The 288,358-nt window shown below is 40.8% G+C and overlaps 3 protein-coding genes, 1 long non-coding RNA gene and 2 other non-coding genes across 9 annotated transcripts in view; 2 read left to right on the forward strand and 4 right to left on the reverse strand.

The window, feature by feature from the left end:
• Positions 1-16,052: 16,052 nt before the first annotated feature.
• Positions 16,053-29,474, reverse strand: LOC122704369. The gene is made up of 3 exons (XR_006343846.1): positions 28,947-29,474; positions 16,809-16,882; positions 16,053-16,152 (listed from the first exon to the last, which is right to left on the reverse strand). It is a non-coding gene; the product is annotated as an uncharacterized LOC122704369 (long non-coding RNA).
• Positions 29,475-30,461: 987 nt separating this feature from the next.
• Positions 30,462-30,568, reverse strand: LOC122705931. The gene has a single exon (XR_006344202.1). It is a non-coding gene; the product is annotated as a U6 spliceosomal RNA (small nuclear RNA).
• Positions 30,569-59,814: 29,246 nt separating this feature from the next.
• NID2 (nidogen 2) lies at positions 59,815-140,357 on the forward strand. Its single transcript, XM_043918956.1, has 20 exons — positions 59,815-60,142; positions 60,781-61,089; positions 69,760-69,992; positions 75,136-75,821; positions 86,382-86,531; positions 86,959-87,204; positions 88,461-88,661; positions 89,970-90,200; positions 120,824-120,967; positions 121,660-121,788; positions 122,701-122,844; positions 129,800-129,919; positions 132,414-132,635; positions 133,255-133,424; positions 135,263-135,392; positions 135,762-135,933; positions 136,573-136,730; positions 138,365-138,488; positions 139,276-139,385; positions 139,663-140,357. The coding sequence occupies exons 1-20, from the start codon at positions 59,921-59,923 to the stop codon at positions 139,671-139,673; spliced, it is 3,912 nt and encodes a 1,303-aa protein (XP_043774891.1). The 5' UTR covers positions 59,815-59,920; the 3' UTR covers positions 139,674-140,357.
• Positions 140,358-140,472: 115 nt separating this feature from the next.
• On the reverse strand, positions 140,473-155,686 carry RTRAF (RNA transcription, translation and transport factor). The gene is made up of 8 exons (XM_043918958.1): positions 155,467-155,686; positions 153,592-153,716; positions 150,653-150,752; positions 145,946-146,035; positions 144,985-145,073; positions 142,828-142,896; positions 140,906-140,954; positions 140,473-140,793 (listed from the first exon to the last, which is right to left on the reverse strand). The coding sequence occupies exons 1-8, from the start codon at positions 155,525-155,527 to the stop codon at positions 140,639-140,641; spliced, it is 738 nt and encodes a 245-aa protein (XP_043774893.1). The 5' UTR covers positions 155,528-155,686; the 3' UTR covers positions 140,473-140,638.
• A 2,686-nt stretch (positions 155,687-158,372) lies between these two features.
• On the forward strand, positions 158,373-158,445 carry TRNAG-UCC. Its single transcript has one exon. It is a non-coding gene; the product is annotated as a tRNA-Gly (tRNA).
• Positions 158,446-186,254: 27,809 nt separating this feature from the next.
• GNG2 (G protein subunit gamma 2) overlaps positions 186,255-288,358 on the reverse strand; it is a 122,794-nt gene continuing 20,690 nt past the window's right edge. For 3 of the 4 annotated variants that reach the window (XM_043918972.1, XM_043918973.1, XM_043918974.1), the window contains 2 exons: positions 206,122-206,235; positions 186,255-188,667 (listed from right to left, as the gene is read on the reverse strand). In XM_043918972.1, coding sequence (XP_043774907.1) covers positions 188,539-188,667; positions 206,122-206,208 — 216 coding nt within the window. In that variant the 5' untranslated portion in view covers positions 206,209-206,235 and the 3' untranslated portion in view covers positions 186,255-188,538. Of the gene's footprint in view, positions 188,668-206,121; positions 206,236-209,340; positions 209,346-210,904; positions 210,919-288,358 lie in introns of those variants that run through there. The other variant, XM_043918975.1, reaches the window with a different exon arrangement.

A 288,358-nucleotide genomic window follows, 5' to 3' on the forward strand; every position in this document is an offset into this window, starting at 1 on the left:
TTCCAAATTTGCTGGCATATTGAGTGCAGCAAGCACTTTCACAGCATCATCTTTTAGGATTTGAAATAGCTCAGCTGGAATTCCATCACCTCCACTAATGTTGTTCGTAGTGATGCTTCCTAAGGCCGACTGGACATTTCAATCTAGGATGTCTGGCTCTAGTTGAGTGATCACACCGTCGTGGTTATCTGGGTCATGAAGATCTCTTTTGTATAGTTCTTCTGTGTATAATCCTGCCACCTCTTCTTAATATCTTCTGCTTCCGTTAGGTCCATACCATTTCTGTCCTTTATTGTGCCCATCTTTGCATGAAATGTTTTCTAATTTTCTTGAAGAGCTCTCTAGTCTTTCCCATTCTGTTGTTTTCCTCTATTTCTTTGCATTGATCACTGAGGAAGGCTTTCTTATCTCCCCTTGCTATTCTTTGGAACTCTGCATTCAGACGGATATGTCTTTCCTTTTGTCCTTTGCCTTTTGCTTCTCTTCTTTTCTCATCTATTTGTAAGGCCTCCTCAGACAACCATTTTGCCTTTTTGCATTTCTTTTTCTTGGGGATGGTTTTGATCACAGCTTCCTGTATGATGTCATGAACCTCCATCCTTAGTTCTTCAGGCACTCTATCAAATCTAATCCCTTGAATTTATTTGTCACTTCCACTGTATAATCTTAAGGGATTTGATTTAGGTCATATCTGAATGGTCTAGTGATTTTCCCTACTTTCTTCAATTTAAGTCTGAATTTGGCAATAAGGAGTTCATGATCTGAGTCACAGTCAGCTCCCGGTCTTGTTTTTGCTGACTGTATAGCGCTTCTCCATCTTTGGCTGCAAAGAATATAATCAATCTGATTTCAGTGTTGAGCATCTGGTGATGTCCATGTGTAGAGTCATCTCTTGTGTTGTTGGAAGAGGGTGTTTGCTATGACCAGTGCATTCTCTTGGCAAAACTTTGCCGTGCTTCATTTTGTACTCCGAGGCCAAATGTGCCTGTTACTCCAGGTATCTCTTGATTTCCTACTAAATATAATTTTATTTGTTTCATTTTTGGCTGTGCTGAGTCTTCATTGCTGTGTGTAGGCTTTCTCTAGTTGTGACGAGCAGGGACTTCTCTGTAGCTGTGGTGCTTGGGCTTCTCATTGCAGTGGCTTCTCTTGCTGAGGAGCACAGACTCTAGGGTGAGCAGGCTTCAGTAGTTGTGACACGTGGGCTCAGTAGTTGTGGCTCCCAGGCTCTAGAGCACAGGCTCAATAGTTATGGCATATGGGCTTAGTTGCTCCTCAGGATGTGAGATCTTCCCCAACTAGGGATCTATGTCTCCTGCATTGTCTCCTGCGACCCATATCTCCTGCATTGGCAGGTGGTTTCCTTACCACTGAGCCACTAGAGAAGCCCCCGGATTCTTAATGTAGTTTTTAAGCACAATTATTTCTAGCCACTCAAAGGAAATTTTAGCTTGTACTTGGTACAGCATTTTGAAATGAAAGCCTCAGTTTAGGCTAACCTAGCCAGGGCTTTCATGATGGCTCAGATGTTAAAGAATCTGCCTGCAACGTGGGAAACCTGGGTTCGATCCCTGGGCTGGGAAGATCCCCTGGAGGAGGGCATGGCAACCACTCCAGTATTCTTGCCTGGAGAATCCCCATGGACAGAGGAGCCTGGTTGGCTATAGTCCATGGGGTCACAAAGAGTCGGACACGACTAACTGACGAAGCACAGAACACACAGCCAGATATCTCAGAAGCCAACCCTCTGATGGCCACTGGGATTAGTGCTTATTTACCCATCATTGCTAGAGTGAGACAAGAAGAGGAATGAACATTTGGTTAAGAAGCAGGGACAATTTGTTTCTCTTAAAGCTGATTTCTGGTTAATATCTGAATGGGAAGGTATTTGAAGCTTGCATCCAAAAGAATATTGTTTGGTCTTTGAGAAATGGGCCACTCAAAGTCAGGAACACAGGCAGATAGCTCCATGTATTTGTCTGTTGGAGTTTGAAATTATATAATCCTCAAATAAATGAATTAAAGCCCCTGCATCTGGCAGGACTTCTCCTCTAGGCTGAGAAGCAGTTTGGGTCCCGGCAGCTGGAGAATTTACAGACACCAGAGTCCAGTCCAGTCCAGCTGAGCAGGGGAGAGGCTCCAGCAAAAGCCAGCCAGGTGCAGGCCAAGCTCAGGGCTACAACTGGGGAGAGGGGCTTCCATGTGGGTGAGGGTCAGCCCGAGGGCGGATTCGCCAAAGCCGAGATGATCTGGAGGGCTCTGGAATTCTCATTAGGCCTTGGCAGTGAGATGAAATTTGGACTTTGATCCTCTGGGCAAGGTCAGACCCCATTGAGAGGGATTCTAATCAGAGTTTACCCTCTTGTTTCATGGAGGAGGGGAAAAATTGCAACGTCCTGAACAAGGAAAAGAAACCTCTTTTAAAGCTGTTTTTTTCCAAAGGGGAAGTGTGTCATTTTAGACATTCAGGTACAGTGTAAACAGGATTTAATAGCTTAGCTGAGAAATTGTTGCTTTGTTTGCCTTCAAGAAGCTGTGTAAAAATATTCAGGAGTGCTTGACCATTTTCTAAAATTTAAATGTGTGTGGCTTACACTGGGGATGGGGGTGGGGATGTGGGGTGGGTGCTTGGCATGTAAGGATGGTCCAGGGCCCTAATGATACGTTGACCTGGTCATGTGGTTTTGTACAATTTGCAAGAGTAAAACCAGTGGCTCTTTCTATGCTCACTTCTATAACCACCCCTTTGTATCACATGGCAGCCAAGGATATTTTGGGATCTGGCTAAAAGGATGTTAAATTAAAGATATACATTGAGTTTGGGTTCAGTGAGATATATTTATATAGTTTGCAGGTATTCTGGGTACACTTATTTCTAGCTGTTTGAATATAAGAGTGGCTTTTAGGAATGATCTTAAAAGTTTTAAGTTTAGCTATAACTCATATATCATAAACTTGACCTTTTAAAAGCATATAGTTCAGTGACTTTAGTATGTTCTTAAGGTTGTGAAACTATCACAGCTCTCTAATTCTAGAACATTTTCATCCCTCCCCTAAAGAAACCACATCAGTAGTCCCTACCTATTCTCTCCCTTCCTCTCACCAGCCGACTCCTTAATCCCTTCCTAAGTATCTTCTCTTTCTGAATTTGCTTATTCTGGACACTTCATATAAATGGAATCATATAATATATGTGCTTGTTGTGTCTGGCTTTCCTCACTTAGCACAGTGTTTTCAAGGCTTATCTACATTTTAGCATGAATCAGTACATTATTCCTTTTTGTGCCTGAATAGTGCTCCATTTTGTTAATCCATTCATCAGTTGATAGACATTTTGGATTATTTCCAGGAATGCTCTTCCTAATCAGTGTGTTAATTCTTTCAGTGTGAAGGTCCAGGGCCAGTGGTGTTATCATACAGTGAGCATGGCTCAGGGTGCCTGAGCCAGAGTGTGAGGGTTGTAGAGGAAAAATAAGTTTGAGATAGAGTCAGAAACTTTCATGCTAGAGGAATGACTAAACCTATCTATTCTTTGGAAAAAGAACAAGACCCTACTTTATAAAACAGGGAACTATATTTAATATCTTGTAATAATGGAAAAGATATGAAAAATAATGTATAAATATGTGTGTCCATATGAACATGTAACAACCACTTTGCTATGCAGGAAAAATTAACACAACATTGTAAATCAACTATACTTCAATGAAATAGGAAAAAATTAAAAAATGAATCTATTCTCTTAACATGTGATATTACCAAGTTGTTGTCTGAGACTATCAAAATATTTGCAGGCAAAACATCTAGGACAATATTATAGAGGCATGTCAAGTAGTTTGTTAATTAAAATATCCTTTTTCTGGATTTGGGGATTTTTTGGTAATTATCAATTTTTTTTCAAAATGTGTGATTTGTGGTTTACTTTCTCACTTTAAATAAAAACTTTAAAATCTAATTTTATATTTGTAATTTCGTATTTCTTTTCTTAAAGAAAGCCCTACCACCCCCCTCCAAGTTATGCATATAAGCTGGCAACCCCTTCCAACAAGGATCCACTGTGCCCGAGGGCAGCCCTTTCAACCCACTTTCCTTGTCATGTACTTAGAGGTGGTCAGATGCCAGGGATTTCCTCCCAGGGAATTATACAGTAAGCTCATTTTGTGGTTTTTCCACCCTTTTATTGTCTACCCTTTTCCTTCTCACCTCGGGAGCCCTTCCAGGAGAAACTAGCTCACAGAGCACCTTCATTGAGCATGCAACACCTTCAAGAGTTGCTGTAATGGAATGTCGCTTAGCAGATGTTCCTGTCTCTGCTCCCCTTCCCTTTAGGGTGGAGTCTACTTCCCCATCAATGATGGGCTTGGCCATGTGACTTGCTCTGGTCAGTGGGATATGGACAAAGAAGTCCACGTGACAGTTCTAAGCACCAACTTTAGGAACTTTTCAGTTAGATCAAGCTCTAGAAGCCCGTGGTCCTTCAGTGTGAGCCCTGGAAGAAGATGTACAGGACGGACCTGCATCCTGAAACCTACATTCAGCCTGAAGAGGAGCAGCTGCCACGGACCTGCAGACTGTGAGTGAGAAATAAACATTTGTTATTCCAAGTTACTGAGATGGCCGTGTCTAAAAACATAGTAGTACTGCTGCAGCAGCTGACTCATAAATTGCACATTGCCAATCTGAACAGCATAACTAATACCATTTATCTCTCAGGAGGCAACTAAGCTTAGTCCCAGAGTGAGTCCCAAATTGAGTACAAGAGGACCTTTTAGTGTCTACCATGGTGTGAGCTCTCTACCTTTTTCAGAGAAGGGGCAATTTTAGATTCAGTGTTTCCCTGCTGAGATAAACAATGGTAAAGAAATCAAATCAATAAAATGAAAAAGATAAACTGTAAGAAGAGAGAAATAGAAGTAACATAAAATTGTTCAACAATGTGATCAGCTGAAAAAGATCACAAAGACTGTCTGAACAATGGTGGTTAAAGCAGCCACAGAGGATAGAGTGGGTTTCTTCACAGCAGGCACTTCTTACAGGCTGAGCATCCCTACCAGAGAGCCTCAGATACTCTGGTGAGATGAAGATGGAGCAGAAGACAGACTAGGGGTGAGCTGGAGGAACCCATTGTGCATTTCTCTTCCTGGCTCTGCATTTAGTGAAATAGCTATGGTGGGAGCATTTACACCAGAAAAATGAGCAAGTGCTATATTGATAAGGGGTCTTTTCCTCAGAGAACTAGTTGTTAAACGTTCAACAGTGCATCACTGTGACAAACCGTAATAATCTTTCAGAGGAAATACCAGAGAATATCAAGCAGTCCTGGCAGAAGTTCAAAAGCATACGAACCCTTAACCACTTCATCTCACTACCCCCTGCCCACTGCAATGTCCCACGACTCCCTGAAAGCCCACTTTCTCAAACACTTTCTTGTTATGCCAAGCAGGAAGCTTCCCAGGGGCTCTAAGAACAGGCCAGAAAACAGGGTACATTCTCAAGGAGAAGCAAAAGAATGGATGAAAATATGATTCCTGACATAACAGGGCATGCCACCCGTGAGCACAAAGTGAAACTTGAACTATCCCTTTGATCTTATGAGGAACGTATAAAGCAAAGTAAAAGAGCCCTTAACAGCACTTGTATTTGTAGAAGAGCAAATCTCACTTCCCTTATGCTTTTTCTCCAACATCTGCAACTCTGTCTTGAGTAGAATTGCAGATGGTTTTTCATTCCCTTTTTTTAAATGTCTGGAGAAACAGCTCAACTTTCCAAGTAGAATTATTAAAAGAATTTGGGGTAGGATGTAAAACCTTTCACTTTTTCCTAGTCATCAACTCTTCCTACATTATCATAAGTTCTCATAAGCTTAGTGACTTCCCTCCTGTTCCCTCCCCTCCTGGGCTGCACTTTTGTAATTTTGTCAGTAGGCTCAAGGGACACGATTTCCTCCACTGATTGGGTTGTGGTGGGACGAGGTCAAGGGTGTGGGGAGAGAGAGAGAGAGAGAGAGAGACTAGGCAGCCATGTTGAGTTAACGTGACATCCTTTTTACATAGTCCACTTTGCATAGTTGTCATATTTCGTGCTGGTGTCTTTGTCTTGTATGTATGACTCCATCAGTGCTGTCTGTAACATCCTTATAAGAACAATTAAAAGTTTAATTTAATGGCTATAATATGTAGAGAAAAATGAAAAGAATCTCCACATCCCGAGAAAGCTTCAAAAAAGATAAATTCTGTACTTTAGTGAAAAATAATGCATTAATGTTTTCCTTATAAAAGCATCCATGCATATTAAAGAATATTTTGCTTCTATGGAAGCAAAGCCCCAAAATCCACAGGATATGGACTTTTTGTTTTCTAGTGTTTTCAGGTCCATTTTGGTTGGATTGTCTCTAACATCTATTGATGTGTGTGTGCTTGTACTTATTCAGATATAGAGCAGAAGATGCAAACGGGCAGCTTTGGGGCCAAAAAAAATCATCTGGCCTGTTTTATCTGGCCTGTGAAATATATTTATAATTTAAATTCATATTTAACATGCAAAAATGAAGAGATTTCACATGAAATCCATACTTAGAATTTTTCTTGAAAACTTTAAATGCATTCTCAAATATCAAGAGTGAAGAAGAGGTGGTCCCCCTCAGAAGGGGCAGGTGCTTGCTGACTTGAAAATTGTCCCAGTGCAGTTTCTTTTATTTGTTTCTGCTGTGTTTGACTCCTGTTGGTATTTAAATTTGATGCTCTTGATGTAGAAGTTTTTAAAACAATTGCACCCATTTTTTCCATGCAACTTTAGCTTGGAAAAAAGTTCAGCTTTTTTCTCTAAGCAGTAGCTCACTAGGCTTTCCATATGTTTTTTCTCTGATTGTACCAATGCATGTGAAATAGTACCTATGAAGTGCATAATAGTATAAAGAGCAAGATAACTATTATTTGTAATGTTTTCTTCCTATGTTTTCTATGTGAATATCCTGTTTATTAGTGGGAATCATATTACACATGCAGTTTCATATCCAGCTTTAAAATTTTTTTCTTGTATTATAAATACTTACACTACTCGTTGAGTATGTACTGCTTAGTTAACTTAGTCTCCCTCACTTCCCTGATAGCTCGGTTGGTAAAGAATCCACCTGCAATGCAGGAGACCCTGGCTTGATTCCTGGGTCGGGAAGATCCCTGGAGAAGGAATAGGCTATCCACTCCAGTATTCTTGGGCTTCCCTTGTGGCTCAGCTGGTAAAGAATCCACCTGCAATGCAGGAGACCTGGGTTTGATCCCTGGGTTGGGAAGATCCCCTGGAGAAGGGAGAGGCTACCAACTCCAGTATTCTGGCCTGGAGAATTCCATGAACTGTATAGTCCATGGGGTCACAAAGAGTTGGACACGACTGAGTGACTTTCACTTCACTTCACCCCCACATGTTTACCTATTTAGGTTTTTCTTTTTCTGTCATAATTAAATTATAATAAATATCTTTGAGCTTGAAAGCTTTTTTCTCTACTGAGGATTCTTCCACTAGGATACATGCCTAGAAATGGGCTAAGAGAAAAGGCGTGTGACCAAACTAGAAGCCAGGTATCATGAATTTGGACTGTGGAGCTGGATTAAAATTACCTAAGGTGGAAAGCAGAGGCTGACGTGGCTGCTCAGACTCCCAAGCCAAGGGCAACAACAGGAGTGGACGTTGCTCACTGCCTGGAGCTGTTTACTAGTAACGTGGAGTCAAACAGCTTTTCATATATTTCTTTCTGTGAACACTTCATGAAGCCAACGTTTGGAGGGAAACGGGATATATGAAAATCTGAAACCTAATTTGAATAAATGAATATACCTAAGCGGAGCAAACTGTAATCAAACTTGACAGGAGCAAGTTGTTTTTCTCGGTTGAATTTGAAACTTATTTCATTAAACATATTTTTCTTAGTTTCTGCCTCTGGGCTTCAGGATTTGATTCTAGTGATTTTATTGCCTGGGAAACTGAGAGGGTTTGTGTATCTGTAACTTTCATATAACTTTCATGAAGTTGTAGTTAGTTGTCCCTAGTTCACAGTGGTGGTGTTTAGTCGCTTAGTCGTGTCCGACTCTTTGCAACCTCATGGACTGTATGTAGCCCACCAGGCTCCTCTGTCCATGGGATTTCTCAGGCAAGAATACTGGAGTGGGTTGCTGTTTCCTTCTCCAGGGGATCTTCCTGACCCAGGGATCGAACCCGCATCTCCTGCATTGCAGACGGATTCTTTACCACTGAGCCATACTGTGCTTGGTAATGTAAAAATGTCAGTAGTCACTTGCCTGGAAACTATCAAAGAAGTTTCCTCTCAGGGATTTGTTCACGTTCCTTTCCAGGCATATTCAAATAGAGAAGACTAAACCTGTTAATATTCTCATTTCAGTGGTTTTATGCAGCTTCATAGAGGCATTTATTGCCATTAGTAAAGAAGAAAACTAGGTACTTCTTTATAAAGTAGGTACGTTAGTGTTCAAATTAATAAAAAGAGTGATGGAAATGAGTTCAGGATAAAGAAACTCAATCTCAGGGAACATAAAAAATGCCAGGTGGGACTTTAATTTGTAATCACATTACTTTGTAAATATTGTTCACAGTATGTTAATATAAGTATTGATTTTCACATCAGGGATTGCAAACCTTGCCAAATCCTAGCCTGCTTTTGTTCAGATTATAAGCTAGGAAGATTTATTTGTGTATTTAATATAAGCTTCTTTCACCAAAATGTTAAAGGTAGTGAGTGCATATTACTTCTTCCTGTGTCTTTCATCTAAATCATAGCAAGCACTTAACAAATGCTTCTTTAGTAAGTGATGACTGTCTATCTATGTAATATCTATCAGTGTATATATATAGCTATGTATCTATCAATATATAAAAAGCAGAGACATTACTTTGCCAACAAAGGTCTGTCTAGTCAAAGCTATTGTTTTTCCAGTAGTCATGCATGGATGTGATAGTTGGACTATAAAGAAAGCTGAGCACCTGAAGAATTAATGTTTCTGAACTGTGGTGTTGGAGAAGACTCTTGACAGTCCCTTGGACTGCAAGGAGATCCAACCAGTCCATCCTAAAGGAAATCAGTCCTGAATATTCATTGGAAGGACAGATGCTGAAGCTGAAACTCCAGTACTTCGGCAACCTGATGTGAAGAACTGACTCACTAGAAAAGATCCGATGCTGGAAAAGATTGAAGGCGGGAGGAGAAGGGGACAACAGAGGATGAGATGGTTGGATGGCATCACTGACTCGATGGACATGAGTTTGAGTAAACTCTGGGAGCTGGTAATGGACAGGGAAGCCTGGCGTGCTGCAGTCCATGGGGTTGCAAAGAGTCAGACACAACTGAGTGGCTGAACTGAACTGAACTGATCAATGTATAAATGATACTGTTTAGAATAGGCTCAATTACCATGGGCATCTAAAATTTATAAATTATTTTTATTTACTCATGTTTTAATGGCTTTCCATAAGAATATATCATCTAGACTGTATACCTATATGTAAAATTAATAGAATATATGAGGATAAGAGTAGGCTTTTTATCTTTTCCCAGTTTTATTGAAATATGACTGGCATATAACATTATATTCATTTTAGATGTATAACATGATGATGTGATATGTGTATATATCACAAAATGATCACCACAGTAAGTTTAGTTAACATCCATCACTTCATGTAGTTATGAATTTTGTGTTCTTATAATGAGAACTTTTAAAATCTAGTCTCTTAGCACATTTCAAGTATGATACAGTATTGTTAACTTTAGTCACCATGCAGTACTTTATTATTTATTATTATTTTTTATTATTTTTAAATATTTATGTATTTGACTGTGCTGGGTCTTAGTTGCAGCATGCAGGATCTTTTTTTAAAAATTAATTAATTTATTTTAATTGGAGGCTAATTACTTTACAATATTGTAGTGGGTTTTGCCATACATTGACATGAATCAGCCATGTGTGTCCCCCATCCTGAACCCCCTGCCCACCTCCCTCCCCATCCCATCCCTCAGGGTTATCCCGGTGCATCGGCTTTGAGTGCTATGTTTCATGCATTGAACTTGGACTGGTGATCTATTTCACATATGGTAATATACATGTTTCAATGCTATTCTCTCAAATCATCCCACGCTTGCCTTCTCCCACAGAGTCAAAAAGTTTGTTCTTTATATCTGGGTCTCTTTTGCTGTCTCACATATAGGGTCATTGTTACCATCTTTCTAAATTCCATATATATGCATTAATATACTGTATTGGTGTTTTTCTTTCTGACTTACTTCACTCTGTATAATAGGCTCCAGTTTCATCCACCTCATTAGAACTGATTCAAATGCCTTCTTTTTAATAGCTGAGTAATATTCCATTGTGTATGTGTACCACAGCTGTCTTATCAATTCGTCTGCAGATGGACATCTAGATTGTTTCCATGTCCTAGATATTGTAAGCAGTGCCGTGATGAACATTGGGGTACAGTGTCTCTTTCAATTCTGGTTTCCTCAGTGTGTATGCCCAGCAGTGGGATTGCTGGGTCATATGGCAGTTCTATTTCCAGTTTTTTAAGGAGTCCTCCACACTGTTCTCCATATTGACTGTACTAGTTTGCTTTCCCACCAACAGTGTAAGAGGATTCCCTTTTCTCTGCACCCTCTCCAGCATTTATTGTTTGTAGACTTTTTGACAGCAGCCATTCTGACCGGAGTGAGATGGTACCTCATTGTGGTTTTGATTTGCATTCTCTGATAATGAGTGATGTTGAACATCTTTTCATGTGCTTGTAGCATACAGGTGTAGCCATCTGTATGTCTTCTTTGGAGAAAAGTCTGTTTAGTTCTTTGGCCCATTTTTTGATTGAGTCGTTTATTTTTCTGGAATTGAGCTGTAGGAGCTGCTTGTGTATTTTAGAGATTAATTCTTTGTTGGTTGCTTTGTTTGCTATTATTTTCTCCCATTCTGAAGGCTATCTTTTCACCTTGCTGATAATTTCCTTCGTTGTGCAAGAACTTTAAGTTTAATTAGTTCCCATTTGTTTATTTTTGCTTTTATTTCCATTAATCTGGGAGGTGGGTCATAGAGGATCCTGCTGTGATTTCTGTCAGAGAGTGTTTTGCCTATGTTTTCCTCTAGGAGTTTTATAGTTTCTGGTCTTACATTTAGATCTTTAATCCATTTTGAATTTATTTTTGTGTATGGTGTTAGAAAGTGTTCTAGTTTCATTCTTTTACAAGTGGTTGACCAGTTTTCCCAGCACCACTTGTTAAAACGATTGTGTTTTCTCCATTGTATATTCTTGCCTCCTTTGTCAAAGATAAGGTGTCCATAGGTGCGTGGATTTATCTCTGGGCTTTCTATTTTGTTCCATTGACCTATATTTCTGTCTTTGTGCCAGTACTATACTGTCTTGATGACTGTAGCTCTGTAGTATAGTCTGAAGTCAGGCAGGTTGATTCCTCCTGTTGCATTCTTCTTTCTCAAGATTGCTTTGGCTATTCAAGGTTTTTTGTATTTCCATACAAATTGTGAAATTATTTGTTCTAGTTCTCTGAAAAACACCATTGGTAGCTTGATAGGGATTGCATTGAATCTATAGATTGTTTTGAGTATTATACTCATTTTCACCCTATTGATTCTTCCAATCCATGAACATGGTATATTTCTCCATCTATTGTGTCATCTTTGTTTTCCTTCATCAGTGTTTTATAGTTTTCTAAATATAGGTCTTTTGTTTCTTTAGGTAGATTTACTCCTAAGTATTTTATTCTTTTTGTTGCAATGGTGAATGGAATTGTTTCCTTAATTTCTCTTTCTGTTTTCTCATTGTTAGTGTATAGGAATGCAAGGGATTTATGTGTGTTAATTTTATATCCTACAACTTTACAGATTGATTTCATTGATTAGCTCTAGTAATTTTCTGGTGGTGTCTTTAGGGTTTTCTATGTAGAGGATCATGTCATCTGCAAACAGAGAGAGTTTTACTTCTTCTTTTCCAATCTGGTTTCCTTTTATTTATTTTTCTTCTCTGATTGCTGTAGCTAAAACTTCCAAAACTATGTTGAATAGTAGTGGTGAGAGTGGGCACTGTTGTCTTGTTCCTGACTTCAGAGGAAATGATTTCAAGTTTTCACCTTTGAGGATAATGTTTGCTGTGGGTTTATCATCTATGGCTTTTATTATGTTAAGGTATGTTCCTTCTATAGCATGCAGGATCTTTAGTTGTGACATGTGAACTTCTTAGTCATGTAGTTACTAAGAAGTTACTAAGTAGTTACAGAGAACAGTGCCTAGTTCTCTGACCATGGGTCAAACCCAGGCCCCTGCAATGAGCAGATGGATTCTTAGCCATTGGACCACTAGGAAAGTCCCACCATGCCCTACTTTACATCTCAGAATCTATTCATATTATACCTGGAATTTTATGTATTGACTACCTTCATTGATTTTTTTCCACTGCCACCCCACCCCCAGCCTCTGGTAGCCACCAGTTTATCCTCTGTTTCTATGGATTTGGATCATAGAAAATATGAACAAGATCATATAGTATTTGTGTTTCTCTCTGTTGTTTCACTTAGCATAATGGTCTCAAGTTCCCTCCATGTCGTTGCAAATGGCAGAATTTCCTTGTTTTTATGACTGAATAATATTCTATTGCAGACATACCATATTTTCTTTAGCCATTCATCTGTCAGTGAACGCTCATGTTGTTTCCATGTCTTAGCTGTTATAAATAATATTGCAATGACCATGGGGGTGCAGATATCTCTTGGATATGTTATTTTCATTTCCTTCAGATACATACCCAGCAGTGGAATTGCTAGATCATACGGTAGTTCTATTTTTAATTTTTTTGAGGAAACTCAATACTGTTTTCCATAGTGACTGCACCAATTTACATTCCCATCAACATTCACTTTCCCTTTTCTCCAGTTCCTTTTCAATGCTTATTATTTCTCATGTTTTTGATGATAGCCATTCTAACAGGTGTGAAGTGATATCTCATTGTGATTTTGGTTTGCATTTCCCTGATGATTAGTCATGTCAAGGACCTTTTTATATACCTGTTGGCCATCTGTTATTCTTCTTTAGAAAAATGTCTATTCACTTATTTTGCCCATTTTTAATTGGATATTTTGCTATTTAATTGTGTGAGTTCTTTATATATTTTGGATATTAACCCCTTATCAGATACATAGCTAGTTCACAGTATGTTAATATAAGTATTGATCTCTATGTCAGGGCTAGCAACTTTGACAAATCCTAGTCTGCTTTTGTATAGTCTGTGAACTAAGAATAATTTTAAATGTTTAAATGGTCAGGAAAAAAATCAAAAGGAAAATAATACTTTGTGACTTGTGAAAATTATATGAAATTCAGACTTTTAGTATCTATACATCAAGCCATGTTGGGACACAACAACCATGCCTGTTTACTTATGTATTGTCAATGGCTACTTCTGTGCTATGAGGGCAGAGTTGAATAGTTGCGACAGAGACCATCTGGCCTACAAGACCTAAATTATTTACTCTCTCTCCCTTTACAGAAAAATTTTGCTGATTCCCACTCCAGTGGATTTAGAGACATAGCCTGACACATCTTAACCCCCTTACCGAGAGATTCTGTCATTAGTAGAAGATCTAAGAGAGATGACCCACGTGACTTGAAATCAAGTATTGAACCTATATTGGCTAAATTTGTAGGTACCTCTAAATCAGGCAGGATAAGGAGAAAGTTGTTCATTGAATGTTAGAAAAAGAGTTAAAATGAATATGATAAAGGATTAGTTTGAAATAGTCATTTAGGATCTAAAATGAAATACTAAAGGTACAAATTGAGAAAAACTGAGGGGAAGTATGGCATTAACATTCTGATGAACCGTGTCAAATCATAGTGTTAAAAAGTAACTCACATTCACAAGAGAAGCAAACATAGGCAAGCTTTAGTAACAATGACATTCCTGTCAGCTTGAAAACAATGCTTCCCCCAAGCTCAGGAGCTGTGCCTTTTGGTTCTTAGGATTTTCTCACCGTAGACTCCATAAAGGCTGTTGACTCATGAGCTGATATAAATGCTGGTGTCTGGATTTTGGAGCTCCAAACTCTAAAAAGACGTGGGACTGAGTGTTCTACAAAGATAACTGTGAGTGGGGAGAAATAGGTGGATGAAAAATGGCCCTCAAAGCTGGTATGTCTAAGCTGGGGAGTGAAGATGGAGCAGCTAGCACACAGACTGGATTTGAAAATAAGCCTCACCACTTATTAGCCAAGTACTTTAACCTATCTAAGCTTCTTTATCTAAGTTTCCTTATCTATGAAATAAAAATCTCTTTAGGTGATTCTTAAAGGAATTAAAAGAGATAATGTCAAAAGAAATTTGTAAAACACAAACAGATGTGGGACACTGTTGTTGATAGAAAGCTGAGCTGGGACAGTGATTATCCTCAAGTCCTGAAGAAGTATTCCATATGGTTGTTGAATCTGTACACCGAACAAGGAGTTGCAGCCAAAATGGCCAATGGGGGCTTGCCAGGTTGCTCTGGCTCAGACTGAATTCATAAAGGATATAAGAACACCTTTCTCACCCTAAGGCATCCTCTGCCTGCCAGGACAAGCACCCACCCAGAAGAGGTATTTTTCCCCATTCATTTTCATGAAGGCTCCATGTAGGTTTTGTGCATTTGTATATAACTATACAGCAGCACTGTATATTCAATGGTAGTCAAGAGGATAATGCTAGACAGTTGTTTTCCATCTCTTCAGTGGAGATGCAGTATTTGCTGAACTTGAAGTAAAGGAGAGCTCAGGCAAAGAGAAGCTCTGTTGATCTACGACAGCTCAAACTTTAGACCACTTGAGGTGACAATAGAATATCCATCTTTGAAAAATCTTTGAAGACAACATAGAAAATCTTCTAGATGTCTGCCATCTAAACATCTCTCTGACACTTTTTCTGGTTCTGATTCTCATATTATCCTGAGTTTAAAAGACTTTAAGCCTGCCCTGTGGCTTTTCCCTGGTTCACTCACCAGGAAAAATAAAAAATTGTTTCTTTTTCTTAGTTGGTTTTGTATTTGTCAAATACCAAACTGCATTGCATAGTAAGAATAAGTTAAACAAAAACAGACAGGAAATATTTGAAACTTTGGGGAGTCTATAAATGTCTCATGTCCTTTGCATAGAACTTCTTTACAAAATTTTTTCTGACATGTATTGCTTAATCCATTCAACTTTGTAACCTAGTCAGTAAGAATTGCTTCCCAAATGGTGATGCTTCCTCTGCATTAGCATGAGGTTAGCAGTGAGCGATATATTCTGTCGACATCAACAGGGATAATACTACCTGCTCTGAGCCAGGAGTTGAAATCAAAGCAAATAGGTAAGCTGTTGGCCTGAGCCAGCTGTACCTTCCAAAGATCCCAGCATGCTGATTTCCCTTCCATTTTTGGAAATGCTTCAGGAATTATAGCTGAATGTTTCTGTGTTGAAATAATGGCTTTACGCTCAGGACTACTTTATGCAGAGGACTCTGTTTCAATATAGTTTTGCAAAGCAGTGACCCTATCTGTATGAATATGCCCCAGAGAGAACCAGCTTTTTTTTTTCTTCCCAGTGATAGCAAATGGCCCACAAATGAATACTGCTTAAAATACATTCATTGACTGAAGGAGTGCTCAAACACTTCTAATATAGAATAGTTTACATTATAAAATACCTTTAAATGTTATGTAAGCTTTTATAACAACTCAGAGTCACAGACAAATATGATCCTCGTTTAACAGATGAGGAAATACACTTGGAAGGAAGTTAAATGTCAGAATCAGAATCATAAAAGTCAGTAGCTAAATCACATTCACCCCATTACTCTTGGTCAGGTTCTTTTTTATTTACATATGTATAATTTTATTTATTTATGTATTTATTGGCTGTGCTGGGTCTTCATTGCTGCAAGGGCTTTTCTCTAGTTGTGATGCGCAGGCTTCTCATTTGTGGTGGCCTCTCTTGCTGTGGAGCACGGGCTCTAGGGCCCCTGGCTTCAGTAGTTGCGGCACATGGGCTCAGTGGTTGTGGTGCGCAGGCTTAGCAGCATGTGGGATCTTCCTGGATCAGGGATCAAACCCATGTCTGGTCAGATTCTTTTTGGGCTACTCTTTCTGAATAACAAGCAGAAATAGAAGTTTATTTTTGGGTATTCTGAAAGGTAAATAAGGGGACACCACCACATGATCACACTGGATATTAAATTATATTAATTTAGTTAACCTCTTATGGCTACATTTTCTAATGTCACACAGTTTAAAAATTATTTTCAAGGTCTTCTGTGTGGAACACAGGTTAAGATAGGAAGTTCTTGACCTACTTTTAATTGTTCTTCATTTCTATAGATTTAAACCTCTAGAGGTTATTTTCATTCTATCATCAACCAATTAAACTCTATTCATACTGAATAGTTGCCCTTGAGAAATTTAGAGTTGAGTCAGGGAGGCCGATTATACATATTCTAATTGGAAACTGTAAGTGTAATCCCAATATCTAAAGCTGCTAAACACAAATGTGAGTCCATCAACACACATATGCAAGTCTTCATGGCTATTGACTACATGTCCAATTTCTACCAGTGTTTTTCTCCAAATAAATCTTGGGATTCCCACAGGTGCACACTTGGTTGTCTAAGACCCAGTCTTGGTTACTGAAGCAACAGTGGGTGACAAAGCCAAGATTCTGAACTCCTGGTTCTGGCAGTACCTCAGAGGTGTCTCTCTGATAGTGGAATACTGCTCGCCCTGAATGGCCACTGCCAGGGCCATACCTGTGATGACCACCAGGAGGAGAGTTCCGTTGTCCCTTCTAAGGGTTGAGAATATTTCTGTAATTGATCTCCATCTGTGCAGGGAAGAGAAACAAACACACAATTTTGTTCAAACTCCTAAAGAAGCAGTTTACCATGAGGGCTTTAGTCACTTTTTGATGCAATGTCATCAGTAAAGGGTTCAGTTCAGTTGCTCAGTCATGTCTGACTCTTTGCGACCCCATTGACTGCAGCATGCCAGGCCTCCCTGTCCATCACCAACTCCCAGAGTTTACTCAAATTCATGTCCATTGTCAGTGATGCCATCAAACTGTCTCATCCTCTGTCGTCTCCTTCTCCTCCCACCTTCAATCTTTCCTAGAATCAGGGTCTTTTCTAGTGAGTCAGTTCTTCGCATCAGATGGCTAAAGTATTGGAGTTTCAGCTTCAGCATCAGTCCTTCCAATGCACATTCAGGACTGATTTCCTTTAGGATGGACTGGTTGGATCTCCTTGCAGTCCGAGTCTTCTCCAACACCACTGTTCAAAAGCATCAATTCTTCAGCGCTCAGCTTTCTTTATAGTCCAACTCTGATATCCATACATGACTACTGGAAAAACCATAGCCTTAACGAGACAGACCTTTGTTGGCAAAGTAATGTCTCTGCTTTTTAATATGCTGTCTAGGTTGGTCATAACTTTTCTTCCAAGGAGTAAGCATCTTTTAATTTCATGGCTGCAATTACCATCTGCAGTGATTTTGGAGCCCCCCAAAATAGTCTGCCACTGTTTCTTCATCTATTTGCCATGAAGTGATGGGACCAGATGCCATGATCTTTGTTTTCTGAATGTTGAGCTTTAAGCCAACTTTTTTACTCTCCTCTTTCACTTTCATCAAGAGGCTCTTTAGTTTTTTTTTGCTTTCTGCCACAAGGGTGGTGTCATCTGCATATCTGGGGTTATTGGTATTTCTCCCAGCAGTCTTGATTCCAGCTTGTGTTCATTCAGCCCAGCGTTTCTAACGATGTACTCTGCATATAAGTTAAATAAGCAGGGTGACAATGTACAGTCTTGATGTATCCCTTTCCCTATTTGGAACCAGTCTATTGTTCCATGTCCAGTTCTAACTGTTGCTTCCTGACCTGCATACAGATTTCTCAAGAGGCAGATCAGGTGGTCTGGTATTGCCATCTCTTTCAGAATTTCCCACAATTTTTGGGTAAAGGGTAGAGAAAGACAAACATATGTGAAAGTAACAACAAGTATTTTTTTTTAATTAGAACTGATTTTGTATTCAATTTTTAGTCAGTCTAGATCTAGTCAGGAGAATAAGTCTCAAAGGATTGGTTTGATCAGTTTTAATTAACCAGGTGACTTTTATCTCTTTTATTGTCTAATTGTTTTGTCTTTTTTGATGTATTTACCCAAGCACAGTAAAATGGATGAAGTGTTATCCAACTCCATCTTGGATGCTCTAGGACAATTTTATTTTTTAGAACTCTTTAGGCAACAAATTTATATTAGCTTCTTAAGCAACCCAAGTTTGCATTTTTTAACTTGATAATGAGGCCATTGTCAGAGATAAATTATGGCTCTTTCATCATAGTTCAGAAATCCTTGTGAAAAGGTGAAACCCACTATAAGGACAATTTTTGGTAAGTTGTCATGTAAAACTTGATGAAATATGAACAAATGAAAGAATGGCTTTGAACACTTGGAAAGACTAGATTACCATGTCTAAAGAACAGATCACATTTTGGAATGGTAAGGACAAAAAGGCTGTCTCATTAATCAAGAAGAATAGACTCAAGAATGGCCATTGAGGTTCCTTTTAATGGGAATAGATATCAATAACAGTTTGACCTTAATTGGTCTAATTGTGGAGGACAAAATCCCAGGGAGAGTTTAAAAAATCATGCAATGATTCTGCAAGCTTTTTGGGAAAATAATTGGACCAGTTTACTTAATTAGTCTCATATTTCCTTGTTCTCTGATGTCCTTGGATCCCTTTGAGTTTCTGAGAAATATCAGTAACAGGAACTAATTGGTAGGGACTTAGAATCCCATTGAAGATTATAGATGTGTCAGAGCTAAAAATATATATATGTGTCAGTGAATTTTGAGGATGTATATCAAAATTAATATTTAGAAAGTTTGGTCGAGCTAGTGCTTAGTCACTCAGTTGTGTCTGACTCTTTGCAATCCCATGGACTGTATCCTGCCACATCCTCTGTCTGTGGGATTTCCCAGGCAAGAATACTAGAGTGAGTGGTCACTGCTATCTTTGAGAAAGGCAGATTTAGTTGAAACATTCATGGGAAATGAAGAAGTTAAGAAGAGAGCAGAAGAGATTAATGCAATAGAATATAAGTAAAGAAGAAAGAGAGAAAGAATACATTTCGAGTTCAAAGATAAGGCCCAGCCATGTATGTTCATCCAAACATATAAAAACATACTTGATGTCACCTTTTTCATGTATCAAGGGTTGGTAAGCAAGCTGATAGCTTGCAGAAACTGTCTGCTTCTGGAGGCCTTTTAGTGAGCCTTGAGTCAGATGTACAGCGGTCTAGATTGGAAGATTCATATGAAAAGCCTAAGTATGTTTACTAGCAAACTTGTATGTGATATGCGTCTTGGAACTTAAGATCAGTATTTGTGTTTAAGAACACCTGAAATGGCTCTGTTCTATGTAGTTTGAAGGCTGGCTTTCATTGTAGTCTGAGTATATTCGGCCTCCTAAATCTATAACATGTGGTGATGAATTGAGCCAAGTACCTTCTAGAATCGCACCTCACATCTGTTGGACCTGTGACTACATATCAACCCGATCATATCTGACAAGGCCAGAATGTTCCAAATGGAATCTGTTGGAGGGAGAGTCAAGTCAAGTCTCACAGGGCTTTATGTAACAGTTTTATACAGTGAAGATTGATGGGGATTTTGACAGCTCCCACTAAAATGGAAAACTGCAGTAGTCTTGATTATAAAACAATGTAACTCATTTTATGTTTCAGAAATGATGTGTCAGTGACATACTTCTTTAAATATTTTAACAGTAAAGTGATGTTTTAAAAAATCATTCAGTTTTCCCTGGATTATGATACTTATTCTCAGGGTAAAATTTCATCACCTGTTCAGTCTCTCAGGTAAATTTTTTTCCACCCATAATTTTGTAAAGTCTGAGCCAATTTGACCCTGACACTCCCACTGGGTTGTTTTTCTTCATCTTCTTTTTTATCGTTCCTTAAGAGTAAAGGCCTGGAGATATAGTTTGGAGAGACATGAAAGGATGTGAGAAAATTTTGATATAGTATATATTTTTTTCTAGTGGAGTAAAATTTGAGTAAGTCCATTTTATTCATAAGTCAGATTGAACAACTGTCTTTTAATGGCAGCAACACCAGTAAGGGTTGTTAGTTTTGTACAATAGTAGGCAGGTGTGTTTTCTTTTAGGATGGGCTTCAGTCTGAGTTACTAAAATTTTCTTTAGATGTTAGATTGTTTACAGTAAGTGGATATTAATTAATTTATTTTTTAATATTTTTATGGGAGTGTCCAAAGAAATCAGAAAAGCCCTTTCAAAAAAGTAATATGTCAAAATCATGAACAGTGTTACCTTTGACCTGTCTTAATTGTGACATAATCATGTGGCACTAGTGGTGAAGAACCTGCCTGACTAATGCAGGAGACTTAAGAGATATGGGTTCGATATCTGGATTGGGATGATCCCCTGGAGAAGGAAATGGCAACCCACTCCAGTATTTTTGCCTGGAGAATCCCATGGACACAGGAGCCTGGCAGGCTACAGTCCATAGGGTTGCAAAGAATCAGACACGACTGAAGTGACTTAGCATGCATGCACACATGCATGTCAGAGCTATCTGGGGGACAATAAGCTATTGGTAGCAGAGTATTTGGGCTTCCCAGGTGGTTCAGTGGTAAAGAATCTGCTTGTTAATGCAGGTGATGCAGGAGACGCAGGTTTGATCCCTGGGTCAGGAAGATCCCCTGGAGGAGGAAATGGTAACCCACTACAGTATTCTTGCCAGGAAAATTCCATGGACAGAGGAGCCTGGCAGGCTACAGTTCATGGAGTCACAGAGTCAGACACGACTGAGCACACACACACACACACACACACACACACACACACACACACACACACACACACACCAGAGTATTTAGAGTCTATTATTATTATTCATATAGCACTAAGTATACATTGATTATTCATCCCCAAATAATATCATCTTAGGATTGTCATCAGGGTCAAACATCAGCCAATGAGAACTGGGCATGCTCTAAAGCAGCTCTTAGATGTCATGAGCTTCCCTTACATAGGGAAGGGAGATAGGGTTATCTACTGCTGTGTAGGAAGCAGACAACACAAGAATTTTACAGGTGATAGTCAAATGGCCTCATGTGTTCATTATTGTTTGCTGCCTCTAGTAGATAAACAAGGTGGATAAGCCTTAGATGAGGGGTGGAGAAGAACATAAGCTACGGGCTTATGATAAGCTCTGAGTTTTGAATAAGTACCTTTAAAGTATAACCTTGTCCTGAATGCACAGTGTGGGAGAAGGGATTGGCATAGGTCAAAATGTTCAAAGTAGGGGATTAGTCTAGTTTTTTCTTAAGAAAGGAAAAGGCTCATTTGGCGTCTGGATTCAGAAAGTGGGCGTTGACAGAGCTAATTAAAATATGAAGAGCATGAAACAAGCCTTATTAATTTTGTATTGCTCCTTTCATAAGGTGAAGGGATATCTTTTTGGTTACCCTAAAGGAGATCAGTCCTGGGTGTTCATTGGAAGGACTGATGCTGAAGCTGAAACTACAATACTTTGGCCACCTCATACAAAGAGTTGACTCATTGGAAAAGACCCTGATGCTAGGAGGGATTGGGGGCAGGAGGAGAAGGGGATGACAGAGGATGAGATGGCTGGATGGCATCACCAACTCGATGGACATGAGTTTGAGTAAACTCCAGGAGTTGGTGATGGACAGGGAGGCCTGGTGTGCTGCGATTCATGGGGTTGCAAAGAGTCGGACATGACTGAGTGACTGGACTGAACTGAACTGAACTGAAGGACTATCTGGAAAAACTCAAAGGTGGTTTTGATGTAAAAGAATCTTAAAAGGTTTTTTAAAATAAAATTTGAATTTGGGTTTTAAGTTTAGGCAAGAGAAAAAAAAAAAGGATTGTATATGCTTCAGGTGGTGTGATAGGAATAATGGTAAATAAAGCATTTGTAGGATGGTCTGGAGTGGAGAAGGTCTGCAGTGGAAATGAGTTATGCATGTATCACAGTGGTCTAGTCATGAGGTGATGAGGGCCCAAATAAGAATCTGTCATTGAGACTGGAAAGGAACATGCAGCAGCACATGAAGTGAGAATGGGCAGAACTTGATTGCCTGTGAGGGAAGCACAGGAGCAGGCAAAGATCATGCCTAGCTTTTGATCCTGGGTCTCTGGGAGAGAGAAGGGAACCTGGGACAGAAATGGGTTTGTAGTATGGTGGCGTGCATGCATGCTTAGTTGCTCAGTCATGTCCAACTCCTTTCGACTCATGGACTGTAGTCCACCAGGCTCCTCTGTCCATGGAATTTTCCAGGCAAGAATACTGGAGTGGGTTGCCATTACCTCCTCCAGGGGGTCTTCCCCACCCAGGGATCAAATTTGCATCTCCTGTGTTGGCAGGTGGATTCTTTACCACTGAGTCACTAGGGAAGCCCTGGTAGTATGGTGGAGCTGAGGTTGAAAAATCAAGGGATTTTTAAAATTAATTTAATTTTATTCCTATATAAGATGATGGATGTCCACTAAATATATTGTGATAATCACTTCATGATGTATGTAAATCAACTCATTATTATGCTGTATTCTTTAAACTTATGCAGTGCTATCAATTATATCTCAATAAAATTGGAAGAAAAAACCTTAGAACTTCCTAAGTTGAAAAAAATTAATTTAAATAAATAAATAAAAATAGTATATTTTCAAATTAAAAAAAAACAGGAAGGGAAAAGGCAAGTGTAACCTTGTAAATTAGGAAGAGATAGAAGGAAAGATATGTGCCTTTTCATTCATACATTCATTCCGTCACTTCACGCTGCAATAGATCTGAAACCATCTGTAAAATTACATAGATTATAAATAGATGAGGGAATTGGTAGATGAGAGAATTAAACACAGGAACTATTAAACCCAGATGTGATATTGACACATAAGTTTACATACTGTAGATACTATACTGCATGTTACTAGGGCGATAGTGTAAATTTGGGTCTAGACTTCCAAATAATCTGTGCAGGGACAGAAGCACTGCCAATAGAGGATTTTAGTACCCATGAAAGTAAATCTCCTCTTTAGTAGGAGCACAGCTTTTCATGATATTGATCCGTGAATGTTTTCCTGCTGTCACAGAAAGAGGACACAGTGATGTAACAGATGAGGTAGTCTCCTGCCTGATGCCTACAGGGATTTGTAATGGAGAAAAGGCATTACTATATGAATGCTGCTCGCTTTTGCCTCTGCCCCGCTTTGTTTGTTCAGTTCCTTCTCCTCATCTATCATGTAAGGACAGTTCTGCCTTTGCAGACTTTACCCCCAGAATTCTGTGGATGATTAATTGAGAGGAAAGGGGAAGGATGGGAAGCCAAGGCATATGGGCAAACTAAGGTTAGGGGAGGGACCCTGTAAGGAGTTTTCAGAGGAGAGGTCAGGCTGCAGAATATTCCTACATGGTTGGATGGCATTCATTCAATGGACATGAGTTTGAGCAAGCTCCGGGAGATACTGAAGGACAGGGAAGCCTGGTGTTGCTGCAGCTTGGAGGAGCCATGAACAATGAAAGAGGCACAAGGAGAACAAAATGGTTTTGAGAAACATTACTGTTGACTGTGTGTCTCTTTCATAATGTTTGAGAAATGTTAATCAAGGATCATTTTACTTCGAAATCTTGGTTGTTGGAGTTTCTTCCATGGATGCTGGTGCCACTCTGAGATGGCAGGATGTGAGTCCTTGTTTCATTACGGAGATATGGGAGGGGGGCACTACTGGTGTGGGGGAGGGGGGCGGATGGTGGACCTGAAATGTTGCACTTCATCCCTGTGCTAGACTGACATCACTGTGCATCTGAGGTCTGTTTCTCTCTGACGGTTAGATCAAGAGCACAGGTGGCTGGCCTTGAAACATTGGAACAGTGGCCAAACTTAAAGATTTGGTCCACTAAGAGTTGCAAACTAAGGGATAATGTATTGGTGTGTGTTCATTAAATAGAGATTGCCTCACCAGAAACAAAACAAGAAGGCTCAAGAAAAGGCAACTTCTTGGTTTCCAAGTCAGTACAGCTGAATGCCTACTTTCTTAAGACAACTCCAAGAAGAAACATAATGCAGACCTATGCTCTGCATGGCTGGGATTGTCCCAGAGGCACCTTTGATTATAGGACATTTCTTTGTCAGGGCTACAGAATATTCCTAGATGGTTGGATGGCATCGCCGACTCAATGGCCATGAGTTTGAGCAAGTTCCGGGAGATAGTGAAGGACAGGGAAGCCGGGTGTTACTGCAGTCCATGGGGTCGCAAAGAGTTGGACACAACTGAGCAACTGAACAACAACAGAGCAACTGAACAACAACAGACATCCATGAAATTATCACCACAATCAAGACAGTGAACTTATCATTGAGATTTTTAAGAAATATTCTGTGAATTTTGTATTACCTTTGCTCTATTTAAGAAACACATGTTAAGAGTTTGCATAACTTTAGTTACTTTTTGGCTGCCAAACTGTGTGTCTCTGACTAGGACTCCACTAAGATTCTGGGCTTCCGTAGGATTATATTTAATACAGAATTTAGATGGCTGTTTCTTTAACATTCTTCAGTTGAAGAAATAACTTCAGAAAGTAATTTTATGGCTGATGGGTGACATGGGAGAGAGAAGGAGGCATAACAGTACAGCTGTCATTGCTGGACCGTCTGTTTGGGCCAAGAGCAAGGTTTCTCATCTCCAGGAGAATGAGGATTCTGTGCATGCTGGCAAGCTCCATTCTTGTAGCTGAGCTTTGGAAAAGTCCTGGACCACAGAGAGTTGAAAGTTGTAATATTTAGCAAGAACTTGGAGTATCAGTATTCTGGGTCACTAATTAAAACCAGATCCAAATGCTTTGGCAATCAGTAGAGCCCAGGGTAAAATTATGATTTTCTTATTGAAATTAGGGAGCCTAACCAGGACTGTTGTCTGGGCAGAACCATGGCAGAACCAAAATCATCCCCAGGAAATATGTTCATTTGTGTGCATGCTAAGTTACTTCAATTGTGTCTGACTCTTTGTGACCCTATGGACTGTAGCCTGACAGGCTCCTCTGTCCATGGGATTCTCCAGGCAAGAATACTGGAGTGGGTTGCTATGCCCTCCTCCAGGGGATCTTCCTGACCAAGGGATTGAACCCATGTCTCTTGAGTCTTCTGCATTGGCAGGCAAGTTCTTTACCACTAGTGCAACCTGGGAAGCCTGAAATATGTTTGGGGCTATTCTAATTTATTGAGTGACAAAGACTTCAGGGCTCTAAAGTTCTTGTGGTATGGAACAGATCATCTAATCATAAGATTAGAAAATTTTAAAAGAAGATAGTATTCATTTCCTGCCAAAGTCATAGAAAAATTTAAATAAAATTCTCTTATAACTTCTGATTCTAAGCAGTGTATCTTTCTGGTTTGCTCTCCAGTATAAATTATTTGTACATTGAATTCCCAGTGACCACATCAGGATACTTTCAGTTGCAAGTAACAGAGACCCTGACTCAACTGGCCTGAATAATAATGGAGTTATTTCTCATTTAATGAACCCACAGTTTGAGCAGCTCCAGAGTTGGTTAGTTTAGTGACTAAAAGACCTCATCAAGAATCTAGCATCTTTGTAGCTTTTCCACCATTCCTCATTAGAGTATCTGACTCATCTTTAGGCAGGTTCTCTTCCTATCACAAGATGGTTACAGATGCTCCAGGCATTCCATTCCTATTCAACAACATCCAGTAGCAATAAACTCATCCCTTATCTTTGTTTACTTTTTAAAGATCAAGTATAATGTGTTCCCAAAGCCCCTCAACTGTCTCCCCTTCGTATCTCACTGGTTCAAATGGTGAGTAATTCACCCAAAGGAATTACTGGCAAGCTGAATGGGATCCCTGGACACACATAGACCAATCAAGATCCAACACTAATTTGCCAGGGGAGAGATGGTTACTAAAACAAAATCAAGGATCTCCTGCATTGCAGACAAATTCTTTATCATCTGAGCCACCAGGGAACCCCTCTAAAACAAAATCAAGGTTCTGCTAAAAGGAAGAAGAGGAAGAGACCACATTTGTCATTCAGAAATATGGAGAGAATCTGATTAGAATTAAAAACATATGCCAGAGTTAACTATTTTTTATTAAGATTCTTTCTTAAGTCATTATTTCTGGCAAAAATTTATTAGTAAGACTAATAGTCTATAAAGACCCCTCTTGGTACATTGCTGTAAAACCATAACCTTATAGATGGCATTTAATAATTAAAATTCAAGTTAAAAAGATAGAACATCTCTTTTGTGCAGTGCTGCAAATGGTTATCTGATCGATTAGAAGATGAATCTTATCAACCCTGACCCTCAGGATCTATTGAGGTATGAGTTTTGGCTGGAGTATGATTACTTGGAGGCTCCATACTGAACTCGTTCAACCTAGCCCTTTCAGACTCATAACCTTAGAACCACGGGCTAAGAACAGTCAAAAGCAACTACAACCAACTGTCTTTATTCCTGTCTTTAAAAGGGAACAGAGAACAGGATCAAAGTCAATAGCAATTGTATCAAACACCTGCATCAGACCTCACCTGGTCTGGTTCAAACCCCCTGTGGAAACCGGTACTGACGTGTACTCAGATAAACTTCATGCAGGTGCCCCCTGCCAGGGCGCCCCTTTCTCTATATATTGTACCTCTGTTGTCTCCAGCCCCTTAGCTTCCCTTCTGATGCTGAGATGTGGGTCACACCCTATTTGGTACTCACACATGCAGTCCTGAAAGTGCAGAAAGCAGTAACACTCCATGGGGCAAACCTCTGACCAGTAGAAAAGGAAACTGATGGGTAAATTCTTCTTCTTTTATCCCTACCCCACACGCAGCTTTTATGATGGCTTTTTAAGGGACAGTCCCAACAGTATCAAGGCGTCAATTGAATTTAATGGCATAAAACTATGAAGTATCCTTCTGTTGGCTTACTTTCCTTCCTGCCTCACTCTTGCTGTATCTCATGCCTGCTACCTGAGCATGCATCCCTAATAAGGTAGTGACATTGAAAACCGCTTCAGGCCCTTCTTTCTGAAAAGCTCAGGCTAAGTCAGAAGAGCAGCTAAACCTAAAATCTACCTGCTCCTTGTGTAAAACATGGGGTTAAGGAGCCCAGGCTCATAATTAATAATGGAGAAAACAGACACAGAGTTTAGAGGAGACATTTAATAAATATATTGAACATGTTCAATAAATAAAAATTGTAGAGACTTCCCTAGTGGTCTAGTGGCTAGGACTCTTGAGTTCCCAGTGCAGGGATCCTGGGTTCTATCCCTGGTTGGGGAACTAGGTCTCACATGCTACAACTAAGATCCAGTGCAGCCAAATAAATAAACAAAAATATAATTAAATAAATAAATAAAAATTGTGTAGTTTGGGAAGATGGGAAAAATTCCTTATTTAAAATATGATAGGCTAAAGTCTGGGTTCTTCTAGGAAGGAGATGTAGATTTAGGAAGATGGGGTGTGTCATGTTGATCTTTTCAGCTCTTGTACCTCCTTTCAGAGAAGGCAATGGCAACCCACTCCAGTACTCTTGCCTGGAGAATCCCATGGACGGAGGAGCCTGGTGGGCTGCAGTCCATGGGGTCGTGAAGAGTTGGACATGACTTAGCAAATTCACTTTCACTTTTCACTTTCATGCATTGGAGAAGGAAATGGCAACCTACTCCAGTGTTCTTGCCTGGAGAATCCCAGGGACGGGGAAGCCTGGTGGGCTGCCCTCTATGGGGTTGCACAGAGTTGGACACTACTGAAGTGACTTAGCAGCAGCAGTAGCAGCAACACCTCCTTTATACTGACTATAGTGTATATGCTCAGTTGACACTTGTTGAATGAAATGAAAGAAAGTGACAGTGATTTTTTTTTAACTTTCACTTTTTCTTTAAAAAAAATTAATTTATTTTAATTGGAGGCTAATTACTTTAAATATTGTAGTGGTTTTTGCCATACCTTGACATGAATCAGCCATGGGTGTACATGTGTTCCCCGTCCTGAACGCCCCTCCCACCTCCCTCCCCATCCCATCCCTCAGGGTCATCCCAGTGTACCAGTCCTGAGCACCCTGTCTCATGCAACAGTGATATTTTTAAGAGGAGGTCTGGTTAGTGGGAAAGTTGAAGGCAAGAAGTCAAGAGAACAGGGTGTGACTCTAAAATCTGCCTGGCTGGCACTATGAGCAAATCCCATAATGTCTCTTAATCTCTAAAGCCTCTTAGTACTTTTCCTACCTAAAGGAAAGGTGTGGGGGGCTTCTCTGGTGGTTCAGTGGTAAAGAATCCACCTACAAATGAATGCAGGAGATGTGGGTTTGATCCCTGGGTCAGGGAGATCCCCTGGAGAAGGAAATGGCCTCCCACTCCGGTATTCTTGTCTGGGAAATCCCATGGACAGAGGAGCCTGGCGGGCTACAGTCCATGGGGTTGCAAAAGGAGTTGGACATGACTGAGTGACTAAACCACAATGACAGTGACAAAAGTTGCCTGAACCCGGCCAGGCCCGGCAGCCTGAGATTGTGAACGGAAAAGCCAAGGGCTGGAGAGACCCAGAGATGGCGGATGATGCTGGGAGGCCTACCAAGCCAGACCCGGGGGTCCACCCGTGCACAGGGAGAAACAAATCTAGAAGGAGTTCAGTTCAGTTCAGTTGCTCGTCATGTCCGACTCTTTGCGATCCCATGGATGCAAATTTTAAAATTTAAAATTAATTTTTTAAAAAAGAAAAAGTGAAATTAAAAAAAATTCACTGTCACTTTCTTTCATTTCATTCAACAAGTGTCAGGCTTCCCTGTCCATCACCAATCCCCAGAGCTTGCTTAAACTTACGTCCATTGAGTCAGTGATGCCATCCAACTACCTCATCCTCTGTCATTCCCTTCTCCTCCTGCCTTCAATCTTTCCCAGCATCAGAGTCTTTTCCAATGAGAAGGAGGTCGTTGCTCCTAAAAATATGGAAGGGGAGGGGTATTACCATGTGGGAATTTAATTCAAGGGTAGCCTGAAGAAGCAAAATTCCAAAAGTCAATTTAGAGGAGAATTGTTCAAGTTTAGGGTTTTGGAGATGAAAAGGTACAGACTAGGAAAACTGTGCTCAGAAGGAGGCAAAAGAAAAAAAAAACAAAAACAACTGAGCTCTAGACATAGTCAGTTAACAAGTTATGCAACTTGAAAAGGATTTCACCCCTTGGAGTCCTATCCATGGAACAAAGTGCAACTCTTGAGGTTCTATTTGTCTTTCATCTTGCATGGTAATTGGAAAAGGAAATGGCAACCCACTCCAGTACTCTTGCCTGGAAAATCCCATGGACGGAGGAGCCTGATAGGCTACAGTCCATGGGGTTGCAAAGAGTCAGACACGACTTCACTTTCACTTTCACTTTGCATGGTAAAGGGGCAGGGGTGATACAGCTTATGATACTGTTGTTGTGCCAGGGAAATTCTGTATAAGAATAAAGAGGCAGTTGTCCATAGAAAATCTTGATTTACCCTGCTAGAGAGGACATCAGTTGCCTTATGTGCTCCTGACAGCCCCTCCAGAAAAAGCAAGAGGCAGATGGTGGGGACGGAGAGAAAGTGAGAGACTTACCCAGAACACTGAATGGGCCTGCATGGGACTGTCGTCTCCACATCCTTCCTTCATGAGCTCACAGGGTGTGGCTTTGGTGTGGCTCCCAGGGCTCTACCAGTGTTCTAAAGTCCTGTCTGCTCTCCTTTTCCTGTCCCCCCAGCCACATGCCCTTGTAACAGAGTGAAAAATGAATCACCCATCACCCAACTGCTCAATTGGACTGTCTTGAGCCACTGAAACAGACCTCTGCCAAGGGCCTCAGTAGGGGGGTGACCAGCTACCCCCTTCATGATGAGGGACCTGGAGAAAAGGCTTGGAAGTGGACAGAGGCACCAGCCCTGTGGGTGTCTGAGCTCTTCCTGCAATATGGCAAGGGGTTCCTCAGGCCCAGGCCCTTCATCCACATACCTCTGAACCATAGGTTTTTATTTTTTTTTTTATTTTTTTATTTTTTTTAATTTTTTTATTAGTTGGAGGCTAATTACTTCACAGCATTTCAGTGGGTTTTGTCATACATTGATATGAATCAGCCATAGATTTACACTTATTCCCCATCCCGATCCCCCCTCCCACCTCCCTCTTCACCCGACTCCTCTGGGTCTTCCCAGTGCACCAGGCCCGAGCACTTGTCTCATGCATCCCACCTGGGCTGGTGATCTGTTTCACCATAGATAGTATACATGCTGTTCTTTTGAAACATCCCACCCTCACATTCTCCCACAGAGTTCAAAAGTCTGTTCTGTATTTCTGTGTCTCTTTTTCTGTTTTGCATAAAAAATATGGAACGCTTCACGAATTTGCGTGTCATCCTTGCGCAGAGGCCATGCTAATCTTCTCTGTATCGTTCCAATTTTAGTATATGTGCTGCCGAAGCGAGCACAACCATAGGTTTTTAAATTTCAAATATTCCTTTCTCCAGATTCTGTGTATTTGAATATTTTGAAGCCTGTTGCATCTATCCCAAGTTTTTAGCTTTTCTTTTTTTTTAAACAAAAAAGGATGAAAGCCTTAAGATAGTCTAAGGAGGAAGATTCTCTTGTTGGCATTGTATCAGATTCTTTTCTCTGGGGGAGGCCTGCTGTTGAGGCAGGGTGGAGTGGGTTCAAAAAGGTTGTGACATGTTCTGGCTTGGGGCCCAACATTGTTGAAAAATGCTCAGAGGAGACTCAGAGCACTTAAAGAGTTTTGGCTTTAAAACTGTCTTTGTTTAGATTTTCAAATTTGTTTAAATATTTTCTCAAACAGAGACAATAAAAGAACTTGAATAGAAATTTTTTCCGTGAAACAAATTCTTTCCTAACCTAGGCTGATAGACTTCTTACAACAATAGTAACAACCATTATCATCTATTTTTTGATGTTACTAAGGCTTTAGGTCCTGTTCTAAGTGTTTCACATGCTTTATCTCATTTAATTTTTTCAACGGTCTTCAAACTTAGTACTGTTATCCCCATCTCAAAAATGAGAAACCAGAGACTCAGGTGGCTTGAATCTACTATTTGTATACAAGAGTATATTAGTAAGTGTCAGAGTTTAGATTTGGCTACAAACCTAGATTTATTTGACTTCAAAGCCTGGTCTCTATCAGTGGTATGCTGGCAAATGTCCAACAGCCAGCTCTGTGGGAGGGGAGGGGAGGTCTGCTTTATAGTGTTTGCCAGTTTTCTGGAGTGTAAATACCCCCAACCATGGCTGATTTCAAGCTACCAACTTGACCTCACTGAAAACAGAGTTGGGAAGAAATAGGTAAAATCGACTCTCGCTGGTATCAGTTGCCAGTGGTATACCACAGCTTACCTTGTATATTATATTGTTATCGAACACATTTTGGAGCCCAGAGCACACTTGTGTCACCCGCAATTTAGTGCCTAGAACCCCAGTCTCTTTGCTCTTCATATATCCCTATATTTATTCTTGAAGCATGCCTTCTTTGGTCACTGAAACTGCGTACTTACCCTGGCCAGACACTTCCCTAAAGACTTTCCTCACCTAATTTTCCCTACAGCCGTTTTGAGGAGACTGCTGTTGTTTTTCTCTTATTTCATAAAATGAAGAAACAGATGCTCCGAGTGAGTGCTCAGGGAATTTGTTGAAGGTCACACAGCTCACACCTAAGGCTAGATGTGAATCTGTGAGTCTTGATGAACTTTTCAGTAGGAACAGGAAAATAAATAAGAGGTTGGAGAGTAGTGTTAGCCAAGCAAGCTTGGACATAGATGAAGTTTTATCTATATGATGCAAAAAAACAAAACAAAACAAAACAAAACAAAAAAAAAGAGCTATCATTCACTAGTATCAGGGTAATAGTAAAGATCAGAATGATTGGCTGTATTTTCATTTTTATAATTTTTATCATCTGGATAATCTGGGAAATTAATTTTATCATCTATATAATTTAGGAAAAGCAATCGTGGTACAATAAACTTATGGAAGACTCTGATGAAGTCTTGACTGAAGGCAAAAAGAGAAAAGGGCAGCAGAGGATGAGATGTTTAGATAGCATCACTGACTCAATGAATTTGACCAAACTCCAGGAGATAGTGAAGGACAGAGAAGGCTGGCATGCTGCAGTCCATGGGTCACAAAGAGTCAGACATGACTTAGCGACTGAATGACAATAAAAACATATGGAGGAATTGAAGGGTCTAGATTGAGTCCACCTTGAGCCACATCAGCTACATGATCTTGGATGTGTCCTTTGACCCTTCCTAGCTTTTGACTATCTGATTTCTAAAACAAACAAGCATCATTGGAGACAATGTAAATGAATGGCATTTATGATCCAACTGTTTACATAATATTAAGTTTGGGGGTTGAATATACAAAACTTGACAGAAGGAACTTCTTTTTATTCACAGCCTTTGAGCTTTCAGGAAGAAATGTTAAAAGTTGACAATTGGCTCAATATTATAATTTGGAGTTTAGTGATAAAAAGATGATACATAGTTTCTTTAATCTTTAAGGGCTTTAAAAATATGTCCAAGATAAGTGTATTTTTCATGGAATTAAAAAGTTGTGATGTTACAGATGAATATCCAAAATCAGTCTTCGCTAGGAGAACTAGGTCTAGTTGGGCGGGTTCCCAGGTGGCTCAGTGGTAAAGAGTTCACCTGCCAATGCAGGAGATGATTTGACCCCTGGGTCAGGAAGATCCCCTGAAGCAGGACATGACAACCCACTCCAGTATTCTTGCCTGGAGAATCCCGTGGACCGAGGAGCCTGGCAGGCTACAGTCCATGGGATTGCAAAGAGTAGGACTTGACTGAGCACGCACACACATTTTATTCTGTTTCTTACACTAGTTGGTTCTTGCTAATTTTAAGGTTAGGTTAGAAAACCACCTGAATACAAATGGACTACTGTTATTCCTGGTCCCTTCTTAGAACTGTCACCATATGGAAATGGTAAGGGTATCTAGCCAAAGCCTCGTGAGAGTTGTCTTATACATTGATACGTGCATATCACAAGCAGTCTTAGGTTAAGACTTGATGCTTAAGAAATTAAATCCTTTACATTCTCCTTTGACCAGAAGGAATGCTGAGAAAGAAAAGTATGGCTCTGTTTCCCCATGTATGCGATAAAGTCTGAGACTTGCAAAAGAGCTTAAGTAGTACAACTTGTGTAAGAAGAATGCTTTGGGTGCAGTTAGTATAAACAAAGGGTCCTTGGCACGAAAGAGAACTAAGCAGCTGCAAGAGATTTGCTTCGAAAACCAAAAGATTAAATGCTCTTAGAAGAGAGGGAGAGGAAATACCCACTAAGGTCTCTGATATTTCCATTTTCTTTCCTCCCTCTCAATAGCCTTCTAAGATTAAATATTTCTATCTATGGCTACAAAAGAAAACCCCCAAACCAAAAAACAAAAACAAAAAACAAAAAAACCTCTTCTACTTAAGAATGATCATATTGTCAGAATTTTCCTAAATTTAAACAAGCATGGGGGTTTAAGGTTAAGTCACAAGAAATAAATCATTTACATTCCTTTGCCTGTTATCTGTTCTCTGTGAAATCATTCATTAAAGGACACTGAGAGTAATTTAACTCCCATGAGAATATTATGAGTTAATAGGGATGATTGATGCAGAAAGGAATTGCCTGTGAGTGAAATAATTAAAAGTATGTATGAAAATCAGCTTGTTTAATATGGAAAACCTGGGGGAACAATAATACAATGTAATAAATTTCTTTGTAGTCTTGCTATTCCCTATGATAGAGCACTATCCATATGCCAAGTTTCTTTCTTTTTTTTTTTTTTTTAATTTTTTTTATTAGTTGGAGGGCCAAGTTTCTTAAGACACAAACATGAAGTTAACTGGAAACTTGTTTTATATTTCCACATAATTCAACTGGTTCAGTTCAGTTCAGTCACTCAGTAGTGTCTGACTCTGCAACACCATAAACTGCAGCACACCAGGCCTCCCTGTCCATCGCCAACTCCCAGAGTTTACCCAAACTCATGTCCATGGAGTCAGTGATGCCATCCAACCATCTCATCCTCTGTCGTCCCCTTCTCCTCCCACCCTCAATCTTTCCCTGCATCAGGGTCTTTTCAGATGAGTCAGCTCTTCGCTTCAGGTGGCCTAAGTGTTGGAGTTTCAGCTTCAACATCAGTCCTTCCAATGAACATTCAGGACTGATTTCCTTTAGGATGGACTGGTTGGATCTCCTTGCAGTCCAAGGGACTGTCAAGAGTCTTCTCCAGCACCACAGTTCAAAGCATCAGTTCTTCGGTGCTCAGCTTTCTTCACAGTCCAACTCTCACAACCATACATGACCACTGGAAAAACCATAGCCTTGACTAGACGGACCTTTATTGACAAAGTAATGTCTCTGCTTTTTAATATGCTGTCTAGGTTGGTCATAACTTTCCTTCCAAGGAGTAAGTGTCTTTTAATCAATCACCATCTGCAGTGATTTTGGAGCCCCCCAAAATAAAGTCAGCCACTGTTTCTACTGTTTCCCCATTTATTCACCATGAAGTGATGGGACCAGATGCAATGATCTTAGTTTTCTGAATGTTGAGCTTTAAGCCAACTTTTTCACCCTCTCTTTCACTTTCATCAAGAGGCTCTTTAGTTCTTCCTCACTTTCTGCCATAGGGGTGGTGTCATCTGCATATCTGAGGTTATTCTTCTCCCGGCAATCTTGATTCCAGCTTGTGCTTCATCCAGCCCAGTGTTTCTCATGATGTACTCTGCATATAAGTTAAACAAGCAGGGTGACAATATACAGCCTTGATGTACTCCTTTTCCTATTTGGAACCAGTCTGTTGTTCCATGTCCAGTTCTAACTATTGCTTCCTGACCTGCATACAGGTTTCTCAAGAGGCAGATCAGGTGGTCTGGTATTCCCATCTCTTTCAGAATTTTCCACAGTTTATTGTGATCCACACAGTCAAAGGCTTTGGCATAGACAATAAAGCAGAAATATATGTTTTTCTGGAACTCTCTTGGTTTTTCAATGATCCAGTGGATGTTGGCAATTTGATCTCTGGCTCCTCTGCCTTTTCTAAAACCAGCTTGAACATCTGGAAGTTCATGGTTCATGTATTGCTGAAGCCTGGCTTGGAGAATTTTGAGCATTACTTTGCTAGCGTGTGAGATGAGTGCAATTGCGTGGTAGTTTGAGCATTCTTTGGCATTGCCTTTCTTTGGGATTGGAATGAAAACTGACCTTTTCCAGTCCTGTAGCCACTGCTGAGTTTTCCAAATTTGCTGGCATATTTAGTGCAGCACTTTCACAGCATCATCTTTTAGGCATCTTTCTAAAATAGTTCTTACTGCTGCAACAAAGTTCTCAGTTCTGAACTGAGAAATGTGCAATCAGGAAGTTTGTACAACTTTAAAATTTTACTCAAATATCCTAGAAATACTCATTGCTATTATCTTTAAAGATATAGAATCATCAAAATGTGATCTTTTGTACTTAAAATCAGAAAAAATTCTATTTCATTAGAAAATAAATGTTTTGCTATAAGTTTTACTTTCATTTTAGGTTTAAAGGATTCATTAGCAAGAGAAACCACACAAATAAAAAATAAATTAAACACAAACAATTTCAATTTTTTATAGAAGATTATTTGACTTAATTTCAATATAAAGTCAGTAAAAGAAAAGAAATAGGAACAATAGAGAGAAGTTATAGCATATACATCACCAAATTGGGCTGACCTACATCCAGACTTGAACAGCACTGGGAAGTCCTGAGCGACAGTTGTCTGGAGCCCCAACTGGAAAAGGATCCAGGGTGGTGTGTCCACCCCAGAGGTGAGACTTCAGATTGCAGTTTGGGGGATTCCCGATTATAATCCCAGGCTGCAAACATGCCATCATCAGTTTGCACACAAAAATGCAGCTCTAACTTTCACAATGCTGTTTGTTTCACCTTGTGAGTTATATGACTTTTTAGATCCAAAGGGGCTGATCCCAGGTCCTCAGGGGCTTAAGAGAGTCCAAGACCCATTCCCTTTTTTCCTCTTTCTTTTTGGCCGTGCTGGGCCTTTGTTCCTTAACTGGGTTTTCTCTAGTTGTGAGCAGGGGCTCCTCTCTAGTTGTGGTGTGAGGGTTTCTCATTGCTGTGGCTTCTTTTGTTGTGGAGCACGGGCTCCAGGGTGCCAGGGCTTCGGTAGTTGTGGCACATGGGCTCAGGGATTGTGACTCCCAGGCTCTAGAGCGCAGGCTCAGTGGTTGGGCTGCACAGGCTTAGTTGCTGTGCAGCATGACGGGTCTTTCCAGATCAGGGATTGTATCCATGTCTCCTGCATTGGCAGGCAGATTCTTTACCACTGAGCCACCAGGGAAGCCCTCCCTTTCTTATCTGAAGTACCATCTAACTTGCTGTGCTTACAGGCAGGCACAGAACCAGACAGTGTCCAGGCAGGTCAGAAGCAGGACAGAGACCTGCTCCCCTGCTTCTGAAGCCTGAACAAGACTTCCTCCATTTCTCTTACAATATGACACAAGACAACTGAATAACACAATGTGAAAAACTATCCAAGATTATTATTACATGATTAAAAGCAAGTTTTCAAACAGTATGTATAAAATACCACCACTTTTGTACTGCTATAAATACTATATATGTTAGCTTATACATGGAAAAACATACACTAAGGTGTTAACAGTAGCTATGACTAGAAAGTAAAATTATTAAACTTTTGTATTCAATATAACATATTTCTCTAACATTTAAACTTTTATAACAAGCATGTATTACATTTGAAATCAGATAAAGACTGTTTTAAAAATCTGTATGTACAGAAGGTAAATAAACATATGAAAAGGTGCTCAACATCATTAAAATTAGAAAAATACAAATTAAAGCCACAGTGAGCTATACTGCATATCTATCACGATGCCTAAAGTAAAAAATAGTGGCAACATCAAATCCCCGAAAGGATGGGAAGAACCGTGTTATTTATACATTGCTGATGGGAATGCAAAATGGTACTGCCATCCTGGAAAACAGTTTGACATTTTGGTATAAAGTTAAACATATACTTAGCATATGACTCAGAAATTGCACTCATAGGACAAAAGACAGAAAAACTTATTTTCACACAAACACCTATACATGAATGTTTATAGCTGCTTTTTCATAATCAGCAACATCTGGAAAGAGCTCAATACCCTTTAGCTGGTGAGTGGATAAAGAAACCGCAGTGCACCCATAAAATGGACTGCTTGGCAGTAAAAAAAGAATAAGGTACAGGTACATGCACCAACATAAATGAATCTGAAATGTGTTATGCTAAGTGAAAGAAATCCAGTTCAAATAGCTCTATGGTTTCATTTTTATGACATTTGGAGAACAGATGAGTGGTGCTCAGAGCTGATGGGTGGGATGAGGAAAGTGGATGCACTGGGCAGTGTTTTAGGTGATGGAACTTTTTATCTCTTGATTGTGATGGTGATCATATAACACTAAACATTTGTTGAAACTCGTAGAACTGGACACCAAAAATGTGAAATTTACTGTATGTACATTTTAAAATAACTTTTAAAACAGAAAAATTGCTATTGGAAAAAAGATCTAATTGATGTTTTGTGAAAAATATGTATCTCTCTCCCGAAGTCTTCATTCATCCTATACATTTTCTGGGTAGAGTTAAGAAAGATTGCTTTTAAATTGACAAAGATGGTTGCCAAATGTAAATGAACTGTGATATTCTTGCTACCTGAGGAGAGATTGGGAGTTCAGAGCCATCGCTTGCAAACTCTGTATAAACGAAAAATGTTTGAAGTGTAGACCAATGCTCAGTTGTTCAGGAGTGGACGTCAGATTGTTGAAGATGTATGTCTGTCTTAAGCCCCTTCATGCCTGAGGGTTGCCTTTTCCCCCCACCAATTAGATGCAAAATGTTGTTTCATCCTATTTATCTTAAATGCTTATGCTCCTTCTTTCTTTCACTTTTGCGGCACCACAGGGTGTTCCTGATCTTAGTTCCCCAACCTGGGTTCAAACCCACGAACCCTGCGTTGGAAGAGCAGAGTCTTAACCACTGGATGACTAAGAAGGGAAGTCCTCCTTCTTTCTTTCATTAAAGCCATGAGTAAAGAAGGCCCTTGAGGACCACAGTAAGCAATGATCTCCCTTCTGTGACAGTTTCATGGACCCTAACTGTATGTATCTGCCTGGACTCCATACTGTACAATGGAACACTTTGGTGGGTGGTATGAGAATATTCTTTTCAGCAGTTAGCATGTGTTGTATTAGTCGGTCAGTCACGTCCAACTCTTTGTGGCCCCATGGACTGTAGCAGGCCAGGCTCCTCTGTCCATGGAATCCTCCAGGCATGAATACCGGGGTGGGTTGCCATTCTCTTCTCCTGGGGATCTTCCTGACACAGGGATTGAACCTGGGTCTCCTACACTGCAGGCAGATTCTTTACCGTCTGAGCCACCAGGGAAGCACTGGTATTTTCCAAATAAAAGCAATATTTTCAGTTACATTTTTAACTTAAGTTCCTGTGTATTATGCAAGAGCAATTATTTAGAAAAAAAAAAAGGAAAAGATTAAAAGAAGGAGGAGGAGAAGGAGAAAAGAGAAAACAACCCAAGAAAATCTGCCAGCCTGAGGTCGGAAGGCTAAATTTTTTTTGGTCGCGTTCATTTTCCAGCTCAGCCTAGAGATGAGGCCTGTCCTATTCACATGGCTTATTAATGAATCAAGCTTGACAAATTTGGGTTGTAAACAGAAAAGGCCAAAACAGATTGTTCAGTGTAAATAAGTCTTTTAAATGGCATCCTAAGTAATGGTTAGAATGCACCAGATGTTCTTGGTGAAGTCACCACTTCACAGAACAGCTTACCCAGGAGTCTCAACTGAGGAAAGCACCCTCCCTCAAATGCCTATCATTTTATTTCCCGTTTTGGGATAGAACACCTTTCCCCTCCCACCAGAAGATAACATTGGGAAGCTAGCTCGCTGCTTATGTGATTCTGTTATTCTGTTTACTGTATCTGCCAGATGCTTCAATTAAGGGCTAAAAGGGGTCTTTTAAACCCAAACTATCAAGGGAATGCTTCCACATGGAAGTTAAGTGAATAGGGGTCTATTATGGCCTTCCTATATACCTTGTCTTTGAAGAGGTTGTAGCCAGAGAGCTCAGCAAAGAGCTCACCAGCACTTTGAACTGATCTGAGACCGGGTGCTTCTCTCCATCATCTCTGTTGATTGCTGGCATGGCCTGGGGCAAAGGCCTGGAGCTCTGGCTCTGTGATTGCTAGCTTCGGGATTTATAACTTGATTCTCTTCCTGCTATGATTTGTGAAAGAGGGACCAAAACTTTCTGAGTCAGAGTTTTGTCATACTAAAGCAAGGGGATTTGAGCTCAGGATATCTCAGGCCCTTTTCAGTTCTGAAAGGCTACGAGTCTATGACATAAGAGGGGGAAACATTTGAAACTCAAAGAGATCAAATCAGTAATGGAGCTCAAGGATACATAATGCTCAGGATTTTTCCTAAATCACCAACTCACCTGTTCATCAGGACACTGCTCATTCAATATACAGAATAAAATAAAAATTAAACATGTGACAAGGGGAGACAGAGAACACTATTAAAGGACAACTTAAAAAGATGGAAATGTTTAAAATTCTAGGGCACGTGGTATGATGATGTTAAATACTCAGGTTTTTGTGATAGCCTACCCAAGTTTGAATTTTAACCTCAGTACCTGGTAGCTGTGTATCCTTAGCTAAATTGCTTTTCTGGGCCTCATCAGAATTAAAAAAAAAAAAAAAAAGATGTAAAAAGAGGTAATAATATTTTTTTCTCAAAGAATTGCTGGGAGGATTAAATGAAATAGTGCATATTAGCCTGGAACATGAAACATTTGAAGTAGGCTGCCAGTACTACACAGAGCCTATAGTGAATGATAACACTCCAGAACTACACAGCAGTGGGTGGTCGGGGGGAAGGGGAGAAGGGGAGGCTCTGGTGGAGTGACTAAGGTACCAGGCTTGGCATCCAGAGCCTAGGGTTTTAGTTCAAGATGACACAGAAGCCGTTGCATGTTTTTGTGCACACAAATTTCCATAGTGTCAATGCCGTTGGGTTTGTATTGCCATTTACTAGCTAGGTGACTTTTGGCCACGTCTCCTCACCTCTCCAAGCTTCGGTCTCTCTTTGAAGATACTGATCCTTGTCTCTCAGGGTGTTGAAGTGAGCTTCGTGAGATAATCATACACTGTAAGTCATACACTGTAAACCACAAGCTCCTCTGCTGACATGAGGATTGTTATGACCTAGTAAGACAATGAATGAAAACCTATGATGGAAGTATTTCTAAAATGATATATCCATTTCTCTGACATGTCTTTGCACTTTTTTTTGGATGATTCATCTTCAGGAACATGTATTACTGACACATAAAACATACCTGTCTGTGGCGCTTTACCATTTTAGCCTGCTTTACATAACCTTCTTTCATTCCCACAGCCTGAAAGGTGCTTAAGCTGTCTGTCCTCATGCTGACCCTGTGCTTAGTTCTAATCAGCATCTTCCTCCCCAGCTGCCGTGGTCTGGCCTCGCCTCCTGCTTCTCTTCACTCATTTTGTTGTTGTTCACTCACTAAATCATGTAGTTGTTATTGGAAGCAGATGTAAGAATAATATCAAACGCTCATCTTGAATGTTAGGTCAGGGGGAGCTTTTGAACAAGGAAAGTGCATATGCAGGTATTTTAGGAAGCTTACTTAGCAGCAGCTGGACTCTGATAGACTGGAACTTGTGGGCTAAGACTGGGTAGATTAGAGTGTTGTTTATTGACAAGAGGAGGTGATAAGTGCCCTGACTTGAGTAATGGCAGGAAGATTGAAAGAGGGCAAAAGACTGGAGACCAGGAGGCAGGAAGGAAATCTGCAGAACTTTACTCATTCAGTAAATATTTATTGAACATTTATTGTGTGTCGGGTATTGCATTAGGGGCAGAGAATACAATTAGTGAGCAAAAGAGACAAAATCTTAATCTCAATGAATTTGTGGTCTGTGGCGTTTGTCAAATAATTGGATGTGCATGAAAAGGGAAAGTGAGAAGTCACATAGAGGTGCCTGAGGTTTGCTGTTTAAGTGTCTGGGAACATGATAGCACAGTTGACAGGAGTGGGAGGCAGGAGAAGGACTAGGTTGGTGCGAATCGTGACACATTCAGTTTTCAGCCCAATGAACTTGGAGAATTGCTATCTAATTAAAATGCTTTCCTGAAAGGAAGTGAGCTCAGGATTGACTTTTGGGTTTTGTGACTGGAGCCATGAGATCTATGTGGAGTCATACAGTTGAGTCAATATTTGATTCAAGAGACACCCAGATTGGACTGGAAACACTTATTCCTGGTTCTGAATTTAGGAAACATTTTTCTTATAAACCTTGTATGAGAAAATTTGTTAAAATAGAGAGTGTCTTTAAATACAGTTTTATGAAAAGATAATGAAATACTTATCAGGTTGACTTTTCTCATAAAGACCTTCCATAAAAGTTGAAAGCATAAAATTAAATCTTAACTCAGTCAAAGTATTTTTTGGAAGAAGTAAAATAACATAACCCCAGTGCATTGTTTTCTGATGACATCACTTAATACAGGGATGGAATGTAGAGAATATATGTCCTTGGGCTGTGTTTCAGATATCAGACGCATCCGGGAAACTACTGCTGAGGGCAGATTTTGGTTAATTTTGGATCACATTCTCTGCCTGGGACCAGACACAGCAATATTCAGTGTGGCAAATCAAAAAAAGCTCTGTAAGTCACAGATACGCACTAACGGAGTAGGACTGCCTGGGTTTGAATTCTGGTTTCAACCCTTGCTGGCTGTGCTTAGTCAAGTTCCTTAAACCCTCTCACCTTAGTTTCTTTATCTGCACACTGGATATGTTCAGTGGATTCAGGAAACCATGCATTTCCAGTGCTAACTAGAACCTGGTGGTGGTGGTTTAGTCACCAAGTTGTGTCCAACTCTTGTGATCCCATGGTGGGTAGGCTTCCAGGCTCCTCTGTTCATGGGATTTCCCAGGAAAGAACACTGGAGTGAGTTGCCTTTTCCTTCTGCAGGGGTTCTTCCAGATTCAGGGACTGAACCCTCACCTCCAGTATTGTAGGCGGATTCTTTACCGACTGAACCACCAGGGAAGTCCCATAACTGGAACCTGGTACTTTATAAAGATTCAATTAAGGCTTGTTATGATTATTTTTGGCTTTATTAGCATTGTTCTGACTCATGCACTAATTTCTAGAGGAAGTAACAATGGCCAGCTGGTCACATGTGGCAGAAATGAGGTGACTCAATTTGGTAAGAAGTACAGGATGTCTAGGAAAGCAGTGCAGATGAAGCCAAGGACAACAGCCTGTGGAAACATGGCCACAGCCAGTGCCCAGTGGAGAGAGCACACACTGAGATCAGTCCCGGGCAGTCTCTCAGCTCATTAGAAGTTGACCAGCCCTTATTTATTCAGCATTGTGTTAGACAGCCGAGGGAGTCTTAGAGGAAGGCGAAAGCAGGACCTCTGAGGAACTTACAGTCTGGGCACAGAGAGAAGTCTTTGTGAAAGGAGCTGAATGCCAATGTCAGAGGAATCGAATGCTAACTTGGGTGGTTCAGCCTGTACTTGGGGTGGTACTCACAGGAGGGGAGAGAGCAAGACTGGCTTTTCTGCGCTAGTCTCTCTATAGGCGTCTTATGCTCTCAACCAGAATACCTTCAAACAGGTTCAGTGGTGGGACTCTTTGTCTACCCACATAAAAGCTACACCTTAAATTTTTATTTTCCCTGCAACAGTCTAGAATATAATTAATATGTAAAGAAGCAGGGAGTGGGTTATTCAGGAAACAAGTGCAAGAGTTAAGAAAGATTTCTTTACAACACTTTCCCCTTCAAATCAGCAGTGGTTTGCTAAACAGCCCAGAGGGTTGTAACAGGTACTGTCTAGACCTGGGAGATTTAGAATATGAAGAACTGATTCTGCCTTTGAGGGACGGTTCACACTCTAGCAGCCAGATAGCACTGTCAAGACCTGTCTCTCCTTCTGTGCCCCAGCTTGTGGTAAAAACAGTCTGAAATAGACATGTGAGTGCATAAGAGAAAAAAGAAGACAGAAGATTGCCATTACAGGAAAACTACCTCTAAGGCCCTTTCAACCAGATGAAAGGACAGACATAAAGAAGCCATTTCAGTAGTTTCTGTGAGGAGCTAAGACACTAGTGTGCCCCAGGTGTCATAGCCGCACAGAGGAGAGGTTCTCTGCCCGTGTGATGTGATGTCTGCACAGAACCCTGAAGGGAAGGAGGGACCATCAGGAGATGCAGGGTGCTTCGGGCCAGGGATAGCATGACCAGAAGAATGCTGGAGGCAAGAGACTCATGTTGATATGGAACTAGAAACAGTTGGGTGTTGCTGAAGGTCTGAGTGGGAGGGGGCAGGAGAGGACAGGCAGAGGCCAAGCCACGCGAGCTCTTCTGGCTTAAGACTCATCCTAAAGTTGAGGGAGATCCACCAGAGGATCTTAGACAGGAACATGTGATGGTCAGATTTGTGGTTCAGATATAAGTAGAGAAAAGATTTAGCAAGGTATCTGTTAGGATTAGATACTGCTGCATGAAACACTGGCTTAAGCCAGCAAGGTTTGTTTTCTCACATAAGAAGTGTAAAGATGGGCAGTTCCTCACTGGCTAAGACATTCGCATCCTTGCTGTCTTTTTGTTTTGCCAAGATTTTGTCCTCACATTGTCACATCCTGGTCAGGAAGATAGCCTTCTGAGCTCAAAATAACACATCTGTGTTTAAGGAGGCAGGAACAGGGAGAGATGCAACTCTTCCCTTTGATCATCAATGCAAAAGCCCTCCGGGAGACCACCAGACTTGGAGTGAACTACCAGTGATTAGGTCAGGACTATTCTAGCTGCTACCTCTAGCTGCGACAGAAGCTAGGAAAACAGTGATCTTCTTATGTAGCAGATTTGGGCCAAGGGAGGAGGTTGGGAATAAGTGGTGTGTAGCTGACCTATAATTTCTGCCACAAAAGGTAGTAGGTAGGAGGTAATGAGGACCCAAGACAAGGCAATGGTAAGAGAGAGGGATTGTTGCCAATTAACTGAAACTGAAAATTCAGAAATTCTGAGGAGTGGATCTCATTCTCTTAGTGTTTTGCTGAAAGTTTTCCTTTCATTTTAGATTTGAAGAATTCTTTAACAAAAGGAACCATTTGTTACTCACAAATAAACAATTTCAATTTTTTATGGAGGATTATTTGACTTAATTTCAACATACACTCATTAAAAGAAAAGAAATAGAAACAATAGAGAGAAGTAACAATATATATATCACCAAATTATGCCAACTTACGTCTAGACTTGAGCAGCATTGGAAAGTCCTGAATGACAGCTATCTGGAGTTCCAACTGGGAAAGAGTCCCAGGTGGTACATCCACCCCACGGGGGAGACTCCAAATTGCAGTTTTGGGGGCTACTGCTTATAATCCCAAGCCATAAACTGATATCATCATCAGTTTGCACACAAAAATGAAGCTCTGGTTTTAACTTTTACAATGATGTTTATTTCACCTTGTGAATCATTTGACTTTTTAGACCCCAAGGGGGTCTAAATTGATGGAGTTCTCCAATAGGTAGGGGTCCCAAGTGCAAGAAGTATGTCCATATAACAGTCTTTCGGTGGTGGTGGTTTAGTAGCTAAGTTGTGTCTGACTTGTGATCCCATGAGCAGAGGAGCCTGGCAGGCTACAGCCCATGGGATTCTCCAGGCAAGAATACTGGAGTGGGTTGCCATTTCCTTCTCCAGGGGATCTTCCCAACCCAGGAATCAAACCCAGGTCTCCTGCACTGTAGGAAGATTCTTTACCAACTGAGCTACAAGGGAAGCCCAAGACTTTTGGTAGCTTTGTCAAAATCTGTTAATAAGTGTGTATGGTTATCAAAGTCCAAATAATTTCCAGTGAAATGAAATAGCCAATACTCTAAAAACAATAGATAACACATGAAACTGGCATATTAAACTCATATTAGCTATACTGTAATGGTACAGAGTTCCTTGGTTCCAGGTGTCAGCACATTTAGTAATGCCTTCAGGGATAACTACCCAGTGATTGTCAGGAATCCATTCTTTAAATAATTTCTTTCATGCATACACATTAGTAGACATTAAAATTCCTTGGGCCTTATCCTTTTGAGCAAGGTAATAAAATAACTGCATAGAACAAATAGTCCAATCAAATATGTCAGTTAATGATTTAGTTTGGTGTAGATGAAATATTACTGAGTCATTGTTATTGTTGTTCAGTCGCTAAGTTGTGTCCAACTCTGTGATCCCATGGACTGCAGCATGCCAGGCCTCCCTGTCTCTCATTATCTCCTGGAGTTTGTCCAAGTTCATGTGCATTGAGTCGGTGATGCTATCCAACCATCTTTTCCTCTGCTGCCCTCTTCTCCTTTTGCCTTCTGAATCATTAAATAACTGTAAAATTTTTTTTATCATAAATCAAGCTATGTTCATGGGGCTCTAGCATCCATTTAGCATTGATAGTTAAGGATTGAGCTATGTATTTACCAGTGTTGTGTAATCTAACAGATAAATTTTGTCCATGGAAAGTCAGAGATAAGAAAGGACAGGCCTTGTTTGCAGGGCAGGTGAAATTATCCTGAGTTCAAGCCCAGCTTATATTTCTCCAGTTGAAGATTCCCCAATGACATTCTTCATATTTTCTTGTTTTCCAAACTTTTAATTTTGTATTGCATTATGGAGAAGACTCTTAACAGTCCCTTGGACGGCAAGGAGATCCAACCAGTCCATCCTAAAGGAGATCAGTCCTGGGTGTTCATTGGACGGACTGATGCTGAAGTTGAAACTCCAATACTTTGGCCACCTCATGCAAAGAGCTGACTCATTTGAAAAGACCCTGATGCTGGGAGAAGGGGACGACAGAGGATGAGATGGCTGGATGGCATCACCGACTCAATGGACATGAGTTTGAGTAATCTCCAGGAGTTGGTGATGGACAGGGAGGCCTGGCATGCTGCGATTCATGGGGTCGCAAAGAGTCAGACACGACTGAGCTACTGAATGGAACTGATAGCCAATTAACAAACAATATTGTGATAGTTTGAGGTGAACAGTGAAGGGACTCAGCCATCCATATACATGTATCCATTCTCCCCCAAACTCCCCTCACATCCAGGCTGCCACAATAACATTGAGCAGAGTTCCATGTGCTATATAGTAGGGCCTTGTTAGTTATCCATTTTAAATATAGCAGTGCTTACACTTCATATTTTCTCTTAATTGTTCCGTATCCTTGAAGTTTGTGGTGTGAATGACAATGCACCTTACAGTCAGGCTCCCAAGAATAGTCTCTTCACGAGAATAACAGTGGGTTAATGGCACATATTTCCATTTTTCCTGTCCAGGGATCATCACTGACACAGTGTTGCCCTTCCCCTGCACAGTGGTATCAGCAGGTTTGGGAGGACCATTAGGCTGCTTCACCCAGACTTTAACTCCAATTGCATGTGTATCATTTTTGGATCCAAACCCTGCATCACCTCTAACCTTTTGTAAGGTAGGAGGTTCTCCTTTTCTTTACTTTGCCAATTACACATGGAAGAACCCACAACTGGGCAGTGCAGTCCTGTGTATTAATAAGTAGATTATTCTTTCCTTTATTTTGTAAAATTACTCATATTTCTACTTGGTAGTCTGAGTCTATAAACCTCACCCCCCCCCCCCACCATGGACAGAAATACCTTTTAACACTAAACTGGAGTGTTCTTTGATTAATCCAGTATCCAGGAGGCATTTTATTCCCAATACCAGTTGAAATAGCACATATCAATCTTTTAGTAAGTGTATGTTTAGATATAGATAGAAATCCAGTCGAGAGGCCCCAGGAGCTCGGAAAGGAGCTGTGATGCTCCTGGGATAATTTCCTGATACACAGTTGTCTCAGGATGGAAGTCTATTTTGTGAATCTGTACGTTTGCCATAGTCATTTTCATCAAAGGAGTTTCTGATACTCCTATAGATCTGTTACTTAAAATATTGAGGGCAGTATTCAAGTTAGTCCTCCGATTTTTATAAGAGCCTCTCCAAGTTTAATTAATTGTTGTTTAAGCAAACCATTCATTCTTTCAGTCAAACCAGCAACTTGAGGACTATAAGAAATATGAAAAATCCATTGTGTACTATGTTCCTGGGCAAACTCTTGGATTAACTTACCCTTAAAATGTGACCCATTGTCACTGTGAATTTAGAGTAAAACTCCATAATATAAATTAATTATTCCAGTGTTTTAATATTATCAGTCTGATTGGCTTTCCCAAAGGGAGTGGCCACTAAATATACAGAATAGCTGTCCACAGCAGAATATATATATTGGCATCCTTTATCTCAAATTAACAGATCAATATAATCAAATTGCCATATTTGCCCAGGCAGCTTGTCATGTGCCAGTTGCCCTTTGACTAGTTGTGGCCAGCTTCTGTGTTTAATATGTTGACAGATCAGCTATGTTAAAATAACAAATATAATGAGAGCCATAGTTAAAAGAAACACCTTAATCCTGAGCCCACCTGTATGTTGCTTTTTCTCCCAGATGGCCATATTTTTGGTGTGCGTGTAGAGTCAAACCTTTTAAGTCTCTAGAGTCTGGATTGACTTCTAATGCTTGAATTATGGTTTGTTCATCTGTAATAGAGTTATACCATCGTTCTGTAGAATTTGGAATACTATTAGCATCTACATGAAAGACTGAAACATTAGTAGTTTGAGCAATTTCCAAAATATCTGACCATAATTCCTTTCCCCATAGCACTTTGGAGTGAATTTGCCAGTTATTCTTTACCCATAGGGGAAGCCAAGTGGCCATCCATTGGCTACTGACCATGACATTTAGTTAAATTCTCTTGCTTTAATACCTGATAAGTGAAAGTGTTAGTTGTTCAGTCGTGTCCAACTCTTTGCGCACCCATGGACTGTAGTCTACCAGGTTCTTCTGTCCTGGAATTCTCTGGGCAAGAATACTGGAGTGGATTGCCATTTCCTTCTCCAGGGGATCGTCCCAACCCAGGGATTGAACCTGGGGCTCCTGTGTTGCAGGCAGATCTTTACCATCTGAGCCACCGTGAGCGCTCTAATATCTGATAAATAGCATATAACTCTGCAGATTAGCTACTTTTACCTTCCTCAGTGGGGCTTCCCAAGTGCCTCAGTGGTAAAGAATCCATCTACCAAGCAGGAGGCACGGGTTCGATCCCTGGGTCAGCAAGATCCCTTGGAGAAGGGCACGGCCACCCACTCCAGTATTTCTGCCTGCAAAATCCCACAGACAGAGGAGCCTGGTGGGCTCCTTGGGGTTGCAAAAGAGTTGGACCCGACTTAGCAACTAAACAACAACAACAATTGCAGTTTTAGTGGCATAAAATGCCTGTTGTTGCTCATCAGGCCATTGAAATTCATACTTTTTTCTAGTTACTTTGTAAAGTAGACTTAATATCTGGCCCAAATGTGGAATATGCTGTCACCAGAAACCAAATAGCCTTCTAAATTTCTGAGCCTCCCTTTTTTGTCTGGGGACTTTTAAATTTCATTATCTTTTGTTTGTGTGCATGCTAAGTCCCTTCAGTCATGTCTGACTCTTTGTGACCCCATGAACTGTAGCCTGCCAGGTTCCTCTGAGTATGGGATTCTCCAGGCAAGAATAGTGGAGTGGGTTTGCCATTCCCTACTCCAGTGGATCTTCCTGACCTAGGGATTGAACCCGGATCTCTTACATCTTCTGCATTGGCAAGCAAGTTCTTTACCACTGGCACCACTTGCCTTAGGTAAAATCTCTCTATGTTCCTTGTTGTTGTTCAGGTGGTAAGTCATGTCTGACTCTTGTGACCCCATGGACTGCAGCACTCCAGGCTCCTCTGCCCTCCACTATCTCCCGGAATTTGCTCATATCCATTTAGTTGATGATGCTATCTAACCATCTCATCCTCTGCTGTCCCTTCTCCTTTGGCCTTCAGTCTTTCTCAGCATCAGGGTCTTTTCCAGTGAGTCTTTTCCAGCTCTTTGCATTACATGGCCAGAGTATGGCTTCAACATCTTTCCAATGAATATTCAGGGTTGATTTTCTTTAGAATTGACTGGTTTGATCTCCTTGCTGTCCAAGGGACTCTCAAGATTCTGTTCCAGCCCCACAGTTTGAAAGCATCAGTTCTTTGGAGCTCAGCCTTCTTTATGGTCCAACTGTCATATCCACACATGACTACTGGAAAAACCATAGCTTTGAATATGTGGCAAAATGATATCTCTGCTTTTATACACTGTCTAGGTTTTTCATAGCTTTTCTTCCAAGGAGCAAGCGTCTTATAATTTCGTGGCTGCAGTCACTGTCTGCAGTAATTTTGGGGCCTAATAAAATAAAATCTGTCCCTGTTTCCACTTTTTCCCCATCGATTTGCCATGAAGTGAAGGGATCAGATGCCATGATCTTAGTTTTTTGAATGTTGAATTTTAAGCCAGCCTTTTCACTCTCTGCTTTTACCCTCATCAAGAGGCTCTTTAACTCCTCTTCACTTTCTGCTGTTAGAGTGGTATCATCTGCATATCTGAGGTTATTGATGTTTCTCCCAGAAATCTTGATTCCAGCTTGTCATTCATCCAGCTTGGCATTTCACATGATGTAAGTTAAACAAGCAGGATAACTTGCATATAAGTTAAACAATCAGGGTGACAATATACAGCCTTGACATACTACTTTCCCAGTCTGTTGTTGCATGTCTGGCTCTAACTGATGCTTCTTGACCTGCATACAGATTTCTCAGGAGGCAAGTTAGGTGCTGTCTTTAAGAATATTCCACATTTTGTTGTGATCCACACAGTCAAAGGATTTAGTGTAGTCAGTGAAGCAGAAGTAGATATTTTTCTGGAATTCTCTTGCTTTTTCTATGATCCAACAGATGTTGGCAATTTGATCTCTGGTTCCTCTGCCTTTTCTAAATCCAGCTTGTATATCTGGAAGTTCTTGATTCACGTACTGTTGAAGCCCAGCTTGAAGGATTTTGAAGATTACCTTGCTAGCATGTGAAATGAGCACAATTGTGTGGTAGTTTGAACAGTCTTTGGCATTGCCTTTCTTTGGAATTGGAATGAAACCTGATCTTTTCCAGTCCTGTGGCTGTTGCTGAGTTTTCCAGATTTGCTGGCATATTGAGTTCAGCACTTTAACAGCAACATTTTTTAGGATTTGAAATAGCTCAGCTGGAATTCCATCACCTCCACTAACTTTGTAGTAATGCTTCTGAAGGCCCACTTGACTTCGAATTCCAGGATGTCTGCCTCTAGGTGAGGGACCACATCTCTTTATGTTCTTTAACCCATTGTATTCCCAAAACTTTTACAGTCTGGCTAGGTCCCTGAATTTTGGAGGGATTAATCTCCCATCCTTTGTGTCTTTAAAATACTAACACATTGGTTTAGAGTTGTAACACTGTTTCCTTGGTTGGTCCTTGTATCATAATATCATCAATATAATAAGATATTTTTACATCACCAAACATTTACATGTGATCTAAATGTTCAGCGCCAAGTCATTGACAAATAGCAGGACTGGGCACATAACCCTGTGCCAAGTGGGTGAACGTATATTGTCACCCCTGCCATGTAAAAGTAAATTGATTCCATGATTGTTCTTCTGTGAGTATAGTAAAGAAAGCACTGGCCTGATCAGTTACTGCATACCATTGTCCTGAATGGCTGTGTATTCATTCTATTAAAGTTATAGTATCAGAAACTGCAGCAGACAGTTTAAAGTCATACCTGCCACCTTGTTTGGTTCCTAATAATCTACAGCCTTTCTCCAAGAGTCATCTTCACCACCCCCCCCCCCCCCGCCCCCACTGGCCATACAAGGTCATTCCGTTCAGTAGATGTAGTAATTAATACTCCAGCCTCTAATAGGTCTTGTATAATCAGTCTGTCCCTCAGGAATTTGATATTGTTTTAGCTGAATTAATTTGGTAGCAGCCAGAAATTTTAGGGGGGCATGATTAACTTTCTCACAATTACAGGAGATGCCAGTTGTAAACTGTACTCCAAATTGATATCTTCCTGCTTCTAGATTTAAAGTCATGCCTGCCACGATGTCAAATCCAATTATATATTCTGGAATAGGAACAGTCATTACTGAATAAGTTCTTCGAGGTAATTGCTCTATTTTTAAATCAATTTTGGTTTGTACAGCTTTTGTCTGTTTACCTCCAAGGCCTGTCATTATTATTTTTTTGTCTTTTAAAATTCTTGAGATTCCCATAGATTAAAGAGGCTTCCACCTTGGTATCAAATAATGCCCTAAAAGTAATTGGTGAGTCATTTTTCAAAAAAATTATTACTTTAAAATGAGGCCGCCTATCTTTCCTAGCCAAAGAATTTATGGAGCTTGTCCCACAAGTCATTGTTTGTTTTTAATTTTCCCCATATCTGTCCAAGGATAAATGGGGTTGGGGAACAAATCTGATTACTTAGACTCATCTTTACCATTATTGTCATTAAATGGATTATTTCCTCTTGGTCCCCCTTTTCCTTCCTCTTGTTCCTTACCCTTAACAGTTTTCTGGGAAGCCTTTCTTATATCTAATCCATTCTTACAGTGCATTTCCCATAATTCTTTAGTAGTTACTCCCTCAATTTTCTCTCTAGGAACTCTCTCTTTAATGTGAGCCATAAATGTGTCTTTTCTAGATACTCTGTTATTGCTTTTTTTTTCTTTCTCCTCCTATTTTTCGAAATTCCATTCTCCTAAGTCACTCAGTTGCTGGACTTTATCAATTAATTAATGGGTGTGCCCATCTTATTTAAAATAGGGTTAAAATGGCATAATTGTAGCTTGGAGGGGCCATTTTAAAGATCTTCTTTCTCATTTGTACTGTTAAAGGCATTTGTGACATCTCATTCGTGTGCTCTGCAAAGATGGCACTTTTCATAGCCTTTTTCTTCAGTCTCTGAACACAGTCCTTTAATGCATACCAAGGGCGATCACTCCCAGGCCAGGTGGATTTTAAAGGATATTTCTTAACGCATCCTTCAACCACCACTTCTAGTAGAATTGAGTCTCCAGGACTTTGACTTTTATTAATAAAAACTTGTTGCACAAACGAATCATTGCTGATAGTGCCAGATTTATTTGTGTCATCCCCATCTATGAGGGTTCCAGCTGCCCCAGTGTCGTATACACACACTATCCGAGAAATAAGGGGCTCTTCAGCCCTCTAAGTAAATCAGCTTAGAATGTCGTTAATTTCATACTGGGTGTTATCCTCAAGGGTATCCTTCTTTATGACATTCCCTTGCGCATCAGTTTCCATTTTCCACACTATGCCAACTCAGCATAAAAATTAGGGGGTTTGATTCCTTCTTGGCTTGCATAGAGCTAGGTTGTGCTCTCGAGCTTGAATCATCCTCTGCCTCTGGATTTGAACTACCATCCCAGATATCCATACCCCAATCGTCAGGGTCTCAGTCTACCCCGATTTAGCTATCGCCGGATGAACTACCTTCTTGTTAACCTTACTGTGCTGTTTTTGATATTTAGCTTGTGCAACCTTTACAGCGGCTTTTTCCGCTATCGACTGGCAAGTGGAGACTTAGTCACCTAAAATATAATTTTGACATTGTAACATGGACAATCATCCTTGCAAATCACATAATTATTTCTCTAGTTCTGACTTCTCTTCAACCAATTTTAATTTGGCTTCATGTACCTGGCGATATGCAGAGAGGAGGATCCAGCCTCTCAGACCCAACATGGTGCATTTTTGTCCTTTCTCAATTGGCACGAGCTGCAAACATTCAATAATTTCAAAAGGTTCAGCCCACTTTAATTTGGGGTCCCAATTCTCACACAATCCAGTGGATGTGCCCCCTACAGCAACTAACAAGCAGTAAGGCAGATCTTCCCATCTAGGAATAAAAACCTCATTAATCTTAACGTCTTTTTTCTTAACAAGTTGTGTTTTGTTTTACAAATCCATCTCATAGCACCAATTTATGTTTTGCCAAGAGTATTACTTTAATTTCAGATTTGAAGGATTCATTAACAAAAGAAACCACTCATTACTCACAAATGAATAATTTCAATTTTTTATAGATTTTTTGACTTAATTTCAATATACAATGAACAAAAGAGAAGAAATAGAAACAATAGAGAGAAGTAGCAGTGTATACATCATCAAAGTGGGCCAACCTACATCCAGACTTAAACAGTACTAGGAAGTCCCTAAGTAACAGCAATCTGGAGTCCCAGTTGGGAACAGTCTCAGATGGTGCATCCACCCCAGGGAAGAGATTTCAAATTGCTGTTTGGGGGGGGTCCTACCATCATCAGTTTGCATGCAAAAATACAGCTCCGGTTTTTCTTTTTTTTGAAAAATATTTTATATATTTTTAGAACTTTTTCTTTTATATTGGGGTGTAGCTAATTAACAATGTTGTGATAGTTTCAGGTGAACAGAAAAGGAACTCAGCCATACAAATACATGTATCCATTCTCCCACAAACTCCCCTCCCATCCAGGCTGCCACATAACATTGAGCAGAGTTCCATGTGCCATACAGTAGGTCCTTGTTGGTTATCCATTTTAAATACAGCAGTGTGTATATTGTCCATCCCAAACTCCCTAATGAGTGCTTCCCCCATCATTCCCCCTGGCAACCATAAATTCATTCTTGAAGTCTGTGAGTCTATTTCTGTTTTATAAGTTCATTTGTATCATTTCTTTTTAGATTCTACATATAAAAGATGTCATACAATATTTCTCCTCTGACTCACTTGACTCAGTATGACAATCTTTAGGTCCATCCATATTGCTGCTAATGGCATTAATTCATTCTTTTTAATGGGTGAGTAATATTCCATTGTATATATGTACGACATCTTCTTTATCCTTTCCTCTGTTAATGGACATTTAGGTTGATTCCATGTCTTGGCTACTATAAACAGTGCTGCAAAGGTGCATGTATGCTTTTGGACTATATTTTTCTCTGGATATATGCCCAGGAGTGGGATTGCAGGGTCACATGGTAGCTCTATTTTTAGTTTTTTAAGGAACCTCCATATTGTTCTCCTAGTGGCTGTACCAATTTACATTCCCACACCCTCTCCAGCCTTTATTGTTTGTGGATTTTTGGGTAATAACCATTCTGGCTAGTGTGAGGTGATACCTCACTGTAGTTTTGATTTGCATTTCTCTAATTATTAGCAGTGTTGAACATCTTTTCATGTACCTCTTGGCCATCTATATGTCTTCTTTGGAGAAATGTCTGTTTAGGTCTTCTGCCCAGTTGTTAATTGGGTTGTTTGTTTTGATGCTTTTAAGTGTCATTTCTGGTATTTCCTTTAAATTTTACAATGCTGTGTGTTTTACTTTGTGAGTCATATGACTTCTTCAGTTTGCGGGGCTGGCCAGGCTCTTAGGGGCTTAAGAGATTCCAAGACCCACTCCTTTTCTTATCTGAGTGCTGCCTCACTTGCTGTGCTTACAGGCAGAAACAGAATCTGGGAAGTGTCTAGGATGGTCAGAAGCAGGTCAGAGGCCTGCTATCCTGCTTCTGAAGCCTGAACAGGACTTCCTCCATTTTAATTTCCCTAACACTTAAATGTGGATTTGTGGTGTCATCCCAAGGAAATTCAGCAGGGAGTTGAATATAAATGCAAAACTCAAGCAAAAATTTAGGGCTTGGTGTATTTGGAGGTCATTTGAAAGTAGAGCGTCCCACCTACATTGTAATAACCTTCAAATATAATCCAAGCGATAGGAATGTCTCAGAGGTGAATGGTTTTTCTTAGGCCTATGCATGATTTCAGTCCATCCTGAGTCTGTGGAGACATGCTAATTTGTACAGCTCTATTTTCACTACATGCTAGAACACCCAGCCTGGAATTTAATAGAGATTCAAGTTATGCAAAGAATCACTGTGTGCAACAAGAACCAGAACATTTTCTGCCAAGGCCATCTCCAGTATAAACATGTACACACACAAGTCCATTCTATATATAGAACTTGGCCTTGAATACCAAAATCTATTTGCCACACTGTGGAGCAAATGTGTTTTCATTCTCTTGATTAAAATAATAGAAAGTATCATCATTCTTACAGTCTTGGTATTTATAACAAAAATATAACCACTATATATATATTTGTGTGTGTGTGTAACTTTGGAGACTTGCCAAGGTCTATTGACAAGATATCTGGTACCATCCTTGGCTTGGGAGAAAAACTCCTACAGTTGAGAATCTTCTCTCTCAAGCAATTACTTGAAGATCCAATCCAAGAGGACTAAAAGTGTCTAGAGAAGTCCTCTATAACTTCTGGCCAGAAAGGGGCCTCAGTCTCTTTAGCTAGTCTGGCAGGTCATGGAAATTCTACTCTGGAGCTGAGTATACAAGAGAAATATTTCTTCAGTATTTACTTTGACCATTGAAATAGCCATGACAGATTTTTTTTTTCCTTTCCCTCCAGGCCCAAAGTGACATTTTAAAGAAGAAACCACTCTTTGGGTGCCATAGAGTCTTTTAAAAATAATATAAGAATAAGAGTTCAAAGGAATATCTGCTCATGCACAGCTGTCCAAAGCTTCATATTTCAAAAATAATTTGGCCACTTTAATGCAAACAGGAGTCAGGACTGCTTATTTCAGCCTCTTGCCTTGGAATCTACTTCTTTTGTATTCGGATAACACCAGATTCACACCTAGCGACAGTCTCTCAGTTCAAAGGCATTTTTTTGCCTGTTTTTCTAGTAAATGCATGTTACCTTGTAGCATTGGTCCTTTCCCACCCCCCCCCCCCCATATTCCTGCTTTGTTTTTGCAACTGATTATGAGATTTGTAAGGTGAAGAGTCACATCTTGCACTCCATTATTTCTTGCAGAGCTGGGTTTGTCATGGTAAACTCCCAGGAAATAGTTGTAGAGCGGATGAATGAATGAAAGAATGACAAAAACTGGAGAGCCATGGTAGGTAAGTCACTAGATAGCCAGATGAAGATAATTACAAAACTCAGGTCAGATTAACAAGAAAGGTGTTGTAGGGACAAGAATGTTTCATTTGAGCCACAGACATGGATCCTAGCCCTAGGATCCATGTCTGTGAAGTGAAGTGAAGTGAAGCCCTAGGATCCATGTCTGTGAAGTGAAGCTTGGCTTCACTTATTCAACAAATACTTCTTTAAACATCTGCCAACAGGCCAGGGAGGCACTGTAGCAGGCCCTGAATGAGACCAAGTCCCCGTTCGCCTAGTGTGGTAGTGGTGGGGAGTGGGACATGCAGAGATTAGGGATGACAGAAGATATGATAATGACAAACACTGGGCATATGGGGCAGAGAAGGGTCTTCTGTGTTAGGCTTGTTTCCAAGAAGGCTTCCTGAAGAGAAGGGTTTTGATTTAAGTCTTGAATAATGAGTAAGTTTTGGCTAGATGAGATGAATTGGGAAATGTATGTATGGATGTTCCTAACCATAATACAGGTTGCATTTGAGAACTAAAGTCTCAGCTGAAAGGATAACCATGGCCAGAGCTGAAGTTAGAGAGGTAGGCCTGAGCAGCCTTGCAGAGGGCCTCGTGGCAATGTGATTTAGTACTCAAGAGCAGAGGTTTAGAAATCAGACAAAACTGAGTTCAAATCACAGTTCTTGTACTTACTAGCTATGTAGCAGTAACTGTGTGTGTGTATTTTTAACCCAGAAATCAAGTCTTGATTTCTTTAGCATGGTGTCTAGCTCTGTGGCTTAACTATCGCTGCATAACAAATTTATCCCAAACCATAACAACTTTAAAATAACATGATTTTATTAAATTCTCATAGTATCTGTGGGTCCCGAATGTGAATCTTGTTTAGTGAGGATTCTCTGCTTCAGGGTCTCTTACAAGACTGCAGTCCAAGTGTCAGCCAGAATTAATGTGCTGTCTCAAGACATTGATGCCTTTGAACGGTGGTGCTGGAGAAGACTCCTGCGAGTCCTTTGGACAGTGAGGAGATCAAACCAGTCAATCCTAAAGAAATCAACCCTGAATACTCATAGGAAGGACTGATGCTGAAGCTGAAGCTCCAGTATTCTAGTCACCTGATGCGAACAGGTGGCTGTTCCACCTGTTCCAATGAACTTTTCCTCATTGGAAAAGTTCCTGATGCTGGAAAAGATTAAGGGCAGAAGGAGAAGAGGGTGGCAACGAATGAATCACTGGATGGCATCACCAATGCAGTGGACATGAACTTGGGCAAACTCCAGGAGATGGCGAGGGGCAGGGAGGCCTGGTGTGTGGCAGTCCATGGGGTCGCAGAGTCAGACACGACTGGGCAACTGAACAACAACTCAAGACATAACTGGGGAAGGATCTCCTTCCAGGCTCACTTACATGGTTGTTGGCAGAATTCAGTGCTTTGTTGGATGTTGGCCAGGGGTGGCCCCCAGTGCCTTGCCATGCTGGCCTTCCCAGCATAATTGCTTGCTTCATCAAAACCAGGGAGAGAGAGTCTGCCAGCAAGACAGATTTAGCCTAATATTTGAAATGATTTCTCAACTCTGTTGCCACATTCTTTGGTTTAGAAGTCACTAGGGGGTTCCTTGGTGGCTCAGTGGTAAAGAATCCACCTTCAATGTATGAGACATGGGTTCAATACCTGATTTGGGAAGATCCCACACACCACGAGCAACTAAGCCTGTGGGCCACAACAATTGAGCCTGTGCTCTGGAGTCTAGGAGTTGCAACTACTGAAGCCCATGTGCCCTAGAGTCCGTGTCCCACAATAAGAGAAGCCACCACAATGAGAAGCTCACCCACCACAACAAAGAGTAACCCCTGTTCACTGCAACTAGAGAAAAGCCCATGCAGCAATAAAGACCCAGTGCAACCAAAAAAAAGCAAAATAAATAAATAAAATTATATTAAAAAACAAAAAAGAAGTCACTAGGCCAGCCTACACTCCAGGGGAAGAGATTATATAAGGGAGTAAACACTAGGAAATGGGGGTCATTGAGGGCCATCTTAGGGTCTGCCTGACTCACTAACTTATGGCTTATTACCACTTCATAAATGTTAACTATTATTATTCTCAGTTGAGAGGTTTGCAAGAGCCTCAAAAATCAGTGAAGGATTTCACATCACAGAATAACTTTAGGTGACCTTGGGCAAGTCAAGTCACCTAATGTCTTTGAGCTATTTCCTCCTTAGTACAATGAAAATAATCTGTCTCCAAAAGAAAGGAGAACATAATATATGCAAACACAAATACATTTTCGTAACATCAAATATACTGTCTTCACAGTTTGAGGAAGCAAACTACTTTAGGCCAGTTTTCCGTTTTGTGTTGATTCTGTGAGTCTCACAGTCTGATCTTTTTAAAGTTTTCAGGGCTTGGCTCTGTGGGCTGGTAAGGATTTGTATAACGGGAGTAAGACCCACAGAAAGAAATCTGTTTTTTGAGCATTCCTAAAGGCATTTCCAAGGGTTTGCTTTTCCCTTCTTTTAAAATACCTTTGCTTCCAAAGACCCCAGGGAGATTCCAAGAGAGAAAACAGACTTTCTCGGAAATCTCAAGCTCTTGATAATAAAATTGGTAGTAAAATCTCTTCCAGCTACTGAAGCTTCGCTGAGGGTACATTTATGGTAGATGGGGTTCCCCCACACTCTCAGGGCATCTGGTTTGGCGGTTGTGAGGTTTCCAGTTCCGCGGAGAGCTCGGGTTACCACCTCTGCGGCGGCGGTCAAGAGCAGCATCGATGCCCGACCCAGGGTCTCTCCACCGTGGCGCCTAGCCCGTTTCTGCTTGGTGTCCAAACCGGATGACTTATTCCACGCCCCAAACAGAGCCGATCGCACACTGTCGCGTTTCATGCCCTTCTCGGGTGCGGTTTTCCCCGGGGAAGGTAAACAACGCTCTTGACTCGGACTGGCAGGCATTTCGGCCCGGTGGCCCAGTCCTTCCGGGCGGTCCCGTCCTCCTGGGAGGCAACCTTAGGGAGGGGGATGGAATTTAGGAGTCAGTCCCCAGGCTTCTCACAAAGCCGCGGTTCTCCGCAGCGAGTCTCTGGGTGAAGTGAAGCGGCCGCGGGGGAAGCTGTGGCTGCGACAATGCCTTTTGCTTCCCGGTTCGAGAGCCTGACGTCCAGGGCGATGGGCGCCCGGGACCCCAGGGCAGGGCGCAAATCGTAACCCCCACCACCCTCGCCCTGCCAGGCTGGCGGGGCACGTCGCGCCAGCCAGCAGCTGAACACGCCGCCTCGAGGTTCTCCTTGGCGCCGAGGTCATCTCCTGCAGCGCCGCCGCCTTCGAACCGTGCGGGCCATTTGGTCCACGGGGCGGAACTCGCCAGGATCTCCGGGTAGCCCCGTTAGGAGGGTGGAGATGAACTCCCCGCCCCGCGAGCTCTCGGGGAGCGGAGGCGGAGGAGAAGTAATTCCGATCACCCCTGGCGGGGGCTTTCACCTCTCCAGCCCCCGCCGCTCCGGTGACCGCTGCCTTGGAGAACTTAACGAGAACCAGATGTGGTGGCCGCTGTCGAACTTTCTCAGAGCAGGCGATTGGGTCCGGGCCCAAGGCCGCGGCCAATCAGCGCTTTGGGAGGGCCCAGAGTCCCGCCCCGCCCGGGCACCCGCGGGGATCCAGGTCTGAGGCCCGCTCGGCGCCGCTAGTGGGCTGGCTGGCTGGGCGGGACGAGGTCTGTCGCGGGGCAGCCCAGGGCCGAGCAAGCATGCGGGGGGACCCGGCGGCCGGGCGGCCGGCGCTGCCGCCGCCGTTGCTGCTAATGCTGCTGCTGCTGTCGCGGGCCGCGGCGCTGCACCCAAGCGAGCTCTTCCCCTATGGGCAGTCGCGAGGGGACCAGCTCCTGCAGGAAGGCGACGACGAAAGCTCAGCCGCAGTGAAGCTGACGCTTTCCTTGCGCTTCTACGATGCTCAATTCAGCGACCTCTACGTAAGTTTAGCTTCTTCATGGTGTGGGACTTGGCAGATTTCTAGCAGCTTCTGAACAGGGGTCATTGGTAGTGTGAATCTCACCGGACCCCTGCCTTCCGAGGGGAGGAAATAGTCCGCGTGGTCGGCTGTCCCCGAGCACCCTTGGGGTGGGACCTGGCTTTTTGCCTTTGCCAAGAGCACTGCATTCCCCTGCTACAAGGGGACAGTAAGAATTGTTCGCAGCTGCATAAGCATCCCAGGCAGAAAAGAAGGTGGGATTCCTAAGGCGGCCAATGGGGTCTAAAGTTAAGTTCAGCGAGGGGGCAGTGCAAGTTTGCAGAACTGGGTGTTCCTTCCTCAAACCCAGAGCTTTTCCCACAGGGTTGTGCTGGAAGTGAAAAGATATGTGAAGGAGAAGGAGGCTCCTGGACCTATTGCACTGCACGTGTGGGATAGGGTGGCGGGGTGGAGTCGGGGCGGGGGGCGACGCCGGCTGAAGTTGCACTGGTCGCTATGAACCAGGAGTCAGGCTTCCAGGATGGGGAAGTGGGGAGCTTCATGCCCCGAGGGCTCCCTTCCCTTCTTGCGGTGCCACAGGGTAGGCTTGCGCGTCCTTGGGCTTCCTACGGTCATCTTTTTGTCCCCCTCATTCCCCAGGTGGGCACCAACGGCATCATCTCCACCCAGGACTTCCCCAGGGAGACCCAGTATGTGGACGACGATTTCCCCACAGACTTCCCGGCCATCGCCCCCTTCCTGGCCGACATCGATACCAGTGGCGGCAGGGGCCGGGTCCTGTTCCGCCAGGACACCTCTCCGGCGGTGCTGGGCCTGGCCGCCAGCTACGTGCGCGCAGGCTTCCCGCTCTCTGGCGCGCACTTCACTCCCACCCACGCCTTTCTGGCCACCTGGGAGCAGGTGGGCGCCTACGAAGAAGCCAAGCGTGGGGCCCCGCCCTCGGGAGAGGTAAGCGACCAGGGATGCTTGGTCTCTGTGCTTACTGAAAGATGGGCTTGAATTCTGGGCTGGAACCCAGGCTTGAAGTTTCTCTTGAGTCTGCTCTCCCGAAGAACCTGATGTACGGTTTGGTGGCACCAGGGCTGAAAGTGGCTTGGTTTTCTCCAGGCTTTCTCTGAGGGTCTGAGAGGTGGTCACTCTTGTAAGGAGAACTGCTTAGGAGATGTGAGTGCCCCAGTGCGGATGCAGGAGGGAGTTTATGGTTTGATTGTTTATTTTTAGAATCACCTCATATATACAAGAATTGTTTCTAATTATATGTTCATTGAAGGAAAAACATCAGAAGATGGCAGGCAGTTTTGAAAAGAACAACCACTCATTTTCCTGCCACTTAAGATAACCACTGTTAAACGGTTTTGTGTGCACCTGCCAGAGCTTTTTCCTATCCATGTCTGTATGTGTCTCTGTCTATTAATGATGGATTCACACTCCACATACTGTTTTGTAACTTTTTTTAGTAAGTTTTGAATATATTTCACTGTCAATAAATATATTTCTACAACATCATCGTTAATGTTTGTATATTCCATCCAGTGGATTTCTCACTGTGCCCAGTGGTCAGCAATGTTATTTCCAATTTTTAATCATTGTAAGCTTGTGAAGCACTTTTTCTTTTTTAGGCTAAATCTTTACACCATGTCACCACTTGACTTTCCAGGAAGTGGGATTGGTGGGCCAGAGTGATGCATTTTATATAAAGTTTTTGATAATTTTTGCCAAACTGTCACTCAGGTACCAGTTCACATGCTCCCTACTTTACAGGAGACTGCCCTTGGTCCATTGTATAGTCTCTACCTGAGATATTGAGCACCTTCTTTGTGCAGGGTATTGGGCTAGGTGGGGGGGGTTGGAGAAAGATAAAGAAGGTAAGTATGTTGCATGCGTTCATTCACTGAAGTACTCCAAATGGATGATCAGATGGGTCAGAGTGGTATGGCAAAGGGTAGTTGCCTCATTCCTGGGGTAGGTAAGGGCTTCCTCCATGAAATTCAACCTGAATCTAAAATGTCATACTCCAAGGGCTGAAACTCTTTCACCTTATCTCTATTTTAACTCATCAATGTGATTTTTAGCTATATAGAGGCGGTACATATCCTCCTTCAGGTTCAGGGAGGTTAAGTAGCTTGCACACTCTCCCTGCATGATTCAAGATGGTGGCCATCCTTATTCTGTGTTCCCTGAGCGAGAGGAGTATCTACTAAAGACTCTAGTAAGCAAAGAGGATCTAGAGATTTAAAAAATCATTTGAATTGATTTTTGCCAATTTTTGGGAAACATCTAGTTTATTGAATAACTTTTTAATGCATAGATTTGACATTTCAGTTATTCAATTCAACAGAGTATATTTAATTCAAACACATATATCGAGCACCTTCTTTGTGCAGGGCATTGGGCTAGGTGGAGGGTTGGATAAAGATAAATAAGGTAAGTATGTTGATTCATTCATTTATTTTTGTCCATAAGTTTAAAAAACATATTTAAAGTTTAACATACCTATAATACAAAGTTTAGAAAATAAACACTGTTTATAATTATACTAATCAGAGGTCACCACTGCTATTTTGTTTTCTTCCAATCTTCTTTTCTAAACATATATATGTGATATATTAATATATGTATGTATAAGTACTTTATATTTAAACATAGTTGAGATTTATTTATCCAACAAACTTTTTTGCACATTTACTGTGAGGGTGTGTAGACACTGTGAAAGGACATATTCTTTACTTTCAAGGATCTCAGAGTTTAATAGAACATTGATTATGATTCAATATAAGTGAAGTGACATCTTAAAGAGACTAACTCCACCCCTCACTGGTTAGGGAATCTAATCTGGGAAAGTTGCAGTGAGCAATTGTCTTTGAATCTGAGTTGGGCAGAGTTTAACATTCCTTATAGAAGGGGTAGCATATGACATATCACCTACATACTATATTGTTAATGTGTTTTGGGGCATTACACGTGGTATCCTATTACTGAACAGGAAGGATGGTGGGGATGAGGCTGGGAAGGCCATGGGTTAGGGGCAGATCATGCTCTGCTAAGAGTTTGGACTTGGTTCTTTGGCACTGGGCAGCTCTTGAAGGATTTTAAATAGAAGTTTTTGTTTTTCAAAGAGTGCTCTTTTTGACTATGGAGAAGGTAAGGGTTCAAAGGAAAGACTGACTACTTAGACAATGATTATATGTGTTGTTTATTCAGGATATCTTGTTAATTCTTATAACAACACTTTATCATGCTGTCTTCTCACAACACTGCTGCAAGACAAGTACAGCAAGACTACTGTTTGCCATTACCTAGTAAGTTAAGGTGAGTGTGCAGAATTCTGTACATAGTAAGGCAAAGGCAGGTTTAGAATACAGACTTTTTTTTGTGTGTGGTGTGTGGGATCCTCCGTTGTGGCACGTGAACTCTCAATTTCAGTATGTGGGATCTAGTTCCCTGACCAGAATTGAACCCAGGTTCCCTGCTTTGGGAACATAAAGTTCCAGTCCCTGGACCACCAGGGAAGTCCCTATAATATAGACTTCTTGGTTCTTAGGTTTTTGTTGTTGTTGCTTCTACCCAGACTTTTCATGCAGGACCCATTCTATTGGCACAAGTGATGTAGGTAGACACAACAATAGTTATGCCTTCTCCAAAGACTTCCAGTTAATGAGTCTTGTTTTATTGTTTTGATGTGATCTTAGTGCCAGAAGAGTCCTTGGACTCATATCTCATTCAAAGGAAGAATGAACTCGGAATGAAATTTGCCAAGGATACTATTGATTCCTTATTACTTCCAAATTAGTATTCCAGTGGTCTGAAGTTAATTCAGCTGCATCTGTCTTACTTTTTCAACAGAGGAAAAAAAGGTAATCTTGAGCTGAGTGAGATGAATTGGAGAGATGAGCAGTTGCACAGAACCTGTGGGGTGATGAAGTCACTCTGAGAGCTTTAGGATTCCAATTTTATCAGAACTTATTTGAAACTGAAAATTGTAATGCAGACAAATATTTTTCTCAGTTTCATCTGTAGCATGGAAATAATGCTTCTGATGTGAAGATAATGACAAAAAATCTTTTGAAAGAAGTAGTTTATGAAAGGTTATCCAGTGACTTTGGAAGCAATGATCCAGCCTCAGTCTTAGTTTATTAACCTGTAAAATGAGGTAGCAATGCCTACCTTATAGGACTGTTGTGAAAATTCACTAAGGGGACATTTTAAAGTAGCCATCATAGTCCCTTAGACTTAGGAGGTGCATTTGCTCAGCAGATCTGTGTTCCCTTACATGGGGTTGATATAGGACCAGATTCTGGTTTTTTGATTTCTCTATCTTGAAAGGATACTGTGATGTGAGTCTTTTACTTAAGGACTCTTTAAATACAAGGTTTTCTGCATTGCAACTTCTGTCTGGGCCTCTTTATGGTGGGGGCGGAGCGTGGGAAGATTTGTAGAATCCATCTCTTACTTTTCTAATTAAAATTAATCTTCAGAAATGTTGCCAAATGCTGAGCTGGCTTCAGAATGTTTCATTTAGAAAAGAGATAAAGATTCTGTTTGGAGAGAGGATGTTTCTTTAATTACCCACATTGAAGGTTCCTTCTGAATACTTTAAAGAGCCCTGTGACATTAGTTGTTGTTTTAATAGTTCTTTGAAAATAGATTTTGGCAAACAGTAATCTACGTTGCTTGACAGACTGTGTGAGTTCTACATGGCCTTCTTGAACCTTGGCATATAACGTGTTGCAGAGTTACCAGAAACTTGAAGATGTCAGAGGAAAGGCATTTTTACCTTTTAAAACTGTTTCAGATGTTGTCTTTTCTCACCATGGACATTTGTGATGGATGTGAAAGGATGTGGTAACTGATACTGTAGGAATGTCAAGGTGTTACTGTATCTAAAAAGCTATGACCAAATAGTGTTTGTCAACACAATCTGAGACTCCTTGAATTGTCATAAGTACATCACAGATCAAAGTCCCAGTTTAGTTCAGTTGCTCAGTAGTGTCCGACTCTGCGACCCCATGGACTGCAGCATGCTAGGCTACCCTATCCATCACCAACTCCTGGAGCTTGCTCAAACTCCTGTCCATCGAGTCGGTGATGCCATCCAACTGTCTCATCCTCTGTCATCCCCTTCTCCTCCTGCCTTCAGTTTTCCCCAGTATCAGGGTCTTTTCCAATGAGTCAGTTTGACCTTCAAAGAATTTACTGACGGGAGACATAAAGAGGACTAATGTTTACTTTAACTGTGTCTTTTTCTCGAGGGTGGTGGTGTTTGAGGGATGGAGGGGCATAGAAAACTGGGCTTCATAGATATGTGTGGTACAAGGAATGTTTTGTCAACTTTTGTTTAAGTTGGGCTGAAATAATGGATATTGAGAATGGGGCAGCAGGACAGATTGTGCTGGCCGAAGATGTGTCCTGGAAGAAGGCCAAGAGAGCTAAGGCTGAAGATATGGATGAAGGCAGGTATGGGCAGTAAAATAAGATGAGCAGAAGGCTTCCCAGTGGAGGCCTCACCTCGGGAGTGAGATATGCCAATGTGTTTCAAAGAATGATGGTCATTGATGGAGGGGGTTGGATCCAGTGAGAAAATGAGAAGTAAAAGCAGGACATGGTTGTAGCTTTTTTGAATTTTGAAGCTGAGGTCCCAAAGAAGGGAGGCCTACAGTCTGTCTGAGAGAGTTTAGCTTGTGTCTGAGATCTAGCTATGCAGACATAAAGCACAGAGACATATATGGAAATTGGTTAAAGAAATGCTGAAGTTTTGCTAAAGACCAAGTGTGGGGAAAGTTACAATATTAGGGATGTGATAGTACTGGGCATTTATTTTGGTATTTTTGGCAGGATCTGTAGGATTAAGGGCAGAAAAAATGAATTAAGGAAAATCATGCAAGTGACAGTGATGTATAGGTAATGGTAGATAGAGAAATATACTAAGGATTGGAGATTAGCATTCACACCAAACAATGGAGATGAGAAGCTAATAATGCTAGGAGTGTAGAGAGCATGAGAACCTAAAGAAGATAGGAAGGGGAACTTTGTGATCCTACTTCTTAATTTTCATTATAATTTTTGTAAGTCACTTTAGGCAAACCCTTTGGGACATGGATGGTATTGTCGTGATATTTGGCCAGATGGCTGAAATTAATTAAGTAAGTTGCATAAACTAGGAACTTATTGAGGAGCATGCTTTGTATCCATCAGCCTGGCTTTGCCAAGCATCAAGTCAGCATTGATTGGCGATGTCCTGCACCTGGAGGAAAGAGCCTGAAGCTGTCTGATTTCTGCTGAGGGCTCTGGCTTTTTCTGATAGCAGGAAGGTGGATCCTGAAGCTCCGCAGCACGGGCCCTGCTCCTCTCCTCCCTGGGATCCTGAGGAAGTTGGAAACGGGTGACCCTTTTGTGAGGTTTGGCAGCCCATCTGAGGCTTTCCCTTCAAGGACAGAGCATGTGGGGTTCTTGCGAAGTCTTTTCTCCAGGAATGTGTAGACCTTTCCGGTTAGGAAACCAGTCAAGGAGTGTTCTAGGAGGAGGCGCCCTGCAGGACATCTTGAAGTGGGCTCTTTAGCGATTAGGTGTAGAATGTTGTGGAACTGAGAGAGAACTTTAAACGTGATCATTTGGTGTGCAGGTGGTTTTTAAACAGCCAGATTTTTATGGCTGGTACTCTGGGATCCTAAATTCTAATTAAAATTCTTCTATTTGCCTATTTCAGTGAAGACAAGTAGATTAAATAAATGCTTGCCATCTGTAATAAGTGCTTGTCTCAAGGAGGGCATATAAAGATGTTGAATAACTTTTCATTGAAATAAATTTGCTCACTGGCTGAAAGAATGAATAAAATTTGTTGACTAGCTAAATACCCAGACCCCACAGTAAAAAGCCAGACTCTCCCCTTCCCAGCTCTGTTTACTTTTTCCTTCCCTTTCCCATCCCCTTCAATTCCTTCACAATCTATAGGACCTCCTTATCTCACAGAGCTTCTCTAGATGTAGAACCAGGATTCCTCCTATCTGACATTTATTGTTGGCAATCAATGCCAGAAGCTTTGAAAGCTTTGCTTCTTAAAACAGAGTCTCTTTCCTTGAGTACCTTTCTTTCTCTAGCTGAACTTTATTTATTCTGAGTAAGGTAAAACTCTGAAGTTACTGAATTGCCATTAATCGATAATGTATACATTCTGTATGGACATGATACAGAATGGCCTTTGTTTACATTTGGTATAAGTTATGGCTTCCGAGCTTTGAGAAATTCTAGAAAACATCCCTTGCCTTTTGTTTTTGGAAAAGTCAAGCTTTCCGGCTGAAACAATCAACAACGACAACAATAACAAATATATGAGGCCCCCCTCCTTGTCTTTAAGTTTCTGAACTTAAAGGAAAGCAAAAAGCCAAGTCAAGCAAGGTGACCTTTTCTATGTTGGAGATCTAAAAGTAAAGTTGGATAATATTTTGGTTTTCTTCTGGAAAAACATTTTAACACCTAAACTTTATCTTGTAAGCAAACCATCCAAACTATACTTTGAAATTAAACATCAAAAAAGAATAATTAACATTAGAAAAGAGCTTGGCCACCATTTGGGGAAGGACCCAGGACAGGCCCATACCTATGGTCTGCTGTTTTATTTAGTAAAATGTGATATGTTTCTCTCCTAACTTTGTGTGTCTAGCAAAATGGAGAGACAGTGTTCCTTACCAGTAAATAATGTTTCTAGGAGTCACATTATTTAGGAAGTAGTGGTATTTATAAATACCTCTCCTGCTCCCTGCTAAGTTGTAAAAAGAATGGGATTTAGTGAGAGGGTTGTCCTCAGAGGCCTTCATATGACATTTTTAAAAAGATACTCAAGCACCATTAACTGATCATTTGTGTGTTGTGAGGGAGATAGCTGGATTTAGGTAAAGGCAAAAAAAAAAAAAAGTGTCCTGTTGAAAATACTAGAGTAAGTTGAACTTTAAGGAGTGATTCCATAAGGACCTGGGTGTTGCGTTTGTGGCTAGTTCAGGCTCCTGGCCTGTCCTTCTGGTCTGCTTTGGCTCCTGCAGTGTTTATTACCATTCACAGTCAGCCTCTGCGACGCCTGCCCGTTCCAGCCCTGAGGTCTGGGGCCCACGCCTTCCTCTCTGGCCTCTACTACCTTCTCCAGCAACTCTCCTGGAATCCCAGCCATGGCTGCTCCCTGTCCTAAACTCTGAGACTGTCCTGGGTGGAGGCTGCCATCCTTTGCCCCTTTGCTTCTTCCCACCACGCACACTGTCCAGTGCTTAGCTGGCACCTGGCTCTCTGAATTAATGTACAAATGAATTAGTGAATCAAGTTTACAAACGTTAACAGCTAACCGGGCTAAATGAGGAACTAGAAACACTCACTAAGATGTTGTGGAGGGTCAGAGAACAGCAATAAATGTACAGGGGATCTCAAAAACCTCTCAGAGGGCAGTATTAGAAGGTCAGGAGTGTTTCTAGGCACAGGAAAATGTGAGTAAATAAATGTTCAGAGGCATCAAAGTACATGGGACAGATGGGCAATATTAAATAATCTGGTGAAGATACAGCGGATGTGAGCCTAGAAAGAGAGTTTGCAGCTTATAAATCACCTGGCGTGGCAGGTCAAGGAATGGTTTGGACGGCCTGGTGGTGCAGGGCAGGGACCCTGGAGCTGGCCGTCCTGTCACCGCATACTAACAGCCTAACCCTAGGCAGATCTCTTAGCCCTTGTCTTGGTTTCCTCATCTGAGAAGTGAGGATAGGATAACTCATGCTGGTGTCAGAAGGTAGATGGAAGAGAATAGAGAGTGAGGCTATGAGAATAGTAATGAGGCCTTTTGATCAGCCAGTGCCTCACACCACCTCTGCCCATAAAGGCGATTCAATAAATAAGTGAATGAGTGAATGAATGAATGAATGATCCCATTAAGTGCCCAGAGCAGTAAACTAGGGCAATGACTCCGGGAATGTACACATTAATTTTGCTATTTACTCTCAGCTCTGAAAGAAGTTTGGATGATAGAAGCTTGAAACCTTAGAAAAGTTTTATTTTTTTAACCTGTGTTTAAAAAAAAAAATCTTTATTTTTGGTTGCGCTGGGTCTTTGTTGATTTGCACAGGCTTTCTCTAGTTGCATTGAGTGGGGGCTACGCTTTGTTGCAGTGTGTGGGCTTCTCATGGCAGTGGCTTTTTTTGCTTCAGAGCACAGGCTTTAGGTGCACGGGCTTCAGTAGTTGTGGCATGTGGGCTCTAGGGCACAGGCTCAGTAGTTGTGTTGCCCAGGCTTAGTTGCTCCACAGCATGTGGGATCTTCCTGGACCAGGCATCAAACCTGTGCTTCCTGCATTGGCAGGCAGATTCTTATACACTGTGCCACTAACGAAGTCCTAACCTGTGTTTTTTTTTTTTACCTATGCATATTTCAATTATTAATCTAAATTGATAAAAGATGATTATAATAATACAGCTTATGTAATTATGCTTATAACTTGGAGAGGAAATTTAAAAGAATATTATGTTAAAACAATTTAGAGAAATCCTGAGAAGGGGGACAACCCTTTGCATTTCATAATGCTTTGCTTGCAGTTTTGTTGTTGTTGTTGTCTGTTTGTTTTATTAAGAATATTTTCTATTTTTTTCACAGCTGAATACTTTCCAGGCAGTGTTGGCATCTGATGAATCTGACACCTACGCCCTCTTTCTTTATCCTGCCAATGGCCTTCAGTTCTTTGGAACACGCCCCAAAGAATCTTACAATGTCCAGCTCCAGCTTCCAGCCCGAGTGGGCTTCTGCCGAGGAGAGGTTGATGACCTGAATAGACAGGGACCATATTTCAGCTTGACTAGCACTGAACAGTCTGTGAAAAATCTCTACCAGTAAGTAGCATAGGGCTTAAGCCCTTTCCTGTGGGAATGTAAGGACCCTTAGGAGCTCCCCAAACTTCAGTGGCTCTAAGACCATTAAATAATATCTTGGTGGTTTCTAACTAAGCAAGGCATCAGTGTCAAAACCAGGAACTAGACTAAACCCTGGGAGGAGCAAGTTGACCAAAATATAAAAGGTTCGTTATTTTTCCTGCTGTATTGGCTAGAGATACCAGAAACCAAACTATGTGTGTGAGTATATGTGTGTGTGTTCGTGTGTGTGTGTGTGTGTGTGTGTGTGTGTGTGTGTTAGCATAGCCACTGACGCTTGCTGTGGAAAACATTGCTCTTGGAACCACATAAAAATATTCAGTAATATAACTGCCCAGGTTGAAGTTTTTCCAGGTTAATCGTTTCACAGCTGGAAATGTTGTGGGTTGGTCTTTTAAACAGATAGGTGTTAAAAGTTAAATTAAGGGTTGTGTAATTTGGAAAAAAAAAAAAAAAGAGAAAAACCAACAAACAGATTGCCAGGGTTTTGGAAGTCTTGGGATTTCTCAATGGCTTCATTATCTGAAATTGTCCTGATGGGTTTTTCATGAAATGCCTGGAACTGGGCACATTCCTTAGTCCCATCACGTGAGCCCACTCTGCTTGTCCACATCATGCCCAGTATCTGGGTTGGCACCAGTTGATATTTACTCATTTCTTGGCTTTAAAAAAATATCTCTGCTTTTATGCTTCCCTGAATACTGGTCTACAAGCTGGACAAAATGAGATTACTGGGTACTGGAATACCTTACACTTTTGCATGCCATCCGCTCTACTCAGAGACCAGAGAGCGGGCCCTACAACCAAACAGGGTTACTCAGAGCTGACATTTATTGAGAGCTTACTGTTTGCCAACATTATGCTAAACACTTTCCAGAAGTTCTCTTAATTAAAACTCAACAAGAGTCTCAGGGGATAAGTTCTGTTCTTTTGTCAATATGACAAATGAGCTTAGGAAAGTTAAATTGCCTATAACCTCAAAGTTATGAAGGGGCAAAGCCAAAACTCAAGCACGAGTCTGGAGCTCTGAACTGCTTTTTTTATGCTGAGTCCTGGCTTGCATTCCCATTCTCAGGACTCACACTGGGCACCTTCCGGGGGCCACTGAGGCTGCCTTTTATTTATTTATTTAAAAAAAATTTTTTTTTCCATTTATTTTAATTCATTGGAGGCTAATTACTTTACAATATTGTAGTGGTTTTTGCCATACATTGACATGAATCAGCCATGGATTTACATGTGTTCCCCATCCCGATCCCCCCTCCCCCCTCCCTCTCCATCCCATCCCTCTGGGTCTTCCCAGTGCACCAGCCCTGAGCACCCGTCTCATGCATCCAACCTGGGTTGGTGATCTGTTTCACCCTTGATAGTATACTTGTTTCAATGCTGTTCTCTCTGAACATCCCACCCTTGCCTTCTCCCACAGAGTCTAAAAGTCTGTTTTGTACATCTGTGTCTCTTTTTCTGTTTTGCATATAGGGTTATCGTTACCATCTTTTTAAATTCCATATATATGCATTAGTATACTGTATTGGTCTTTATCTTTCTGGCTTACTTCACTCTGTATAATGGGCTCCAGTTTCATCCATCTCATTAGAACTGTTTCAAATGAATTCTTTTTAATGGCTGAGTAATATTCTATTGTGTGTAGAGGCCAAAGTTATTGGCCTTTTCCTTTATGATTTCAGGTCTCGGTATTATTTTCAGGAAGGCCTTTCCTACCTCCAAATGATAGAAAGGTTCCCCAACTTAATCTTCTGTTTTATTTTTTTCTTTCCTTCCCTTCTTCCTTCCTTCCTTTTCTTTCTTTCCTCCCTCCCTCTCTCCTTTCTTTCTTTCCTTCCCATTATTACAAGATATTGAATATAGTTCCCTGTGCTATCCAATAGATTCTTATTGGTTATCTATTTTATGTATAGTGTGTATGTGTTAACCCCAAACACCTTATTTATCCCTCTCCCACTTTCTCTTTGTTAGCTGTAAGTTTGTGTTCTGTGCCTGTGTCTTTCTGTTTTGGAAGTAAGTTCATTTGTGTCTTTCTCTTCTTTTAGATTCCACATATCAGTAATATCATATGATATTTGTTTTTGTCTGGCTTACTGCATTTAGTGTGATAATCTCTAGGTCCATCCATGTTGCTGCAAATGGTATCACTTCATTCTTTTTTATGGCTGAGCAATATTCCGTTGTGTATATATATACACCACATCTTTATCCATTCATCTGTTGGTAGACATTTAGGTTGCTTCCATGTTTTGGTTATTGTAAATAGTGCTGTTATGAACATTGGAGTGCATGTATCTTTTCAAAGTGTGGTTTTCTCTGCATATATGCCCAGAAGTGGGATTGCCGGGTCATATGACAGTTGCATGTTTAGTGTTTTAAGGAACCTCCATACAGTTCTCCATAGTGACTGTACTGATTTACGTTCCCACCAGCAGTGTAGGAGGGTTTCTTTTTTCCCACACCCTTTCCAGCATTCATTATTTAAAATTTCAAAAATGTGCAGAAAAGTGGAGGTAATCTAGATTTACAAGCTGTTGACATTTTGCTATCTTAAAAACTTTTTTCTTTTTTATGTAACTAAAGTAAGTGACACACATCATGCCACTCACCCCTCAGTGCTTCAGTATGGATTTTTAAAAAATAAAATTATTCTCCTAGTCAATAGAATTGTTTTCTTCCTCAAACTTGTCTTATAAGTTTAGAGGTCATAAATTATATAATTCATAGTGTGTTTGTAATAATTCTCCTTCTGCACATTTAAATATGAATGCACACATTTGTATTTTTTGAGATTATTCTTTTCTGTCTCCTAGAAAACAGTAGTTACTAAGCACTTATTATATGCAGGGCCCCATGCTGAACATTTTATGTGATTTTCTAGCTTAATCCTCCTAATACCCCAGGGAGGAAGGCACTGTCCATCTCATTTTGTAGCCTTGTTTTCTTTCTAGGAAATAAATTAAGTTCTTTCTATCGCTAAGCTTTCCAAATGACCTTGGATTTTAGGATAAACTCAAACTGGCTACTTTCCTATCATGCACAATGACAAAAGCCAGGATAGCGATTCATATTTAATTAGAAGGCTATTTTATTTAGCTTTTATCTGCCATAATTTGTACTTTCCTACTCTTTGAAGCTTTTATAGTTTTCTGTTTCTAACTTCAAGAAGAAATTTCACAGCTGCAACACCTCCGATGTGATAATAAACTCAACATCCTCAGATCTTCTGAATACTCTCTTATCTTCTTTAGCATTCCTTGCTTGCTTGCCAGAAAGCACCAGAATTTAATTCTTAGAACTTACTAAGTTTACATAGCATATTGCACAAGGGATCAAGTTTTTCTTTCTACACTCGTTTCTCTAAACTAATTACAACTGCAGTGGGGGTAACAACATGTGAGGAGGTGGGGACTGATTGATTGATTCTCGGAATTGTGTTAATAAATATTATTGCTGTAGAAATCCACGTGAAGGTGAGGAATACCAGCCCAAATGAGCAAAATTCTCTTGTCCTCATATGAGTCAATGACTTTCCTGTTATATTATTAGTCATTAACTGACTTCTCATGGACTGACTGCGGAGAAAATCCCAGAACATGAGAGACTGAGAGCCTGGTGTTTGGTCCACATGCTGGAGAGTATAGAAATGGGTGTATTCAAGCCAGTCAGACCCTTTCTTTCTTCGAGTTTTTCTTTTTTTTTTTTTTAATTATTTGTAGGGTTATTCTCTTTAGAATGTATCATTGACTAAAATAATGGATCGCTGGGATATTTGGAAGACTGAATGGAGCCTATGTTCTTTTCTAGTGGAGGCGTACAAGTGAGCTCCCTGGTTCCAAATGTTTCTGGACACCTCTCACCTGTGACCCATGGCAGTTAATAAACCTGCTTTCTTATCCCCCTCTTAACCTTTGTTCTACATTTGCTCAACATTTTTGATACTTAGTTATTTCTATTTCTTTGAATTTTTTGACATTGATTTACCAGGGTTTGTGAATTAATTGAATAATCCATGTGACTAAACAGTGAAATGTTTCTAACGTTCTGTCGTGTAAGATAATTAGGATGTGGACTGACTATAGTGTACTGATTTTCTGACATGACGTGGATGTTCAGAGCATGGGCTTTGGTGCTATTGCTGAATTCAAGTGCAAACTCTGCCAATTATTATTGTGCAACCTTAAGAAGATTAGTTAACCTCTCTAAACCTGTTTTCTCCTCTGAAAAATCAGGCATATCACTGCCCCTGCCTTGCAAGTTGTGTTGAAGAATGTTAAGCACTTGGCATGTAATTAACTCTCAAATAAAAAGGACTCATTATTATTTAGGTGTTTGGCAGAAATGTTTAAGCATGTTTTCTTGAGTTTGTTAAAAGTGTGTGTGTATGCGTGTATGTGTTCAGTAGGTAAGTCATGTCCAACTCTGTGTCCCTCTGGACTGTAGCCCACCAGACTCCTCTCTCCATGGAATTCTCCAGACAAGAATACTGGATTGGGTTGCCATTTCCTTCTCCAGGGGATCTTCTCAACCTAGGGATTGAACCCGTGTCTTCTGCATTGGCAGGAGGCTTCTTTACCACTGAGTCACCAGGGAGTGTTAGTTGCTCAATCGTGTCTGACTCTGCCACCCCATGGATGGTGGCCTGCCAAGCTCCTCTGTCCATGGAATTCTCCAAGCAAGAATACTGGAGTGGGTAGCTATTCCCTTCTCCAGGGGAGCTTCTCAACCCAGGAATTGAACCAGGTCACCCATGTTGTGGGCAGATCCTTTACCATCTGAGCTACCAGGGAAGCCCTTGTTCCCTAGGTGTTTTCAAATAGCGATTTAGATAAAATATGTAGTACAGAATTCTGATTTGAGTGTCTGGTAGTAGGCATATGGCCTTTGAAACCCGTTGTTTAATAAGAGATTGTTTGCATAAAAATTCCAATATAATGCTTTTCAGTTATCATGCAAGTCTGGTTTTGTTTGGTTCGCTGCCAGTGAAAACCTAATCTGATCTGAATAGTCTTTCAGTTTTCAAATAAATTGCTCACCTTTGTAGGAAGGTGGTGGGTGGACACATATGCTACAATATCTTTTTTTCCTTTTTATTTAGACACAGCAACCTGGGCATTCCTGGAGTGTGGGCTTTTCACATAGGCAGCACTTCCTCGTTGGACAACGTCAGGCCAGCGACTGTTGGAGGAGACCTTTCCAAAGCCCGTCCTTCGGCTCCTCTGGGACAGTCCTTCAGCCATGCCGTGGCCCTGGAGGATGACTACACTCAGGACCCTTTGGATGATTATGATGAGAATGAGGAGGAAATCGAATACCCGCCTAGTGAGCCAGCGGAGGCATCAAATGGCTACAGCTCAGTCGATGTTTCTTTAAGAGGCAGGATCTCTGCTCCAGATTCTGACCTGGCCTCCCCTGTGCCACGTTCAGCATCTCAGGGTGGGCCTGAATCAGAATCTTCCCCCTTGGACCCTCACACCAAAGAGAGGAGACCTCAGGGGGAGACCGATGCCTCGGATTTAAAAGGGCAAGTCGAGTCTTCTGAACAGCCAGGGACCAGAGTCCCTGCTCCTCCAGAGACTGAAGGAGAGTCACCTGCTCCTCCTGGGGAAGCCCCGCCGCCCTCCCCAGAGGGAGGAGCCGGGCCAGCGGACCAGGATGCTCTTCCAGCCCATCCGGGAGGAGAGGCGGCTCTTCCCAACTACCCTGGGCCCGACCACACCCCGCACCTGGGTCACCGGAGGCAAGTGGTCGGGGTGGAGGACGACATCAGCTCCAACACTGAGGGTAAGTGGATTTGAACCCTGGGTGCTGAGAATTCACTGAAAAAAAAAATGCTGGTCTTGCAGAGACTCATGAATTTTCTTTCAAGCAAGTAGATGAAGAGTTTAGCAAAACGAAGCTGGGGACTTATTTTTAAAACCCGAGTATCTTTCCTTTGCCAAAGAAATCTTGGCAGGCAAATTCTGTTTGGAATCTGTTGACCATTAATAATATTTTTTTTAAAAAGGGGGGCTTCTTGAAGCACGTGGGGAAGAACTGGGGGTTGCTCGTGCCAGCTACGCTCTCAAGTGGAATGAAGTATTTTAGTCTGAAAGTTCAACAAAGGTAAAGGGTTTTGAGGCCTCACGCACATTAGGGTGATGGAGGGATTCGGGCTTTAGTTTCAAGTGGTGAGTTGTGCTGGCTGGGATGAACATTCCAGATTCTTCCTCCATAATGGGATGACCTCAGTGCTCCCCTCAGTTAGGGACATGGTGGTGGAGTGTGTGGGAGAGGGGACCCCTGGGGAGAAAACTGCGAACCACCTGTGTCTTGTCATTTCTGGTTCACGGCTGTGCAGCTGTGCTATTCAGCTCCCCGGAGCCTTGTCCTCATTTCATGACTCACTGACCAGAGTGAGGGGCCAGCAGAGAAATGCCCAGGGGAGGCCTCGGTTAATTAATACAGACACGGAGCCCATGTCGCCTTCTCTTGAAGGCGAGACTTGTCAGGTCAGCTCTTTCTTCCCAGTCAGAGATGTGAACACCTGAATGGGAAACTGGCCACAGATTTATCCCATTTGTTCCAGGGACTGCTCATCTGACCTCTGACAGGAGGAGGAGGTCAGAGGTGAAAGCATTCTTTAGAACCTTTGTATTTTTTCTTCACCTTTCCTGTTTCTCATACTTTTTAGAGTAAAACAGGTTGACCTAGCCTAAGGTCTTTCAGGTGGTTCTGCGGTGGCCCCTGACCTGCAAGAATTTGCTTGAAGAAGCGCTTCTTTTGGGAGGTGGAGGGATGAAACTATTTCGTGCCTGAGGTGACGCTGGGTAATGATGACAAGGAGAACATTGGTGTCAGACTGAGGGTCGAATCTTGGCTGTCATGCTGGCTTCATGTAACCCCCAAACCTCTAGTTTCTCCTAAATTTGTTGAGAGGATTGAAAGAGATAATGAAGTTCTTAGGTTAGTGTCTATACTAGTTAGATCTTAATAAGTGGTGGCTGCTTTTACTAATTATAGAGGATTTAAAGCAGCGGGAATGGGGGTGGGGTGGTAGAGAATGAAGAGTGGGCTTGTTAAGTACTTGTGCCTTAATTTGTGCCTAAGGACCGCATTTCTCTCAAGTCAGAGATGTGAATTTTATGGGGAGGCTTCAGAACCTTCACACCTTTCTAGTCTAGTCTCCTGAATTTTCAGCATAAGTGCCATATATCTAAAGAAAATATAAAGCCAAGTATCAAAGACTTGTTTTTTTCTTTTAAAAAAATATTTATTTTTAATTGGAGGATAATTGCTTACAATATTGTGTTGGTTTCTGTTGACCAAAGAGATTTTGAGGTAAAGATAAGCTCCAAAGTGGTCTTTTCATTTGTGGGTTGTGACTTCCTGCCCTGAGAAGAGCTTGGAGTATTAGAAAGCAGATCCCTGGAGTGATTTGTTAAAGGGTTAAGAAGAACAGGCTGCACGCCCTGTTTTGAGCTGTGAGGGGCTGAGAAAAACTGGCGTAACTGTAAGAGGCCAAGGGAACTGGCCGTAGAGAACAGAGACAGCAGCCATAACTCTCGTGGGGCATGAACTATGATATTTACCAGCTGCTGATAACGCCTACCCCTGACATCTCGGAAATGGCAACATGCGTTTGAAACATCTGGGTAATACAATGAGACATTTAGGGGAAAAAAAATCTAACTATAAGTTTTGAACCTTGAAGAAAGAAAAATCAGCCACCATATTAGCAGAGAGGGAAAGCTTTAAAACTTGAAAGCAGAAATGAAAAATAGTTGAACCTCTGATCTCATCTCGGGCTTTAGGAAGACTCAGTATCCTCAGGGAATTTGTTCCAGGACCCCCTCTCCCCGTGCAGATACCAAAATCTGTGTATGCTCAGGGCCTTCAGTCAGCCCTTCAGATCCCTGATTCTGCAACCTCAGCTCCCTCAACTGTGGGTTCCCCTAACTGTGGACCTTAAATACAGCACAGGACCCACAGCTCCTTGAATATGCAGGTGCAGAACTTGTGGATACCAGAGGGTTGACTGTATAGAATCGTGCAGTTATTAATTACTTGGTTTTTTTTTGGCAGTGAAATTTGTTTTTTCATACAAAACATTAGCATCCCACAGGTCTATCAGGCAAAAGTGGACTCCCTCTGGGAAAGTTAGTGGGTGGGGTGGCTCAGACTCACATTGAACACTGCCTGCTAAAATGCCAGCCTTGAGCCATGTTGCCAACTTTTTCTAATGATGGAGTGGAGGAGTGTGGATTTTGGTTTTCAATGGACTTGAGTTTGAGTTCCAGCTCCGTTATGTGGTTTGGGATAAGACATTTGCTCTGAGTCTCATTTTCTTCAGCTATGCAGCAGAGATAATGTGTGTGTGCTGTGTGTACTATGTTGCTTCAGTTGTGTCTAACTCTTTGCGACCCTGTGGACTGTAGCCCGCTTCTGTCCAAAGGATTCTCCAGGCAGGAATACTGGGGTGGGTTGCTGTGTCCTTCTCCAGGGGATCTTTCCAACTCAGGGATCGAACCTACGTCTCTTATATCTCCTGCATTGGCAGGCAGGTTCTTTACCACTAGTGCCACCTGGGACCTCATCGAAGAGTTGCAAGAATTAAAATTGGGCATGGAAGCACCAGGCCCAGTAGACTTTACTTTCGCCTTTAAGTTTCATAGTAGTTAACTTGCTAAACCAAGAAATTAAATAGATTTCCCTTCTCTTAAAAAGTTTTTTTTCCCTTAGGGACTATTTTTATAGACTTTTTGTTGAGAAATCTAAATTCTTTTTAGATCCTGTCCACACCAGGCAAGAATGTCCCAATTTCACTCTAGCCTCAAGCTTATTTTTTTCTTTGTTATCTTTTTGTAGACCAGAAAACCAGCAGTAAATTGGCTGCACAAACTTTCTCTGTTTCAGGGGTGTTGTTTCTCCAAGCAACTCTGGAAACTTGTTGTCAAACCAAAAATTACCAGAGCAGTGCCCTCCTCTGATCAGGGCACTAGTGGAAGTCTTCACTGATATGTATCAGGTGTCCACTTAGACTCTGAGCGGGAACTTTGCTTGAATGGCACTAGCACAGTTAATCCTCAGAATTGCCCTGTGCAGTAGATCCTTCCCACAGTGCAGAGAAGGAGACTGAATCCTGAAGTACTGAGTGATTTGTCTGTGTAAGAGGCAGACCAAGACCGCAGCAGAGCTGTGGAAGGTTAGAGCAAGCACGCTGTAGGGCAGATCCACCTCTGGTGCCATCAGGGACGTCTTCTTGGAGGAGGAGGACTTGAGCCAGGCCTTGAGGTCAAAGCCTCAGTTTTGGGAGAGAGAAAGTGGGGCATATTCTGGACAGAGGAGTGACAAGAGTGGAGGTTGTAAGGTGGAAATGGAGAGAGAGAGAGAGAGATATGCAGGGGGTAGGTGTAAGAGGCAGCTGCCAGCAAGGCTCTCGCTGCCTGGAGCCAGCCAGTGTTGTGGGCAGCAGGGACGAACTTGATTCACAGGGGCCACAGAGATTCTTGAGATTCGTAAACCTACCTGCCCAGGTGGTGCAGTGAGGAGCTTAATTTGACCTCAGTCTGCATGATGAATTGGAAAGGGGACACCTGGCTTTCAGCACCCTCAGGCATTCTCACTCTGTCCTGCGATCCTGTTGACTGCACTTAGATGGCAGTCATGCAGGGAAGGCCCCAGGATGTGAATAGGATTCCCCTGTGGCTTCTGGCCTTGGGAAAGGCCTTAGGGATGTGTCTCAAGTAGCTTCTACCCTGGGATGAACTCAAACAGGCTCTGCTGCCCAACCCAGCCTTCCAGACACAAAAGCCCCTCTCCAGGGGTGGGGGGCACCCCCAGGTTGCTGAGGGAATGTGAACAAGAGGGTCGCCCATACCGCTGAAGACACCTTAAGGGAGAGGCTTCTAGGGTCAGATGTAATCCTCTCCCCAACAAAAAACAGGGTCCTAATACCTGTTTGCCTAGCCAGCTTCACTATGTACCACACATATATACCAAAAACAAATGAACACTGGAGGGAAAAGCCTACCACTGTTTTTCATTATAAAGCTGGATGTGGTTTTTCTTAATTCGTCTGTCATGCTGTGAGGTGGGAAACTTAGAAAAAATCTGTCCTGCAGTGAAAAATGTAGGTCCTTTATCTTGAGGTAGCAGGAAGAGCTGTTAAAGTAAAGGTCAGCCCAGTTTCCAGACGCAGGGCCAGCTCAGGAAAGCCCTTGGTCCCCATTTGCACAGTGAATCTGGTCTGCACCCTGGAGCCTGCCAGTCTTCCACGTGGCTGGGCCAGGGCTGAAGACGAGTGCTTAAGGGTTTTTGGAGAAATGAAGACTGAAGGATGGATCAGAATAAGTGCAGAGGAGGAGTTTTCCATTTGTGTGAAAATCTCCCAGTTAGGGCAAGTCTCAAGTGCCCTGGCAGCGCCTCTCCTTCTTTTTCCTGATATAGCCCCGTGACTCCACCCCCATTTTTTCTTTCCCTTAAGGATAGGAAAAGAGTGAAAAAGCATTCAATGCAAAAAAAGAAATGACGTTTTTTAAATCCTCATAGGGAGATTCCTTTAGCAACTGTCTAACCTCACTTAACAAAACTGCTGCAAACTGAGCCTGCAAAATTCACACCTGGCTGCCCTCCACCCTCCTATGAGGTCCAAATTGCCAGCAGACTTGTCCCTCCCTTGTGACAGGAGCCGCCAGGCAGAATGTGGGTCCCCAGAGGGTCTGGAGTGGAGCCTGCCCAGAGGGTCTGGAGTGGGTAAAATTTGGGAGAGAGGAATCTGTGGGATAAAAACTAAATTTCTTGAAATGTGGCTCTAGTCTACTTGTGGCTCTTTCTCTCATGACCCTGGTTTAAAATGCTGATTCCACACCCATCCTCCACCTTCTGACCCAGAATCTGCCTGTTTAAGCCAGGTCCCCTAGTGATTCTGAAGCCCACTTCAATTGAGCCAGATCATATAATCTTTGTGGAACAGGAAGAAGTGTGTGAAAACACATTTACAACTGTGAGATAAAGAGGCATAGAAATGTCCACTGAGAAAGAAAAGGTACTCACTGCACATCTCATCCAGCTGGGATTCAGACACTGATTCCCCACCTCCATGGGGTTCAGCATCCTTGAATCTACCTGCAGTTCCCATAGAAGTTTGAGAAGTCACATTGGCCAGAAGCCTGGCTTTTCATGCCCGGTTAAAGACCTGGGTCCTGGGCGCTTGGTTTCCTCCATTAAGGATCTCCACGTGCCACGCTTGGGGACTTAGCCTAAGTGGGCCATCCAGCTCAGAGTCCTGCTTCTCAGCCAGGGCAGGAGTGAATGCTAAAGCATTCCCTGAAATCCCACCCACCCCAGGAGCTGCTAATTAATTGGTCAGATGAAATTCATTCACTACGTGAAAGAGCATTCTCCAACTCAGAAAGGGAAGGTTTGCAAATATGCTGACCATTGTCATCCATGGGCATAAGAGACCCCAGGAGTGGCTAAGGTGCAGACTCTTGGGATCCGCCCACTGAGTCTGAATTGGTAGGTCAAAGGTGTGCCCTAGGAATTTGCATTTTTAGTTGGGATCCCAGGTGGTTCTGAGGCAGTGGTTCCCCGGAATCCATAGGAAGGAAGGCAGCGTTCCCTCTGCTTGGCACCATGTGGAAGGTGTAAGTCCCAGTCAGAGCCAGAGTGGAGCTTCCCAGGTGCCTCAAAGGTGCTGCCGGAACTGACCTCCCACAGAAAACTGACCTTCCTCCTCCTCCAGGAAGCGGCAGCTCCAGCCTTCCAGTTCCCACTCCAGGAAATGAACATCCCTGTGGAGCCCTCTCTTTCTCCTCTCCTCCTCCCCACCCGCCTCCCCTCTCTCTACCTCGCCCCCCACTCCTCCTCCTCTTCTCTCCCTCTATCCAGTCCATCAGCCCACCCTGGCTGCTCTACCTCACAGCACTCCAGATCTGGTCTTTTCTCCATCCCCTCCATCATCACCTCCAGTGACCAAGCCACCGCCCCCTTCCCGCACAGCATCACCCTTCTGCTCCAAACCCTCCAGCAATTTCCTATATCCCTCAGACTAAAACCCAGATCCTCCCCTTGACCTCCCAGGCCTGACAGGAGAGAAGTGGCCAGGGCTACTTCTCCGGCCTTCTCCCCTCTCCCTGCCCCTGTTTCTCCCACACACTTGCCTTCCTGACAGGGCGTGCCTGCCCTCACTCATCCTCCCCTCCTCCAGGCCTCTGCCCAAAGTCACCTTCGCCCTCCTGTCCCTCCCTGACTTAAGTTTCTGCGTAGCAGTGGATATTATCCACCATGCCGAATAATTTACCTGTCTATTGACTGTTGTCTAGGGAGGGGGATATAAGCTTCAGGACAGGAGATTATTTTGTTTAATGAAGTTTATTTCTGGCCGCACTGGGTCTTTGTTGCTGCATGAGGTCTCTCTCTAGTTGCAGCAAGGGGGAACTACTCTTGGTTGCCGTGTGCAGGGTTCTCATTGCTAGTTTCTTCTCTTGCCGCAGAGCACAGGTTCTCTAGAGCACGAAGGCTTCAGTAGCTGTGGCGCACGGGCTTAGCTGGTCCGAGGCATGTGGACTGTTCCCCGACCAGGTATCGAACCCATCCCTGCAACGCGAGGGGATTCCCATCTACTGCACCACCAGGGAAGTCCAGGACAGGAATTTTTGTTTCTCTTGTTCCCTGGTGTATCTTCAGTTCCTACTCCAGGGCCAGGCGCATAGGAAGTTCTTGGTAAATACTTGTTTGAATTACTGAAAGAAAATTGTAGGGTTTGTCTTTCACCTAAGTTGACACTGTCAGTATTACATGTGCTCATCTGCACATGGAGGCAGGTACAGAAAAGGAACCGGATGTTCCTCTGACCAGGAGCATGCCCATGTTCCCCCTGCATGGCCTGCACGGCTGGAAAGCACAGCTTGTATTCCTGGCTTAGCAAGTCCCATCCTGAGCATGCAGCTCCCCTCCCCTCCACATACACAGTTTTAAAAGATCCCCAAACCAGCCTACCAGTAGCTAACCCATTATAATTATAGTTTCAGTCATGTAATAGACTTTCATGGGGACCTAACTTATTTTTTGTTAGAAACATGCAGATGGTGTGCCCATAAACTTTCAAGCTTTGGCACAGTTTGCATGTTGCTGGCTACACTGTCAAGCCTCTCTTTTTACCCAAAGAATAGCCGTGCCTCCACCTAGTAGTTTAGTTCAATTAGCCCAACTCTACACATCTGTAGGACTTCCCTAGTGGCTCAGATGGTGAAGAATCTGCCTGCAATCCAGGAGACATGGGTTCAGTCTCTGGGTAAGGAAGAGTCCCTGGAGAAGGAAGTGGCAACCCACTCCAGTATTCTTGCCTGGAGAATTTCATGGACAGGCTCAAAGAGTGGGGTCGCAAAGAGTCGGACACAACTGAGCAACTGAACTGAATACAAACCCATAATTAATTTGAGGGCAGAACAGTGTTTTTTTAAATTGGAATACAATTTACAACATTAGTTTCTGCTGTACAATGAAGTGAAACAGCATTGTATATATATATATATACATATTGTGTATATATATATATACACACACACACACACATATATCTCTTTCCTCTTTGGGCCTCCCTCCACCCCCATCCCACCCCTCTAGGTCATCACAGATCACTCAGCTGAGCTCCCTGTGCTTTATAGCAGGTTCCCGCTAGCTATGTTTTACACATAGTGGTGTATGTATGTCAATTCCAATCTCCCAATTCATCCCGCCTACCCTTCCCTCTGTGTCCACATACCTCTTCTCTTATCTGCATCTCTATTCCTGCCCTGGAAATAGGTTCATCTTACCAATTTTTTTTTTTAAACTTGAATTTCCTGAAGATGACTACCCTTTAGTCCTGCATCAGATCACCTTTTCACCTTTGCATCCAGAAGTACGCTAAGAAACGGTGTGATTTCTGGTGACGAGGGGTATGTGTGTGTTTGGGGTCATCCTGATTTTGGAGAGGAAGAAACAGACTCTTCATCTCTGTGGTTTCTGCGGAGCCATCTGAGCCAGGCTGCTGTTGAGTGTCAGACGTGGGACACTTTGCCGCCCAGTTCCCTTGTGCTCCGGGAGAGGAGGGTCCTGATGGCAGCTGAGGCCGTGAACACACTCACACATGTGCCAGTCCCTCCAGGGGCCGCTTCTTAACACTTACTTATGACTTTCTGAGCTGGAGAAATCCGAGATTTTGACAAGTTACATTCATTTATTTTTACTCAAACTGGGATTTCCTCCCCTTTCTTATTAGACCAATGGTAAATAAGGATGCACAGTTTTTTCCTCATAGCCACCTCTTAACAATCTTTTTTATTATCTGTTTTGTTTTTCTGCATTGAGTTTTGTGTCACTTTCCTATTTTAATTTTTTTTCCAAATGTTCAGAGTGATGCCTGGTTTTCTATTTTGAACGAACTGGAATTTCTCAGCCATGTCCTCAAGGCCCAGTACCAAATCTTGATTCACCAACTTTATTTTCTGTTCCCAGTCAGATATTCCACTTGAGTCAAGATCATCTGTCCTGCCAACCCTCAGCTCGCTGCTTTCTCAGGAACCTGTAAACAGCAGTCAAATACTGTCCAGAAGTGACTCCTGCTACTCATTTCTCTTACCTGTGCTTTTCTGTCAGTGAGACAGCCCTCTGGGGGATCTCTGCTGTCTTCTCCCGTTCCGTCTGATACATGAAGTATGACTCAAACTCTATTGGTCGAAGCCTATGTTGATTAACACTAGTTACCTGACCAGCTCCTTTGCCTGGCTCTCATGATAGACATCCTTGGGCCCCAGCGGCGGGTGGTCAGGCCCAGCTGTTAAGAACCTGGAGCAAGTGTCTGTGGGTTCAAATCCCACGTTGGCCACCTGTGTGACTTTAGGAGAGTCAGTTTAATCTGTGCCAGAACTTGTTTATCTGCATATAGGAATTTGAAAAAAGTCCCTGCTCTTGTGCAAACTGAAAAAATTAAAGTTCCTCGCATTTGAAGTACCTGGCGTTTATTAAGCACTGTTTCAGTGTTCACTTCGTTATATTCTCAGTTGCTGGTACAAGTCTTTATGCTGACTCCACTGTTAACTTCTATGGTGGTATATATACCTCCCCGCCCCCCGCCCCCCAATTTTGTCTTCTGTTCTCTTCTGGAATACTGGGTAAGTATGGATTTTTCCATTTCTTCCTCCCCTTCCCATTTCCTCCTTTTCAGACTTAGTCCTGGAACGCAGCTTCCACTCAGTTTTTCCAGAGCAGGTTGTGTGTGTTCCTCTCAGCGGTGACGGAGTCTCGCCCTAGAGTTCTCTGCCGTCCTTCCTCCTCAGTCCGCTCGGGGAGTCTCCACCCAACTCCTGCTTCTGGGGAGGCGGCGGCAGAGGTGCGCACAGCCGCTCTGCCTCCTGGTGGCCGTGCTAGGGACTGGCATCGTCCCCAAGCCGCCTCTTGTCTGTCAGCACCCCTGGCCACACCCCACCTCCTGGGCCGTTCGCTGTAGTGACAATGGAATCTGCTCCAGTTCCTTTCTTTCTTGGCAGCACAAATGGTCCTCTTTCTTTTTTTAATGGGCAGAGTAAGCGGAGATGGAAGGACAGCTACCGGAGCATTGAACCTACCTGGGGCCACATGGCTTCCTACAGAGGGGTGACTGTGACCAGGCTCTCCACGACTGCCCAGACATCCCGCCTGGGTCACACCCACCACAAGAAACCCTGCGAAGGCCCAGAACTTTTCACGCCTGGGTTCCCTGTTCCTTCCCCTCCATCTTGACCTGCCTCCCCATACACTTTGTTTAGGGGGTGTGCGTGTATGTGTGTTCTTTCTTTAACACCCTTCTTCTCTTTCAGAAAAAACATTTTTTAAAAAATTCTGGGTAGTAAGACAAGCTATAGGTTATTCTATTTCAAGTTCAGGGTTACCAAAAAGAAGAGAATGGTTAGACATAAGACCACATTTGTTAGTTTTTCTCTTTGGTCATCCTCTCAGAAAGTCATTGCTAGTAGTTTGAACCATATAAAATTGCTGACCTTTGGCCATTTTTGACCCAGAAAATGGCCATTTTGTACAGTTTAGCCTAAGACCTACTTCCTGGCTGGCTTTCCTGTCCCCACATAGAGGGTCTCGGCCTCATCCTTGCTCATCAGCTCTGCAGGGAGACCAGATGCGAGCAGTCAGCAGTGCTTCCTGCCAGAAGACCAAGCAAGTTCATTCCCCCTGCGTTGAATGTCATCCCTGTCTCATCAAAACTGCATTTGTTTATTACACTCTAAATGGATTTTATGGGGCAGATGCTGTGTCCATGATGAAGCTCGGCAGCCACTGCATCAGAATCACTTAGTCCTTTTCATGCAAGTTTGTTTTACTTTCCAGTCTTCACGTACAATGCTGCCAACAAGGAGACCTGTGAACACAACCACGAGCGCTGCTCCCGGCATGCCTTCTGCACTGACTATGCCACGGGTTTCTGCTGCCACTGCCAGTCCAGGTTTTATGGGAATGGGAAGCACTGTCTACCCGAAGGTGAGGGGTGATGGCTTGATTGGGGCAGGGGGCTGCTCTGGGTCTGTTCCTGCCACTTGCTGTTTCTAGCGGCCGCCATGAGATCTGCTTATGGACATTGTGTCACTACTGTTTGAATCAAAGTGCTAGCAACTTGCAGGTGCTCCATAAATGTCTGAGGGATGAACACGTTTGAGCTAATTTCCCAATTTGAGGATTAACCAGAAATCTTTCCTCCCATTTTGCTAGTGCGTTAGAGTCAAAGTGGATGGGAGAGAGGGAGGATGGGAGGAGAGAGATGGAAGGCAGGTCTGTCTGGTACCTAGATGGCCAGTGGGATGTTAAGGAGTTGGGAAAAGGGCTGAAGATGGAGACTGGGGAATTGGTGGGTGGCTTTATCTGTGTGCCTGGGTGATGGTCAAGGTTGACAGGGTTTGCTATCTCTCAGGGGCACCTCATCGAGTCAATGGGAAGGTGAGTGGGCACCTCCTCGTGGGCCACACACCCGTGCACTTCACCGACGTGGATCTGCATGCTTACGTGGTGGGCAACGACGGCAGAGCCTACACGGCCATCAGCCACATCCCGCAGCCCGCTGCCCAGGCCCTTCTCCCACTCACGCCGATTGGAGGCCTATTTGGCTGGCTCTTTGCTTTAGAAAAACCAGGCTGGGAGAACGGCTTCAGCCTCACAGGTGAGCAAGGCCACGGTCACCACTGCTTTGGTGGTGTGGAGGCTTGGGTTTCCACTCAGTGGAAGAGGATTCACTTGCTCCAGAGCCACACAGGTGGGCTTGTTCTGTCCGAGGTCATGGGGGATGGTTTGGCCTTGCAGGACTGTTTTTAAGACCCAGTGATTCCTTCTAAATGCTTTCCAGGTTGTTCTGAGAAGTAGGATGATTCCATTTGGATCATTCATGGTCTCTTACCCCATTTGTTGAAGCCTGTGTGTCACACTCCATGTAACTGAGTTGTCATGTGCATATCCGTCAAATAGGGATGCACGTGAAAATTCTAGGGCACCTGGAGGTGATTTCACTTCACGGGGAGGGGTGCCTTTCCTCCTTGTCCCTTGATGACTCGCACCTATAATGGTATAGACAGCGCTCCTTAGACTTTAACCCATATGCACATCATCTGGGGCCTCAGGAAAGGGGAGGTTCTGATTAAGTAGGGGGAGGGGAAAGGTGCAGGGAAGTGGGGCCGGGGTATCTGGGATCCTGTTTTCCTAGCGAGCTTCCAGGAGATGATAATTCTGGTCTGAGGCCCACCCTTTGATAGCAAGGGTATAGGGAATACATCACCTCAGTATACCTTGTTCCCTAGTGGATTTATCTTTATTGCACATAAAGTGTGAGAGAGAAGTTCTTTGCCCACCTCCAGCCATAGAGCTCAATAGCCATTTGTAGGGTCGGGTCTTGCTTTTAATCAAGTTTTGATAAAACCTTGAGTCAAAAGTAGACAAATAAAATACAGTATACCTAGTTACATTTGAATTTCAGATAAACAATGATTAATTTGAATAATTTCTGTAAGTATGCCCCAAATATTGTATGGGACATAACTTATGCTAAAAATATGTTTTTTATTCATCTGAAATTCAAATATAAATGGGTGTCCTGAGGAGTTTTGTTTGGTTTTACTAAGTCTGGCAACCTTAGAAAGAGAATGGTCAAGGATGTTCATAGGGGTTTATTTTTCACCGAAAACAAGTTCCTACAAAGAGAAGCAGTGTGAAATGGGATAGGATGGAACCACACTCTTGAACAGAAAGTTTGAGGAGCTCATGAAATCAACAGCTGATAGTACTTTACCCTAGTTATCAGATCTCCTTAGGTACTGTCTCCAACATTAGCAGAAATTGGGAAGTGGAACTACGCACTGGTGATTATTGCTGAAAGATGCAATGCTTCTTTTCATTCCCGTGCTGAATTTTTATTTTTCTCTCCAGGTGCTACCTTTATTCATGATGTGGAAGTTACTTTCTACCCAGGAGAGGAGAGGGTTCGAATCACTCAAACTGCTGAGGGGCTAGACCCAGAGAACTACCTGAGCATTAAGACCAACATTCAAGGCCAGGTGCCTTACATCCCGGCAAACTTCTCCGCCCACATGGCTCCCTATAAGGAACTCTACCACTACGCAGACTCAGGTGCATGCCGCCGGTTCTCACATCTGTTAAATGGGGATGGTACACATCTCACAAGATAGTTATGAAGATGATGTGAGTGATTGCATGTCCTTAGAACAGTGCGTGGCCCGTGAAATGAGTTCAGTATTGGTTTGACTATTCTTGTTATTTTGTTAGTGTGAGAAAAGTGCTAGCTGTTGTACATAAGGATATCAATATCCCTATGCAGTACTTGCAAGTAATAATACCATAATCAGTTACAACCTTGTCTGCGGAGTGGGAAGGGATGGTATAATTATGTATGGTTTTTAACTCTTGTCCTCTCTGGACCACGGAAAAATACTGATTATTGGAATTTATACTTGTTCCGTAACCTTGTTTGGAGCTGCAGTGTTGTAAAACTACTGTTAAATTTGGAGTCAGAAGATAGGAATTTTTGTCATAATGTGTCTAAAGAATGTGGGGAATAAGGTCACTTACATCAGGGAAACTGTTTGCTCATCTCTAGAATAATAACCCACTTTCTGTCTGTCTCACATGGGTGATGTGTTAAGTGTGATGTGTTCTGTAAAACACCACCTGCCTTCAAGATGCTGCCCTGATTTCAGCTCCTCTCCTCCAGCACAAGGGTTTTGATTGTGCCTTTGCTTCTTCCATGATGAAATCAGGCAAGAGGCACAGGGAAGAGAGTGGGCCGCAGAGGCCTGGCCTGGGCACAGGGTGACTGATGGCCAGAAAGCACTCAGGCCTCCCTACTCTGCACTCAGGTGGAGATAGAAGATGCCCTCCGCCACTTCCTTTCCCCAGAAGCCCGCAGACTTAAGTGCGAGGTGTTGGAAAGCTTCTTTTCGGTGCACTGATGGATGGATTGGCTGAAAACTTGGGAAGTCGAGTCAGGCCAACTTGAATTCCAGTTACCACTCTGTGTAGCAGCCTTGTGTCTTAGACTACTTCTTAACTACTTCTTAACCTCTGTGAGGCTCTCCATACAAGATGGCAGGGTCCACCTCACTGACTACTGTGAGGAGTAAATGAGGCAGTGCATATAGAGTGCTGGGCATGGCTGGCACATAACATAGTGTATGCTTTGTGAATATTGACGCATGGTTTATATCTCCTGCCCTTAGCGCTTTGGTTTTACTTTTACACCAGTTCTTGGGGTTGCCTCACAGGTTCCCATTTAAACTCAGGAACTTCTGAGGGGGACATACTCCAGCAACTACATAAAAGCTGTGCCAAGAAACTCAATCCACATAAAAAATAAACAAACAAACCTCTGTTTTTAATATTTGCAAGTTTTCTTGTTTGACTGAATGATGTCTGTTGCAGCTGTGACCTCCACAAGTACCAGAACCTACTCTCTCATGTCTGGTGCCATCAACCAAACACGGTCCTACCGCATCCACCAGAACATCACTTACCAGGTGTGCAGGCATGCCCCCAGACACTGGGCCGTCCCCATCACCCAGCAGCTGAATGTTGATCGGGTCTTTGCCTTGTACTCGGATGAAGAAAAAGTGCTCAGATTCGCCGTGACCAATCAAATCGGCCCTGTTGAAGGTATGGTTTCCCTTTTCTATTCTTACTGGGCAAAAATTACATTGAACCTTCTCTCTTCACTCCTTTTTAATGCCTCAGAATGATTTACATAGGTTACTAAGGGTAACTGAGTGCCAGGCTCTGTTAGGTGCTGGGTGTAAGGATGAATAAAGCAGGATCCTGTCCTTGAGGTGGAGACAGAAGTAGAAATGGAGCTTTTAGGTAGTGTTCCTGCCAAGATCAGGAATAGAACATTATCCATGAGGCTGGTTTGTTGCAACACCCAATTGTGTGTGCCCATCTGTGTTGGGGACACACCTGTGAACAAGGTGTGGCCAAGTAAGGAGGGAGAATGATGCTGACAAATATTTGTTATGATAGTGATAAGCACAGGATGCTGTGAGCCTAGTTGGGAATTTCAGGGAAGATGTCCCCAAGGAAGTGACATTTAAGCTAATTAAAGGGTGATAAGGATTTCACCAAATCAAGGTGGGACAAATAGCCAGTGCCTGAATTGGATGCAGATAAGTAGTCAGTGGGGGCTGGTCATTGCAATTATGGTCCCTGAGATAATGGTTGTTAGCATGATGATAAAGATGATGGCGTTTATTAGTACAGGAAGGATATAAACCAACGTTTTCAGAGAACGGACTTGATAGCTTATTTAGCTGACGTTACTATAGAATATAGTGTAATATGGTAACACGAAGAATTTTGAATTTTTAAGGGTCGGTTCGGTTCAATTTCTATGATTCTGGACATATGAGGGTTTAAACCTCTGTTACTTACTCTAGCAAAGTAACTTTTATCAGACTTTTTTTTTTTTTTTAAGAATCTTTTTGTCTTTATTTTTTAGATTTATTTTTGGCTGCACTGGGTCTCTGTTGCTGTGGGCGGGCTTTCTCTAGTTGTGGTGCCTGAGCTTCTCATTGCGGTGGCTTCTCTTGTTGAGGAGCATGGGCTCTAGAGAGTATGGGGTCAGTGGTTGCACTGCATGTGCTTAGTTGCCCTAGGCCATGGGGGATCTTAGTTCCTGGACCAGATGTTGAACCTGTGACCCCTGCATTGGCAGGCAGATTCTTAATCACTGGACTACCAGGGAAGTCCCTATCATACATTTCTTACGTTTGTGGAGGGTGATGCTTGATGTTATAATAGGTAGTGGGATGTGTCATGTGCATTGGGGCTAGTGTTAGTGGTGGGAAGTTTTTTCATAGTAGATATATTAGTTGATCATGTGGGAATCGAGGGTAGGATGCTTTAGTTCATAGCAAAGAAATTGTTGATAGTGTTTTATAATAAAGTTGGTTGTATATAGTTCTGGTATGTGGGGGTTGTGGAATATCCTAGAAAGACAATTATTGTGAGAGTATTTATTATAATAATGTTGGCATATTCTGCTAAGAAAAATATATCCAATGTGCCTGCTGCATATTCTACATTGAAACCCAATGCGAGTATAGACTCTCCTTTGGTTAGGTCAAAGGGGACTCAGGCTCGCTTAATTTCTGCTAGAGTGGAAATAAATAGATTGATTATAGCTAGGGGTTGTGAGAGGAAGATTATTCATAAATGTTCTTGTGATGAGGGTTGAGAGCGTTAAAGATCCATTTATTAAAAGGATTGATAGAGGAATAATTGCTAGTGTTACTTCATATGAAATTGTGTACTGCACATAAGGCTCTGATTAATGTATATTTTGAGTTGGAAGCCGATCTGGATCATAAGATGGAATATAGAGCTAGGCTTGGCATAGCTAGTATAAATATTATCTGTAGATTTATATTAATGAGGGGATAATGTATGGGTAGAGCAATTCGTATGATTAGGGCTAGGGTTAAAGTTAGGACTGGTATAGAAATGGAAGATGCAGCTGGTTCCTTAATGAATAGTGGTTCTTTAATAATTTGACTGTATCAGCAGTAGGCTGTAATAGGCTGTATGGTCTGACAAGATTTTTGGCTAAATTAATACGAGAAATGCCACGGCTAAAAGAATGGAGATGATGAATATTAAGATGTTAATTATAAACATTTGTTAGGGAAAGGATTTGAACCTCTGGTTATAAAGGGTTAAGTTTTACACAATTACAGGATTCTGTCACCTTAATAAACTCTGTTCTTGGGTAATATTTTGTATATGTTAAATTACATCATTAATTGGTTATATATGTGTGTGTATATATATATGTGGCAGTTTTTTTACATGGGCATTATTTCTCTTTGTCTTTTCACACTGGAAGAACTATATAATAGAAAACAACCTTGATTACTCTGGTCTGAACTCAGATCATGTAGGACTTTAATCATTGAACAAACACATTTTTAATAGCAGTTACACCATTGGGGTGTCCTGATCCAACATCGAGGTCATAGACCTTTTGTCAATATGAACTCTAGAATAGGATTGCACTGTTATTCCTAGGGTAACTTGTTCTGTTGATCAATTTTTGGATCAATAAGGGATAATATTTATACTCGTAAGTCTAGACTTTAATCATTTGGAGATATTTTTCTTCTCTGAGGACACCTCAACCAAAAATGTCAACCCATATTAAAAATTTGTTATCCCTTAGTGGTTTAGTTAGTTTTCTGGGGAGTTAGTTAATTAAAGCTCCAAAGGGTCTTGTTTTATTTTGCTCTTGCTGCCTGTTCATGTGGAGGTCAGAAAACTGACTGAAAGTAAGAAAACCCTCATGTGGCCACTCATACAAGTCCTTGTTTAGAGAACAAATGATTAGGGCACCTCTGTACAGTCACCATGACACCATATACGCCATGTACAGTCACCTCTGTACAGTCACCATGACACCATATACGCCATGTACAGTCACCTCTGTACAGTCACCATGACACCATATACGCCATGTACAGTCACCTCTGTACAGTCACCATGACACCATATACGCCATGTACAGTCACCTCTGTACAGTCACCATGACACCATATACGCCATGTACAGTCACCTCTGTACAGTCAGGACACCATATACGCCAGGTACAGTCACCTCTGTACAGTCACCATGACACCATATACGCCATGTACAGTCACCTCTGTACAGTCAGGACACCATGGCTGTTTAACAGTTGTCACTGGGCAGGCAGGGCCTCTAATACTAGTTGTGCTAGAGGTGATGTTTTTTTGGTTGCTGTGTTCCTTTTACTTTTAAAAAATCTTTCCTTGAGTGCCTGCCTGTGTTAGATTAATAGCACAATTACTGAATAATCTTGAGTTGTGTTTATTTGCTGTTAATTATCAGTATATTGGGCTTCCCAGGTGACATTAGTGGTAAAGAACCCACGTGCCAATGCAGGAGACACAGGAGACTACGGTTTGAGCTCTGCATCAGGAAGATCCCCTGGAGGAGGGCGTGGCAACCCACTCCAGTATTCTTGCCTGGAGAATCTCACAGACAGAGGAGCCTGGCAGGCTATAATCCATAGAGTTGCAAAGAGTTGGACATGACTGAAGTGACTTAGCATGCATGCATGTGTCAGTATATTATTAGCCGCTTATGTAAGTTTATGTAAGAAGAAATATTTCTAGTTACTCATATTAACATTGTTGCCTCTATTGGTCAATAGATTAGTTCAGCATAGAGCTAGGATTGATTTGCTTATTATTGGTGTTAAGATAAAGTTATTAAGGGCTTCCCTGGTATCTCATCTGTGCACACTATTCACAATAGCTAGGACATGGAAGCAACCTAGATGTCCATTGGTGGACAAATGGATAAAGAAGTTGTGGTACATATACACAATGGAATATTACTCATGTATAAAAAAGAACACATTTGAGCCAGTTCTAATGAGGTGGGTGAAACTGAAGCCTATTATACAGAGTGAAGGAAGTCAGAAAGAGAAACACCAATACAGTGTATTAATGCATGAAGTGAAAGTCGTGTTTGACCCTTTGCAACCCCATGGACTGTATAGTCCATGGAATTCTCCAGGCCAGAAAACTGGAGTGGGTAGCCTTTCCCTTCTCCAGGGGATCTTCCCAACCCAGGGATCAAACCCAGGTCTCCCGCATTGCAGGCGGATTCTTTACCCGCTTAGCCACAAGGGAAGCCCAAGAATACTGGAGTGGGTAGCCTATCCCTTCTCCAGTGGATCTTCCTGACCCAGGAATCAAACCAGGGTTTCCTGCATTGCAGGTGGATTCTTTACCAACTGAGCTATCAGGGAAGCCCACATTAATGCATGTATATGGAATTTAGAAAGACGGTAATGACAATCCTATATGCAAGGTAGCCAAAGAGACACAATTGTAAAGAACAGACTTTTGGACTATGTGGGAGAAGGCGAAGGTAGGATGATTTGAGAGAATAACATTGAAACATGTATATTACCATATGTAAAATAGATGACCAATGCAAGTTCGATGCATGAAGCAGGGCACTCAAAGCCGGTGCTCTGGAACAACCCAGAGGGATGGGGTGGGGCAGGAGATGAGGGGGCTTCAGGATGGGGAGACACATGTGCACCCATGGGTGATTCATGTCGATGTGTAGCAAAAACCACCACAATATTGTAAAGAAATTATCCTTCAATTAAAATTAATTTAAAAACAGAAGAATCTACCTGTAATGCAGGAGACCCCAGTTCAATTCCTGGGTCAGGAAGATCCCCTGGGGAAGGGATAGGCTACCCACACCAGTATTCTTGGGCTTCCATGGCTCAGCTGGTAAAGAATCTGCCTGCAATCAGGAGACCTGGGTTCCATCTTTGGGTTAGGAAGATCTCCTGCAGAAGGGAGGGAACCAGCTACCCGCTCCAGTATTCTGGCTTGGAGAATTCCATGGACAGAGGAGTCTGGCAGGCTACAGTCCATGAGGTCACAAAGAGTTGGACACGACTGAGTGACTAACTTTCACTTTCATCATCATATTAACACTGTTGCCCCTATTGGTCAATAGATTAGTCCTGTATAAAGCTAGGAGTTGGTTTACTTATTATTGGTATTAAGATAAAGTTACTGAGCTTGAATGCTTTCTTAATTGGTGGCTGCGTTTAAGCCAACTGTGGTGGTGTTTTTAACCTCTAGATAAGGTTGTATCGATGTCTAAAATCTAACCTTTTTATATTAGCATTTAAAAATACATTAAAATTTTTAATTTTTTGGTAATTTTAAAAGTTGAACTAAAATTCTTTTCCTGGAGAACCAGCTATCACTAGGCTCGTTAGACTTGTCACCTCTACTTATGTATCTTATTTTGCTACATAGATGAGTCTATTCATAAGTAGCTCTTCTGGTTTCAGGATATTTAACTTTTCTTTGTTAATGTTTGCTAGTTAAATGATTATGCAAAATGTACAAGGGGTAAGCTTTTCTTTTTGTTACTTTTAATGTTTCTTTCATTATTCCCTTACTGTACTTTCTCTGTAGTGCCAGAGGATATTTTGAGTTTCTGTCTCCTGTACTTTAAATTTTGAGTGAATGTTTTATTTAATTTGCTTATATTAGTAAAACTTGTGGGGGTTTGGCTTGACTTAGTTCAAAGTATTCATAAATTATGAAATCTTCTAAGTGTAAACTAGATGCTTTTATTTAAGCCATGTTTTGACTTATTTGAGCATACTTTCCAGTATACTTACTTTGTTCTTATTTGTCTCCTCTCATATACTTAGTATTTATTACAGTACTTGGGGAAGGTGATGGGTGGTGTATGTGTGCTCCATGACCTTATTCAACTAACCATTCTGTTTTCTTTAAAAAATGTTTATTTTTGTCTGTGCTGGGTCTTCGTTGCTGTGTGTGGGCTCTCTCTAGTTGCTGAACTTGGGCTTCTCATTGCAGTGTCTTCTCTTGTTGCAGAGCACAGGCCCTAGGCACATGGGCTTTAGTAGTTGCGGTACATGAGCTCACTAGTTGTGGCACGCAGTCCACACTTGGTTGTCCTGAGGTATATGGGAATCTTCCTGGACCAGGGATTGAGCCCGTGTCCCCTGCATTGGCAGGCAGATTCTTAACCACTGGACCAACAGGGAAACTCAAGCATTCTATTCTTAATTTACTACTAAATCCTCCTTTGGTTTTTAGTTTTCATAAAAACTTTCATGTAGTGAGAAATATACTCTTGAGATAGAAAATACAGCCCATTTCTTTCCACTCCATAGGTTATACCTTGACTTAACATTTTTATTTATGATAATTATGCTTTTATTCCTTTCTTAGGGTTTGCTAGAGACAGTGGTAGATAGACTGAATTAGCAAGGGTTGGTGGGATTTATTGATTATAGAACAGGCTCCTCTAGAGGGATGTGAGGCATAGCCAACTTCTTTGAGTTTTGAGCTGTTGCTAGTAGTACTCTGGTGAATAATTTTGTTATTATAATTGTTTGGATTTAGGGCCAAGCATAGTGGGATATCTAATCCCAGTTTGGGCCTCAGTTGTCATGTCGTCAGGAAATACTAGTCACTTTCATAATCTATTTTTATTTAGCTATGGCTTTTTACAGTTTAATTGAAATTTAGCTTTATATTACTCTTTAACATGTTTTACACTAAATTTCTATTAATTTCAGTTAATTGTATGATCTTGGTGGCTGGCATGGAATTTACCAACCCTAATTAATATAATTTAGTTGAACTTTTGTTTATGGCTTTATTATTGTTCCTACTGGCTTCCATGGGGGTGTGGTTAAGCGAGACGTTATGAGCCACTACTGTTAGCGTGCTTGATGCTGGCTTCTTAGTGATTTAGTGATCACTAAATCTTAGTGATTTAGAGGGCATTCTCATTGGGTGTGGATGATTGCGTATGTAGTTTTATGGAGATGTGGACGTAGAGAACAGACCTATGGACCGAGGGGGATGGAGAGGGTGGGACGAGTGGAGGGAGTAGCATGGAAACATTTGTATTACCATATACAAAATAGATAGCCAGTGGGAATTTGCTGTATCAGGCAGGGCACTCAAACCAGTGCTCTGTGGCAGCCTAGAGGGGTGGGAGGTGGGAGGGAGACTCAAGAGGGAGGGGACACATGTGTATGTCTGCGGCTGATTCCTGTTGATATATGGCAGAAACCAACACAACATTGTAAAGCAGTTATCTTTCAATTAAAAAAAAAACTAATAGAAAGGCTGGGAGCAAACCTATGTGTTTATGGAATTGATAAACTTATCGAGGCATTTTCAGTGCCTTGCTTTAGGTTTTAAGCTACATTGACAAGTTGTGTTTATATAGTGAAGTAACATGTATATAATGTTTTGTGTGATTTATGCTAAATTTAGTATTAAAATTTTTATTAAAATGGTTGATGGATCTTGGGAGATATCTGTCTATATAAATGGTAAATATCTAAGTAATTCTTTGGTATGATTAATGCTTATTTTCTAGGTCTATTTTATTTTGCACATTACATTGTTGGATAGATTAAATTCTATGTATTTATATGTTTCTGCCCTGTTTTGGGGGTTTGACAGGGCATTAAGGACATGTAGAGCATGAGATTTACTGGAGAGTGAGGGGGGGGGTTTGTTAAATAGGTCATTTACCTGTTTAGTCCGTACATGTATGTACATGTGTGTAGTGTCCTTGTTTTGTAACCATCGACTGAGTAACACCTTATGGTGATGTTGGTAAATAATATTCAATAATATTCAATTAACGTTCAGTTTATTTGACTGTGTTAAGGCCTCAGATGGCCATAACTGAGTCACAGCATCCCTTTATGATTTCTTTTTTTCATTTATTTTTAATTGGGGGAAAATTGCTTTACAGTATTATGTTGGTTTCTCCTGTAAAACAGTGCAAATCAGCCATAAGTTTATGTGTATCACCTCTCTCTTGAGCCTCACTCCCTGCCACCCGCCACCCCGACCCCCCCCTCCTCCATTCCACCCTTCTGGGTCATCACAGCACCAGGCTGGGCTCCCTGTGTTATACAGCAACTTATGGCATGCCTGTAAAAATTAAAAATATACCAAATGCATGAAACCACAGTTATGTGTGAGCATGGCTGATTAGTTGTTAGTCCATCAAGATGTCTTATTTAAGAGGAAAGGGCAGGTCATTTTAGGTCCTGAAGAACCAGATATCTGATGAAGTTTAGACATTAATAGAAACCACCCCAGGTTATCAGCCTGGAACAAGAGGGCTGATATGGTTTCATGTGACTTGCTGATTAAACTTGTGATCTATTGGATATGATGTATATGTTGACTAGAATTGATTTGACTTAATGTATTATGTACAACCAATAATATGTACCATGTAATAATAGTATAACATATATGCTTTTAAGCATGATACTGGGAAAGATTGAGGGCAGGAGGAGAAGGGGACGACAGAGGATGAGATGGTTGGATGGCATCACTGACTCAATGGACATGGGTTTGGGTGAACTCTGGGAGTTGGTGATGGACAGGGAGGCCTGGCGTGCTGCAGTTAATGGGGTCGCAAAGAGTCGGACATGACTGAGCTACTGAAATGAACTGAAATAATTTATGTATAGTGTATTATGTACTATCAGTAGGTTTGTGTGCATGCTTAAGGGGTAAATAACAAATAAATATAGATGTAGTATATTCTGTGTAATATGTATTTGTACTTATTAATGTGGCAATACACGTTATGCATGAAGTACATAGTAATTTCTGGTAAAAAGAGATTATTTTAACTGAGATGGTACTTAGCAAATGTAAATCTCGTAAATGTCCCATAACAAATCTTCAGCTGCTAAGTCACTTCAGTTGTGTTCGACTCTGTGCGACTCCAGAGACGGCAGCCCACCAGGCTCCCCAGTCCATGGGATTCTCCAGGCAAGAACACTGGGGTGGGTTGCCATTTCCTTCTCTATCTTCAGGGACTAGTTTAAATAGAATTTCAGCTTTGGGTGCTGATGGTGGAGCTGGAGCTTCTTCCTTGAGTCTTAGGGAGATGTATTGTTCTCCTTTTCTGGTTTACAAGACCAGTATTATAGATATACTACAAAGACTCTTCATTTTAGGAGGTTACTTTCAGTGATGCTACTTACTGGCATTATGTGTGTGCATGTATGCTAAGTCTCTTCAGTCGTGTCCAGCTCTGTGTGACTGTAGCCAGCCAGGCTCCTCTGTCCATGGAATTCTCCAGTCAAGGATACTGGAGTGGGTTGCTGTGCCCTCCTTCAGGGGATCTTCCTGACCCAGCGATTGAACCCAGGTCTCCTATATTGCCGGTGGATTCTTTACCACTAGCACCACCTGGGAAGCCCTACTGGCATTGTACTAGAATTAAAAAGAAATACATGAATGCTGATTGTTGGATAATAATGAAGGGGTGCTCTATAGGTTGTCCTCCAAATCATGTCAGTGTTACAGGTCTGCTACTAGCACTCAAAATACATATTGACTGAGAGGTCGAAACATTACACTTCATTGTTTGGATGTGTGAAACATTGGGATAAATGCTAGAATTAAAACTGAAAAGATTAGGGCCATTACTCCTAATTTATTAGGAATTGGCTGTAGAATTGCATAGGCAAATAGAAAATATCACTCTGGTTTGATATGAAGTGGTGTGTTGAGAGAGTTTGCTGGGGTGTAGTTGTGTAGGTCTCCTAGTAAGTTGGTGAAAATACTGCTGTTATTAGTATTAGAATTAGCAGTAAGGCACCTACGATGTCTTTGATTGCATGCATGTATGCATGCTCAGTCGCTTCAGTCATGTCCGGCTCTTTGCGACCTCGTGGAATGTAGCCTGCCAGTCTTCTCTGTCCATGGGGTTCTCCAGGCAAGAATTCTGGAATGGGTTTCCATTCCCTTCTCCAGGGGATCTTCCTGACCCAGGGACTGAACCTGGGTCTTCTACGTCTCCTGCATTGGCAGGCAGATTCTTTACCAACTGAGCCACAAGGGAAGCCCCTTTGATTGTATGGTAGGGATGAAATGAGATTTTGTCTATGTGAGATGAGATTCCTGTGGGGTTATTAGATCCTGTTTTGTAAAGGAATAGTAAGTGGACAGCTGCTAGTGCTGTGATGATAAATGGGAGAATAAAATGGAAGGTGAAAAATTATGTAAGATTTACTTTTATCTACTGAAAAGTCACCTCAGGTTCATTTGATGAGGCTTGTGCTAATATTTGGAATTGCTGAAAGGAGATTAGTAATAACTGTTGCCCTTCAGATATTTGTCCTCCAGTATGACATAGCCTATAAATGCTGTAGCTATGACTGTAAATAAGTTGATTTCAGTGTTTCATGTTTCTAAAAAAGTGTGGGATCAGTAATATAAGCCTTGTCCTACATGAATAAATAGGCAAATAAAAAATATGGAGGCTTCATTTGCATGTAGATATTGGATAACTCATCCATAGTTTACATCTTGACAGATGTGTTACTGATGAAAAAGTGATGATTGTGTTTGATGTATAATGTCTTGCTAAGAATAAACCTGTCAAGATTTGTAGAACTGAGCAAATGCCCAGTAGGGAACCAGGGTTTCATCATGATGAAATGTTTGATGGAGCTAGGAGATCAATAATTACATTGTTAATAATTTTTATTAATGGGTGTGATTTTTGGATGTTAATCATTAATGTTCTTTTTAAAATTAATTTTTGACTGTGCTGGGTCTTCATTGCTGCATGGGCTTTTCCCTAGTTGTGGGAAGCCGGGGGCTACTCTCAAGTTGGTGATGCACAGGCTTCTCACTGTGGAGCAAGGGCTCTAGAACATACGGGCTTCGGTAGTTGCGACACTTGGGCTCAGTAGTTGTGGCTCTGGGGCACTAGAGCACAGACTCGAGTTGTGATGCACAGGCTAAATTGTTCTGTGGCATGTGGGATCTTCCTAGACTGGGGATCAGATCGAACCTGTGTCTCCTGCACCGGGCAGACGGATTCTTCACCACTGAGCCACCACAGAAGTCCTAGTGTTCTTATAGCTGAATTAACAGTGATGATTTTTCATTTCATTGGCTATGGTTAGAGTCCATGTAAGAACAATGATAACATACATTGTGTTTTAAGTATTATTTTTGTAATTAGTTTTGCGGGGTTTTGTTCAAAACCTTCACCTAATTATGTGGACTTAGACTGATTGTAGGTGGTGGTATTGGTTGTGGGATTGTGTTGAATTATGGTGGTTCATTTCAGGGTTTAATAGTATTTTTATTTATTTAGGCAAAATAGTAGTAGTATTTGGTTATACGTCAGCTATGGCTACTGAGAAGTATTCTGAAGTTTGAGTCTCTAGTAAGACTGTTGCAGGTATATTTCTTTCAAGGTTGATGATAGAATTTTCAATAGTATTTTGTGTCTTAAACAATGAGGAAGGGGAGATTGTGTTTAAGTTTAATGGGCTAAATGATTGGGTTATTTATGATACAGGTGATTCTGAGTATTTTGATGAAGAGGCATAGGAATTGGGGTGTTGTGCAGCTCTGATACTTGATTGGTAGTTGTTACTGGTGTATCATTGCTTATTGGTGTTGTGGTTATTATAAAGGTTCAGTTCAGTTGCTCAGTCGTGTCTGACACTTTGTGACCCCATGGACTACAGCAAGCCAGGCTTGCCTGTCCATCACCAACTCCTGGAGCTTACTCAAATTCATGTCCATCGAGTCGGTGATGCCATCCATCCATCTCATCCTCTGTCATCCCCTTCTCCTGCCTTCAATCTTTCCCAGCATCAAGGTCTTTTCCAATGAGTTGGCTCTTTGCATCAAGTGACCGAAGTATTGGAGCTTTAGCATCAATCCTTCCATTGAATATTCAGGACCAATTTCCTTTAGGACTGACTGGTTGGATCTCCTTGCAGTCCAAGGGACTCTCAAGAGTCTTCTCCAACACCACAGTTCAAAAGCATCAATTCTTGCTAAACCATTCGTAGACGACCTGCTTCTGGGTCGGGGTTTCGTACGTAGCAGAGCAGCTCCCTCGCTGCGATCTATTGAAAGTCAGCCCTCGACACAAGGGTTTGTCGCTCCGGCCGGCCGGCGGGCCGGGGCGTTGTGGTGGTCCGTGCCACCACCCTCGCTCTTTTCCCTCCGCGGGCTCTGCCTCTCCCCCGGGGCGGTCGAGGGGCCGCCGTCCTCCACGGAGCTTGGGGGATGGGGGGGAGCGGGTCGAGGAGAGGGAGAAGAGGGGGGGGGGGTCGCCCCTGACGGCGCCTCCCGGCCTCGGGGTGCTGCGCCCTCCTCCGCTTCCCCGCCGCGGGCCCTGGCCCCGCGGGCTGGGACGGGGGACGGGGAGAGAGGCGTGGCGCGGACGAGAGTCTGGGGGCGCCGCAGGGCGGCCCCGTCGCCCCCTTTCCCAGGGGGGGGCGAGCGGGGCCGGGGGGGCTGGTGGCGCGCGCCTGTGGCGGCTGCCACCTCCGTGCGCGCACGTGTCCCTTCCCTCTGGCCCTGGGGGGCAGGGAGAGGGAAGATGACGGCACGTGGGTACTCGCGGGGCCCTTGCGCTCTTTCCTTCCCACAAAAAAAAAAAAAAATAAAAATAAAAAAAGCATCAATTCTTTGGCACTCAGTTTTCTTTATGGTCCAACTCTCACCTCCATATGTGACTACTGGAAAAACCATCGGTTACTCATGGTAATTAAATAGATTATGCTTAGGGTGAGTGTAATGAGGAATGAAAGAAAATATACTTCAATTAGATCTTTTTGGTCTGACACTAGAGAATTTTATTTGAATAAGGGAAGTAGTTTTTGTAGGATTCTTTCTAGTCAGACTAAATCTAGGAGGGATGATGCTGATTTCTGGCTTGTTGATAAATTTAAGTATGGTGGGAAGTGATGTATAATAATGAGAAAATATCCTAAGAGGCTGGAAAATTTGAAAAATTTGAGGGTATTTAAATTTCAAGTTTTGTGTAGTGAGATTGATTTCGAATGCCAGAGTAAAACCTAGGATGGTCACAGCAAGGGAAGTTAGTTTCGAGTAATAAAGTGTAGTTATTTGTAGGATTGTTGTTGGGGGAATATTGTTGGAAGTAATGAATCCAGTGAAAGTACTTCCCACCAGTAAACATTTAATAGAATTGATTGGGAGTGGGTTGTTTTCATTAATTAAAGTTAATGAATTGTCCTAATGGTGTAAAGAAAATAATGTGGGTGCTATAGACAGCTGTAAGCTGTAAGAGAGCTGTAAGCTTTCATGTGATGAGACTTGGGCTCGGGTGTTGGTATACGATGTATTAGCAGTGTTGATAATTTAGGTCTTTAGAGTAGAAGCCTGTGAGGAACTTTATTCCCAACAGTGAGAGACTTCTGATAGTGAGGGTTGTTGTGGTACAAGGTATTGCTTTAAATAAACCTCCTAACTTTCAAATGTCTTGTTCATCATTTGGGCTATGAATAATGGATCCAGACCATATAAACAGTATGGCCTTTAAAAAGGGGTGTGTGCAAATATGGAGATATGCTAGTTAAGATTGGTTAATATTGATTATTAATGATTATAAGGCCTAATTGGCTTGAAGTAGAGAAGGCAACAATTTTTTTAATGTCATTTTGGGTAAGAGCACATATTGCTGTAAATAATGTAGTGATATTTATCCAAATATAATGTTGTTTGGATAAACTTATTATTCTGTTAAAGGATAAAAGTGGCTGAGTAGGAAAATACCTGCTACAACTACTGTGCTTGAGTGGAGTAGGGCTAAAATGGGAGTAGGGACTTCTGTTGCTGAGGGAAGTCATGAATGGAGGCCATATAGGGCGGATTTTCCAGTTGCAGCCAACACAAGTCCTATTAGAGGTAGGTTTGAGTGATTTAGGTTAAGCATCAAGATTTGTTGTATGTCTCATGGGTTTAAGTGAAATAGAAATTATACTAATGATATAATCCAATGTCTCCAGTGTGATTATATAAAATTGTTTGAAGAGCAGCTATATTTGCATCTGCTCATCCATATCATCACCTGATAAGCAGGAAAGATATAATTCTGACTCCTTTTCACCCAATGAAAAGTTGTGAAAGATTGTTTTCAGTGACAAGAATTAGTATTGTGATAAGAAAAAGTAGTACTTAAATATCATATTGAAAATTCTATAACTGATCATGTGAGAAATAATTCTACTGGAACAAATATTATTGAGAAATAGTCTAATTTGAAGCTAAGTGATGATTTAAGGGTTCAGATTGAGATAATTATCTCTTGACATATATGAATAAATATTATTGTTGGAATTAAGCTGGTGATAGAAGCATAGTGGTTTTTACGTATGATGGATATATATTACTTTTGTAGATGTTGGTGTTTGTTATTATAATTGATACAGTTAGTATAAATATGTAGTGTGAAAGAGGTAAATAAGTTTAGTTTATTTGTAGTTGCACCAATTTTTTGGTTTCAAAGACCAATGGGATAACTACTATCCAGTTTGAAAAAGCCATGCTGTTATAAGGGGTAGCATGAATTAGCAGTTCTTGCATACTGTTTTGGTAAATAAGAAGATTTAGTCTCCTGTTACTAGATTCACAATCTAATGTTTTTTTAAAAAACTATATTTACAGTATAAGAACCCTAAAATGATTCAAGGGTTTAATGATAGGAGTAAGAGAGGTAAAATGTGAGAGGTTATGAGGCATTTTCTTGTGCAAATGATGGTTTAATATTACTGATATGGTATGTTTATTTGCCTCATTGTGTTACAGTTAATATGTGTAGGAAGATAAGGCGGTAATTATTGTACTGTGTTAATTCCTATTAAAATAATCATGATATTTGATCATGAGAAGGATGATACTACCACAAATAGTTCTCCAGTTAGAATGATAGTTGATGGTTAGAGCTAGGTTTGTTAAACTTGCTAATAGTCATCATGTATTAATGGGAGGAATGTTTGTAGACCTCATTGCTAGAATTACTGTTTGACTGTGAATTCTTTCATAATTTTAATTGTCTAGGCAGAATAATATGGATGATGTGAGGTTGTGGGCAGTTATTAGATTTGTGGCTCCAATATAACCTTTAAGGTGTTAAGTGAAAGAGGAGAGTGAAAAAGCTGGCTTAAAACTCAACAGTTGAAAAACAAAGATCATGGCATCCGGTCCCATCACTTCATGGCAAATAGAGGGGGAAACAATGGAAACAGTGAAAGACTATTTTTGGGGACTCCAAAATCACTGCAGATGGTGACTGCAGCCATGAAATTAAAAGACGCTTGCCCCTTGGAAGAAAAGCTATGACCAACCTAGACAGCATATTAAAAAGCAGAGACATTACTTTGCCAACAAAGGTCCATCTAGTCCAAGCTATGGGTTTTCCAGTAGTCATGTTTGGATGTGAGAGTTGGACTATAAAGAAACCTGAGCACCAAAGAACTGATGCTTTTGAACTGTGGTGTTGGAGAAGACTCTTGAGAGTCCCTTGGACTGCAAGGAGATCCAACCAATCAATCCTAAAGAAAGTCAGCCCTGAATATTCATTGGAAGGCTGATGCTGAAGCTGAAACTCCATTACTTTGGCCAGCTGATGGGAAAAACTGACTCACTGGAAAAGCTGCTGATGCTGGGAAAGATTGAAGGCAGGAGGAGGAGGGGATGACAGAGGATGAGCTGATTAGATGGCATTACTGACATGACATAAGTTTGAGTAAGCTCTGGGAGTTGGTGATGGACAGGGAAGCCTGGTATGCTGCAGTCCATGGGGTCACAAAGAGCTGGACATGACTGAGCAACTGAACTGAACAATAACAAGTGCTGTGTGACTGACAGAAGAATATGCAATCAGTGTCTTCAGGTCTGTTTGGTGTAAACAAATTGAACTAGTTATGGTTATTCCTCCTAAGGAGAGTATGAAAAAGGGGTATGTTATGAAATCTGTTAATGTGTTTAGAATTGTTGTGATTCACAATATACCACAGCCTCAGAATCTTACTGGTTCAGTAAGATGGATCCTGCAACAGGGGTTTCTACCTGTGCTTCAGGTAATCAAAAGTGAAGGCTGTAGAGGAGTATTTTTTACTGTAAAGGCTATCATACATGCTAGTCATGTGAAAATGTTGAATCAGGAGTTGGATGTTGCTTGTGTTCAATACTGAGGTATTAGAAAATTTAGGGAGCCTGTGACAGTTTTTGTTTGTTTGTTTGTTTTGGCCATGCAGTGCAGCATGCAGAATCCTGGGCAGGATCTTTAGTTCCCTTACGCCCCTTGCAGTGGAAGCTTGGAGGCTTAACCACTGGACTTTCCAGGGAAGTCCCAAACCTGAGATGATTTGGATATATACTAGTGCTACTAAGAGTAGAAGAACTCCTACGAGGGTATAAAATGAGAAGGTTCTACTTTAAGATGTTCTGTTTGATTACCCCATTGGGTAATGATAATAAGTGTTGAAATTAGTGATGCTTCAAATAAAATATAAAATGAGATTAATTCTGTGGCTGTGAATTTTATAATTAGCAATATTTCTAATATAATTAGTATGATAAATATTGTTTCAAGCTAATGATTCTTTGAGTAGGTGAAATTGGTTGGCTATTAATGTTGATCATGAGTCGAATTGTTAAAATTAATAATGATGCTGATTAAGGAGTTAGAGAAAAAAATTAGTGAGAAGTTAAGGCTACTGTCATCAAATTAAGACAAAAAAGCTTATAGACTAATTAATAAGCTATGGACAGTGGTATTAATTCAGATTATGTCCTTTGATAGTCATGTTTGTGGTATAGTATAATTGTAGAAATAATTTTTTTGTTTATGTGTTTGTCAGTTTTCTTTTTTGCTTTTTACTTTTATTTTTTAACACCAAAAACATTTTGTTTTGGGGTATAGCCAATTAATGATGTGATAACTTCAGGTGAACAGTGATGAGACTCAGCCATACATATACATGTATACATTCTGTCTCAAACCCCCCTCCCATCCAGGCTGCCACATAACATTGAGCAGAGTTTCATGTGCTGTACAATAGATTTTTGTTAGTTATCCATTTTAAATATAGCAGTGTGTACATGACCTTCCCAAAGTCCTTAACTATCCTTTCCCCCCAGCACCCATGAGTTGGTTTTCTAAGTCTGTGAGTCTCTTTCTGTTTTGTAAGTTCATTTGTATCATTTCTTTTTAGGTTCCACGTATAAGGAATGTCATACTTCTCCTTCTATGTCTGACTTACTTCACTCAGTATGACACTCTCTAGGTCCATTCATGTTATTGCAAATGGCCTTATTTCATTCTTTTTAATGTCTGAGTAATATTCCATTGTATATGATATACACCATATCTTCTTTATCCATTCCTTTTTCAATGGACATTTAGGTTGTTTCCATGTTTTGACCATTGTAAACAGTGCTGCAATGAACATTGGGGTGCATGTATCTTTTGGGGCCATGTTTTTCTCTTGATATATGTGCCAGGAGTGGGATTGCAGGGTCATATGGTAGCTCTATTTTAAGTTTTTTAAGGAATCTCCATACTTACTGTTCTCCATCGTGGCTGTAGCAATATACATTCTCACCAACAGTGCAGGAGGGTTCTCTTCTCTCCACACCCTCTTCAGCATTTGTTGTTTGTAGATTTTTTGATGATAGCCATTCTGACTGGTGTGAGATGATATCTCATTGTAGTTTTGATTTGCATTTCTCTAATAACTAGCAATTTTGAACATCTTTTCATGTGCCTATTGGCGATCTGTATGTTCTCTTTGGAGAAATATCTATTCAGGTCTTCTGCCCATTTTTTGAGTGGGTTGTTTGTTTTGATGCTATTAAGTGGCATAAGCTGTTTGTAAATTTTGGAGTCTAATCCCTTATCAGTCACATCATTTGTAAATATTTTCTCCCTATCTGTGGGTTATGTTTTTGTTTTGTTTATTGTTTCCTTTGCTGTGCAAAAGCTTGTGAGTTTAACTAGGTCCCATTTGTTTATTTTTGCTTTTATAGCCACTATTCTGGGAGATGAATTAAAAAAGATTTTGCTGTGATTTATGTCAGGGAGTGTTCTGCCTGTGTTTTCCTCTGAGAGTTTTATAGTGTCTGGTCTAACATTTAGGTCTTTAATCCATTTTGAGCTTATTTTTGTGCATGCAGTTAAGGAATGATCTAATTTCATTGTTTTACATGTGGCTGTCTAGTTTTCCCAGTGCCATTTGTTGAAGAGACTGTCTTTCCAACATTGTGTAGTCTTGCTTCCTTTGTCATAGATTAACTGACTGTAGGTGCATGGACTTATTTCTGGGTTTTCTATCCTGTTCCATTGATCTATATTTCTGTTTTCATGCCAGTGCCATACTGTTTTGATGACTGTAGCTTTGTAGTATAGTCTGAAGTCCAAGAGCCTGATTCCTCCAGTTCCATTTTTCTTTTTCAAGAGTGCTTTGGCTCTTTGGGGTCTTTTGTGTCTCCATACAGATTTTGAGATTTTTTTGTTCTAGTTCTATGAAAAATGCCATTGGTAATTTGATAGGGATTGTGTTGCATCTGTAGATTGCCTTGTGTAGTATAGTCATTTTGGGAATATTGATTCTTCCAACCCATGAACATGGTGTAGCTTTCCATCTGTTTATGTTTTATTTGATTTCTTTCATCAGCATCTTATAGTTTTTGGAGTACAGGTCTTTTATCTCCTTAAGTAGGTTTATTCCTAGGTATTTTATTTGTTTTGATGCAATGGTAAATGGAATTGCTTCTTGAATTTCTCTTTCTAATCTTTCATTGTTAGTGTATAGAAATGCAACTGATTTATGTGTATTAATTTTGTGACCTGCAACTTTACCAAATTTGTTGATGAACTCTAGTAATTTTATGGTAATGTCTTTAGGATCGTCTACATATAGTATCACATCATCTGCAGACAGTGACAATTAAACATCTTTTCCAATTTGGATTCCCTTTACTTCGTCTCTGCTGTAGCTAGGACTTCCAAAACTATGTTGAATAAAAATGGTGGGAGTGGACATCCTTGTCTTGTTCCTGATTTTAGAGGGAATGCTTTTAGTTTTTCGCCATTGAATATGGTGCTAATTGTAGGTTTGTCATATAAGGCCTTTATTATGTTGAAGTATGTACCCTCTATTCCCACTTTCTGGAGAGTTTTTTCTTTTTCTTTTTTTTTTTTTTTCTGGAGAGTTTTTTCATAAATTGGTGCTTAATTTTGTCAAAAGCCTTTCTGCATCTATTGAGATGATCATATGGTTTTTATTCTTCAATTTGTTGAATATGGTGTATCACATTGATTGATTTGTGGATGTTGAAAAATCCTTGCAACCCTGGGATGAATCCTACTTGATCATGGTGTATGATCTTTTCAATGTATTGTTGGATATGGATTGCTAGTATTTTGTTGAGTATTTTTGCATCTATGTTCATTAGTGCTATTGGCCTGTAATTTTCTTTTTCTTTTTTTTATGGTATCTTTGTCTGGTTTTGGTATCAGATGGTGGCCTCATGAAATGAATTGGTAGTGTTCCTTCCTCTGCAACTTTCTGGAATAGTTTCAGAAGGATAGGTGTTAACTCTTCTCTAAATGTTTGATAAAATTCACCTGTGAAGCCATCAGGTCCTGGACTTTTGTTTGTTGGGAGGTTTTTGGTCACAGTTTCAATTTCAGTGCTTGTGATTGGCTTATTCATATTTTCTGTTTCTTCCTGGTTCATTTACAGAGAGTGTACCTTTCTAGGAAATTGTGCATTTCTTCCAGTAATTCCAATAAAAATACCATTTTATTGGTATAAGTTGTTCATAGTAGTCTTAATGATTCTTCGTATTTCTGTGGAGTAAGTTGTAACATCTTTTCTATTTCTAATTTTACTGATTTGAGTCCTCTTCCTTTTTTTCCTTGATGAGTCTGGCTAATGGTTTACCAATCTTGTTTATCTTTTCAAAGAACCAGCTTTTAGTTTCATTGATCTTTGCAATTGTGTTCTTTGTCTCTATTTCATTTATTTCTGCTCTGATCTTTACGATTTCTTTCCTTCAACTAACTTTAGGTTTAGTTTGTTCTTCTTTCTCTAGTTGTATTAGGTGTAAGGTTAGGTTGTTTATTTGAGATTTTTCTTGTTTCTTGAGGTAAGACTGTATTGCTACAAACTTCCCTCGTAGAACTGCTCTTGCTGCATCCCATAAGTTTTTTATCTTTGTGCTTTCCTTTTCATTTGTCTCTAGTTACTTTTTTATTTTTTCTTTGATTTCTTCAGTTATCTAATGGTTGTTTAGTTGCATGTTGTTTAGCCGTTACATGTTTGTGTTTCCTAGAGTTTTTTTCCTTGTAGTTTATTTCTAATCTCATAGCATTGTGATTAAAAAAGATGCTTGATATTATTTCAATTTTCTTAAATTGACCAAGGCTCATTTTGTAGCCCAGCATGTGGTCATGTGTGGGCTATACATGACCATGTGCACTTGAGAAAAATGTGTAGTCTGCTGCTTTTGGATGGAATGCGCTATAAATGTCAATTATGTCCAATTCATCCAAAACGTCATTTAAGGCCTGCGTTTCCTTATTGATTTTCTGTCTGGATGATCTATTGATGAAAGTAGGGTATTAAAGCCCCCCACTGTTATTGTGCTACTGTTGATTTCTCCCTTTCTGTTTGTTAGTATTTGCCTTACATACTGAGGTGCTCCTATGTTGGGTGCATATATATTTATAATTGCTGTATCTTCTTCTTGGATTGAACTCTTGATCATTATGCAGTATCTTTCTTTGTCTCTTATAACAGTCTTTGTTTTAAAGTCTATTTTGTCTGATATGAGTATTGCTACTCCAGCTTTCTTATGATTTCGATTTGTGTGAACTATCTTATCCCATCCCCTTACTTTCAGTCTGTAAGTGTCCCTAGGTATGAAGTGGGTCTCTTGTAGACAACATACATATGAATCTTGTTTTTGTATCCACTCAGCCAGTCTATTGGTTGGTACATGTCTTTTGGTTGGTGCATTTAATCCATTTACATTTAAAATAATTGTCAATATGTATGATCCTATTACCATTTTGTTAATTGTTTTGGGTTTATTTTTTGTAGAAGTTTTCCTTGTGTTTCCTACCTAGAGAAGTTCCTTTAGCACTTGTTGTAAAGCAGGTTTAGTGGGGTTGAAAAATCTCAACTTTTGCTTGTGTGGAAAGCTTTTGATTTCTTCATAAAATCCGAATGAGAGTCTTGCTGGGTAGAACATTCTTGGTTGTAGGTTCTTCCCTTTCATCACTTGGAATATATTCTGCCATTCTCTTCTGGCTTGTAGAGTTTCTGTTGAGAAATCGGCTGATAACCTTATATGTTTTTCCTTGTATGTTATTTGTCTTTTTTCCCTTGTTGCATTAATAATTTAACTTTGTCCTTAATTTTTATCAGTTTGATTGCCATATGTTTCGGTGTGTTCCTCATTGGATTTATCCTGGTGACTCTCTGCTTCCTGGACATGATTGATTATTTCCTTTCCCAAGTTGGGGAAGTTTTCAGCTGTTATCTTTTCAAGTATTTTCTAGGGTCCTTTCTCTCTTCTTCTGGGACCCCTATAATGTGAATGTTGGTGCGTTTAATGTTGTCCCAGAGGTCTGGTAGGCTGCCTTCATTTTTTTCATTCTTTTTTCTATATTCTGTTTTTTGCAGCATTGATTTCCACCTTCTGTCTTCCAGGTCACTTATACATTCTTCTTTCTCTGTTATCCTGCTATTGATTCCTTCTAGTGTATTGTTCTTCTCTGTTTCTTAGTTCTTTTAGGTCCTTGGTAAACATTTCTTGCATCTTCTCAATCTTGGCCCTCCATTCTTTTCTGATATCCTGAATCATATTCACTATCATCATTCTGAATTCTTTTTCTGGAAGGTTGCCTATCTCCACTTAATTTAGTTGTTTTTCTGGGAATTTATCTGTTCCTTCATCTGGGACATAATCCTATTTCTTTTCATTTTGGGTAGCTTTCTTTGATTGTGGTATTAGTTCTGGAGGCTGATGGGATTGTAGTTCTTATTTCTTCTGTCAGCCTTCTGAAGATAAGAGGCTTGTGCAAGCTTCCTGATGGGAGGACTTGCTGGGGAAACTGGTTCTTGCTCTGGTGGGCAGAAGCATACTCAGTAAAACTTTAATCCAGTTGTCTGCTGATGGGTGGAGCTGTTCTCTCTCCCTGTTAGTTGTTTGGCCTGAGATGACCCAGTTCTGGAGTCTATAGGCTTCTGTAGTAGGGCTATTGGTGACCTCCAAGAGGGCTTATGTCGTGACGCAGCTCCTGGGACTGTTGCTGTCAGTGCCCCCATCCCCTCAGCAAGCTCCTGCCAACACACACCTCTGCAGGAGACCCTCAGACACTCACAGGTATGTCTGGCTCAGTCTCCCGTGGGGTCACTGTTCCTTTCCCCTGGGTCCTGTGCACACAAGATTTTGTTTGTGCCCTCCAAGAGTCTCTGTTTACCACAGTCCTATGGAAGCTCTGTAACCAAATCCCACTGACCTTTAAAGTCAGATTCCCTGGGGATTCCCAGTCCCTTGGCCAAATCCCCAGACCAGGAAGCTTGACATGGGGCGTAGAACCTTCACAACAGTGTGAGAACTTCTTTGGTATTATTGTTCTCCAGTTAGTGAGTCACCACCCGGCAATTTTGAACCAGTTTGTTGTTCCATGGCTAGTTCTAACTGTTGCTTCTTGACCTGCACATAGATTTCTCAGGAGGCAGGTAAGTTGGTCTGGTATTCCATTTCTTGAGGAATTTTCCACAATTTGTTGTAATCCACACAGTCAAAGGCTTTAGCATAGTCAATGAAGCAGAAGTAGATTTTTTCTGGAATTCCCTTGCTTTTTCTGTGATCCAACGGATGTTGGCATTTTGATCTCTGATTCCTCTGCCCTTCCTAAATACAGCTTGTAAATCTGGAAATTCTTGGCTTGCAAACTGTTGAAGCCTAGCTTGAAGGATTTTGAGCATTACCTTGCTAGAATGTGAAATGAATGCAATTGTGTGGTAGTTTGAACATTCTTTGGCTTTGTACTTCTTTGGATTGGAATGAAAACTGACCTTTTCCAGTCCTGTAGCCACTTCTGAATTTTCCAAATTTGCTGGCATATTGAGTGCAGCACTTTCACAGCATCATTTTTTGGGATTTGAAATAGCTCAGCTGTAATCCCATCACCTCCACTAGCTTTGTTCATAGTAATGCTTCCTAGGGCTTCCCTGATAGCTTAGTTGATAAAGAATCCACCTGCAATGCAGGAGACCCCTGGGTCAGGGTCAAATCCTGGGTCAGGAAGATCCGCTGGAGAAGGGATAGGCTACCCACTCCAGTATTCTTGGGCTTCTCTTGTGGCTAAGCTGGTAAAGAATCTGCCTGAAAGGCAGGAAACCTGGGTTTGATCCCTGGGTTGGGAAGATCCCCTGGAAAAGGGAAAGGCTACCCATTCCAGTATTCTGACCTGGAGAATTCCATGGACTGTATAGTCCATAGGGTTGCAAAGAATTGGACATGACTGAGCGACTTTCACTTTCACTTCACTTCTTTCAGTGCTTCCTAAGGCCTGCTTGACTTCACACTCTAGGATGTGTGGCTCTAGGTAAGTGACCACACCGTCGTGGTGATCCAAGTCATTAAGTCCTTTTTTGCAGAGTTCTTCTGTGTTTTCTTGCCACCTCTTCTTAATATCTTCTGCTTCTGTTAGGTCCATACTGTCCTTTATTGTGCCTGTCTTTGCATTGAATGTTCTCTTGGTATCTATAATTTTCTGGAAGAGTCTCTAGTCTTTCCCAACCTATTGTTTTCCTCTATTTTTTTGCATTGTTCACTTAAGAAGGCTTTCTTATTTCTCCTTGCTATTCTTTGGATATCTGCATTCAGATGAGTATATCTTTTCCCCTTTAACTTTTTTTAAGGCCTCCTCAGACAAACATTTTGCCTTTTTGCATTTCTTTTTCTAGAGGATGGTTTTGATCACTGCCTCCTGTACAGTGTTATAAAGCTCCGTCCATAGTTCTTCAGGCACTCTGTCAGATCTAATCCCTTGAATCTATTTGTCACTTCCACTGTATAATTATTAAGGGATTTGATTTAGGTCATACCTGAATGGTCTAGTGGTTTTCCCTACTTTCTTCAATTTAAGTCTGAATTTTGCGATAAAGAGTTCATGATCTGAGCCACAGTGAGCTCCTGGTCTTATTTTTGCTGACTGTATAGAGCTTCTCCAACTTTGGCTGCAAAGAATATAATAATCTGATTTTGGTATTGACCATCTGGTGATGTCCATATGTAGAGTTCTCTCTTGTGTTGTTGGAAGAGGGGGTTTGCTATGATAAGTGCGTTCCTTGGCAAAACTCTATTAGCCTTTGCCCTGTTCATTTTGTACTCCAAGACCAAACTTGCCTGTTACTCTAGGTATCTCTTTTTATTTATTTATTTATTTTGGTATATCTTAACTTCCTACTTTGTATTCCAGTTCCCTATGATGAAAGGATTTTTTTTTTTTTTTTTTTGGTGGTAGTTCTAGAAGGTCTTGTAGGTCTTCAGAGAACCATTCAACTTCAGCTTCTTCAGCATTAGTGGTTGGGACACAGACTTGGATTACTGCGATATTGAATGATTTGCCTTGGAAACAAACAGAGTTCATTCTGTCATTTTTAAGATTGCACCCAAGTACTGAATTTTGGACTCTTTTGTTGACTATGAAGGCTACTCCATTTCTTCTAAGGGATTCTTGCCCACAGTAGTAGATATAATGGTCATCTGAATTAAATTCACCCATTCCCATCCATTTTAGTTCACTGATTGCTAGAATGTCAATGTTCACACTTGCCATCTCCTGTTTGACAACTTCCAGTTTACCTTGATTCATGAACCTAACATTCCAGGTTCCTATGCAATATTGTTCTTTACAGCATCAGACTATACTTTCACCACCACACACATCCACACCTGGGCATCGTTTCTGCTTTGGCTCCTTCTTTTCATTCTTTTTGGAGCCATTTCTCTGCTCTTCTCCAGTAGCATATTGGATACTTACCAACCTAGGGGGTTCATCTTTCAGTGTTGTATCTCTTTGCCTTTTTGTACTGTTCATGGGATTCTCAAGGCAAGAATGCTGAAGTGGTTTGCCATTCTCTTCTCCAGTGGACCATGTTTTGTCAAAACTCTCCACCATGACTTATCCGTCTTAGGTGGCCCTACACGGCATGGCTCATAGTTTCATTGTTACACAAAGCTGTGATCCACATGATCATTTTGGTTAGTTTTCTGTGATTGTGCTTTTCATTCTGTCTGCCCTCTGATGGATGAGGATAAGAGGCTTATGGAAGCTTCCTGATGGGAGGGACTGGCTGAGGGGAAAAGTGGTCTTGCTCTGGCAAGGCCATGCTCAGTAAATCTTTAATCCAATTTTCTGCTGGGGTGGGTCTGTGTTCCCTCCCTGTAGTTTGGCCTGGGGCCAATCTATGGAAGGGGTAATGGCAGCCTCCTCCAAAAGGTCTTACACCAGCATGCCATGCCTCCCAGGACTGCTGCTGCCAGTGCCCCTGGCCCTGTGGCAGGCTACTGTTGACCCACACGTCCACCAGCGACTCCCAAACACTCGTAGGCGAGTCTGACTCAGTCTCTTGTGGAGTCAGTGTTCCTTTCTCCAGGGTCCTGGTGTGCGCAAGTTTTTGTTGGGCCCTCCAAGTGTCTCTGTTTCCCCAGTCCTATGGAGATTCGGTCATCAAATCCTGCTAACCTTCAAAGTCAGATTCCCTGGGGATTCTCAGTCCCTTTGCTGGATCCCCAGATTGGGAAGTCTGTTGTGGGGCCTAGAATTTTCACAACAGTGCGAGAACTTCTTTGGTATCATTGTTCTCCAGTTTGTGGATCGCCCACCCAGCAGCTCTATAGTACGGCTAATGGCGACCTCCTCCAAGAGGACTAATGCCACATGCTGCGCCTCCCAGGACTGCTGCTGTCAGAGCCCCTCTCCCCGCAGCAGGCTGCTGCTGACCCATGCCTCCGCAGGAGACCCTCAGACATTTAGAGGCAGGTCTGGCTCAGTCTCTTGTGGGGGGTCGCTGCTCCTTTCCCTGAGTCCTGGTGTGCACAAGGTTTTGTTTGTGCCCTCTAAGTTCCTCTGGTGGGTATAATGTTTGATTTTAAGTGCAGTTGGACCCCTTCTACTGTCTGGTTGGGGCTTCTCCTTTGCCCTTGGACATGGGGTATCTTTTTGGTGGGTTCCAACATTCTCCTGTTGATGATTGTTCATCAGCTAGCTGCAATTTTGGTGTTCCCTCAGGAGAAGATGAGCGCTTATCCTTCTACTCTGCCAACTTGTTCTAGGAACTTTAAGTGCATATTGCTAAGTGAAAGAAGCCAGTATGAAAAAAAAAAGCTTCATACTGTGTGATTCTAGACTTTCTATAAAAGGTAAAATAGTAGGGACAGTAAATAGATCGGTGGTTGCCAGAGGCTCAAGGGGAGGGAGGGAGGGAGGGATGAATAGGTGGAGCACAGGGGAAACCATCTGTGACACGGTACTGGAGGGTACATTTGTCAAAACCTGTAGCACTGTACAGCACAAAGAGTCTACCCCAATGTGAACTGTGGATTTTAGTTAATAATAATGTGTCAGTATTGATTTATCATTTATAACAAATGTATATACTATCCAGTCAGGCAGTCAGTTCAGTCGCTCAGTCGTGTCTGACTCTTTGCGACCCCATGAATCACAGCACGCCAGGCCTCCCTGTCCATCACCAACTCCCGGAGTTTACTCAAACTCATGTCCATCGAGTCGGTGATGCCATCCAGCCATCTCATCCTCTGTCGTCCGCTTCTCCTCCTGCCCCCAATCCCTCCCAGCATCAGGGTCTTTTCCAATGAGCCAACTCTTCGCATGAGGTGGCCAAAGTATTGGAGTTTCAGCTTCAGCATCAGTATATACTAATACATAATGGTAATAATAGAGGAAACAGTGTAAATTGGTTAGGGGGTGGTTATGTGACTTCCCTGGTGGCTCAGATGGTAAAGCGTGTGCCTATAATGCAGGAGCCCCCGGTTCAATCCCTGTGTCGGGAAGATCTCCTGGAGTAGGAAATGGCAACCCACTCCAATATTCTTGCCTGGAAAATCCCATGGACGGAGGAACCTGGTAGGCTATAGTCAGTCCGTGGGGTCGCAAAGAGTCGGACACGACTGAGCGACTTCACTTTCACTTTTTATGGAAACTCTATACTTTCTGCTAAATTTTTTGATGACCTAAAACTGTTTTAAAGAATAAAGTGTGTTTAAACTTTTAAAATTAAATGTTCTAGGCAAGCCAGAGGATGAGCCTGGAAGCCAGGGAACCCTGCTGTTGGGAAATGACTTTGTCAGATCAAGGGGACATTTTAATTCTGAAAGCCAGTAGGCAGTTTTGTTCTTGAAGACTAGAGGCACATGATGATAATGAATGTTTCCCTTCAGTTCTATTGATACTCAGCAGTACTGATACTGCTGAGTCCAGAATCTGCACCTCAGACAGGTGGGTTCATAACTAGCAAGTCTATATTTTACCACTGGAGCGGAGGCCTCCTTTACCACCTCCTCGGGCTCTCTGGGCAGGGGTCACTTCAGCAGTATGATAACAGATAAAGAGGACTGGGTTCTCCTGTGGGGTGTAGAGGTGACACAAAACAGGAATCCTGAGCTTGTTGGGTGTGTTTGGTTGGTTCAGTTTTGGGAAACTTGGTTGGGGGCACACGGATGAGTGTCCGAAGAAGGGATTATAATGTAGTGAACTAATAGCATGAAAATATCAGCTGACTTTATAGAAACATGTACCTCAGAAGGAAGGAAAAGATTAGTTTTTGCTGATTTCTTAAGGAGAGATTTCAACAGAAACACCTGGGGGGAACGACTTTCACCTTTGAATATCCGGTTCAGCCCTTTGCTAGGTGTAGGAGTCTGATCTGTAAGAGAAGTAACTTAGTGGGAGAACTTCCCAGGCCGGAGTCCCATTCAGACTCTGGAATCAGTTATGGAAAAGACAGATCTCTGGGTATATCTTTCCTCGAGACACACCTTAAGGGAGTAGCAAAAGGTCAGAAAGCCCACAAACTGGCGGGTACCAGGTTGCTAATTTGCTTTTAGAATGACATGATTTTTTCCCTGCTACCCAGGTCTAATTATAATAATAATTAGTAGCGGTAGTAGTGGTAGTGGTAAAGGACAGTTTTACTTGATGCCAAGCACCGTTCTAAGTACCTTTCATGAATTTAACTCATCAAATCCCCACAACAACCCTACCAGTCAAGGGATTGTTACTCCCTTTTACAGAGACAATGGTGTAGACATGAAGTAATTTGCCTGGTCACAGCTGGAAGAGTTGAGCTGGGGCTCAAATCCGACGCCAGCCCCAGAGCCCACTGTCACCCCTCACTCGTGGCTCTTCCCCGTGGGCCCCACAGACTCCAGGACTCCCTTGTAACATAGATCAAATTTTAAAAGAAGGAATGTAGATGTTTACCCTTTGTGTTTTTCAACCCTGGTCATCCATCCACCCCTATGTAAAACAGCAATACTGTTCATTCTATCCAAATAGGAGGAAAATGGGGAAGAAAGAAGAAAATTAAAAAGAAAAACACAGCCTCTTTTCTTTCCTCTCTCAGTGCCTGCAAGTATCTTAAAGAGCCTTTCCCTTTTTCCAGAGGGAGCGATCATCTGGTTGGAATGTGTGTGAAACAAAACAGCAGCCCCACCTGACGTGGGAGCTCCCAGTTGGGTGTCCAGGGTTCAGGAGGCAGTCTTCCCAGGGAGCCCCTTCTCCTTGACCACCAGCCAGCCCCCTGCCTTGCCCAAGTGTTTGAGCTTCCCGTGTGGCTTGGCTGGTGTTGGCGGGGTCGCAGGACAGGATCCAGGAATGCTTCCTGCCCTTGATCCCAGTTCAGGGCTCAGCTCTCCAGTTGAGGAGCCTTTGGGCAGAGGGCCATGCATTGAAGCTGAACGGACTGTTCCTTTAAGGAAAACCAGTCTTCTCTTGATTAAATGACTAAATTAGTTCCAGATCCTCTGTCAGAGAGTCAAACTGTTCAAGAGGGAGAGGGAGAAATAGAAAATGTCTTAAGAAGGTTACAGCTCTTCTTTACTTACTATAATAGGAGAAAAGCTAACTAGTCACAGAGAATGAATAGACTCACAGTTTTAAAAATGGATTTTTAATATAGTGTTTTTGGAAACCAAATTCTGAGCATAGGGCCTCAGGCTCAGAAATTGGCTGATACTTGGTTTAAAGCTGTGCTATCACTGTCTTGAAACTCTTAATAATTTTTGAACAAAGAGTTCCACAGTTCTGTTTTGCATTGGGCTCAGCAAATGATGTGGCTGCGCTGTCAGTGAAGGCTATTTTAAGTCAGTATGATGCAGGTATTCACACTTTCTCCTCAATTTCTGGTAGGCTAGTGTATCCTGTCCAAGTTTGCCAATCAACTTCTGGGCTGCATTTTTTTTTTCTTCTTCTCCTTGTAATGCCTCTCAGGCTGGTAAGCTCCTGACATTATGTATACTCACTAATCTCTGCTGGAATGCACCATGGTGAAGTTTTGATGCTGGAGAGCACTGAACAAGAAGGCTAAGCCATCAGTATTTATAAACTAAAATATTTCAAAGCTCACTTCTTCCTTTGGCTGGGTAGGTCAGGAATTTGGTACAAAACCTTCTCCTAAAATGGAGAGAGAATAATGGGAGGCAGGCAGGTCTTTGTCTCATGTGGGGCCTTCAGTGAAGACATGACCCTGTTGTTTTCAACTGCAGCACACACTGGGGACTGACTCAGGACCCTGGTCAGTAAGATCAAGTTAACCCTGCCCCCACAACCCAAATGCCAGACTGTCTGGCAAGAGAATCAGAGGGAAGGGATGAGGGACGTCCAAGCATGCCTGTGTGATTTGGGGAGCATGGCCTCTGCCTGACTTTTGGACCCATCCACCTCTTCTGGCTGTGTGACCTTGGTCAGGTTACTTGATCTCTCTGTGCTGCGGTAAAAAGAAGATGATAATACATTCCTCACAGTATGGTCATGAGTAATTAATAGAATAGAGTAGGCAATGGTTTAGTACAATGCCTGGCACATAAGTGCTTAATACGCATTACTGTTACTTACACTCAATCTAGTAGATTCAGGGAAGATTTCAGATGTTAACTGTCATCACTAGCTAGTGGTCAGATGGAGCCATGGCAAGGTTAATCCTAAAGAGTAAATACTGCACAAGTTATTCCCATTTATTTGGTCTTATAAATCCTAAGGGGAAAAAAAAAAGGCAAGACTTTCTCATTAATTGAATTTTGACCCATAGAATAGTGCATTTAGTGAGACTGCCCAATTTAGAGGCAGAAATTTTGGGTATAAGTTTTGCTGTCCCATTTCCTGACTTTCTGAGCTTGGGCAATTTTTCTAATGTCTCTTGCTTATTTTCCTTATTGGTGAAAATTACCAATGAAAGGAATGACAGCCTGCCTCACAGAATTATCCTGAGAATCACAGAAGATGATAGAATGAAAGTACTTTTAAATAAAAGGATGCTATGTGTTGGATATTTTTATTCCCTGGACACAAACCTGCTGTAAATAAGAAAAGGTTAGTTATCTGCAGAGTAGGCGAGAGGCAGCCGTTCTGGAATTGAGAACTGCAATGCAGATGATCCACCCTCACTTTAGATATTAATAATTTAGTAAGGTCTCCAGGCCGGCCTCAGCCTTACAAGTCCACCGCCAGTTCCACTTGCCGATCTTCTCCCTTCTGTGCCATTCTCTTGATGACAGCCAGATGGCGCTTTTCCTTTGTGTTTTCTCCCCACCCACCAGGAGGCTCCCAGCCCACCCCGGTGAGTCCTTGCTACGATGGGAGCCACACGTGTGCCACCACAGCTCGTTGCCATCCGGCGACAGGTGTGGCCTACACCTGCGAGTGTGCATCTGGGTACCAGGGAGATGGACGGAGTTGCGTGGGTAAGACCCTGGTGCTCTGTGTTCCTCCATTAAGGCCTCCGGCATTCTGTCCATAGAAGACAACTGTCTGCTTTGTCATCTCCATGGATCAATGAGTTTAGCAGCTATTCATCTGAAAATACCAACTATTTAAAAACCAGGCATATTCTGGTTAGGTTTACCAGAGTAGTTTGGAGTGGGTATTTAGGGCTATTGTAATTCGTGGATATTTTATACTCTTAAATCTTGTCATTTTGAGCCTGAATCAAGTATTTTTTACATTCACTAAAGAGTACATTTTTCTGGTTACCTTCAGATTCCGGACATCCATTTCATCCATTTCTTTCAGTTACTGTACCTTAAAAGCAGTCATGGAGATTTCTTTACACTTTAAAAGAAACATGGTTACTCAGTGTTTTTCTTCTCAATGTTCAGAATGGCTTAAATGTTTAAAGAATTCTCAGAAAATTTGTTCAGAACATAGCTCCCTGGAGCTCATACTTGAATGACTTGAAATAAACGTTTATTTTTATGACGGTCTGCAATGTACATCTACATCTGGTGCTGAGGCAGCCTGCACTCTGCCTCCTGTTTAGTCTACCGACCGCTAGTCCCACTGAAACCTCTCGGGGTGAGCGAATACCGAGTCTGCAGACCTTCTGCTTGTGGGGCCTTTGGTTTAAGCAGCCCCTTTTGTTCTTACTCCTCCTTAGATGTCGATGAATGTGCAACTGGCTTCCACCGCTGCGGCCCCAACTCTGTGTGCGTCAACCTGCTGGGGAGCTACAGATGTGAGTGCCGGAGTGGTTACGAGTTTGCAGACGACCGGCATACCTGCATCTGTGAGTGCCCACACGTGCTCCGGATGCATGACTGTTTCCACTGTGGCTCCACAGAAGCTCTGTTGCGTGGTTTTCTAGGAAACAGACAATTCACATGGAAAGAACCCAAAGCTATGGCTCAGTTCAGTCCTGTGTGTTGGGGTTTTGTTTTTGTTTGGGTTTTTGTTGTTGTTGTGTTGTGCTTTTTATCTATCTAAATAGAAATTTTTGTTGTAAGTCATGGAAGGATGTTCACCTCTGTCAGGACTGCTGTGTAGCTTGATGTTTGGCCCAGTCATGTAGTAAGACTATGAACTTTTCTAATACCAACAGCTCTAGATAGAGGTCAAGTGTTTCTCAAATCAAAATGACATGGATTTTGTAATTCAAAGAGGCTTGACCTATTTGACTGACCAAAAGCTCCATTGGTAATAAATATACCCTTGCTAGAGTTCCAGAAAACTACTTGACATAAGAGTGGATCCAAAAGAACTAGAATTCCAAAGTCATTCCATTGTTAGAGCTAGATGATATTAGAGAAAACCCACTTTTGAATCCAGTGAGATGAAAAGGTAGCAGCAATCATAGAGACTCGTGTGTGTGTGTGTGTGTATACATGTACACACAGGCATGCCAAGCAGCAGTGTTCTGCTTTAGTCAAGGACATTTGCTGAAGACTTATTTTCATGCTTAGTGTTACAGCCACAAACCAAGACTGGCACTTCTTAGATTGTAATTTGCGTACAACCATCCAGGGTTCTTGTTAAAATTCCTATTCCAGTTCACTGGCTCTGGGTTGGGTCTGGGGACTGAGTTCCTTATGAACCCCCAGGTGTCCTCATGCTGTTGGTGTGCAGATCACACTGCAAAGAGCAGGGCTCACCCCTTCGCAGGCCTGGGCTCTTGGACATCTTCGCCTTCTTCCCTCTTCAGTGATCACCCCACCTCCTGACCCCTGTGAGGATGGCCGTCACAACTGTGCTCCCGCCAGCCAGGCCCGGTGCATTCACCATGGAGATGGCTCCTTCAGCTGCGCCTGCCTGCCTGGTTATGCCGGAGACGGGCACCGGTGCACCGGTGAGTACCTGTGGGCGGCTCAGTGACCCTGAAAGTTGCTTTAGATGCACATCCCCACATCCCCAGGGCCTCTCAGAAATCTTTTCTTTCCTTTGACTCACACCTCCTGGAACTGCTGGAAGAGAAAAAAAAAATAAGGTGTCCTTTGAGTCAGAGGCCAAATGTGATTGCCTTGGCACCAGATTGTTGAGCGAGTGTGGTTGTTCTTGGAGGAGACATGCCTGGAGAAGTGGGGAGCTCCTGCCAGCTTGCAGTCTCCTGTTCCCTGGAGCTAGTGTAGCCCGGAGGGATGCGAGGGAAAATTGTATATTCCCCTGGGAGGAAGTCTCCATCCTTCAGTCTCTTTAGCTAATGGCTTAATTCAGCACTTCCAGTCTTGCCCAATTTTTAGTTGCTATTCCCCTGCTTGAAGTGGTATTTGAAGCAATCTCTAAACATACATACAATTCTTCCTGTGTAATTTATTCCTTCGTGTCTCTCTCTCTCTCTCTGAAAGGGGAGAGGGAGAGAGAGAAGAAAAATCCACAGATATAAAAGGATATTAATGCATACCTAAGTACTCAAATCTTTCCTTTCAGAAATATAACTCTGTTTAAGACTTTATGCCATATTTTATAAAATCACTAAACCAGAAAGCAGGACTAACTGTTCAAATTTAACTTCAAGATGTATGAGGTTGTTACTGAAAAACTAGGCATGACACTCCTGATTATAAATGTTCATGAAACTGGGGTTAGTAGTACCTAATACAGAGATCATTCAGTAAGCCTACATAATTCACTAAAGATCTTCAAAACATCTGTCAGTAATACACACAAATAATAGTTAAATGAGATACTTGGAAATGAGAGGATGGTGGGAAAGGAGTCAGTTTTAGGAACAGAAATCTAAAATGCAGGCTTTCCCCTCTTTTCAAATTGCTTTTTGCATCTGGCTCCAGAATACCTGGGCCCACTGAGCAAACTTGCTAAAAACAGCCGTATAGCTCTAGGGGCTCCTTTGTTGTTGTTGTTCAGTCCCTCTTGTGTACGACTCTTTGCGACCCCATGGACCGCAGAATGCCAGGCTTCTCTGTCCATCACTGTCTTCCGGAGATTGCTCAAACTCATGTCCACTGAGTTGGTGATGCCATCCAACCATCTTGTCCTCTGTCGTCCCCTTCTCCTCCTCCTCAGATCAAATAGCATGTTCTTAAATAGATCAGATCTTCTTAAACAGATCACATAGCCTGGCCCCGCCCTCCTCACCAGCTGTTGGCTTCTCCTCCTCCTCTTGGTTTCATCTGGATGGGCTGAATGGACCAGCAGCCTAAAGCCACATGTTCTTGACAGAACAGATGTGTCAGGGCAGCACAGCCCTCTGCTCCTTTCCAGATGTGGGGCTTTTCGAACCTGGCTTTTGAACATTTCCCCTTTTGATGTACAAAAGCTTAGCTGTATGGCTTTCTTGAAAACAGAGTTTATATTGAAATGACCCAAAACTGTGACTCAGTTCAGCCCTGAGGTTGTTTTTTCTCCCTAAAAACACCCCCAGGTTTAGACAGAGGTGAAGTGCTTTTCAAATTAGGATGGAGTAGAAGTGTAAGTCACAGATACTTGTCCCCCTTGACTGGCCAGAGAGCTCCATCTGCAACAGATACTCTATACAGATGGAGGCAACCTCTAGGTCTGGGTGGGGTGGGGGGAGGCATCAGGTGATGCGCACAAACCTCTCACGTTTCTGCTGAGCCCCACAGTAGGAATACTGCTTTTCCCTCCCTTGTGGAAACTCATCATTCAGTTTGACTTAACACACTACTGGCTCTCAGAAATGAGAACGCACAGAGGAAAAAATCTTGTCAGCAGAATTTCATATTTAAACATCTGGCTTCTCAGGTAAGCTGAGATGGTGTTTCGAAAGCATTTCATCCCTTAGGTCTTTGGTTTAAAACAAAGAAGTTGAAATTAATTGCCGCTTAGATGTGATGAGGATTAAAATCAGAATGTTAATATAGGTGAGCTGCTGCTTGTCCTAACGCCTTCGAGAATCATTCTCCCTTCTTTTAACTTCTGCTTGTCTTGGAGGACTTGGGTTACCTTCTGGGGTTGTAGTAGGACCTTGAAATTAGCTACTCTTCCATGCTGGGAGTTTTCTAGGATTGTCATTCTTTGCTACGGTTGCCCTCTTTCTGATTTCAGGGACATTTTCAACTGTCCCTGTTTTCTCTCTGCTTCTCTACTTTTGGGATTCTCTCTGGAACCCACAAACTTAAGCGTAGGCCAGGCCAATCTGTTGCTTCCCCAGTGTATTAGTAATCTATTGCAGCATAACCATTTACCCCAAACACATAGCAGCTTAAAACAGTACACAGTATTGTTATCTGTGTGGTCTAGCTCATTCGTTTGCTTTCGGATCCTCACAAGACTGCAGTCAGGGGGTCTCATCTGGGGTCCAGATGGGGAAAGAGGCTCACGTGGTTATCGGCAGGATTCCGTTCCCCAAGGACTTTCAGGTCCCTGCTGGCTGTTGCCTGGAGGTGACTTGCAGCTTCTTGCCACTCAGACCTCTCCCACAAGGTAACTTCCTTATCAAAGCCAGCAGCAGGAGGCCTGCTAGTAGGTTGGCAGTGACCACAACAGTGATGTCTCCTCCGTATTGCTTTAGTGTCTTGGTTGGAAGCCAGTTACTCAAAGGAAGGGGATTATAGAAGACCCTGAATACCAGGAGGAGGACGGGATCTTTGGGACCATCTATGAGAGGCTGCCTCCCATAGTCAGTTACCCTGTGGTTGCTGTCCACGTTTCGGGGCAGTAGAAAATAACAGTCATTTTCCTAAAGACCTCTGCTGTGCATAAATCAGGCTGGGCTAATCATGAAGGTGGCTTGCAGGATAAGTGTATAAACGTGTGTGTGTGCACGCAGTTTTAAAGGCATGTCACAGTATGCATGTGTCCCAGTGACAACTGAGATAGAGAAAAAAAGAAAAATAGCGATGAAGGCTCTGTTTTGTGAAAAGTGAGCACACTTAAAGTGCACACTTGTTTTCAATCCATCAAACTGGCGTTGAAAGAGTGTGTGGGTTTTTCTTTCTCCAGCCAGTTTGTTAAAAACCAGTTTCCCTGGGGAGGCTGCCCTTGGCTTTGGGTTCTCCATCTAGCCTGAGTCACAAGCAGGAATTATTTTTATGCAAGTAGAATGAAATCTTTTCCAGCTCCCCTGTCAGGATTGATTTCAATCCTGCATTGGTGTGAGCTGGATATTTCTCAGGCCTGTTTGTCCCTGCAGATCTTAGTGACTCTGCTGGATGGAAAAGCAGATTGCTGTGAGCTGAGACCTTTTCAGGGAGGATCACATGTGAGTTGAGGAACTGGGTTACAGATGGCCCATTACCCACAGAAGGGCCATGAGGAGGGCTTCTTACACTGTTCTCGCACACGGCTTTTGTGGGAGGAGCGCAGACTCTGGATAAGGTATAGTAAAGTTGGTGTGGCCACAAGCGATGTAGGGACCAAGGCTTGAAGGGAAGAAGCTGACTCTGCTAACAGGTCCCAGAGAGCAGGTCACTGCATGCCGTGCCGGACCCTATGGGCACAGCAAGAATCCGGGTTCTGACCGAGTAGGTGGGGAGTGACAACTCATGGGCCTTCAAGCCTTTGTTGGGGTCTGGAGCGGGATCAGGGAGAGTTGGCGCCAGGGAATTTCACTGGGTGGTTCGAAAGCAAACCAGGGGGGCGGGGGTGGGGAAGCTAGAGTCCACGGGCTGGTTTGTTTTGAAGGGATTTCAGCTGGGATTTGGGCGCGGACTCAGAATTAAGGCAGGGATAAGAATGTTGAAGCACCAAAGCATGAACTCAAAATAGAGAATTTTTTTTTTTTTTTTTCATCCCGCAGCGCCAGTTCTGCTTACCAAAAGTGGCCCACTAGGCACTCGCATTCCACGCCCGGCTCCACGCCAGCGAGCCGGGCTTCTTACCCATTTAAAGTTTGAGAATAGGTTGAGATCGTTTCGGCCCCAAGACCTCTAATCATTCGCTTTACCGGATAAAACTGCGTGGGTTCGTTGCGAGAGCGCCAGCTATCCTGAGGGAAACTTCGGAGGGAACCAGCTACTAGATGGTTCGATTAGTCTTTCGCCCCTATACCCAGGTCGGACGACCGATTTGCACGTCAGGACCGCTACGGACCTCCAACCAGAGTTTCCTCTGGCTTCGCCCTGCCCAGGCATAGTTCACCATCTTTCGGGTCCTAACACGTGCGCTCATGCTCCACCTCCCCGGCGCGGCGGGCGAGACGGGCCAGTGGTGCGCCCTCGGCGGACTGGAGAGGCCTCGGGATCAAAATAGAGAATTTTAAACACATTTTCCAAAGAGGTTTTTTAGCAGCTTGGTAGCAGGTAGAATGGAGAATTGCCCTGAGATTAAGCCATCTGGCATTGTCTGACTGGCCAGAGACTCTCCTGTGCCTTGAACCTTGCTGCCTTGACCTACCAGCACCTGAAGACCCTGACAGTGATGGTAAAGCAGGCCCCTGTCCCCAGGGGCATAAGAAGAAACTCCTCCCTTGCGAAGGAGTTCAGAGTGTCTTCATACTTTCTGCTGACACCTGATCCCCTGGGAAGCTAGGAAGATTTCTCCTTTACACAAAAGCTCTGGTTCCCCCTGCACTGCTCAGGTTGGCCCTCTGAGGAAGGCGGGTAGCCTGCTCTGCACTCAGGCCCTGGAGTGGCTGGTGGGGCTCCAGTTCTCTGACATAGTGCGAGAGCCTCCAAGGAGGAGATGGGGAGCTTGCTTCAGGGAATCTTAAGCTTCTCCAGCTTTAGGGGACAGGAGTTGTTCACCTGTGATGCTCTCGGTCTCTTCAGAGACTTTCTCCCTGTTCATTCTTAAGTTGTCTCCCCATGACTTTGCTTTTGGGAGGATGGCTGCCCTTTCAGGTCTGGTTGGAATTCCTAGGCCATGGGCTTTAAGAACATAACTCAGAACCTCTGGGGAATCCTCTTTCTCTTTATTCACAAAAGTAATCACAAGCAACTGATCTATGGGTTCTAGAAATAGGCCCTGTGTCTCAGGAATTCCTGCTTCCTGCCATTGCCTGGGGTTCCTGTTACCATGAGAAGTAATTTTAGCATATGCATTATGAATAGCTTTAATTTCCTGCATTTGGTTGGATGTTAATTTTTGCAGTTTGGTTTTATAGCATCATAGAAGGCACAAGGAACTGAATGGGCACCAACTTCAGCCAACTGGATGTTAGCGGTGTCCTTCCAAACAGACAGGGCCAAACTCAAAGATAATGAAACATGAGAGTATTCAGCCCTGACTGATCAGATTGGAGATAAGTTTCTGGTTGTTGTAATTAATTTGGTTTAGTTTTGGTTAACTGAGGAGCTAACCACTTTAACCTTGCAGATAAATTTATAACCACTTTCCTGCCTTTGTCAGTGAAAGGAAGGCAACCAGGCAGGCCAAATGCTCATCTAGGCAGAGTCTCTCTAGGTGGCATTAACCTTGGTTGTGTCAGGCATTCAAGGTTTTTCAGACTTCAGAGTGAAGTAATTTATGGGGGCTAAATGCTGGATCTGGAGGATAAGCAGTGTAAGTGATTACATTGCTAATTACGATGTCAGAGATTTTCCTTTCCCCTGAACAGAAGGTTCAGTACGTGTTGTGTCCAGTTCGTCTACTTACTGGTAGATGGGAAAAGCCCTTAGTGATGGGGAGGTGGCTCAGCGTAACGTGGTCACAGCAGGGGTGGCACTGATCACCCCGGGAGAGAATTCATCTGGGACCTGGGAGGCTGGGCGAGGAGCCGTGTTTGTCCCCAGTGGCGTCACATTCAGGGCTGTAGGTCTCCAGGTTCCAGGGTGCCACGCGTCTCTGTCACAAGCTGTACCGAATTGACGTAGTTCATTCTGTGACTCCTGTTCTCTTGGTTTAATGCTGATCATCCCGTCCCATGGTTTTTCCCTCCCCACACATTTTTAAAACATTTTTTGTATGTTAGCTCGGGTGTGACTGCTTTATTTTCCATTGAGCCTTGATCAGATCCACCCCTTTGATCCCCTCTTTGCTCAGGAAGACTTCCTGTCTCTGAAGATGGCTTACCTCAACTACTGGCCATTGGTTTCAGCAGTTAGATTGTCAGACATTTTTTTCCTGGCAGCAGGGTGGAGGGTAGGGGCGGTGTCTTGCTATTGTCAGCTTGCACTGATTTCAGTAAATAAAAGGAATGTAAGTCCGCCTTTGTTTGAAGTTTCAGGATGTTGCAGCTATGAGAAATATGAAAATTAATCCACATGGTACTGTGTAGAGAATGTTGGGACCTGAATTGTTTGTACTTAGGACCTGGACAAATTTAAATTTTCTTTTCTGTGTTGTCTTAAATCCTCTGATAATATTTTTCTTATACTTCTATATTTCTTCTAAAGGTGGAAAGTAAATTTCTGATTTAAAAAAATTTTCCTTTTTTAAATTTCTGAAAAATTTTGGACATTCTAGATAGTAGGAGTCTCTGATTATGTAAGACTGAATGTGTGTGTTAGTTGAGAAGCTAAGTTGGAGCTTCACTGGGTTCTTTTGCATCTATAAATCAGTACTATAGGGAGATAGTGCCAATAAGGAAAGGAAAAAATAAACTATTGTTACATATATTTATTGTAGTGTTACTGAAAGGAAATGGTTTATGGGCTAAAGGTTAGTTCAAAGGTAATAACTTCCTGGAATTCACTGTAGAGGAAAGATGCAGGATATATTTCTGTGTGAGAGACCACGTTTGACTTCTACACTGAACGTGTCCCTTGACTCTGTACCCTTAAGTTTGCCTTTAAGGTGCCAGTATGTTTCTGCCCCTGCCCGAGGGTCTTCTGAAGCGGACGCCTGGGTGTCGATCCACGCACACTGAGGCATGTGTAGCACAATCTGTGTGCAGTGAAATCATGCTCCTTCCTTCCCTCCCTCTCTGTCCCTGACTGCTGCAGATGTTGACGAATGCTCGGAAAACAGATGTCACCCCTCGGCCACCTGCTCCAACACCCCTGGCTCCTTCTCCTGCCGTTGCCAACCTGGATATTACGGGGATGGATTTCAGTGCACACCTGGTAAGGTCTGGGAGGCCTCCCCATGTAACTTTGTATCACTTAACTCTGACCTGCGGAGTGCAAGAAACAGTCTGAAGGCTGTTTTAAAATCACTGGGGAAAATAAGTATGACCCTTGTAGGTGGATCCCGCTGGTTTACTCTAAGCTAGTAACCCCAGCCCTCTTCCCAACATGTCGATGGGGAATCACTCTTGCTCCTGCCACCTATAGAAGAGGTGCAGGGACCTGTTTTGTTCACCTTAGAGACCCGAGATGCTGCTGATGAACCTGTGTGTTATGGTCTAAGCACTCCCCGTCTGCATGGGGCATGGAATGTGGTTTCCAAGCACTCAAGAGTTCACGCCAACTGTAGGCTGCCAAGGCAGACTGCTGCTCCTTTGTTGAGTTATTCAAAGATGGGAAGAACTTTTTCTTTTAATACAGAAGAACTTTATTAATGAAACACAGCATTGGTTTGGTATCATTTTAACCAAAATAATTCCTATACAGATCCATGAGCTCACTATTCAAAGATCAGTTTTTACCAATGAGGAAGGTTCCATAAGTACCAGTCTTGGCTTTTAATGTATGAGAGTAAGAAATGGAGAATTACTTCATTTTTGTAATTTTGATTACAGTTTTTATTCTGATTGCCAGTTTTGATCCTTTCAATAATACGAATTGTTATGGCCAGGACATTAGTGCTTCTAAAATTCATGTAAGTGAACATTGGTAATGTTTGATCTAGATGTCTATATACCCTTGCTTCCACTATAACACTCCTTTTTCTTTCCCCTGTTTCTGGGGAAAGATTTTTCAGGTCCCCCTGCCCCCCTCCAAAAAAAAAAAAAAAATACAGAGAAATTCCATTTCACTCATGCCTAGTCTTTAAAAAGTCTTGATTAAATTCCAGCTGGGATTTGAAGAAATCAGATGGTTGGGAGGTGCCCTAACAGAATGGTTCAGAATCCTGTTAAATTTATTAAGATAGGCATGTATTAAGGACAGTGATCCAGAAGGGAGCCAAGAGAATAAGACATTATTTACAGAAAGAGGGGCATCTTCCTTTGTGCAGACTCTTTCCCATGACCAGGCCTCTTTTGCTTTGGCCTTGGTCGCCATTTCTGGCTAGTCTCATCTGCATAATAGGGTCTGCTTTCAAGGGTGAGAGAACACTCTGTGCCCCAAATTAAAAAATATTTAAAACCCTGCCAACCAGAAAGAGAAATAAATCCATGATTGGATTGAGAAACAGCTTGAAATAGTAAGCAATGACAGATGCCCACGTGTAAGTGACGTGAGGTACTCCTTTCCCAGAGGCTGACTGCTGTGTGTGCCTTGTTGGGTGGTCCCCTGAGCGCTGATGCTCAGGATGATGCTCAGGATGATGGAATGTGGACCAGGGGTGATGCTGGGAACTTCTTCAGGGAATCCCACCCGGTGACGATGGCAAGTGTGTGAGGAAGTGGTATTTCCCTCTCTGGGTCCTCTGAGACACATCTGGGTGAGGAAGTCAGTCTTTTTTCTCCATGATGTTTTAAAAAGAGCTTTGCGTCCCGTGGGTTATGAGCTCCAGCAGCCCTGAAGGGCATCAGCTTGCCCCAAACATTGTGAGTCTTGGGAGTTGTGCTCCTTTGGTTGGAGCTCTGAAGATTTTAGTCACCATCTTCTGGCCTTCCAGGTGCTCAAATGTAATGTTTCCAGCTGTTCTTTGAACTCATTGGAGTTTTTGACCAAACGAGTGACATGAGATGACTTTTTTTTTTTTTTTAAGGGACTCTTTCTGGCTGCTGGTTGAGTTTACAGCAGGGCAGGGAGTGGGGAGCAGGAAAGATGATGGAAGCAGGGTCATCCTATCTTAGGAGACTGGCAAGTTAAACTGCCTCAAGCGGAGTCCTCTCAGACAGAGAACTGCTGTATCTGGGACAGAGCCTTGGCAGCCTGTAGAAGCAGTCCGGGAAAAAACTGCTGGTTATAGTCAGTTTTACTTTTACTCAATATAGTTTTCCAGTGGACAGATACGTAGGGCCACACATAAGCAGGGCATTTGGTAATACTTCCTAAGACACACTGGCCAGTCTCAAGACAGCCCTCTCAGATGCAGGTCCCGGAGTTTGAAACAAGAAGGAATAAACAATGGCTTTAAGCATCATGTAGGCCACTGAGTCCCCAAGGAGAGTCCCCAGAAGTGCTGTTAGCAGAGGCCCCTTCCCAGGCTGAGCAAGCCCTGCACCCCAGATGTTACCGCCTCTTGTTCTATCCTGATGTGGCTGGGCCTTGATGACACTCCTCCTGGCCTGAGGGTCACAGGAGCATCGGGACAACCCCTTCTCCCGATCCCCAGAAGAACCTCCTGGAGCACTTTGCTGCTCGGGGCCAGCATCCAGGGGCTTGGCTGAGGCCTCGCTATGGACATGAGGAGGAAGACGACCAGGCCAGGCCTGGGGATCTTGAACCACATGCTACAGTCTGTCCTTGGCTTACACTCAAAGGCTTTCTGTCCGTATCTGCTCAGAGCCCACCCAGAGGCCCCGGACCGTCTGTGAGCGCTGGAGGGAAAGCCTGTTGGAGCACTACGGGGGCACGCCCAGGGACGACCAGTACGTGCCTCAGTGCGACGGCCTGGGCCACTTCACCCCGCTGCAGTGCCACGGCAAGAGTGACTTCTGCTGGTGTGTCGACCAGGACGGCAGGGAGGTGCAGGGCACCCGCTCGCAGCCGGGCATCACCCCTGCATGTAAGCACCCCGGGGCAGCCCTCCCTCCCCTCTGCCATGTTGAGGTCCCTGTAGGGAAGCTGCCAGCTGTGGGTGAAGGTGGGGGAATGAGGGGTGAACAGGTCCAATGGAAGAAGTCGCTGATGGGCTGTGCTGATTTATAATCTTGTCCGCCCCAGATCCCAATGCGGGTTTAAGGTTTGGTTTTGTCATCAGCAGTTGCTGTAATTAGAACATCTGGAGCTTAGTTCAATATATCGTCCTACCCCCTGCTCCCACTACTCTGAGCCCAGGGTGTAAGGGGACATGTGTTACCCTGAGGCCCCAAAGAGAAGCTGACACAACACTGGCTCTGGATTTTTTTTTTTTTTAAGGGGGATGTTCTGCTTTGTTAAAACTTTGTTCTACTTTGTCGTCTTCCTCCCCAGTAATTGGCAGTGATTTGTATAATTAATTGATCTTTGGGAGAAAAAACCCTGGAAATTAGAATTTCTTTTAAGGCCCATCTGGGGCACATCTGTCTGGGGTAAAGAACTTCTGATGTTTCTGGAGGCTCTGGCAAATGGGGAAGTAACTTTTCTTCTCTCCACTGCCCATTTCCTTTGCTCTCCTCCTCCTACCTCCCTCTTCCTCACCACAGGTATACCCACCGTGGCTCCGCCCACGATCCGGCCCACACCCCGGCCCGACGTGACCCCTCCACCAGTGGGCACCTTCCTGCTGTATGCCCAGGGCCAGCAGATTGGCCACTTGCCCCTCAATGGTACCAGGCTTCAGAAGGACATGGCCAAGACCCTGCTGTCACTGCATGTAAAGTGGATTTCTCCCCTGGGGGTGGGACTGTGTTGGATTGTCAGATCTGGGCAAGGTCTGAGGTGCGGGGACGCTCCTGGAGGGCTTGTTGGCAGCTGTCTCCGGGAACCTTACACGCAGAAGGGAGGGTGCTGTTGCCGGGTGCTGCATCTGACTGATCAAGGCCACTTTTTCCAGTTGGCGTGTGGGGTTTCAGCCATGTGGAAAGCGAATTTCAGAGTTGTCAGGATACTGAGGCAGCATTGGGGATCCAAGGGAAGATGATAGGTTAACCCCAGCCCCCAGCGTTCTCTTTAAGCCACAGACATTGCTGCAGATTCTGGAAGCCAACGAGCGACAGCCTTGTTGCGGACCCCTGCCCTCCGCTTTGGTCCTGTTGACCAGCTTCTTATCTTCTCTGAATCTGTCATAGATGAAAATATGGGGAGCACGTGATCCTGGAAAGGAGTAGACAGGGCTTTCCCCAAGGGATGCTGGCTGCTTCCCGAGCTGACAGCTTCCCTGTGGTCAACACACTCCATTTTGGAGCAGGGATTTCTTCACTAAGCTGGGAGGAAAGAGAAGGGAGTTCACCAGAAAGGCACCAACACTTATAATGGGTTCCCCTGCCCCCTTTTGAGATTTGAATTATGTGTTATTCCAGACACTAGCTGCTGATTTTTAGTTTCTCTACAAGATTTAAGTGGGCCTTTTTTCTCCAAGAAAGCTTGAAATCATTAATGGGCTAATGAATCCCATGATCCCCTGGCCTGTAATGGATGTGCCCCCTTGCCCAAGACAGATAACTTTCAATTTTTAAGTAAAATTGAAAATTAAAATCCTCCTATATAAAACTGCCCACTTTCCCACAGTAGCCTAATTCTGTTTTTCTTGTCCTGACTCCTCTCCCAGTCACGCCAGCCCCAGGAGGCTTAGTTAGGCAAGCAGGGAGCTTGCAAGACCTCAGGGACAGCCTCAGTATTGGCTTTGCACATCTGCTGGGCTTCTCAGAGCAGGAGTCTGGGCTGGAAATTCAATGAAGCAACTTCTGTGCAGAATTTTGGAAAGGAATATCACCGACTCAGCACTTAAGAAAGGATTTTGTCCTTTATTTAGCAATAAGGAAGGAGGGGAGAGCTCTTGAGCCAGAAGTCAGGTGGACACCATTCCCCAGTTCCTTCAAGTTGTAACAGACTTTCTTTTGCACTAGAGTACAGCCCAAGGATTGCTTTGTAGTAAGAGGCAGAGAAGCAGAGAGAGGGTAAGGGTGTCTGCACCTCAAATAGCAGAAAGATCTGACTGAGGGCAGGGGAGGGCTGATTTCATCATATGTTGGCAAATTTTAAAGAGGCTTTTTCAAAAAGTGCTGTATTACATTTGACAGAGTCAGCTTTTGTTAAAAGCTGACTTACTTTGCTGAGACTAACATTTGTCCTCTAATCACTGAATGGGCTGATCTTTTTCATGAAATCACTTTTGTTTTTACCACCAACAGTAATAATGCTTATTGAAAGCTTACAATGTACTCATCACTGGTTAGGATACTTTATAAGCTTTTATGGTATTAATGTTGATAGCAGCCATGTGAAGTAGGTGCTTGTTAACTTCTGTATGGCTTTGTCACCTCATTTGCAAAATGAAGGTAGTGTCGAAGTAAGTGGCCAAGCCTGGCATTGGCTCAGGGAAGCCAGCCTCCATCACCTATACCTCTACCCACTGTGCCCAGTTGCCCACAAAACCATACACTGCAGGGCTGGTCACTGCTGCCATGAACAAACGAGTGAGGTAGCTGAGCATGAAGTCGGGGGAAGTGCAAGGAATCCTAATTCTTCCAATTCTGTGTTTTGGTCACACAGGGCTCCATAGTCGTGGGAATTGACTATGACTGCCGGGAGAGGATGGTGTACTGGACAGATGTTGCTGGACGGACAATTAGCCGTGCCAGTTTGGAACCAGGAGCAGAGCCTGAGACAGTCATTAACTCAGGTCAGCAGCTCCACCCAGAAGACACTTCCCATTTCATTTCATTCTACTCAGTTCAGGTTATTTGCCTGTTTTGTGCCTAAGTCTCCCATCCACCTTCTAGATAGGACTTTGACCAGGAAGGGCTTGTGTAGGAGCTCAGGGAGTGGCCCCAGCCCTGGGGACGCTTCGTGCCACCAGGCTGGGGGGTCTTGTGAGGCTAGGGTGAACTAGACATGGCAGGAAAACTGCAAAGGACCTACTCCTCTATTAAGTCTGTTTCTTTAGAGGCTCTCAAGATTTTCCCCCCAACTGTTGGAACATAGACCTCTCTGCTTCAGATTCTCCTTTCACAGCTGCAGTTGCTTCAGTCTCTCCTTTGTTTTATTTCAGGTCTAATAAGCCCCGAAGGTCTTGCCATCGATCACTTCCGCAGAACAATGTACTGGACGGACAGCGGCCTGGATAAGATAGAGAGGGCCAGGCTGGACGGCTCTGAGCGTAGGGCCCTCTTCCACACGGACCTGGTGAACCCTCGTGCCATCGCTGTGGATCCAATCCAGGGGTCGGCTGGGCTTCCCTAATTCTCCTGTTATCTGTTGACCCTCACTTGAAGCCCTTGGGTTCTAAGTACAGTGTAGGGAGGGGTCAGAACATGAGCATAAAAGTGCACATTAATTTAACAGTATTCACGTAGGATCTACTAGGTGTCAGGCACTGTTTAGGCAAAGACAGGGTCTGTCCTTTCATGAAGTCTATGTTCTACTATATTCTAGGAAATAAGACAGTAAACTAATGAATAACAGAACAACAAGGAAATTACTAAGCCTGTGATGTGGTATGTAGAGAATTGAAGAGAATGTGAGAGAGACTGGGGGATACTTTGGATCAGGCCAGGCCTGCGACTTCAGCTGGAATGAGGTGGGTCTCACTCCAGCAACATATTAGGAAACCCCAGTTGTTAAACCCGTAGTGGGGTTACCTGCGTAAAATGGTGCAAATAAGCAAAACTCATTCCTCTGGCCCCATTTTCACACTGGCAGTGGTTAACAGAACAGTGTTTCCTGTCTATAATAATTGCTAAGGTCATCAACTGGGACATATAAAGATAACCTTCAGCTTTAACTTTCAGCAGTGTTGACTCTGAAATTTGGGTTCTATACATTGAGGAAGATTTATCTTTCTCCATTTCATTTACCCACAGCAACCTGTACTGGACAGATTGGAATCGAGAAGCACCTAAGATTGAAATGTCGTCTTTAGATGGAGAAAACAGAAGAATTCTAGTGAATAAAGACATTGGACTACCGAATGGTTTAACCTTTGACCCCTTCTCCAAACTGCTCTGCTGGGCAGATGCAGGTAATACTACTGATGGAATGCAAATATAGAACACTACAGCGTGCAGTAAGTGTGAGGACTGATTTTACAATAAAACCAGATCCCACCATTTAGAACTTCTGGTTTAAATTTATAACACTACAGCAAATGCTCTACGCCATTTAGAGCAGCCGTCCCCAACCTTTTTGGCACCAGAGACTGGTTTCATTAAGACAGTTTTTCCACGGATGGGGGAGGACCGGACGTTTTGGGATGATTCGAACATGTTACATTTACTGTGCATTGGGATGATTCGAACATGTTACATTTACTGTGCACTTTATTTCTATTATTAATTGTATTAGCCCCACTTCAGATCATCAGGCATTAGATCCCAGAAATTTGGGACCCCTATTTTAAAGGACACTTTGTAACGATTCTTAGAGTGAACCTCCTAAGGTCTTATGTGTATAAATGAGGCGGTAAGTTTGAGAGCCAGTATGATGTCCAACTTATTTTTTACTGCTTTCCCTCCCCCAGCATGAGCACTTGGCATATCTTTTAGGTTAAAAATAAGTATTATACACTGTTGGAATTGACAGGCTTAGATAAATGAACAGAGGTTATTATTTTCTTGTCTCAGTATCACAACATTTATAAATATCTGTTATTCTAACAGTCAGTATCCTGGGGACATTCTTTGAAAAGTGATGTGGCAGGATGGCTTCCTTTAGTAATAAATTTGGGCTGCCTATTCCTAGGTTCTCTCTCTCTGTTGTGTAATTTCATTACTATTAGCACAACTGAAAAGATACTTTATGTCTCATTAGATACTAAAAAATAAAGCTGTTCTTAAGGAATTTAATTCTAATAAAAGGGACAAAAATGCAGGTGGGTCAATATTACAACCCAGCTGCCCAAAACAACAGTGATATTTTTAATAGGTATTTGAAATTTACTTAAGGGTTCCATGAGAAAACGGCTTCCCTAGGGGCTCAGCTGGTGAAGAATCTGCACTGCAAGAGACCTAGGTTCGATCCCTGGGTTGGGAAGATCCCCTGGGGAAGGGAATGGCTACCCACTCCAGTATTCTTGCCTGGAGAATTCCATGGACAGAGGAGCCTGGGGGGATATACAGTCCATGAGGTCACACATAGAAATTCTTGCCTTGTTAGCTATCAAAATATATACATTGAAAAATACAAGTCAGGCTAGCATTTTACTTTTTATTCCTGCCTAGAAAATAATATAGTCTTTTAAAAAAAGGATTTTAGCTAAAAGGCAGCCTTGGCTATTTATCATAGAGTGCTTACAAAGGGCAGGTATTTATCCAAATGTTTTAACAGTTTATGAGCTCACACGTAAACTTCTTTAACACTGATGTTACTTTATCTCTATCTTCTCCTCTGGAAGAAACTTAGCCAGGTTTCTGTAAATGCAATCCTGTTTTCCAAAAGAGGATTAAGAGTTTAAATTCCAGTAAAAACTAGAATGCTCTTAAACAAACTGAAGACTGGTAACAGAACAGGAAAATTTTACAGTTTTTAATTTGTATTATTGCAATGGGGATAAAATATTCCACCTTTGTTTTCTTTGAGAATGAATTTACTTGCCATTGTTTTTGGTAAAAGAAAAATGTTTTTTCATCATTTAAAAGGATCTCTTTGTTTTTAAAGGAACTAAAAAACTGGAGTGTATACTACCTGATGGAACTGGACGGCGTGTCATTCAAAACAACCTCAACTACCCCTTCAACATTGTGAGCTACGCAGATCACTTCTACCACACCGACTGGAGAAGGTGAGCATGACACTCTGGACAAGCCTGAAAAGGCAAACTGTTCTGGAGGACACAGCACTTGTTGTACCACGTTAGTAAGTGACTTTAGTAATTAAGCCCTATGCTTACGTTTTTTTTTTTTTTTTTTCCCCATTCTTTCCTTGTTAGTAGGTAACATTCTTCAAGTGTTACTGCTTTTAAAAGCAAACTTTTATATCATTCAGAAATTTAATAGCTCTGCCATTTTTAAGCTACATGTGAGCAATACTATTTGGTAATAAACTATCCAAAAAGGAAGGACATTAGTCTGAATCTGATCTTCAGAGAATAAAAAATGACATTATGGACATATTAGTTGTTCCCCAGGAGAATGAAAAATACTACAGCTTACACTAGTTCACCAAGAGGAACTGGGAAACATTAAAAATATGTCCTTCCACTCCACCCCCAGCAATTCTGATTTGGAAAGTGGTTCTCAAACTTTAGCATAACATCAGAATTATCCCGTGCTCTTGTGAAAGCATATTGATCAGTCCCATTCTAGAATCTGAGTAGGAGCCCAAAGAGTTTGTACTGCTCCCAAGTTCCCAGATGATGTAGATCTGAGGACTACTTTAAGAACCACTGATACAGACACATCTTCAGAATCTGAGTCAAAAGTCACAGTTATATTAATTTTAAAAATGTATTTGAGAAGTCTGGCAGAGATTTCACTTATTGATAAACTGACTTTTCTTACCCCAGTCTTTTTTTTTTTTTTCCCCCCAGTCTTAAATCCTATGAATTCACTTTTCCTTTCTGTTACCAGGGATGGTGTTATAGCAGTAAACAGGGACACCAGCCAGTTTACTGATGAGTATCTCCCAGAGCAGCGATCTCACCTCTATGGGATAACTGCAGTCTACCCCTACTGCCCAGGTAAACAGCTGCTCAGGCAGCGCCTTGGGATCAGCCGGGTAGAGGAGGATAGATCTAGTAGCTGATCACCCTTGGCCTGCTGCCACCACCAGTGAGAGCCACTCTGAGCTAGAAAAGCTAATAGCCAACACATAGGGGCGACCATTCTGCTACCTTAAATCTACCAAGCTTAACTGTACACAACAAATGTCAGCCTACTAGGATATTTCCCCTTTAAAAAGACTTGCTGTTGCAAATTAAATATAAAATACTCACATACCGTTCCCTCCCTCCACAGGAAGAAAGTAAATATGGACTTGGAGTTTTCAATCGGAATCTGGACCCTAAAGAACATTTACCAGGAACAAAGGTGAAAGTGAAAAGGAACTGGCCATTAGTAGTTCTTGGACATATAAGATGAACATTTTCGGTGCAAAAAGACTAAGTATATTTTGTGAAAAGTTTATACCTCAATCTTTACTACTGTATTTTTTAAAAAGTTATTTCAAGATTAAAAAGGCAACAGAATTTTAACTGTTGCTTACAAGCAACTTTCCATAAACATTTATATCATATTTAAAAGGTCAAATTCATTCAACTAAGAATCAATTAGAGCATGCTAAGACCCTAAATCTGGTTTTTGCTTTCTGGACAAGAAATTAAAGCACATGTGATCATTATAAAAATACAATCCTAAAAGATCATAAACCCTGACATAGTTAAGAGAAGGCTAATGCAGAATTGATGGGAAATAACCAACTTATTTATAGTTTCCCAACAAGTTTTTTTTTTTTTTTTTTACCTCTGCATCAATGCATTTCTATTTATATTAAAAGGTGCTAGAATGTTTCAATTTGTATTTTCTGATCCTGTAAATCCCTCTATAGGATTACCCACAGAAATTACTACATTTATATATAAATACCAAAGATGTAACAGTTCTCAAATTTTCTAGATTACTCCAATAAAATATATTTTTAAGTTTTCCTATGACTTAAGGATCTGTGTTGTCTATAATGAAGTTGGGGGGGGGGGTGGCATGAACTTAAGACCACAAGGGAGAAAGCAGATTACTTTTACAGATACATAAAACACAGTCAAAAAAAAATCGCCTTCCCAACTTTATTAAAGAAAAAGCAATGATGGTAAATCTCTAGAACATAGTCAATTTTCTGGGATTCTTCCCTTGAAAACATGACATTTCCACACACATGCCAAAGCTTACATGGTTTCCAACTGTACTAAGTAGGTGAGAAGCTGAAATCCTAAAGTGTTCATCTTCCAACCTTCCCCAGTCTGTGGTCTGTCTTTGGGTCAGCAATAATCGCCTGAACAGCTACTATGGCTTCATTAATTTTCGTCTGTAGCTCTCTGAGCTCTTCTATATGCAGCAATCGCAGAATTTGAGCAGCTTCATTAAGAACTGCATCTGTTTCATAAGAAACACTGCATTAATCAGTAACTTTTGCATTTATTCACTCACTTCCCCCAAACAATCACCAAGTCTCTAAAAAGTTTGAATTAAAACAAAAATCACTTACCCCCCGTGTCAAAACCAAGAATATGCTTGTCTAAGGCAACCGGCAAGCCCTTAAGGAAAAAGGACAAAAATCAGACTATATATAGTTATACATTTATATTTTCTTACCTAATACTGAAAAGCAGCTAGCTAGTCTGTTATTTTAGCCCTTTTAGCTGCAGTGGCATGGTGCCTGAGAATTTTCTCTTTAAATATGCCTTTTGATGAGTGACTTTTTTCCTACTACCAAAAAAAAAAAAAGGCTTTTCCATGTAGTAAGAAGCTAGTTTCATAACACAATCCAATCCTTTAAAACCAGGCACTATAGAAGCATAGCTCCTTTCTGCAGCAGTGCTATCATTACGCTACAGAGCGAAGGGTGAACAGGGCTGCTGCTGTCCCCCTCGAGGGACAGTGAGCGGCCAGGGTACAGAACAAACAGGATCACTTCTATTCATGAGCTTCCTCAACTTTATTTCTGAGCACACTGTCTTTATGAACTGTACAAATCTAAAATATACATAACTTTTTTCTGGTTATGACATTTATCAGATTATATATTTTAAAAGTTACTTTGAAATAGTCTAGGAAAATGAACACAATCTAAACCATTTAGTGAACCAGTCAACACCTGTATCATAATCACCTTTGATATAATGCCAAACCATATAAAGTTCACAATAACTATCAAAAATAAGGACAATAACTATCAAATATAAGGAAGGCAGTTTAGACTTTCTGCTTATTATATACTGTATAAAATCATTACCAGTTAAAGTCAATACTTTCAATGTTACAAATGCTAAGCTGTCACTTCTCACTTCATGCCCCAAATCTGGTGTAATGAATGAGTGCAAACAAGAAACTATAGAACTCTTCCACTGTTGTTATTGTAGCATAGTATCTTCTGAGATGACACTGAAGTTAGGATTTATCTGGAACACTGAAAATAAACTGAATTTTACTTGGCAAATAAGAGCAAAGATTATTTGGTTATGGCCTTATTTGCACTGCCTTCCAAACCAAAGGCATAGTTTTGCTGAATGATTTGATTATGCCAAAACAACTTACTGTTTGTTCTATAGTGGGGGTGAAATAAGCTGCTCCTTAAGTTTCCAGTGGCCTGATTCATACATAATAAATAAGCCGGTAAGAATCTTTAAAAGAAACTGAGTGTCTTTCAGAGGAGCACTACCCTGCCCTGGCATTAACAACCTTTCAAAACTACTGGACTTTATCATGATAAAGATCAGGTCAAAGGACAATAGACACTGGGGAATGAGAGGGTGAGGAGGCATGACCGAAGGACCCGGGTTCAGAATACAGACTGTAACGAAGACATTCATCTATGTAACAGGAAGGGGCATTATCAGATATCTGCAGCTGCTAACCCGAGGACACTGTCTGCATTGATCCATACTCAAGAAGACTTTAGGGACATTTGGATTTTTGGTACAATTCATCTGAAACTATCCTAAAATTATTAACAAGTTACTTTATCATGGTTTGTGGTAGGAAATGAGCTTTCCCTGAAGAAACAAAAGGGTGGAGATAAAGACTTAGGTAGAAAAGGAAAACTAATGAGTAACAAAGAGGAGGTGTGTCCTGTTTTCTAGTAGTTAGTCAAAATAACCCAGTAAATTTCACAAGGGTGAGTTCTTTTAAATTAACTGAGCACACACAGTGGTTTTCTACTGGTAGACTGTAAATGTGGTACTGGTAGCTTCTTAAAAGTAATGAAGGGAGAGAATGTGAAGTTCACTTTTCACTCAAATATAACTGGGTACAATTTGCTTAAGAATCAAATTCAACCCTGCTGAAGTACTTTCTCTGGGCAGTTCTAACACAGAATATCTTAAGCATTGTCAAGTAAAGTTCAAACTCCCAAAAAAAAACGTTCAGTAATAATTTAGAATTTATTTAGATTAAAAAAAAACAACGTACCTCTTTCGTTTGATTTGCTTTAGCAACTGCATCTTGTGTCAGGCGCTCCTGGACCAAAATGCGAATTGCCTAAGAAATCCCCCAAAATATTATTTTTACTTTTTATTGGCTGTTATCTTTTCTTCTCTCAATATATAGAATAAGGATGCTCAATATGGTGAAGTTAGAAATACCTAATTTCAGTAACAAACTCTCCAGCAAGTTAAAAATAAAATAGCTATTGTAATGAAAGTTTTCACTTTTAACATTTAATGTGGAATGATGTTCATAACAATTAACATTTCTTGAACAAGTAATTTGTGTGTGGTAAAAAAATTTTTTAATAAAGAAGGATACATGGTGAAAAAGTAGGTCTCCTTTCTATCCAAGCCTCAGTCATTGCTTCAGAAAACAATTACTGCTACCAGATCCTTCTACATACTCACAAAGTCTCTATCAAATTACTAGCTCACCAGGGATACATGCACATGCGTGTGTGCACGCACACAATCTTTGACACAAAGAGTAGTGTATAATACTGTCCTTGTGTTCTTCATTATAGTAAAATTTTCAGATTATTCATAGGACACATTGATTTTTTCATTATCAACACATTTTATCACTGCAGACACAAATGCATGCATGCACTTGCACACACTTGTAAAGATTTTTTTTAAGGAATTTTAGTGAATGATAGTGAAAACCCCAAAATAAGGGTGAAAGTGTGAAAAATTATTTTTAATAATAAAAACCTGGAAAAATACATTTGAAAAATAAATAAACCAATCTAACAGTCACTGCAAATATATTACACACTCCAGTTGCCAAACAGTTAATGTACTGATTCTCACACCTAGCAAACCTATGAAGATGTCTAGATCGTATGTTTGCTTCAATTAAAACAACAAACATGCAGTTAGGATTAGAATTTTATAGCTTTTGATTATAACTGACTTATACTTTAGCATCCCAAATACACTATTTTCCTCTCTCTCAGTTTATGATTAAGGCTGACACAACCATTGTAGAACTATTCCAAAATAATTTCTGTAATTGCCCAAGAAAGGAACAAGCCTTTGAAAGAGCTAAATTTCACTAAAAACAACTTTTGTCTCTTGGCATCCAATCAGAGTTGAGACGATCCAAGTTAACATTCAGATTCAGCAGAAAGAATTATAATAATCTAGGAACAGAATAGTCTTCCCGTTCTTACAATTGTCACTTAATATAATTCTAAAAAAGGAGAATAAAGTATGGCTTAATCTCTTGTTGGGAGAGTGAAATTAATTTCCTGCCAAGTAGTTTAAAGTAATTTAAGGCTCTTTAATTTCTCATAAAAATCAATAATAATTTCTAAAATAACTTCGAAATCTGGTATCCTAAGGACCACTCCCCTGCCCCTCCCCCACCAGACTATCATAATTATTCAACATGAATCGTCTGAAGCAAGAGTAGATTTTTCCTCTCAGAAATAAGACATGTCCTTTCAGACCTTTAGATTCCCTGATGGAAGGATTGAATTCAATGGCCTATCTAGGATGGGGGGCTTGGAGGACAGAAACATTCATTCCTCAGAGAGACTTAGGGGTATATATTTTTGACCAAATGCACCATTACTAGTTTGGCATTTTCCACAATCTTAACGCATTACAGACCATGAATCTTTAGAAGGACTAATTAAAAAGAGGTGGGGTGATACAGGAGGAAGACTGGACCGAGTGTCTAGTTTAAGGTCAAGTGTCTAGTTTAAATCCTATCATCTTCTGTGTCCAGTGTCTAGTTTAAATCCTATCATTTTCTGTGTCAGCTTGAACATTATTTATTATCATTCAGTCTCAGTTTCTTCATATACATATTTTAAAAAAGATACCAGTTAACTACCCCTAGGATTGTTGGGAAGACTGAGTGAGATCATCTTTGCAAAGGATTTAGCACAGAGGCAGGTTCATAGTAAATACTTTGATATTGGTTGTTAGGTAATCTAAAACCAATGAACTAATTAAATCTGGTTTATGTCCTACATTCCTTCACATTTTACTCATTCAACCACAGATTTAAATATCAAACATAATTATTTTTAGAAAATGAAGATTTTTTAAATTATATGTAAATATACAATTACTTAGAAAATGAGTTTTTAAAATTGTTACATGTATGAATCAAAAATATGAATCTGACCTTAAGCATTACCAGGTAATCATCATGACGCTGAATCTGAAGAAGGTTAGCCAAAGCCATTACACCAGCCTTAAAATCAGGATTATTTACTATAAAAGATGAAAAATGGAGACTTATAGCTCTGTAAGCATGTAATTACAGACATAAATGTAAGCATATATTAAAAACATTTTTATTTTCTAGTAACAAAAAAACTTTCAATTTCTAAAATTAATGCTGACAAAAGTAGTATGGGGCATCATCATTAGGTAAATTGATGAGATCAATGGTTTTCCTACTATTCAACCAAAGTGAACAACCCAGTAAATGACTAACTCACATGAGGTTTGTCCTGTAACTTTCTCTGCAAGGCCCGTTTATGTAGCACTTTTAATTAACTTTTCTCACAAAGCTATTAATTTTAATACACAGATTCCCTTCAAAGGACAGTTTTCCCAAAACCTTTTCTCTGAGCCACAGCCCCAGAGTGTCCAAGCAGCTTTTTAATTCATAAGGGTAACTCATAAATAACAGGTCACCATCAGTCAGCAAAAGAATATTTAACATAACCTAAGTAATTAAAATCTTCATACTTTTAAAAGGAGAAAGAACTACTTAAAGACATCTGGGACTTACAAAAATGAAAAATTTTAACACTTGTTTCATAGTCACTAGATTTAATATTTTCTGCACCTAGAAAAGCAATCACCACTATGATTAAATACAATCAAATGCCCAAGTTACTATGAACAGATGAAAGAAGAGCATTTTAAATTTCAGATATTCAACTGTATAAGGGAGAAAGGACACTGTCACAACAATAAAAAACAGCATAAAGAATAAAAAAAATATGAACACAAATGTCTGTCTGCATGAAACATTCTTAATTTACTAAAACCACGTAAACCAGACTTCATTCTAGAAGTAAAAAACATTTAAGAAACCAAAAATGTTGATTATTTTTATGCATTTATAAACTTACCATCCAAATTGATCAATGGCTCTGCATTTTTAGCTGCATTGTCAGCGTTTTTTGTATTATCAGGTACCAAGTCCTTGTTGTATTTTTCAGCTGTAAAGATAGGCAAAGATACAGTTTGTAGGACTTCAACTTAAGGTAAAATAAACACTGCTTATTTATTGAATTTAACTAAGCCAAACTGGTTGTAAGCATAGACAACTCATCCATTTAAAATTACTTTTTGCTATTAAAAAACTCTACAAGACAAGGTGAGCAGTTTATTTTTAATTAAGTTAAAATGATTATCCAACACAAATATCTTTTCATTAACGTTTCTTAAAGTATCTAAATTTTGAGAGAGAAAATCTGCTTTTCAGCTTCCTCTGAAACTTGGGAGGGGTAGAAGAATGGAGGTGGGTAAATATAGATCACATGAGGTTAAATACAAACTCACTAAAAAGTTTCTTCCCAAATCATCTTTTGAATGCTGTATACAGAATCAAAAACTTTGCTTTCTAGAAAAAACAGCACTTCAAATACACCATGATACACAAAGCTAAAGTGTGAGTCTTAAAATGCAGAATTCCAAAAAGAGATTTTATTAGCCTTACTTGAAAAATATTTCAAGATTTTACAAATAAAAATATTTAATAGTAATTCACTAAATGTAATGCCCCCAAAGTCATCTTTGGCTATAGTGCTTTTATAATTTGCTTTAAAAAAAAGGGGCGGGGGGATAAAAGCATTAAAATTTAAGTCAGGTAGAAGTTAGCTGAAAGGAGTCCCCACTAGCCAAATCTGGAACAAACATTTAAATACATGATGACAAATAAGGATTAAAACCCACTGAGTAAAATAAGAATTCACATATCTACACTTATTTGAATAAAAACATACATTGGTAAGAAGGGAATTGCTCTTCCTTTCAGTGGAAAGCCAAAAAAATGTGGACGAATGATAGAATTAGAAAAACACCTTCTGGCCATCATAATCAATATAATAATTGACTCAGGCCAGAATCATCAAATGGATACTAAAGCTAGGATTTAAGGAGGAAAAGCACAGAGAAATCATCTCAAAGTATCTCTTTTCCAAGATATGTATCTAAGGAATTTCAGTGACTAGGACTCTGGTCTTTCACTGCAGAGGGCATGGGGTTTGATGAACCAAGGTCCTGCATCCTGTGAGGTGCAGTCAAAAAGAAAAAAAATGAGATACATATTTATTGCAAAGGGGAAAACAGTAACTTTACACTGAAGAAAGCTTACCCAAGTGATCAGAAAAATGACTAACATTTAGGTATATCACTAACACATGCATCCTAATATGAGGTACTTAAAAGAATGCAACATATCTTGTTATTCTTACTAAAACTACAAACTCTCAACCCAACCATGAGGAACCATCAGACACACCCAAACTGAACGACATTCTACAAAATAAGTGTCACTGTCCTAAAGCACAAAGACTGAGTAAATCGTTCCAGAGTGTAGGAGAATGAACACAAGAGATGAACAAGAATGAACAAAACACACAATCCAGGATTGCTTTGGAGGTTTTTATTCGCTTGTTTTTGCCATAAAGAACATTACTGAAACACTGAAATGTGAGTAATTTACAGACAACAGCAGAGAATCAAAGTTAATCTCCTGATTATGATAAGCATACTGTAGCTATGTAAGACAATGACTTTTTTCTTTTAGGAAATGTGCATCTAAGTGCTTAAGAGTAAAAGAGAAATCATCTACAATTTAGTGTCAGATGGTTTAGAAAAAAAATTAGGAGTATGTGAATACACAGAAAAGGTTTAGGCAAATGAAATAAAATGTTAATAACACCTGCAGAATTTGAGTATGTAATAATTCTTTTTATTATTCTTGCAACATTTCTGTAAATTTGAAATTGTCAAAAAAGTTAAAAGAACTTAAGTCAGCTTTTAATCACCTTAATTGACAAGCAAGCTAAAAGCTTTATAAAATATTAAGGAATAATAAAAATTCATAATTTATCAAAAATAAAAATTTAAAATAAAAGTCAAGAAGAATGAATTCATCAATGTAAAGCCATAAGAGAACAACAGTGCCTCCTACTGATAAGGGGCAGTGTTTCAGGTGTAAATTCAGCTTTTTTACACATTAAAGGAAACCATGCTATCATTGAGAAATAACTGTACTTACATTCATATGTTGCGCTTACCAAGGATTTATTAAAATTGATAAGCACATCTACTGTACACAAGAAACTACGTCAGGCACTGTGGCAGAGAGAATCACGACTGTTCCCTCCGCGCAAAAGATGGCCGTACTGCAATCCCTAGAAGTTATGAATATGGTATCTTACATGGCAAAAGGGACTCTGTGGGTGTGACTAAATTAAGGACCTTGAAATGGGGGGGTGGCAAGTTACCCTGGATTATCTAGGTGGGCACAATGGAATCACAGCATCCTTAGAAGAGGGAGGCAGGAAGGTCAGAGTCAGAGAAGACTTGACAATGAAAAGCAGAATTACAGAGATTAGAACTTGCTATGCGGCTAGATTTGAAGATAAAGGGAAGAGACTCAAGGAAAGCAGGCAGCCTCCAGAAGACAAAGAAATGAATCCTCCCCTAGAGGCTCCAAAACCAACAAACCCTGCTGACAAACTGACTTCAGTCCTGATACAGGTGTTGGACTTCTGATCTCCAAAACTGTAAGATACTGAGTTTATGGCAATATGTTACAGCAGCAACAGGAAATTATTAATAGAGGTACCATGTAGAAAACAAAGCTGAGTATCAGCTTACAATTTAGTGAGGCAAGTAAGACGAGCAAAATGGAAAGTGCGAATGATCTAAAAAGGTATTGAGGTAAAAGTTATGAAAGTTAAGAAGGAAGTATCGTTGCTGCTAGCTGGCATTTGAGCCGGATCTTACAAGGACAGACAGGAATTATAAGTGAAGAGATAGACTGAAATGGCATATCAGTCAAGGGAAAAGTGAAAGAAAAGAAAGAAGGGGGGGAAAAGGAGATGGAAAGAAGAAACAGCATTACTCTAGTTTGGCTGGGGTGGCAAGTATATGAATGCTAGTTTAAAGGCCTTGAGTATCATGCTAAGGAGCCTGAAATTCCTTTTGTAGAAAATGGGAAAGCAATGGTGTTTGTGAATATATAAAAGGAACTATTCTTTGGAGACAAAAGTGTAGCATCCTAAAACATTTATGTTTCAAAAAATTAGCTTGGGAATATTACCCAGCCATTAAAAAGAATTCATTTGAATCAGTTCTAATGAGATGGATGAAACTGGAGCCCATTATACAGAGTGAAGTAAGCCAGAAAGATAAAGACCAATACAGTATACTAATGCATATATATGGAATTTAAAAAGATGGTAACGATAACCCAATATGCAAAACAGAAAAAGAGACACAGATGTACAGAACAGACTTTGGGACTCTGTGGGAGAAGGCGAGGGTGGGATGTTCTGGGAGAACAGCATTGAAACAAGTATACTATCAAGGGTGAAACAGATCACCAGCCCAGGTTGGATGCATGAGACAAGTGCTCAGGGCTGGTGCACTGGGAAGACCCAGAGGGATGGGATGGAGAGGGAGGCGGGAGGGGGGATCGGGATGGGGAACACATGTAAATCCATGGCTGATTCATGTCAATGTATGGCAAAAACCACTACAATATTGTAAAGTAATTAGCTTCCAATTAATAAAAATAAATGAAAAAAAAATTAGCTTGGTGGGGGCCATGTGGATGAAAACAGAGGGTGACACAGATGGGAGACTACTATGAAAGGTGTTATGATCATCTCAGGAGAAAGGGGGAAGAGCTAGAGTTAGGGTGACAGCAGTGGCCATGGAGAAGGAAAGAGACAACAGACAAAGGAAAAGACGGATGGGGACAGGATGTGAAGAAATGAGGGGCGAAAGACACTAAAACTAAACCTGGAGTGAGAAATGGCAACCTACTCCAGTATTCTTGCCTAGGAAATTCCATGGACAGAGGAGGCTGGAGGGCTACAGTCCATGGATTCCCGAAGAGTCAGACATGACTTAAGAGACTAAACAACAAAAGGCATTAAGAAGGCTTCAAAAGCAAATGATTAAGACTGGAACTGATGGTCACAAGAAAGAGAACAACATAAATGCAGAGGATGGAGATAAAATAAGATAATCAGATCTTACATTTAGATGTTAGCAGGCCTTTCAAAATGAAATGGCCTAATGAGAGAAAAATGGTTTATTGGAAAACTATTTTCACGATAAGCACAAATATTCAAAATCTTCCAATGATATAGTATCTGTAATAAAATAATGTTAAACATGAATAATAAATATATTTTGGCTTATAGTGCCTATGTGCATTAGATGTATATTTCAGTCTTCAGTGAAATTGGCTGCTGCAACCAAGACTTGAAATCCTATCAATTCTGGGACAGTAGCACAAGTGAACTTGAAGGCTAAGGTGCAGACTGTGCCAAGATGGCAAATTCACTGAAGTGATGTGACTTTGTGAGAGGACACCACCTTCAAATTCTAAAAAAAAGAAAGTCTGGAATGACTACAAACAAAAAGTAAAATTTTAATCAGATACTGCAAAGTGAGATGAGGATGTACAAAAATTAAAATGAATCAAAGGTAAAACAATCTAAGACAAATGGGCAAGTTCCCTACATTTCTACCCTCCTTTCCCACCCTTTCTCTCCCTCTCTTTAAAACAATATATTCCCCACAAAACATACCATTATCTCCATACTCAAGTCTAACAGCTAAGCCAAGAAGCCAGTCGATTGCTTCCTGTCGATCTTGAATCTTGAAAGGACAGTTAACATCTCTGAGATACTGTGAAGGAAAAAGAAAATTGCTTCATTGTTACTATAAAATCACAAATAAAACATGGTGGAATTAAGAGACTTGAGTTTGAATTTCTTAAGAATTTCTTGTAACATTTATATTACTAAACCTTTGATGTAATTATATAATCCATTTAAGTATATACTACTTAGGAAAAAAATTAAGTACTCCCATCATACTTTATGAAAGTTTTACTTTTGCAGATTCCAGACAGGGCATCAATGATCTACAATAACTTCATTTTGTAGATGAGAAAACCGAAGCCTATAGGTCAACACTTCCTGTCAGTTACACAACTTAAATCAGGGACCTGAATCTAAACCATATGATTCCAGGTCTCAATGCACAGAGTAGTTAAATAAAAACATGTATCAAATAACAAAACCCAATTATTACCTAAACCTTAGCTTTCATATTTTGGAATGCTTCCAACAGAGTAAGGTATGTGACACACAGGTGTTTTGAATAAACATCAGACACGATATATTCAAATAAGCATGTCCTTAAAGTAAATCTCTCAGGAGCTTAAAATCTAATCCCACAACAATGCTATAACTCAAACCTTTTGAAATCCTTTTGGGGATACCTAGTGAATCAGCACTTTTTAACCATAACTTATTTTCTAACCAAAAATTTTCTTCACCTGCTTTAAAAAAAAAAAAAGCACCTCATTCACAAGATTTAGTCATGATACAAAAAGCAAACCCACCTTCAAAGTATAAAAAGCTGCCAATATTCAAAATATGTCTCCTGATCTAAAAGTAATTTCAAAAGAAGTTCTAAATATGCTTTAAGCAGTGACATCATCATTCCAAAGAGACCACCTTAAGGACAATATCTGTATAAGATCCAATATATTTATCTTTAGGTTATACTACTTTACTGTCATTTCTGGGTCTTTTTCATTGGAAAGTTTATTATTCTTCAACACCCTCCCACATGTGGAACTCTGTATTGTCTTGTACATGAGTAGACCATTAAGTAAAATGTGATAAAAGCAAATATAAAATTCTAATAATATATTTCAAAGTTTTAAGAAGTCTGTCAAGATTTTCAAAATATACTTTTGAAGGGTAAAGGAAAATGATCTAGTGGTACCAATATCAGTAGCAGAAGCAGGAAAATTAACAAACATATAGCACTTGCGATGGGCCAGGCACCTCTGTGACAGGCTCATAGGTATACTTCATTAACAATACGCCACTCCTGAGATAAGATACCACTGTTATCCCCATTTATTGATAAAAATCTCGAGCCACAGAAAGGTTACTAAACTTACTCATTGTCACAGAGATAAGATGTAACTTACACAATTCCCTAGTCCACAAAAGGAGAAAGTTATCTACCTAAACATTCTGTTCCAGTCAAGGAGACATTAAATCATTTTCAAATTCTTAAAGGAAAAGATCTCATCAAAGTAAGAGAGCTGATAAAAATGTTTAATATGATGACACTGTAAAATGTAATTTTTATTCTAACTTGAAAAAACTGTTTTCTGCAAAAATGTTACTAAAATTAAACTAGGTCAATGAAAAAGTTATTCCAGCCACAAAAAATAAGATGATACCGATTTTTAAAAAAGTATTATTTCTATTGTACACAACAAAGGACAACTGTGTATGTTAAATATAAGCAAACACAAGAGACAACCTTAGTTTTTAATCAATAAGACATGTCAATAATGTCTTATTTTAATATAATAGTATTTCTGCTACATTTTTAATGTAATGTAAAAAATCTGATTTTGGCCATTTTTACTATTTATATAATATGTATCACTTTAATTAAGAAGTCTCCAAGTTTTTTGGACTAAACTATTTCTTTTCTTTGAGTGTCTAACTGTGCCATTACTTTTATTAGTTAATAGTCTATAAAGCTAGTTTTCAATGGGCAGCCTGCTAGTCAGGTACAGGGCCCTAGAAGATTTGAATAAATTTTGCTATAGGGAAAATGCAGAAATAAATACTGACATATCATTTACTCATTTATATTCATAACATATATATATATAAATACACACTCATATATTTTCATGAAAGAACAGGTCTTTCTGTTGAATGTCAGGCACTCATCTAAGTACTGGGGATAAGGGCCTGCTCTCCAGATACATTAGCTTAATGCTGACAGTTTCAAGAAGCCAGGCATTAGTTGGGAAAGCTGAGGAGTGGCAACACTAGTGCAGTCATATCACCTAAAACCGCGAGAGCTCCCTAGTTGGATCAAGTTCAAACTCTACCCCCTATACCCCTGCCCCCACCCTCATGCCTGATGATTCACCATACTATTTCTATCTAATACTGAATGCTTGGTAGGAATAGATAATATGCTTTAAAAATATGGTAAGAAAAAAGTTATACCCCTGAAATCCAGCTTTTCTAGCACTGATTATTGTTATCATTGTTTGGAGTATAATTGCTTTACACTGTTGTGTTAGTTTCTGCTGTACAATGACTTCGTTGTGTGTGTGTGTGTATGTATGTGTGTGTGTAGACCTCCCCCCTACCCGACCCCCTACTCCACTCATCACCCACCTAGGTCATCACAGAGCACTGAGTCGAGCTCCCTGCACTATACACACTGACCTCCCACTACCTACTTTACACATGGTAGTGCAATACATCAATCCTACCCTTCCAATCTGTCCCGCCCTCTCTTTCCCCTGCTGTATTCAAGTGTGTTTTCTAAGTCTGCATCTCTCTTCCTGCCCTGCAAATAAGTTTGGGTGGATGTTTTATCCAGCTATATTATTTTAAAAGAAAAATTATATTATTTTAAAAGCTGTCTTCATAGAGAAGCTCTCGGTACGTTTTACTTTCTAATTCATTACCTTTTCAAAGAATTTGGGCCAGTCACTGCTGTGGATGTTTCTTAAATTACCTCTGTCTTCAATTTTATAGTGTCTGATTTTCTGGTCTTCAAGCCAAACAATAAAGTTTCTAAATTCTGTTTCATCTGTAATAAAAACACCATATAAATCACAAGAAAGTGAAAGTCGCTCAGTTGTCTCCGACTGTTTGCCACCCCATGAACTATACAGTCTATGGAATTCTCCAGGCCAAAATACTGGAGCGGGTAGCCTTTCCCTTCTCCAGGGGATCTTCCCAACCCAAGGATCGAACCCAGGTCTCCTGCGCTGTAAGCAGATTCTTTACCAGCTGAGCCACAAGGGAAGCCCATGAGAAGCACTAGCTAAAACACTTCCTTCTCCACAAATGGTCTTGTGCAATTTTTTTTTTTAAACTGCAAAATCATAAGTTACTTGAGCTGCTTGAAGTAGGGGTTGAATGTACAGACTTTGGATTAACTTCTGTTCATATCCTGGCCTGAATTCAAATTCTGGCTCCAGAAATTTAGTGGTTGTGTGAACCTGGGCTAATTATCTAAATTTTCTGTGCCTCAGATTCTTGAGTTACAAAATGGGGATTTACCTCATAGGCTTGTTATGAAAGATTAAATATAATAAGAATAAAAACAGTGCCTGGCACACAATTTTGCTACTTAAGTGTCAGTTATTATTTCAGTTCCTATGAGGAAGAGGGGGAGAAAGGACTGAGCAAGGTTAAATTAATAGCAACAATAAAGTACAAGAAATTAAATGGTGATCTGAACAAGGATACCGACTATCACTGTCATTTGCTACTAAGGACATTAAACACATTCATGAAATAGTGTGTATGTTGTTTCATTTAATCCTCCCTACGCTTTTGAGGTAAGTAACATCCCCATTTTACCAGTGAAAAAGTTGAGGCTCAAAGTTTCAAATCCAGATCTAAGCTTTATTCCTACTGAACCTTTTTTGTTAAATAAAAGGCAAAACAGAAAAACAAGATTCTGTAAGTTGACATGCTTCTACAGGAGATGACAAAACTCTGTCATCCTGCTTGGAAATCATCTTCAATTTCCAAGTTCAAGCTTGAGTTCAAATTCAGGCTTCCCCAAGTCTTGAGAAATACACAATGGTTTTAATATCCCAGGTCTTACTTGATCCCTTTAAAACTTAATCTACCACAGGCCAAGAATTCTGGAAGAAAATGAGCAGTGGTGCGCGGCAGGCGAGTAGCAGTCTTAAAACTTTCTACAGTTTCAAGCTGTGAAATCCCAAATACCTTTGTATTTACAATTCAACCGCCCCGCTCATCTATTAACTACCCCCCCCCCCACCCATAACCCCGACACTGTAATTAGCTCGTTAATACACGCGCTCACCCCAACACTGTCAAGTCTTGGACTTCCTTTTGTCTTGGGCTCAAAGTGCTGAATGGGTTCTGACTGCCCCTACTCCTACCCCCACCCCTACTTGGTTCCCTGAACGAGTCCTCAAGTTACTCAGCATTTTCCTTGGATTCCAGCACTGTGCCGACCCCTAGCAGGTGCTCAGGATATCGCCCAATCTCCCGTGAAACATGGGGCTGAAGGGCCAAGTTAAAAAGCGAAGACTTTCCTTCTAGAGTGCTGAGGGTGCGGGCGAGGGCTCTGGGGGTGGTGTCTGGAGTTCAGCAAGTGCAGAAAGTGGCGATGCCGAGGCAGAAGTGGGTAGCGGAGAAGGAAGGATGGGGGAAAGCAGAGGTGTTCGGGGCCGGGAGGAGAGGGGCGCCTGGGAGACAAGGCCGCGGACGGTCCGGGTGGAGAGCCCAGGAGTGTGCGCTGAGAGCGGCGGCCGGCAGGTCACGGACGCGCTGCGGGCCCGGGGCCGCCTCCTCACCTTTGCAGTTGAAGCCGGCAGGGTTGTGGTAGTCAAGGGCCGTCAACTTGCGTCGGAACATGGTCCCGGCTGCTCGCTCCGGTCCCCCGGGATGCGGCCGGGAGAGGCGAGGCTAGGAGGAGCAGGCGGCGCAGACACGGGCGACGCGGCGAGAAGGCGGGCGGGCGCCGGGAGCTCCGAAATGACGGCGGCCTTAGCCAATCGTGGCTTAGGAACGGCAGCCGCCGGACAATGCTCACCAATCGCGGCTCTGGCTGGGGAGGCGGGGCCACGTCGGGGCACGTCGACGCTTAAATAAACTTTATTGTCAGCTTTCTAGTTGTACAATGGGCAGAGAGCAACTGAGAAACCCAGTTACCGCTTGCTTTCTTCGCGGTTTTGATAACAGCACGCAGACAACAGTATCCCTAGATTTTCTGCTATCGACCATACCTCTTATTGGACCATACAAACTGTTTAGTATTTTCAGTGTATTCATTCATTCAATTATATGCCTCCTACATAATAGGTGCTCTTCTAGCAAGGCTAATACAGACTTTTAGCAAGGTCCCTTTATGACTCGGGCTTCCCTCCTGGCTCAGTAGGTAAAGAATCTGCCTGCCATGGAGGAGACCCGGGTTCGATTCCTGGATTGGGAAGATTCCCTGGAGAAGGAAATGGCAACTCACTCCAGTATTCTTGCCTGGAGAACCCCATGGTCAGAGGAGTCTGTCCATGGGGTCCCAAGAGTCAGACACGCATTTGCGAGCGACTAAACCACCACTTTATGACTCCTTCGGCTTCCCAGGTGGCACTAGTGGTAAAAGAACCCGCCTGCCAATGCAGGAGACGTGTGTTCAATCCCTGGATTGGGAAGATCCCCTGAAGAAGAAAATGGCAACCCACTCCAGTATTCTTGTCTGGAAAATTCCATGGACTGGCGGGCTACAGTATTACAACTGTAATACTACGTGATAATTCCTGACATGACTAGCAACCACGAAATTTTGAAGCCAGAAACCTGGACTTACCCTTTACTCCCTCTGACTGCAGTTACAACATCCAGTAGTTCTTTGATTCCTGCTGTTCTGCCTCCCAAATTCCTCACCTCCTCCCAACCTCACTGTTGCTACCTCAAATCAGGCCTTCATAATTTTGGCTTGCTCTAATTATCTGATTTCTTAGAGCCAGTCTTGCCTTCTCCAGCTCACTCCCCCACACAGCAATGATAGTGATTTTCTAAAACAAAAGCCGCCTAAAACAAAAACCTTTCATAACAGTTTAATGTTTAGTATCTTTCAGTGGGTCCTCACTGCCTTCTAGCAATAATCAAAACTTCTTATCCTATTTAAGATCCTTCCTGATTCAGTCCCCACCTGCTTTCAGTTATGGGACAGACAACAGCCAGAGAGAACAAGCCTCTACTTTCATGAAGTTTATAAGCCCTAGAGGGAAGAAAAGCAATAAACAGACAAACAAGCTTAAATTATGACTTGAAGGTGGTGAGTTCACCATGCAGTCAAAAGGGTAACTTGTCTTGAGGTAAGAGGATGTACAGAGGCAAGGCATGGCCCAGGGGGGCTAGAACTTATGGGAGCTGGAGTGTAGGACAGAATGACAGCTGATGAGACTTGGACAGAGACAAGGACCTGATCAAGAAGGATCTTTCATGCCATGCTACTGGGAACTATTGAAGTTCTTGGGGGGTAAGCCAATTAAATAAATTTCATTTCAACAGATTATAATTAAACACTGTGTTAGCATTTGTGGGGCATACAAATGAGTTAGATATTTTCAGGAAGTAAAAATAGTGCTTATGATCTAGAGTTATAAAGTGATAAATTTTGAGAAGTGCAAAGTGTGCTATCAGGTCAGAATACAGCTTTAAGGAGGAACTGTGAGAAAATCTATATTTTCCAAATAAGATGCTTACTGAGTAAATCAGGAAATCAGCTCCAAGTGTTTTGCCTCACACAAAATTTGATCAGAGCTGCAGCCCTAGTCACATACTGTGGTGTATACTAATTGTATAATCAATGAGGTACCAGCCAAAAATTAAGAAAAATGACCAGAACCCATAAAGAAAGGGAAAATAATAAAGGAATGATTAATGCAACTGCAGATAATGCATTTCTTTAAAAAGTGGGGAAAAGCAGCTTTTAATTTTTGCTTTTTGGAATGACTCCTTAGTGCAAAAAGCTAAGTTTTTTGCTCCTGACCATGTCTCTCTATTTCAGGCCCAAAGTTATCAGCCACCTGAAACTCCCTGGTCATCACCCCCAGGTGTGAGAAGGTTGGAAGAGGATTCAGACACACAAAATGCTGCAGGAACCACCAGACTCAAGCAGGGGCTAAAACTAATTGTGGAAAAGAAGTATAGAAGATTATAAGCATTCAACTTCTTCTTTATTTACAAACCATTTGTCTTTTCTTCCCCCTGCATTTGAAGGAGTCCCTTGGCCTATAGTGTCCAACACGAAGTGAATCTTGGACAATTCCATTTCTGAAGACTAAGTCCCTTATGTACATCAAGAAGGAGAAATTGACTATTTTTTTTAATCAAATGACCTGAACCTCAATCTAATAATTGGCCAAGGGGTTGATAGGTCATTAATCCATCTATCTAATTATTCAACAAAGTTATTCAATCTTGCCTGCATGCCAGGCAGTCTTCTAGGCACTTTCACCCAAAAACCTCTGCTCTCTGAGAGCCTGCCATCTGGCAAGGGAAGATGAACCATATAATTATAAATAAGTAAATTATTTCATGTTTTAGGAGGTGATGAATCCTATGGGGAAGTCATAACAAGATAAGGGGAATAAGGAGGGGAGATGGGGATGGCGGAGGCAGTGGGAAACAATGCAGGTAGCAGTTTTCAAGAGGATGGTCAGGTTAGGCCTCACAGAGAAGGTAAAATGTAGGGACTTTCCTGGTGGTCCAGTGGCTAGGACTCTATGCTTCCAATGTAGGGGCCCTGGGTTTGATCCCTAGTCAGGGAAAGAGATCACACACACCCCAACCAAGAGTTCGAATGCCACAACTAAAGATCTTGAGTACCACAACTAAGACCTGGTGTAGCCAAATAAATAAATATGAGGAAAAAAAAAAAGGTAAAATGTAGAAACCTAAGAAGGTAAGGGAGTTAGCTACATGAATACATAGGGTTAAGACAGTTCTAGACAGAGTACTCAGTGCAAGTGAGGGATAAGGAAGGTTTACATATTTTTTAAATAGTTGAAAAATCAAAAGAAGAGTATTTCATGACACATGGCAATTATATGAAATTCAAATTTTATGTCCCTAAATAGAGTGGTATTGGAATATAGTCACAACCATGTGCTCACTGACTGCTCTGGTGCTAAAGGGTAGAGTTGAATGCTGGTGACAGGGACCACATGGCTCATGAAGCCTGGAGTATCTGTGGAGTTTGCATGGTTTCAGAAATGCAGAGGTGGCAATTTCAACATTATTACCAGGCCAACTCGCTATAAAGTAAAACAACAAATCAGAGATACAGGTTACTCTTTGAAGGTTATTTTCATGACTTGCAACATCTTTTAAAAAGTCTTAGCAGATTTACTAGACCTCTTTGTTCAAATTATTCTTCCACAAACAACAAACAGAACAAATTGATAACACTTCTACAGAAGTCTCTATTGTCTAGAAAGACAAGTTTGATATTCTAATGAATGCTATCAATTTAATGTCCCATTAAATCAGATCTTTTTAAAAACAAATTGTAAATACAGACAGTCTTTCTTCTTTGGAGGTAGAACATCTTCATTCCTTTTTTTTTGAAGGTCAGGCTCTGGAATTTCATGATTTAGCATTAAAAGCAAAAAGCAGGCCAATGAAGCTCAATTTTAATGGTAGAAATGGAATAAGGATGAATAGGAATTTCCTTAGCCATCTAGGGAGCATGAAGTATCCACCTTCCATATTTGATGCTCAGGAGAAAAGCTTGCCTGGCAATGAAAACAATGCAAAAAAAAAAAAAAAAAAAAACACCACACACAAAAAACAGAACCAAGAGGTGGAGAAAGACAATTCCTGAAAATGTCTTACTTTTCATATGTGTGAGTCCATATATTCCTTTGGGTCCTTGAGCCAGGTAGGGTTGGGGTTTTTTCACTTACAAATGAAGTAGTCCTAACATGAGGACAGATGCCAGACAGAGGGTTGAAAGAAACAGTCCAGAGTTGGTGGGACTCAGCATGGGATGAAAAGGGGATGGCTTAAAGGTGACCTCAGAGATGTCACACATCAGATTTGAAAAATAGTGGATGCGGTCATAGAAACAGGAGCACTGGGAGAAATGAATCAGTTGAGGAACATGAAGAATCAAGTTTGGGACCTGCTGAGTTTGAGGTGATGGTTGATGTGAATATGAAGGAATGTGAAGGAAATGTGAAGGAAACCAGAATATGTCACCACAAAATAGGCATGCTTCTTTGACATAAAACTTATTTTGAGCTGAAGGTAATTGAGAAGCAGCAAACCCAGAAAAAGTTCCCTCCCTTTTTTGCCTAAAGATAGGATATAAAACAGTTAGAACTGGACATGGAACAATAGACTGGTTCCAAATCAGGAAAGAAGTACATCAAGGCTGTATATTGTCACCCTGCTTATTTAACTTATAATGCAGAGTACATCATGCAAAATGCCAGGCTGGATGAAGCACAAGCTTGAATCAAGATTGCTGGGAGAAATATCAATAACCTCAGATATGCAGATGACACCACCCTTATGGCAGAAAGCAAAGAAGAACTAAAGTGCCTCTTGATGAAGGTGAAAGAGGAGAGTGAAAAAGTTGGCTTGAAGCTCAACATTCAGAAAACTAAGATCATGGCATCTGGTCCCAGGACTTCATGGCAAATAGATTGGGAAACAATGGAAACAGTGACAGACTTTATTTTTTTCTCCAAAATCACTGCAGATGGTGACTGCAGCCATGAAATTAAAAGATGCTTGCTCCTTGGAAGAAAAGCTATGACTAACATAGATAGCATATTAAAAAACAGAAACATTACTCTGCCAACAAAGGTCCATCTAGTCAAAGCTATGGTTTTTCTCGTAGTCATGTATGGATGTGAGAGGTGGACTATAAAGAAAGCTGAGCACCGACGAATTGATGCTTTTGAACTGTGGTGTTGGAAAAGACTCTTAAGAGTCCCTTGGACTGCAAGGAGATAAAGCCAGTCCATCCAAAAGGAAATCAGTCCTGAATATTCATTGGAAGGACTGATGTTGAAGCTGAAACTCCAATCCTTTGGCCACCTGATGCAAAGAACTGACTCATTGGAAAAAACCCTGATGCTGGGAAAGATTGAAGGCAGGAGGAGAAAGGGACAACAGAGGACGAGATGGTTGGATGGCATCACTGACTCAACGGACACGAGTTTGAGCAAGCTCTGGGAGTTGGTGATGGACAGGGAGGCCTGGCGTGCTGCAGTCCATGGGGTCGCAAAGAGTTGGACATGACTGAGCAACTGAACTGAACTGATTGAGGATATAAATTCCCCTTTTACTCAAGATGGACTCTCATCAGCTCAGAGATGCAACACAGAAACCTGCAAACAAACCTCATTCTCTTACTTTCCTCCCATATATTTGGTGAAAAGTTGCTCAGTCGTGTCCGACTCTTTGCGACCCCATGGACTGTAGCCCACCAGGCTCTTCCTCCATGGGATTTTCCAGACAAGAATACTGGAGTGGGTTGCCATTTCCTTCTCCAATGACAGGTAAAAAAAGGATTAAGGAGAAGTTGAGATTAAAGATAAAGCAAAAGTAAAGTAAAGTCGCTCAGTCATGTCCGACTCTTTGCGACCCCATGGACTGTAGCCTACAGGCTCCTCTGTCCATGGGATTTTCCAGGCAAGAGTACTGGAGTGGGTTGCCATTTCCTTCTCCAAGTATTTACCTTCCCTCAATTTGGAAGACTAAAACTGCTCTGTCTTATCATTTCTCTACAAATATATTGTTCTCTGTTGAAGGTACTCTATAATCTGGAATTCTAAACCACCACTTTGAGTTACTTTTGGTTTAGGCTCTCCTCTGTGTGCTGCATGTATTAATAACTGACTGGGTTTTCTCTAGTTCATCTGTTTTGTTGTGGTTGTTACTATTGTTACAGGGGTCTCAGCCAAGAACTCACAGGGTAGAGGGAAAATTATGGTGTTTCCTTGCCTACACCTGTGAACACTCCTGAGATTCTAGAATAAGCCTGAGTGAGTGGTCCTGGCAGAGATGCCAGCTGAGGAGCTGTCCATGTAAAGCTGTAGTTGAACCGTGAGGATGGGCTCCCTGAGAAACCATGGAAAGAAAAGAGGGCTGGTGACTTCATCTCAGGAAAACTTGGGATTCATATTTAAGTGGGATTAAGAGGAAAAATCACAGAGGAGAGTGACTTTCATGAGAAAAGTGGTTGGCAGGAGAAAGAAAATCAAGAATGTCATGACCCAAAAGGCAGAGAAGAGATGATTTGGAAAGAGGCAGAGTTGGAAGCGGGGCAACAGAGATCAACATTTGAGTGATAGAATTTTGATGACACTTCATCTAAATATTATAGAAGAGCCAATTCTGAACACTTGAAAGCAAGTAAGTAATGAATAAGGCAGAGCTTATGATCTCCTATATTAACATAAAGATTTAATAATTCACTTTAGGGACTTCCCTGGTACTCCCAATGAAGGGGGCCCAGGTTTGACCCCTGGTCAGTGAGCTAGATCCCACATGCCCCAGCTATGAATTCATATGCTGCAACTAAAGATCCTGCATACTGCAACTGAAAAGATCCTGAGTGCTGCAATTAAGACCTGGCGCAGTCAAATAAATAAATAAATAACTTGCCAGATCTCCTGTGGATACTCTTATTCCCTCTTTCCTCTCCTCAACACCCCAGTGAGCCCTCAGGGCTAACTCTGAGATTTGCTAACTCTCTGAATCACCCACGAAAGCTTAGTCATTTCCCATTTTTCAAATATTTAATTACTATTATTTTATTGAGGTATAATTGAATTACAATATTATACAAGCTTTCGATGTATAACATAGTGATTTACAATTTTTAAAAATTATACTCCATTTATAGGTGGGTGGGTGGATATTAAGTGGGGAGGGGATAATGATAGGGAAAGGGCAGGTGACAAAGATTCTCTTCTCAGAAAAACTAGAGTCAGGTTCCTCTGAGCCCCCTCCTTGACTAGGTCTTAAGCCTGGTCTCTAAAGACATAAACAAACATGTTTTCTAATAGCTCAAGGCCACATATCCCTAAGATAACCCTAGCCTCCACTTAAAGTACCTACCTGAGAAAACTCAAGACTGTCAAGAAATTTGCTGTCTGTTCTGGTGATCATCTGAGGACAGGGCGTTAGTCTCTCAATTTCTATTGGATGGTAAAATCCTAACTTCCATAGCGGTTGGCCAGCAGACACAGCTAGCCTAGTTGCACTGATACGCACTCCCCTTTGTAATCTTGCACTTCCCTGATTGTATTAAGCTCCCATCTGCCTCCTTTCCCTACTCCCTCATTCTCCCTTTAAAACACCCATGCACCTCTACCAACCCAGATTGAGTTCTGTTCATGATGGACTCTTTCCTGTTGGAAAATGTGTAACTGATTAAAATCTGTCCTTACCACTTTAGCTAGCATCTGACTATTTATGACACAGGTCAGGGGTGCCCTGAAGGCCAAGAAGTCTAGGTTTTATTCTAAGTGCAGAAGAAAGCTATTGATGGTATTAAATGGTGGCAGGGGTGAGGAGGAGTTGTGACTTGGGCTTTATGATCCTCCTGGCTACTGGGTGGCAAACAGAATGCAGCTGGTAAAGAGTAAGAAACTGGGTACATCCCTGGTGATCCACCACCACAGCGGACATGGGCTTGATCCCTAGTCAGGGAACTAGGATCCCATACCATGCGAGCATGCTGTCACTTCAGTCGTGTCCGACTCTCTGCAGCCTATGGACTACAGCCCACTGGGCCCTCTGTCCATGGGATTCTCCAGGCAAGAATACTGGAGTGGGCTGCCATGCCCTCCTCCAAGGAATCTTCCCTACCTAGGGATCGAACCCACGTCTCTTAAGTCTCCTGCATTGGCAGGTGGGTTCTTTACCGCTAGCACCACCTGGGAAGCTTTCTCACATACCATGCAGCACAGCCAATATGTTAAAAAAAAAAAAAAAAAAAAAAAGAAGGAAAAGAAAAATAGTAAGAAACTGGAAGGCCAGTTAGGAGGGTGCTGCAGTAGTTAGGGAGCAGAGGGAATGTTAGAGCAGGCTGCCAGATATACTATCATGTATAGGAGAGGGGGTTAACTGTTGCAAATTACCCTTTCCCCTCTATTCAACCATCATTGTTAAGGATGGGGAGTTATCCTGTACACTATTTACCCTTATACCTCCTGTTTATTACTCAGCATTTCTGAAAGAGCTGGAGAGCCATTTGGGTAAGTTTTCCATTATAGTAAAATAAATTCTAAAGAGCAAGAGCACATTAGAAAGAAAGTGAGAAATATAGCTACTATCAGTCAAAACATATTCCTCAGCTCTTCCACTGTGACTCTTACTTCAAACAGATCTCCTATTTTCCAGTGAGATGCAGGGCCCAACTTCTCTCCTCAGCTCAGGAAAACCACTGGCTTTTTGTTTTACAAAGCTTCCTAGAAAATATGGCAAATGTGCTACTATCTTGGATTTTAATAATGAAGAGGAAACATTTTGTTCTTCATACTCATCTGCACTTGAACACTTTGTTTCTCTTTACTTTTCCTATATTTGCTGTGTCATTCTTACTTAGCTTTGGCAAATGAGAACAGTGGCAGCAGCCTCCAGGGGAACCTCGTGTTCAGTGCCTGACACCCCCCATCCTGGGCACAGGTGTGTTCAGCCCCAGGGCAGTCTGCTTTCTCCTGCTTCCCTACCCACCTGTCATCACCCAGTCTTCCCAGCGGTGGTGCCGGAACCTGAGACCTGACCTCGTTGGTCCCACTAATGACTATGTAGGAATAAATAATTCAGATTGTTAATGAGGGTTTGAGTTATTTCCCCCAATGAGCCAATTTGCTGGAAGCCTGAGGTTTCAGAGTTCAGCATAGTATGTGTCTTTAAAGATGCTTCCTTTTTCGCACACTTTCCTCACAGTCTGGAAGTATTTGGAATCTGTTTTTTCAAAAGTCCAGATCTGCTTCTGACAATGGACCTCTTTGACAGTGCTTGTGGGAAATAAAATAGGTCCCAGCCTGTCTGACCCAGCATTGCTGGAGAAAGTGAAATAAAACAGTCTGCATTTGTGAACCGAACTTCTGCTTGGACCTCCTTTCCTCTTGTGGTAGGTGGTAGAAGCTGAATCACAATCAACTTACAATCTAATGAGTCTGTTGACTGAGTCTGTTTTGACCTGTTTTCCCAGGGTTTTGCCTGTGTTGCAGGTGGGACATTCTAAAATGCCAAGGAGTGGGTGGTGGATCAGTGTCCTCAATGAGCCCCTCCTTGGTACCCCAGGATGGTCTCATTTCTGTCCAGTCTTTGATTGATGTTCTCATTTCTGTCCATCTCTGCAAAAGTCACTGCTGGTCCCCTCATGTCCAAGCTATGTTTCCAGGCCATCTTTGCTGTGCTGGCCTCAGCTCTTTGGGAATATCTCATTGCCCCTGTACCATCTAAGCGACAGAATTCTATTTCCAAGGCCTTTGGGACCCAGGGGGCCAGAGGGCTGATCCTCTGCTGTGGCCTGTTTCACTGAGTAACTCAGCCTCATATGCCTACACCAGCCTGCAAATTGGTGGCCCACATGTGGCCCTCAGATGTGTTTTGATTTATGTGTACTAATAAAAAATTAAAATTAGAGCCAACACTTAGAAATCAGAAGCTTTCGTGTATTTCAGATCCTCCTTCCATTCGTTCCTGTCTCCTTGCCTTCTCTGAACCCACCAATAGACCTTTAAAGAGCCATCCCCTGCAGTATACCTCACACTACCTCTTCAAGCTTATTTTTTCCAGTTCTGTTTTACCCTTGACACTATATGGAGCTAGAGACTTGACACTGCTTGAACCCCAGTGCTTCTTAAACTGTTTGTGGTAAAGGATCAATTCAAAAAATTTCCAATTGATTGCAATTGTAAAATATAGGAGTCCAGTACAACATGGTAGAGTAAAAAAGAACATGCATTCATCTCCTCCTGCAAGAGCTCCAAAGTCACAAAGAGCTGTTGAATGATCATTGACAGGAGGATGCTGGAACCTACCAAAAAAAGATACCCCGTGTCCAAAGACAAGAAGCTGCAGCAAGACAGTAGGAGGGGCACAACCATGATAAAATCAAATTTCATACTCACTGGGTGGGTGACCCATAGACTGGAGAACAATACCAAAGAAGTTCTTGCACTGTTGTGAAGGCTTGGAACCCCACATCAGGCTTCACCAGTCTGGGGATCTGACAAAGGGACTGGGGATCCGCAGGGAATCTGACCTAAACCCAGCAGGATTTGATCACAAGACTTACACAGGAATGGGGAAAACAGACTCCAGTCTTGGAAGGCACAAACAAAACCTTGCACGCACCAAGATTCAGAGGAAAGGAGCAGTGATTCCACAAGAAACTGAACCAAAACTACATGCTAGTGTTGGAGGGTCTCCTGTGGAGGCCTGGGTCGGCAGAGGCTCACCACAGGCACGGGGGCACTGGAAGCAGCTGTCTGGGAAGGTCCCCTTTAGCATAAATCCTCTTGGAGGTCACTATTAACCTGACCATAGAGCCAAGGGCTGGGTCGCCTCAGGCCAAAAAACTACCAGCGAGGACCCCACATATCAGCAGATGATTGGATTAAAACTTTACTGAGTAGCTTCCTGTATTTTCTTGGACTCCAGGGGATAGGCTATCCACTCCAGTAGACTGGTCTGGAGAATTCCATGGACTGTATAGTCCATGGGGTTGCAAAGAGTTGGACACAACTGAGCAACTTTCACTTAACTTTTTACTGAGTAAGGCCCTGCTTACCAGAGCAAGACCCAGTTTTTCCCACCACCAGTCCCTTCTCTAAGAAAGCTTACACTAGCCTCCTCCATCAGAGGGCAGAGAGAAGAAGCAGGAAGAACCACAATCCCACAGCAAGTAAAACAAAACCACATTACAGAAATTTAATCAGGATGAAAAAGCAGAAAGTTATGTCACAACGAAGGGAGAGATAACACCCCGGAAAAACAACTAAATGAAGTGGAGATAGGCAACTTTCCAGAAAAAGAATTCAGAATAATGATAGTGAATATGATTCAGGATCTTGGAAAAAGAATGGAGGCAAAGATTGAGAAGATGCAAGAAATGTTTACCAAAGACCTAGAAGAACTAAAGAACAGAGTCAAACCATAGTCAATATCTTATAATAACTTATAATGGAAAATAATTTAAAAAATAATTTGTGTGTATAATTGAATCACACATACAAAAAAGGATTCTACTTTTTGAAATTTAGCAATGTTTATCTTTTTGCCAGTTTTAAAAAATGTCCTGTGGACATCTAATAACAATGTGTGAGACACAAAATTTTAAAGATATTTGTGTGGGGTATGATTAATATAAATTAATTAAATATAAATCTACTATATTTAAATTATTGATGACATCATTCAAGATGCCCCTATTCTTATTTTTTCTGCACTTGATAAAATATTCTCAGAGAAATGTTAATGTCTATGATTATTTTTTCTTTTCCCTTATATTTTTTTCTGATTTTTGTTTTATGTATCTTTGTTCTTTTATTGTTACAGTGTCTAACACTGAAAAATTCATCTTTGTTTCATTTAAAAAAATAAAAGGACATACACAAACACAAGTTCATTTTTTAAAAATTATTAGTTTGAACAGAAAAATTACTCCCTTATATTACTATATAATTTTTAAAAGCTTTCACTCAGTTCTCTACTTACCTCATCGTGGGTCAGTAACAATTATAAGCATGGCAGAACAATTCCCAGACTTCTCTGCTTCTGCGCCTTTGCTGATGCTGTTTCTCTACCTGGAAAGCTGTACCCATCGCTGTCCATCCTCCCTGCCTCCCCTGGCCCTCATTACCATGCTCATCTTCTCAAGACATCCTGATCTTTCAAGGTCCTTTCAAATGCCACCTCTGCTAAGAGGCGTCTTTCCTGCTCTTTGAGCCTCTGCAGAACACAGATCGACTGTCAACTTCTGGACACTGCATTATGCTCATGGTATACTGGAATCATTATACCCTTACCTGATATTCCACTGCCTGAGCTCGAGGACTCTCTTTCCCATGGTATTAACACAGAAGCCTTGTATCAAGTAGGCTCTCAACACACACTTGCTGATTTGATACTTCAGTTAAAAAAAAAAAACACACCAAAGATGCCATTTGGTTGCTCACAGAATGTTAGTGGCAGAGTGGGAACAAAATTCAGGGCTTTGGGCTCTTAATTTCATTCTCATGAATTTGCACAAATATGGCCTGAAAACTTGAGATCTCTGTTAAAGGGCATCACAGAAAATCTGATTAAGAAAACACAGGCCTATTTATTATTGCCAATTGAAATTTGGCAATCTATTTTCCCAAATTGAAACAAAGGCTCAGGCACCCAGAGGAAGCAGATGACAAGGCCCTGGAATTAGAATCCACATGTTCTTTGACCTTGGTTTATTTTCACCCAAGATTTGGTCATTCCTGGTTCTTTCCAGCTTTAAAAAGGGTGGCAGGGGTGGTGGTGGTGGTGGTGGTGGTGGTGGTGGTGGAAGAAGGACTCCAGAAGACTGAGACCCAAAAGGGGTGTTACTAAGGGGGCTGCTGGCAAGGGTCACCCAGCCTCAGGGAGACTCTTCTTGGAAAAGAAAACCCTGAAGGCCGGAACAATGAAGAAACTGGGCCGCTTGGGAGGGATAGTGAAGACATGAAAAATCCTGCCTACCCTTTCAGGGCCTCCCTGAAGTTGTGGGAGGTCAGACTATGTCTGGTTTTTGAGGGTTTAGATATGTTTTCAAAATCAAGGAACATCAAGCCATGTAAAAATTGTGGTATTATATATTAAATGCCTAATACATAGCAAATTAAGACTTTTCACACACACACGTAGATAAGAAGACTGCAGATCTAGCCTCACGTAGAAATAAAGCTAAAAGTCTGTATGTGAGGCTGTCTTTGAGTGTGAGGCCTGGGATGGGTGTTGAGGTCGGGGGTAGGAAGACGCACTTCTGATGGTTTATGGCTGATGGGGCTCCTTTCTGCCCCCAAAGAATTGAGATATTTACCTCCCAATCTATCTTGGGAACCACTTTCAGCTGTTTTCTCTAATCAAACACTCCCCAACAGTCTTATTCATTCTTACAGTTCTAATTGCCATGTTCGCTGACTCTCAGATCTGTACCCTTTGGTCGAGCCTCTATCTTGAAACCCAGATCCTTGTACACAATCTCTGTACCCATTGCCCACTGGACATTTCAATTTCTATATCCTCTTGAAACCTCAAGCTCAATGTTCCCCAAAATAAAGCCCACTCTTCTGTCTCTTTTGCTGTTCCCCACTCTTTGCTTCTGTGCTCCAGACCCAGCTGGCTGTGAAGATGCCCAGCATATGCAGTTCTTCTAGGCTGAAACTCCCTCTAACCTTTCCCTCCCAGTTCCCTTTGCCAAGTTCCCATCTACTCAGCTATAAGATGGCATTTCTTTTATTCTAGGAAACTGCCACCAAATCCTTAGAACAGGCTGGGTCCCTGGCTGCACACCTTCATCCAACCTTGATCTGCTCTGCAGTTTATTACCATCTTGTCTATGTTCATACTCAGTCATGTCCATCTCTCTGTGACCCTATGGACTGTAGCCTGTCAGTCTTCTCTGTTCATGGGGTTTTCCAGGCAAGAATACTGGAGTGGGTTGCCATTTCCTCCTCCGTGGGATCTTCCCAACCTCGGGATCGAATCCATGGTTCCTACATCAGCAGACAAATCCTTTATCCACACCATGGTCAGGATTTAATTAATTGTGGACTTTTTCTTTTAATGACTGTAACTACTGCTAGCAGAAACCCCTGCCTGATTGCAGGGATCCTTTCTTCCTTGTTTACTGCCCTGTCCCCAGGGTCTGGTATATGGCACCTGGCATAATATAGGCACTTAACAACATACGTGTTGACTGACTGAATATATGAATCCTGTTGCTCATTTACTTAAAATCCTTCAAGTTGGCAGGCTTCAAGATAAAGGCCTGTCTGTTCCACACGGAATCTGGAGCCTGTCTACATTTCTTCCCACCCTCATTTTATCAGTCCAGTAAAATAAAAGTTCAAGTTTTAGCATCAGATGGCCTGAGTTCAAATCACAGCTGTGCCACTTACTAGTCATTTTCCTTGGAAAATTATTGATACTAATAGTTTTACTACCAGTATTTTTTTTACTTACTAATAATTTTCCTTGGGAAGACTGGTAAAGCTTTTGGTGCCTCACTTTTCTCATCTATTAAATGGGAATGATAACAGTACTTACCTGGTAGGCTTGTGAATATTAAAGTTAATTTTACTGGACTTCCCTGGTGGTATGGTAGATAAGAATTCGCCTGCTAATGCAGGGGACATAGGTTAAATCACTGGTCTGGGAAGATTCTACATGCCAAGGAGTAACTAGGCCAGTGTGCCACAAGTACTGAAGCCTGCATACGATAGAGCCCGAGATCCACAACTACTGAACCCACATGCTGCAACTACTGAAGCCCATGTGCCTGGAACCCATGCTCTGCAACAAAAAAGCCGTTGCAATGAGAAGTCTGCACACGGCAACTAAAGAGTAGGCCCCATTCCCCTCAACTAGAGAAAGCCTGTGAGGAGCAACGAAAACCCAGCACAACCAAAAATCAAATAAATGAGTAATAGACATTAAAGTAAAATTAACTTTACTTATTCATCAACATTACATATAGGATACATGTCTACATATGTGTATATGAATTTATATGTATCAACATATGTTGTACATATATTGCATATACGTGCATGATATATGCACATGTTGATGATATATATTAATTCATTTGTACATGGATATGTATATATGAATTGATTTACAAAAATTCTGTGTGTGTGTGTGTGTGTGTGTGTGCGCACAAAGTGCTTACACCAGTGCCTGGCACATGCTATGCTCCTTTCCTATCACACCCTCCCACACTCAGTGCTTAAATCAGACTGAATCATTTTTGGTCCCGCAGTGCACCATGACTTCTCCGTCTCTTTGTATTTGCTCCCCTCTTGGCCTGGAATAGCCTCATATCCTCCTGCCCTCACGACCCAGGTCAGGTTACCACCTTTGGGGTGCCTTGGGTCACCCTCTCTCCATCTGGTGGTATGCAACTTCCCTCAGCCCATCACGACTCCATGAACTCCTTTTTTATCTACTGCCATCAATGACTGTGAGCTCCCTGAGGGCAGGGTTTGTGTTTCATTGCTTTGTATCCTGCATCGAGCACAGTGTCCTGGCTCCAGCAATGCTCTAGAAATATTTGCTGAACAAATACAAACAATCAAAATGATTTATAGACAGGGCTTGTATATACATTTGTACATGTGGGCCAATGACCCCTGTGGAGGGCCTGGGTGGTCCATAGGAGAGGAAGGAGGGCCATGGTACGAAGGGAGAAGCTCCTCTATTTCTGAGGGTAAGGGTTGGGTGGAAAGGACAGTGCTAACAGAGGAGTGTGTCTGCTTTTCCATGTCAGTGGAGTGGTGCTATTGGTAGCGGTAAAGAACCCACCTGCCAATGCAGAAGATGTAAGAGATGTGGGTTCAATTCCTGGGTTGGGAAGATTCCCTGGGGGAGGAAATGGCAACCGACTCCAGTATTCTTACCTGAAAAATTCCATGGACAGAGGAGCTTGGTGGGCTATGGTCCATAGCCTCACAGAACTAGATACAATTGAAGCAACTTAGCACACACAGGTCTTGGGCACATTTTGCAGTTATGGCTGCAATGCTCTATACATTGCAGTAGTTGTAGCTTTGCTACTAATTGACTGTGATCTTGGAAAACAACTTCTCAAAAATTCAGTTCCCTCATCTATAACGGAGACCCAATCAGCTGCCCTGAGCTGAAATTAGCTGCATTCCCTTCTACTTTGCTTCCCTAGTAACTCAGCTGGTAAAGAATCCACCCACAATGCAGGAGACCCTGGTTTGATTCCTGGGTGGGGAAGATCTGCTGGAGAAGGGATAGGCTACCCACTCCAGTATTCTTGGGCTTCCCCGGTGGCTCAGCTGGTAAAGAATCTGCCTGCAATGTGGGAGACCTGGGTTTGATCCCTGGGTTGGGAAGATCCCCTGAAGAAGGAAATTGCTACCCACTCCAGTATTCTGGTCTAGAGAATTCCATGGACTATACAGTCACAAAGAGTTGGACACAACTGAGTGACTTTCACTTCACTTCTACTGCATAACTCACTGCTTTTGACTGTGTCTGTTCTGATTGTGCAATGTCCATGCCTTTCTATCTGTTAATTTTTGAACATTCACTCTGACCCCAAACTACATAGTAAGTATAAATGTAAGGTTATTTCCTTTTTATGTTCATATTTATTAAACATTATTTATTTGCATACCACTTTCTGATTTATCCTGTATTCACATTTTACCTATACTACTTTTTGGTTAAGTATTTTTATATAAATTGACTTGCTTTTTTGTTTATATCCACTTTAGTCTTGTTCTAAAACACAATATTTTTTAAATCATGAATTTTTTAGGCAAGTGGTACTTTTTAAATACACATGAAAATATATACACAACTGTTCTAGTATTCACCTGTCTACTATCATTTTGGGTACAGGTATGCACACTACTCTTTGGGGATCTCATAGACCAGTGGTTCTCAAGGAGTGATCCCTGGACCAGTAGCACCAACATCTCCTGGGGACTTGCTAGAAATGTACAGTCTCCAGCCCCACCCTGGATGTAATGAGTCCGAGTCTATGAGAGTGAGGCCAGCAAGCTGCGTTTCCACAAGCCCTCCAGGTGACACTCTCAAGACTGGGAACAGCTGTTGGAGACCTTTCTGGGCTCCCATGAGCTTCTACACAGAAGTTCCTAACTCAGACCCTTTCCTGAGGCCCAGCTCAGCCGCGCCTCCTCCAGGACCATTCAACCTTGTTCAACCACCAAGACTGGAACAACCAGGAGAGCACACACCTGACTTTCCTGCAGCGCACACAGCTGGATCCCCCAGAGGCAGCTTCTTTTGGTACAATTTCCTTCCCACTTCCATTGTTTCCCAACCTTTCAGGCACTGAGTTGATTAAATTCAGAGGCAGAAATAGGTCAAAGCCTCTGTTCCATACAAACGAATTACCTTCTCTGTCTTTCTCGTTCTGTCCTGTGAGATGGGTGAGTCCTTGTCACTCCTTCACCCAGCTTGATCCTCCATGTGGTCGACAGCATTCTCCACGAGGCAGGGCACAAGGCCTCTAGTTGTCCACAGAAGCTTGGAGACACTTTCTTGTACTTTGACCAGAGCCTCGGTCCCTAGAGAAAGAAACATAGGACCTTGTAAGGATTTGGTTTTGCTCGACCACTGATGCTACAGCAAAGTCACCACTGTTTCCTTCAGGGTTTTTTCACCTCTGTTCTCCATGTGTACTCACTTTCTCCTTTGTTGACTTCAGCTATTTTGTAGCTTCAGCTGTGAAGAAGCCTGAACCCATGTGTTCAATTCCCACCTCCCAGAGAAGCTCTAATTCTGCATTTTCTGGGCTAGCCCCATCCTCTGCACTTCACAGCCAGCAACTGCAAAGCTGAATCGATCACCTCTGTGGAGAAGGAGAAAACCTTTTATTTCTAACCTTCTAAAGTCTCAGCAGCGGCCCTGTTGCCGAAGAGATGAATTAGTGAGAAAAATACAAGCAAGTTAATTCCCAGGTGTACCTTGTGTATGCGGACATGAAAGAAACCCAGGAAAAAAGAAAAAGTAACACTCTAAGAGGTGGCTTAGAAGTCAGGCTGAAATACCATCTTCATATTCACTAAAACCAAAAAATGGGTGTGGGGAAGGCCAGTCATGGGGACAATGGCCAGGAAAAGCACGGTTGTTTGTGACGTAGATTTAAGTCGCTGCCTTCTCCTTGGATAAAGTTTCTAGTGGTTTAGGGTCACCCTTCTCTTCCTGGTACAGACAGGGAGACACCCTTACAAATGGAGAGTTCCTTTTTAAATATAAGTTTACCTTATAAAAGGGTAACTTGTATTACTCTCAGAGCTTATCTGGTATTTGCTGTTTTTAAAAAATAACCAGTTCAAATAATGCTTATACCAAAGGGGTGCTGTCTGTAATGAACTTGTTCTCTTGCATTTCCCATCTCAGCTAATGGAACCAAAGTCTCCTGCAGCATCCAAGCTAGAGAACCCTCTCTCTTCCTGACCTCCCCCCTCCCCCATTTGGGGTGCTCTCCAGGGCATAATGATTCTACCTCTTCATCCTGAATCTTTCCTCCTCTCCATCCACAGTCACTTTCTTAGGGAAGGCCCTCACTTTGTTTTTGTCATTACAGCTTCCAAACTGGAGTAGAATTCTAAATAGCAAGTAAAATCATTAGCACATTTAGCACTTTGCTGCTAAAACTTTTTCAGGGGCTTCCTATCACCTAAAAGATCAAGTTCAACACCTTTGCAAATAAGGTCAGCCCCAGACTTCCTTTCCTGCCTGTTCCCAAAGCACACTGGACATACTGGGAGCTTTCTGGCCTTCAGGCCTGGGACACCTTCTGGCAGGCTGTCCCTTCTCAGTCTGGTGGGTTCCCGTCACCCCTGGAATCCCAGGTCTCACGTCAACCCTGTGCAGGCTCCCTGATTTTTCCCTGCCCAGCCAAGCCTAGGCCCTGTCCTCAGCACCTTCAGGATCTCTTTGGTGAGGGCAGAGCCTCTGCAGAGGAGAATGGGGTGGTCTCTCTCTCACCCTGACCCCCTCGGGGCCCAATGCATATACTCCTATCAAACCGGCTCTCACACAGCCTATAGACGTTAAACTTATTCCTGACAGGTGCTGGGGGAGGAGAAACTCCCTCAGGGACATCTTGGGGTACCTGGCTGGGTCTGAAACTTAAACTGAGAAAGACAGATTAACAGGAGGGAAGCATACAAATTAAAATAAATTTTTTTACATGTATGTGGGATTCCTCACCAGAGAATGAAGAGTCAAAAAAGTGACTAGAGTAGGAAACTTCTATATTTTTTTTTGACAATTAAGCAATAAATGTGTGAAGAATTAACAACACAAGGGAGTTTGGACTAAGGATGTTTCAAGGAGGCCCAGGTAACCCTTTTCTTCTTCAACAAGGATAAGGGTTCCTTTAATGAGGTTTGTTTAGAGATTCCTCTGGTGCCCTCTATGGGCTGATAAAAGTCTATATCCAGTAAAAGGAGAATTTTATTTTCTGTCTTCAGGCAAACAAGGGAGAGCTTTTCCTGGGTTTGCAGCTTCTTAATTGCCGTCAGCTCAAAATAATTTTTTATGTCAGAGGCATATTTTGGGGTGACATGGTCTGCTTTTTTTCTACCAGCTCTAGCTCCCTTGTACTTGCAGAGTGCCCACCTCCAAGCACTAGTTAGTAACAAAGTTCCCTTCACCCTCAAAGAAATGTGGAAACTCAGAGCAGCCACCACATTTTGTTTGGAGTCACAAGGGCATTAGGCATGCCCACCTCCCACCCACACTAGGCCTCTTAGACGACACTCACCATCTTAAGACATGTGAATGTAAAATATTGCTTGGCATGGGAGTAAAGAAAGGATGTTACAGCTATCAGGGCCACTAAAGCTGCCCCCAAGAACAGGATACTAGCCCTAGATAGTTGAGGTGCATACCAAAGAAATGATTTAAGTAAGCCTAGACTCTCACATGTTCCCATACAAAGAAAAGTACTAAATTCATTAACTTGAGATATCTAAGTTTATTTATTTATTTATTTGTAAATTAACAGTAATCTTTTGAAGTTCCAACTACCTGGTCTTTGTTGCAAAAACTCCTGGTTTCTCCCTTACCTCTTTGGAGCAGTCCTTCAGAGTTGAGAGTCCTGGGCTTAACTATTGTTTTGCCTGCCAAATAAAACAGAATTCTCAACTTTTAGGTTCTGCATTTTTTTTTCCCATCAGCGTAGAACCCAAACTAGCAACCCCCCAACCCGTCTATGTTTATTAGCATAACTTTACCAGTCCAGAGACTCTTACCTTGGAAAAGCAGGTTGCAAATCTTTTGTTTCATTGCAGAAATTTCTGGCAAGTCTCAAGTCATCAGCAGACAGTGTAAATTTACATTCCTAGACTCGCCTTACATGGTTGTAGCCCACAATCTTAACCTGTTATACCACAATCCTTTCTCAACCCTAATCAGGCCTCTCTGATCTGCCTTCAACCAGGCCTCAAAGTCTTAATAAAACAGACCTTGCCCTTCCCTTATCAAGACACTATCAGCTTTCCTTAAGGTAGTAAACGGTAATGAACACAGCTTTGCCATAGTAACAGGTCTTTTGAAAGACAGCATTCAACAGGCCTATGTGTACTCCAGGCCTCTGTAGCCTAACTAGGGGTTTGTTAGTTTGCATTCACTGTGAGTTTTATTCTGTTACCAAGTTCTGTTTCTTCAGTTAATGCCTGTGTGCTGTGAAAAACTTGGCCAGGCATGGAGACAATCCCCCCAAATGCCTTTGTTTCTAGATGAAAATCGGCCTTTGGCTTCTTCCCGGCAGCAAAACCCACCTGCAGCTTGTGAATGTGACGATGAGGTGCCTTCTGAGAACTGACCAGCAGAGGGTGCTCTTGAGAAAGAAGAAGCCTTTGGAAGCGTCTTGTTAGGGACGGGAAAATTCCCACACAGGAGGCACCAGTTAATTTTAATTATTGTAATTAATGGTAAATGCAAGCGAAGCTTCCATAGGACATAAACCAGAACAGCTACGGAATAAGAGAGGTGCCAAGGCAGGAAACCCAGCAGGAGAACCTACCCAAAGTGGTGCTTAGATGAGAATTTGAAGCCTCCAATAGGGTTTTGCCTTCTTACCAACATCCCTGCAATAACAGAATTTCCTCCCAAGTAATTCTGAAACTTGCCATATTTAGGTCATGTCGTGTTGAACTCCTTCAAAACTACTTACTCTGGGTTCCTGGGGAATTATTCTCAACATTCAAACTGAAAGTGACTCTAAGCCAGAAGTTGGCAAACATTTTCTGGTAATAATAGGCATTTTCACTTCCGTAGGCCATATAGTTTCTGTCACAACTTCTCAGATCTGCTATTGTAGCTCAAAAGCAGGTACCGAAAATATCAAATGAGTGGGCATGGTTGTATTTTAATGAAACCTAATTTATGGACCTTGAAATCTAATTTCATATAATTTTTACAGGTCACAAATATAATTTTTCTTTTTTCCAACAATTTAAAAATGCAACAATCATTTTTAGCTTATAGCTGTAAAAAACCCAGCCAGGTTTGTCCCATGGACTGTGGTTTGCCAACTCCTGCTCTAAACTATCTCTTGACTCAAGCTTTGGACTCCATCTATAATTTCTGTATCTCTCTGAGAGAATATCTGTAAAATTTTCTCCCTGGGACCCATCTAGAAATATTCAGCCTCCAAGAAAGATGAAGGAAACAAACATCTCTTTGAGGTACTACTGTGTCTATTACTGAGCATAGAGATGTTGGAAATTCAGAGGTTATTGAAAACACACAATTTTCAAGGTTCAACAAAACTAACTGCTCTTTTCTGGCGTGAATATTGACTGCAAAGTGCAGAGAGGCTCTGCTGGATCACCTCTGAACTAGGGGAGAGAGCAAAAGTGGAGCCTGATACACCAAAATTTGAACCTAAATAGACCCTTAGAGATTGAGATCTTGGGTGTGTGTGTGACTTCTTCAGCTTCTCTTTCTTCATCTGTAAAATGAGAGATACTATTACCTTTCTGATGGGGCTTTAAGGAGAATGTCAAGAACCTGAAACACTGTAGGCACTAAAATAGATGGCAGCTTTTATCCCCCAGAAGATGGCGATGAACCCTAAGAAATACCTAAGTATCTATGTATGAGAACTAGGGTACGATCCAATTTTAGTGATGGGTTATACGATGTCTTAGTCTACTCAAGCTGCCCTACCATAGAATAGAGCAGCCCATTTGGGCTGAATACCATAGACTGGATGAATTATAAACAACAGAAATTTGTTTCTCAGTGTTCTGGAGGTTGGAAAGTCCAAGATCAAAGTGCCAGCAGATTGGGTGTCTGGAGAGAGCCTGCTTCCTGGGTCTTAGATAGCTGTCTTTTCTCTTCATCTTCACACTGGTGAAAGGGATGAGGGAGCTCTGGGGTCTTGTTTATAAACTAACCCTGTTCATGAGGGTTATACCGTCATGACTTAATCACCTCCCAGAGACCTCACCTCCAAATACACTGGACCTTAGATCTTCAACATATGAATTTGAGGGGAACACAAACATCCAGTCTATAGCACATGGTAATAGAGATGGACTGAAAGAGCCTTTTGAGAGCAGTTGTTGTGTTAGTCAGCTCTGCAACCCCATGGACTGGAGAGCAAGGTATACACCAAGTTCCTCTTTTTTCTTACTCAGATTAGCTCAGTGGTTGGCATCTTCAGGGATCTCAACTGTAGGGGGAAACTTGTGCTTCATTGGAAAGCACGCTCCTCTGGGTTTATCCCATTCTGGTTCCCAGGGGCTCTGTCCCTTTCCTTGCCTTTGAGATATGTTAGGACTCTGTGAGTTGTAGATAACTGATAGCAATGTGAAATAGCTCTTAGTTAGACATGCAACTACGGTCTGTCTAGAGGAGGTTCAATTCACTTCTCTCCCTCTTTGTGAAAGAGGCTAATTTTACATCCATTGCAAATCCTTCAGCATTCCACCTAAATGTCTCTGTCTGACTTTTGCTTTTAACCTACTATAACATCGGCCTCATTTCCTTATCAACAATGAGTTAAATCTTTGCCACATGTTTCTTTTACACCTGCCTGACAGTCATGATTCTACCTGTTTTTAGGTAGAAAATTATCTCTTAACATGCTGTTTAATTGTAAAATTGAATTCAGGAATGTTTTCCTAGAAAACATTTGAACAGTATCTAAGGGGACAACCTAAAACACTTTTGTCTCCCCCTTTTGAATCAAATCATCATCTCTCTTCTTATATTCTACTCACAACTCTGCTAGGAAATAGTGATATGATTTTAAATGATGTTTAAAATTTCCCAGCTGCCAAATAAGGAGTTGGACTAGAAAACTGTTGATAAGGCAACATTAAACTTTATGGTTTAAGGACTCTGTTTCACTTTTAAAAATTATTGACAACCTCCTTGAATTATGAAGAATTTGGTTTAGGTGGATTATATCTATTGTTATTTACCATATTAGCAATTAAAACTGAAAAATTTTAACTTATGCATCTATTAATTCTTTGAAAATAACAATAATAAACCCATTACATGTTAACATACATAACTATGTTGTCCAACATAAAAGACAAATACATAATGAGAAGAATGGCTTTGTTTTTCTTATTTTGTTTTACAATTTTGAAAATCTGTTTAATGATTGGCTTCATAGAAGATCGCTAAATTCTCATATGTGTGCTTGCCTTCAGTCTGTTGTGACATCAATATCCTTTTTTTTTAAGTCACTCAGTCATGTCCGACTCTTTGTGACCCCATGGACTACACAGTCCATGGAATTCTCCAGGCCAGAATAGTGGAGTGGGTAGCCTATCCCATCTCCAGCAAATCTTCCTGACCCAGGAATCGAACCAGGGTCTCCTGCATTGCAGGCAGATTCTTTACCAACTGAGCTATCATGGAAGCCCCATCAGTATCATGGAGCCTCTCAAATCTCTACCCTACATTCACAAATGAGAATAACTACTAATGACATCCTAGTATTATTATGAATGAGAGCAACTCACACCCCTAGTATTATTATAAAAATAATTTTGAGCTAGCAGACCCCCTGAAAGGCTCTCAGGAACCCCTATGAGTTCCTGGAACACTCTTTGAGAACTGCTGTTGTAAAATAAATGGAGATGACCTGCAGGAGGATGTAGTGAGTTTTGGCAGTGGGATGTACAAGTACCTCATGCTGACCTCTTTCTTAGGTGACAGTTTGCTTTTGCAAGCATTCAATTCAGTTCAGTTCAGTCGCTCAGTTATGTCCGACTCTTTCTAGAACAGTAAATTTTCCTCCCATGCGTGCATATGTCAGAACAGCATTGACTGCTGATCTGTGCTGGGATTCGGTGTTCCTAGCCTGAGTGGGATACTGCATATTCTTGGAGTAGGGACAAGAAACGGGCTGGGGGTTGGGGGGAGGAAATGAGCACCAATCTCATCCTTTCCTAAAGACAGACTGGGTGAGACCTTGAAGCTACACCGCAAGAGCCCTTGGCTGGGCTTTTCGCCACTGAAACGCCTGGAAGCCTCCACTGCCACTTAGACCCTGCTTCTGATCATTGGAGGGTCACTGGGCTCTGAGATCACAGGGGAGCTGCTGCTGGAAGGGAAGGGATTTTCCCTCTCCTGAAAGCCCTGAAGGAAAAGAAACACTCCAGTACTTCCCTGTCACAGCCTTTTTGGTTCTCCTTGCAAAGGCTTCTCCATACCAGGAAATATTTTCTGAGCCAGGTGAATACTTCCTAGGTACCAAATGACTACAGTGAAGAAAAGGAAAGTATTGTCAGGAAAGAATTCACTGATTTCTTCATTCCAGAGAAGTGATTCAGGAGACTGAAGTTTACAAACAATCTTCTTATTCTATAAATAGAAGCAGATTCAGAACTTTTTTTTTTTAATCACCTCCCTCTGATGCACTTGCATTCTAATGTATATTATAAGATAGTAACTGGGAGTTAAGTTTCTGGAAGTAAGACAGATTTAGGTTCATGTCCTCAATTTCCCACTTAATAACAGTGGGAACTTTAGGAAATGTCAACTCGTCTAAATTTCAAATTCCTTACTTATAAAATGGGAATGAATTTGTCTGAGTTGCCCTAATGCAGAGCCTGAGTGCAGGTAACTCATTGGGACTAGTGGTGAGAGTGATTTCAGAAAGCAGAAATGAAGGAGGTAAGAAAATGAAACAGATAACGAGGAAAAAACCAATATGATGTATTATTAGGTTGGTTACTAGCCTGGTCAATCGAGACTCAGGCCTGCCCAAGATCCTCTGAGAAATCCTACAAAATGTGCCCCTAAATTAGCCTCTGAAAGGGGAGCACCTCATCCCTCACTGGTTGAGGATTATCTCTGAGGGCAAATCACTCCCATCCCCACTCCAGGGAAGGAGGAGTCTCTACTGCAGCTGCAGCTGTAGTTAGAAGTGGGTCACCGGATATGACATGAGGCAAGAAAGATGCCTGCTATGGGAGATCAATAATCTCCATGTCACAGCGTTACTGTGAGAATTAAATGCAATGATGTCTACACGATGTTTAGTGTCATGCTTGGCACATAGTTAAGTGCTAAATAAGTGTTCACTTTACTGTTGCTGCTGCTGTTATTATTATCATTGTCATCGTGGTTATTATCACTGTACTTCTTTGAATGAAAAAGACAGGGGTAAATTAATGGCTTAGAGGACTCCAGGAGTGATAGATTAACTACAGCCTGTCTCTTTCATACCATGATTTACCATGACCTATGGCCAATTATTATGAATAATGTGGTTTATTACAGTATTTTTACTTTTTCCCTTTGTGTGTGTGTGTTGTCGTCAACATTTGGGTACAAAGAGAAGGCATATTCTGTCTATTGCATGGGGTGGAAGAAAGGTTGCTAACAATTGCTCTGGAGTAGCATTTGCTAATAGAACTTCCTGAATGTAGGGAATGTCCTGTGTCTCTGATGTCCAATAGACTGGTCATTGGCCGCATATGGCTTCTGGGGACTTGAAATATGGTTAATGTACAGAGAAACTGAATATTTCATTTTACTCAATAATAGTTAATTTAAATCTAAAAAGCCACATGGAAACAAGGACCCTGCATATCACAGGGAATTATACTCAGTATCTTATAATAACTTACACTGGAAAAGAAACTGAAAAAGAACATATATATATATAATTGAATCACTTTACTTTACACTAGAAACTAACATAACATGGTAAGTCAACTATACTTCAGTTTTTGAAAAGGGCCACAAGTAGACGCGGTGGAAGGCAATTAAAGACTGTGTTCTCAGTAGAGAGCTGAATGGACCCTCCCTAGAAAGCTGAGTGCCAAAGAATTGATGCTTTTGTACTGTGGTGTTGGAGAGGACTCATGAGAGTCCCCTGGACTGCAAGGAGATCCAACCAGTCAATCCTAAAGGAGATCAGTGTTGAGTGTTCATTGGAAGGACTGATGTTGAAACTGAAACTCCAATACTGTGGCCACCTGATGCAAAGAGCTGACTCATTTGAAAAGACCCTGATGCTGGGAAAGATTGAAGGCAGGAGGAAAAGGGGACGACAGAGGATGAGATGGTTGGATGGCATCACCAACTCAACGGACATGAGTTTGGGTAAACTCCGGGAGTTGGTGATGGACAGGGAGGCCTGGTGTGCTGCGGTCCATGGGGTCGCAAAGAGTCAGACATGACTGAGCGACTGAACTGACCAGAACTGAGAGCTAAAATTAAGGCAATGTAGTCAGCAGGATTTCTTCTGGCCCCGGGGTCCACAGGGACCCCCAAATCTCACTTCCAGGTTGGAAAGTAGAGGTATCTTCTTAGGCCAAGGGGCTGCTAGCTAAAAAGGATGAAGTTGTGGGGTCATGGAGCTGGCACCAGTTGGGGAGGAGAGGTCACACTGACCTTCGTGGAGGCAGGGGCGGGGGTGGGGAGCACTTCCTTCTCTGCTGCCTCTGGGAAGCTCACAATAAGACTGACTTTTATAGCTATGTCTCTGCCTCGTCCCATTTCTCTGCAGACATCTGCCCTGTGCTCAATCCATCAGCCATCACTGCTGACTACTGCCTGTGTCCCCAACTGCTGAGCTAGGTGCTGAGGAGGATTAGAGAGAGACCTGCCCAGCTGGCGTTCTCTGCTCCCTAGAAAATGACAGTTCACCCAGAGAGACAAGATTCTCATATAAGCCATTAACTCCAACATCACCTTCTGTGGCTGGTGATCCCCTCCTCCCCTCTGCTTTCTGTGTCCAAGAACTTCTCACCATGACTGATAATTACTGTTTACTTGTCTACTTTGTCCACTAAAGCATGAGTTCCACAAAGGCAGGGCCTGTGGGGTCTGCCTTAGCACAATGCCTCAGACTCAGTCAAATACTGGTCTGATCAGTGATGATGACAAGGGCAACAGGAGTTGAGTGAGGAAGGAGGTAAGCATTCCCTGAAGTCATTCACAGGCAGCCTCAAATTCAGACTGGGCTTGAAACTGAAAGAGATTTGTTTACTGGAGGAGCTGAGTAATGGCATTCCTGAGGGGGTAACATCATGAGCAAAGGCATGGAGCTAGGATTGAAGATGCTGTATTTATAGGATACAGGATGAACCAGAGCAGAGTTTAGAAAACAAAGTAGGAATAGCCAGGTGGCCTTGACTCCCCAGGGCCTTACCAGTCAGGCAGTTGTGTGTAGACCGAAGAGGCTGATAAAGAGCTCCATGAGCCGGATTACTCCGGATGGCTGCATGTGGGGAGGCCTCAGTTACATCAGTGAGTCTGGCAAGATGTGATTGGCACCAGTTATTTTTGCCTTTAACCTTCAATCTCTGATCCTCTAGCACAAGTGCTTCAATTTTCTGGGACCCACTGTCCTGCCTGTGTGCTCAGGTTCACGGATGGCTGGGCACATGAACCAGATCCAGTCAATAAAAATCTTAGGAAGTGTTTCGGGGATACAGCCAGGAACTTTTGCTGGTGCTGCTGTGATCTTTCTTCTGTGATTGCTAAGTGGGTGAGATGTGAGTCTGGACCTGCAGAAACTATTCTGAATCTGCAGGGTAAGAGTCTGTCTGAGAGTTAAACCAGCACAGAGGAAAGCAGAGACAAGGGAATGAAGACAGACATCTGACGGTATCGTCTGAGCACCTGGATTCAGCCGAGCCTGAAATGGGTCTGTTTCTGAGCTCTCCAGTGATTAGCCATTTTCAGCTAGATTTCTGCCCCTTGTAACCGGAGGAGAGTCCTGATTAATGAATGCTCAGGGGTAAGTGAGATGGCTTAGAGTGGGAGGAGATGAGAGTCAGAGTGGCTATACCAGTGGATGGACATGAGGCATTGAGGGTCTAAACCATGGCACCCTGGGGTAGAGAGAAAAGGCAGCGAGTCAAGAGCAGGAACCATGTAGACTTTTCCTCTCTTTGAAAGTTGTGCAAGCAGGGTCCAGTGATTACCACCTCTTCCTTCATGATGCCTTTCACCTGCTCTTTTTCATCTGGCTTAGACAACTGTGCGAGGCAAGTGAATCAGGTACACTGCCCCCATTTTGTAGCATGGAGAAGTTAAAGGACTCGGCCAAGATCACACGAACGCTGGGGCTCCGTTCCTGTTTTCCAGTTCACCGTAGATGGGCTCTTGCTTGCCTACAGTATGAACCGAGGTCACCGGGCACCATCTTTCCATCACCTTGATGAGGAAGGACACCCTGCCTCCGGACTTCTTTTATCATGGACATGGAGAAACATAGGAATTGTTACTGAGGAAAGGCCTGGGAGCCTGTGACCCCCTTCATTAAAAATAAATTCTGCCTGAATCTCCTGGTTCTAAATAGAAGAGAATGTAGATTTGGGGCAGAACCGAAGGGGAAGGGATTTCCCTTGGCAAATTATTTGCAATTTGTGGATTGGAGCTGACCCAGCTCCAATTCCCACGTCACTATGAGCGCTATCTAAAATGTGAGCAGCTTATTAAAGAACCAGAGCTGGAGGCGATCCTCCCTCGGGGCTCAGTGGAACAGGAGCAGAGTTAAAACCCACCAGCTTCCTCCTCCCAGTGTCTCGCATCCAGGAACTGCTGAAATTCTCAGTCATGGTTCACTCTAGGGCGACCACTTCCTGCAGCCGTGGGAACAAGAGCCAGCATGTTGACAGTGTGTGCCTTTTGTGAGGCATGATGAAAACCCAGCTGTCTTAAGTACTTAAATCAGTGGTCCTCAGACTGTAGCATGCAACCCGTGCATGGTCTTAAGTGCCATTGCTAGTAATTCTGAACTAGTCATAGGCTTTCCAAGTGATTCTGAAGCAGGGGATCCAGAGACCACAGTCTGAGAAACAATGATCAAGTAAACAAATGCACAAACTCCAAGTGGCCCCTTCATCAGAGATTCAAAGATACTTTTGTTGCAGGCACACTTCCTGGGGTCCAGTCTCCTTCTCCAGGCAAGAATACTGGAGTGGGTTGCCATTCCCTATTCCTGACCCAGGGGATCTTCCTGACCCAGGGATTGAACCTGGGTCTCCTGCATTGCAGGCAAATTCTTTACCCTCTGAGCCACCAGGGAAGCCCCTGCTTCTTATTAACAGGGTCTATTACTCACTGGCATTATTTGGGGGACATACAGAAGGCTTTCTTGATTGAGAATATCTCCAAGGAGCCATGAATCTAGAGTCCTAAGCATTTATCTTCTCTACTGCTTCTTTTAAACCATGAGCAGTTTACAGAGAACAGTACATTCTCTGTTCAATTATTATTTTTTTTGTAAAGGAAAAATCCCCGTGTGACATACCCATAGGATATTCAAGTGTAAATGCAGCTCATCTGTCTTCATGGTCCGGCCTGCCAGATTGGACTTTTCCCTGTATCCTTTCTCTGTCCCTGGGCACTATTCCCTGAGAGAAAGGCTTTCCAAGAGCCTCATGTGAGTTTTTCCCTCCTTGGGTGCCTTTATTAACAAAACCCTAAAGAAAATCCATGGATTTCTATTTCCTTATCCATCTTGTTATGTGTTATCATCCTTCCCAAATTAACTATAGAATCACTGTGTGAGGTGGTCCACAGGCTTTCACAATAAAATCAACTGCATATGGAAATGAATCTGAAAATTCCATTTATTAAAACAAATACATTGTCTATGGGGGATGAAAGTGTACACATCACATTCAGGTTTTTCTGCTTTAACATTTCTGTATTTCTCTCTCTTTGAAAGATACACTCCTTAGATCTTATATAGGAAAAAATGTGAACAGTTCTAGGGCTGGAAAAACGTTAATGTATATGTATAATAAGTCACCATTGCCAGGAGCAGCTAGAAGCAAATATTTTTAAAAAAAAAGTACAAAAAATCCCATAAGACAGCATGCTTGATTTCTCAAAATTCTTTTTGTGATTTTAAGTGTACGGAGAAATGGTTTTAAATTTTTCCTTGGTAAGCAATCTCTTTCAAATATTATGAGCAAAGTTAGCCTCAGTTCAAAGTACTTATTCACAAGCTCTGACTTAAATAGCACTTGGTTTAAAGTTAAAAGAAAAAAAGAAGAAAGCAGATTTAATACTGAGGATGATACAAGATTGGTTTTTTCCTTAATAGAGTTTGAATTCTAAGTAGAGGGTTATTATTACTGTTTAATGAATTTCATGGCAGATTTTCATTACTACTCAATATATTATATACATAAATTAGGGCCTTGACTAATTAAGCTAAGCTTTCCTATTAGTCACCCCTTAAGATAAAATTATGCTGGTGAAAATGATTGTTAAATTTCTAAAAGAATTAAAACTCATTAGAGGCATAGGTAATCAAAAGATTATTTCCCCCTTAACAAGTAAAAATACCAATAAGTCAAAACTCATATAAAAACTCTGGGATTATAATTCCCTTTTGTAGGACATGAAATTATGAATGAGCCAAACATTTTTCTTAAACTTAATTTCAAAATACCTGTGTATTTTCTGCCTTCTTTCTTTGATAAACAAGGTCACATGCAGTTTGACACTTCCTTAAATTTTAATTAACAGAGCTGTTTTCCTATGAGTATTAATTCCATTTTCACTGCTCCAAAGATCCAGCTTTACATGAAAATATAGAGACTCCTTCTGAGAAAAATAAATGGTGTGGATTATGAAAAGCATCAGGGTCTTAAAATGATGCCTTAATCACCACCACAGAGTGCTTTATTCACACTTGTTTTTTTTATGTGATCACATATTCAATTCATATTTTGGCTTGTTTTAAAAATGTGGTTGGGTTTTAGTTGATTCTATAGCATTAGTAAGCCAATAGTACAATACTGTAGTTTAATAAATACTCTGCCAGGGTTTTTCCCCCACTAAATCTTCATCAGAGTCCCACTGACTGTAACAAAATCCAAGTTTGAACAGAAGTATCTGGTTACAGGAGTGCATTCATGAATTTCACAATGTCTTAATATTCTCCCCGCAAGATATGAGTTTTAATTGAATTTATGTATTGTTTTACCCTCATGCCCATACAAGAAGCTAAGCAAAGTATTTATCAAGTTTCTTTCAAAATCTGTCCCTGGGCAGATTTTTATTTTCTTTTTTTCCTTCCTTGCCCTCCCCCACTTTTTTTTAATGGGAGGAAGAGAATGGAAAGAGAATAAAATTAATTCAGAAATCGTCTTTTGGAATTTCAAAATAAAAAGAGTTGTAAGAGAGCCCTCATCTGCCTAGGAACAACACTGAAAAAAGTGAGAAAGACTTCCAAGTTTCCCATTACTGGTGGAGGCTGGAGCCACAAAGAAAAAAATCACTTTCAACACATCTCTTGGGAAGAGAGAGCTAGAGCCGCAAGGAAGTTGTAAACAAAGGCAGAGAGGCTCTAACCAACAAAGCGGAGAATAAACACAAAGAAAAGACTCTATTGAGAATTTAGGTGAAAAACAAAGGCTATCTCAGTGGAAAAAAGAGCCAGAACTGTTTCTGGTGGAGCTGCTTGGGGTGGCACCTGACCCTTCCTCGCTGGATTCTGAGAGTGGATTTGATTTGGAGTCAAGGGTTACTTCTTGATACTTGAACAAATGAGGGCCATGTTTTTTCTTGTTAAGAAGAGCACAGAAAGCCTTCCTTCACTCTAGAATTTTGGCGACTCAGGGAAAAAGGGAATTTGCTCTGACTCTGTGACCACAGCACTTCCCAACTCAAGGTGAATCCTTGCTTCTGTTGCTTGTTGCAACGTGTGCTGCCCTGGATCCTGGATCAAATCAAAATGCTTTGGATTCTGTAAAATACATTGAAGAAGCACTGACGCCTTTGTTAACTAGGAGGTATTTTAGGAATGGCTAAGGCTGTGAAGTCATCTCAGTTTTCAAGATACTGAGTCTTGTCCTCCCTAGCTTTATTTCTCTTTTATTCTTTTTCCAAACTTTATAGTAAAACAACAAAACTTCTGAATGGATGTAACATGGGGACATTTTCATGCAGTATTACTCAAAAACTGTCACAAATATATGTAAGCACCAGTCACAACACATGATTTACTTTTACTTGCAGAATCAAAGCTATCATGTACAAATGTTAGGAATAGTGATAAAAGAACACAGACAACCGGCATTTGTTGTTGTTATTACCATGAGGATAAACCACGGGGAACATCTCTAAACCCTTTGGGTGCTTATCCTTCGAGTTCAGTCTTACAGACAAATCCAGCCTATCTCTTCACTACTCTAATGGAGAGGGGTGGAGGGAAGGGTGGGGGAAAAGGGAAAAAAATAAGAAACAAAGACGAAACATCAATGCCATTGAACCGAACCACGCTACACTGGACGACTCAGCTTGTCAAAGGGTATTCTAAAGGCAATATTCATTCCAAGAAGGTCATACATATCTGAGTTCAGTACAGCTGTCTGTTTTAATTTTTATTTTTTTTAAATATGAAGCAGAAACATAAGGTTTGGGGAGGGATAGCAGGAAAGAAATGACATCAATTTTATCTTTACATATTCCCCTCCTCTAGGCAGTTCTCCAGACATCAGATCTCTTAACTTGGGGTGTGGATCAGCTTTCATACTCATAAAGGGGACCAGTTCTTTAAACATGCATAAGCCTGGAGACTCCAGGATGGTTCTCCTCCCTCTCTTTAAATGCTGTGGACTAGAAAGGCGCCCACTTTGCTAAAAACTCTACATCAGTGTCCCTGGAGCCCCGAGGCTCCTCAGGTTCCTCCCGAAGACTTAAAGGATAGCACAGAAAAACTTCTTCTCCCTAAATGGGTTTTCTGAAGCCGGAACAGGTGTCAGGAGGGGATCTTCCTTGGCATGCGCTTCACAGTAGGCCATCAAGTCTGCAGCTGCCTTGGACACCTGGAAAAGACGACAAAAACAACCAAAACTTTAGATGAGTCGTCAACTAAGGCACTGATGCAGGTTCACGGAGTCAAGGCTCAGACTTGGGTGTACACGCTGCCTGGGTTCAAGTGAAGCAAGGTACTCATCCTCAAAAGCCACTGTTTCCTCATCTGTGAAGAAGGGAGTTAATGACCTTGACCTCACAGGGTTGCTATAAGCAGGTCCGGGATTAGGGTGAGGTGAGTGAGGCACTGGGAGTAAACTGAAGGAGGCATTCATGGTCAGGGTCAAGCAAGCATCAAGCTTGTGTTTGTCCGGGCATCTCCTTAAATTCCGTGCCACAGGCAGGAGCCTGCTTCCCTCATCTCAGTCCCAGCCCTGGCTGCAAGGGCTAATGAGGTAAACCACATAAATCATTTAGTGCCTAGAACACTATAAGCTTTTCACACAGGCTATCCATTATTATCATTCTGTAGTTGTAGCTCTCTGCTTCAGAAATTGAGCTAGGGATGCCTAAAGCCATGTTGATTTCTTTTTAACAAATACATGAGAGGTATTATATATGTACTCACGTAACTTTATATATATGATAATATTATATGTAATTTATGACACATATTCTATGTGTTACTTCAACCAAGCATCACATGCTTTAAGGAATTCCCCTGGGAGGCTGGTCAGTGATCTCAGTGTTGCTGTCATTTCTCACAACATTTCTGTAGCTCCTTGTTGAATGTCTTCTGGAGTACCTTCCTTTGATGAGCTTTGATAGTGGCAAATTTTCACTACTGAAGGGGAATTTAATATGAGGAAATAAATTACAAGTCATTTGTAACTGCATCTTGGGCCTAGGTGGATGATGATGTACCCAGAGAATGCCATCTGGGGGTCAAAAACCATAAAGTCAAGAGTTAAGTCTCTTACAAGACGTAATATACTTGCTCTAGAAATCAATACAAACATCTTCCCACATCAGTGGACTACTACAACAGCAACTCAAAGTGACTACTGGAAGATAGTCCTTTCTAAGAGTGGGGAGACAGGGTTATTTCTGAAAAGATTCATTGCCCCTCCTACATGTGGGTTATACATACCCAACTGAGGCATCAGACTTGCTCAATGAGACATAAGCAGAAGTGATATGAGTCATTTTGAGGCAGAGGCTTCAAGAACCAATGCATAGTTTGCCATCAAAGTCTTAAACACAACTGATTTTTGTATGTTGATTTTTTTATTCTGCTACTGAGTTCATTTATTAGTTCTAGCAGGTTTTTTTTTTTCTTTTTTTCTTGAGGGGGTGACATTATTAGGATTCCTCTATATAAGATCATCATCTGCAAACAGAGACAATTTTACTTTTTTGGTTTTAGTTTCAATACCTTTTATTTATTTTTTCCTTCCTGGTTATTCCGGTTAGGACCTCCAGTACTATGCTAAATAGAGTCATGAGAGTGGGCAACCTTGTCTTGCTTCTGATCTTACAAGAAAAACTTTTAATCTTCTACCATTGAGTATGATGTCAGCTGTGGGCTTGATATATATGGACTTTATTATGTTGAGATGCATTCCTTCTATTCCCAATTTATTGATAGTTATTAACATGAAAGGATGTTGTATTTTGTTAAATTTTCTCTTGTATCTAATGAGATGCTCATGTGATTTTTATTTTTCATTCTACTAATGTGATTTAGCACATAATATGCTGTTGAATTTGGTTTGCTAATATTTTTGTTGAGAATTTTAGCATTCATATTCATTAGGGATATCAGCTTACAGTTTTCTTATAGTGTCCTTAAGTGGCTTTTCTATCAGGGTAATGCTGAGCTTGTAAAATTAATTTGGAAGTGTTCTCTCCTCTTCAGTTTTTTGGAAGAGTTTTAGAAGAATTGGCATTAATTTTTTAAATGTTTGGTAGAATTCACCAGGAAAGTCATCTAGTTCTGAGATTTTCTTTGGTGAGAATTTTTGATTACTGATTCAATCTCCTTACTGGTAATTGGTCTGTTCAGATTTTCTATTTCTTTTTTTAATGATTCGGTCTTGGTAAGTTACATGTTTCTAGAAACTTATCCATGTCTTTTAGATTATCCAATTTGTTGCATTTAATGATTCATCAGAGTCAGACAGGACAGAAGCAACTTAGCAGCAGCAGCAGCAGCAGCAGTCTCTTATGATCCTTTGTACTTCTGTGATACCAGTTATAATGTCTTTTCTTTCATTTCCAGTTTTACTTGAGTTTTCTTTTTTTTTTTTTCTTTCCTTAGTCTAGCTAAAGGTTTGTCAATTTTGTTTAACTTTTCCAAAAAATAGCTCTTAGCTCTGCTGACTTTTGTCCTTCTGGTCTTTATTTCATTTATTTCTGCTTTGATCTTTGTTTTTGCTTCCTTTCACGAACTTTGTGCTTAAAATTGGTTCCTAGTTACTTGAGGTATAAAGTTAGGTTGTTTATCTGATACCTTTAAAAATTTTTTTCTTAACACAGGTGTTTATCACTATAAACTTTCCTCTTAGAACTGTTTTTGCTGCATCCCATATGTTTTGATATGTTGTGTTTCCTTTTTTTTTTTTTTTTAATTTGTTTCAGGGTACCTTTTAACTTTTCTTTTTATTTCTTCTTTGACCCATTGGCTCACTGTTTACAAGTGTGTTTTTAAATTTCTGCATATTGGTGAACTTTCCAGTTTTATTCCTGTTACTGATTTTTAGTTTCATACAGCTGTGATTGGAAAAGATTCTTGGCATGATTTCAACCTTCTTAAATTTGCCAAGACTTGTTTTATGATCTGTCATTTGACCTATCCAAGAGAATGTTCTGTGTGCACTTAAGAAGAATGTATATTCTGAAGCTGTTGGATGTAACGTCCTATATAGGTTTTAGGTTCACTTGGTCTAGAGTAGAGTTCAAGTTCAACATTTCCTTACTGATTTTCTGTCTGGATGATCTTCCCATTGTTGAGAGTAAAGTATTAAAGTTTCCAACTATGATTATATTATCTGTTCCTCCGTTTAGTTCTGTTAATATGTGCTTAATGTATTTAGGCACTCTGATTTTGGATGCATATATATATTTAAAATTGTTGTATCCTTTTAGTAAATTGACCCATACATCATTATATAATAAACTTCTTTGTCTTTTGTTATAACTTTTGGCTTAAATCCTCACTCTTTAATAGGCATTACATTGATTATTAAAGTATTTTTATTGTGTTTCTATTTTGTTACAGATATTAAGTTTTCTCTACTGATCTATTATCCTCCTTTTATAGATTAAAAATTTAGGCTCAACACATTGCAGGAATGGTTCAGTGTCATATAGCAAAGTATGCTGCAGAAAAAGAATCTGAACATTAATGTTTAGCCATTAAGCCACAGCCATCTATATACAAACAACTCAAACAGCCTTTTACATACAAACTACTCAAATGCAGGGCTAGTTCCAAAGGTCAATTGAAATTCTTTGTGCATCTTTTTGAAATGCTATTATGACAGAATGAAAGGAAACAGCCTGTTCTTGTCTTAGCTCTTCTAAATGAAAGCAAAGAACAGACTTTTAGAATCTCAATTACTTTTATTGTTTTGGTTTTTTAATTGTTTGAGTCATAGTCATTATTATGCAAGCAGCAGAGACTAGACAATAGTAATATCTAAAACTTCCTTGTTAACAAGAGATACAGCAGTGTCTCTACTCATTTGCAATGCTCACATACAAATGTGCAGCAGGAATTTTCAGTCTTTTTATGGTACAGAAAACACTATACTGGGCAAAATTTAACATATTATTGACAGAGTAATTTTTGCAGAAACTAATGCCTGTGGCTGGTGATTTGTTATGTAAGGGAAGCCGTGATTGTATAGTGGTTAGTACTCTGCATTGTGTTATGTAAGGGAATACTGAAACATCTCTGGTCTATAACATCTGGATAACAAAAGATGAATTAATATGTCTCTGGTCAATAATGTGTTAATAGCTTAGAGTTGCTCAGATCTTGTATTTGAACACTTGATTCTAAACAATTTCCTTCTGAAAATATATTATGTGTTTTATCATGTTTCCTCAACTAGATTGCAGTCTCCTGTGGGTGATGGTCTAATACAATGTCAGAATCCTAGCAGTAATTAGAACAATGGCTAATATTTATCTGCCCTTGATACATGTTACTTTACACACAGGATTTTATTTAATCCTTAAAACAACACTATAGGTCACAAGCTATTATTATTATCCTCACTTTTAATATGTGAAGCTGGTTTCATTAGGTAAGTGTTTGCCCTAGTTCTCCCAGCTTGTGAGTACCAGAGTCATGTCTTAGTGTTCTTGACTTAATTTTTAGGAATGCTCTTTCTTTCTAACTCTTAGTAGTATCCTTTATCCCTACCTTTCAATGAGTTACAGCAATAGCCTGCCTGGCAAATCTTCTGGCTTTCTAACCATCTCTGCTAACATTTCTCATAGAGATTCTTTCACATTTCACATTCCTAGGCCTAGTTCTTCCGTGAAGATTTCCCCAATAACTTTAGGTAACCTCTCTCTTTTCTGTTCTGTTGATTGTTCCTACTAAAATATCTTAAATTTTAGAGATGATCAAGATGCAGAGTAGGTGGACCTGGAACTTATCTCCCACCACAAACACATCAAAAATACATTTACATCTGGCACTGAAAACTAACTGGAAACTGGCAAAGTCTCCTATACAACCAAGGCTGAAAGAAAGATCTACACAGAATTGGGTAGGAAGGGAAGAGAAGCAATCAGGTCAGGACCTGTGGCTCAGGCAGGGGTCTCAGAAGAAAAGGGAGATTACAGGGGTAGAGATTCTCCCTGGGGAGTAAATGGTTCAAGCTACATAATGCAGGCACGAGTCCCGAGGTCTGGCTCAGTGAAGACAAGCTCCCTTGACAGACTGGAGGACTGGGAGGACTAACATGAGTGCTGTGGGAAGCCCAGACTCCGTCTACTTGGGAGGAATGCATGTACGCACTCACTTTTTCCTGAAGCAGAGTGGAGAGGGCTGATTGAAATTGCATTGGTGGCTGGTTGGTTTTCCATGACCGCCCCAGAGCACCCCAGCTTCAGCTGAGTGAATGTTCCAGCCCTGCTTAATTCATGTCATAGCTCTATGCTGGAGTGAGGGCTGCATGGCAGAAAACTCTGCTCTAAGACGCTTCTGGTTCTGACCAGAAGCGCTGTGTGAGCAGGGCGGAGGCAGCCATTCCTGGCACTCTCAGAGGCCGTGCCTCAGAAGCAGCCTTGAACTCTGAGGCTGGACCACTACAGCTTGTGCCCTGACAGACGTCCAGAGCCCAGATGGGCCCCTCTTGCTCCAGCACTGCTCCCAAGGGTGCTGGTTCTGGGATAGGGAAGGGTTCACACTTCAAGGGAATAGAGCCTGCTTGGACCTGACCCTCAGAGCTTCTGCCCCAGCAACTTGGGACCTGCCTGCACCCCCATTAGGGCAGTGACAGCCAGTGAGCAGGCGGGAAGCCCTGGCTTCTCCCTTGCCCTGGTCTTATTCCCCTCACCTCCAACCCTACCCTCCTACCAAGGTGACAGCTGCCAGCACACCTTGAGGAAAGATGTGACTTGTGTTCATGCCAAATCCAGCTCTCCTACCAAAGCCATTGAGTACATTCACACTGTATAGGGATGCTCCCACAAAAACATCTCAAATTTGTCCCCTTATTGTCACCTCTTCTGCAAATGCCTTAGTCCAAGCCTCTATCTTCTTTTCCACAATGACTGAAATAATCTCTTAACTAAAAATTTCCAAGGGATCTTTTATAGACTGAATGTTTGTGTCTCCTCTCCACACCCCTAATTCATGTTGAAATCTAATCCCCAATGTGATGGTGTTTGGAGATGGGGCCTTTGGCAGGTGATTAGGTCATGAGGGGCTTCCCTGATAGCTCAGCAGGTAAAGAATCCACCTGCAATGCAAGAGACCCTGGTTCACTTTTGATTCCTGGGTTGGGAAGATCCCCTGGAGAAGGGATAGGCTACCCATTCCAGTACTCTGGCCTGGAGAATCCCATGGACAGAGGATCCTGGCAGGCTACAGTCCATGGGGTTGCAAAGACACAGACACGACTGAGCGACTTTCATTTTCATTTTTAGGTCATAAGAGTAGAGCCTTCATGAATGGAATTAGTACTCTTATAAAAAGAGACCCCAGAAAACTCCCTTGCCCCTTTACCCACGTTAGGTCATAGAGAGAAGATGGTCTTCTATGAACCAGGAAACAGACTCTTACTAGATGTCACATCTATGGCACCTTGATCTTAGATTTCTAGCCTCCAGAACTGTGAGGAATAAATTTCTGTGGTTCATAAGCCACCTAGTGTATGGCATTCTATTACAGTAGCTCAAATGGATTAAGATGGGCTTGATGAACTGAATTCAGGGTGTGGTCTGTGAAGTTCAAAGATAAAAAAAAAATGACATAGTTATTTTCACCAATCTCAAATGGAAATCTAACATTTCTTTCCATTATAGATGTAGACAATACAAGTAGCATTAACAGTGTCTGTGGTTTAGTCACCAATAAAAATCAGATGTTTTCCATCATGTTAGTATAGATATATCAACATTTTATGTTTTCATTTTGTAAGTACATACCCACTCTTATATCCTACATAATAAGTTAATAAAGAAATATATATATTTAACTGTATCACAAAAGTTTTCCTAAAAATATTCTGATGAACTATATTTTAATAGAATTCATTTCCTTTGTAATTTAAAAACATTATTCTGAGAAGGAGACCATATGCTTCAGCAGACAGTCAAACAAGCTTAGGGGCACAGAAAATTTTAAGACTCTCAGCTGTAAATAACTTCTCTTTTACAACGGTGCCAGGAGTAGTATTCTCCATACTGCAGCTAGAAAAATAGTTTTAAATATAAACTGGCTCATATTACTCCCTATTTAAAACTTTCAAGAGCTTCTCATTGTACTTTGTAGAAAGCCAAGACATCACAAAAACAGCCTGTGGGTCCTGCCTACTTTTGCCATCTCTCCAATTTCACGTTGTAGCGTCTTCCCCTCCCATACTGGTCTCCTCTAATTCTGTGAAAGCTCCAAGTTCTTTTCTGCCTCGAAGCTTCACACATACAAGTCCCTGGAACATTCTTCTCCCCATCTCCTCACCAGGCTGGCTCCTCCTCTCCCTTCAGAAGTCAGTTGAAATATTGCCTCTTTGCAGTCTTGACTGATGATCTTATCCGATAATGATGAGGTCATCACCTTCCTCACCTATTCTGTCTCCCCACTCTTTTCCTTCATGGAAAAACACTTACCACAATTTATAATTACAAGTCTTGCTTGTTTATTTGATGTTTGATATTTCCCTTCAGGCATTCAGCTCTTTGAAGGTAGGAATCATATCTATTTTATTCACCACTATGTCATCAGTGCCAGCACATAGGAAAGACTCAAATAATTGCTGAAAAAATTCTCAAATATAATCTTAATCAACAAATACTCCATTCAAATAATATTTACTGAGTACCTAACATGCCAGTAACAGTTCTGGAAAGTTGAAATAATTAGGGAACAAAATAGATTCCTGTCCTTGTGGAACTAATGTAGCATTCTAGACTTCCAATTTTGACTATGATGGAGGAACAGGGACCAATTAAACCCTCCTGCTTTAACTTAAAAGCTGGAAAAAAAATGAACTAATGTGTTTTAAAACATTAGACAGTAGGCAGCACAGGACAGTTATCCCGGAGAGAAGGGAGGCAAGATAAGCCCAATGTCCCAGCTTACTGCTTGAAAAGATTTCTAGGCCACAGCACAGGGAGGGCTACCCAAACCGATTTCAGAAACCTCCTTGAGTTGATGAGGGAGCGACAGAGAAGATAAACCTACACACACACACACACACACACGAGAGAGAGGGAGAGAGGGAGAGAGGGAGAGAGGGAGAGAGGGAGAGAGGGAGAGAGGGAGAGAGGGAGAGAGGGAGAAAGCATGCACGCACTCTGGAGGCCTCCAAAGGATTTCTTTAGAGTCTTTAGCTGAATACTGGTCAGCACATATGTGGGAGAAAACTGCTTGAGACTATGAAATGAATTTCAGAAAGGGTCAAGTGAAGTAGTCCCTGGTGATCACACAGGGCTGGAGTAGTTTGTGTCTCCACTGGACAGAGTAGAAAGATCTCATACACATAGGGGATTGACGAGTCTTAGAAAGGGCATCTTCAGTAGTGGTGCCAAGTAGGCCTTGACTAAAGGCTGAGGTGGACCCACCTATCAAAGTTTAAAAGAACAGATCAAAATGTTTCCGAGTTATTTAACTGGACCACAGAACAAAACCTCTAAATATTTAAAGACTACAAAAACTTTCAGTATGCCACCAAAATAAATAAATAAATAAATAAATAAAATCACAAATTCTGGAATCTAATAAAAAATCCAGGCATACAAATAAGTAGGAGAAAAACATATCCCATAATGAGGAAAAAATTAATACAAATTAATTAATCCCATTGAGGAGAAAAAGATGAAGAATTGACATAGACGCTAAAATAAATAGATAAGGATGCTATTAAAATAGCTATTGTAAATATTGTCTACATGACCAAGGAAATAGAGGAAAGCAAAACATGATTAAAACAGACATGGAAGATGTTAAAAAGGCCCAAATCAAATTTTTAGAGATAAAAAGCACACTGGATGGAATTAGCACCAATTGGACATTGCAGAAGAAAAGATAATAATGAACTTGAAGACAGTAACAGGAACTCTCCAAAGTGAAGCGCACGGAGAAAACAGACGGAAAACAAACAAACAAACGGAGACCACTGAGCTAGGGGACAACTTCAGGCAGCCTAATAATCATATGATTGGAATCTATGAAGGAGAGGAGAAATGTAGTGTGTGGACGAAAGGAGAGAAAAAATAATTGAAGACATAATAACTGAAAATTTCCAAATTTGATAAAAACTACAAATCCACAGTTTCAAGTAACTCAATACCCAAAAGAAGAACCATGAGTCAAACCATACCAATGTACAACATAATCAAATTGCTTATGTAGTATTTGAGTAGAAGGATGGAGAGAACAGAAAATAAAACATTATAAATAGCTATAGAGGATGTTAGATGAGAGTCTGTTTTACAAGAAAATGAAAAGTACAGCAGGGTAAACTACAAAGAAAAAAATATCTTTGTATGGAGAAACTTGGAAGACACCACCTTAATCAAATAATTAAAGTTAACACTACCAGTAAGTGACAATTTGAAATCATGTATCACTGACAGAAGGAAGCAGTGTGATGGATATCCTACCAGTTCTCTGATATTAATGTCAAATTTCTATTACTTTAATTAAATCATAAAGAAACACGAGGCAAACTGAAATTGAGCGACACTCTATAAATAATGGCCTATAATCTTTAAAACTGTCAATGTCCTAAGAGTCAGGGACATCTAAGGAACTGTGCCTGATAGTTACATACAACCCATGATTTGGAACTGGGTTCTTTTGCTAAAAGGGACATTATTGGGATGATCTGAAATACTTCAGTGGGGTTTGAGAAGTAGAAGGTGGTGATGTATAAATGTATAAATGTTAATTGTACATAATGATTATATTATGACTATGGAAAAGAATGTTTATACTTATAGGAAATGTTAAAGTATCCAGAGGTAACAGGCACCTGTTGACAACTCTTCTCAAATGGCTCAGGGGAAAACAAAACTCTTTGCATTGTACTTGAAACTCTTCTGTACCTTTGAGGTTATTTCCAGAGTAAAAATATTTTTTCTAAAGAAAAGAGAAATTAGAAATACTGAGTATGAATAACTTTCTCAAGAAGTTTAGCTTCAAAGCAGAGCAAACAAATGAGGCAGTTGCTAGAGCAGGAAATGAGGGGTTCAAGAGAAGAAATTTAAATTTTATTTAAGAAGTACAAATAACACTATACTTGAATGATGATGGAAATGATGAAATAAAGAATCAAAACTGGTTATTCAGAATGAGCAGCAAACTGCTGGAGCATGTCCCTGATAAGGGAGATGAGATCTCTTATGCAATGAGGGAATTTACTTTTGATAAGAGCAAGCATCTCCCTAGATTGACAGCTGCTGAAACCCAGCTACCCAGCCACTTCACTCAACTGGACTGGGGCTGAGAATCAGTGAGAAAGGGAAGGGGGGCTCTAAGCAGTCCCAATAAAAACCACCAAATTATAATCTTGGGCTCTGAAAAACAGGAATCTACTCTAGGCAGACACCTTTACAGCTCTGAGTAGCAGAAGTTGTCAGTAAGAATAAAAACCAGACCCGAGAATTTAAACTGTAAGTAAAGCTTAAGTAGGCTCCATCTTCATTACATCCTGAAACACACCTTAGAATTAACACTGCAAAATGCTTGCAACTCACTGATGGGTCATCACTGCCTGTGCCCACGGACAGCTGCCGTGTTAAGGGTACCAATCATTCAATCACTCCTTCAGTTGTGTTGCCTGCACTACTGGAGCCATCCAGGATTGACAGTTTCAAACTGACTCCTAAAAGGACTTCAAAGATCACACTGGGATGGAGACTTAGAACGAGAAGTTATTCTGAACTTTGAACACTGCCTGTCACAAGCCTGGCAAGACAGCTGAAGGCAAAAGAAACTGTAACACCCCTCGAAGAGATCATAAAATTTTCACATTAGAGAAACTGACCTGCACTTGTTTAGAAAGATGTTTTTATTCAGGTCAAAAGCTGTTGGCTACAGTAAAGGCTTCATCATTCATTGAATTATCAATATGTAATTCAAGTAAGGGAAAATTTAAACATCTAGTTTGATCCTTAGTAAATGCAGAAGAAATGTCTGTACTTTTTCCTGTGCCTTGGAATTATACTGAAAACACAACAGTTGGTATGCTGAGCAACATTAGGAATGCCAGAAATGGAAAGCAGCATGCCACCATGATGTCCCGTATCACCAGGGGGCCCACATCACTGCTGGTGGTCAAAGGTGAGTCTAAAGGAGCTCTCCATTATGACCATGGAAAGCACCCAAGATCAAACTTTGATTGTGATGTTAGAGAAAGTAAAATTGTATGAAGAAATACCTAGCATTTTAAATTTGTAAAATACAGTGTAAATATTCTAAATAATCTTGCCCTCCCTGTTTGTCCAAGGTGATATTAAACTGATGATACACATCAACAGGATTTTTTTAAAAAAGGAAATAGAAGAATTAATTTTCAAAACAGTCATCAAGAAAAGTACATGATATTTAATTTACTCAATTTAGTTAAAAAAAAAAGACATTCAAAATTATCCAAAGTTGTTATATTTTGAAGAAGGAAGAGCTTCCTCTGGCCTGAAAACTAGGTTATTCAGAAAAATTCATTTTCTAGGGATTTTGAATTATCAAGGTTTAGCAGTACTGCTTCTCTAGCTCCCACGTATAATGCACAAGGCTAAGAATATACTTGGTGCTTAACAAACATCTACTGAATTTTGAAAATTGTATCAACCCTCATAAAAATGAAGTTTTATGCTCAATTATTAACATATGCCTGGGTTCAATTTAAAATTTTTGTTCCACTTTCAGCAAATCAAATGAATTAAAACTGGGTATCTTTGAACACAGCCTTTTCTTCTATAAGTTCCAGACATACTGTACCTATTTTGTTAACCCTGAAAATAGTCTCAGTTTGGCTTATATGTAAGGTTGAAACTTACTCTTCCTAATAAACTGAATGCAAGAATTTTAGGGAAGAGATGTTAAAACTTTTGATTCAAACACTGGAGAAGTATTTGAAAAGTCCCAAACCTAGGATATCTGTCCCCTGTCTAAATGAAGCAGGATGTCTAACTGACTTGTGTCTCAGAACAACTTTCCCTGAAGTTCAGTTCCAATGTATTATGAGTCAATTGTCAGAAAGATGATTTACCTATTAGAAACATTTATATTTGGTTCAACAATTACACAACTTTGTCAGTTATGAAAATCAGTCTGTTCTTTTTATATTGAGCTGTTTTCACAAAGAAGGTATACTATAAATACTGGCTACTTATATTCATATACTTGACATAAAGCAATTTACCTATTTTAAAATGATCAATTCTGCCCTTCTTTTTGGCATTTTACTGAACTTTCTCCTATTATGATGAGTTTTATTTGGCCAGTGACATCATGCTTGGAATTTCCCAAACCATAAATGTAATTGGAAATGTCATCCAAAATACAGTTCTTAATGTCTTGTTATATGACACACTTAGGATATGAACTTAAAGCTATCCACTAAAAAAAAGTGTTTTTTCATTGCCTGCCTATCTCATCATCAAGAAGTAGACAATAAGGTCTTTGATGTTGAGGACTGTGTAGTTTATCTGATGAAGGTAAAATTATTTAGTAAACTGACTAATAAGTAGGATCAGAATGGAAAAGATTCGTGAACAAGTGGGGATTTAAGCTGACCTGTAATAGAGGAGTAAGATTCTGATACTGTCCCATTCCATTTGGGCTGCTCTAATAAAATTCCAAAACCAGGTGGATTGTAAAAAACAGTTTTGGAGGCTGGAAAGTCTAAGATCAAGGTGCCGGCAGATTCAGTGTCTGTTGGGTCTTGATTTCTAGTTCATAGATACCTATCTTCTTGTTATATCCTCACAAGGTGGAAAGGGCCAGGGAGCTTGCTGAGCCTCTTTATATGGGCACTAATTCCATTCCTGAGGCTCTGCCTGCATGACCTTATCACTTCCAAAAGGCCCCATCTCCAAATACTGCCACATTGGGTGTTAGGATTTTAATGTATGAATATGGGGAGGGACACAAACATTTAGTCAACAATAAATAGGAAAAGAATAGAAAAGACCCTGATGCTGGGAAAGATTGAAGGAGGAGAAGGGGACGACAGAGGACAAGATGGTTGGATGATATCACTGACTCAACAGACATAAGTTTGAGCAAGCTCCAGCAAAGGGTGAAGAACAGGGAAGCCTGGCATGCTGCAGTCCATGGGGTTGCAAAGAGTTGGGCATGACTGAGCAACTGAACAATAACAACACATAGAAAAAGAATAAGGGGAAGGGTGTTCTCACTGAGGGATTCAGAATAACCAGAGAGATGGTACTCTGCACGGCATATTCTTTAGACAGTGAAGAGCGCCAGTTGCAAAGGTCTATTGGAACCATTTGGGAGAAATGAGAAATAACTTTGGCATTTATATGTTAGGCCAATATAAGAAGCATCCAATCAGTTAAGAAGCAATCATTTCACCCATGCTCCTGGCCTTGGCTTTCTTTTGCACTTACATGTATATTATTCATGATGCCAACAATGCCATGCATTAAAGGTCTTCCTTTTAGCTTATGATGATTCTCACCCCTCCTTAACTACCCTTCCCACGCTTACGGGTGGGTGGGTTCCTAGGAGCCATGTTTGTGCAATGTCCTTTAATTTGAGCATTAGTTGATTGAAGCTGCAGATGGCTCATCCTTGGTAGAACAAATGTACCACTCTAGGAAGTGAGACTAAAAGGGATGACATGAGTCTACCTCTTTCTTCATGGAGCTGAAAGTGTGATGTGTGATCCTGGGAGTTGTGGGCAGCCATCTTGTGTCCACCACATGCAACAGGCAGCTGAGAAATCTATTCCTCCCGGGAAAGGAAAGAGGCTGAGAGAAGCAGAGACATCCCAGAGCACCCACAGTTCCTGCTGGCTCCAGTTCTGACTGCTCCCGGTTCTGACTCCCCATGCTCACTCAGCTACATTTCTGCTCTCAGATTCTGAGACGCCTTGTATCTTTTATCATCAATCCCTTCTTTCTGCTTAAGCCAGCTTGTGGTTAGGTTGCTATTATTAGAAACCCAGAGTCCTAATATAGTGACGAATAAACAGATTCACTGGAGTCTTACCGTCCTTTGCTTTCACACGTGCTCTCTTGACTTGCACTCTCAGGACAAGCTTTCTTTTACTGGCCCTTGTCAACAGCAGCATATCTTGTTGTTTCATACATCTGAGTCTCACAGTCTCCAAAACCTCTCTCTGCCCCTTTCCCCAGAGCCCATCCCAGCTTTCCTTGGCTTCTCTTTCCTTTCTGTCCTTGAATGAAATGCTAACAAAGAAACACAGAGAGGCTGGGAGTATAATTTATATATGCCTGAGGCTTATGAACAGATAATGGGTTCATTAGCCCAAATCTCTCAGGATCTGTGATACAAAGGGATAGCAAACAAGAAGGCTTAAAAAGGAATATGCTCTTCAGACCCTCTCATGGCCAGGCTACTCCAGGCAGCCAAGGATACTCTGGAGGCCACAGGAGGGATAAGGCCACTCCTTGCAGAAGGGACCCTGGACACCCCCAGTGTCAGCTGTGCTCCCTTCTCCTTGTTCCCTATTGTCTCAGCTGCACTAGGCTCTGCTAGAGGGACATCAAGCCACTGCAGCCTTTACAGCTTGAAGAGGCCACTGCTGTGATTCCAAAAATCACAAACCTGGGATCTTCAGAGAGAAGCTCCTTCTTGCTGACAGGATCAGGCATGGAAAGTAGGTGGAGAAACCTGAACGCTCAAAACCCTGAAAGGGACTCCGAAAGGCAGATAAACTAGTCCTAAACCAGTGACAGTTTTATACCAAGAGCTAAACTAAAAATAACCTGACACTTCACCATAGCATGCCTGCCTGGCTCTGATGTGCAGAACAAATGCTGAAATATAGGCTGCCGCTGTTATTTCCAACAATTTTAGGTCCAATGATGTCAAGAGGAATTGAGAGATCTGAAAGTTACAATCAGCGAGGAAGGCAATCACTTATTGTTCAGTTTATTAGGCCAATGCTTTATGTCTCAAAGAGATACTGATTTATTTGGTCTCTTCACAAGTAGTATACCAAGGTAATCAGGGTGAGGTATTGGCTTCATTCTGATGACACTTGGTAATTATGCTTTTTGGATGTCTTAACTTGTATCAGTAATAGGTCTTGTTCATTTTTTTTTTGGTAACCCTTTATTAGACTAGGAGATCCTTGAGAGCAAGAATCATTTCTTCATCTTTATCTAGCTCTATATCTCTAAGACCTAACAGGGCCTGGCAATTTAGAAAGCTCTCACTAAAATATGTATTGGATAAAGGAATAAATAACATAAAAATAGCAAAAATCCACTCTTATGATGAAAGTCTGGTAAAACATCTTAAAGGATCTAATGACTGAGTCTTCAAGGAGTCAGGGGAGTTGGGAAAGGAGAAATGCAAAGAGGAGGAGACTGAATGTTCCAGCCATTTGAAATTCCCATCAAGGAAATTAAGAATGGTTCAATATGGCATGGGGGTGAGGGGAAGGGACCGAAGCTGAAAAGAGGGGCAGGGGTCAGAAGGACCTTACACACACTCTGCTGAAGAGTTTGAACTTCAAGTTCAAGGTGATAGGAGTCATGAAAATATGTTCAGCAGGAAAGGAACCTAATGAGCTTTTCTTGAAGCAAGTGGTCTTTGGCAACCACATGGAGGATAAGTGATGGTGGGGATGGACTGGGGTTGAGAAGGGATTGTAGAGGTCAGCTAAGTGCACTGTGCAGTTAGGAGTTCAGGTGAGAGGTGATGATGGTCTGACCTACGGCTGAAAAGGTCTGTTTCTGCCCTGTTCTTCCCACTGTCAGCTTCTCATACCACCTACACCATCACCTCCTGCTTCAGGACTTGGGCCTGGGGATGCTGAGTTGTACCAGAAAATGCCAACCATACTGGGGCTTGGCAAACACTTTCATCTTCACTGGGCCACCCCAAAAGGCAAAGTGGCATCTTCCAGAGGCCCACACACAGAACATCTAATAGCAGGAAAAAAAAAAAGAACTGAATGACTCTTTTTGGTGCCACAATCTTTGCGTGACCTCACTCCTCCCAACAGGTACTATGCCCACTTGCCACACGATATTTTTTAAGAAAGGAAATAAAAAAGAACAGGTCAAGGGGAAAATGGAGAAGAGGAAGGTAGTGAAGGTGCAAAATAGATGTTAAGGGCCCTTTATCACATTATAAATAAAGAAGAATTAAAGCAATTGCAAGAAAGAAGCTGTTTATATTTTGTGGCTCATTTCCAGGATTCAAATTTTATAAAGGAGATTAAGGATAGATGGGAAAATGTCTATGGTTATTTGCTCAGCTTACCTATGGAGGAAAATAAGCTCTCCCTTCAGACTCTAGCACAGACCTGATGGGAGTTCTAAGGAGCAAACCTCTTCCCATGGGACCATGGTTCTCTACCTTAGCTATACATTAAAACTAACTGATAATGTTAAAAAAAAAAATTACTGTTGTCTGAATCATAGATTCTAATTTAACTGGTCTATACTGTGGTCTTAGAAATGGTTCTTTTTATAGAATTCCCTGGGTGATTTGAATGTACAGGTGGGCTGAGAATCACTCCTCTAGACCAGGGTTCAGCAAAGTTTTTCTCTAAAAGGCCAGAGAGTAAAAGTTTTGGGCTTTCTGAGCCAAGTGTTATCTGTTACAACTATTCTACCCTGCTGTTGTAGCATCAAAGGAGCCACAGACAAGATGTAAATGAGTATATGGGGCTGTGTGCTAATAAAGCTTTATTGACAAAAACAGACAGTGGGCTGGATTTGGCTCATGAGCCATAATTTATTGACCCTTGCTCTAGAAGCACATTCCAAAGGAGGGCTGGATTGTTCAGGTTCCTAAGGCAGGTATGGACAAATCTTTCAGTTTAAAAAAGGCATTTGGAAAAATGTTCCAATTTTAGTAAAATGAAATACGCTGCTGAGTTCCATGTCATAAGATGCTCAGGTCTTCTGAGGAAGTGAAGCTTTGATAGTTGACAAAAATTTACTACCTGTGGTAGCTATCTATGTGGGTTAATTTACATTGAAAATCTGCCAACAAAAGATTTCTATTTAAAGTCCTGGCTCAATATGTTAGGTCCAACTTAAGGCAAAGCTATCAGGTTAGATCTGGGGAGTGAGAGAAAGAAATAAGTAGATTATTAACTTCCATGAAACCTTTACGCTGTTTGACTTCTCAGCGAGACCATGTGTGGTTTTTGTGTTCTGAAGAAAAAAATCCAAGAGTATAAAAGAGAAAAAAAGTAAAAATAAAAATGGTGGATAGAAGGACTAGACCTAAAGATAGACACTAAAAATTAGAACATACATCAGGATAGAAAAAATTAAACCCAAGTGAGAAGGACTTCTTTACAAGGTCAGAGAAGTGAACTGGTCGATTGCTATGTTTTGTGGGTTCTCCAAATCCTTTGGCTAGAATTCAGCCATGAACCTAAATTCTGCTTTGAAGTTACTCAGTGAACTAGTTTTAATTTATACTATCATTTTATTCTGGAATATTCCAGAGAGGGCAAAGGCACATTAGAAAATGAACTTTTGCCTAACTACTAAGTTTCTCTCCCACCATCTCTGGTTTCATCGCTCTCGATAGAATAGTCAAATGACACCTGGCTACAAGTCATGACAAGGCCAGCTGAGCCTGTGGGTGACACCATCCTTACCTTTATCCTATCGATGTTGGCTTCCATCTTCAGTTGTTCTACCAGTTTCCTGGCTTGTGCTATGCTGGCGGTGTTGTTGCTGGCCATTGGAACGCTGGGCGGGTTTCAGATACACTAGGAAAGAAAACAAGGAGGAAAAATACATCAGAGAAATCACCAGCTGCCAAATGTGTGGGTTCACCATAACTGGGAGATCCCAAAAGAATGACTGCAGTCAGGCCAGGCTTCTCCAGCCATCTACATCCCCAATCCAGCACTGTGTCTGAGGGGCAAGCAGACCAGAGAGATGAGGATTGCTTTTCTTCCTCCCTATCTCTCCCCCTTCCATTCTTTCTTCAGGGGGAATCATTAAATCAGCTAAGAAGAACTGCCACATGAAGAAAGCAAGTTATCAAATTTATCTTAATTTATGAAATTTATTACAGAAGGGGACAACAGAGGATGAGATGGTTGGATGGCATCACCGACTCAATGGACATGAGTTTGAGCAAGCTCCCGGAGTTGGTGATGGACAGGGAAGCCTGGCATGCTGCAGTCCATGGGGTCGCAAAGAGTCTGACATGACTGAGCGACTGAACTGAATTTATGAAATAAATTTATGAAATAAATTCAAAACAGTAAGGGTGACAGTATGCATAATTATTGTTGTTATTTATTGGGTACTGCTATTGTTAGATATTGTTTTAGAGAGTGGAGTTCTGTACCTATGTAGATGGTAAGATAATTTCTTTGTCTCTGGCTCTGCCAGATCTCTTTCCATCCTTGCCGCCCACCCCCTTCAAATCCTATCCGAATTTCATTTCTCTTCTAATTATTTCTTGACCCCTCCCATCTCACTTTATTCTTGCCAATCACCTCAGAAAGTATCCTATTTTATTTTCAGTGCCCACTTCCCCCATATTTTGATCAGGTCTTCCTCCATGTCAAGGTGTCATATGCTATTTCTGGACTGTAAATTTGCCCTTTAGGTCACTGAAGCAATGTCTGAGAGCTGCAATTTAACTAGAGTGCATGACCCCATAAATGAGAAGCATTAAACACTGCTTTAGTCAATACCAGTTGAGTCTTGTTCGGAAGATATTATATTAAAAACCATGACTTCCACTAGCTTTGGGGAATATTTTTATTTAGGGATAAAGTAGGCTCAAGCTACAATTTCAAAAAGGAAAGAAGTCACATAGAAAACCTATAGAAAGAAAAATAATCCATAATAAATTCAGTACATAGGTTTTTACATATTCATGAAAATCAGGAAACAATTTTTATTTAATTACCAAAAAAGCAAAAGTCTACAAATTATTTTTTTTGGTTTCTATTTCTTGATATCTAGTTCTTCAAGACAATATAAGTAATTAGACAGAACTCTTTGTGAACAAAGAGGTCTCTGCATAGAGAATGTTATTTTATAAGAATACTGCAAATGCCAACCCAAGAGCACACAGTATAAATTGGAAGATAGTTAACTGTTTCAGGGGCTTCCCTAGTGGCTCAGATGGTAAAGAGTCTGCCTGAAATGCAGGAGAACTGGGTTCGATCCCTGGGTCAGGAAGATCCCCTGGAGAAGGGAATGGCAACCCACTCTGGTATTCTTGCCTGGAGAATTCCATGGACAGAGGAGCCTGGTGGGCTACAGTCCATGGGGTCCCAAAGAGCTGGACATGACTGAGTGACTAACACTTTTAACTGTTCTCTCAATTTATTTTCAAAGGGCTTTGAGACAATAAAATGGGAAGGAAGGCTGAAAGAATTTTGAAGCCAGGAAGATCTCTGAACTCGTTTCACATGCTTGAAGATCAAGGGAGGGATATTGCACATAAAAACAAATAAACAAAAGGGAGGCTTTAACAACAACAATGATTTCATCAGCATGGTTAGGGATGGAATCATTTAAATATAATTTAACCCACAGGTAAGTTATATGCCCCAAATCAAACAAACATCTTACAGCCTCGTAAAACGTCACAGGGTCAAGCAAAAGAAAGTGAAAGTCGCTCTGTCGTATCTGACTCTTTGTGATCCCATGGACTATACAGTTCATGGAATTCTCCAGGCCAGAATACTGGAGTGGGTAGCCTTTCCCTTCTTCAGGGAATCTTCCCAACCCGGGGATTGAACCCACTTATCCAGTAGCATAGCATAACTCTTCCATTCATACAAAGATGGAAGGAGCCACGATCTACAGGACCATGGAAACTGCTCTGGGAAGTTAATATTTCCTCCAAATTAGAATTATCACACTAGGATATAGACTATCACAGAATTTCCAAATCCTCATTGGACCTGAGGGAGCTGTGAGTGACTGGTCAGCTATGATGCTGGCTTTGACTCTAAACCAGATCACACAGTAACTTGTGGCAGAGACCACAGCTTGCTTCTAATACCGCTTTTCCTTGTCTTTATCAGTGATAACAATTTTTTTTTCTTTTTAACAAAGACCACAAGAATTTTAGTTGAGTATATTTTGCTGAAAAATACACTCCCAGGTTCCCTTGCAGCTTCATATGGTTATTTGACTATGTTATGGCCACTGAGACATAAGCAGAAGTGTCCTTGAAGGAAAGGGATGTGCTCTTTGCCTCCCCTTCCTCTTGCTGCTGGCCTGGAAGGCAGTCATGTTCAGGACAGGGTTCCACCTTGAACATGTGGCCTAACACTCCAGGATGAGCAGGAAGGGATGGTCCTTATTGATACTGTAGAGCCACAGTGTCAGCTGTGAACTGGCTGCCATCTACGTGAACAGAAATAAGCACCTATCTTGTTTACACCACTATTATTAAGGGTTTCTCTGTTGTTAGCTAACAGATCTGCCATTAACTGATTAAATGACCCATTATTTTCATTTGAGTATCCAGGAAAAGTCTATGTCCTAATGCCTGTTTATGTTCCCTGGAAAAGGCATAGCTTTCCTTAGGAGGCTGAGATGGAAAGCGTGTGAGTTTTCTATTACTGCTGTAACATATTACTGTAAATTTAGTATTACTAGCTTAAAGAATATAAATTTATTATCTTACAGTTTTGGAGGTTAGAAGTCTGAAATAGGTCCCACTAGCCTAAAATCAAGATATTGGCAGATATTCCTTCTGGAGGTCTAAGGCAGAATGTTTCCTTTCCTTTTCTAGCTTCTAGAGATTGCTGACATTCCTTGGCTCTTGGCTTTTTTCTTCATTTTCAAAACCAACAAAAGTGAGTTGACTCCTTTTGATTCTTTATCATTCTGACCTCTTCTGTAGTCACCTCTTGTTTTGACTCTCCTCTGCCTCCTTCTTCCACTTTTAAGAACCATTGTAACCATACTGGATCTACTCTGATAATACAGGATAACCTCCTTATCTTTAGGTCAGCTAATTAGCAACCTTAATTCCATTTGAACCTCAAATCCCCTTTGACATGTAACACAACAATCTGCAGGTTCCAGTTACAGGGACACAGACATTTTGGGGGGCCTTTATTCTATCTACCATGGAAGGAGACCTCTGTGCAGGTAGAGAAGGAAAGTGGGAAGGTGGAGTGTTGAGATAGGAAAAGAAGAGGGATGAGTCAGGACACAAGTCTAGAAATGCAGGGGAAAGAATACAGAAAACCTAAATGGTCTTGAAACCATTTACCTCACATTGGGACTTGAACCCATGTGCCAGGATTTGACCTTAGCCAAAACCTAGTTTGGGACTCAAACCCACATGGCCAGGACTCGAATCCAGCCAAAACCCTGCTTGGGACTTGAACTCATGATCTTTTAATTAGAACACACTTACCTGATGTCTGAACTTACTGAGGCTCGGGTTCTTTGTGTCTCAGAGCAGAAGGAATTCAGTGAGAGGCAAATGACAGGCAAGAAGTAGATTTACTAATATAGGATGCTTGTAAGAGATGCCAATGGGCAGGAAAGGGAGCTCTGCCCAGAGGACTGAGTGGGTTACAATTTATAATGAAAAAGGGTCTTTCCCCCTTTTTCAAGTAGACATAGATGCAGACATAAGGCATATATCACTAGCTCCTCCTTCATATTAGGCAGTAAAGTGTCTGACCCTATGAGGTCACGGGCTACCCAGGGGGTGCCAATGGTAAAGAACCCGCCTGCCAATGCAGAAAGGAGACATAAGAGATGCAGGCTCCATCCCTGGGTCAGGAAGATCCCCCTGGATGAGGGCATGTCAACCCACTTCAGTATCCTTGTCTGGATAATCCCACGGACAGAGGAACCAGGCAGGCTACAGTTCTGTTGCTGCTTATTCGCTTCAGTTGTGTCTGCTTCAGGATATAAGGTTGCAAAGAATCACATGACTGAAGCAACTGAGCATGCATGCCCTACGAGGTCTAGAATTATGGTATGCAGGAAGGGGGGGTAACGTTTTTCTTCCATCTAATGGCCTGCGGCATATATTGTTGTTTTGCTCATGGTTTTATACTTAAGCAAGCCTGCTTCATTGAACCTATTCCAACAGGTTTCTTGAGCGATCATTAACTTACAGTGGCCTCCTAAAGTTTCCTAGGTTTCCTTCTCTATCTATAGTCTCCTACCAGGACTTCTACAACTAGTTGTGTAACTATGCTATTCTATCCCTATCAGTCTTAAGAAAAAAAAGTAGACAAGGGGTTTGGTGTGTGCCTCTCGTTTTAGAAAGATCCTGCATATTTTTGTTTTACCATACGACCCCCCCAAATCTAGAGCTGCTTTTAGAATCACTTAGTGTTATTTTCTTCTTTTTCACCTTCAGCTGCTTTCCCACAGAAGCGATGAAGAAATCCCCCTCGCAAAAACTGAAAAAACTATAGAGTCCTAGACCAGTGTTCCAAAGAAGTATGTAATATTGAGATTTATAAGACATATATTTGGTCTTTGACCTGTTCTTGGCTCAGAGCTCCAAAAACCCTTGTAATCTCCAATGGTAATAGGAATATAGGTCTTTGGTTATGTTAATGAGGTGACTTTTTGAAAGCCCTTAAGCAACCTGGGGATGGCAGTTGGGGAGGGGGGTCGGGGTGGGGGAGGCTGTTTGCCAGGAGAACCAACCATGTAATTAGAGGGTTGGAACTTTCAGTACCTCCCCCCACCCCAGCTTCCTGGAAGGGAGAAAGGTTGGAGGTTGAATCAATAGCCAGTGGCCAATGATTTAATTAATTGTGACTATATAAAGAAGGCTCCATAAAGACTTAAAAGGACACGGTGTGGAGAGCTTCCTGGTTGATGAATTCGTGACGATCCTGGAAGGGCGGTCTCCCTAGAGAGGGTACTGAGCTCTGCACACTGTCCCCACATCCTGCCCTTTGCAGCTCTTTCATCTGGCTGTTTCTGAGTTACATTCTTTTATAATCAACTGGTAACCTAATATATAAAATGTTTCTGAGTTCTGTAATAGTAAATTAATCAAATCCAAGTACTTTATATTTTCAAGTATTTTGTTAAAGATTTTTGCATCAATCTTCATGAGATTATTGCTCTCTTCAGCTTCCCTTTTCTTTTTCTTTATTCCTTCCTTCTTTCTCCCTCTCTCTTTTTTATCCTCCTACCTCTCCTTAGCTTTGGTGTCAGGAAAATGCTTGCCTCTTAAAATGAATTGGGAAGAGTTACAACATGTATGGATGTGAGAGTTGGACTGTGAAGAAAGCTGAGTGCCAAAAAATTGATGCTTTTGAACTGTGGTGTTGGAGCAGACTCTTGAGAGTCTCTTGGACTGCAAGGAGATCCAACCAGTCCATCCTAAAGGAGATCAGTCCTGGGTGTTCATTGGAAGGACTGATGCTGAAGCTGAAACTCCAATACTTGGGCCACCTCATGTGAAGAGTTGACTCATTGGAAAAGACCCTGAAGCTGGGAGGGATTGAGGGCAGGAGGAGAAGGGGACGACAGAGGATGAGATGGCTGGATGGCATCACTGATAAATGGACATGAGTTTGAGTAAACTCTGGGAGTTGGTGATGGACAGGGAGGCCTGGTGTGTTGAGATTCATGGGGTCGCAAAGAGTCAGACATGACTGAGTGACTGAACTGAACATCCTCTTCTATTTTCTGGAGGGTATTGTGTAATACTAGTGTATGGCTAAATATTTGATAGAAACCATTGATGATATCATCTTGTATCATCAAAACCAAGGAGGAGGTCATGGGAACCTCTGATTTATAACCAGGTTGGGGGAGTGGGGAGAAGGCAGTCTTGTAGGATTTAACCCTTAACCTGTGGAACCAGATGCTGTCCCTGGGCAGACAGTTGAGAATTAAAGAATTAAGTTAAACTGCAGGACAGTCAACTGCATGAGAGGATTGCTTATTGGTGTGAAGGGTACCTGCATGTCAACACAGTCAGATCTCAACTGCAAGCCCAGGTTGTACTTCTGACTGACTGGTTATAATTTTTTTGAGTATATACCTAGAAATAGAGTTGTTGAATCATTGGGTAAGCTTATTTTTAATACTTTGAGAGACAGCAATACTGTTTTCCACAACAGCAGTGCCAGTTTACATTATCACTAAAAGTGCACAAGGGTTCTAGTTTCTCCTCATCCTCATGAACACATTATTTTCTTTCTTTCTTTCTTTTTTTTTTTTGAAAGTAGACATCCTAATAGTGTGAGGTAGTATCTCATGCAGTTTGATTTGCACTTCAATGAATGATTAGTGATGTTGAGCACCTTTTCATGTGTTCATTGGCCATTTGGGCATCTTTTTTGGAAAAATGTCTATTTAAGCCTTTTGCCTATTTTACAATAAAATCAGGTTTGCTACTGTTGAACTTTAGGAGTTTTCTATATATTCTGGATGTTAACCTCTAATCAGACATATGGTTTGGAAATAGTGTACTGTGATGCATAAAAGTTTTTAATTTTTGTGAAGTCCAATTTTTCTATTTTTTCTTTTGTTGCCTATGCCTTTGATGTTGGAGCCAGGAAATCACTGCCAACTCCAAAGCTGTGAAGGTTATACTCCACTGTTTTGAAGGAGAGACTATACTAACCTCAAAATATATCATGATGGTATATTGATGATATTGAATTAAAGTTACTTAAGAAAACAGTCATGAAAGAAGAACACTCTCACTCTCTTTGTCCCCTTGAAACAAAGAAATAAATCTCCTATGTGAAAGTACCCACCCTCTACCAGGAAGCTAGAGTTATCCTCATTGCCAGAGATGAGGAATTCAGGGCCAAGAGGGCTATATCAACAGACCTTGTAACCTCTTCCTTAATTTGCTACCCCAAACCCGAACTCTGTTGTCTAGTCAATTCTTCACAAACATATTGTTTCCCTGACTAGAAGGTAGAAAAGCTGCCTGTTTTGGCCACTTCTTTGAGTCTCATATCTTTACAGGCTCTTGTATGTACAAAATCAAATTTGGTTTTCTCCTGTTAATCTGATTTCAATTTAATTATTAGGGTAATCAAAGAATTAAGAATGGAAGAAGGGGAAAGTGTTCATCCTCTACAGCTTAGGTGCCCAAAGTGGGGCTTTCCCCTGGCTGAACACTGTTCACCTTTGGGCTGCTGCAGTGGAGAGATCCTGGGACCTCTGACAAGTGCTGGCAGAAGGAAAGAATTCTTACCAAATCAGTCTCCCAGATCTCTGCCTGCAACATATGGTAGAAGTGAGAATGATAAGAGTGCTTTTCTTTTTCTAAATTCAGATTAGTAAGAGAAAATATTTGTATGAGTTAGTTTTTTGGGTATAGCAACTTGTAAAGATTTGTTATGAGTATGCTTGCTATCTATTGATTCCTTTTCTTCTAGAGATGGTGATTGTTTTCCTTTTCCTCCAACTTTTGTGTCATTTCTCATAAGGAGAAAAATCATAGGGTAGAATGCAGGCATAAGTTCTATAAGCCTGTTGTTTGAGCTGCCTTCACACCCTGGTGAGTTCATGGTTTTTATCAGACTGGCATCTATTTAGACAAACTTTGCTCTGGGCTCTCTAATGTCAGAGAGTAAAGTTTTTCTTTCATCTTGTTCTATATCCTGAGAGCGTGACTCTGTGACCAGTAAGAATATTCTCTGGTTTCTGCTAGCCAGAGGGTGCAAATAATAGCTTGCATATGGTGGCCAGTTGAATAGACTGAATTCCAAGGCATGAAGTCACAGGCATTGTGCTCTTTGTCCAACCGTTTCAGCTTTCAGGGGAGTTTGTCATAAAGGGTCCTCGTCCATAAGGGGTCTTTGTCATCTCAGCCTTTGTTGTCTAGTTAGTGCTGGAGAAGTCTCATTCTATCAATGCCTGCCCGGTGTTGCAGCTTAGTAGGTCTGTGACTAGAGCAGCCTTGTGTTCTTGTCAGAGACTTGAGACACTCTGTAATACTCTGTAATACACCGTTATTACTGCCTGGGACAACAAAAGTCTTTGCTTTCTTAGGCTAAATTTGGGAATAAACTTTCTGGATCTTCTGAGGGCTGTATCTTTTGCACTTTCCTTTGGGATGCCTCTTGCATCCACAGTTAAACCATATAAAGGCTTTTTGGTTTGAGTCACTATTGTTATTAATATAAGTTCCTACTCATCAATGACCAGACAAAGGATCCTTTGAACTAGCCATGTTCGAAAAAAGTTTTTTAAGGAGGCTCTCACCCTAAACAACGTCTTACTGGTGCCTATGGAAAGACCAAATTAAAAAGAGAACACCATGGAACACAATGGCCATAGCCTTAGGGACTCTCTTAGCAAGATGAAAGAACAGACATTAGACTTAGAACAAAAATTAAAGACCACATCCGACTTAAATTCCCCTTCATCTCCTCAGCAACTTCTCTTAGTTCCCTAACTCCTCCATATTTCCCAGAAAATCCCTTAAACACCCAGCCGACTGTTTGAACCTCCCTTTCTCTAAAAGATTTATAGAGAACACTCTGATCTCTAGGCCTCAAATATATAGGTTACTCTTGTAAATGATGAAAGCTGAGAAGTAAATTTAACAGAAGCACCCAGGATGGAGAGTAAGGTTCTCTTTGCTATCCTTTACAGCTCCTTGCCTTCTGGGACTCTATCATCAGGCTCTGCCAGCTTCATACAATGTCCTTTGCCCTTTGCAGATGTATCCTGGACATACCTACCCCTATCCCATGGACACCACAAAGAATTCATATCCCCTGGAGAGCAACAGATTTTTCAAATTACAAAACCCTTTTATCTCCACCTTCAGAAGATCCTACCAAATTTTAAAGAGGTATTAAAAAGATTAGTGGCCATTTACAACCCTTTTTACAGAGAAAAACAGATGACCAGAATTTCTCCCAGGCCCTCCTATTAAATGGTCAGGAAATGGATCAGCTGGAGGCTGATGTTTAGCAAATGTATCAGTATTACATCTTTTTATATATTATGTGCAAAGGTATTGGCTTTTCCATCCAACATGAATTGGTCTAAGGTTAAGTTATACGCTTAGAAAAAGGAGAACATCCAAAGGCCTTTGTAACATGCTTTGTACAGAATTTTCAAAGGCATACTGCATTAAGCCCTGAAGATCCAGAATATAGAAATCTTTCAATTTCCTCCTTAATAGGAAATTTTCTCCTAAATTTAACAAGGCAAATTCAAAAGTCCTGGATGGATAGTCAACCTCTAAGCATTGTGATAGAAGCAGCCACGTAATTCTTTAAAGATAGCTTGCAGGAATGCAGGAGAAAAAAGGAATTACAATCAACAATACTTGATTTATCTGCGTGAATCTTTAGAAAAACAAAAGCATAACTTTGAAAGCAACGCAAAGTCCACTTAGACCTTTTCCTGTTTGCCTTCAGGTGTTTGCAGATATTATTAAAAAAAAAAATCAGGACACTGGAAGTACAATTGTCCTGACTTAAGGGAAAGAAGACAAAAATTAAACAGCAATTATCCTAGACTTCTGATAATAAAGATACACCAAAATTCCTAGGAGAAAACTTACATTCTTTCCCTGTCCCTTGAAAATGTAAATCTTATCATGTATTTATAATGAAAATACTTCAGAAGGTAAATAAAACACTGCTCACAACTGCCTAAGACAGAAGATAAAAAGGGGGTGGGGGAGGTTTTTAAAAATATAAACTGCTATAAAACTCACTTGCCTAAATCAAGTTCACAGTGTTCAAAAGACTGTCAAGGATGATCTTGTCAAGGACAAACACAAACTTAAAAGTCTTCTGCACAAACATTAGTAGCTTTAGCCATTTGAGAGAGTAACCTTAATGCATTCTGTTTGACAGAGATATAATTTGAATTCAACTGTTATTTATAAACTAGTGTTATTTTATTGTACCTGATTCATGGCTCAAATTTTAGAACAAAAACTATAGTCTGCAATCTGTCTGCATGTTTACCTATGTCTATAAAAATGTGTTATGTATATGTGCCATTTCCTACCTCTGTATGGTATTGACAGAATCAGTTTGCAAGTGAGCTCTATTTAACTGGCTTACGCTTTAGCTCTTATGAATTAAGCATCCCTAAAACTCAGAAATATAGAAACTAACTCAAATGTTTTTCAAGTTCATGTGATGTGGGATAATCTTTGCTAAGTAAACACTAGCTTAAGTTTGTTGGTTTAATTAAAGTAGACATGTCTTCAGAGTTATCAGCATTAAGTATAATGTAGACATGCAACTTTTATTCTACCTGGGTTTGCGTGTGTTAGTTGCTCAGTCATGCCCAACTCTACAAATCCATGGACTGCAGCTCACCAGGCTCCTCTGTACCTGGGTTTACTAGCCAAGTAAGCTCATGATATCCCTGCTGAAAAATTTGTAAACAAGAAAAATAACTTAAAATGATGGCTGGCTGTTTTGCTGTTTATGAAATTTTCATGAGTGATCTAGATATGACTGTTGGGAACAACTGAATTAAATAAATGTAAAGTAGGATAAAAATTTTTAAGTGAACTTTTCAATAATAATTATGTTTTCAGATGTCATCCTAAGTAGTTTCCCAAATCTCTTTGGTAACTTACATTCTTAGAGTTTGCTCAGTTAAATTAAATGATAGAAATTTATTGACTATCCATATAATTTCCAAATGAGATAAGGCACAGGAATATCAATTCTTGAACTTTTGGTTTCTTATGACAGAGAAACCAAAAAGATATTTGGGTCTATTAGTAAACATATGTATCACATTGAAAGGTTACAATACAAAGAAACATGTTTCCAGAAATTATAAAGTGTATTCATAAATTTGCCAATCCAAGAATACTGGTATAATGCACGGTTCATAACTGCTTACTTCTTGGTTTTTACTAGAAATTAATGTTTTTCTAGTTATGAAGAGTTGACTCATTGGAAAAGACCCTGATGCTGGGAGGGATTGGGGGCAGGAGGAGAAGGGGATGACAGAGGATGAGATGGCTGGATGGCATCACCAACTCAATGGACATGGGTTTGAGTAAACTCCGGGAGTTGGTGATGGACAGGGAGGCCTGGCGTGCTGCGATTCATGGGGTCGCAAAGAGTCGGACACGACTGAGCGTCTGAACTGAACTGAATGTTTTTAAGAATTAAAGACTCTAATCAACAAATGTAATTGAAATTACTGAAGATAATAAGAAAAACACCTCTATGCAAGGAAAGTTGGTTGCATTTAGGTAAAAAATGGTATGAGGTATGAAGATGCATTTTTGTTAAGAGAAATGAAGATAACTTTATCCTAAATTAAGGTTGGTTATTTCACAATGGGAGAAAGAGAAACAAAGACAAACTAAATTGAAAATAGAAAGTTGGGAAGTAAGAAGGAGAGAATTTTATCTTGTGCAATCAAGTTGGCTAAAATATGAGTTTAAAAAACAAGCTTTAATATTAATAGTGTGCTCATGTAAAATTCAGTTCAGTTCAGTCAATCAGTCATGTCCAGCTCTTTGCAACCCCATGGACTGCAGCATGCCAGGCTTCCCTGTCCATCACCAACTCCAGGAGCTTGCTCAAACTCATGTCCATTGAGTCGGCGATGCCATCCAACCACCTCATCCTCTGTCATCCCCTTCTACTCCTGCCTTCAATCTTTTCCAGCATCAGGGTCTTTTCAAATGAGTCAGTTCTTCGAATCAGGTGGCCAAAGTGTTGGAGTTTCAGCTTCAGCATCAGTCCTTCCAATGAATATTTAGGACTGATTTCCTTTTGGATGGACTGGTTGGATCTCCTTGCAGTCCAAGGGACTCTCAAGAGTCTTCTCCAACACCGTAGTTCAAAACCATCAATTCTTTGGTGCTCAGTTTTCTTTATGGTCCAACTCTCACATCCATTCATGACTACTGGAAAAACCATAGTTTTGACTAGAGGGACTTTGTCAGCAAAGTAATGTCTCTGCTTTTTAATATGCTGTCTAGGTTGGTCATAGCTTTTCTTCCAAGGATCAAGTGTCTTTTAATTTCATAGCTGCAGTCACCATCTGCAGTGATTTTGGAGCCCCCCAAAATAAAGTCTATCACGGTTTCCATTGTTTCCCCATCTATCTGCCATGAAGTGATGAGACCGGATGCCATGATCATAGTTTTTTAAATGTTGAGTTTCAAGCCAGCTTTTTCACTCTCCTCTTTCACTTTCATCAAAGGCTCCTCAGTTCTTCTTTGCTTTCTGCCATAAGATGGTGTCATCTGCATATCTGAAGTTATTGATATTTCTCCCAGCAATCCTGATTCCAGCTTGTGCTTCATCCGGTGTGTTTATATTTGTATGCTATGTTATATTTGTATGTCATAAAACATACAAGTGTGTTTTATGATATATGCATAGGTATATTCCAGAAATTATATGCAATTTCTAGAAACCTGGTATGTCCAGGCATAATATGATCACTAGTTATTATCTTAGAATGTATGTTACAGAAATAACAAAATTTCCTTGTTAATAGTATTGTAATGAGCTAACATTAGATCTTTAAGCCTGGACATTTTAGTCTTTTGTCATTTACACTGATTGTTTTACTTTGATGACTTTCACAAATGTGTTTCATATTCAGAGAAATTCATGGAAAGGGCTCTGAGGAGTTCTGTGGATTACGGGCTTTTGACAACTTTCAGATCATACCACTGAACCAGGTAGGGATTTATAGAACTCTAAGGAAAACTGGATTCATAAAACTGCTAACCAAAGATCAAAATCAAGAATTAACTACATGGGATGGAATGAAGATGATCATAATTTTTATGACTTTTTGTTTGAAACATTGCTAGTTCTTCAGTGCTTTGTTTTTCCAGATTCAAAGAAAAAATTTTTTCTTTTCTCAAGCTATTCAAGACTCAGAGCAATTTGGTAAAGTATAACTTTGTGAACAAAGATGGAGCATTTACTTTTTCTCCCTATTTCATCCCTCCAGAATTAAGAAATTCTCAGTGAGTATTCCTATTTTAATGGCAGTATAATTATTTGCACAAATTCAGTAAGAATTTGTTCTCTTTATTAATAGGACACAGTTAGAAACATTGTTTATATTACCAAGGCTTTGATTAGAATGTCTTATTTCAGAGAGACATACATAGATTCAAATATGACCAGAAAGCTTTAAGGAATTAAGACTGACTTTATGGAGCCAATAAAACCCTTTGGAAAAATTAGCCAATCCTGTTTACAAGGTTCCTGGCAGCCTTGTCTGGTGAGTAAGGAAGGTCACCTCCTGGCAAGCCTGGGAACCTTAGGATATTTTGCAGATCTCAAAAAGAGAAAAATGCATCCAAATCTACAGGGACTGCAGGCAAAGTTTGATGGAAAATCTTTTGCATGGCTTCCTAGCCTAGAGAGGCTTTTAAGAGTTTAATCTGAGATTTTTTATAAAACGTTTCAGCAAAGCAAACTTTGAAAGAGTCTATATGGTTAATATTATTCTTGCTGCACTTAGGTAAATAATCAGGCAAAGTTTATTGAAATTATACTTAACTTGTGAACAAGTTAGTCTTATTATGGTCATCTTTCATAGAAATGGAGGTAATTATAGTGAAAAGTTTTCCTCCCCTACATTTTTTTCTAAGAATTTTATAGTTTTAGCTCTTACGTTTATGTCTTTGATCCATTTTGAGTTAATTTTTGTATATGGTAAGGGTCTAACTCTATTATTATTAACTTTTTTTTTTTGCATGTGGATATCTAGTTTTCCCAGCACCATTTGTTGAAAAGATTGTTCATTCTTTACTGAATGGTCTCATCATTGTTGAAAACTATCTGTCTATATATGTGAGAGTTTATTTCTGGTCTCTCTATTCTATTATATTGGTCTATCTTTATGCCAGTACCTTACTTTTTTATGCTACTTTAGCTTTGTTGTAAGTAAACTGTGAAATGTGAGTTCTCCAACTTGTTCTTTTTCAAGATTCTTTCAGCTATTCAGGTCCCTTGACATTCCATACAAATTTTAAGATGGCCTTTTCTATTTCTATAAAAAATATTGCTTAAATTTTAATACAGAGTGCATTGAATCTGTAGATTGCTTTGAGCAGTACTGATATTTTAACAATATTAAGTCTTCCAATCCATGAACATGGGATGTCTTTCCACTTATTTATGTCTTCTTTGTTTTAGCAATGTTTGCAGCTTTTATTGTACAAGTTTTTTATCTCCTTATTTAATTCCTAAATATTTTATTCTTTTTCATGATATTGGAACTGGAATTGTGTTCTTAATTTCCTTTCCAGATTGCTTATCATCAGTGTATAGAAAAGCTACACCACTGATTCTTAAAGGGGAAGAGGAAACTCTTTGTCTTCACCCCTACCTGAGTTACCTGAGTTGAGAGTAATTGCTTGCAAGAAGTGTTGTTGAGGAGAGGTGTGCCTTGTGAATACAATGGGGCCAAGAAAAAGTGTTGACAGAATCCTGTTAGATGCTTAGGCAGTTTCAACTTAGACAAGCATCTTAGGCAAGCACTGATATTCTTTGCTAATGTTTCTGTTTCATTTGACATGTAACCCAAACTAGGCGGAAACTATTTTCCTAAGAGGGAAGGGAATGGTTGAAACACACTGACAACTGAAATAGCTAAAAAAAAAAGTAAAATTGTGCTGAAAAGATCATGCAGACAAAGCTTTAAAATACACACACATTTCTTAAAAATAAACAACAAAAATAAAAATAAAATAAAATAAACAACAATAACAAAAAACCCTTTTAGTTAATAAGAAAGGGAGATTAATTTCTATAGATCACTCCCCCTCAGGCTTCCCTGGTAGCTCAGCTGGTAAAGAATTTTCCTGCAATGCAGGAGACCGCGGTTCAATTCCTAGGTCAGGAAGATCCACTGGAGAAGGGATAGGCTACCCACTCCAATATTGCTGGGTTTCCCTGGTGGCTTAGCTGGTAAAGAATCTGCCTGCAATGTGGGAGACCTGGGTTCGATCCCTGGGTTGGGAAGGTCTCCTGGAGAAGAGAGAGGCTACCCACTCCAGTATTCTGGCCTGGAGAAGTCCATAGGCTCGCAAAGACACGATAGTGACTTTCACTTTCATTTTCACCCCTCCTCACCCTATCAGCCTAGTCTGGACTGCTTTCTGATGTACTGCAGTTTACCTTTGCAGGGGTCCAGCCTGGCAACCAAGTTGTGGCACAGAATATGAGTGGTTACATATCGATGAATTTGAATCAGGAACTATAATGCTGCAGATAAATTCTTTCAGAATCCCACAGCCAGTATCTTTTCTTAAAATTCTAAAAATCTATCCTCAGGAAATTCGAAATGCAATCTATTCTCCAAGCCTCACACTAGAACTACAGGCAGTAGTTCTTGGCCAAGGGAGGTATCATCCAACATGCGGCGTTTGGAATGTGTGGGGTGGGTGGGTTTTGGCAGTACCGAGGGGCCACCGGCATTTAGTGAGCAGAGGCAGGAACTCGTCATGCCCTCTAGGATGCCAGGCAACAATGTATCACGCTGTTTAAAAGGCCCACAGTACCCTCAATGAGAAAGGACTCTGAAAAAATAGCCATAGAGCCATGCATGAAAAAATCTGCTTAAAGAAAGAACACCGTAAGAAAAGGTTCAACTCACTGGGCTTTTATGCTTATGTCTTCTGATCCCTATTACCTTCCCAGTGAAGAATAAGTGCTCATAATTCTCATTAGCATTATTTTGCTTTACGGATATTTGGTCCATGTTCATTTATAAAAAGAGCATAGTCTCTTTTTTGCAATGTACTGGTGGAATGAGATTATTCTGAGTTATATCTGCCAGTGAGGGGAAAAACAAACAACAAAAACCCCTAGAACAATTAGCTTGTGTGTGAGGGATCAGTGGAATTTTGCAAGAATGTCCTAATTATCCCACCTGGATTCCAAACTCAAGAATAATAACAGAATACATTTTATTCTTTTCAACTGAGAACAGTAGACCTCCATCCCTGAGGGTCAGGCTTGTTATGGAATAATAACCATCAGATGGTTTTCTGTCTCTAAAAATACATCCAGTATTTTAATTTCTTTTAGGAGGAAACTTTCTGTTAAGAAACTATACATTTTCTTGTCACTTAGGCTTGGGAATAAATACACAACCCTTTATTCCTGTGGCACAAAAATAAATAAGATCGAGGGATCTTTGCCTTGGAGACTGTAGGTTAATTGTGGAGGATTCCATTCTTTTCATACTTTAATGGTGTTTTTTAAGCATGGATCCAGGCAAGCTTCCCTGAGGCCTTTCATTTTAATTATAACTGTGTGTTTCTCTGAACTGTGTTTTGATATTTGCAGTAGGTGCTGAGGGGGTTTGATTTATTTGTTTTGTATATTTTCAGGTTAAAATTACATTGGGAATAAAACAAACAATTTCTAAGACTAGAAAACAAATTAGAGGTTTATAGTCTTCCAGTCAATTGATGATATCTATATTATTCTCATTTGTCAGTTAGCCCTAGCATTGGTGATTGGTTAGTAGTTAATTTTAAATTAGAGGACTAATTTCAAACTGGGCTTCCCTTGTAGCTCAGAGGGCAAAGAATCTGCCTGCAAAGAAGGAGACTTGGGTTCGATCCCTGGGTCGGGAAGACCCCCTGGAGAAGGAAATGGCAACCCACTCTAGTATCCTTTCCTAGAGAATTCCATGGACAGACCATGGGGTCGCAAAGAGTCGGACACGACTGACCAACTAACACATAACACACAATTTCAAACTATTCCAATTTAGAATTTTTCAGAGTTACTACAATTAGTCACCTGAAAAAAATGTATTTGTTAACTGTTCAGACCTACAACAAAAGTTTGAGCTTGGTCATTCTGTGACTCACTTTTTGATCCTTACTCTAATTTATTCTGCAACAAGTAAGTATGTCATCATCAAATGGATTAGATTTGCTATAGGAAGGACTGTCAAATATTCTTTCCTGTAAAAGTCCTTCAGAGTCAAAATGCTAGTAAATGTATGAATAGCGGCTACACAATGAATCAAATAAGAATTGTAAAATACCCTGCCAGGTTTCAGGGTAGCTTTTTGACAGGCATTATCCTCTCATACCAGTTGACCATTTTGACTTGAAAATAACAAAAGAGCACATTGCAACCTCTAGTCCTCAGCAAACACCAAACTTTTTGGTTCTCCAGCCACAAGGGATATCTAAAATCAATACAGGATTTATTTGTGAAGCTGGTTGCTTTCCCCTCAATACTTTCAAGGCCCAGGGCATCGGGGATAGAATTGATGTTGCTCACTCACTTTTTCCCAATCACGTGTTTCAACAACTGGAGACGTTGCAAAGATTTCTTTTGGACGTCACAGTGTCGTGACTTTCACTCGCCTTTGCACATTTTTGAGGAGCAGTATACAGTTCAGAAAGGAGATAAGTACAGAGCAAGTGGGGGGAACAGAGGAGGTAGGGTAGGGCATGTGCACACAGGCTTAGGAATGCAAGGACTTGGAGACAGAGGTTGTGGAATAATATGGACTCCAGGAGGTGCGGGTGAGCATCGGGAGAGGGTGGGGAGGGGCAGGGACTGGGAGCCTCAAGGAGTTCACTGGCAGCCAGAATCATGAAAGCCAGACTCCACACTACCGGCTTAAGTGAAGAATTTGTAAACAAAACAAAACAGGAGCCCTCCAAGTGACTTTCCCCTCCTCCTGTCCCTATCTTTAAGGGCTTCCTATTTCTGAGAAATTGATTTTACAAGCCTAAATCTCTGTTCTATCAGCAGAGGACCAGGAACTCAGACTAAAAATGAATATTAGCTTATAAACCAAGGGCTTGCCATGTGCCAGGAACTGGGCCAAGTGCTCTAGAACATTATCCTATTTAATCCTCATAACAATCCTAGGGAAGTAACAAGCACCACATCCCTAGTTGGAAGAGACTAAGATTAAGTCAGAATGTGAGCAAGGCTGTTTCTAAAGCAAGCTCCCCAGGGAAAGGTTTTTCCTTTGGCCTATCTCAGTTCACATTTTTAGAGGCAGCAGACTGATCCTGATCTGGGGGCGATGGCATAGGTTGGCCATTTGTAGCCATTGGCCACAAACAGTGATTTTTACTGTCTGTGCAGCTACAGGGAGAGCTAAGGCAAATGAGGGCTGGTGTGGAAGCCGCACCAATCAAAAACGCTCTGGGGCCAAGAGGGAAGAGAATGAACCAAGGAAGCAATCAATCCACTGTGTTCTATTTCCATGTGGTTTTTCTGGGATGGTGCCAATTTCCAAATGGGAGAAAGGCAAGATCATGTCTGACTTCTTCAAATCAGCACGGGAACTGTCTAGGCTGTGGAGGTGGACAGTAAGACATGGCAAGCTTCCCTCTCTCACTTGCTGCCAGAAAACATTATTTGAAATGACAATTCTCCACTTTGCAGTAAACTGTTGTTTTCAAAACAACGTCTCCATAGACACAAGCCTTCCTCTTGCAAAAAGGATCACTGGTTAGCTGCTTTTAATGACCTTGACAAACACGAAACTCTTGAAAAATGTTGACTCAAAGTCATGGATTTCACAGGATTTTGTAAAATGAAACAGGAGTGAATAGGCCATGTTGCAGCTCAAGAAATGACATTTAAGCTTTTAGATCTTATCTGAGTCTTAGACAAGGAAACGGCTCGTGTCCACAGATGGGAGCCGACATTTTTAGATGTTAGATGGGCTTTGTTCACTCCAAGGAAACAATATTAGTGTTTTATACGGCATATGTCAGATTTTCTTTTCTTCTTAATATGGAAGTCCAGACCATGAACCTCTAGGGTTTCAACAAAAGAGAAATAATGAAACTGTTTCCATAGAAATGGCTCTGTGAACCTACTGACATCTAATACTCCACCACAACAGGCAAGGCAGATCAGACAGGCAGCAGCCTTCTGTTTTTTTTGTTTTTTTTTTTGTAGGAAATTATCTATTGGTTAATTAATTTCTTTAAAAAAACAACAAACCCACAGCTTTAATCTTGCAAGGAAGACTTGCCCCCCTGGACTTCCTGGCCACTGCTCATATGGCTCCTTACAAATTGGTAACACCAGAAGTCCCTTGGCTGAGCTCCCCATTGCATACATGCATGCTAAGTCACTTCAGCCGAGTCCAACTCTTTGTGACCCTTGGACTGCAGCCCCCCAGGCTCTTCTGTCCGTGGGGATTCCTCAGGCAAGAACACTGGAGTGGGTTGCCATTTCTCACTGCAGAGCTCCCCAATACAGCCCCCCAGTAACAATCAAATCTCCTCCATTCAAGTTTGCTTTTAATCATGGTGGTGTTTGGGAATATTTCCAGTGACGCCAATGAGAGACAGTACAAAAGTAGAAAAACAGAAACTAGGAGAAGATCTGGATTCTAGTCCATGTTGATACTCCCAGCTGTTAACAGCAGGGCAATCATTCGCTCTTTCTGGGCCTCCATGGCTCAGCAGTCAAGTGAAGCTAGTAACTCCAAGACTGCACACATGTGTCTAACATTTGTGACAGTGTTTTGAACATTGTGGAGTGCCATACAAGGAGCAGGCAGGAATAGACAGAATGACCAGCACCATTTATTTAGCAATTACTAAGCACTGTGTCCTAGAAGGATTACATACATAATACCTAATTCTCACAGGAAGGGACATGGAAAGGAAATCAGGCACTAAGAAAGGGAAAGGGGAAAAATCTATGATCATGACCAACTGTGATTATTAAGCGAAGAACTCAACAAACAATCCAAGGAGGGAGGGAAACCTTTTTTTGCGGGGGGAGGAGGGTGGGTAAATCTTTACAACCAATTTTGAAATTTCCAATTTGTGTTGACAACCTTAAAGAGATGTGATTATCTGAAAATCAACTGTGACATAAAATTAGTTAACGAGGATTTATTGAGCGTTTAATGTGCGTGACCCAGAAGCATGTGCACTTGCTACGCTCAATAAGTTTCTAAGGAAACCAGCCACTGGGCGAATGTGAGTGTGCACGGGCCACCTCCATAATTCTAGGATGGCACTTCCTTTCATCGGGATCTTCTGAATAGAAAAGCCCTATCCAGTTATACTGCTTGTAAAGGTTTTCTGTGGTCATGGAATAAATTTGCAAGCCTAGTACCTGAGGCTGACTGGTTTCTGCCTCCTCCTCAGGCTGATTTAATTTCCTGGATGTAAAGCCAGCAGAGTATCTGTGCACACATAGCAACTGTTTCCATCAAAACGTCCACGGCCTGCTGCCGCCCCACATCACCAGCCCTCGTCTTCAGTCAGATCAGCCTGTTCTCTGTGCTCCCAGCACAGGTCGTGCCCTCAGCGGCCACGGCTTTGCCATCTCTCTCATCCTTCACACACATCTGCATCGCACAGCTCAGATCATTTCACTCAGGAATCTTCCTCAGCGACTACAGCACCCTCCTTAGCCCCCTCTCAAGGCCACACCAGTCTAGGAGCCTGTGCTAGTATGATTCAAGCTATTTCTCTGGCTTTAAAAAATACAGCATGCTGACTGTGTTCATAATTATCTTTATTTTGTCCAACCATTGTTCTCATAAATATTTATTCAACCTGCTACTCTATCTCCAAAATTGCTCTAAATCTGTCTTTACTGGTTAAACAGCCTCAGCTAGGTCTCATCCAAGGGCCCCCATAGCTGCCATTTCCCCTGTTTACAATGTTGCATGGCTCCTGGGTAGAGACACCCACGGCTGTTACTTTCTTCTTCTGACCTATATCCAAATACCAAGTCTCCTCCTGATCATACTATCCAAAGGACCCCTTTCTAGCCTGTCATTTTCTTGCACACCTCCCTGTTTATTTTCAATTATTATAATAATCTGGAATTATCTAATCAATTTATTGACCATCAGCCTCTCTCCTCCTCTTGATGTTAACTCAGAGCAAAATAGGTGCTCAATGACTTTGAGCATCTACTATTTTTTTTTTTTTTTTAATGAAAGTCCTCCATTGTATACCCAGCACCTGTTAGATCCTCAGTAAGGTCTGCTGCTTCTGAGGAGGACTGCCTGGTACACAGCATCATCTATGCCTCTCACTGCAGCCCCATCAAACAGATGCTCCTGGATACAGGTTGCTTATATTGGCTTTCGTTAGGAGCAAATAAGATTACATAGCATGTTTCCCCAAAAGGTGCCTCCCAGACTCTTATCTCATCTGATCTTCAGGTATCCCCATTCTAGGGGCAAAAGAGCAGCTTCAGACTGGTGCACATTCTTCCTTCTCACCATTTTTGGGGTTGTTTTGGGCAACATCTAAATCATCAATAACTTTTCCCAGGTGCAAAATTACACACACACTCAGTTTGCAAGTGTAAACATAAGTCTGATACTGAGAGCTCCTTTGTAGCACTGGCCCTGAATCACCCTCTCAACCAGTCTGTGGCCACTCAACTCAAGATAGAATCCCCGCAGCCCTGAGAACAGAAACCAGAAGGACTCATCTCTCTTTTATTAGTTGAGTTTCAGGGGCAGCAGGGAAAAATTCACTTTTTAAAAAACCATATATTTTTTTCTTTTAAAAGAAATACGTAGCCGTTGAAAAGCTGAAAAACACAGAGGTTCAGAAAACAAAAATCTCCTATAATCTTACCACCAAAGACAACCAAGTTCACCTTCACAGTAATTTTCAAGTGCCTTTTCTTTACTTGAAGTGCTTATTTTTGGTGTGTAATATCATGCTGGGAAGATAATATTAACTAATATATATAATCATTTGCTGGGACCTGTGTAAATGCTGACCTTCTGAGATGTTCTCTCATTACCCATTCTGCAAGATTTATCCTTTCCCACCAGCCCCCACATTCTTAAGAAAATAAAGTTATTTTAATGTTTCCCCATTACTCAACTGTCAAACTTTATACCACCTCTTCTAAGGCCATTACACAGCTCTGATACATAGTACAGAGTCATTTTTTCTTATTTTAGCCAACATCGTTTTAAAACTACTGCCCTAGGTGCATAAAATACATTGCCATACCAAAATCCCTTTGATTACATGGAGTGAATAGAGGAAAAATGTAAGAAATTAAAGAGAAAGGGCCAAGTAGCCTTTTTTTGTTTTTTACTTTGTCACAAAGTAAGGACAATAATTGCCCACACTGATTCAAAAATACCCTGGGCTGGAAGGGAGGAGAATCAAGAAAAGGACTCTTCTCCACCGGACAACTTTTTTTTTTTTTTTTTTGCCATCTCCAAAGAGTGCAAGGAACTGTCTAAAATGTTGACTTGGGAAACAGTCCTCTTACAGATTCTATTTTTTTTTAAAGTCAGATTTATCAAGGTATAATTTATACACATTAGAATTCACTCATTTTTTTCATGTGCTGATGAAAGGGTTTGACCATTGTGTATATATAGTCCTGAAACCACTTCAATTGTACACACTATTTTAGGAGCTATTTAACCACCTTGGCTGCTCACTTTCTTCCTTTTCTAGCCTGCCCTCAGAATGAACACTTCTGAGATTGGTCCCCAGGTACTAAGAGCAGTTCTGAGAAAGGAAAAGGCTGTGAACTTGACTGACCTTACTTAATATACCATGGAGTTCATGGTGTTATTAAATCTCAGAGTTAAGCAGGACTCAGAAGTTACCTTGCAGAACTCTCTACCCAAAACAGAAATCTTTTTTATAGCCACTGATTTAATATACTTTAATCATTGGTGACACAGGCTTAGAAATATCTATAAACATGTGGAACACAGAGTGGTCCTGGGTTTCATTTAAAGAGTTGGTCCAGCTTTGGCAGGCCCTGGGGGCTCATAAAAGGAAGTCTTCTTCAGGATTAGGGCTGAAGATTTTTCTAGGAATGAACAAGTTAGAAAATGGCTCCTCTGCAAATTTATGCCACTAACCCTTAAAGAGAGGCTAAATGTGAGACTTTAAATATGGTGGAAGATCCCCTGGAGAAAGAAATGCAACCCACTCCAGTATTCTTGCCTGAAGAATCCCATGGACAAAGGAGCCTGGTGGGTTACAGACCATGGGATCACAAAGAGTCAGACATGTCTGAATGACTAACACACATAACACACAAATATGAGACATTTGAAACCCTCTGAACCAAGACCCTAACTTCACAGATTAAAAAACAAAACAAAATGAACTGCCTTAGAAAATGCAGCTATAACCCAGTGTCAGAACCGAGAACTTAAATTTGGTTTTAAGATACCTGGTTAGATGTACTTTTCACTGTTTCTTGAGTATTTCTAATGCTTTGGTACCCCCTACATTGGAAACATTATAAAGGTTCAGATTTCTCACTAAGTTTCACAGCCTTCACACCCTCCATGTGTGGTCACCACAGAGAAACCCTATTAGGAGAATGGGAGGGGAAGTGGGGGGTCAACGAAATAAAAATATCTTTCTCTCACCTGACCCCTCAATACCCTATGGTGATCACTACCCAACAGTGAGACATTCTAATGGATCAGACCAGAGAAACTGAGCTTGATTTTTCCAGTTTAGTTATATTTTGTACTATTTTTGTAAAGAATGTAAATAGCCAGCAAATTTGACTACAAAGGTTCCTTGATTAGTGAGTGAATAGTATTTGCTAAGCAGATCTCTACATTTTAATCAAATAGGTTTAATGCTGCATGAAGGGAGAAACAGATAATTGTGTAGATTTCCAAGGAGTTTTTTAGAGGCAATCTCTGTTTAGTAAATGTGGTGTCTCTGGATGGAAATATGGAGGGAAAGACAGAGGAGCATGGAAGTAACAGGCCATGACGATGCTTAATGAGCTGTCGGTCATGGCTCTCCAAGGTGTTCATGGTGTTCATGAAGAAAATGTGAGAACCAGCGGGGGCATATTACAGAGAGCGGTTAGTTCTGAGGCTAGAGGTCTGGATGCAAGTTTCAACTTTGCCAAGAAATCAGAAAGAAGTCCTTTCGCTCCTCTGGGCCTCAGTTTCCTTTTCTGTAAAATGAAGATTGAGGTGAATGCTTGCGTGATTCCTTTCTAGTTCTTTTTGCTTGTTGTTCAAGAGATAGTCAAGTAGTTTCACTCTTGTCACTCTCATCATTAAATCCCACAGCTCTACAACTCTTACAACCTAGTTAAGTTTCAACCCAAATTCCAAAACTAAATGTTCAAGGAAAGCAGATAAACATGAAGAAAAGCCCCATGATGAAGAGAACAGCGTCTCCTGAAAGAAGGATTTCAAGCTTCCCATTCTATCAAGTTCATTTCCTGTCTTTCCAGATTACTCTCACTGCACCCAGATTCTAAGAATTCAGGACACTCATCCATTGAGCCTGCTGCCTTTTCACTATTGCTCAAAACCCTCATGTCCTCATATGCCACCTTACCTGGCTTTTATTCCATGGTCTAGCATGAGGTCACTCCCTTTAAACGAACAGCAACTCTGCCTCTTTCTCCCTCAATCACACCAGCTGCTAAAATCCCCAACCCTGGTTGAATCCAACTCCCAAACTACCCTTAAGCAGCTAAGAGTGTTGAGTAAACAAATCATCACAAATTCACAGACATTAACTCAAAGTGGGTCCTTAGGGTTTTCCAGCTTTTCTTCTACATTTCCTTAGTCAACTTTGAGTGACTTTTCTCATGCCTTCTCCTCGTCCTTCAATCTCTAATACTTCTTCGCTCTCTCCATCCTCATTCTTAGCTGGTAACCTTCTAATCTCACTGAAAAACCAGCAGCATCCAGAGAAGAACACCTATAGTCTACTATGACCTACCCTCCCAACCTATGTGTATCTGCACTTCTATGCTAACAAACTGCCTTCTCTTGGATGATGAACTGCCCGTGCTCTGATTTTTTTCTCTATCTTGGTGAGGCGCCCCTTCACTTCAGCCTGGGCTCCCATCCTTATCTACTAAAGGACTTGATCCTTGCCATTTTTTTTCCATTTTCTCTTGCAGCACCAATTTTCCTTTCCTCTTTATTGGAGCAATCACATCAGCATACAAATATGCTAAAACATCTCCCATCTTCAGAAAAACAACAACGATAAAACTTGTCCCATGACTCTGCATGCCCTCTGCAAACCCATTCTTCTGCTTTCCCTTACAGATGACCTGGAAAACTTCTCTGGCCTCTCTGTATCCATCTCTCTTCTTCCAATTCTTTTCTCTATTCACTCCAAATAGCATTTCCTCCAGCACTCTGTAAAAACTACATTTGTCTTGGTCACCAGCAGGTCCAGTTCCCAGTTGGTCAAATCCAATGGTCACTTCTCAGTCCTCATCTTACTTGACTTTGGTCTTAGCTTGCTGTGGTTGCTGTAACAAATTACCATACACGTCATGGCTTGAAACTGCAGAAATTTACACACAGTTCTGGAACCTAGAAGTTCAAACCAGTGCCACTAAGTGGAAATCAGAGCCATGATTTACCCTGGACTTTCCAGGAAAGAATCCATTTCTTGCTGCTTCCAGCTTCTGGTGGCTGCTGGCATTCTTTGACTTGTGGCCACATCAACCTGACATCTGCCTCTGTGGTCACCATGCCTCCTCCTCCTCTTCTGTGTGTCATCTACCTCTGCCTCTCTCTTGTAAGGATACTTAACACTGAATTTTGGATCCACCAGGATAATCTAGGATGATGACTTCCTGTCAAGAACCTTAAGACTCTGTATCCTTATATGGTAATACTTGCAGATTCCAGGATTAGAACTTGATATCTTTGAGGGCTATTATTCAGCAACTATGGGGGCTTCCCTGGTGGTAAAGAATCTGCCTGCCAATGCAGGAGCCACGGGTTTGATCCCTGGGTAGGAAGATCCTCTGGAGAAGGAAATGGCAACCCACTTCAGTATTCTTGTCTGGGAAATCCCATGGACAGAGGAGCCTAGTGGGCTACAGTCCATGGGGTGGCAAAAAGAGCCGGACATGACTTAGCAACTAAACAACAACAACAACGTTCAGCAACTAAAACCTTCTAGCAACATTGAACACAGTTATATTGCTTCCTTCTTCTTAAACACTTTTTCCATTTGACTTCAGGGAAGTGGCCCTTTCTTGATTCATTCATTCAAAATTGTGGCAAAAGTTACATAACAAAATCTACCATCATATCCATCTTTAAGTGTACAGTTTAGTAGCGTTAACCATATTCACGCTGTTGTACAACAGATCCCTAGAAGTTTTTAATCTTGCAAAATATGCAACCCTATGCCCATTGAACAACTGCTCATTTCCCTCTCCCCCCTACCCCTTGGCAACCACAATTTTACTGTTCCTGTGAGTTTGACTACTTTAGATACTCTATGTAAGTGACAATATATAGTATTTGCCTTCTTGTGACTGGATTATTTCATTTAGCATAATGTCCTCAAGGTTCATCTATATTGCAGCATGTGGCAGGATTTCCACCCTTTTTAAGGCTAAGTAATATTCCATCGTATATACATATACCACATTATTTTTATCTATTCATGCATGGATGAACACTGGGGTTGCTGCCACCTCTTGGCTAATGTGAACAATGTTATTATGAACACGGAAGTACAATTATCTCTTCAAAATCCTGCTTTCAATTTTGGAGATATGCCTGGAAGTGGGATTGCTGGATCATATGTTAATCCCATTTTTTATTTTTGAGGACCCTCCATCCTATTTTTCAAAGCAGAAGTACTATTTTATATTTCCATTTCTCCACCTCCTTGCCAACACTTGTCATTTTCTGTCTTTCTTGATTCCTATTTTGTTTTACTGTCAGTTTCCCCTCAATTTCCCCTCTTGGTTTTATTCATCTTCTCAATCCCTAGGTCTTGGTGTCTTGGCACTTTTTTATGTTTATGCTCAACAGCCACCCCATCCCACCCCTGATCCCCATTGATCTCATTCGGACCCACGGCTGTAAGTACCATGCTTTGTTTACATCTCTCAAATCTGTATCTCAGTTACTAGTCTTGCTACTGATCTGCAGACCCACATATTCAACTACCTACGCAATCTCTCCACATGAATGGGCATCTCAGACTTGATAAGTCCCAAACAAAATTCTTAATTTTCTACCCCCTAGACCTGCTCCTTCCACAGTGTTCCTCATGGCAGTCAATGGCAGTTCCATTCCTCTGGTTGCTCAGATTAAAACTTTGAACCTTTTTGCTTCTTTGTTAACTACATCTGACCTCCAATTGACCAGCAAATCCTTGAATTGTTCCTTCAAACTACGTCCAGAATCCCAGAATCATTCCCCACTCTCCTCCCTTCCACTGCGGCCATATGGCCTAACCACCTTTATTTCTTGCTGGACCATTTCCGTATGACACTGTCTTCTCTGATTTTGCCCTTACTCCTTGCAGTCTACTCTTCATGTAGCAACTAGAGTGTTTGCTAATAAAAGGTAAGTCACAAGGAGTAAAAGCTCAGTTCTTTACAGGGCATATAAGAGCTAAATAACAAGGCCCATGGGCATCTCTCTGATTTCATCTTTCATCTTTTCACTCCAATACGACTACAGTGTCTCCTTGCTGTTTCCTAAAAATGGTGAGCCTACTCCTGTCTCAGGGCCTTTGTACCTCCCGGCCCCTCTAGAATGCTATTCTTAGAGTTGACCTCCTCACTTTATTCAGGTCTCTGCTCAAACACTAACTTATCAGAGGCCTTCCATGGCCTTCTTGTCTAAAAAAAAAATCACCCCTCCTTCTTACACCTCTCATCCCGTTTACCCAGTTTTATGTTCTTTCTTGGCATTTATCACAACCTGATGCATTTTATCTTTATTTTTTATGGCTCGTATTGCCTTCTAAAATATAAGTTCTCCGAGCACTGGGAGTTTGTCTGTTTTGATCACTGCTGAATCACTGGTGCCTACAACAGTGCTTGGCTCATGGCAGGCTTTAAATAACCCTTTGTAAAGTGAATGAATGAAGCACCTATAATACTTTTGTTCAAAGAATCATTTCCCAGAAAGGGGCTAGCTTTGTACCATCACCTATAGATGGGCTTTGAGAGTTTTTGTATTTTGGAACTTAAAAAAAATTACGGGACGTTAGCTTTAAATCAGTTTTTTTTGATGGACAATCTAAATGTTGCTCTTACCTGGAGGTGAGAGGATTTGACACTAACTTCCAGGTGATACTCCTGAGGCTTGTTTCATTTAATTTTAGGATATCAATATAAATAGAATGATAAGTACAACAGTGGAAAGTTACCTTCAAGAACTCATATTGTATTTTCCACTATTTGGGGAAACACCTCTGAGGCAAACCAGAAACAGATTTGCAGATGAAGAAACAACAGAGAGATCAGATGACCTGACCAAGGTCACAGATGAGGACAGCAAGTCAATACTTAAGTCTCTGAGATCTAGTACTTTCACTAGAAAACCCCAGAAAATACAATCCTATTACTAGGTCTTTCCTGTGAAAATGACTAGTTTCTTCCACAAAGCCGGGCCAGATGGAGCTCACATCCACGACATTTGCTCATGCTGCTGAGGATGGGTCAGGCTCATGGCTACTGTGTCCTCCATTACCAACGCACAGGCGGGACAGGCCTGCACAAGCATTTTGTGGTCCTGTTATTCTCTGTTATTCAATGCTGACTCTGCTGAAGAGGAATGAGTGTTCAGACCATACTTGTACAGTGTGCTAACCAAACACACCAAAGCAAGTATGCCTGGAAGAGTCAGAAGAGCTGTTCATGCCTGGTTAGAGCATTATTCACTTGGCTGAGGGCGACATACACGGTCATGCAGTTGAAGCTAAGATAAATGGGCCACTTACAGACAGGCATAGTGATTAGCTGTCTGTATAGAAACATATTCTGGAATTTCTTGAGATAAATGCTTTCATTGCTGGTGAGTTTAAAGTTAGGATGATACATTTATTTCTGGCTGGTAAAAACATAACAACATCCTAGGAAACAGTTTTCAGAGGCATTGAAAATCTCCTATAAAAACTTTCATTATCTGTCAAACTGGCATCAGAGCAACCTACATCAATTACTACTGCCAGCCTCATCTTTCAAAACCAGCCTTCCCTCCTCCTTGCATTTTTCACCCTACCAAGCATAGAAGGATCAGGGGATGTGGTCTTCTCTCATCCTGAAGAATATTTCCATGACAATCACACCAAAACTGAGTAGAAAAGCGAGGCAGACATCCTTTTAGTTTCAACACATGGATATTCATTAACCTTACCCACACTCAAGTACTTTGGGTTCTAGAACACAAGGCTTATATTTATGACTAATGCCTGGGTATTTTTTCTTTATCTTTTGCCTTGGTTGAAGAAGCAAATTCTGTTGGAGCTGCTAGAGAATTCTGCGGTTTATAGACACTCATTTTCAGAAACGCTGTGTGTCTTGAAAGGCTGCTTAGTGAGTGACTGGATTCTTACCACTAGCACACTTTTCCACTTCAGCAAATGTCAGACGGGTCATGCAGATGCGGCGTACCCACCACCAAGGAGCAGACAAGATGGGATGAACAGAAGTGGTCAGTGGCCCAGGTAAAGCAGCTATTTAAAATAGCTGGAGGAGAAACAATAACTAGCTCTGCATCTACCCCAGCTTACTTGCTTGGCCGTCATTCAGGTGACTCCTCATTAGGTAAATGAACCCAATTCATCTCATAGAAGTCTAATTAATACTCTGACATTACAGAGACACTGAAATTCCTGGGATTTGGTCCAAAAAAACCCTAACACCAATAGTCCCACTTGCTTGTGAAGTGCTTTTTATTCTAAGAGTTCCACATATATACCAATGTCAGAACAGAATCTTACATAAAAGTCTGTAAAAGTTACTAAAGCTGTGGTCTGGTGAGAACAAAGAGAGCACACGGTTTATACGAATGGTGGTTTGGTTCATACCATTTACTGTGATGGTACAAACACTGGCAAACTCAAACACCCAACAGGGACTTGAGAGGAGACTTGGCATTTCCATAGAGTGTTCTGGTGTCATGACAAAACCTTATGAATTTAATTACACAAGGGGATCTATTTGTCATTTATGAGGAACACCAAAAAGACATAGTTCCAAAACTTCCAGTCGTCTTTTACCTAACAGATCATTCTTTCTCAACAACTGGGTGGCCTGATTTAATGTAACTGTCTATTACACAGAAATCTTGCCAGACTTCTGGCACTATGTCCTTTGGAATCCCAGTGTAATCAAGAGATTTCGGGTTTGCCTACTTAATGTGTCAAGCAGTACTGGGAGCCAGGGGTGGAACAGAGAACCAGACACAACTCAGTTTCCAAGGAGGTCACACTCTAAAGGTAAAGACAGACCCATAAATAGGCAATTTCAACACAGCATCTTGTGCACTATGATAGGAGAAAGCCCAGGGTATAACAGAGGCACGCACCTAGGAAGGGCATCTAACACATTTCTTTTCCAGAAAGAGAAAAAGAAAAAAAAAATTCGAGTTTATAGTACTCACATGAAATACAGTCATCTGTTAAGTAAGAATTTCTAAGTAGTGGGTAGTTGTTGCCAGGGGCTGGGGGTGAGGGATATGGGAAGACATCAGTCAAAGCGCATAAACGTCCAGCTATAAGACAAATAAGTTCTGGGAATCTAATGTGCAGCATGGTGACTATGGTTAACAATACTGAACTATATACTTAAAAATTGCTAAGAAAGCAGATCTTAAATGTTCTTAGAACATACATACACACAAAAAAGGTAATTATGTGAGGCAATAGATATGACTAATTTTATTGTGGTAATTATTTCACAGTTATACATGTATCAAATCATTGCATTGTACATCTTGAACTTACACAATGTTACATGCAAACTGCAACTCCATAAAGCTAGAAAAAAAGAATCTGGTACATAAAGAGCCCCACTGGAAAACAAAATAAGTACTAGTAAAAACTTGTTTCATAATACCTGTGTTGGGGACATTGTGATTCAATCATGAATAATAAAACACTAAAGTACAAAAAATAATAAGAATAATTTTTCTCTAGCTAATAAATGCAAAGCACTGACAGCATGCTCAGTACACAAGTACACGACTGGACCAAGTCATATAATTAAATGAAATGGTCCAAGTGAAAGTGAGAAAGGCATGGAACTTAATTTAAGTATGTGACAAAAGCTGATAAGAGAAGCAGAAAAGAAAGATGCCAACAGTCTTTTCCAGCTTTGGAAATAAATTGATAATTGATCCTCGGCCACACACATGATCAAGACGAACTGAACCAGTGGAAATGCAATTTGAGCCAGTGACACGAAGGATCAGACCCTCCTGACTTTGGAGTTCTAATATTGTTTACTGTTGCTTATCCAATGGCAGCTAGGTCTTAATTGAACCAGAGACCCTGAATGACACAAGAAAATCTGAATAAGAAGACTTTTAATACTGTAAAACTGGGAAAAGGGATCAGAGAAGAGTGGTGATTATAATTTGACATGACCTCAGCACCGAATAAGCAACAGACATTTGATCTCAGACAAAACTATTTCCCATATTGCTGAACTGACTAGTCACTCAGAATTGTCTGACCAAATGGAACCACTAATTTGTCAGAGGAGACAAAAAATGAGCCCAGCACAGCCCCGGAAGGAGAGAAGACTCTTCTCTTCATTAACAGCCCAAGGAAAGGAATCAGATGAAGTATGTTTGGCAACTTGACCCAAATTCAGACAGCGTATCTGTCTCCACCTTCTGCCTCTTTCTGATTGGAGAAGACCTTATGAAAGGTGCCCACACATTGAGTTACTGATCAGACCATGAGTGAAAAGAATGAGCCGGAAAACAGAGAAATACAGACATTTGGCACTTATATCCAAGTGTTTTCTCAAATGGATTATTATCTTTTGGTGATTTTAATACCAAGACTATTATAGTGAAAAGTGAAAGTGCATGTTGCTAAGTCATCTCCGACTCCTTTGAGACCTCATGGACTGTAGCCTGCCAGGCTCCTCTCTCCATGGGATTTCCCAGGCAAGAATAGTATAGTGGGCAGCATTTCCTTCTCCAGGGGATCCTCCCAACCCAGGGATCAAATCCAGGATTCCTTACTGTCTGAGTTATCAGCGAAGCCCTGTTATAATTATAACTATCATAAATGTTAGTCTAATTTTTATTGACTTAAAAATCATATCAATAGTTGATGAAGGGTAACAAAAGTAACCATTCAAAAAAATCAGAATCTCTAACAGGGATCAGTACTGGAGTCACCATGCTCCTGTGTCAAAGATCATTTTGGGTCAGTCATATCCTGGAGCATGAAACTTTGGCCTACATATCTGCCTACTACACCTCCCCCGCTACCCATTAGTCCAAAGCTCATTCTAGAGTCAGATATAAACGTTCTGTTGTTATTCTAACATAGGAATCTACTTCTGCCTATAATTTCTATGACTTGTTTAGAAGGGAAGAGATGGGATATTTTTAAAAGCTAATATCTAAAATCCACTATTTTGCTTTGCTCTTCATGATTTTTCTCTAAATAAACTTAAATGCGGTCAGTGAAGCAGAGGGTTAGAAGCAAACATAATGTCAAACTGAGGATTTCAGAAGATTTGGAAGACAGCAAAACAACCCAGTGTAACTTATCATGGCCAACAGCAGATCTAAGAGCTCACTAAATATGAACAGATCACTTTTTAAAAAATGACATTTTCATTCTCAACGTTCCAAGATCTCTGTTCTTCCCAAACCCTCATTTAGCTTCCAAAATAAAAACACAATCCATCACCTCCTTGGATCCTTTCCCTTTGGGGCTCTACTCTGTCCTCCCCTCTCCAAGTATACTTAAGGCTTTTGATAAGAGAATTTGCATAAGAGTATCTGAGCAGCAGGCCCCAAGAAGGGCGTGTCCTCCGCACTTTCTCTGCAAACGGCCATGCCGCCATGCCACTGGTTGGAAGTAGAGGGAGACACAGACCCATCCAGGTTCAGTCACACTACTGTCTTCCAGTTGGATCCTTTGCCCTTATTCACTGGTTGAGTTTCTTAAACATTCAGCCTCAGTTTTGTCAACTGTAAAACGGAAATATGAAAGTATCTAGTTCTTAGGGTTGCTGTGAGGTTAAATGAGTCATGTTTGCACAGTGCTAGAATAGTGCCCCATACACAGTACATGCTTAACAACCTCTGGTTGTTCTTGTGAAACCAGGGAGGAGATTCAGGCTGCACCAGCAGAAGTAGACAAGAGCATTACTTATTTTGAAAGCTAAGTGGGGCTAGTGTTGACCCATTTACAGTTTGGGCAGATCCTTGCTGTGAGAAATATTATACTCAGAATTCCATGGTCTGTGTCTTGGGGTTGTCTAATAATTGAATGTAAGTATCATCTAAGGACTTTTCCCTCTATAGCAACTTGGGCCATCAGAGGCTATTTTGACTTCAAGTTCCCAATGCTGAACCACAGAGCAGAACTTTGTTCTGACATTTACTCATCTCTTTCTTCATCCTTCTCTCTCCTGATATGTGATAATTTCAAATACTGAAGTCATTCACTGAGGTAACACTATAGACCTGATCTTCTTAGATGGCTTATATTTCAAAATTTCCTCCCCCTACACAGTTCTTCTTCATCTATTAACTAATACATTAGTAAAATGTATTACTAAGTATGATGATGTGCAATCTTGACTAAAATTATTCATAGGGATGACTGATATTTAAGTAGTACTTCATCACTGACAAGAGGCCTCCCATGTACATTATGTCATTTTGACTTCGTAGCTGTACTGGGATGGCAAAGCAGATGCCATCATTCCTATTTTCAGACTAGGAAACTAGGGTTTAAATGAATGAACTGACTTCCTCTAGTCCATAAAACTGTTAAGTGGACCCTACGTTAGGAACTCGGGGCTTCTGGGTTGGTCTGAGAAGTGAATCATGACAGAAAGCTGGTGTTTAAAGTAATTCAACATAGTGAAACAAAGATATCAAGGACCAACAGTGTAAATAAAGAGATTTTTAAAAAGAGAGACCTGAAAAGACTATAGAATGTATAATTACAGAATGAAGGTGGGGCTGGGGGTTTAACTGCCTTTGAGCAGAGAATCTTTCTGATTTTTGCTTCCCAGTGTCTCAGGGTATCTGCTGGGGTTGAGAGAAAAGAAGAAATCTGTGCCCCTAAAAATCTGGGCCTTTTCTTCTACAAGCAAGGGTTACATTCCATTTTTATCTTAAAGTCTCATCCATTTTGCATTGTATTCCATGTTTAATATGAAATTTTAAAAATAAGATAGAGTGAAACTTTTACCATATTAATTCTGGTACATGGTTGCATTCTCCCAGTTTATAAACGTGTTATGAAATTCAGTTGGAGTCCCACATACAAATGTGATTTCATCTAAATCTAAAACATACACATAATATATAAATATATTTTAAAAGTTTACATATTTTATATATTATAAAATTTATATATTTGTTTTAAATATAGATACAAAATATATATTTATCAATATAGAATGGAAAAATGAAAATGTGTATGTATTGTATATGTATGAAAAAAGTAAAACTATTTGATTTCACAGCTTCCAAAAAAATGTTGTGAGTCAGTAAAACCAACCATCTCTTTACCCCCACAGTTCAGATTCAAGGTCTGGACTGTGTGATGACCTCTATGTAATTCTAACCTAAGACCCAAGACCAAGAGGGAACTCTCTCAGAATAGCTCTGCCTCACTTGGGGCATCACCCTGATGGTTCCAACAGGAAATGTCACAGACTAGTTTAGCAGGGTACCATTTTGCAGACCTGCAGCAGAAAGAAACTTTAGGTTCTAACCATTTTCTACCTAATACCTCTTATTTTCTCTGATCGGTTGTTATTTTTAAGTAAGGCATTTTATGAAAAATAGTCACTCTGTACATGGGAAACCATTAAAGCAAGTTATTTGGTAGAAAGGACCGCCTTGCTCAGGAAACGTGCATGAGTCTGTTTAAAGGCAGAGCTCCTAGGGCTGCTCAGGGAGGGCGTCTGCAGGGCAGCATGCACCCTTCCCTCCTCCTCCCCGGCGCAGTCTTGGATGGAAATTAGCAGTTGCAGCCTGTGACTAGGCTCCATTGAGCTGTCCCACCCGCGGCTGCTCAGGAAGCACAGGCCAGCAAACAGAATGAAAGGGGCCTTTATAAATTGGAGTCAGTTATTTCTTAAGCAGACTCTCACATAAAGACTTTTTTGTTTCTTACTCTTTAGGAAAAACTGAGCTCCTTGTGAACAGTCTTTGGAGAGGGAGGAGAAATTGAAGATGGGGAGGAGGCTCATCAGAGATGCTACGCGACTGGGAATGATGGAGGGGCAGTGGGAAGTACCGAAGGCTTTTCTGAGTAAATGTTCCCGTGTCTGGTGGCTGGTTGGGAGTGGGGTCCTGGTGTGTGGTCAGGGCTAAGAGGTGCTGGCTGGTCACAATCACTCAGGGTCTTTTCCCCCAGAAAAAGGTCGATCTCTGCAAGGAACAATAAAGAGGAACCCTAGTGCCCTGGTCTCCAGAAAAATGTCAGGCAACTAGTTTTTCTCTAAGTAGAGTTAATTGTTTATCTTTTTTTCTTTGCTTTTTATCTAAAAAACTACATTTTCCCCCTGCTGTGCCACACAGTCGGAGAAGGCAATAGCACCCACTCCAGTACTCTTGCCTGGAGAGTCCCATGGATGGAGGAGCCTGGTAGGCTGCAGTCCATGGGGTCGCTAAGAGTCGGACATGACTGAGCGACTTCACTTTCACTTTTCACTTTCATGCACTGGAGAAGGAAATGGCAACCCACTCCAGTATTCTTGCCTGGAGAATCCCAGGGACGGGGGAGCCTGGTGGGCTGCTGTCTATGGGGTCTCACAGAGTCGGACACGACTGAAGCGACTTAGCAGCAGCAGTGCCATACAGTATCTTAGCTCCCAACCTGGGATCGAACTCTTACCCCATGTAGTGGAAGGGCAGAGTCTTAACGGTTGGACCACCAGGAAAGCTACTACATATTAAATTTTACAAGATTCTCAAACAATTTTCTTTCCATCATACTATCCAAGTTTGTCTCTTTTTACTAAAGAAGCAAGATCTTCTAAACCAGCAGTCCCCAACCTTTTTGGCACCAGGGACCAGTTTTGAGGAAGACAATTTTTCCATGGACCGGGGTCTGGGGGATGGCTTTCAGATGATTCAAGTGGATTACATTTATTGAGCACTTTATTTCTACTATTATTACATTGGTTCCACCTCAGGTCATCAGGCATTAGACTCCAGAGGTGGGAATCCCTGTTCTAAACTATTTTGGATATCCCTCAATCTAAGGAATATGTAGGAAAAGGCTGTGTAGAGTTTTACAATTTGCCTTATTTAGCTGTCACATGATTATACACATATGCACACAGGAAAAAAGATATATACAAGCTATCAATTCACTTTTTATTAATTAAATAATTCATAAAAATTCAGGTACCAACTGAATCCAGGTAGTATTTATGAAAATAATACAAAGAAAAAAATGATACAATTTCAGAGATTTAAAAGCATGAAGAAATGAAGAGAAAAATGATGCTGCTTATTACAACTTAATCTGCAGCAGATAGAAGTCAGCTAAAGTTAATGCTTATAATTTTTAAATGAACTTTTTTGTGATTTGAAAACTCCTTCCCAAGTTCAATTAATGAGGTCTCATTATGTTGCTTAAAAGAAAAAAACTCATTGCCTTAAAAGAATCCACATCTCAGCACCTTTGGTCCTGGCATTTATCTCTGCTGCCTTATGGTACTGGCTGCACCGCATGTGTGACAGAATTATGAAGTAAGCGCTTTAATATCCTGTACATATCCCATACCCAGAGACTTAATTATCTTCATGTGTCCTAAGAAAGAAGAGGCCCTATGGGCATCCAACAGAGCATTCTATGGTTATAGCCCTTCTTCCAGCAATAAGAAATTGCCCCTTTAAACATGCTGAAACAAAGGGAGGCATGATAGGAATAGCGGAAATGTGAATCTTGGAACCAACACACTGTTCTGTTTATATGTTCACTCCAGTGTCTTGAGCATTCTGCTTCTACTGGAGTCTCATCCTTTAGAGATGATTTTCTTTCAGAGGATATTGATAATAGTAACACTCTTATTAAGCACTTACTATGAGGCAGCACTGCTCTAAGTTCTTAATTCATAGAGTTCTCCTGCTATGCGGTAGGTACTAATATTATCTTCCGTTTTTGAAAATTAATGCACAGAGAATTTAGGTCTTCCTAAGGATCTAGGAAGACCAACTCATTGGAAAAGTCCCTGATGCTGGGAAAGACTGAGGGCAGAAGGAGAAGAGGGCGTCAGAGGATAAGATGACTGTAAGCTCCATGAGGACAGGGGCTTTATCTGTTTTTATTTACCTATAAATGTCTAGAACCCGGTATACAGGTGTCCAATTAATATTTGTTAAATGAACATACAATGAAAACTCAGCAACAGTTTTAAAAGATAATGTTAGGCTGCTCCATATTTTGCCTAACAGACATCTGTTTTTCAGTGCCTGTTACCTTTACCCAGTCAATGGACCACATCCATTCCCAAGGCTGAACATGTTCTAAAATCAAAGTCTTAAGTAGCAGAGGCCTAGATGGCTCACAAATCTATTGGTCCAGGAACCTACTGAGTGGGACTGGCTATACTGTTAAACCTCAATCATCAAACTGGAAAGACCAGTCTAAAACATCTAAGTCATGGGATATACTGGGAGGAAAATGTATAACTGACCATTGAATAGCTTGAGGGTTGGAGAGTAAACCCTCCTCACAGTTGAAAAATCGAGTATAACTTATAGTCACCCCTTCCTACACAGGGTTCCTCTGCATCCACAGTTTCAAATCTGAGGATTCAAACAATCACAGATTGTGTAGTACTGTAGTATTTACTATAAAAAAAACTGCTTATAAGTGGATCCATGTAGTCTTAACCCACATTGTTCAAGGGTCAACTGTATTACTTTTAAGTTTCAGGGTAACTTAAAGTATGTGAGCAGAATTTTCTGCTTGATATTTCTCTGAAAACCTGCTTCAAAGACCAGATAAAATAACTTGTGTTTGGTATGTTCACTCTTTATATAGAAAGAGCTGTTTCAAAAGACCTTAAGGATCTTCAAAACCAGATTATTCTTTTAATACTTTAAATGTTACTCCTACAATCTTGCTTACACATTACTGCATTATAATCACTTGCATTATTATCCACAAAGAAAAACTTTGCTGAGTAAAAGTAAATGTCAATCCAGTCACTATCTAAAATGAAACCAACTATGAATTAATGGAATTTAAATTAACAATGCTTTTACTCTAGCTGAATCATAAATAGTTTTCTAACTTCTATTTCCTTAATGATGATATATAAGAATTTCTCCAAAAGATAACGCCTTGTTTTTTAACTCTTTCACAATGAAGACAACATAGTCAAACAAGCAGTGTTAATTTTGTGTGTAAGTAACCAATATGCTTTAGTTTCTATTCTATAGCTGGATCTGAGTAAAAGCTGTCTTATTTTTGTGCAATATGTGTTAGTACATTTATTTAGTTACTTATTTTGAAAAGTGTAAGTTATTGGAACGTGAAAGTGTGAAACTGAAAGTTGCTCAGTTGTGTCCAACTCTTTGCAACCCCGTGGACTGTATAGTCCATGGAATTCTCCAGGCCAGAATATGGGAGTGGGTAGCTGTTCCCTTCTCCAGGGGATCTTCCCAACCCAGGGATTGAATCCAGGTTTCCTGTATTGCAGGCAGATTCTTTTCCAGCTGAGCTACCAGGCAAGCCCAAATTATTGGGAAGAGAGTCTACAAAACATAAGGTAAGCACTCTCTCATGGTGACCCTGCCAAAGATGAACAATTGCCTTTATTTTTAGAAAATACCTTTGATTTGCTGTACAGCAGAAATTAATATGACACTGTAAATCAACTATACTCCAATAAAAATGAAGTAAAAAATATAAAAAAATCAAGAAAAGAAGATACCATTGAATTAGTTGGGATGGATAGATATTTAAAAAATTTAGACTCATCCCTTAGCCTCATCTCATCCAGGTGAAACTGAAAAGTCTCCTCTCTTTTTAAAGTGAAGACAGGAGTCAACTTTGTATTTTTAAAAGTGCTCTCTCCTGGGACTTATGTTAACATGGGAACTACTAAGCAGCAGAACTTGCTGAAAGCTGCTCTGTGAAGTGCAGAGATAGTGCAGCTCTTTACCAACGTGTACGACCACATCTGGATGATAGAGCCAAATCTTACTAGGTCACAACCTTGGCAGCTGCCTTTGACACCGTCAAATAAAAATGCTTTGGGGATCACTTCTATCTCACTGTATCCAACTGTTTTCCCCATCACTTCTGGCTCATTACCCTGTAGCTTCAGTCTTCTTTCCTTTTCTGGAGAGAAAAGTGGGGCCTGGTTGTTAGTTTTTAATATAATATAGTGTGTCTGATGATTAATAAATGATCAAAAATCCAGATTTGCTTTTGATTGAAATACATATGGCTAAATTGCTCAATGGTATGGTTCTGGTTTTTGTTTTACAGCCTGATTTTGACTTTCAGGGAACAAGAAAACACCCTTGATTAATTCTAAATGCCTTTCATTAGAGAACATTCAGTACATGCAAGATTTATAACATTCTCTGGATGTTATGTGGGCTTCCCCAGTGGCTCAGCGATAAAAGAATCCACCTGCAACGCAGAAGCCACTGGAGACGTGGGTTCAATTTCTGGGTCAGGAAGATCCCCTGGAGGAGGGCACGGCAACCCACTCCAGTATTCTTGGACAGAGGAGCCTGGCCAATTTTAAGTAATAAAAAAGACACAGTTCTAATAAACTAAGCACCAGGTTAAGTTTCTGGCTCTAACCCCATAGAATGTGTTGTGTGTTGCAGGAAGATGCCAGAGGAAGGATGTTGCAGAATGAAGGAAACCAACCACATCATTGCCATCCAACAAATGGGATGCCATTTTCTTCTGCTTTCCTCCTGGGGCTTAGCAAGTACATCTATGGAAAAATCAATTCTTCTCCATCGCTCTTTCTGGCAGTGGCTGGGTTTTGCTGGGAAGTGTTGCTACTGCTGGTATTTCAACTCCAGAGTGTTTGGGGACTGTTTTCACTTTTGATGAAGAAATTTCAGAAAGGCAGTATCATTTTGAAAGGGAGAGGGATTAGCTGAAGTTGCATTCACATGCCGAAGGGCTACCAAAGGCTTAAGGAAATCCATTAGATCGTGCCTTCCCTAGCCACTCCCTCCTCCTTTCTAGCTACCAACTGCTCTTTGGTTTTTAGAAAATACATTTGTGTAAGTAAAAATCTGCCTTACTCTCGGCAGACTCTGCCTACCTGTTACCCAAGTAGCCCTGGACAAATGTAGCAGTGTACACAAAATCAGATCTCCAGCGATGGGTAAGGTCTGAAATAGATTTTGCTTCTTAAGCCTCATGAACAGGGAACACCTGGGGCATCCAAGTAATGTTCCCTGCATCCTTCCCATTTGGCTGGGCCTTCTGCCTGGCCTCAACCCCCAACGGCCCCACCTTCCTTCCTGAATCTTAATAAATGCTATTAGATAGGAAGCTGGAGAAAGAAATGGCAACCCACTCCAGTATTCTTGCCTGGAGAATGCCCGTGGAGAGAGGAGCCTGGTGGGCTGCTGTCCATGGGATCACACAGAGCCAGACAAGACTGAAGCGACTTAGCAGCAGCAGATAGCAAGCAGCTTTCAAGCTGGCAGATGGGCCTGGAACCTTGACACAATTCACTGCCTGACATCCCCGGTTCATTGCATGGCACCCCTGGGATACCTACACCAACTTGACTGTGGCCCAAGGCACCCTGCCCTGCCCCCACCACACAACAGAAAGCTCGGTCTCCCTGGGTCCCACTCCTATGCTCTTGGCTTTCTCCTCTATTACTGACCTCTGATGAAGCTGCACTAGCTACAAATCCTGTTCTCCCAGGGGAATGTGTTTAATTTGATTAATTTCCACTTCTTTCTTTTTCAGAATTATTTTGGTGGTAAAATTTTAGCACTTTAAGATGTTACAACATTGGTATCCTGGAGACTGAAATATGAGATAACAGCACAGAATAGGTCCTTGTGGGAAGCCAATATGCAAATTTTCCTACCATGTTCTGCCAACGGGGCACTATTCTCAGCTATTCCATACATCTTTGGGGGCAAATAATGGAGACATTCCAGCGCCCACTCAATTTCTGTTTTTTTTTTTCTGTCTAAAATAATAATAGAGCTAGAACATGGCTTTCTAGCTAAAATTAGTCTTTCGTTAAACACTATCAGCTACCACTCAACACAAGGAACTTACATATAGAAATAAAATGATTATGTAGATAGAACGATGCCTGATTTCATTAACTGAATCATTCTTTATTCATTTGATGCCTACTCTATGTAGTATGTTGTATAGTAGAAAACAAAGAAATAAACAGGAAGAGTTCCTGTTCTCAAGGAATTTATCTTTGAGGTTGAGTTTTATATTCTCTTACAGCGCCACTGTATCCTTTGTATTTCTAATGCCTCCTTCTCTAAAAATGACAGTAATTACAGGTTATTCTTACAATAAATACTGTTGTTACTTGTCACCTACTGTCACACTCCTAGGGGAATGAAAAAGCCCAGAGGTGGAGTTCTGCAGTGTGTTTCTACCTGAGAAAAAGAGTATAGCATTTGGTTCCAAAGTTCTAAGAAGATGACCTTTATTTCACAGATGCATGCAAAAATGATTAATCCATACTAAATATATGTTCCTTTCAAAGAACTAATTCAGAACAATATGAATTTTTCTAAATAGCACTTCATCACAAAACATTTTAGAAAAACATTAATATTTTTTCAGGAGAAATTATATTAAGGGCCTAACATTCATAGAAAGTTTTTTTTCCCAATACAAATATCACTTTAATCTAGCTAGGAAGGACGGAGTTGGCAAGGATTGGAGCTTGCTTGAAGAGTGGTGTGAGCCACACCCCATATCGACAAGTCTACTACAGAAGAGAACAGGCAGATGTTAATGTATCATATTTACCCATTTCCCCCTAATTTTCCATTTATCCCAGGTTTAATTTGTTTTCCTGCTGCTTCTCTAAATCCCCCATATCCTGAGAGCAACTTAGATGTCTTCTGTGAATTCATTTATGCTCTTTGTTCTTTTCATTTTATTTGAGGCAGTAGCAGTTTACAAGGAACAAAACACATTGTAAATCAGTCATAATTGCTATACTCAAATGCTTCCTTTTCCCTCATAATGGAGCAGAGGCACATTAAGATAAAACATAAGTTTGCCTTTCTTACCCATAAGCTAGTCAACAGCTTTGACAAGGCTCTTTTCCTTTAAGGATGAGGTCCTTATTCTAAGAAAAGAACAAAGATGAAAGGGAGCATAGGGAACAGATCACTGAACTGATTAATATATTTCAAGTTCTAAACATGGTCAAAATTTCTGAATAGCTGAGGCACAACGGTGAGTACTTTCTAGAGTTGCATAGTTTTCTGACAAGGCAAAAGCAAAGCAAACTCATAAATAGGAAGAAATGCCCCTGAAGTTAAACCCAAGGGGGAAATCATGAAGTGATAAGCTCTTCGGCCCTTCTTGATGGCAGAGGGCAAGGAAGTGAGCCGTGATAGGAAGCCATGGGTATCTTTTGTCCATTTCCCCCGTCTTACTGAAAGAGCTTCCGATCATTCTATCTTCAGCTTTCTTCCAAAGCCATGAATATGTGAGTGACTCTGGCCAATATTAAAGACCAAATCAAACCTGTATTATACTCAGAAAAAGTCCCCAAACCAATGTTCAAATAAAGTGTGATCAAGCTAATTAACCAGTGGGAATCTGTCCAACAAATTTCATCTGCCTAGAGTAACATTTCTCTCTGTTACTGGATGCACCAGATCACAGCTACAAAGGAGCTCCCTTAAACTCCTTTATTTAGGTATTCCATTTACAAATGAATGAATGAGTGAATGATAAGCACCTGAAGTACGTTACTCACATAGTCTATTTAAGGCTTTAGCTACATAAAAACTGAGGACATCTCATTACTTTCAGATAGTGTTACATGGGGCTCAGCACCCAAGATGATTCACCAAACTTCCTGTCAAAACAGTTTCCATTTATTCGAATTTCTTCTCCACCCTGGGCATCCTTAGCAGGAAGGATTCTTCAAGAAGATTCAAGGAGACAGGATTAAGCAGGAGTTATGGTCACTGAGGTCAGTGTTTCTTTATCCACATCTCTTTGGGCCTACCAAAGTTGTCTAGGATGGCAACCCTCTTCCATTTTATCTTGATCTGATATCTATTTCTTGTTGCCCAATGACCCCTATGCAATGATGCTGCCATGTCTGGCAACCTCTAGCTGGAATAAGAGTGGAGACAGACACAGAGGACAGCAAACATGGAACCACTACATCCTCAAGAAACAAGATGATGGCAACTTAAATACCTTTTGCCAAAGTAGATAACAAAGCAAGCAAGCAAAACCCTGAACAAAAACAAAAAGCTCTAAACCTTATACTCAAAACAATGACTCCCAGTATTAAGCACACAATTGGAAATTCCTACCCAAACATAGCTCAAATAGATCTACTAAATATGGCAAGTTGGGTAAAAATTTGAAATTGGGCCAGAAAGAATTTTGTGACTCCCTTATAAAATTCATTCATACAAATTAAAAATAAATCATTTGGCTATTTGTAGACATGACATGGGCCTAGGGATGAAAATATGTTTGTCAAGAAACTAAATGAATTATTGGCACTGGTCTTTATTGAGGAAACCACTGGGGAGATTCAATCTGAAAATAATCTTGGGAAAGAGAAATGCTTGAGCAATTCAGTCAAACAGTGGTCAATGCACATAACATTCTTGACTGGACTGACTAATTGCATCTAGAGAAGTTACCAGGCCAAGATAGTTCTACTCAAGAGTTTTAAAGAGAAAGTACGGGTGAAATTGTGTAGCTATTGGCCAAAACACCATTAAAATCAGTAAATGTGAAAAATGCCTCAAAACTGGGCAAATTTTTAAGGTGGTTAAAACTCATAATATTAAAAGTATGAATAAAGTCATCGAAGGTTTACTTATCAACTCCTGTTAAGACACTGGACAGACTCTCTGGAAATTTCTCATTTTAATTTCTGAATAAAAGAGATACATTCCACTTGATGTGATAGTTATTAATAGTGGTAATTATAGAAAACAAGTTACATAGAAACTTGTGGATAGTTATAGAAACTTGTGGATAGTTTCCATGTAACTACATAGAAAACAACAGAGATACTATTAATACCTATATGACATTTCTTTTTCATATAATACCAACTTTTTCCTGATTATAAAATAGTACATGTCACTTGAAAAAAAAATCTGAAAAAGTCAGAGGTTTAATATGAAAAATATAAAAAGCATCTTTAATCCTACCACATAGAGAGAAATTTTTAATGGCATTCTTTCCATTATTTTTCATGTATTTGAAATGAAACACATCAATGAAAAAATATTTCATATATACGTGCAAAACTTTTGTTGTTGTTGAATCAGTTTCAAGGGAATATGGAAGGCCTGAATCTTAATATTAGACTTAAAAATGTTACTTAAAGGTTGTAAACTTCGCTCCCACAGAAATTTACAGTTCTGCAGCAGTACTAATAGCCATGAAACTCATCTCTTTATTTGGAGCACCCCTTTTCCATCTGTTGCATCCCCTCCCTACAGCCTTTCTAGGTCTCTGCTGGTTCTGTGGATGACAGGAGAAAAGACCACCAAACCCTGTATCACACTTCCACTGTACAGAGCCCATGAGTAGTAACTGTGGTTTTACATTCTTCCCATAAACTTTATTCGTATATGTGTCTATGTTTTCCCAACTTTTTAATTTTAATTGAAGCACAGCTGGCTTACAATGTCACATTACTTTCAAGGGTACAGCAGAGAGATTTAGCTACACACACACACACACATATATTTTCTAGATTCTTTTCCCTTATAGGTTATTACAAAATATTGATTATAGTTCCCTTTGCTACACAGTAAGTCCTTGTTGGTTATCTATTTTACATATAATAGTATAGATATCATATGCTAATTCCAAATTCTTAATTTATCACTCCCCACCTTTTCTCCTCAGTAACTGTAAGCCTGTTTTCTATGTCCATGGGTCTATTTCTGTTTTGTATTGTATAGAAGTCCAATCGTATAATTTTTTTTAGATTTAACATATAAGCAATACTATATGATATCCCAACTTATTTTTTAAAATTGGAAACATACAGAAAAGTTGAAAGAACAAAAGCATACACCATCCACCTAGATTTAACAACTGCCTTCTCTGTCTCCCTACCCACCATGTGAAACGAGACAGCAGATATCAGACAGCTCTATGTCTGAACATTTCAGCAGTAGCATCCCTTTGAAGGCAAAGCTCTTAAGATTACAGGTTAAGCAAACTCCCAGCAGAGTGAATGAACTTTACCAGTTTTATCTAAATATTTATTTTAGCCTTTCCAAGGCCATCTCCCACCTCAGGGAATAAAAACAAAACCAAGCCAAGTAGCTGAGATACAGACTGCAGCAAGATATCTGGTGTAAGACTCTTGGGAAGAACTGCCCATATGATGTTTCCCTGTGTGGCAACTTTGGCCTTATACTAGAACTACTGACACATTAGACGAAAGAATCTAATGTGGTAACCCTGCAGGGAATAACTCTTCTCTAGAATGTCAGACTTGGTCAATTTTGCAATTCTGTTCTGAGAATTTCACTCCTGGCTAATGAAAGGGAACATGACTCAACCCACAAAAGGGGCTCTGCCCTGGCCACGGTGGCAGGAGCTCCTGGACAGACCCTTGGCAGCCTTCACTAATCTGGGCAGCTGTAGCAACAGCAGAAAGCGACAGTCTCTCCCTCACCTAGGTGAGCTCAGAAGGTTTCAGTGAGGGTGTAACACTCTCAAGTCATACTCGGTATTTGGTCTGACCCACTAGAATTAAGAGATTTGGGGGTAGGGGGCGAAGAGGGCCAGAGGTGTGGTGGTGGAGGCAGAGAAGCTCACAGTGCTGCCAAGGGAAATTAGTACTTTTGCCTTCCTCTCCTGGCCATTTCTGCCATAGCTCCCCCATCCTTTCTTATCCCTCTCCCAATAATAATGAAAGCTAACGTTTATATACGGCTAAGAGCCAGTGTGGCAAAGCGGTTAAGAATCTGAGCAGTGGTCCAAGCCAGGATTTGAGCTCAGACCGTGGATCTCCCAGGCCACACACACTTGGTTGTTCAGTTCTGTGACTTCCCAGGTCAGGGCACAGGGACACCAAGGTAACGCTCAGGGACTACTCTATTCTCCAGGGCCGTTTGAGCATTCCATTTCCTGCCCCGTAACAGAATTTTCTCATTTATTGTCCCCACCCTAAACACATACATGTGCACAAGCTTTAGTAAAGCCTGACATTACAGGCATGACACCGTGAAAGCAGCATATCAAGCCACGGGATGCTTCTTGTCTTGTGTTTACAGAAGCTGAAGCTGGTCAGTTGCACTGACAGGCCCCTAGCCCCGTTCCCAAGCCCCTGACCACATTCCCTTCTCACTCCTCAACCGCATCGCTGGACCAACTCTGAAGTTAGGCGTTCTCAACCTTACGCCTCTTTGTTACATAATGACTCAGAACTGATTCGAGTGGCAGCCACGCATTTCAGAAGTTCAAGAACTAGAGGCCAAAGGGAGGGAAAGTAGGTTGTTCTGGAAGCTCTGCTAGTTAATTCCATGTAGACAGGTGACCCATATTATGTCAATTAAGTGCCGCTTTAGAGGCATGCTAAAGTGGGCTTTTTAAAACATGGAGCGTTCTAAGGTTACGTGGAGTTGGATTAAGGTTTGCTGAATGCACTAGGGCATCTCCTCTGTAATTCAATTAACAGAATTAGAGATGGACTTTTGTTGGAATCCTCCCAGGCGGCTGAAAGGCAAAGTGGGGCGCAGACTTTTAAGTCCATGAGGGTTGAAAGGACGGCGCTGGTAAGTCTGCTCTGCCTCTGCAGTGACTGCCATGAGCAGTAGGGGGTCCTCACCCAACAGTGCTCTGCCTACAAAGCCAAGGTGGTTAATGAGGGGAAGGACGGGCGTGGCTAAGGATGCTGTTGGGGCCTTCTTATCCAGGTGACATCTCTCCTTTCCAGCCCAATGTGCATCACTCCCCTCCAATCCCTGTGTCTGGCTCTTTGAATATTTCCAAATTCTGAATTCCTTTTTTCAAACTGCTTCTTCTAGTGAGATGTATAGGCCCTGCATGACGTGGCCCCCGGCCCCTTCTCCAGTCTCATCTCTCACTATGCCCCCAACTGGCCTCTTAGAGTTTCTCAAAACAGTCAAATGCCTTCCCACCTCAAGGCCTTTGCTGCTGTCTTTTTGTTACTTTGTTTTCTGTCTAGCAGTCAACACTACTGACCTCAACTCATCTTTTAGGTTTCCACCTTCAGGGCTTATTCCTAGACAGTTACAGTTTGTAACTGAGTTTGGAATTATTTGATCATTGTCCATCTTCTCCACTAGACTAACAGTTCCATGTTGATGCCTGTTTTGGATCACAATTATATACCCAGAGACTATGTGGGTATTCAAATAGGTATTATTTGGTGAATGAACCCATGAATCAATGAATGAATGGTCTCTTCAACTAATGTGAAACATTAACCTCGACTTACACATTAGTGGCTGGTATCAATGAATTACTTTTCTCAGATAATTTGCATTCAAGGTGTCAAGCAAAGCGATAGTGAGGTTTTCAGCAGGAATGGTGACAGGCTGTTGACGAGAACTGGGGAAACTGCTTTCTGTAACACTCTTCTCGTCTATTCTAGTCCAGTCCTCACCGATGCACAGACACCTGAAGATGTCAGAGTTATCTCAGCAAGGGATACACATTCCCAGTGTTCATACTCAAGGTGGAGAAGCCAAACTCGGGTTCTGGATCTATGTGCAGAGGGGTTTCTGCTACCTGGGGGACAAGCCATTCATGGCTCCTCTTCACTCTCCCTGATGGTTGCCCTGGTCTCACTGTGGGCCTTTCTCCTTTTTGTCAGATTTCTCTGCCAAATGAAACGCCTTCCTCAAAATCACTGCAAAGTATAGCAAAGGCAAAAAACGCAGACATTAGAAGGCAGGGGTTCTGTCACAACCAGAAAGAGTGTAAGTACACGGTTTTCAGCAGACAACTCAGCGGTATCTACTAAATTTTTAATGCTCATATCTTTTTACTCATGAATTCACTTTGAAATTTTACCCTGAAGAATTCTTACACAGCATGCAAAGATATGGGATTCCCAGGTGGTAAAGTGGTAAAGAATCCACCTGCCAGTGCAGCAGATGTGAGAGATGCAGGTTGATCCCTGGGTTGGGAAGATCCCCTGGAGAAGGAAATGGCAACTCACCCCAGTATTCTTGCCTGGAAAATTCCATGGACAGAGAAGCCTGGCAGGCTACAGTCCACAGGGTCACAAAGAATCAGACACGACTGAGCGACTGAGCACACACGCACACATGCAAAGATATATTACAAACAGGATGCTTATTTTGTCAAAAGATGAGAGAAAAGCAATGGTCCGACAGTAGGAAGTGGTTAGATAATTCTGATACAGTTATCCTATTATGATCATTCAATAAAATATTATGCAGCTAGTAAAAATAATGAATTTATATCTTAACGTTGAAAGACATTTACAAAATACTATTAAGTGAAAAAAGTTTTAAAAATAGATTTTATTTTATAGTGACATTTAAATGTATGCTATTAACTGTGATTTATAGTGTTATATAATATTATTAACTATAGTTTTTAAAATAAACACATTTTTATGGTGATACACATGTTATATTAACTATTGTGATTATAATTTATATGAAACTTTAAACTTCTATATTGTACACCTTTATCTGTTATTTACAAGCTTTATAACTGTATTTTACTTAATTATAATAATAATAGTCTACATTTTCAAACCAAGATATAAAATTTGTTTTCAAAATATGATAGATGATTATTATTAACTTGGTCAAGCAGCTCTTTTTAGACTTATGAAGAATGTAGCTATCCAATCGTACTTCCCAAAAAAGGTGGTCATTCGGACCTGTGGTAGCCAGCTTCCAGGAGGACCTGCAATAATTCCTGCCTCCTGGTACTCACACCCTTGAGAGATCAGCAGAGTATAGCCAAAATGGTATTATGTTACTCCTAAAAGACTATGGCTTATGTCTTAGGCTTTCTCTCTCCCACATCCCTCACTCTGGGAGAAACCATGTCACGAGCAGTTGTACGGAGAGGCTCCTGGGTTGAAGAACTAAGGCCTCTTGCCAACAGCCACATGAATGATCTTGAAACCAGATCCTCCTGCCTAGTCAAGCCTCAGGTGACTGCAGCCCCGCCTGACACCTAAGCTGCAGCTTCCTAAGAGCACCTGAGCCACAGACACGCAGCTAAGCACCCCCCAGATGCCCGACTTACAGACACTGTGAGACAATCAACGTCTGTGGTTTGAAGACACTATGCTTGAGTTAATTTGCTACATAGCCATGGATAACTAATACAAGACCCAATCAGCTATGTAATTTTTAGTGCCTGTCTCCCAGTCTACATGTATCGCCTTTTAAATGACCATCTTTATGCTCTAAACTTAATCTCACATTGGTTCCCACTCTGCATCAACCCTGAACTGGCAACAACAGCAATGACAGTCAGTATCAGGCATTTTATTCCGTCCTCAGGAGGGGTCCAATAATGATCAGGGAAGGGGGACTGAGTGCAACGGAGGTCACCAGAGCCTGGAACTGATCTGGTCTCAGACCTTCAAGTTAAAACTGTGTGTTTTTCCATACACAAAAATAAACTCAAAATGGATTAAAGATCTAAAGGTAAGACCAGGAACTATAAAACTCCTAGAGGAGAACATAGGCAAAAACTCTCCGACATAAATCACAGCAAGATCCTCTATGACCCCCTCCCAGAATATTGGAAATAAAAGCAAAAATAAACAAATGGGACTTAATGAAACTTAAAAGCTTTTGCACAACAAAGGAAACTATAAGCAAGGTGAAAAGACAGCCTTCAGAATGGGAGAAAATAATAGCAAACGAAGCAACAGACAAAGGATTAATCTCAAAAATATACAAGCAACTCCTGCAGCTCAATTCCAGAAAAATAAACGACCCAATCAAAAAATGGGCCAAAGATCTAAACAGACATTTCTTCAAAGAAGACATACAGATGGCTAACAAACACATGAGAAGATGCTCAACATCACTCATTATCAGAGAAATGCAAATCAAAACCACAATGAGGTACCATTACACGCCAGTCAGAATGGCTGCTATCCAAAAGTCTACAAGCAATAAATGCTGGAGAGGGTGTGGAGAAAACGGAACCCTCTTACACTGTTGGTGGGAATGCAAACTAGTACAGCCACTATGGAGAATAGTGTGGAGATTCCTTAAAAAACTGGAAATAGAACTGCCATATGACCCAGCAATCCCATTCCTGGGCATACACACCGAGGAAACCAGATCTGAAAGAGACACGTGCACCCCAGTGTTCATCGCAGCACTGTTTATAATAGCCAGGACATGGAAGCAACCTAGATGCCCATCAGCAGACAAATGGATAAGAAAGCTGTGTGGTACATATACACAATGGAATATTACTCAGCCATTAAAAAGAATACATTTGAATCAGTTCTAATGAGATGGATGAAACTGGAGCCCATTATACAGAGTGAAGTAAGCCGGAAGGATAAACACCAATACAGTATACTAACACGTATATATGGAATTTAGAAAGATGGTAACAATAACCCTATATGCAGGACAGAAAAAGAGACGCAGATGTATAGAACAGACTTTTGGACTCTATGGGAGAAGGCGAGGGTGGGATGATCTGAGAGAACAGAATTGAAACATGTATATTATCAAGTGTGAAACAAATCGCCAGTCCAGGTTGGATGCATGAGACAAGTGCTCGGGGCTGGTGCACTGGGATGACCCAGAGGGATGGGGTAGGGAGGGAGGGGGGTTCAGGATGGGGAACACATATAAATCCATGGCTGATTCATGTCAATGTATGGCAAAAAACACTACAATATTGTAAAGTAATTAGCCTCCAACTAATAAAAATAAATTTTAAAAAGGGGGGAAAAACAGATTAAAAAAAAAATAAAGTCTCTACAAATAAAATTTGCTACCAAAAAAAAAAACTGTGTGTTTTTAAAAAGCTTTCCATTTTTTTAAACCATTACTTTATTGACTCAGATAGTGACTCAAATGAAATGTCGCAAGACGACATCCATAACAAAGAGAAAAGAACGGAAGAGCTGAAAGAACTGTCCATTATTTCCTTGTAAGTAAGGGTCTCTGATGAAAGAAGAAATGAATTGCTTTCATACGTGGGTTTAATTGTGCTCAATGTCCAGTGCAGTGAGGGAAATGAGCTTTCACCATTACAGTCTTTTTTGCTTTGTCAGTGTGCTTCCACTCAAGACTCTTATTTTTAATGTTTTTTTAATCTAGTCATAAGCATCTGTTTAACTTATTCTAGGAATGGCTTTTATTTTCTGTTTCTAAATGGCTTGCATATGTAGTAGGCATTTTTGCATAACTGGAAAAAAAAATGTATGAACCACCACCTCAAAAGCCAGTGAGAGGCTGGAAAGCAAGGCCAGCATATTCGGGCGGGGGAACCAACCTCTCCCAAGACACCATCAATTTGCTGCCAGCTTGGGCCAAGGAGACTTGGCAGTGGACGCCAGCCTGACTACAATCCAGGAACTGTCATGCCTGTGCCTCTGGTGTGACCTAGTAACAAAGTCAGAGTCCCCACAAAGGGTTCTACAACTGGCTGCATATAAAGCATATTTTATACCTATATGTTGTTCTGTTTTCACAAGAATACATAGATGACAGTGTGATACATCAAATGCAAATTCATTTAAAAACACTATTCAGTTAAGAGTTAGATATTAAAAGTTTGGCTTCTATTACATACTATTACTAAGATTTGTAACATTTTATTTAAAATATGGCTTTTCCAATTGATGTGTTGAGAATCATTGTTCTAGAAATGCTACAGGGAGATTAAAAAAATTTTTGTTCTCCATTGAAATATAACTGCATTCTGATTTTTCACTCACTGCTTGAATGTGAAAATCTTGTACATTGATTAAAGCAAATCATGCTCTATGCATAAATTTACATTTACAGAATACACACTTTAGAAGAAGGAAGAGCAGTTTCATTATAAAGTATGGCATACAAAATGTATCATAATGTCATATTTCCTACTGGGTAAAAAAATTTCATATGAAATTGTGAAATAAAGAAGGAAGGAGGAGGAAAGAAGAAACAGAATATGGCCTTTAAGGGCCAGGTGTAGGAAGGCAGGGAGTAGAAACTCCTGCCTCATATGGAAGATTCTAGAAACTTTAGTGGACCTGTGTTTACTGGCTTAGAAGGGTGAAAGAAAATGTGTCTGTCTCTATGGTGGCCTAAGTCACCACAAGTGAACCCCTCTTTGTAAAGGACTGTGTAAGATGGTAAGGCACTTTTATTGCTCATTTTCCTCCTTTTCCTTGCTTCTTCCCAAGCTTTGAGACAGAGAAACATATACACGCTACTACATATAAAATGGATAACTATTATAATAAGGACCTATCGTATAGCACAGGGGAAAAAAGTTAACTCTTCTTAATACTCTGTAATGACCTATATGGGAAAAGAATTTTTAAAAGGGTGGATATATGTATGTGTATAACTGATTCACTTTGCTGTACAGTAGAAACTAATATTTTAAATTAACTATACTTCAATAAAAATTAGAAAAAAAATCCACTGTACAGGTACATCACTGAAGCTACTGCTTAGAAATCTGAATAGGAAGCAAGCAATGTGGAGAGTGGAATGTGCTGGATGTGGGTGTGATGGCAGCTACTCTGGGCTTTCTGAGGCAGCTATGGCAGCAGTTTAGCAGAATTCAAGCTCCCAGTGTCGGGTGCCAGCTGTTTGCATCCCGTAGAAGCAGTAGTAGCGTCTTCTCTGGACCAGCTCTAAGTATAATTTGGGTGCACGTCTGAGTATGCATGCTCCATATGTAAAGATCCTCCAGTTCTCCCAGGGATTCTTTCAGTACTACCTATCCTTTTGGTAAATTCATTTTATGCCCAAGTTAGTTGCTACTGCTTTAAATGCCCAAGTTAGTTACTACTGCTTTAACTAAGAATGCCCACAGTGGATAGACCTGGGAACAGAACACCATTCTCTGAGGTTTGAGTCTTCATTGTGTCCATCATGGGCCACCTGATTAGGAGTCAGGTCATAGCCACTATGTGACTGAGTTCTTCCCCTACTACAGACTTGGTAGTACTTTTCAGTTTCTGATCTTGTGGGGACATAAAGAAAAATACTGAATACATCTTCTGAGTTCTTGCCATCTCCTTAGAACTTATTGTGCACGTCTACACTACTTGACTAACAATATTCTCGCTGATCTTAGAGGAAAAAAAAGAGAACAAGAGATCTGAAAAACTCTACCAAAGGCTAAAAACCATGCGGGTCTGGAAACGTGTGTGCCCACTGCCAAGGGGGAGCAAAAATTACAATAACCTAAAAACAGATGTCTTTTTCCACTTTGCCCAAGATTTTCAGTATCGCTGATGACACCTGACCAATGTGAATACATTAAATCTATGCTCCCACTAGAACCATATACAGTCTATTCTTACTGTTCATGGCAGTGTGTTCTTTAAGTTGCCATAAATAATAAGCGAGCAAATACTGAAGCACTGTATCCAAGGGAAATACAGGATTAAGTTCCTGGGAGCTCAGGTCACAACATTTGATCAATTGATCAACACATAACCTTGTTTTATGTATGTTTCTGTTTATTAACACATCTTATCTAGTATATAGATTGGCTTTTTATATGGACCATTTTTAAAGTCTTTATTGAACTTGTTACAATATTGCTCGGTTTTATGTTTTGGTTTCTTGGCCCTGAGGCATGTGGGATCTTAGCTTCCCGATCAGAGATCGAACATGCACACTCTGCCTTGGAAGATGAAGTTTCAACCACTGGACCACCAGGGAAGTCCCTAATATATTATTGTTGATTCATTAATATTGAAATCAGGGGCAACAATACTACAATTCGTACCTGAAGGAATCTTATCTAACACATGCATTTTCTCCATAAGGCACATCACAGACTTCTTCCACTTAGGAATGCTAGACAGCACACCAGCACTATACTCTGGGCAACATTTTGAATAGTATAATCACCACCACCAACAACAAAAAAAGCTCAATAATGTGAAAAACACAGCACTAAATAGACCATGAAAAGAACACTTTGTCTAAAGTATGAGAGCTGAAACAAAAAGGCAGAGTATCTCTTTGGTTTGGCCTAAGCTGGGACTATACATGTTGAGCAACTCAAATTTTTCCTCCTTTGTTTATGTCTGTGAATGATTGTGAAAATGCTGTTGAGTTCTGATTGGGGGACTACAAATAAATTGTAGTAAGTAGGTAAATTCACACATATGGAATTTGCAAATAAAGGAACAACTGTGCTCTGTTCCCAGAAATATTCCTACATACCATGAATTGCTTTTGAACACTGCTATCCCACATCACCCTTTTGAATTTATGTGTCATGAATCTGTAGGAGCAATGTCAATTGCAAAGAGAAAACAATCCTCAATTTTGAGAAAATTAATTTGGGGTTGAATTTTAATGTGCTAAGAATGATCTGTGGTAATTTCTATATTAGGAATCTGTAAGGGAGGCAAATATTTCTTTAAGATTTCTTGTTTATCCATTAAAAAGGAACTTATTAATAAAGACATCCTACCAGCTTTTCATCTGGATGCTTCCTACTGCCTCTCACATTTTCACTCAATAGATGTTTTGTTTTTAAACACAGCTGCAAACAGAATATGTGTATTAGTTAACATTTCTTCTAAACTTCTCCATGAAATTCTCATGTGTATCATTTTAAACGAGTGTACAATATTCCACCGAGCTGTCAAATGTTTTGATGGCTTCCAACTCAGTGACTGAACTGAACTGAACTGAATCCCTGGGTTGGGAAGATCCCCTGGAGAGAGGAAAGGCTACCCACTCCAGTATTCTGGCCGAGAGAATTCCATGGACTGTATAGTCCATGGGGTTGCAAAGAATCGGACATGACTGAGCGACTTTCACTTTCACTTTCAAGTTTTGCTATTTTAAATAGCTCTACAATACAAAGCCTGGCGTGCTGCGATTCATGGGGTTGCAAAGAGTTGGACACGACTGAGCGACTGAACTGAACTGAACTGAAACATTTCTAAAGAAAAGTTTTCATTTTTTTTTAAAACATTTTTTTCCTGAGAATAAATTCCTCAGGAAATGGGTGAAGAAAGTAAGCATCCTTGATTACTAGTAACTATAAATTAATTGAGGACTTCCTTGGTGGCTCAGACGGTAAAGCGTCTACCTACAATGCGGGAGACCTGGGTTCAATCCCTGGGTCAGGAAGATCCCCTGGAGAAGGAAATGGCAACCCACTCCAGTACTCTTGCCTGGAAAATCCCATGTCTGCAGAAGCCTGGTGGGCTACAGTCCATGGGGTCAAAAAGAGTAGGACACAACTGAGCAACTTCTCTTTATAAATTAACTAAGTCCCTTCAGAAAGGGAGCTTTCCTGTTTCCCCAACGGTTCTTCAGCACTGGTTTTCTATTCCTTTAAATTTGCTAAATTAATTGCTGTGAAATTATATCTCATGATTGTTTTAGTTAGTATTTATGTAATTACTGGTGAGGATAAAGAGCTTTTTCATATACTGATTCAGTCATTCACTTAGTCAATTAACATTTATGAAGTCCCTACCCGGCAACCAACAGACCAGGTTTACTCAGATACAGTTTCTGCCCTTGGGGAACCTCCCCTCTGCCTGCCTTTACTTTTATACAAACTGCCTATTAAAATTCAGCTGTCTAGTGCTCAGGCCTGGTGCACTGGGAAGACAAAGAGGAATCGGGTGGAGAGGGAGGTGGGAGGGGGAATCGGGATGGGGAATACGTGTAAATCTGTGGCTGATTCATATCAATGTATGACAAAACCCACTGAAATGTTGTGAAGTAATTAGCCTCCAACTAATAAAAAATTTAAAAAAAAAAAAAAAAAGAAGCTGTGGAAAAAATAAATAAATAAAAAAATAAAATTCAGCTGTCTGACCACTGGAGGCTGTGTCATCTCTTAAACTTTGAATAAACACTTATCTAAATTCAAACAATAAATCTTTACCTATTATAATGCCAATAGCTTCCCAACTAACTTGTTTCCTTAATTTTGATGGTTAAGTTGAATAATTTTAACTTTAAATAGCCAGAAATGAATCATAATCAAAATATTTAACTGGCAAGATAAAATATTAATATATAATAAGCCAAAAATATTTAACCAAAATATATTTAACATTCCTTTTAGTTGCTGAATTAACTACATCTTAAAATATGCATAAATGATATGTTATACGGAAAATGATTTACCAAAATATTCTAGAAATTTCCAAATCAATTGTTGATTTTTTTACAAATGGTGGTGATGCTCTTCAGTTGATGCAGCTGTCACTTAGCCAAGTGATGCCCCTCTTCAAGCTACAGATCCACATCAATGACGTCACCGTGATACTGGCAGTCACAAAAACTCTGGTGTCTTCGTTGCAGCTAGGCATGCTACAGGCCCCTCACTGCACGCAGAGAGCTGGATGCCAGTGCTTGCTGCGTGGCCTCTGTCTGCCCTGCTACCACTGCAACTCTCGGGAGCCCTGGGCCAAAGAGAGGACCTGCCTCTCCTACTGCCCCCCAGACACCAGCCTCTAGCTGACACTCCTCCCCGGTCCATTACCACCTCCACAGCCACTGATGGGCAACATCGTTAGGTTCTCATAACCTCAACCAAGGATACTTTCTCTTCACCAACTGATACAAAAGCACTGCAGTATTTGAACACTCAAGGCAGCTCTGCTGTATCAACTGATGATTAGCCGTAGTTACCCCGTAAGATATGTTTTACATGAAATGATTTTTCAAAAACATAATTCCTGCAGATTTGACACCTGTTTAGATAACAGATCCTAAACATTCCCAAATATTTTAGATGGTCAACTTGGCAGGATGTAGGAACACACTGGAATCATCCTTAAATTGCTCCATATTTGAACTCTGCATGCACTGGCTGAATATCTGACCCAAATGAACCAAGCCCAAAGTCAGCTGATGAGAACATTTCATTGCCAGGAGGCACACTGTGAATACTGAGTTCCTCTTTCTGCAATTAGACAACCAATAGATCCAAATTCTTTAAGGTTGAGTCCCATTAGCAGGAAAGAACTGAGCACAGTGAAAGTTCAGTGACTGAGCAGTCTCTCTGTGCTCTTCCCCAGATGATCTCTCTTCTTTCAGAGAACTTGGAGACAAGGAAACGGGATAGCTCTGAGAGTAAAACTATTAAGTATGTTAAGAAAAGTCTTCCAACACTCAGAAATAAGGCAGAATGATTACTGTGTACCCTTCAATGTCATACAAGAGCATTGTCTAAAAGCTCATTTGATCACTGTAAGAAGGACAGCTTTTTTTTTCCCCTACTTACTATTGATTGGGGCCTGACTCTATAAAGCTAGACAGTCATTTGTAGAAAATCAGTAAATTACAAATGGAATTTTTTTCTGGTAGAGATGCACATTAGTTGATTTTAAAAAACAACCCCAAAGCTTACGTCTTTATTGCCCTATAGGATATTAACCAGTTTAATATATAACTTGAAAATCTTATTTCGGCATTCTTTCTCTCATAGACTATACATACTTCTTATATCAATTTTTTCATTCACTCTTTCCTTTAATGAGCTAATTAACTCTTTGACATGTGCTTACTATGCATTTGGATGAGATTCATGTTTTTAACTTTTTCAAAATTGACTTTGACAGTCACAGCTTAATGGGTGCAGCAGAGATTTGCAAAGACATCATCAAAGAGACAGAATTATGTACTTTCAGACAGATCTGACTAGACTGATGGCATTGACTTGACTGAATTAATATCATTACCTGTCAGTTAGGAAGGGGAAATGGGTGAGCCAGCAGTGGAAGCTTCATAAGTAAATGTCCATCCATCAAAGCAATGACCAAGGGGATGTGGTCCACTTGGCAGGTAAATGCCTATGTCTTCAGTAGGTTATCAGCCTGATGCCACCAACATTCGAACCATATACTGAGCTCCCTTTTTCCCATTTTCATGCTCACTGAGTAACCTCTGGATTATAAGACGGTTTCTCAGGCAGGGAACTGACTCACTGCTCAGGCCAACATGAGTAACCCAGCCAGTTTGTAGTTTCATTTTTCATTGTAGATTAGTAAATTGTCATTGGCATGTGGTTTTAGATTCCAGTTCTTTGTGGAACCTGACAGCGTGTGTCTGTGTTGTGACTTCAATCAACTCTGGTTCTTCAAGTAGATCAAGTTTCTAGGCCTGCAAGCTGTGGCTGACCCCAGAACATGTGATCCCACCAAGGGAAATGCCAGCTGGTCATAATTCTGGTGACAGGGCTTCTCAAACTCTCTGTGGTTCTGGACATGTTTTTGGTTCACTTGTTTGTTTTTGATTTTCAATCCCTGTGGACCAATACTTCTATAAAATTTAATATAAATACATTTCCAGGAAAATGCAATTTTAAAAGAGCCATAGGAAAAAAAAAAAATAAAAGAGCCATAGAAAATGTAGACTCATTTTTAAAAAATCATTAGATTCAGCAGAATCCAAACTGCTCTGCAATATAGAAGTTTCTTTTAAAAGTAGAAAAGTTGCTCAATTTATGTACTTCTCTCAGGTCCAGGGACTTTACTTCATCTGGGAATTTGTTAGAAATGCAAATTCTTGGGCCTCATCCCAGATCTACTGAAGCAGAAACTCTGGGGTGGGGCCCAGCCATCTGTGTTTTAACAAGACCTGAGGTGACTGTGATTTTTTGCTCATTTTTACGAGACTCACTCATCGAGAATGAGTACATATCAGAAACCACAAGCCCAAATGGCAAAGGGGCCAAGCAGGGACAAAGATGCAATTTTGATAAGATGAGGATGCTAAGGAAATGGAGAGTCCCTGGCAAACTGTAGTCTCAACGTTCCACATAGGCGCCTTCAAATACACACACACATACAGATACACACCCATCTCCGGTCAAACGAAATTACTACTGGCAAGTGTCAGGCCCCAGTCTATTGCTTTTTCTACCTGTGGATGTATAGAACTCACAGCCTTGATAAAATGATGAGCTGCTTTTCCCCCAATAACTGTTTATACTCAGAGTATTCAATATTAAATCCTACATAAATGAAGACTTATTCTTGAGGTCTTCTCTGTCACAATAATCTATGTTTCCATTTTTAATTCTGTATCACACCATTCTGAACTGTGAGACATTTTAAATCATCCTTGCTATTTTTTGATAGTTTGAAAATTAATTCTCACCAATTAAGTTTTAAAATAATTTTGCTATATTCCATAAAGTGTCCTGTCACAAAGTAATTATTACTTAACTATTAGTTCACCTGGTGAGGAGTTAGGGAAAAAAGAGGTCTTGGATTCCCATCCCAACTCTACTGCTCAGTAACTCTGTTGCTTTGTGCAAGATATCAAGCCTTGGCCTGAGATGGCAACAGCAATGTCTCCCTCACAAGCCTGGTATAAGAAATTAGTAAAACAACATATGCAAATCACCTGTCAATTTGCAGATGACTCAGAACACCACTGCCTTTTCCCTTCTTCCCATTCTCAAACATGGTAGCCCCTCCTCTTTCCCATCTGATTAACAGTTTTCTTTATTTCCAGGAAGAAACAAAGAATCAAACAATCCTGAAAGTGATAAATTTCTCCCTTTGTACTTCTTGCCTATGATCTAATTATTTTATATACAGAGTTTTTACTACAAATACTTTTGGGTGAGTTGTATTATGTTCATAAACTATGACATATATTTTCTAAATTTTTTTCCCTATTGAGAGTTTCTATGTGTTCAAGAATATACTTTTGAAACTTCCTATATGTCTGAGAAAAATATTTCCACTGTCAACAAAAATAAAAATAAATTGGATTATGTCAAAATTTAAAACTTCTGTGCAGCCAAACCCACAGTTAACAGAGTAAAAAGAAGACTCATAAAGTGGAAGAAAATATTTGCAAATCATATGAGTTAATATCCAGAATATATAAAAAAAAAAACTCCTACAAATCAATAATAATAAACAAACAACCCAATTAAGAAATGGGCAAGTGACTTAATATACTTTTCTCCAAAAATACAGAAGTGGTCAGCAAGTACTTGAAAAGATGCTCAGTGACACTCATATACTTTTGCTTGGGTACTTTTGCTGCGAATATAAAATGATACAGTTATGGAAAACAGTATGGCTGTTTCACAAAAAATTAACAATATATATATCATATGATCCAACAATTCTTGAAGATATATATATATATATACTCAAACATTATTTACAATAGCCCAAAGTTGGAAGCAAACAAGTGTCTATTAGTAGATGAATGGATAAATAAACTTTGATACACACATACACAAATGGAATATTATTCAGACTTAGAAAGAAATTCTGACATGCTATAACATGGATAAACTTTGAAGACATTATACTAAGTAAAATAAGCCAGTCACAAAAAAATTACTGTGAACAAAAATACTGTATATATACCCTAATATGGACTCCCCTGGTAGCTCAGATAGTAAAGAATCTGCCTGCAGTGCAGGACACCCAGGTTTGATCTCTGGGTTAGGAAGATCCCCTGGAGAAGGGAAAGACAATCCATTCCAGTATTCTTGCCTAGAGAATTCCATGGACAGACCATAACGTTGCAAAGAGTCAGACACGACTAAGCGAGCGACTAACATTTTCCACTTTCCATACTCTTATATGAGGTGCCTAGAATAGTCAAGTTTATACAGACAGAAAGTAGAATTGTTGTTGCCAGGGGCTAGGGGCAGAAAGGAATGGAAAATTACTGTTTAAGGGGTACAGAGTTTCAGTTTTGCAAGATGAAAAGAGTTCTGGAAGTGGATGATGGTTGCACAATGAGAATGTGCTTAAGATCACTGAACTGTACATTTAAAAATGGTTAAGATGGTAAATTTTATGTTATGTGTATTTTACCACAATTTCAAAACAAAAAACCTCAAAAAACCCAAGATGTTTATTTCCCTTTCTCTACCTTTAATTTTGTCATAAATCATAATAATTCTGCCTTACTGTTGGTACTGTCCTTGCTTCAGTTCCTTCCAGCTTAGGCCTGGGCTGGGGATGGCCCAAGTCCCAGGAAAGAGGCTGTTCAGAGGCTGTGAGCTCAACCAGAGAATGGCCAAACCTTAGCTGAGGCAAGGCCAAGCAAAAGCTGATGGGCAGAAATGTGCTGGGAGAGGGAAAGACATTGAGTGCCCCTCAAAGAGCCTTGAAGCAAAGCTTATTTGTCAGCTAATTTTCAAGACCAGAATCATGCAGCAGAGACAGGGGAAAGTCTCAGAAACAGTCTAGTCCTTAAAGATGAATTCTAGAGTAGAGACAGATTTCCAGAAAGCTGACAAGGCACTGTCAGAGGTGGAGATTTTATACACGTACTACCCTTCCTTCCCCTTTTTTCCTGCCATTCCTCACAGGAGCTGAAGGGTAAATAAACAGAATATTAAGGGTTTAGCAGTCTGGATCACTCTTTCTATTTCATTTTCACCAAATCCTCATGGTATCACAGCCAGGACCTAGAAGGCAGAGTTGACAATGTCTATGTGCTGCAGTGGACTATCAAAGAAAGTAGGAAGAAGTTCCTCAAAAAATTAAAAAGAGGAGCTTCCCTGGTGATACAGTGGTGAGGAATCCACCCGCCAACACAAGGAATGGGGGCTCGATCCCTGGCCTGGGAATATTCCAACCATAAGACGTTCACCCCAACTATTGAGCCCACCTGCTACAGCCACTGAAGCCCATGCATGTAGAGCCCATGCTTCACAACACAGGAAGTCCACACACCACAACTAGAGACTAGCCCCCACTCACCGCAACTGGAGAAGGCCCATGTGCAGCAACGAACAACCAGCACAGCCATAAATAAATAATAAAGCCTTTTTAAAAAATTAAAAATAAAATTACCATATGATCCAGCAATTCCTCCTCTGGGTATTTATCCAAAGGAAACAAAAACATCAACTTGAAAAGATATCTGCATCCCCATGTTCACAGCAGTATTATTTACAACAACAAAGACTTTCAAGGAAAGAACCTAAATGTCCCTTAATGAAGAGGTAAAGAAAATGTGATACATACACATACAAAAGAATCTTATTCAGCCATAAAAAACAACGAAATCTTGCTATTCATGCCAACATGAATGGACTCGGAGGGCATTACAGTATGTAAAACAAGTCAGACAGAGAAGGCAACATGTGATGCTCTCACTTATAAGTAGAATCATAAAACAAAACAAATTGCCCCAACACATAGATAGAACAGACTGGTGATTGCTAAGAGGTGAGGAGGGAGACATGGGGTTTGTGAAATGGGTGAAGATGGTCAAAAGGTACAAACTTTCAGTAATAAGATAAGTCCTTGGATGTAATATACAGCATGATGACTAGCATTAACAATACTGTAATGGATATTTTGAAGTTTCTAAAAAACATCTTAAAAAGTTTTCATCCCAAGAAAAATAAATTCATAACTGTATGGTGATACATGTAAACTAGACTTGTCTTGGTGACTCTTTTGCAATATATTCATACATTGAATCATTACATTGTATGTCGTACATTCTAAACCAGTGTGTTATATATTATTTATGTCTCAATTTAAATAAAAAAAGAAGAAAGCAAGGTATAGTGACTCGGCCATAGCAACACTTGTCTGGTAAGTGCTTCCCTGTGGTGGCAGAGGCTGCAAACTTACAGAACTGAAGGACTCTGCAATGAAATGAACATTTGTATTCAATGCACTTCCTAACATTTTGTTGTTGTTGTTATTACTATTTTTAAATCAGACAAAGAACCTTCCCTGGTCTTTTGTGGCTATTTTGTTTGGCCCATTGGGCTTTGTTGGAGCTATTATTTTCACAAATTTTCCTTTCTTTTTCTTCTTTACTTCTTCTCCCCTCCCTCCCTCTCTTTCGCTGCCATATGTGGGATCTTAGTTACCCAACCAGGAATAGAACCTGTGTCACCTGCAGTGGAAACATGGAATCCTAACTACTGCACTGCCGCGGAAGTCCCTTCGTTTTCAAACGAGTTATCTTTTCAGCTTTGTTTCATGTTACTTTCTTGTATTTTTCACTCTTTATTAAACAGGGATGAGGAAGCAAGGAAAGAACTCTGGGAACAATCTTTCTTCCTGGCCAGATCTGTGGCCTATACTTACCCCAACACACATCTACGTCAGACCCAGCAAAACCTAAATGGAGGGGCTATTTCTATCCTTAAAATTATTCATGCAAGTCTTTCAAAAGAACCACTTAGAAAGAAAGAAATTCTCCGTCCCTTCCTGTATAATTTAAATACTTCACAATCATTTGTAAGCAGTAATATTAGCCTCAAAGGTTGGAATAATACCACTCCAAAATTTTCAGAATATGAGATCTGTAAGCTAGAATCTGTGGTCTCTAACATAGGTTACCACAGTACAGAGACAATTCACTTGAGAAACCAGGGCCATAGATGGAAAATAAAATAAATGGAAACAATACCCTGAGAGCAAGAACCTTATAGAGAACACTCAGAGTGTTAAATCCATAGTCAGAGGGTCTCTCTCCCTTTCATAATGACCTGCCTCCCAACAACCTCATTTCAAGGCAGGACTAGGAAAGAACATCATTATTATGCAGATATTTCCCATGGTCTTCCTTTAAAACATTATTCTTCAACACACTGTAGGACATGCTGTTGTTCTACGCTATGAGATCCTGGCCTCAAACATGGTAGGGCCAAAGCCATGCTCTGACCTGACCCCAACGAGTTCCATCTAGCCTTTCATCAAAGGAGTTCCCTGCCTCCTCCAAAACCTGATAAGGGACCCAAGCAATCTGGTAATAATCTCCTCAGGGAAATACAGACCATATTACAAATAGGCATATGTCCCTGGAGAGCAAATCTGATCACTCATTTACCTAGTCAGTAACTTTTTCATCAGTTAAACTTCTCAATCCATCTCTCCTTCTTGAAGTGACCATGAGAGTTCTGATTCAACTGCAAACTTGATTCCATCTGTAAACCTTGCTCAACAGACATCTCTTAATTCTAACATTATCCTTTTAACATCACAACTTCATTCCCACAACTCCCCCTGGAGTTGTGAGTGACATAACCCTGCCTCCCACATCTGTCTTCATCCTTAATAGCTACAGGAGCCATCACTTTTACAGCTGGAGGACCTTAAGAAATCTCCTTCTTCCCAAAGATGATTAAGCCAAGGAAAGGTATACATTTCCTAACTATAAATGAATGAATAGTTTGACTCAACTATATCCACTCCAGATAAAGCCTGACTCTCCAACTCTACTTGGTAAACCCAGAGGCATATAACATTTACTCTTAAATTTCAAAAGGCTAAAGCTTTTCCCTTGCCCGAGGGCTCTTGGTTCATACCTGATGATGTTAACCTTCATTCCCGGAATGCTGCCTCACCAATAAGAGACCTTGCCCGTGTCACCGCTTGCTCAGGTGGCCCTAGTGGTAAAGTGCCACGGTGGTAAACCTGCTAATGCAAAAGGTGCCAGAGATGCAGGTCTGATCTCTGGATTGGGAAGATCCCCTAGAGTAGGAAATGGCAACCCACTCCAGTATTCTTGCCTGGAAAATTCCATGGGCACAGGAGTCTGGTGGACTACAGTCCATGGGATGGCAGAGAGTCAGACACAACTGACCACGAATGCAAAAAAAAAAAACAAAAAACAAAAACCCCACAACACTCTTCCTTATGCTTCTAAAGGTTTCCCCCTTTATCCATTTTGTTGTGATATTCTCAGATATTATTATTCTCCATTTCCTTATAATTTAATGTATCATAGTTCTGCCTTATATTTTAACGAACTTTTAAGTACATCTGTTTTATGCAGATTAATTAAGCTTGGACAATCAACTATCTTTCTTCATTTCATCTTGTTTTTGCTATTTCTTATTTATGCTTAATACATGCATTAAATACATGCATGGTATTATACATGTATATTAATACATTGGTATTAAACACTGTAGATATACTTCTTTCTCCTTTCTTTTGAAATGTTTGTTGGAAAGCATTGAGTAAAACGATTTTCACTTAAACCACATCTGTACACCAACTCACACACAATCATGACAATCATCAAATTTTTGTTGTTTTCTACATATAGCCTTAGACTTTTATTGCATAAGTAAAAAAAAAAAATTGAGTTACAGGTTTCAGCCCTTACCTGTCTTACCTTATTCTTAGTTTTTAACTGTTACTATGAAACTTCTGCTTTTCCTGGAGGGTCAGAAAGACATGAATTCAAGTTCTACTACTTATAAAAGCAGGGATTCCCTGGTAGCTCAGCTGGTAAAGAATCTGCCTGCAATGCAGGAGACCCCGGTTCAATTTCTGGATTGGGAAGATCCCCTGGAGAAGGGATAGGCTATCCACTCCAGTATTCTTGGGCTTCCCTAGTGCTCAGACAGTAAAGAATCCACCTGCAATGTGGGAGACCTGGGTTCAATCCCTGGGTAGATAAGACTTCCTGAAGAAGGGAATGGCTACCCACTCTGGTATTCTTGCCTGGAGAATTCCATGGGCAGAGGAGCCTGGCGGGCTACAGTCCATGGGGTCGCAGAGTCGGGCACAACTGAGCAACTTTCATTTTCACTTATCAAAGCAAGTTCCTTAAACCTCTCTGAAACTGTGTTCTCATCTGAAACAAGATCATACCATCAGGGTTTTATAAGAGTAAATGAAAAAATGTAAAGAACTTGATACATGGTAGTTGCTCCCTAAATACTAGCTCCCTTCTTCTCTTCCTTTTAAGCTTTAGATCACAATCTTATTCTGAAATGGGATGATGTGGTCAGAAGCATTGATCTCTCCTCAGTTGATGTTTTCAGTCTCCCATCTTGAGTTGATAAGGCCGCTACAATATAAAGTTCTTGTTCTGGATCAAAGTGTAAGGTCAGTGACAATTTGGGGTTGGTGGGATATGTGAAAATCTTTCTTTAGCTTTCCCAAATGAATGCTATCTTGCCTGGATCATTTTTTTCCATAAAAAGAACAGCAGATGTTGTTTCATTTCCTTGGGGAGTCCATGGTCTTAATTGTGGCTGCATCTGATATCATTATTTGAAAGTTATCTGGACTTTCTTTCCAAATGTTTTAAAATTTCTTTTTCACTGAAGATTGAAGATACTATGAATAGTAAATGTCTTGATATCTTTCTCAGGGTATTCATTTTCATTTATAGGCCAAGTCTTTAATCAATTCTGAAAATACTTTTACCTTAAATTATTTATTCTTCAAAATGTATTTCTTTTATTGGCTCATGTACTTACTTATTATTTTTAAGTTGAAATTCTATGCTCAATTTTCTATAAATGAGTTATTTTGATTCACTACTGTCTATGCACATTTATTTAAGCAACCTAATTTTGGAATTCATTTAGTAGTTAATAAGCATACTTCCCTAATTAACTATTGATATTTAGCAGTTATCAATGTATTCTTTACTACTTCTAGACATGTCCTTAATTATGGTATTGCAATTTCACTACATGGCCTTTGCATCACAGCTTTATATCTTCTTTCTTATCATTTAGAGCATAGTTGAATCATTTTTGAACTCTGAGACTTTGTTGTTCTGAATCAGACAATTTTAAAGTTTATTGTTTGTTTGTAATTTTGTTCCTTGTGATTCTAACAGTTAAAAATTAGTTATTTTGAAAACTCTTCTTTGATTTGTTTTCTGAATACTGAGGCTGTACTACTGAAAATTTTTCTTTGTGACATTTTCATTGGCATTTTAATGGGTTTAATATGAAGAAGTCTGTCTACACTGCTACTTAGGCTAGTGTTTTCCAAGAAGTAAAAATATTTCTACATGTAAACGCTAGCCTTTAAAAGTAAATACAGGAGTACTGTAGATGTTTTTTAAACTGATGATAAGTTATTATCCAATAAGTAATACTCCTCATCAACTTCATATCTTGAGATTTTATTTTCAAATGAACCTCTGTACAAACAGATAAAAGTATACTTCAAAGAAAACAGAAATGTAAATACAGTCATTAGTTTCCTCTAAGACCCACCTTTAAATAAGTCACGGCCAATCTAGCACTGGGAGAAGAAACGATGTACCTAACCACACAAAGTTCAGAGCACAGTCTCTGTCTGCCCCATGGCAGCAAAGCTGGAACGAGGTCAGGTGGTACAAAGCCCTCCTTTAACAGTCTTTAAGTCAGCTTACCACATCCATCCCTGGAGATGGGACCTAGGGACTCCTCTGCATTTTAGCCTGAGAATAAGTTTTAGCCTTAAGAATAGAAAAGTTATTTATATTTATCTTTTATCTAACCATTTAACCAAATTTCCAATTCCAAAAGAAATAAAAACTCTTATATACTGAGGAACACACTTTAGAAGAAAGTTCAGTGTTTCTTTGAAAACCATTTGACAGTATTTTTAGAAGATAAAAAACAAGACTTGAACAGAGAGACATGATTCCTGGATGGAAAAAACTGCATGTAAAAAAGTTAATCCTTTCCAAATTAATATATAAATTTAATTCTGTCTTAAGCAGAATCTCCAATGACATTTTATATTGAAACAAAATCAGTTTAACCCTTATATGGGAAAAAATGCCAAATAATACCAAGAAACATTTTAAAAGAAGAGTAAAATAGGACTCAGTTGCTTTTCTATAGATTAAAGCCTAAAATGTAACTATCATAATCAAGACAGTATCATATTGATACAGGAATAGAAAACAGACCCAGGAAATATAATATAAGGTACAGAAATTGATAGATGTATATGTGAAACAATATAGGACTAAAGTTGCATTTGAACTCAAATAAAATAAATGGTGTCATCAGACTGGCTATACATTTGAAAGAACATAAAGTTATACTCATATATCATACAAAATATATTTCAGACGGAATATATATATATATATGTGTGTGTATATATATATATATATATATAATAAATCAATACAAGCATTAGAAGAAGAATTAGAAGGGTACTGGCTTAGACAGAAGAAGCCTTCTGAAGATAGAAACCATAAAGGAAAAAATACATGTGGCTAAATACTAAAAAATTTTTGGAAAGCTAAATATAATGTAAACAAAATCAAAGACAAATAATATACTGGGAAATAAACAACTGTATCATATAGAACAAACAAAAAATTACTATCATTAATAAACTAAGAGCTCCCAACAAACTGAGGAGTCAAATCATCTTAGAGGCATGAGCAAAGGATGTGACATACAATTCACAGAAGAAGCAAAGGAACAATAAAACGTGAAAACAGGCTCAACTCAACAAAATTCATGGGAATATAAGTAAAAATAGAACACCAATTTTCACCAAGAAGAGTAATCATACTCAGTGATGACTAAATACAGAAAACAAGCATTCTCACACTTGCTAATGGGAAACCTGAACTGTTACAACTTTTTGGGAAAGGAATCTGGCAATATACTTTTAAATTGGAGATACATGTGTCCTTTGACTCAGCCCCCTGTCCCTCCCCCATCTTGGGATTCAACCAGGGTGAAGCACCACAAGTCAACCAAGGGAGATGTTAATTTTTCTCCACAGGGACAGAGGAGTGAACATGATGCAATCATTAACAGGAATGAGTGAGAGCCACGCCTATGAGCTAGATGAATGTCTGTGACATTTATCATGAAAACATAGTTGCATGGTAATGCTTACATTTGAAAAATCCTCAAAGATAGGATATGTGTGCATGTGTGATTGAACTGTATGAAACTGCTGATATTCAACTCTTTTTGATCTAATAAAATGCCAATCTTAGTCACAAGCTAACATAAATCTATTACATACTTATGAATATGAAAAAAATGTGGAATGATACACCCTAGCATTAACATTGGTAACCTGCTGGGGGGAGGGTAAAAGGGGAAAGGAGAAATTAGCTTCCTCATACATCTTTGCACTGTTTTACCTGTTGAAATTTTTGCATATCAAAAATATCTAATAAAGAAAAACTTAAAGAAAAAACAGGAAAGGAACAAGACTCTCAGGCTGGCTATTACTTGGAAATATATCTATTGGCAGAATCTAGCAATGGTCCACTTAATTTTATCAAATGTAGTGAACAAACACATTTATTTTCTTGTCTCTTTCAATAAGATGATGCAAAATAAAAACCCACCCAAATATTTGTTAACCAAAACAAGTTTCAGAATTTGCAATAAGACTAATAAAAACAAAAATTCAGAGAACATTAAGTGTTAACAAGTGGAGCAAAAGTCACACTTTTACACTGCTAATGAAGAATGAATTGGTGTAATCACTTTCAAACGACTTGGCATTACCTAATAAAGTTGAGCATTGCATATTGTATGACCTAGCAACTGAACTCCAAAGTATACATCCTAGGAAAAACTCCTGGATGAGGACTAAGACACTTGTACAGAGTGTACTGTGCAGAATTTTCATGACAGCAAAAAACTGGAAGCAACCCAAATGTCCCAAATGGGTTTAACAGAAAAAGTGGGGGATATTTCATACACAGGAGGAAATACTGATGTACTAATTAATACTAGATAGCAGGGAAAATGAGTGAACTTCAGCTGCATATATCCACCTAGTTAATCTCAAAATATAATGTTGGGTAAAAATCTAAGCCAGAGAAAAAGTATGATTCCATTTCAAAAAGAGGTGACACTAAACAATTTAAGAAAAAGCAGGGGAATGACAGGTAAAAGAAAAATATCCAGATTATGGCTTTCCAGGAAGAAGGAGAAAGGAGGGGCTGGAAGAAGCAAACAGGAGTCTTTAAAGATAGGGAGAAAAGTCAGGAAATGTATGTATGTTTCACTAATAGTCTTTAATGTGTATATGTGTATACATCCATATATTTTCAGGATGTATGGTATGTTTCACTCACACACACATGTGCACACAGAATCTAGAGCTATGCTTGCCCATGCCTACAAAGCCCATCCTATTGCTAGAGAAGTCACTTAATCATCTTACAGGAATGCTTTGCATTGCAGATGTTTAATATATAAATGAACAGATATATTTTAGAGTAATACTCAAATGGAACAGCCCTGGGAGTCATGTTCTTCCAGAGTCAGGGTAAAGTGGAAATTTCTCTTACACAATTTTTTGTAGTGCACCAGAAACTGGCAAGACTGTATCAGAAAATCCAAGATAAACACACACACTGACATAAAAATTTTCAAATCACCTTGGGAAAACTTTGTTAAATCACAGCAAAAAGCAAAGGGAACATTTCTGGGTAGAGTTACATGGGTTTTACTTTCACCCCGGGGTAATCCTTTGATTTACTTTCTAATTTAAATTACATGACACCAAAACTCAAGCCTCGGCAAGTAAGATTTTCAAAAGCAGGGGGAAAGCATGCCATTTCTCGACTACGAAGCTTGAGTACCCAGGAAACACTGGTTTATTCGGAATAGACCAGATGAAGCTCTATTTCCAGATATTACAATGTTGGTCCTGATTCATAGCAGTGGAGCAGCTAAAAGCCTTCTATATAAGGTGGTGTTTTACCAGGTGAAGGAAGACAATTAGAAAGGGAGGAAGTCTGTCCTTATTCCCATCCTCCACAGCTGCTGGAAACCAAAGCTGTTCCTCTAATTGAATCATTGCTAATTCTATGCTACTGGCTTCTTTCCTTTCCCAAGGATTATTTTGAATATTTGGACGTCTACTTTGTCACTCTGTTCTGTCTATTGCTGTTAGGAGTTTGGTAAATAATCTGATTTAGCTAAGATGTTTTACCGACAGGATATCCTGTATCTGGTTAACTAAGGCTAGAGGAAAGAGTGGTGAGACAATCTGAAAGCATGTTATTTTTAAAAGGAAAGGAGACACAAAAGTCAAAGTGGCTCCAGGCCCTTCACCATCTCAAGTAAACCAAAACAGTATGATACTGAACTACCTCCCCAAACATGACTTATTTACAGATGTGATATTTTTACTTCCTCATGCTAGAAAGTTCCACCTCATGCTCATGACCTGGAAATGCAGGTACAGCATGATCAATGAGATAAGCAGCTCTAAGTTATCTCTTTAGCAAGTGAAAAATGCGAAATTAATTAATTGCTGTGCCTGAATACATTTCCTTCAGCAAAGTTGCACAGATTGCTTTTTTAAAAATCAGCTTTACTGAAATATAATGCACATAAAAATTTACCCTTTTAAAGCTGGGCTGGAAGAAGCACAAGCTGGAATCAAGATTGCTGGGAGAAATATCAATAACCTCAGATATGCAGATGACACCACCCTTATGGCAGAAAGTGAAGAGGAACTAAAAAGCCTCTTGAAAGTGAAAGAGGAGAGTGAAAAAGTTGGCTTAAAGTTAAACATTCAGAAAACTAAGATCATGGCATCTGGTCCCATCACTTCATGGCAAATAGATGGGGAGACAATGGAAACAGTGTCAGACTTTATTTTTTTGGGCTCCAGAATCACTGCAGATGGTGACTGCAGCCATGAAATTAAAAGATGCTTACTCCTTGGAAGGAAAGTTATGACCAACCTAGAGAGCATATTAAAAAGCAGAGACATTACTTTGCCAACAAAGGTCCGTCTGGTCAAGGCTATGGTTTTTCCAGTAATCATGTATGAATGTGAGAGTTGGACAGTGAGGAAAGCTGAGCGCCAAAAAATTGATGCTTTTAAACTATGGTGTTGAAGAAAACTCTTGAGAGTCCCTTGGACTGCAAGGAGATCCAACCAGTTCATCCTAAAGGAGATCAGCCCTGGGTGTTCATTGGAAGGACTGATGCTGAAGCTGAAACTCCAATATTTTGGCCACCTCATGCAAAGAGTTGATTCATTGGAAAAGACCCTGATGATGGGAGGGACTGGGGGCAGGAGGAGAAGGGGATGACAGAGCATGAGATGGCTGGATGGCATCACTGACTCGATGGGCATGAGTCTGAGTAAACTCCAGGAGTTGGTGATGGACAGGGAGGCCTGGCGTGCTGCGATTCATGGGGTCGCAGTGTGTCGGACACGACTGAGCGACTGAACTGAACTGAACTGAAATTATACAAAAGTCAGTGATTTTAGAAAATTAAAAAATTGTGCATCCATCACCACCAACAAATTCCAGAACATTTTCTTCACCCAAAAAAGAAAACCCATAATTTTTAAACAGTCAATCTCCATTTTTCCCTCCCCCACCCCAGGTCCTGCAACCATGAAACTACTTTCTGTATCTATAGGATCTTCCTGTTCTGGACATTTCGACAAATGGAATCATAGATTACATAGCCTGTTGTGCCTGATTTCTTTCACATAGCATAATGATTTCAAGGTTCATCCATATTGTAGTATAAATCAGTACTTCCTTTTTATGGCAAATAATATTCCATTGTATAGATACACCATAATTTTATCCATTCATCAGTTAACGGACATTTGGGTTGCTAATTTATGATAAAGAACAAAAGAAAGTCTAGAAAGCAGAAGGAACCAGCCTTCAGCTCAGAACTAAACCTAAGCCTGGGATTAACAGACAACTACTGTGATACCTGCTTTTACACTCCATTCCTATAAATCATGTTACTCCTAGATTATGTGAGTAGAAATGTCAGCAGTCTTAACATGGGATATAAAATTTTTTCTTATACTATTATTGAGGGAAGAAGAAGGGAAATAGAATTAAAATATAGTTGAGTGAACTCCTTTGATAGGTGAGCAGATAAATTGTGGCATACCAATATTCTAGAATATTACTAAGTAATAAAAGGAATAAAATATTCATACATACAGCATGGATGCATCTCCACGTAATTATGTTGAACAAAAGAGGCCAGGCAAAAGTAAATATAATATATATCTGCATTTACATAAAACTCTGGAAAATGCAAACTCTTCTAGAGTGAGAGAAAGCACTAGTTGCCTGAAGATGGGGAAGGGAAAGGAGAGATTGTTACTGAGCATGAAGAAACTTTTACATGGATTTGTTCACTGTTTTGATGGTGGCTATGCTTTCATGGATGTATGCAGCCAATATTCTTCAACTTTAAATACATATCATTTATCATATATCTGTTATACTGCATGTCAATTATATTTCAACAGAGCTGTTAAGAAAGACTATTTTTTAAAAACAGAATATACCACCCCCCTCCCAAAATAAAGGAGGCTTCCCCAGTGGCTCAGTGGTAAAGAACCTGCCTGCAGTGAAGAAGACACAGGAGACACGAGTTTGATCCCTGGGTTGGGAAGATCCTCTGGAGGAAGGCATGGCAACCCACTCCAGTATTCTTGCCTGGAGAATCCCATGGACAGAGAAGACTGGCAGGTTACAGTCCAAAAGTTTGGAAAAAATTGGACACAATTGAAGCAACTAAGCATGCACCAAAAAATGTGAGCATGTGGAAAACACTACCTTTAGTTTGTAGATATGGTTTCGATTAATTCTATAACAAGTTAAATTACTCTCATTTTACACACAAGGAGATTTGAGAATGTGAAAGCACAGAAGTTTTCCAAGATGGTCACAGTCAGTACCAGGCTGAGGTCTCAAAATCCACGCCCTTTTCATTACACCACACTGCCTTTCACTATTTCTGTTATAGACCCAACTTTGTTCTGGGATCCTTGGCCCAGGCATTTCCCAAGTCAGGGAGTTTCTGGTCCACAGAACTGTATGTTTTAGGGTGGTACTCCAAATTTGTTTTCTTTTGCCCATCATTTTATGCTGCCACAAATACCTTTCCAATATTGGAGATTTATCCGATTCAATTGATTTACTCATTCTCAGTGGATCAGAGTGGTTAATCTGGATTAGATCAAGGCAAGTAATCCTGGTCCCTAGGTCAAAGGAGTGAAAATAATTCATCTGAGATTAAAAGCAAGCTGGACAAAAACAAAAACTGCCTACTCAACCCACCAGAGGTGGATGCTGTACTTCTCTGGGACAGAAGTCACTCCTTTGATTATGAGAGGCCCAAGAATGTGGACTATTCAGAGTTTCTCTGAGGCGTCTACTTACTTTTCACCACCCCTTCCTCTAAACTTGAACTGTGAATTGAGGTTGCCATCCCAAGTCTGAGCAGGACAAGCACGAGGGTGGTTTCATCACCTCCTTACCTCCTCCTGATCATGTTTTTACCACACAAACAACGAAGTCTCTCCAAATGCTACCGATTGCATCTGGGTCCATTTGAACATGGACTAGGAAACTGATTAAATACAATTAATGAAAAAGTGAAAGTTGGTTAAAACAATTTTTTGATAAGACAGCTTAGATTTGGGGGAGAAGAGAGTGTTATTTCTTTCATGCAAGACCTTCACAATGATGATTAACTGTGGCAAATATCTTCTACTTGCCTCTCCAAACCCATCTCCATTCCGTTCTACCTGGCTCTATACCCTAGAGACTAAACTGTGGACTCGGCAGCCGGCTTCCCTGTTCATTGTCTTCCAGTTGAGTTTGGTCAATAGTGAGCACAAGCAGATAAGAGGAGAGAGGAGAATTATTTTAGGGTATTTGTTTCCCAGCACCCCTGCTGGCAGGATCATTATAATTGGGCCACACCCCTTTCCTGGAGGCCACAGTTCCACGCAGGAGGGTCCTCTCCTCCTAGCCCTCATCCCTCCAGGTCTAGGGGCGTAAAGGAGCCCTGAGAAGGTCCATCCTCCCTTGTGGTTTCCCTAGACTCTGTCCATGTCCTTATAAATATTCTCTTTACCAAGCTCTCCTAAAATTAATTGACTTAAGGATGTCGTTGCTTTCAGTGCAAGTGACAGTTGCTGAGGGTTAAGACTACGCTTATTCAGAAGAAGAACTTATTCCAAGTTCTCAATTTATATGAAAACACTGACATTCATGGGGTTGAAATCAAGCCCAGACAAAAATAAATAACAGCAAGGTGAGATGTGGAGTAGGGTGGTCAAACAGCACCAATTTGCCCTTCCTGTCTTGGCAATTCTGTAAGGCAAAAGTATAGATTTGTAAGAACAGTGAAGGTGGTGGATGTATCTCTTGGATTTTTAAAATTGAGAAATGTTTGACATCCAGTTTGCTATGTCATGCTTCTTTACACTTACTGATCATACTTCTATGGTGCCTTCAACCTTTCTACATATGACATTCCACTGAGATTGAGACTTTAAACCATTCTTTCTGTTTTAATGGTCAAATATAAAGAAAGATATATTTGTTACAATAAAAACTGCCTAAACAGCAAATCGAGGAAAGAGAACAGATTTCAGAGGTGCCATCTGTTTTCTCTCATTGAGAGATAGTATCATATACAGCGAATAATGCTATAGAGGTGAAGTGATGTTTCCTGTGACATGCATAAGATATAATCTCAAGTAGACTTTGATTAGAGTTTATATATCAAAGATATAAGTCTATTAAGGTAAAAGATGGATTTTGACCCTATCTAAGCCCCAAACTAAACTCCCATCCCAAGAACTGCCTCAACTATGTCATAACTAAACAGAATAACTACTTTAAGGCTGATTTTCTTTGATGATGCCAAAATATCATTTAAAATCTATAAAGCTCTTTTAAGTGAAAAGGATAAAATGTTGAAATATTAATACGATGCTTTGTTCATTTTTGTTTGGTTTGTGTTAGTGTATGTGTGTTTACCATAGATTAGGACAGGAGATAGAAAAGAGGAACTCACTGGATTAACCTGAGCCAGTGAGGAAAGACCCACCCCTGTATTTATGATGGGTATTTATTAGAACTTAAAGAGTATTTGAAAAGGGATACCAAAAGAAAATCTGGGAATTCTGGCAGCTTTCATTTACTTCTACATAACATCAGATGGTTCTTACAAAGTTCTCAACTCTTATTTTTTAAATGAGTGGTAGCTTCATTCTTTCAACTTTTCCCTAGCTCAATATAACATATCAATGAATAATACTATCTTGCATTTGTACAGGACTTTAAAATTTACAAAGAACTTTCCTATTCATTATCTTAACTCACCTTTGAAGTATTTCAGAGAAAATATTAAAACCCCCATTTTACAGATGAGGAAACTAAGGCCCCAAGATAATAGGATTCTTTCAGTAGCAACTTGAATTAGGTTAGATAAAAAAATGGGACTATACTGGCTCACTTCCACTGGATGGATGGACTCTAATTCTCACTGGGCTCTCTTTCCTTCCCTTTATCTCTCTGTCTTTCTCTCTTTTGCTTCCCCTCTGTGCATCAGACTTTATTCTCTCAGGAGACTGAAACATCACCTTAGTGATTCTTACTACCTTGAGGCAGCAAAGGATGGGACCTCTCCTCCCTCAACTTGAGTTGAAAAATTTCAAAGAAAGACTCTATTGACCCTTGCTGGGTTGCAGGCCCACCCTTTGAACCAACTCCTCTGGCCAGTACTCCCCAAACAAACAAAACAGGAACAGACACAGCGAGTTAGGGAACTGTGAGCAGGGCGTATGACTGCGTCTTCCCCAAGGAGCAGAATCAGGACGACTTCACAATTGGATCTTCAGACTGTAAACCTAACATCCTCTCCTTCGCGTCTGGCCTCTCACTACAGGGGCCCTAGTTCCTTTCTTTCTCACGGTTGCCAGGGCAGTCTGGTTCAAGACTTGGAAAAGACCTCAGATTCTTGTCCCGTTCCTGTCACTTTTCATCTGTATTCATGGGCAAGTTACCTAACCTCTGGGAACCACAGCTTCCTCCTTTGTAAAGCAAGGTAAACAATTTCTGCATCACAGGGTCATCAAAAGGATAAAGGGTGACAACATACTCCAGATGACTTTGAAAATGATAAGGAACTACCTTAAGGTTTATTACTTGCATGCTGTGTGTAAATCTTACAGAAGCTAAAATCACACAGTAACAGTCTTCAGTCACCATTCTCCCTACCACCGGCCCTCTGTTAGCATCACATTGGTTCTGACATTTTTACTCTTTAAAAAGCATCAAATGGTGTCTTGAAAAGATTTAGTCCTGAAGAAAAGTTTACAAACAGATGGTTTAATGGCACTCATCATACCTTCTCAGTACAGATTAACCAAGAGATGGAAAATTTTTGGAAGACACACAAGACCACTATTAAGAGTGGTTATCTCCAAGGAGTGGGCTATAAGTTGGTGTTTGGAAAGAACTCTTTTTTACTTATTCCTGTGTTTACTACTCAAATTTTTAAAAATCTTACATATGTATTCCTTTCATAATAAAAAAAACATTGAAAAATTACAAGGTTAGTTACTACAGAAAATGAACATAGTATATATCTAATATAGCATCTGACATTTAAGAAGCTTTCAATATTTCCTGCTTATTGATCAAACTAAGTATTTCTAGTTACCACCTATCCAGCGAAGTCAAGTCCACTTCACTAGACTAAAAGCCAGCTCTAATCTCTATGAAAGTATACTTTCCATTCATCATATTGTGAGGAATGCTCATAACCACCTGCTGAGGATATGGTTTTAAATTCTTACACCTTTACACACCAAAACTAAAAACTACCTTCTTAATGTCCAATTATAAAACAGTACATTCGGCTACCTCTCTACTCTGTTACTGCTGTTTATTAACATCAGAGGATGCTAGGCTTCTAGGAACCATGCTATCTTAGGTTTGTATGATATTTCTAAGGAATTAAAGGTTACATGGCAGCATATGCCAAAACTAAAAGACAGATTTAAATAGCATTTAAAAAAATGATGCAACAGCTACAAAGCTTGGATGCTGCGCACCAGCTAAGTGCTATACTGGTTGCCTAGTTACATTTCTGCAAAAGGTCAAAAAAGTTGTCTCGAAATCTAGAAGGAATTAAAAACCTTAAAGTTTTACCATTTTACCCCTATGTAGACATCCCTTAAAATAAGTGCCTGTCGCACTTTGATCAGCTGCCAGCACTTGGGAATATCTAAGGAGATGTTTTAATAAAAGACATTTCTATATATGAAATTTGTTACCATGCTCACATTTCATTAAAGTTGCAACATCTGGACTCTTTCTGTTTTGTCATACCCAATTGCAGACTGCTACTACAGGGTATCAAAAAAGTTTCCAACTTAGTTGATATAACTTCTATCCCATGAGAAGTGGAAAAAGTCCAGTGTTTTAAATTGTTAAACTTAAAAAACATTTTTATTGCAATCAGCTTTGTAAATTATAGGCTGTTTATAATTAAGCAACAAAAATATGTATCTTAATAATAAACAACTAGTGTCTTAACTCTGAATTTCCTGACTGGCTCTGCTGGCAGACACTTTTAAGTCCAAATATCTTCTCCCAGTAATGGCATAGGACAGGACAACAATTTTGGTTTATAAATCTAAAAACATGAGTGTATTAAAATGGATGAGATTTCCTCCAGAATTTGAATAGGGAGAAACAGTCTTTTTTTTTTCCTTCCTCTTGAAGTTCAACATTTTTATTTTGAGGTAAAAATTCAGAAAACATGAAATTAATCATGGACCACTTTAAAGTGTACAATTCAATGGCATTTAGTACATTTAAGACGTTGCATATCTATCATCTCTATTTAGTTCCAAAACATTCCTATTACTCCCAAAGAAACCCTGCATGCAGGGTAGTTTGAGTCATTTGGATCGCCTATTTACATTGACTCTGTAATTTCTCTTTGGAAAGGAATAAAAGAAGCTGAGTTTAATCAACAGCATAAGGATTTCATCTCCTTTCATTTCTTCTAGAGTTTGTTTGATTCACGAAACAACCCAGCTGAGATTCAAAACTGAAAAGAAGTTAGTCTTAACAAAATGAAACCAGGATTGAGAGTCCTAGAAGGAAGGAACCCCAAAAGGGATTGACAAGAATATCAGAGTTAACTCACAATCTATTCAAGCTGTATTCTCATCAGAAACCCAGATCTTACTTCTATGACAGACAGTGCTCAATCTTTTTTTTTTTTTTTTTCTTTTGAAGAAAAAGAAAAAAAAAGAATTCCTTGTACCTACCAGCTAGAACCATTTAGAAGATAGGAAACAAACACATTTTTAAAAAAGCTCCTAAAAGTCAAATTCTATTTTGGGGAAGCTAATGAATTGCTCTTTTAAGTACACTTACAATCTCTTTGAATCAGTGGCTTAGAGAATAAAAATCTCCAAATAAATGTCAGAGAAATATAATCAATGAGGCTTTAGGGTCTTTAGTATTCCTGATTTCTCAGTCTGACTTCGCTGTGGGTGAGGACATGGCAAGGCATTACGGAGAAGGGAGGAAAGGCTGAATAAGAGTTTTCAACAAGATGCATCCACTTACTTACATTATAGACATCATGCAGGGGTACACAGGTAACACTGGGAAAATGAAAGAGTGGGCTATGAAATCTAACACTTCATAAATGTTGTTGGTTCTTCTAAGATGACTTGGGGCAAACATATGTATGTGGATACAGATTTTTCAAGAGTTAGGTTTAACCCTCATCCTCAACCCAAACCCTGGAAGTTACTGTCATTATTTTGTTCAATCAAAATTTCTACTTTCACAATTCATCAGCATAACAATCACTTTCTACAAGAGCTGTTTTTAAACATCTTTGGGCTCAACTGTCCCTAATTGCCCAGAACTCTAGTAGTTTTAGCACTAAAGATCCCAACTCCCCAGTAATCCCTCAGTCTTGGCCAAAATCAGGATGGTTTGTTATTCTACAGCTAGCCCTAAGTTTAACCTTCAGATCTGTATTGTTGACCTGTCTAGAAGTGGATAGAGAGGGGACTCGTTACAAAATTAGCTGCAACTTTTAAAATCTCCACCAAAAATTTCTGGCTATATCCTACTGCAGAGATGGTTTTAAAAAATAACCCAGTGATCCATTTCATTCACTAGGCAAGCAATGGTTTTATGCTTTGTGGGGCTGACCTACTTAATGTATGGAAATTAAACCACACTTAGAAATTAGCTAGGATAAATACCACTACAGTAAAGTTCTAGAATATTGTTATTTTTCCTCCAATTTCCACAGGTTAGAGCCTAATAAATATAGCATAATGTGACAGGCAGACATAACAGCATAAAATAAAAATCTCACATTTCTTTGGTGCTATTCAAAGACCTTGGAACTTGCACACTGCAGGCAAACTCCCCAGAGCTGGAGAAATGCCAAAAGCAGCACAGTCCTCAGAGGCCACACCCACAGCACCAGAAAGTCTGGCCAAGGGAGGAGCCACTGGACTTCAACCTGTCCACTTGATCCAATGCCAAATACTCCAAGAAAACTAAAAGCCTTTAGTGCCCGTATCCACAAAACAGGATTTACAGAGTCAAGACAAGAACTCACTTAATCAACTCGGGAACCCTAAACCTTCTGAACCCTATACAATGAAATGTAAGATAATTCGATCTCTGTTACCTGAAGCATTTCTACCTTTCTGAACAATTCTTTTTTTTTTTTTTTACTCTGTAGTAGGCAGAATAATGGGCATCCCCCAGTGGCTCAGCAGTAAAAAATCTACCTGCAATGCAGGAGACACAGGAGATGTGGGTTCGATCCCTGGATAGGGAAGATTCCCTGGAGGAAAGCATGGCAACCTATTCCAGTATTCTTGCCTGGAGAATCCCATGAACAGAGGAGCCCGGTGGGCTACAGTCCATGGGGTAACAAAGAGTCAGACACAACCGAGCATGCGTGCAGGTAAAATAATAGCCCTCAAATAGGTCCATGCCCTAATTCCCGGAACCTGTGAGTATACAACCTTACATGGACAGAGGGACTTTGAAGATACGATTAAATTAAGGACCGTGGGATGGGGAGAGTATCTTGAATCACCTAGATATGCCAAATCTTATTACATGGGTCCTTAAAGTCAAAGAACACCTACTGGCTCAGTTCAGAGGAACGACTATGGGTGAAAGACACATGGAGATGCAAGGTTGTTGGCTTTGAAAATGGAGGAAGGGGGACTCTAGAATTCTCTCCAGAATTCTTTTTCTCCTTTCCACCAGAAAGGAACACAGTTCTTTAGACCAGTGAGATCTCTATAGAACTTAACCTGCAGAACTGTAAGATAATATATTTGTACTATTTTAATCCACAAAGTTTGTGATAACTTGTTATAGCAGCAAACAAGAAATGAATACATCTTCATCACTGCTGTTCAATTTGTGTAACACTTTAGCAGTATTTTGCTTTAAATCTCAATATTTGACCATTTCTTACCTACTGCTTAATTTGCATCTCTGTACAGACATAAAAATTAGATTTGGTACTAGAACAAATATGCTCAAAATCCCTCCAACAGTGCAAAACAATATTTTTTTATGTCTGTTTAGTTTCTTTCTTTAGTTTGTTAGCACAGAGACCACTTATATAAGGAGTTTCTTTGCATAACTGAAACCAGTAATTTTGTATGAAGCAAAAGTGCTTGTACAGAAGAGTGAAAATGACAAATAACTTCTTTAAAGGTGTGTAAAGACACAGCAGTCCTCAATGTATCCTTAGGGCACTCTGGATACCAGATTGCTGGAAGAGGCCACTGGCCTTTTGTGAGCCAAGGGCAGGATACCAAGGAATACAATGAATTGCCCCATTCAACAGGACAGCAACTCCCATTGAGAAATCCGCTTGAATTACTTTGAAACATTTAAGTACATTCATTAGTATGAAAGAAATCAACACCAAATCAGATAGAGAACATGAAGTATTTGTTTTAAAAATCTTCATTATTAATAGTATTTGGTAGAAAGTAGGGATGGCTCACCTGAAGATATTAAATACTTCAAACAAAATCTCATTATGGGGTAGCAAAAGCTTTGCATGATCTTAAAAGCACAAAACACACGTACACCTTCCTTCTAATA

This window comes from Cervus elaphus, chromosome 12, assembly GCF_910594005.1.
Source record: "Cervus elaphus chromosome 12, mCerEla1.1, whole genome shotgun sequence".
NCBI lineage: Eukaryota > Metazoa > Chordata > Mammalia > Artiodactyla > Cervidae > Cervus > Cervus elaphus.

Excerpts from the sequence above, each read along its gene's own strand:
- NID2 (XM_043918956.1), top strand. The coding sequence starts at position 59,921 with ATGCGGGGGGACCCGGCGGCCGGGCGGCCGGCGCTGCCGCCGCCGTTG. Across the intron at positions 86,532-86,958 it reads GAAGCACTGTCTACCCGAAG|GGGCACCTCATCGAGTCAAT; the intron begins GTGAGGGGTGAT and ends GCTATCTCTCAG. Across the intron at positions 87,205-88,460 it reads GAACGGCTTCAGCCTCACAG|GTGCTACCTTTATTCATGAT; the intron begins GTGAGCAAGGCC and ends TTTTCTCTCCAG.
- RTRAF (XM_043918958.1), bottom strand. The coding sequence starts at position 155,527 with ATGTTCCGACGCAAGTTGACGGCCCTTGACTACCACAACCCTGCCGGC. Across the intron at positions 146,036-150,652 it reads ACTTGAGTATGGAGATAATG|CTGAAAAATACAACAAGGAC; the intron begins GTATGTTTTGTG and ends CTATCTTTACAG. Across the intron at positions 140,794-140,905 it reads TCTTGGTTTTGACACGGGGG|ATGCAGTTCTTAATGAAGCT; the intron begins GTAAGTGATTTT and ends CTTATGAAACAG.